At 44.6% G+C, this 267,291-nt stretch overlaps 19 protein-coding genes, 1 long non-coding RNA gene and 5 other non-coding genes across 40 annotated transcripts; 16 read left to right on the top strand and 9 right to left on the bottom strand.

Annotated features, from left to right (window-relative positions):
• Window positions 1-3,126: 3,126 nt before the first annotated feature.
• Window positions 3,127-9,571, bottom strand: si:busm1-163l24.3 (uncharacterized). Of its 2 annotated transcripts, none has more exons than XM_068335889.1 (6): window positions 9,480-9,571; window positions 8,254-8,437; window positions 7,319-8,047; window positions 4,266-7,034; window positions 3,722-3,930; window positions 3,127-3,636 (listed from the first exon to the last, which is right to left on the bottom strand). In XM_068335889.1, the coding sequence occupies exons 4-6, from the start codon at window positions 6,978-6,980 to the stop codon at window positions 3,543-3,545; spliced, it is 3,018 nt and encodes a 1,005-aa protein (XP_068191990.1). In that variant the 5' UTR covers window positions 6,981-7,034; window positions 7,319-8,047; window positions 8,254-8,437; window positions 9,480-9,571; the 3' UTR covers window positions 3,127-3,542. The 2 variants fall into 2 exon arrangements, with proteins under 2 accessions (XP_068191990.1, XP_068191989.1); XM_068335888.1 differs by having other exon boundaries at window positions 7,319-7,422.
• Window positions 9,572-10,273: 702 nt separating this feature from the next.
• phb (prohibitin) lies at window positions 10,274-12,808 on the top strand. The gene is made up of 7 exons (XM_068336979.1): window positions 10,274-10,336; window positions 10,889-10,985; window positions 11,186-11,347; window positions 11,518-11,660; window positions 11,751-11,867; window positions 11,956-12,051; window positions 12,167-12,808. Exons 2-7 carry the CDS (start codon window positions 10,901-10,903, stop codon window positions 12,377-12,379), a joined length of 816 nt encoding a protein of 271 aa, XP_068193080.1. The 5' UTR covers window positions 10,274-10,336; window positions 10,889-10,900; the 3' UTR covers window positions 12,380-12,808.
• Window positions 12,809-13,628: 820 nt separating this feature from the next.
• Window positions 13,629-24,438, top strand: znf652 (zinc finger protein 652). Of its 2 annotated transcripts, XM_068337128.1 has the most exons (7): window positions 13,629-13,947; window positions 15,636-15,820; window positions 17,947-19,465; window positions 20,226-20,373; window positions 20,530-20,645; window positions 21,563-21,707; window positions 23,430-24,438. In XM_068337128.1, the coding sequence occupies exons 3-7, from the start codon at window positions 18,446-18,448 to the stop codon at window positions 24,026-24,028; spliced, it is 2,028 nt and encodes a 675-aa protein (XP_068193229.1). In that variant the 5' UTR covers window positions 13,629-13,947; window positions 15,636-15,820; window positions 17,947-18,445; the 3' UTR covers window positions 24,029-24,438. The 2 variants fall into 2 exon arrangements, with proteins under 2 accessions (XP_068193229.1, XP_068193228.1); XM_068337127.1 differs by lacking the exon at window positions 15,636-15,820.
• Window positions 24,439-28,427: 3,989 nt separating this feature from the next.
• On the top strand, window positions 28,428-30,787 carry phospho1 (phosphoethanolamine/phosphocholine phosphatase 1). 2 transcript variants are annotated; one of them, XM_068337130.1, is made up of 2 exons: window positions 28,428-28,567; window positions 29,391-30,787. In XM_068337130.1, the coding sequence occupies exon 2, from the start codon at window positions 29,429-29,431 to the stop codon at window positions 30,194-30,196; it is 768 nt and encodes a 255-aa protein (XP_068193231.1). In that variant the 5' UTR covers window positions 28,428-28,567; window positions 29,391-29,428; the 3' UTR covers window positions 30,197-30,787. The 2 variants fall into 2 exon arrangements, with proteins under 2 accessions (XP_068193231.1, XP_068193230.1); XM_068337129.1 differs by having other exon boundaries at window positions 28,438-28,567; window positions 29,216-30,787.
• A 2,051-nt stretch (window positions 30,788-32,838) lies between these two features.
• On the top strand, window positions 32,839-41,101 carry eftud2 (elongation factor Tu GTP binding domain containing 2). Its single transcript, XM_068336331.1, has 28 exons — window positions 32,839-32,974; window positions 33,545-33,660; window positions 33,767-33,929; window positions 34,031-34,109; window positions 34,225-34,300; window positions 34,455-34,520; window positions 34,598-34,633; window positions 34,805-34,895; window positions 34,992-35,074; window positions 35,155-35,321; window positions 35,403-35,527; window positions 35,623-35,686; window positions 35,801-35,891; window positions 36,001-36,136; window positions 36,282-36,409; window positions 36,734-36,927; window positions 37,003-37,114; window positions 37,212-37,352; window positions 37,440-37,541; window positions 37,621-37,703; window positions 37,792-37,878; window positions 38,559-38,685; window positions 38,881-38,968; window positions 39,053-39,171; window positions 39,420-39,514; window positions 39,600-39,753; window positions 40,684-40,791; window positions 40,873-41,101. The coding sequence occupies exons 2-28, from the start codon at window positions 33,556-33,558 to the stop codon at window positions 40,966-40,968; spliced, it is 2,916 nt and encodes a 971-aa protein (XP_068192432.1). The 5' UTR covers window positions 32,839-32,974; window positions 33,545-33,555; the 3' UTR covers window positions 40,969-41,101.
• Window positions 41,102-51,556: 10,455 nt separating this feature from the next.
• Window positions 51,557-57,071, bottom strand: LOC137609165 (uncharacterized). The gene is made up of 3 exons (XR_011038304.1): window positions 56,888-57,071; window positions 51,890-51,997; window positions 51,557-51,687 (listed from the first exon to the last, which is right to left on the bottom strand). It is a non-coding gene; the product is annotated as an uncharacterized lncRNA (long non-coding RNA).
• On the bottom strand, window positions 56,158-56,229 carry trnac-gca (transfer RNA cysteine (anticodon GCA)). Its single transcript has one exon. It is a non-coding gene; the product is annotated as a tRNA-Cys (tRNA).
• Window positions 57,072-69,504: 12,433 nt separating the features above from the next.
• gjc1 (gap junction protein gamma 1) lies at window positions 69,505-71,351 on the top strand. The gene has a single exon (XM_068336649.1). The coding sequence runs from the start codon at window positions 69,505-69,507 to the stop codon at window positions 70,957-70,959; it is 1,455 nt and encodes a 484-aa protein (XP_068192750.1). The 3' UTR covers window positions 70,960-71,351.
• A 4,052-nt stretch (window positions 71,352-75,403) lies between these two features.
• On the bottom strand, window positions 75,404-81,181 carry st8sia6 (ST8 alpha-N-acetyl-neuraminide alpha-2,8-sialyltransferase 6). Its single transcript, XM_068337804.1, has 7 exons — window positions 80,909-81,181; window positions 79,346-79,420; window positions 79,151-79,225; window positions 78,590-78,734; window positions 77,358-77,470; window positions 77,170-77,262; window positions 75,404-77,084 (listed from the first exon to the last, which is right to left on the bottom strand). Exons 1-7 carry the CDS (start codon window positions 81,007-81,009, stop codon window positions 76,607-76,609), a joined length of 1,080 nt encoding a protein of 359 aa, XP_068193905.1. The 5' UTR covers window positions 81,010-81,181; the 3' UTR covers window positions 75,404-76,606.
• An 8,177-nt stretch (window positions 81,182-89,358) lies between these two features.
• On the bottom strand, window positions 89,359-91,453 carry rpl19 (ribosomal protein L19). The gene is made up of 6 exons (XM_068335887.1): window positions 91,407-91,453; window positions 90,957-91,063; window positions 90,353-90,475; window positions 90,130-90,250; window positions 89,691-89,801; window positions 89,359-89,556 (listed from the first exon to the last, which is right to left on the bottom strand). The coding sequence occupies exons 1-6, from the start codon at window positions 91,409-91,411 to the stop codon at window positions 89,430-89,432; spliced, it is 594 nt and encodes a 197-aa protein (XP_068191988.1). The 5' UTR covers window positions 91,412-91,453; the 3' UTR covers window positions 89,359-89,429.
• A 2,658-nt stretch (window positions 91,454-94,111) lies between these two features.
• Window positions 94,112-118,381, top strand: cacnb1 (calcium channel, voltage-dependent, beta 1 subunit). Of its 3 annotated transcripts, none has more exons than XM_068335956.1 (14): window positions 94,112-94,349; window positions 98,093-98,179; window positions 106,799-106,918; window positions 107,029-107,151; window positions 107,722-107,858; window positions 108,109-108,176; window positions 109,363-109,391; window positions 111,388-111,468; window positions 111,547-111,605; window positions 111,685-111,794; window positions 114,250-114,401; window positions 114,929-115,024; window positions 115,141-115,326; window positions 116,587-118,381. In XM_068335956.1, exons 1-14 carry the CDS (start codon window positions 94,260-94,262, stop codon window positions 117,139-117,141), a joined length of 1,893 nt encoding a protein of 630 aa, XP_068192057.1. In that variant the 5' UTR covers window positions 94,112-94,259; the 3' UTR covers window positions 117,142-118,381. The 3 variants fall into 3 exon arrangements, with proteins under 3 accessions (XP_068192057.1, XP_068192056.1, XP_068192058.1); XM_068335955.1 differs by lacking the exon at window positions 109,363-109,391 and adding an exon at window positions 108,850-109,010; XM_068335957.1 differs by lacking the exons at window positions 94,112-94,349; window positions 98,093-98,179; window positions 109,363-109,391 and adding exons at window positions 100,728-100,965; window positions 108,850-109,010 and having other exon boundaries at window positions 116,587-118,380.
• trnac-gca (transfer RNA cysteine (anticodon GCA)) lies at window positions 97,563-97,634 on the bottom strand. Its single transcript has one exon. It is a non-coding gene; the product is annotated as a tRNA-Cys (tRNA).
• Window positions 118,382-122,577: 4,196 nt separating the features above from the next.
• On the top strand, window positions 122,578-125,818 carry arl5c (ADP-ribosylation factor-like 5C). Its single transcript, XM_068335958.1, has 6 exons — window positions 122,578-122,734; window positions 123,252-123,312; window positions 123,393-123,540; window positions 124,014-124,097; window positions 124,654-124,805; window positions 124,901-125,818. The coding sequence occupies exons 1-6, from the start codon at window positions 122,689-122,691 to the stop codon at window positions 124,947-124,949; spliced, it is 540 nt and encodes a 179-aa protein (XP_068192059.1). The 5' UTR covers window positions 122,578-122,688; the 3' UTR covers window positions 124,950-125,818.
• Window positions 125,819-126,169: 351 nt separating this feature from the next.
• trnac-gca (transfer RNA cysteine (anticodon GCA)) lies at window positions 126,170-126,241 on the bottom strand. The gene has a single exon. It is a non-coding gene; the product is annotated as a tRNA-Cys (tRNA).
• Window positions 126,242-128,908: 2,667 nt separating this feature from the next.
• On the top strand, window positions 128,909-140,327 carry LOC137610275 (plexin domain-containing protein 1-like). 2 transcript variants are annotated; one of them, XM_068337811.1, is made up of 15 exons: window positions 128,909-129,444; window positions 129,529-129,608; window positions 135,548-135,714; window positions 135,961-136,104; window positions 138,254-138,323; window positions 138,413-138,535; window positions 138,622-138,740; window positions 138,819-138,918; window positions 138,997-139,092; window positions 139,186-139,267; window positions 139,331-139,391; window positions 139,473-139,593; window positions 139,727-139,762; window positions 139,836-139,993; window positions 140,154-140,327. In XM_068337811.1, exons 2-15 carry the CDS (start codon window positions 129,530-129,532, stop codon window positions 140,265-140,267), a joined length of 1,470 nt encoding a protein of 489 aa, XP_068193912.1. In that variant the 5' UTR covers window positions 128,909-129,444; window position 129,529; the 3' UTR covers window positions 140,268-140,327. The 2 variants fall into 2 exon arrangements, with proteins under 2 accessions (XP_068193912.1, XP_068193913.1); XM_068337812.1 differs by lacking the exons at window positions 128,909-129,444; window positions 129,529-129,608 and adding an exon at window positions 131,383-133,101.
• trnac-gca (transfer RNA cysteine (anticodon GCA)) lies at window positions 136,589-136,660 on the top strand. Its single transcript has one exon. It is a non-coding gene; the product is annotated as a tRNA-Cys (tRNA).
• trnac-gca (transfer RNA cysteine (anticodon GCA)) lies at window positions 137,760-137,831 on the top strand. The gene has a single exon. It is a non-coding gene; the product is annotated as a tRNA-Cys (tRNA).
• Window positions 140,328-141,233: 906 nt separating the features above from the next.
• lasp1 (LIM and SH3 protein 1) lies at window positions 141,234-164,004 on the top strand. The gene is made up of 7 exons (XM_068335886.1): window positions 141,234-141,532; window positions 150,220-150,314; window positions 154,555-154,639; window positions 157,959-158,066; window positions 159,749-159,827; window positions 160,637-160,740; window positions 160,974-164,004. The coding sequence occupies exons 1-7, from the start codon at window positions 141,464-141,466 to the stop codon at window positions 161,145-161,147; spliced, it is 714 nt and encodes a 237-aa protein (XP_068191987.1). The 5' UTR covers window positions 141,234-141,463; the 3' UTR covers window positions 161,148-164,004.
• A 4,866-nt stretch (window positions 164,005-168,870) lies between these two features.
• LOC137609056 (rho GTPase-activating protein 23-like) lies at window positions 168,871-219,412 on the top strand. 9 transcript variants are annotated; one of them, XM_068335776.1, is made up of 24 exons: window positions 168,871-169,202; window positions 197,509-197,712; window positions 200,604-200,628; window positions 200,978-201,070; window positions 201,674-201,752; window positions 202,349-202,403; window positions 203,871-205,455; window positions 209,511-209,666; window positions 210,263-210,374; window positions 210,466-210,505; window positions 210,593-210,730; window positions 210,817-211,125; window positions 211,223-211,284; window positions 211,370-211,488; window positions 211,567-211,685; window positions 211,775-211,927; window positions 212,016-212,094; window positions 212,213-212,286; window positions 212,420-212,509; window positions 212,598-212,723; window positions 212,802-212,843; window positions 213,188-213,281; window positions 215,618-215,649; window positions 215,773-219,412. In XM_068335776.1, exons 1-24 carry the CDS (start codon window positions 169,194-169,196, stop codon window positions 217,195-217,197), a joined length of 5,220 nt encoding a protein of 1,739 aa, XP_068191877.1. In that variant the 5' UTR covers window positions 168,871-169,193; the 3' UTR covers window positions 217,198-219,412. The 9 variants fall into 9 exon arrangements, with proteins under 9 accessions (XP_068191877.1, XP_068191875.1, XP_068191873.1 ...); XM_068335774.1 differs by lacking the exon at window positions 168,871-169,202 and adding an exon at window positions 178,825-179,139; XM_068335772.1 differs by lacking the exon at window positions 168,871-169,202 and adding an exon at window positions 192,483-193,076 and having other exon boundaries at window positions 210,302-210,374.
• Window positions 219,413-219,886: 474 nt separating this feature from the next.
• Window positions 219,887-221,823, bottom strand: hexim1 (HEXIM P-TEFb complex subunit 1). Its single transcript, XM_068336882.1, has one exon. The coding sequence runs from the start codon at window positions 221,479-221,481 to the stop codon at window positions 220,390-220,392; it is 1,092 nt and encodes a 363-aa protein (XP_068192983.1). The 5' UTR covers window positions 221,482-221,823; the 3' UTR covers window positions 219,887-220,389.
• A 3,770-nt stretch (window positions 221,824-225,593) lies between these two features.
• LOC137610060 (1-phosphatidylinositol 4,5-bisphosphate phosphodiesterase delta-3-A-like) lies at window positions 225,594-243,037 on the top strand. Its single transcript, XM_068337486.1, has 15 exons — window positions 225,594-225,836; window positions 232,861-233,025; window positions 235,694-235,922; window positions 237,150-237,279; window positions 237,741-237,966; window positions 238,180-238,381; window positions 238,501-238,645; window positions 239,211-239,363; window positions 239,458-239,610; window positions 239,707-239,857; window positions 239,987-240,103; window positions 240,345-240,523; window positions 240,664-240,799; window positions 240,993-241,142; window positions 241,234-243,037. Exons 1-15 carry the CDS (start codon window positions 225,761-225,763, stop codon window positions 241,386-241,388), a joined length of 2,367 nt encoding a protein of 788 aa, XP_068193587.1. The 5' UTR covers window positions 225,594-225,760; the 3' UTR covers window positions 241,389-243,037.
• Window positions 243,038-243,604: 567 nt separating this feature from the next.
• LOC137609555 (glycylpeptide N-tetradecanoyltransferase 1-like) lies at window positions 243,605-250,419 on the top strand. Its single transcript, XM_068336650.1, has 12 exons — window positions 243,605-243,709; window positions 245,511-245,616; window positions 245,932-246,076; window positions 246,186-246,304; window positions 246,871-246,962; window positions 247,079-247,195; window positions 247,484-247,654; window positions 247,737-247,845; window positions 247,923-248,093; window positions 248,194-248,358; window positions 248,460-248,597; window positions 248,701-250,419. Exons 1-12 carry the CDS (start codon window positions 243,606-243,608, stop codon window positions 248,719-248,721), a joined length of 1,458 nt encoding a protein of 485 aa, XP_068192751.1. The 5' UTR covers window position 243,605; the 3' UTR covers window positions 248,722-250,419.
• A 411-nt stretch (window positions 250,420-250,830) lies between these two features.
• LOC137609598 (all-trans-retinol 13,14-reductase-like) lies at window positions 250,831-255,277 on the top strand. Its single transcript, XM_068336723.1, has 11 exons — window positions 250,831-251,039; window positions 251,682-251,864; window positions 251,976-252,217; window positions 252,826-253,027; window positions 253,116-253,313; window positions 253,389-253,508; window positions 253,734-253,872; window positions 254,120-254,229; window positions 254,306-254,475; window positions 254,574-254,733; window positions 254,821-255,277. Exons 1-11 carry the CDS (start codon window positions 250,880-250,882, stop codon window positions 254,967-254,969), a joined length of 1,833 nt encoding a protein of 610 aa, XP_068192824.1. The 5' UTR covers window positions 250,831-250,879; the 3' UTR covers window positions 254,970-255,277.
• A 1,028-nt stretch (window positions 255,278-256,305) lies between these two features.
• cdk21 (cyclin-dependent kinase 21) lies at window positions 256,306-258,639 on the top strand. The gene is made up of 7 exons (XM_068336724.1): window positions 256,306-256,535; window positions 257,170-257,302; window positions 257,416-257,583; window positions 257,737-257,846; window positions 257,958-258,008; window positions 258,095-258,227; window positions 258,506-258,639. The coding sequence occupies exons 1-7, from the start codon at window positions 256,306-256,308 to the stop codon at window positions 258,581-258,583; spliced, it is 903 nt and encodes a 300-aa protein (XP_068192825.1). The 3' UTR covers window positions 258,584-258,639.
• Window positions 258,640-259,960: 1,321 nt separating this feature from the next.
• LOC137610234 (vigilin-like) lies at window positions 259,961-262,473 on the bottom strand. Of its 2 annotated transcripts, XM_068337727.1 has the most exons (7): window positions 262,269-262,473; window positions 261,824-262,162; window positions 261,635-261,718; window positions 261,417-261,548; window positions 261,142-261,285; window positions 260,743-260,958; window positions 259,961-260,543 (listed from the first exon to the last, which is right to left on the bottom strand). In XM_068337727.1, the coding sequence occupies exons 1-7, from the start codon at window positions 262,392-262,394 to the stop codon at window positions 260,436-260,438; spliced, it is 1,149 nt and encodes a 382-aa protein (XP_068193828.1). In that variant the 5' UTR covers window positions 262,395-262,473; the 3' UTR covers window positions 259,961-260,435. The 2 variants fall into 2 exon arrangements, with proteins under 2 accessions (XP_068193828.1, XP_068193829.1); XM_068337728.1 differs by lacking the exon at window positions 261,635-261,718.
• Between the last annotated feature and the right edge of the window lie 4,818 nt (window positions 262,474-267,291).

Raw genomic sequence — 267,291 nt, 5'->3', positions numbered from 1 at the left:
TGTGCCATTGTGTGTGAAGACGTGTGTGTGTCCTCAGGTCGTTTGTCGGGTTTTAAAAGCACCCAGCCTATACCGCCCCCCCCACCCCGCCACCCCCACACACTACTCTGCTACAGTATTATGTAGCTGCCACCCCCAAACCCTCCCTTTTCACTCTCTTCTCCCTTCCTGTCTGATAAGAGGCCTGTGTTACGAGGACAGTTCGTATTAGTATTTTGCACTCTGCTCGCTGATCTTAATGCACTTACAGGCATGGCGGTCGCACTCCAGTCCCACGCGGGTTTTGTGACTCCGCTCCAGGTTTGCGGCCTGTTTGTGCCCGTCGTCGTATCTGCTCAAGCTCAATGAAAGCACAGTTGGCACATCAAAACATCTCTTCATTTTGAGCTTAAACAGTCGCTGCCCGGCCCAACGTCTCCTGGGTGGCAGCTGACAACAAAGCGTTCATCCGTCCCCGACTGTGGACCCGGGTCGGGCCAGACCGGGTCGAACCGGAACAGGTTGGACCAAACCGGGGCCGAACCCCGGACTGGAGTGCGACGGCCAAGCCGGTGTGGGGAGTGACTGTGTCCTGTCAGCCTCTGGTTAGTGTTTTGTTCTAATCTGCTGGGCTCCCTTTGTGAACCTGTGAACGGTGCTTCTGTTCCCTGAGTGCCATGTGAGAAACAAACGCTTCAGTAAGAGAAAAAAAAAAAAGAGGATGTTTTACTTAATATGTTATTTTAATTTCCTTTAATTTTTTGATTTATTTGTTCGTTTTTTGTTATCCAAGGGTTTAAAAGTTCAAAGCTCCTACTCTTTATGGACCTGCCAACCTGCACTCCTTTTTACATGTGATCGTCTTTCTGTTGGTCCAAAACCATGTGTGCCAAAATTGTATGTACAGTACATTCCCCTGTCAATGCTTTGAATATCAACAGTGCATAAAAAATATGAAGAAAATTCTGTTCTTGGATGCATTTCCATTAACTTTAAGGAGAAACAAAAAAAAAGGAAGACTGGTCGTGTTGTTACGGATTTAAATCCAAATTGCTTATGGGTGCTGAGAGAATTTTTTTTTTTTTGCTGCAGTTTACAAGACTTTTACCAAACGTTTTTTTTTTTAAGTTTCTAATTGGCTGCAGTCTTGCGTGCACTGTGCTTCTCTCCTTTCACACATCTTTACTCAATCTGAAGCTTCTTCCTCCATATTTATTTCCTTTTAACCGTGTTAACCTGCTCTTATATCACGCCGACCACAAGGCTGACTCCTCTGACGTCTTTATATCCAGGGATATTAGCATCGTGGTGGAAAAAAAAGAGCTCTACATGGTGCATGTAAGGTTCAAATCTCACATATATATTATAAAAACCTTGAAAATCCCTCCAAATCCACATGTCCATGGATTTCCTCTCTATGGAATTCTGTTTCTTTCACTTTAACAGCAATTGAGAACACAGATGTTTTCACACAGCTGTGTAAAAGACGCCAGTGATGTAACAAAGCTGAAAAAAAGAAAGCGCCTGTCTTATTGGCTCATCTTAGCTCAACATTTCCATTATACAACTGATCTAAGTTCACTGAAGGATTAAGAGAGATGTTCCTCTTTTCTTGCGCAGCATCTGCTGAGGTTGTTGGTCTCCACATATCACCACTTTCTGTCTTCGTACACAGCAAATTTTTAAAAAAAGAAGTCCTCGACAGCTGGATTTTTGAAATCACACGCGTTCTTCAGCATATGGAAACTGGATCACAACCTTCTCTTCTTGTGCGCTTAGATGCCTTTGAGATGAATTCGATCAGCTGAGCGGGTGGCCTTCCTGCCGGAGAGGCCTCCTACCGCTGCCAAGCTGCGTGTTTGTCATCTTTAAATGGTTTTCCAGTCATTCCAGACAATTATGCAAGAGTACTTAGCAACTCAGAGGTGCACGGTAGAAAGACAAGTAAACAAAAACATCCTTAACATTTGCAGTTTTAGTTTGACAAATGCACTGAGACCATGAGTGTAGTGTTTCCATGACGTTTTCTGCTTGTCTCGTTCACCTTAAATCCCTCGTTTTCGTTCTGATGAGAGTTTCTTTCTGTTTTATACGGTTTCTCAGGTCATTCCCAACAGCCAGTTTATCATTCATGTATGAAACCGCCTAATTTTGTATTTACGACACACGTCATTCCGTTTCGCCGACGTCACTGCGCAACCTGTCCAATCGATTTCCCGTCACACACCCGTGTTTAATGTAAGCTTCAGCATTCAGCAGTCAAAAATAAGAGGTTCTGTCAGTGGAGTTTCTTCCAGATAGATCCTCACTGAGAACCTGTACGACATCCACCTGCAGCTATTCTTTTTGTTTGCATTGATTTTTGAAGGTATTCCGATGCAACGACATCACAGGGATGCTCTGGAAGTGCAGCCTGGCTGGGCATGTCTAGGATGCATATGCAATCGAGCAGAAAATAAGGCACGTGTTCATGTACAGCTCGCCTTTCCTGTCCACTCTAGTTCAGTAGCGATGTGTTGATGTAGTGCGTGATGGAGAAGAAAACCCTCCTTCCAGACGTATCAAGTTGCCAAATGAAGCCAATCCACTGCCCCGTGTGCCGACTTGTCTTCAACCTTCAGCATGGGCACCGCTAGTACACTCGTGACACACCTTAATCTATCTCTGGGACCGCTTCAGAAACTTCTCAACCATCCCTCGACACACTTCCAGCCAGAGTTCAACCACTGGTGATTTTCTACAAAGGCAGACCCAACAGGATGATTTCTAAAGATAGTTCTCGTCCTTCCTGGTGTTGTTGTTCTTGTGTTTTTTTTCTTTTAAAAAAAATCCAAACTAAACAATCTTCTCGTCTCAACTTTGGTTTTTAAACCCTTTGAATTGATGCTGCTTCTGTGCTTGACTCTGGGTTTACTGCGTGGTGCCATGTTGTCCACATGGCCTCTAGAGCTTGTAACGCTTCAGTGTGTAATGTTACCATATGCCTTACATGTTTTCCAGGACTAATAAAAAAAAGCATAACAAAATATCAGGAGATGTGATTTTTTTTTAATTTCTCTGCCCCAACTGAATTTCTCTCAACAGACATTATTTTATTCCCCCAATATTCTACCACTACATTCTCGTTTTTCCTAAAAAAATTATATATATTACCCTTAGAACTATTTGAACAGTACAAAATGTATAAAATCTATACAGAACTTAACAAAAAAATACATTACAGAACTTTTTTTTATAAAATGGGAATGTGACATGAAGTAATTTGTAAAGGATTTTTACACCGTTTGCATTTTACACCGTTTTTTTTTTTTATTAAAGATTCAAAGCGACCCGACTACGGATAAGCGGTGGAAAATATATATAGTTATAAAATGAAATATTTCAAATTAGCTGCACTGAGAACGTTTGCTCAAGTATACTAAACATCTAAACATCATGAACATGTTAAAACATAACAATATAACCTGGTACTATGTATAACACAAAAAATATAGTGCAAATAACTAACCACATAAAAAAAATTTAAAATCCAAACTATAAGAGAAGTCTTCTTCAGGCTGATATTATTTGTCAGACTCTGCTGGTGGTTCCTTGATGCCGTGGAAGGTCAAGACCTCAGACAAGCGAGTGAGGTAAGTGGAATCTGGGTAACCGTTCCTGAAAGAGATTAAAACAAAGTCATACAGATCAACACGTGGACTAGGTAGGCCTTAAATTCATTATCTCCATCAGCCTGACTTACGCTGATTTGCCTCCATGAATGCTGGTTTTGTGTGGGATGTTGTCCCAGGTAACCCTGCAACGGGACCCATTTTCCACCAATGTGAATGTAAGTCCCTTCCTGAAGGCTTTCTCCATCCTGGGTAGCAGCTTTCTGGCCTTCTCGCAGTCTGGTAGAAAAGCTTCAAACACCCCTCCTTGAAATGGTTCACCTGGAAAGGGGTGACCAGCCTGGGAAGACAAAATTAAACTTGTGAAGTCTAACAAGCCTAAAGTGTCATTGTTAAATGTTATACCATCACACGTTAGTGGCGAACCAAGAGTTGTCAGGAAATGAACATGTTCCTACAGATTTTTCCTGAACATGGAGGCCAAAGAAAATAAATGATCACTTCCTATGCAGCACTACGGTGTATTTATAGTACTAAGGCCTTCCTGGAGAGTCTTGTTAATCTAAATTCATCACATCACAAAGGGGAATTGACTTATACACACGCAAAAAACAAACAAACAGGCGTCTAATAGATACAAGTTTAAATAGATTCGTTCAAAAATAAGAGCCTCACCTCTTGGACACCATCCGGAATGAAGTAAGTGATCTTGATTGAAGAGTGTTTCTTGTGTCCTGGTATGCTGATGTGCAGTTTTGAGTGGTTCATTTTGCCCTGAATGATCGGCGATGTCGGCTCGCTCACGTGGCAAACTCTGCAGTGGACGTGCACGGTGTCCAGGCACTTGGAGCACATGGTTGCCCCACACTTCGTCCTCGACATCGTCTGCTCAGTCTCACCACATACGCAGATTTCGACTCCTGACTTCGATTCCCCTAGGGCGCCGGTCTCTGCTTGCCTCTGCTGTGTACTGTCCTTCTGCAAGGAGCGTTTGGTTCTCTCGTTCATATTAAGGGGTGTCTCTTTATCGAGGGGCGTTGGTGTTGACCCAGCACTGCTTATATTTCTGTAACTTCTGGTATTCTCTGTTTCAGAGTGCTTGGGAACTGTATCAGTGCTCTGTCTTTCCCTCTCTGTTGCACTTAGAATCTTAACTTTCTCTTTGATGAAAGGGTCTATCCTCGATAACGGCTGTCTGATGGATCCATTCACCAGTTCTGCCTCTTGAAAGGCACTTTCACTGTTTGTTATCCTTGCCTGACTTCTACCAGTTCCATTAGCTTTGCTTGTTTGGCTCTCTAGCATCCCCTGAGGATTGCCGTGACAGTGCAAACTAGGACTTTGGTCCCAATTTGTAGGAAGGCATGTAGATGGATCCCATTTGGAGGTAGAGGGTGTTTGAAAGTCTTGCTGCGCATGGACTGGGGTTAAATCTACAGAAAAGATCTCCCGCAGTGAGTTGCCTACCTGAGAACACAATTGCCTTGGGCCAATAAGAAATAAGATGTTCTTTGAAATGTCAATGGTAACCTTCTTGAACCGATTACGCACCTCAGTGCAACACGCCTGTAAGGTGTCATTCTCTTGGTCGATGATACCCAGCTCTGACAAGGGCAACTCCTGCACTGAGAAGTCTACGCTCACCGAATCAAACAACTTCTGTAAACCTTGCTGACATGTAGTCACTTTGGAGGAGTTCACTCCTCTTAAGGTGAGAGTCACATCACTACTACCCACAGGGCGAGTCTCTTTCATTTGGACGTCAGAGGTCAGGTCATCCAATCGAGCACTGTAGGCATCTTTTATGTGACGCCACATTATAAAGGACACTGTAACCTCTGCGTTTTGCTCTAACTGTCTATCCTTCCCTGTTGGGTTACATAAGCTGGAGGCCCTGGCTCTGACTCTTGTATCAACAGTGTCATCTTGACTCTCCTGACCTGTTGTTACTTGCACTCTCTGCTGAGGCATTCCTGAAAAACTATTGGCTCGCTTCAAGTTATGTCCAGACCCAGCAGGTGGAATTGAAGTACTTCCTGATAACGTGAGTTGAGCTGTGCTGGGATGTGATGTTGAACCCTTAGGACGGGTGTCAAATAAATGTGAGGTTAGGGAGGTTTTATTCTTCATATAAGCAGCTGAAGGAAATGCTTCTCTACTCTTGAACAATATGTCCCCACCAGTGTTTTGTGGTAACGACCAGGAGGCTCTTTCAGCAGGAATCTGTGCTGTTTCTGACAGAACATCATGGCCCAACACTGGCCCAGTGCGTGTTTGTCTACCTGGAGGTGAGCGACCTCCTCTTAAGTTGAAGTTAGTTAGTCCCCTGCCTAATACAGCCAGGCCAGAATCCTTAAACTGAGCAGCTAGTTTATATCTTCCAGCTGCTTCATGTCTTCTCTCATCGTCCTCTGATCTCTGCAGCTGATCTATCCTATTATCCATAGGATCTAAAGTGGTGGATATTGCGAGGGGGGGGCTCTGTTCAGTAACATCAGATGACGAACCAGATTCATGTGAAGGAAATCGAAAGCTGGCTGCATCCTCTTTACTTGACCAAGATACTTCGTAGTCCAGGAGAAACGTCTTGGCCTCAAAGATGTCATGACTGCTCCCAATGACATAAATATTTTCGTCATCTTCATTGACAAGAAGCTTGGGAAGCCTGATACTCAGGATCTCTTTTGCTTTTTGCAGTCCCCCCCTGAGGAATAGGATACCCTTCTGGAGCTGATCTCGACAGATCTTGGACTCTTTCTCTAGGAAAAAACTCCTGATTGCTTCTCTTGCTAACTCGATGCACTCTTTATCTTTACCTTCCTCCCCCTTGCCTGCTGCAGCCTGACGATAAAGACTGGTCAACCCCTCATTTGTCACGTGCACCACGTCAATGCCAAACGGATTGACAGTTAGCTGGAATTCCTTTTCCCAGTGTTTCTGCAGATATTGGAACATGTCTGCATCCACAATTAGTAAAAGGTCTTCCTCTGATGTGCTAGTAGGCCCAGCAGGCTGAAGAGCTGAACCAGTATCTTTCAAGTCAGAACAACCAGGTGTCACGTCCCTATGCAAACCTGGGTTGTAGTCATCAGAGGACCTGCCGACATGAACATTAGGGCTTTCTTCTGATTGCTGATTAGAGTTTCTGCTCTGATCTTCTGACTCCTGAGCGTGAGGTGTCTGGGCTATCTGAACAGATCTAGAGCCATCTGTGCCAGGTTGGCCTGAGTCTTTTTTTACTGCTGATACTGGGCTGTCAGGATTGCCAAGCAATTGTGCCAAGGCAGTCTGGACTTTGGAATAGGTGCCATGCAGTGTGTATAACTTGACAGCAGCATCATAGCTTATTAAGATATCAGGGTGGCTCTGATGAAGGCTTATCAATGCCATTTCTCCACAAGGAAGCTGGTCGTGGTCAACCACTGCTGATAAACTTTGGACCACCTGCAAAGACAGCAGCGGAGAGAGATTTGTGTGGATTTTACTGCATATGCATTAAGGTAGTCCTCAACATACAAACATTCGACTCATGATCCAAAGCTGTTTAAATCAATCCAATTCAGCTCTTCCGAACTGAAGAAGAAGAAGCATTTAAATGACGATTACAGATTAAAATGTAATAAATAAGGATTTATGAACAATTCATCTTACGAACAACCTCTCGGAACCAATTGTGTTCTTATGCTGAGGTCTGCATGTATATTTCTGAGCATTCTAAACGATCATACCTTGTCTGGATCCAGTCCTTCATGCTGTACATTTGCAGTGAGATTATACTTCTTTCCATCCACTTCCAGAATGTGCCGGTTGTGTTGAATGACTGTCTGTGCCACTGTGGGAGACGGGTCACCAGAGGGAAATCAATATCTGCCTGTGAAGCATCTTGATTAAACTCTTTCACAATTGGCTATCCATTGACTGGCACTCCATCATGCCAGCTTGGTGTAAATCAATGGTGACAGCAAATATAGCACAATATATTAATAATACAAGGTGAATTATTGCAACTTCAATCCTTGGTGCGCAAGTCAATGAACCATTTGTTTCTGTAATGTGAGATAATGTAGGTAAAACACATGCAAGGGATTTAAAAATGCTACACGTGAGGTGAAAATCCTTAAACACAAAAAATGTCAACACTATAAATGAATGTTCAACATTTTGCAGAACCAGTATTTAATGTATCGTCCCGTCCACCATCAGTATTGATTATTACCCTAATTGTCTGGCACTGAAATGCCAGAAAGCGGGCGTACACGCGGGCCTAGCCATGTCACCCCATCAACACAACACTGGTGATCCTGGTCATCAGCAGGACGCTCATCACGCCTCAGACAATGTCTTGTTGTTTTGTCATGTGAAGGCCAATCACGGATGTCAGTGGGCTCTGCTGTCGCGTCAGCGGCCGGTCGGATCACGTCTCTGAGGTGAAGCGAGCTCGTTTGTCGATCTTGATTCTGGGTCGATATGCATGGTGTAACCAGGGTGTGCGGTCAAATTTAATAACGAGAAAATATTTTCTGTCAGTGTTGTGATTTTAAATCACTTGAGTGTATTAGACAGTAAATACTATTGGACAGCAACATGTTTCTATACTGGAGTCAAGAATTCATGTAAATACACTTCCAATGCACAGATACGCTCACATCCTGCCTCCACTGACCTCTGCTGTCCTCAAAGGTGATGAGGGCAGAGACAGGCGTCACCTTGACGATGGTGACAGACTCTATTTCCCCTCCTCCATTCCTGGTACTCATGAAGTGGATAAGTATCTTGTCTTTCAGCCTGTCTTCCTCAATGTTGGTAGGCAGTCCGCTGACTCTCACAGTCCTGCCCGGCTGTGCCATCTGCTGGGAGAAACACAAGAACTGATTAAAGGACATATTTGTAAGAATGAATTCCACACAGAAATGTCAGGTTTTTTGGCACAAATCATGACTCTTTAGACACTGATGGGAAAACACAACTCCAGTTAATTTAAAGACATGAGGCATCCATTCACAGACCACACCCTTACAAATAAGCAGGAAGACATATTTGATAAAAGAACACCCTCTATTGGGAGTTATTGGGACACTACAGCAACATGGCCCCAAACTTCCATTTCAGGTGTTTCTTCTTGTCTTAAAACTGTCCTCTTAAACACTAACTTACTAAGTCTAAAAGGCATGAGAGATTTATTGATTCATATCATTAAATACACGATGCTACCTTCTTTCCATTCAAATCCATTTGTGAAATATGGATGAAAATTCTACCATTTATCTTTAAAAAAAAAAATTTCTGACACATTACAAACAAAATCCACAACTCACAATTAAGACATAAACACGGATATTGATGAAAAAAATGCAAGTCTTTTTTGGAGTTTCAGTTCTTTTAAATCAAAGCTGGAGTATTATCTGTTGCTATTATTTCTCTATCAATTCACGTGATTATTTCTTACGTCTTACTTCCTATGGTTATAGTAAAAATGCAAATCTAAAAAAACTAAATCTAAATGTTTTAAACGTGATATTTGGAAGTTAAAGCCCCTTCTTCCTCATTCCAACTTTAAGTTCGCTGCTGTCTTGTAATCTAAAAATGAACCGCAGCAAATAATCATTTATGAGATGACACTTTTGACCCATGCAGACGATTTCTAAGTGATTGATTTCTGATCGATTATTCTAAAACCCCTCCAACTACTTCTGCGAGATGTCAACCTCTGCAACTCCAACAGCCACATTGCAGAGTTTTGAGTGTCAAGGAAGTAAACAAATCGGACAAATCCAAATCTGACGACGGTCACCGACAATCGAAGTATCTCCTGATTTTACCGAAAAATACCGAACGTATCCGCTACCAAATATACGACGGAATATCCTGCAGATGGAAGTTTAAACCGACCTTAACGGACTTGCGGTTGCTTCTCGTTGTCTTTCTCTCCACTGTCGGAGTCGTGGAGGAAAAGTGAAACTTCCAAATATGGTGTCATTCGTCGCGTCACCGCGAGGAGGCGACAGAGTTCAGACTGAATATGAAGTTCTGTCGGTTCTGTGCGCTAACCTGTTTTATCAGGAACGGTCAAACTCTTGTTCTCCGTTCGTCTCAGTGAAGCTGGTCGTCATGGCAACTTCTCATGAATCTGCTATGACGTATTAGTGAGACCCCAACACTGCTCTAAAGTAACTGTTTGAATATGGTGACAATTGATTTGTGATCTCAGTAACATATTTATAATTTATGAAGGGATTTTGATTCATTTTTCTGTGTATGTTAATTTTGCAATAAAGAAACGTATATTTGATTTTGAATACAATACCTTTCTTTTGCCAAAGTGATATTAAATGATATAAAATATTAGTTAAAGGCCCCCGAACAAAAAATACATGGTCAACACTTATTTTTATTAAACATAAATTAACACTTTTGCACCAAGCTTTAAGCTCAATATATTCCATTTGAATTCCGTAGATCGTGTAAAATTGAGCTTATTTTAATTTTTAAAAAGTCGATTGAACTGAAGTGTTAATTTATCATTTCGGATAAATGTAAGCCTCTTTCTTAAAACAAGCGGTGGCGGTAATGCATCTTTACGTCGTACGTCAAACACTTCAATTAAAACCAGAGAAGAAGAGAGAAGACGGATTGTCCAATCAGAGGGCACGTTGTGACGTACGCTGCGCAAGCGCTGTGACGCAGTTATTTCATGTGTTATACGTCGTGTCCGGTGGAGGTCATAGACGTCTCTGAGATAAACTGAGGTGAGTGCGGCCCTGCGAGCTGTTTGGAGACTTAATTATTGATTATATAGTCGAATGTATATAGATTAATATTTCCACAGTGATTTAGAGCTGTTTGTATATGTTTTCATGACGTTATAGTCCACGAGTTGAGTCAGGCGAACACCAGCGACCACCTCCATGTCTGCCAGCGAGCGATGACATGTGTACAACCCGGCGTGTTCTTTCCACGCTGCTCACACACACGATTTACTGTCGCTTTCACGGATATTAATTAATTTACGTGTAGAGTTTTGCATGTTTTAGATTTTACCCTCCAAATATTGGTTTGTTTCGGCTTAGCTAGTCACCTGCTTCATCTTGCTGGTAAGCTAATGCTAACTAATGAGCTAAATTAGCTAACACCCACAGCCTTGCCATCACTCAGACAACGCCAAGGCCAGCTATTATGGGATGGAAGAAACTTGTCTTTTTTATATAAATGCCGTCATCAACAGTCCTTGTTAGCCCTGTGTAGGACGGTCGTCAGTGATGTGTGCTAATGGTGTTAGCCTTTTCTTTTGGCCCTTCCAGGAGATAGCTGTCATGGCCAAGTTGTTTGAGAGCATTGGGAAGATAGGTTTGGCCCTCGCCATTGGTGGAAGTGTTGTAAACTCCGCACTTTTCAATGGTGAGTATTCCTCAGAACACACAACTTAATGCTGGTAGTTGTTACTCAGTGCTTGGGCTCGTTCACCTACTTTTCCACCTGGAGAATCCATTCAGTGTCACACAAAGCTATTTGGTGGCTAAGCATGAATGATTAATGGTTTTAAAAGTATAGCCCGTTAAATGTGTTGTCGTGGGATTTAACTCTCCTTCATCCTACAGTTGATGCAGGGCACCGTGCTGTGATATTCGACCGGTTTAGAGGCGTGCAAGAGGCTGTTGTCAATGAAGGGACGCACTTCCTGATTCCCTGGGTTCAGAAGCCAATCATCTTTGATTGCCGCTCCCGTCCTCGCAACGTTCCTGTCATTACAGGCAGCAAAGGTACATCAGTCATTTATTCAGCTGTAGTAATGCTGTCATGTCTGTGGTTCATTCATCCAGGCTGGCTGTAGGAAATTAATAAGAATATAACTTGAAAATAGGAAGATGGCAGTGGCAAAATATCCTAATGTAACTATTCTGTGCTAACACATAAAACCCCTGCACCACAGATTTGCAGAATGTAAACATCACACTGCGTATCCTCTTCCGGCCGGTCACCACCCAGCTGCCTCGCATCTTCACCAGCATTGGGGAAGACTATGATGAGAGGGTTCTCCCGTCCATCACCACAGAGGTTTTAAAGTCTGTAGTGGTGAGTAAATCATAAACAGCGACCAAAAAACCCATTTACATCGAGTAATCTAAGGGAATGAACAATTTGTGTCTTCTTCTTTCCCCACAGGCTCGGTTTGATGCCGGTGAGCTCATCACTCAGAGAGAGCTTGTGTCTCGGCAGGTCAGCGAGGACCTCACAGAAAGAGCCTCCACCTTCGGTCTGATCTTGGACGATGTTTCACTGGTATGCAGCAGCTCATATTTTCCAGTAGTGTCCATGTAATGTTTTCAGGAGGATTTTAACATAAGGAAATTGTGATGTGTTCTTTCAGACACACTTAACCTTTGGAAAGGAATTCACAGAAGCTGTTGAGATGAAGCAGGTGGCTCAACAGGAGGCTGAAAGGGCCCGTTTTGTAGTAGAAAAGGTACTGTTGGCACAGATCATCTTTGACTGCGGTATTAGAAATGTCTAAATGTAATTCGTCTCTGGTACAAAAGGTGTGAATGTAGACGGCTCATTCAGTTTGTTTGTCTTTTTAGGCTGAGCAGCAGAAACAGGCGGCCATTATATCAGCAGAGGGAGACTCCCAGGCTGCCTTGCTCATCGCAAACTCCCTGATGGAAGCTGGTGACGGTCTGGTAGAGCTCCGGAAGTTGGAAGCGGCCGAAGAAATTGCTTTACAGCTGTCTCGCTCCCGCAATGTAACTTACCTGCCCTCGGGACAGGGCACGTTGTTCCAGTTGCCCCAATGATAACACCAGGCTACATGTCTGCCCCTCTCTAGCCATGACCAGCCATTAAAGGGATGGTTGGAGGATTCAATAAAGGACTCCCAGTTTCACACACATTCCTCCTAATTCTTCTCTTGCCAACTCGGGACTGGGCCCTGCTGGTAGCGGTGTGGTGGTAGTCATAGCAAGCAGTCTGCCATGCATTTATGAATTCCACCCATGTGTGAGAAAGTGGAGAGCAGCCTATATGTTCTACTTTGTATTAAAAGAAATAGGAGCGCCATAAATTCTCATGTTATTTCTGTATTTCATGATTCAGAGTACTCCATATAAGAAAAGCAACACTTAACACAGTTTAACGTCAGGAGGTAATTTTAGTGGGTTTTTTTCAATCATTGTTTTCTGCACTGCATTTAAATTAGGCTCAATGTAATAAAATTGTTCTTCCAACTCTGGTTAAGTTTGTTTGAGACTTCAGAGGTGAATATACATTTTTTTCTCTTGAACCTGATAAGTTGCCATTGAGGGATGAAGGGAAGCATGAGAAGAGTTTGTTTCTCAGTTCTTTCTGGGTTCCTTATCATTTGCCACATAATGGTGGTCTAAATTATTATTATTTTGGGTAAGAAAGCCTTGATGGAACAAATTTAAGACAGTGGCATGGTTGCAATTGAGATTTGTTTCAAACACATTTAAAATAATCAGTAACATTTGCAAATGCAAATACCATATTACTGTAAGAAAATATTTCATATGCTCAACCCTTTTTTTTCAGGGGTCAGTTGGACTAACAAGGGAGTCAACTGCAATGATGGTCTTGTCTGAATATTCATAAAATCAAACATGATAACCTTAAAATTTGTCACCAATATAGATATAAAAATAGTTTAGAAATAAAGTTTTGTGGAACTGGACGTCAAACTTTTTAAAAAATTATTCGTTTTTTTTTATCACGTTCCTGGCAGTTTACTAAATCAACAAATTATTGTTTCGCGTCACGAGTCATTGAGAAGAAAGAAAAAACGTTTTTAAAAAAAAGCAATAAAATAACGTAATTCAGAAAATTGAATTTGACATTGTGCCTCATTGGTAGACGTTTCACTTGGGATTTTTCCCTTGAGAGAATAAAACGATCCTCAGGGTCTCATTATTATTTCATCCAATTCACCTCAGTGCGTGTGCGCGCGTGTGCGCGTGCGCGGTGGCCCGTGTAGTTCCGAGGGGAGACGTAAAGAGCCGACCCAGACACGCTGCCGCGCGCCCGCCCAGACAGCGGCCTGGACGGCTGGGATGAGCGCGGGACGGCGGTGGCACGCGCGAGAGCTCGCCCGGGCCACGTAGCGAGGCTGAAAACACCAGAACGCACGCAGTTACCTCCGTCACCCCTTGACCGCCAGCGAACACACAATCTCCCGCATTCTGCACCCACACACACACACACAAAAAAAACCATCGTCACCTTTGTCCTTCCTAAATGCACATCCGCAAATGTGGAGGGAGAGCGAGCGAAAGAAGTGCGCGTGAAGCCCCAGAATCTGTGCAACTCCGGGTTGCTCCGAACGCGAGCGGGGAGGTCGCTCTCGACGGAGGTAAGCCAGAAAACTAACAGCGAATTCAAGCTATATAACTTAACCGTGTGCAGTTACGTGTGTGTCAAGCGTGGAGGTCGGTGGGAAAAGCACACGCAGTTAGCCGGCAGCCGGTGACCCGGGCTGCCGCTCAGGGTTGTCCTGAGCTCGGCTAGCACTGACTTTGTGACAGCATCGACTTGAGGGGGTTCGTTGCCGGAGCAGCCAGGTGGTGTTTGTTAGAATAACACGTTCTTTCAATCTCCCACGACGAGAACCAGATAACTCAGCATGTCGGCAGGTTTTTATTTAGCTCCCGGTGGGGCTGTTAGCTGTCACGCTTCCCCCTTGAAAGTGTGGTATTGATATTAAACCCTACGTTAATGCTATATGTCTGACGTAGCTGCTAGCTTGATGCTAACTAGCCCCAATGTGGGCGGTTTTGGGTTCAAAAAGTGAAACTCCGCTGTTAGCTGTTTGCAAATACTTGGCAGTAAATATCAGCTTTTATGCGTCATAAAATATGTAAGTTAATGTGATTGTTATTTAGGTTAAATACTTAAGTCATCTTGAATTTTTAATGGCTGTACATTGAGCTAATGTAGCCAAGTTAGCTTGTCATGTGTATGTAGGTGAGGACCTACAGTGTTGCTAGCTTGCTAAGTAGCCTAAGTTGGTCGGGCCTCCAAAGTGTTTCTGCTGTTGGATGTGTAAGAATTACATTTTATTTCTCGTTTTCTTTGCTTATGAAATACTGCATCGTTAATTCAGAGTCATGTAAGTGAAAATGTTACCCGCATCAATGCGTCTCTATAAATCTAGAAAGCAGCTGCGGCTCCAGGTCTCGTTATACTTCCCCACATTATATATAGTGGTGGAACCTCGAAATAGGAGTCTAGTATGACGATGTCCCTGCTGTTTGGATTACAGTCATGTTTCAGGATGTTGTACAAATTTAAACAAGTGTTAAATATAAGATGCATTTTTATGGCCCATGTTCGAGTTTCTTATTCAGCATAGAGATATCTTTGTAGCTGGCATCATCAGGGGTGACTCCTGGAATAAGAAAGTTTATTTGGGGCAAGTTAAGGTGGAAATCTCTCACCTTTCTCTATGATGCTTCAGTACATTTACACCAGACCAAAAACACTAGTTCCAGCTCTATGACCCGATTATGAGCTTTAGGACCCAATGCCTACAGAGGCATGGAGAACCCCTGCAGAGCAGCACACAGTGAGCTGGTTAAGGTCTTATGAGTTTGGACAGAGCGAGGAATGTGAACCCTCACACGGTCCCTCTACAAGCTGTGAAAGGGAAAGCTCATTAAAGTCTAGACTTTGAGAGCAAGCATGGATTTGAGGAGCACTGCTTAATTATAAGAGGCAAATATGACACATTTTCCGTGCTCCAGAAGTCTCGTCTTTACTGTCACAAAACAAGCAACCGCACAATTTAAAGTCACATATTTGTTGTGTAGTGTCTTTGCAATAAAGCTGAAACCAAATCGTTCATATTTGAATCTGACTGGCTTTGTGGCTTCCTGTTTATAAAATGAGTTTTGACTTTGCGAGTGATGGAAGCTATAAATTAGTCGTTGTTGAACAAACTCTGATTTCTGGTTGCGTTTTTGCTCAGCATTAGTTTTGCTCTGGATTACCTATATGAGAGAGACAATTATGTATGCTATTTTCTCCCTTTATGCACCCAAGGTGCAAAGTTCATCTTTGAGAGCTGTCCAAACCAAAACCACCACACGAAAAAACAGGCAATCCCTAATGGTCACTCCTGACTGATTCAACCTCACCATGCAACGGGTGATTGTGTCGGATAATTAGTAGTGGTATCAAGAACTCTGCTCTGCACAAGTCCCACATCAAAGGCCTGCTCTGTCACTGTAAGTGAAACCCTGAAATGATTCATCATTTGTAAATGATAAGCGGCTGGAAGCATTTTACTCAATATTGGTTATGTAACCACAATGTGTTTATTTGCAAATGTGCAGCAGCAAATTGATCACTTTGCTTAGTGTTAGATAAAAAAAACAAGATCCCTGGAAAACCAAACATGCATGTACTTGTAAAAGAATTCTGTTTACATGTCGAGTTCTGCTCACGGAGTGATTTGTTTTCTTTTCATGTACTTTATATTCCTTTGTCTCCTCGGTGTGGGATAACCTAACCTCAGACTGCCGTGTAAGTTGAGTTGCTCCGAGTTCTGCCTCCTCCTTTGGGCTTAATGCTCCCAGAGCTGCTGCCCGATTCTTGGAAAGGATCAGCATGCAAAGGAAGTCAGGTGTGGATAGGGAAAGTTTACTCTCGCTTGCACATGCAACACAACTCGTCTCTGTTTGACTAAAATATAATCTTTAAAAGATAAATTAGCTTCATCACAGTGTCGGTGAGACTACAGGAGTTCTGGAGTTCGTGCTTCGGCACGGAAGATTTTTGGATAACAGTTGTGGTCATGATTTAGTGCCAAGATATAGACGAGACTGATCAGTGAAGGAAGATGAAAGATGTTTTAGATTGAGATCAGTTTGTTTTTATTCCTGGTTAATCAGAGTTGGCAATGAACCACTGATGAAAATAGGCGACAAATACTGAATGTGGTTTTGCTAACTGATAAGTCCTTATTTTTACAGCTCTCCAAATAGTGTTGATTACTTAGTTTGTAGTCATTGCGCAGCGCTAACGTTAGCCGCTGGTGACCCCTTCATTTGCTCTCATCTCTCATTTCTTTGCCGGCACTCATAAAAACATTTTGTTAATCGTAACTGCAATTTAAAGATAAGAACAAACTAGGTTCCGTGAGACAGAATGGCATTTGAATATGAAAGTCCCTCTTGTCCTATTTATGTTTTCTTTGTAGACGGTGCAGTGTGTGTGTTCAAAGAATTAAACCACAAGGCCTTTAAGACAGTTCACAGAAGGGAGGATTCTTATTTGCTGATTGAAAGGAAATGTTTTTTTGTTTTCTTGCCCGTGGAGGTTTTCTTATTTAAACTGCCGTTGTGCACACACCTTAAAGCCAAGTTGTGTGTGTGATGTTGTTTGAGGTCAACCAAATGTCACCTGCACACAAACTCAGCTTAGATAAACGAAGACCACTCAAGCTCCATAAAGACGAGTAAAATAAGAGTAGGATCGACTGAAATGCCATCTTTTTATGTTCAGTTTGAACAAGAAGCTTAAACCTGTTCAGCGCTGAAGTTTCATAGAAAGTTAAATACGGTTTCCTGTGGTTAGATGCAACAAAAACTCCTGTGGTTAAATTACACTCCAACAGTCAATGTGAGGTTAGTGTACATGTAAGCGTGAATATTCATTTTTGTAGAGGTCATTCTTTTTATGGAATCCAAATGATTCACTGGTAAGGTCGGAAAAGAGACCTAATATAGTAAAGTTCTAAAGTGGAGTAGTTATTTTTAAATTTCAAATTAACTTAAAATTAAAAATTTAAATTATTTAGCATGAAAGATTCAAATTGTTATTTATATTAATTTGAAATATTGAGCCTTAAGGAAGCATTTTAAGATAAAGATAACAAGATTAAATTTATACTCTTGTATAACATAATTGTCTCTTTCCTGTATGATGGAAGCTGATTTTAAAAAACAAAACACATTTGATGTCACTGAGGGAAAGTAAAAAAACACTTTCTTGACACTTTTCAGCCTAAAAAATACAGAAAAATGATGATCAGATTATCATTAGACTCTTTAGATACAGTGCTAATATTAATATGATGAATAATGGCCGAAAACTCTCTCATCACTGCATAGTGTTTGACGGTGAGATGTTATGGTTGTCTTCTACAAATGTTTAGTTTCTGTTACATTGAAGTCACACTTCATTTGTGAGGGCTGTGGTTTTCACTCCCACACACAACAACTGAAACATTTGTGGGTGGCAGTGTCGCTCTCTTCTGACTATATAGAAGCAGTTTCGCTTCAGAGTCTCTTGTGACTGAAGAGCGTCTAATCTCATCTGTGTTTCTCCCTGTTCTTCTGTCTGATCTCAGGTGATGCGCTGCAAATGGCTCCTCAAGCACAACTCAGAAATCCTCATTGTGGCTCCGTGTCTGGCGCCCGGCTCGTCTTTACCTTCACTTCGGTTTGAAGACACCGGCACCCTGCTGGGCATCAGAGAGTCGAGAGCCCGAATCTAGCAGCTGATTGTTCCTCACGAGCTAATAAGCCTCGACTGCTCGGCATCAGAGACGATGAGCCTGTGATTTTTCTGCAGATTTTTTTCAAGTGTATGGAACAAATCTTGGAACAGATTGTATGTCTTTCCAATTGTTTTTCCTACCTCGGACAGAATGGATGCTCTCTTTGAATCAGGTTGACCGCCTGGCACCTCATCCCCTCCTTCCTGTGTCTTCAGTGGAAGGAGGGTGGGGGATTGGTGTGGCATCCCCTGCCCTTCCTTATCGAGTGGGCTTGTTTACCTAGACACCATAGCAGTTACTCTTCTCCATCGTCTTGTGCTCCTACCGAATCCTTTCCCTCTTGCGCTTCATGAAATCCTGCAAGGGCCTCAAGGAAGAGGTTTCCGTCCCGAGCCTTGGCGGGATGTCACAGGAGGAAGGACGCAGAGCGCCAGTGTCCCAGTCTTTCTATCACTCCCCCAATGCCGATCTGGACTTGACAGGCAAGCTTTATAAGAGGGAGATTGGTGGAAAGCCTTATTCTGTGTTAGTGGGCAATAAAATGGCAGCCAAGACGTCCATCAGCGATCAGAACATCGGTCAGCTGCCCACCCAGCATGTGACTCCACAGCATCATCAGCAGTATTTCAGAGAGGGGGGAGCGGGGCTGGAGGTGGGATCGCAGGGGTCCCAGGCCGGCAATGACGACACCTCTGAAGACACCGAAGACGATGACGAGGAAGAAGAGGGTGAGGACGGGGAGGAAGGGGGGTTCAAGCGCGAGCAGATCATTGTGGAGGTGAACCTGAACAACCAGACGCTTCACGTATCCAAAGGGGACAATAAAACCGCAGCCGACGACTCTGAAAGAGCCGGGAGCGACGATGACAATGATGAGGAGGAGGAGGACGACGAGGAGGAAGAGGAAGAGGAAAGCCCCGACGAAGAAGAGGAAGAAGAAGACGACGACGAGGTGGATGAGATTGAGAGTCAGAGAACGAGGTCAAAGAGGGCCCGTCGCAGCTCCAGCAGCTCGGCGGCGCCCAGCCAGCCGCGGAGGAAAAGCCTCAGAACGGCTCTGAGCGCCGCCGCCTCCGGGATGACCACCAGGGGGCGACAGAAGCGCATGGAGCCCCCCAAGAGCAAGCGCAGGTCATCCAGATCGGCCTCGTCCTCTGCCAGCTCCACGGCGGCAGGAGGGAAGGCGGAGGAGAAGGAGATGCTGGCGTGCGAGAAGTGCCCCAGAGTGTTCAACACCCGCTGGTACTTGGAGAAGCACATGAACGTCACACACAGGCGGATGCAGATCTGCGACAAGTGCGGAAAAAAGTTCGTCCTCGAGAGTGAGCTGGCCTTACACCAGCAGACGGACTGCGAGAAGAACATCCAGGTAAAGACCGTGTGGACGTTACATAAACACACATGTGGCATCAGATGTAAAGAACATATTGTGATGTGTTTAAAGGTTTCACACCAACACCAACTCATAAATTGACTCGTACGTGCTATCATCGCTGATAATGGATAACGTGAGCAAGCAGGATGAGCATTTAGGTTAAATCAAGAACCAAAAGTCACCTGCTGTTTGATCAATAACGGCTTCTTTACAGAAGCAGTGATCGATGTTATCTTTAGACTTGATTACATAAGTAAAAATCATCGCTGATGTGTTCTGTTTCATTAATTTTTTTTTAGAATCTACCCAGCTGAGCTCATAATTCTGTTTTTTGAACAATCTGGACGTCTGTGTGGTTAAAAGCATGAGTGATGCTAACAACAGACCTCCGGCGGTTCTGATGCCACTCAAAAAGTTTTATCTTTACAGAAAAAACAGGCTGAAAAAAGGAGATAAAATGTCTCTGGTGCTTCAGGTACAAATAATAAACACTGTTGGAAGGAAAGCTCTGTCTTGATAGCTCAGATAGAAGAAGTCGATTTGATATGATGCCAAAAGCTGTCATGACTTCAATTAAATGCTTTGAAATCAGTTTGGGAACTGAAGTTAGACCTGTCGTGACAGTCATCCCCCAGCAGGGGGAGCTAGAGAATCATAAAACAACTTTAGGATCTCTGGTTCTGTTACAGTCACCCTTCAACAACAACAACAATCAATCATAATGGGGGTGTTATTGTGCTCGTCTGTCCTGCAGTGTGTCTCCTGCAACAAGTCTTTTAAGAAGCTCTGGTCGCTGCACGAACACATCAAGATCGTGCACGGCTACGCGGAGAAAAAGTTCTCATGTGAAATCTGTGAAAAGAAGTTCTACACTATGGCACACGTCCGTAAGCACATGGTTGGTAAGTGGGGCCCCCCCTTTGCTGTGCAGTATCACTGACATCTCTGTCTGGGGTCTCTGGTTCAATGAATCCAGAGCAATAATGAATCATACGTTCATTCTTTATGCAGATGACTCTGTTTTTCACTCTTTGGTCCTTCTCCTCTCACCTGTCCAGCACACACTAAGGACATGCCGTTCACCTGTGAGACCTGCGGGAAGTCTTTCAAACGCAGCATGTCTTTAAAAGTTCACTCGCTGCAGCATTCTGGGGAGAAGCCCTTCCGCTGCGAGGTAAGAGTCGCCGAGCGCAACGTGAACGGGAATAAGAAAAGACCCAAGTCGGGTTGTTTGCTGTGATTTTTGTTACTCTCTTGTGGTGTCAATGAACGCTCTATGAGGAGAGTGATTCTAAACCTGATTGGCGTTTGTGTGTTTTGTCTGCTGGCGTGTCTCGCGCTCGTCTGCGGTTGTTGTTTTGGGAATTAATCAGCCGTCGTGACATCTCCCACCCAGACAGCAGGAGAAAAAAAACAAACGCCTGTTTTTATTGTCCTACCATTCCCTAGTGTGCTCTCAGATTATCAGCGAACCTCACAGACGCGCGCCGTGAGATTAATGTGGAACCCCGTCGCTCGGCATTCTGGGGGTTTCATCTCCGGTGGTTGTGTATTTTTTTTGTCACGTTGTGTTTGAGGCTTTTCATGTGCAGCTGCTTGAAAGCGCTGCACGCAGGGAACATGTGTGCATGGGTGGAGCCGCCCTAATTGACCGTTTGAAGTCATCTTTCAGTGGAACGTGTAATTACATGCTTGTTAAGGGTGTGTGTGGCGCGTAGGCCTTTCTCCTCAGTCGTCTTGCCCTGTAGTGCTGATGTGTTTCCGGTACATCTATATTTAAACAGGTGGGGTTGTTATAAATGTGTCAGTGAAGGACCATACCTGCCCAAACCTCACAATACAAACGGGAGTGAACACGCGGCCCCGAATAAGGAGGTTATTGTTAGTTTTTGCAGCTGTAACCTAATTTCTGAGTGTTTCTTTATCGGGTTAAAGGATTAAAAAAAAAAAATCAAGCAGGAATCAGATTATGTATGTGGAATAAAAAGTGAAAAAGTTCTCTTAACTAAAAAGAACTTAAAGTTTGTCTGTATGTACAGGAGTGTGTGTTTTGTACACGTTGCCCCTGAACGCCTCCTATTGTCTCTGCAGAACTGCGACGAGCGGTTCCAGTACAAGTACCAGCTCCGCTCCCACATGAGCATCCACATCGGACACAAGCAGTTCATGTGCCAGTGGTGCGGAAAAGACTTCAACATGAAACAGTATTTCGACGAGCACATGAAAACACACACAGGTGAGAGAAACACACACAGGTGAGAGAAACACACACATCCGGCCGTCGGACCAGTTTTTCCGTTTTTTTAGTCAAGTGTCATTGAAGAAACTGAACTCGGTCCAGATGGAGGCCTGGAGGAGCGAGTCGCAGTGTTTAATTTTAGTTCCCGGGTTATTGTTCCTTCCCAGCAAGACATTCCGGAGCCGGAGGCGCGCTCACGATCTCAGATAAATGAGACAGAACGCGATCATTTGCTGAAAGCGCTCCCGTCATGCAGGTCACGAAAGAACGCTTTGTTTGATAAAATCAACAGGCGAAACATCTTCCTCAGAACTCCAGTTTCAGTTCATTCAACAGTTCTGGCCTCGCATGCAGGAATACCATTTCATCCAAACGAAGTTGTTGTTGTTGTTGTTTTCTTTAAACCATATATTGGTTCAGTTTGCTGACTCGACACTGTGTTTACTTAAGTGGGATCTAAAAGTACACTTTAAGAGGAAATCTTTTGCACGAACTTTAAAGCGATGGCGCCATCAGAAGGTCAACTTCACCAATGTTTGTTTAGAGGACATCTTTTTGATTTCTTGAATATTTCTAAACTACCTGTGAGATTTTGATGAACTTTCAGGCTTTTAATTGATCAAACTCTGGATTATGGTTAATTTTAATGATCGAAGTTTGTCATCCGGCGCCTTTTCTACCTGTTTTTCAAACCTGAAAGCAGAAAACGTCGACTTCAGAGACGAAAACTTTGCTAAACAACATTTTTCCTGCAACCGCTCGGCTGACCGGTCACCGTACGCTAAAAACGGAAAGAAGTGGAGACGTTTCCAAGACGAACACGACGGTGGCGAGCGCAGAGACTGCGCCCAGTTTTTCTAATGAGAGGGACGTTTTGCACCAAAGAAGAAACTGGCCTCTGCTGCGGCTTGTAATGACTACCTAGACACATGCTGTATTACATCCTGACGATTTTCGGTCCCTGCTGCATTGCTATTTCCAAGACCGAACTCAGCTTGTATATCCTTCAGGGTTTTCCATTCCCTTCCAGGCTCGCCTGTCGTGGGCGGACACACTGCTCCCCGTTGGCCCTCGCCATATATTTGTGATGTGTAATTACCCTGCCCTCTGCTTTGCCTGCCGCTAGCATCAAATTTAGCCTCCTGCAGGAGGGGACACACCCGAGTCGGTACCCTGTAATAGACATCACACGTGTTAAACAACCCCAAAGTGTGTGGGGGGGGGGGTTCTGTGCGTCGAGAATGTAACGTAGCCTTTACAGAAAGACGAGCTTACACACATACACACACACACACGCAATGCGCCTGGATGATCCATTTGCAGTCATTCAGCAGCCGGTTAATAGATGGCTGTGTGGGTGGCAGTATGCACATTCAGTGGCTCTGTGGAGAGGGGGGGGGGGGTTAATGAGAGAGGCATTCCGACGGAGCTGGTGTTGTTCACTTTCACATCCCCGCTCTTCAAAGTGCGAATTGTAATAGCTTCCTGCCGAGTGGGTGGGTTGTCAGCGGAGACCCTCGATGCAAGATGGCAACTGATTAGCATTTTAAAAAGAGAACTGCTCTCGGTAGAGATGAAGGTTTAAAGCGGGATAAAGTTAACCTTGTAATTTGGAGAGGTTTAATTAACTGGTTATTGTTCTTTTTTTTATGTTTGACCTCTAAGGGTCGGCATTTTAATTTCTCTGTGTACTCATTGATGTAATTTATCTCCATGCAGGGGAGAAGCCGTTCATCTGTGAGATTTGCGGGAAGAGCTTCACCAGCCGGCCCAACATGAAGCGCCACCGCCGCACGCACACGGGGGAGAAGCCGTACCCCTGCGAGGTGTGCGGCCAGCGCTTCCGCTTCTCCAACATGCTCAAAGCACACAAAGAGAAGTGTTTCCGGGTCACCAGCCCGGTGGTTCTGCAGACCAGCGCCCCCCCTGTGCCTGTCCGGATCTTCGCCAACACCTTCTCCTCCTCCTCCTCATCCGGGCCCGGCCCTTCCGCCGCGACAAACGCCTCATCGCCGATGGGAGGGCCCATGCCGCCGCGAGGCCCGGTGGGGCACGCGTTCTCCCACGTGCAGCTGCACTCGACCCCCGTTCACCATCACCCCCACGCCCAGACGACCCAGCAGCACCTCTCCAACGCACCGCCGCTCGCCCCGCCTCACCCGCATCACCACCTGGCCGTGCCAGCGGTCTCCCACCTCCCACCGCCACCGGCGCTTTTTAAAACGGAGCCTTTAAACCACTGCGGGCACGAAGACAGCAGCTACCTGCACCACATGGCGGCGTCTGACAAGGGGTCCGGCGCCCCCCAGCACCAGTGAACCGCGGTGCAACCCCCACAGGCCCGTGCTCAAAGCCTCTTATTCCTGCATCCGTCTCCCAGTTCTCGGCTGAGGAGATGCCGTCGTATCTGACTTAGACCCTTAGTGCATGTTCTTCAAGCAGGCCCCCCCCAACCGACAGATGTGTTTTTCCTGCACCGATTTCTTCCAGATCTGCGTCGTCTGTACGCCTACGGGTGTAAAATTAGCGGTTTCATCACAGCTGAAGGTGGAAGTCGACTTTTATTCCAGCAACGTCACGATTCACCGATCAGCTGTCGAACCTTCTTTATCTGGAGCGGATTTATAGTTGCACATTGGTCGGGACTGCAGATCCTTCCCAGAGCAATATCCACCCCACCCCCCCCTCCCCAAACTTCCCCCCGCCACCCTATAAGACGAACCAATGAATGTTTTACCTGGTTCAGCTTGGACCTTCCTCCTGAGGCCGAGGCGGTCGGTCAGAAGAGCAACAGCGATCGTCGAGCAGGACTGAAGTGCCATCGGTTACAGAATAAAGTTTTTTTTGTAAAGAACATTTGGGGGGTGGGGGGTGGGTGTTGGGGAGGGGAGGTTTTGTAAATGTTCAGATGAATCTAGAATCTAGATTCACACAATGGTTAAATGGTGCTTTTCATTCCAGTACATGAAATATTTCTTAATTTTGTTTTTTGTTTTTTTTTCCGTCTGACGTTCATGTGTGTAATATTACAAAATATTGTATCGTACAAAACGCTTTTTTTTTTTTCTCCCTTACAACAACATCTGAGGTTCGACTCGATTATTTTTGTGGTGACAAAAACTCAAGTTATGCAGGACTCACGCCGTAGATACACACTCTCCCGAGCACAAACACACACACACACACACAGGCGGGCAAACGTCCGCCGATCTTCTTTGCCGAACTCGGCGCCACCTCAGCTTTTAGAACTTTTGGTCAACGGACGCTTTTAGATAACGGAGGACTGTCATACTGCCACTGTGAGGGGCCAATCACACGGCCCCATCAGGATTTACCCCACTCTCCTTCGCTGCTCTGTAAACAATACGGGTTATCGTTACATTACGACACACACACGTACACACACACACACCTGGGACCTTTTTACATCAGTTCTTATTGGACAGTTATGCATATTCCTCTGTATATTCCACGGTTTGGGGCGGGACGCGGGGACGGTTTCATCCACACATGATGGAACACGCTGAATGTCGCATTTGCTTGTTTTTGTGGATTTTTTTTACCTCTGTCCCCCTCATCATCATCTTCGTTTTAAGCTAATGAACGCATTTACAGTGTCGACGCCCACGATAGGAAATGTCAGGATGACGGGCCACTTTTAGCACCCCCCCATCCTCCTCTAGAATCTTCTCGATGTAACACCCGATGGTGTGAATGTTCCGACAGGCAGATGATTGGCGGGCGCTCCCGCGTGAGTTTAAATCTGGAATCGCACGGCAGGTGTGTGGTTGGATCGTGTGTGTGTGTGTGTGTTTGTGTGTGTCTGGTCACAGTGCTCTTGTACCAAAAGCTGCTTTTGCACCGAGCCCTGATGATGATGGTGATATCGTCTCCAGGGTTACCTGAGATGAACCCTTGCAGTAAAGCTAGCTCGCTACCGCTAACGCAGATTTTAATCTGAAGTGGTGAAGCTTCAAAGTTTAGGACGCCCCAATTATCCTGACATTTCTGTTGGTCTTAATAGCACCGCATTATCAGCCCCCCATCACCCACCACCCCCCTGTAGGGTTCTCTGCTGTGCTTTGGCGTTCTGCAGTACGGATCTTTGTCTGGTGTTTTTTATTTTTTATTTTTTTTAAGCCTTTCATTTACGTGTATTCTCTGCACTTTACTGCTACGTGGGCGAGGGAAGGGGGGGAATGGCGATGCATTACGGGAGCGAACGCAGCGGCGGCTGCGTGGGAATGGCTGATGGCGAATTATTAGAGTGGATGGGGTTTTTTGTTTTTTTTTGTTTTGTTTTTAGGCAAGGAAAGGAGGAGAATCCCAAGTGGAGGTGGGTAGAATGGAAGGAACCATAGCTGACGAAGGAAATTCGATTTCTTTATTCAAGTAAGCGAATGAATTTTAAATAAAATTTTCTCTCGATAGAAATTTTTTTCTACTTTTTTTGCACCAGGATGGACCTTCCCCTCAAAATTAAAGCGATGTTCCCTCGCGCTTTGGCGACCTTCTACTAACCCCTCCAAGCTACGTCTGAAATTTTTTATTTTTTATTATTTCCCCCGATTCGTCATGTTTTTGTTTTTTCGCAATTCGCTAAAAGATTCTCCTCCTCCTTTCTTTGTTATATAGAATGCACTTTCTACTAAAATCCTCGGCTAGTTGAGAAAAAAAATAACATGTATGTTTAAAGATGTTTTAAAAAAAATCAATATACTATTTCCCCCCTTTGTATTTTTAACCACTTAATGTAGCAATTTGTATTTTATTATTGTATCTGGTACAAAATGTGCAGCTTTATAATGTCCCCGTTTTGTCTTTTTTTTTTTTTTTTTTTTGTATGTTATTTGGCGATTTTGGGGGATAAGTGGAAAAAAGTTGGGCCTTTTTTTGATATTGTACATTTAACTGACTGCTAACTTTAAGAAGTAAAAACAAGTAGCCATGATTATCACCTGTTTGTGAGCCTCCTCTTCTTTGAAGGCTGCTCTTTTTCTCTGAACAGCTGACGGTTCAAAATGTAGAACAGCGAGCATAACAAGCCTAGCGGGTCAGAGGTCGCATAGAAAACCTGAATTCCTGTTCCAGCCAGACAGGTTTGATCGAATTCAGAGCTTCTATTTATGAGTCACCGGGTTCAGTTTGCGACACGTGAGTTGAAGCACCAGACTTGTTTTTTTTTTGCTTTGTTTTTTTTTTGCTTTTTCAAGCTCGTTTTCATTGGGAGGTCCTCTTCTCTGGCTTCACTTCCTGTTCCAGTCATGTGACCCGTTTGTCTGACCAAGCCTTTCCAAGGAGAGTTCATGTTTGATGGCAGCGCAGGCTTTGACTTTGACCCCCAGTTACCTCAGGCGAGGAGTCTCTTTGGGTCAAGTGGTGTGTGTGTGTTCTCTGTTTTTATCCATTTCATAATTTATAATAAAAGTAGAACAACTATTACCAAAAAAAAATCATAAAAATAATCTGAATTGAAAGATCTGAGACTCAGATTTTAGTTAACCTTGATCTTAACAAATCCCTAATTAAAAATCATAATTTCCTCTGAGATTAATAAAGTATATATCTGAATAATCGTACTGAAAACAGGAACCTTGTGGAAAAACGCGAGTTCTTGATGAAGCCGTTCACCGTCGTTGCTGGAGTGCCTCCAGAAAAACGTTGTGTGCCCTCCATCACCACGGGAGGCTTTTTAAAGCGGCTCACCAGTGAGTCATGAGAGAGCTGAGTGGGGCAAAGGATGGAGGCAAGTGTGAGTGAGTCAGCGCTGATGAGTGGGCGGGCAGGTACCGAGGCTCACTTCAGCAGCGGGGCAGATAATAAGCCGTCGGTGCATCTGCATCCCTGTTTGGGTTTGGAAATAGTCAGCAGCACCTCAGCTGCTAAGCATTATGGTTTGTGTGTGTGTGTGTGGGGGGGGTGTCTGTCAGCAGGAAGATAAGAAGAGGCCATCACCCAGTGTTATGGGGGGTGGGGGGGCGGAAGGGGTATTATCTGCTGTGACACTTGTGCAGTTCACTAATCATCTGGAAAATACAGTCAGAAAAACAAGCAGCCAAAAATAATCAGTTCCTTGTTATGACGTCATCCAGAAAGCAGCTGTTGTCAGGGTAACAGAAAGAGGGGGGGGTTCTGATATTTTTTTTAATTTCTGCATAATCACATCACGTGACTTTTTAAGCAATAGAAAGACCCGCTCCATGATGTTAGGGCTCCATTTTTGATGCCTAATAATAAGTTTTATGTTTTGCGAACAAACACCAGAACAGGAAGTCCCGCCTCCTCAGCTTGTTTTCAGTTACGTCACGACGGCACGAGACCCGAGCCGTCTCCTATTTTACTGCTGATTAGTCCTCGTTTCCTGTCTCAGACTGCGGGTCAAAGGTCAAACACGTTAAACGCTTTCATAACATCTTTAACTGCTCCTGGAACAGTTTGGAATGTCCCGTGGATATTAAATCCACCAGGGGTTTTGGTTTTTTGGGGGGTTTTTTTGTTAGTATAAATAAAGTTTCCCAACTCGAATTTTGAAAGTAACCTGTGAACAAATAAATAAAAACAAACAAACAAACAAATGACTGTATTTACAGCGTGAGGCTTCAGTTCCTCCCACGTCCACAACCCCCCCCCCGCCCCCCCGTGTTTCTTTCTCTCCAACTTCGCTCGAAAACACTCGTGAACGCGCTTTGTAGGCTGATATTAAAGGGGCGGGGCTTCCCTGCGCGGCCACGTCCACGCGGCTTTGATGTGGATCCGTCTGGTATAAAAGAGCCGCATCCCTCCGGCTGCCCGGTTACACTCCGGGACCGGGATCGAAGCGAACCGAACCTTCAACGGAGAGATCGGAACCGGAGACGGTAATGATTAATTTTCCTAATAATCGATCAGAAATTGCTGATCCACTCGTGCGTCTTGTTGCGATGTTATTTTTGACAGATTAGTTGAGCAATCTTTAAGGGGGGAAAAGTTGACCAACCAACAAGATTTTTATTGTTTCCCAGACAAATTTAAATGTGATAAATGCGATTTTATCCTGATGACGTGTCTGCTGTGGTCGAGTGAGCTCGTTTTTGTTTTTGTGTTTGTTTGTTTTTGTTTTTGTTTTTGTTTTTACTCATCCAATCAGCTGATCGCTCCACCTTGACAATAACATCAGAAACAAAAGTCTCCGAGCCGCTGCTGAAGGCTGCGGTTGCGCTCATCCGCTGACGCAATTCTCCTTGTTTATATCCCCCACACGCAGGCAACAACACACACACACACACACACACACACACAAAAGAAAAAAATTATTGAAGCGCAACATTCTGATCAGTTCTGCTCGCTTGCTTGTAGGATCTGCATGGAGAAGAGGCGACATGACCCCCCCCCCCCACACACACACACACACACACACACACTCACACACACACACACACACAGCTTTTTAGTGGATGTTGCTTCTTCTGGCTTTTTTTTTTAATTTCTAAGATGTTTTAAATTTATAATCCTGTCCTTTTCCCCAGAAAGCCGTACCCCCCCACCCTCTCTCCTCCCCCTCCCCTCACCTCCTTGCGTGGGACGCATCAGAAGCACACATGTGGAGATTTGATGCCGCTTTGGCCACAGTAAAGGTGTGGCGTTAGTCAGTCATGGGGGATTCTTTCTTCAACTGCTGTTATGTCCCCCCTCATCCCCCAGGCGAGGGGGAGCACCCGCGGTCCCGACACGCAGACATCATGGCCTCCCAGTCGGCGCACATCTCCCCCAACAAGCGCTTCCTCATCTTCTTTGACTTTGACGAGACCATCGTGGACGAAACCAGCGATGACATGGTGGTGCAGGTGGCCCCCGGGCAGCACCTCCCCGGGTGGCTGAAGGACACCTACCAGCCGGGGCGCTACAACGAGTACATGCAGCGCGTCCTGGCCTTCCTGGCGGAGCAGGGCGTCACCGAGAGCGACATGCGTAACGTGATGGAGAAGCTCCCCGCCACCCCCGGGATGCTCAACCTGTTCCAGTTCCTCCGCACCCGCTCGCTGCAGGACTTTGAGGTGGTTCTGGTGTCGGACGCCAACACCTTCTTCATCGAGTCGTGGCTGCGGCGGGCGGGGGTCCGCCAGCTCTTCCACCGGATCTTCACCAACCCGGCCACCTTCAACAGAGACGGCAGGCTGGTGATGCGGCCCTTCCACTCCCACAACTGCCCCCGGTGTCCGGATAACCTGTGCAAGCAGGTGGTGGTGAGGGACTACGTGGGCCGCAGGACGCAGGAGAGGGGCCGGCCCTACCAGAGGGTCTTCTACGTGGGGGACGGAGCCAACGACTTCTGCCCGGCGCTCGCCCTTGGATCCCGCGACGTGGTTTTCCCAAGGAGAGATTTCCCCATGCACAAGCTGATCACCGAGACCCACGAGTCCATGCCTGGGGAGTTCAAGGCCGTCACGGTCCCGTGGGTCACCGCGGACGAGGTGGTGCAGCGGCTGAAGAAGCTGGTGGTGGAATAAAGAAGGAGGGGGGGGGGATAGGGGGCAGGATGGAAGGGCCAGTTGACGTTTTTACTCATGTTCTCAGGTAGAAAAACGGCCCAGAGGCAATAAAATGTTTGATCAACCAGGTGAACCTGATGGTCCATGTGACCCCAGAGGCCCCTCCCACACAGAACAGGTTAATGTTCACGTGTCAGAGGGGTCATGCGTGTTTTTGTTCTAATAAATAAGGTTTAAGGGTCTTTACTTCACGGGTGTCCTTCAGCCGGACACGTGCGGGTCTTTGCGGGTCGTTTTAATTTCAGTATTTTAAATGTTAACAGTTTTGTCTACCTGGCTGCTTTAAAAGAATAATAACACCACTAAGTGTGTTTCCTCTCAAAAATGCACTTTTTTTTTTGTCAATTTATAGCCTCAATAAATCAAATCAGACTCCCTGCCATCAGGTGGGAGTGGACATTTTAAAGATTTATATCAATATGCTCCTCAGAGAATATATGTCTTATTTAGAAATGTCTGACTGTATGTGTTGTGTGTTTTCTGTGTGGGTCAGGCCCACTGAATAAAATGTTGACACCAGCAGGAATTAAAGCCATCAACTGAAACAGCTGCCTGCGTCTCATTTCATCATCAAGTCCTCATCCACGGGCACGTGAGCCGTTTCCCAATCATCCCCCTGATATCATTCATGCAGCCGCGGCCCAGAAAGGCCTCTTTATGTGTGATATATGCTTCACTTCTCTGAAGGGTTAGGCAAATATTAACCCTAGTAAACAGGCCAGGCATACCACATAGATCAACCCTGCACGTGTTGACAGAGGGCTGAGGCAACAGTAGATCAATAAGCTTTGAAAACAACAATTGGGCAATAAGTATCGCCAAAGGTGACAGATATGCTCATATATACATACATATATATATATATATATAAAGTACTTTTAAGTAAAATAATCAATACAACTTTGTAGAAATTCAGCAAAAATATTTCTTGAAGTACCAAAGTATTATCGTCAGATTTAACTTAAAGTGCCATATGTTGGAATACTCGTTGTGCACAAAGGTATATTTAAGAATATTTTGTGTGCTTAAAATAAATATAGTTTTAACTATAGCAACTGTAAGTTTGTGCTTTGGGAATGTACAACACACCAGTTACGTGGCATAATTTACAGCATTCTTTCAAGTCATCTGCTGGTTAAATTTGTCTTTTCATGAGTAAAAAACGCTTAAAATTTATATTTAGTGTCAACAGTATTCAAGCGCACATTAATTGATCTAAACATTAAAATACTTAATTAAATAATTTAATCAATTTTCTTTTTTTAAAAAAAACAACTGCAACTTTATCTACCCAGATACACACAGATTAATTGCGGGGAGAAGTTCTTTATTAGTTCTTTATGTTCGGGCATTTTTCATCAGAACTTGACGGCTGTTCACTTGAACGACTCTCCAGCGCCTCCCAGTGGTTGTAGCGCGTAACGACAGCTGTTGTCATCAACCAGTGAGTGGATAGATAGATAGATAGATAGATAGATAGATAGATAGATAGATAGATAGATAGATAGATAGATAGATAGATAGATAGATACTTTATTAATCCCGGAGGAAATTGCATATATCCACTGCTCAGGCATTACTTAACAAATAATACTGGACTTAACAAATAATACTGGAAATTACTGGATGTCTATATCATAATACTGGATGTCTATATCAGCTCAATGGTAAAGTTGATTTAGATATTTTACAACACTGTGAAGCAGTGCAAATGTGAGGAAAAAAACATATACTGTATATAGATATTCCAAAGAAAGCTTGTGAACGACAACGCAAACATTGACAATGATAGAAAAAGATCTGCTTTACACTTTCAAGGACACCTAACAGCAAACCAAGTACAAATAACCAGTCCTATGAAGATGTCTTTTAAGTTCACCAGAGCAGAAAAAGAAGAAAAATAAATTTCTATTTTGATTTTTAGATACACGCAAAGGATTTGAAAATGTACTACAGCATTGTGTCAATATCAAATTTAAATACGAAACCTAACCCATTAAATTAGAAATAACAAGAACAAAAACATTTATAAATAGAGATGTTACTCAAATTTGAGTGTATTTTATATCAGCTTTTATTTTCCAGGAAACCTGTCATCACAAAATTGTTCTCAGAAATTAAAACATATGTATTAGTGATTGAGAATACATAAGCAAACGAGTTTCCACATAAAATTACCTGACAAATGATTGATATATGAAATCGGATATTAAAATTTAGTATACAATTTCCTCCGGGATTAATAAAGTATCTATCTATCTATCTATCTATCTATCTATCTATCTATCTATCTATCTATCTATCTATCTATCTATCTATCTATCTATCTATCTATCTATCTATCTATCTATCTATCTATCTATCTATCTATCTATCTATCTATCTATCTATCTATCTATCTATCTATCTATCTATCTATCTATCTATCTATCTATCTATCTATCTATCTATCTATCTATCTATCTATCTATCTATCTATCTATCTATCTATCTATCTATCTATCTATCTATCTATCCTTATAATGCTTGAAAGTGCAATGCTGCGATGCTGCCTCTTGGGGCAACAGTGAGAAAAAATGTTAATTTTTACCCAGGAATTAATAGAAGAAGAAAGGCGGAAGTTGTAACTCGGGCGCATGGCGCTTTTTGGATAATTATTTATCTTCTGAAAACGCATTGTGGTTTTAATTTAGTTGTGGCGATAGTATTTATTGTTTTCATTAAAACGGGATACAGGTATGTTGGTTCTGCGGCCGATGACTTTAACTTTACCTCCGTTAACTACACACTAGCTAAATGCTAAACGTAATCCAAACGTCGTCTGGTGTCATTCATTTCTTTACACGTTAGCTGTTAGCATGCTAGTTTTTGTCGGTAATGACATTACAACCAAAAGAAAAGGAGAGATTAAAAATCAAAGAGAACTTCTCAGTTGGAAAAAAAAAAAAGAAATAGTTTAGAGTCAGAATATTCAGGTTGGACAAAAAGCTAATTAAGTTACTGCTACGTGTTATGCTGCATGCAGAGCTAGCTTTGGTTTTAGTGGCGATATCAAGCTTCTGTTAACCTTTAATTAATGTTATTGTGGAATAACAATAACAAACAACAAGCAAAGCCGAGATTTTATCTGATATACACATATAATCGTATGTATTATTAATATGCTATGTATTACTGTGTTATTTCTCTTTGTTGTTGGGCGTGTAAATTGATAAAAGTTAACGTGTTGATTTTGGATTGACATGGGTTCTACAATTGAATTAAAGCCAGTGAAATATTAATGTTCATTAACAAATTGTTTTTCAGTTCTCTGTAAGATGGAGGCTGATCTGTATGACGAGTTTGGGAACTACATCGGTCCAGAGCTGGACTCTGATGATGATGACGACGACCTGGATGCTGAGGACAGAGATGTCGATGAGGTTCTGCTCAGTTCCTTATGACCAAGTAGCATTTGAGTTTAGTTGCATTTATTTATTTTACGAGTTTGTGCACACCTGTTGAGGTATGAACTCTCTGCTATTCCAGGGCGATGAAGATGATGACGATGAGCCTGCCGATGCTGATGACGATGTCCCGGGTATGGAAGTTGTCTTGCATGAAGACAAGAAGTACTACCCGACAGCAGAAGAGGTTTACGGTCCGGAGGTGGAAACCATTGTCCAAGAGGAAGACACACAACCTCTCACAGGTTGGTCACGATGAAGAATGCAGCCTGTATTTCTAGATTTGTGTCTGTGTCTAATGGATTATGTTGAGATAAGCACACATACAAGTGTTTTCCCTCCACAGAGCCAATCATCAAGCCTGTGAAGCACAGGCAGTTCACCCTGATGGAGCAGGAGTTACCCTCCACTGTTTATGACATGGAGTAAGTCTGAACGATTTTAATGCACGCAGTTTGTTTGTTTTTTTAATCTGTAAAAGCAAACGTCATGTCTGTTTGCTGCGCATCTTTGAAGAAATTTTCCTCATTTGTCTTGCAGATTCCTTGCAGACCTGATGGACGGTCCTGAGCTGATCCGTAACGTCACCCTTTGTGGTCATCTTCACCACGGAAAGGTTGGAACCTGTTTTTTGACTGTTTCTGCTTCAGTTCTTCCTTTAGCCTCGTGTTTCTAGTCAGGGCTCTGCTGCAGTGTTCATTCAGAGATGATGTTTTAGCATCTATGCTAATAACATGACTGGATTGAAGTACTTTGCTTTTTCCCATCAGACCTGTTTTGTGGACTGCCTGATTGAACAAACGCATCCCGAAATCAGGAAGAGAGACGACGTGGACGTGAGTGTGGACTTTGATACTAAACACATGGTTGTAGTTCTTAACTCATCAGACTGACGGGACTTCTTCTCTTTCAGCTCCGATACACTGACATCCTCTTCACAGAACAGGAGGTGAGTGGTTTGAATGAATAACAACACTAATAACATACATTAGATTGCAGAATACTTTCAGTACTTGACTGAGTCTGCTCAGGATCCTTGATGATCATTCCGTTTTTAAAATTATAGAATTATGTTTCCTTTGTTGTCTCTGTCATTTCTGTCCTGTGTTCTTTTCCGTAGAGAGGAGTCGGTATCAAGAGTACTCCTGTCACAATGGTCCTTCCTGACTCCAGAGGCAAATCCTACCTATTCAACATCATGGATACACCAGGTACTGCATGTCAGCTGGATGCTTCATTACCTGAATCTATGTTTTGATGCCAAATATCTCTGAGACATTTAAAACCTTGTGTGTTTCCGTTTAAAGGCCACGTGAACTTCTCTGACGAGGTCACATCCAGCATCCGGATCTCGGACGGTGTTGTTCTCTTTATCGACGCGGCCGAAGGAGTAAGTCCCATCTTTTATTTCATGTGTTTTTATTCTTTAGATATAACTCAACACATAAACCGTCTTTCATTTCCACCCAGGTGATGCTGAACACGGAGCGTCTGATCAAACACGCCGTTCAGGAGCGTATGGCCATCACCATCTGCATCAACAAGGTGGACCGGCTCATCGTGGAGCTCAAACTGCCACCAACGGACGCTTATTATAAACTCCGCCATATCGTGGATGAGGTCAACGGTTTGCTCAGGTAGCGCTTGAGGTTGTGAAAACCTTCACAAAGATTCCCACCTTTAGCTCAAAACCTCCTGATCTTCTCCGTCCTCCTCAGCACGTACTCCACCGATGAGAACTTGGTCGTGTCTCCTCTCCTCGGAAACGTCTGCTTTGCCAGTTCTCAGTACAGCATCTGCTTCACCCTGGGGTCCTTCGCAAAGATCTACTCAGACACCTACGGTAGGATCCTCATCACCGCACGCTCCCATGAACGACCAGTTAATGCGTTTCTCCTCTCTAACGACGTCTTATCTCACCCCCGTTTGTGTTTTCAGGAGACATCAACTATAATGAGTTTGCCAAGAGGCTTTGGGGAGACATTTACTTCAACCCTAAAACGTGATTAACTCTTTTTTTTTTTAAATTTAGCGTGATGTTATTAATTCAGATTAACCTTTCGTCCTCTCTGAGCACATCTCATGTTGTCTCTTTTTTTTTTTCCTCTCTTTTTAGCCGCAAGTTCACAAAGAAAGCACCCAGCAGTAATTCTCAGCGCAGCTTTGTAGAATTCGTCCTGGAGCCGCTCTACAAGATCCTCTCACAGGTTTAACGCGACGAGTTCTTGTAGCTTAGAACCTTCCAGCCCCATCAGGTCCCGGCTTTGCTGCAGACTCCGGTGTGTTAATCCCCACCCAAATCCTCTGTGCTCGTAGGTGGTTGGAGACGTGGACACGTCTCTCCCCCGGGTCCTGGATGAGCTGGGAATCCATCTGACCAAAGAGGAGCTGAAGCTGAACATCAGACCCCTGCTGAGGCTGGTCTGTAATCGCTTCTTTGGAGAGTTCACTGGTATGACGCCGTTTTATCCATTTACTTCCTGTGTTTAATGTCCTTTTAAATAAAGATTTTTTTTGTGTGTGATAATAATATTCTCTCTCCTCATGACAGTTTGAATCTGAAATGATTTTTCTAAACATGTAAACTTTTCCTGCAGGCTTTGTAGACATGTGTGTCCAACACATCCCTTCACCACAAGAGGGCGCTAGGACCAAGATAGAGCACACCTACACAGGAGGACTGGACTCGGACCTGGGGGAGGCCATGGCAGAATGTGACCCTGATGTGAGTACAACAGATGAAGGAGCCTCCTCTTCATCAGCAGGTAGCTGCAGTCGGTTTCCAGCAGTGTAGGAGTTCCGTCCCATTTTTCCAGGGATTCTCACAAATGAAGCCAACAGGCTGTTCTAATCGGCTTGAGATGAACGAGATGTTTCCTAAACCACTTGAGGAGAATGTCAGACATACAGAAGAGTTTTCCGAGTTCCATTTTAAACTGGTTTGTGTTTCATCCAAAGGGAAAGAACAAAACGTTCCAGAGCTCAGATTTTCCCGCTTTATTTTCCTCTCATCCTTGTTTCCGTCTCGCCTCGTGTCTCCGGCCTTCAGGGTCCTCTGATGTGCCACACGACGAAGATGTACAGCACCGAAGACGGTGTTCAGTTCCACGCTTTCGGCAGGGTTCTGAGCGGGACCATCCAGGCGGGCCAACCCGTCAAGGTGTTAGGAGAGAACTACACCCTGGAGGACGAGGAGGACTCCCAGATCTGCACCGTTGGACGTCTCTGGATTTCAGTCGCCAGGTAAGTCACTGCGATCTGCCGTCACGGGTTTTGCTAAATCGGGTTTTGATTTCACCGTCCATTCCAAATTTTTAGATACCAGGTTGAAGTGAACCGAGTGCCTGCCGGGAACTGGGTGCTCATCGAAGGTTGCGACCAACCGATCGTGAAGACCGCCACGATCACAGAACCCAGAGGGAACGAAGAGGTGAGGACGTGGAAAGTCCTCAAGAATATTTTAAAAGAGAACAACATAACTTCATGTTTTTTTTTAAACAAAGAAAATGTTTTATTCCCTCTAACAGGCTCAGATTTTCAGGCCGCTTAAGTTCAACACAGCGTCAGTTATAAAGATCGCCGTGGAGCCCGTCAACCCATCGGAGCTCCCGAAAATGTTAGACGGACTGAGGAAGGTCAACAAGAGCTACCCGTCCCTCACCACAAAGGTACGTCACACAGCGCCCCCTTGAGGACGGTGTTTGAACTAAAAGTCACATATTTACACCTCAGAATAAATGAATGAACGTCTTCAGGTGGAGGAGTCTGGAGAACACGTCATCTTAGGGACGGGAGAGCTCTACCTGGACTGCGTCATGCACGATCTACGCAAGATGTACTCGGAGATCGACATTAAAGTAATCGGATTACTGACTCAATATTTAAAGGCTTTAGTCCAGCGTTCCTTCTCTCGCTCACACACGTCTTGGTCTGCAGGTCGCCGACCCCGTCGTGACCTTCTGCGAAACCGTGGTGGAGACGTCGTCGCTCAAGTGTTTCGCCGAAACGCCCAACAAGAAGTGCGTAAGGGAGAAACAAACGGCCGATCGATCACCGCTGTGCCTCTTGTCCACCTATTGATCGACAGTTCTGTGATGTGATTGGCAGGAATAAGATCACCATGATCGCCGAGCCGCTGGAGAAGGGGCTGGCGGAGGACATCGAGAACGAGGTGGTGCAGATCACGTGGAACCGGTACGTAGGGTTTTACCGTGATGAATGAAACGCTACGGCGACACGTCGGGAGTCGCCCCCGCCGATCATCCGTCATCATTATTCACCTGCCGGAGATGAACGAGCGCCACGTGAGGCCGAGGAATTAAATCCTCTAATTAAATTCTCTCGTTGAAGAAGGTAAAGAGGCAGAGAAGCACCCAGAGCTGAAATATTCACTTCACAATCCAGATATTTAATTTGGAGGTCATTCCAGAGGTTCATTTTCTCCTGATGACTGCAGACGAGGCGCGTTCGCTCTGACGCTCCTGTCATCAATTTTAATTTCCAGCGGTGACAAACCTGCTGCTGCGCGTCGATACCAGCGTCTACGTCTAGCGATCTCTCGTACGTCGCTATAGTGACGCATAAAGTCCCTCCCCTGCGTATTAATCAGCTGACTTGCGGTTATTTGGTCGCTCGCGCGTGCGTTTCTCCCGTCTCGGTGTGAGTTCTCCTGGAGACGGACGGCGTTCATCTGTCAGGCCATCTGGACCCGCCCGGAGAAGGGATGCACTTCACACACCATTAAACCAAACCTTCGCACTCCCTCCTCTTCCATTAACCCCTCTGTGTGCCCCCCCCCCCACAAAGAACAACCAATCACCTTAATGTTCTGTCGCGCTCAAGCCGGTTTTAAACCTGCTGTTTCCTCGGCGCAGGAAGAAGCTGGGAGAGTTTTTCCAGACGAAGTACGACTGGGATCTGCTGGCGGCCCGGTCCATCTGGGCCTTCGGACCCGACACCACCGGACCCAACATCCTGGTGGACGACACGCTGCCCTCCGAGGTGAGAGACGCACCAATCAGACGAGCCGATCGGGGCTAAAGACAAACGTTCACCTCCCCCCAGGTCGCCTGGAGGTCGACCGCTCGCACCGATTGGTGGACGCTGATGAAGCTCAAACTGCTTTCATGAGCGCCCCGTCCCATCATGACGGTTTTAAGTGCTAACCCCCCCACCCCACCCCTTTTTGGTCTGCAGGTGGACAAGGCGCTGCTGGGCTCGGTGAAAGACAGCATCGTTCAGGGCTTCCAGTGGGGGGCCAGGGAGGGGCCACTGTGCGATGAACGTAAGTTTGAACGTCTCTTGACACGCCCCCCCCCCCGGCCTTCAGGTGATATTCACCCCCCTCCCATCTCTCTGCCACCTTCAGCCATCAGGAACGTCAAGTTTAAGATCCTGGACGCCGTCATCGCCCAAGAGCCGCTGCACAGAGGGGGGGGCCAGGTCATCCCTACAGCCAGGAGGGTGGTGTACTCCGCCTTCCTCATGGTGAGACCCCCCCCACCTCCATCCATTTCCTCCTCACCCCCCTTTCCTTTCCATCCTGGTTCCATTACTCTGATTAGTCTGGATTTTGCTGACACGCCTTTTATTTAATTGTGTTCTGATAATTTTCCTCCATCAGTTTTGGCTTCTTTCCTCGTCTCTTTTGGCGCTTTCACCGCTCCTATCATAAATCCACTGGTCAAATGCACCTCCCTTCCTCTAATGTGCCCCCCCCCCCCCTGCCTTCACAGGCCACTCCAAGGTTGATGGAGCCGTATTACTTCGTGGAGGTCCAGGCCCCGGCTGACTGTGTGTCTGCTGTGTACACGGTGCTGGCTCGGAGGAGGTGTGTTTCTGTAGACTCAGCATGAATGCAGTTGATGTCGTCTGAGTGGAACTTTAAAACGCTGTTTTTTTATCCCCCCCCCCAGGGGCCATGTCACCCAGGACGCCCCCATCCCCGGCTCTCCTCTCTACACCATCAAGGCCTTCATCCCCGCCATCGACTCCTTCGGCTTCGAGACGGACCTGCGCACTCACACGCAAGGCCAGGCCTTCGCCCTGTCCGTGTTCCACCACTGGCAGGTCCGTTGTTTTTAGGGGGTGGCAGTGGAGGGGGGGGGGGGTTAGGACACCTTGGAGGGGTTATATCCCTCACATGGATCAGGAACGCCTCTATTCTCCCCCGTCGGAAGAGGAGGACAGGGAGCTCTTTGCTGAGTCTGCAAGCCCCGTGACACACACACACACACACACACTCACACACACACACACACACGTTCATCTACTCACACAAAGCAGTGGCAGCTGGAGCATCAGGGTGACTGAAGCTCTTCTGACGTGGAGACGAGTGAAGTGTGGAGTCAGGAGGTTGTTGGACGATGAGGTTGAGTCTGTAGTTTAATCTGATCACTGAGGACGGATGCTGAGAGTCCCCCCCCACCCCCGCCCCCCCACCGCGTAAACAGCAGCGCTTCATTCTCTAACTGATGGGCTCCCCCCCTCTAGGTGGAAGGAAGACGCCGGGCATGAATTATTCATCCATTTGTCCAAACACGGGAGGAAAATGAATCGCTGCTGCTCCTCGGGGACATTTCTGATATCTTTTTTTTTTTTTTTTTTTTTGCAGAACAGATTTTGTCGATCTTCACCGCGATGTCGTGCAGCGATGTGTCGTACGTTATCCGTCACCAAGTTGTGAGACAATGTTTGTTTTTCAGCTAAACAGGAGCTGAAAGATTTCCCTCTGGGATTACTCCTGAGTAAATCCTTATTTCTTTATCGCACGCTTCTGATGGGGGTGGGGGGGGAACCTTTTCCGTGGCTGGAACCACTAATTTACTCCACTCTGGTTTAGTTTCAACATTCCTACAAAAATCCTCTCCCCGAGGCGCAGTCAGCTCGCTGGTTGTAGCGAGGCTAAAATCCTCTAGGGGGCAGCGCACTTCCTGCAAAAGGTCACATCCATGGGTGTATTCCTCATTCCTCTTCCCTCGGTGTGATATTTCCCTCCAGATCGTCCCCGGCGACCCCCTGGACAAGAGCATCGTGATCCGACCCCTGGAGCCCCAGCCCGCCCCCCACCTGGCCAGGGAGTTCATGATCAAGACCCGAAGGCGCAAGGTGAGCTTCCTGTCCGCCCGGGGTGTCAGATGGCTTTTAGGGGAATTTCATTCTCACATCTTTAATTTCTTTTCTCCTCAGGGTCTGAGCGAAGACGTGAGCATCAGCAAGTTCTTCGACGATCCCATGTTGTTGGAGTTGGCCAAGCAGGACGTGGTTCTGAACTACCCGATGTAACAGCCGGCGCCGGCCGGAGTGTCCCCTTTTTTTTTTTTTACATGTACAAAATATTGTTTTGTAGAAAAACTCGGAAACTTTTTTTTTTCTTTTTCATTGATGTCTGAATAAAATCTGATGAAGCCCAGTCGGTATCCCGTCGTCTCGGAGTTGTGTGAAGTCGGGGGCTTGGGTTTGACGGTTTGAGTGATCGGTTTGTCGGTTCGGGACGCCGTGTGTGTGTGTGTGGGGGGGGGTGACTGATGGACGGGATGTCAGATGGACGGAGGCAGGCGGAGAGGAGCCCGAATCCGGGGTCATGTGACCAAAGAGGACAAAAAAAAAATAAAGAAGGGATGTCAGGGATGATGGAGGGATGACACTTAGAGTGCTGATGAGTTTTTATATGTGACAAGGCTGAACGGCGTTCAGATGAGTGACACCCCCCCCCATTCTGGAGCCAATAACCGTTCAGATAAAAAGGCTGATAGAAATGTTCTTGAAAGTCACTTATTTCTAAACAAACTTTTTTTATTAATTTCACTTAATTTTTTTTAGTCCTTAAGTCCTGATGTATTGGTTTATCAAGAACCAAACTTGCAGGAGCGTCTCCAGAGATCCTGTCTGCTCCAGAGATCCTCTCCGCTCCAGAGGTCCCACTCTGTTGTGATTTCCAGCCTCTGACGGATGAAGCCGTCAGCCTGACGGGGAGTGTTTGTTCGGTATTGAGCGGATAATCACTCCGAGGAGCAGAGTTTAACCGCTGGACGTAGGAGTCTCATCGCACCTGATGAAGACTGTGGTGTCTGAACGGCTCAGGCCTTCATCGCTCACGCCTGACACACACACACACACACACACACACACACACGATCCTGGAGGTGACAGATGTGGAAGGTAAATAAAAAGAAAAACGAGCCACTGTGACATTTTGACTGAATGTCAGTCCCGTCCTGGGAGGGGGGGTGGGGGGGTGGTGACTCCAGCTTATGTGTGTGTGTGTGTGTGGTGGGGGGGTTTCTGCGCCCAAAGGCGGAGGAAGAGGATGAAGAAGAGCTGGAGTGCCATTAGGAAGAGTGGCTATAATGACGCTCTTCATCAAGGTAAGGACGTGAGGGGGGCTTTTAGGGGTTTTGCCCCCCCACCCCCCTTGCCTCTGAAGGCCTTAATGTGATCCCCCCCTACATGTGTCACCTAAACGTGTTCAGAGGACACGGACACCCCCCCCCCCCATCCCTCCTCTCCGGCCCCTCGGGCGCTGAGACGGATGGCAGCCGGTCTGAACACGAGGCCCCGCGGCCCCCGGTACAATCTGTGGTCCCTGTGCTAAATATAGAAAAGAGCAGGAAGGGCTGGGGGGGTGGGGGGTGGGGGGGGGGCAATAGGTCAGGCCGTTTCTCCTGTTTCCTGTCAACCTCTCTCGCCTCTCGTCCACCTCATCCGTCCCCGTCGCCCCGCACCTACGCACCTCTCTGTCCGGCGTCTGTGACTCAATCACACTTGTCTCTTCCTGCTAGCATCACGAGGAGGGGGGGAGGATTAGGAGGAGGAGTGGGGGGGGGTGGGGGCAGGAAGAATCAGGGAATAGATGTGGGATAAAGTCGTGATGTAAAAAACAATCAAAGAGACATAAATGACCGCAAACGCATCGTCAGATCCACCAGCATCACATGGAGTCTGGGGGGGGGGGTCCAGTGACAATCTGAGGTCCATCAAGGTCGGAGCCGGGGGCCGACTCGCCATAAACCACGAGCGCATGACAGCGTGACTCCCGCGGCCCCCGAAGGGCCAACAATCCTGAATCACTCTCTAATCTCAGGGATCAGAGGATCTGGAGGTCGATCCGTCCCAGAGTTCTGCTCCCGGCCCGGTGGGGGGGGGTGGGGGGGGTCTTCAGAGGAACCATCAGGTCCAGCATTTAAAGAGTAGAACTAATGTTAATTTTCTAAACGTTCCGTCGCTCCCGGCGCGGCGCAGATTGAAACCAGGAAGCCGGTTTCCACCCGTTTCCTCTGCAGGACGACCTTTGACCTCTGTGGAATCAGAGACGAGGTCTAACGAAGGCTCCTCCGCGCTCCGGTTCCGAGGCGGTGAAGTCGTTCCTGTCACGGGTCGTCACGTCGTGTCACTTCCTTTCCCGTCCGACGGGCTGAACTCATCAAATCTGCCCTTTACCCGAACGTCACCGGCTCAACAAGAAGACCCGACATCCCAGGGCTTCATCAGCACATCGCCCATCCTCCTCCTCTTCCTCACCGCAAAATAAAGCTGTTTCTTCCCTGTTTATGTCAGTTATTCACAAACTATTTGATGGATTGTGGTGAAAGTTTCTGCAGGCTTGAACTTAATTAGAAACGACTGGAAATTTACGCTCCAACAAAAGCCTTTGTGGTTTTATTTGTTGTCTGTCCCATTTTCTTTTACACGTCACGTAGAGCACTTAAACGCCTCGGAAATAAGATTTCCTTACTCTTTATTTCTCGCATATTAAACTGCAACCAGTTCAGGCACTTCTTGTAGTGATTGTGTATTTTTAAGTACTGCAAGACCCATAAAAATATTTAATAATGGTCTCACACTGACCGATTTGTTGAGGTCTGATTTTGTGGAATCCAACACCACAGCTGGGTCTGAATGCTGCGTTCACTGACATAGTAAATTTAAGGACTTTAAATGTTTATTACTCAGAGGAAAGCTATGAATAGCCATGATAATAATAATAATAATAATAATAATAATAATAATAATAATAATAATAATAATAATAATAATAATAGTAAAATAAATAAAGAATAATTTTGTGTTCTATTACAGTAATTTATTATTCTTTATTTTCCCTCTCCTTTTTGCGTGTTTTGCGAAGTTCTTTTTCAAAAATCGATTTATGATCGCATTTAAAACGCGTAAAAGGTTTATTCATGGAGCGTGGATGTGAGAGTAAAAGCGATAAAACGACGCGTTTTGATAAAAATAGCCCTAATTGCCCTTTCCGGGAGGCAGATGCTTGCGGACCCGATGTGCGTGTGTGACCTGTCGGGGGCGCGCACTGTCAAAGACGCGAGCGCGCAGCGGCGTTCCTGCTCTGCAGCTCCCCAGCAAAGAGGTCCGCTTCCAGTCGGAGGATCCGCATGTCACTCATAGACAACCCTCTTTCAGCCCGGGAGGGGGGGCAAAGGGGGGGGTCAACCCGGTCCGGATAAACAGGACTTGAAGCTGTAGGACGCAGGAGGACCGCTGGTGATCAACAGATCGGCGGCGCAGCACCCCCCCCCCCTCCCACCGCGAAGAAGAAGGAGAAGGAGGAAGATGAGGGACCAGAAAGACCAAACCGGAGACAGCTGGCACATGTGAGCCACTCTCCCCATCGAAACCTGCAGTCGGTCGGAGGTATGGACCAATTAGCGCGCAGGGATCGGTTTCATTCCGGTGGAGGAGCGGCTCCGGTGGGGGCCAGCATGAGCAGACCTTTGTCTCCCGCCGCTGGAACGGAATGGGCCCGCAGGAATTTTTGGCACCGGTTTTACGCAGCAGTTCCATCGACCTTCATCAAGTGAAGACGGGAGCAGCGTGGGGCAGGAGGGTGGTGGTGGTGGTGGGGGGCAGGAGGGGGGGGCATGGACAAAGAACGCTCACACCTTTCACAGTGATGCCATGAGATTAAATAAAGGAGATCAGTGAAACACCCCCGCCGGTTCCCTCTCACGGAGAAGCGGAGCTTTTTCAGCGGTGGTGGTGGGGGGTTCAAGTTTGGACCCCTCCAAGTGCAAAACGACCTTTCCCTCCCCCCGAACAAGGAGCATCTTACGTCTTAAAGCTTCATCACAGACTCGCATCGCGGTAAGGTGATTTAAATTACCGGGATTCTAATGTCATTAATGTCCATCTTTGTTGTTAACGTGGCTCGTTTGTAATTTTTTTTTTTCATGGGGGGGGGGGGGGGGGTATCACGGGTGCGCCTTTTGGCACCAAAACGCACGATAGCGGATCGTTCCTGCTTCATTTTTGGGTGTTTTTTTGTGTGTAACACGTTGTTCAAGAGGAGAACTTCTCTGCACGAAATGGTTTAATGTGGCTTTTTTTTATTTATGCTCTGCCTTCCAAAAGAAACTCAGTATTTAAAAAGAAAAAGAAAAAAAAGACTCCAAATCTTTTGTTCTCAATCCGTTTCAGCAGGATAGTGGTGTAAACGGGTGGATTCCGATGTTTAAATGAACGGAAGTGCGTTCAGATTAGAAGAACTTCGAGCTGAAGGAACAGTTTGGACCAGATTTGCAGCTTTGTATTCACATTTAGGTAGTGTGTGTGTGTGTGTGTGTGTGTGTGTGTGTGTGTGTGTGTGTGTGTGTGTGTGTGTGTGTGTGTGTGTGTGTGTGTGTAATGATTTATGACAAGAAAAGTGCAAATACAGCTTCCATAGATAAAAAGAACCCAGTAATTTTATTTCTCAGTCCAGTTGGGTTCAGAATCTGAAGCTCCACACCACCCCTCTCAGGATTTTCTTTACCCATAATGCTTTGCCTCTAAAAAAGCACTTTACCTCCCTTTAAAACAGAATGTGCCAACCATTCCTGTCGCATACCCCCTCCGATACCCCACCCCACCCCCACCAGAATCAGCAATTATCTGGTCTTTTCTTGCAGTCAATCCATCAAAAGAAACGCTGCCGCCACTCAGGGCCGTTAACCCGGCGCCGGGCATGATGGGAAAGCGTTTCATTGTGCTTGACGCCTTTTGAAATATGACACGTTGGACTGTACGTGATGCCTTTTTTTTTTTTTTTTTTTTGTTCAATGCCACAGTGGCAGTAACCATAATGAGTCCCCCCACCCACCCACCAATCCACCCACCCACCCCCCCCCAAGAGCCTCAGCAAATCCTGGCTTTATGGAAAGTCATTGTGTCGTTGGGATGGGGCCAAATGAAAGAGTCCAGCGCTTGAATGATGCTCGCATCCCACATAGGATGCTGTGTATTTATTCAGAATGTATTCCTTGGTGAGCTGCCAGTAGATGCCCCCCCCCAACCCCCCCACCCCCTCACCCAATAATTCTTTCTTATTTATTTCCATCCAGTGGTTGCAGGTTTGGGCATTTGGCATCTTATGAATGCAGAACACCTTCTGCTTCCATCTCATTCCTTCTTACCTCTGCACCGCCCCTCACCCACACCACCCCCCCAAGACTACTATTTTATCCCTACGGATTGGAGGAAGGGGGGTAGGGTGACCCTTGTGAACCCCCCCCCCCAGTGCTGAGAAAGAGAGATGAGGAGCAGATTCTCTGTGGCAGTAAGAAAATGCCCCCATCGCTGCAGTTAGCCGTCGAGCGCCCGTCCTCTTCATTTAAAATATGCGGTTTTTATGTATTTTTATGTATTGCTGCCAAATTGAGACCCCCCCCCCTCCAAAAAAAACTGATGATTTGGCAGAATTGACGCATGAATTGTTCATGGATGTTTATTAAATGATCAGAAGACGTTCCAGAAACGTCTTGTTTGCCTGTACGTTGATGGATCACGCGTCCAATAGAATGTTTAAAAAGCCAGTAATGCAGATTATTAAAGGAAAACACACGTTAAGCATCAAAAGACAAATTCTCCTTTTCATTTTTTTTTACCGATGCATGAATGTATAAGTAGTGTAAACACTGCTGGGTTTGCCAGATTTCTTTGTGCAGCATGTTTTACAGACTCAAAATGTGTTTGAAAGGTGAAGGTTGTGTCGTAAAAGGGAAATATTTCCTCTGAAATGCAGCCTTGAATGGAAAAATACTCCCATATAAGAATAAAATATGTTTAAATTCCTCTTACAGTGAGAAAATATTTTTTCTCCTCTTTCGTAAACGCTGAAAAAAAATTCAGAATAACGTTTGTGCAGATTCTGACGCCATCGGGTGGTTTTGATCATCCATCTGCTGAAAGTGAAAACTGATTTTGAGAGACGAGGCCCTACGGGCGTGATTGATCACATCCGGATTAGATTTGGAGGTAATCCCGGTCTTTTATTCGCCACCTGCAAGTGAGTTGTTTGAGAAATCTGAAGCCTCCGCTTCACAGCTTCCACAGAGTCGCAGGAAACATCGTGAGCGCGGCGGCTAACGCGCCGGGAATCAGGAGATTCATGGAAATGTGGGATTATTAATGATGGAAAAAGCGCTTCGGATTTTAATTTGCCTATTTATTTATTCCCTTTAAAGCCGTGTCAGACACCTGCTCGGTGGAGGTAGAGCATTTATGTAAATTCCATCACCTGCGGTTCCAAACTGCAGGACCTTCAGCGCAGCTTTACGATGCATTTCCTTAAGCACTTGTGATGCTTTGGAAAATCAATACAGCCATATATTCTATTACCAGTTAAAAGCCAGAATACTGCTCCTGGGGGGGGGGGGGGGTTAATCAATAGCAGCATGTTGAATTAAAAGCGTGTTACGTCTGCGTGCAGAATGCATGAAGCGTTTAACCTGCATGTGGAGCTGCACACGTTTTAACGCCAAGATAATCTGCGGCGTTCCAGGTCCCAAACCGGTCGAGATGGAAGCCTGGCGCTCTCATCCGGGTGTAGACTTTTACACTAACACACGACCTTCATCACCGTCAGTCACTGATAATAATTTTCAGCCCTAAATGGACTCATTTCAACCAAAAAAAGCCTTTTGGTTTTCAAATATCGCACATTTTATCCTGCTATTTAAATGTTGTTTTAATTTGAACTTTGTGTACTAGTTAAATCAGGCTTCTGATAAACGTCTTCAGGATGCGTTTTAAGTCAATTACATGCTTTACATGGCAGCTAATTTGAATAATTGGAATCATTCACTTCCTGTTTTTTGTCCCGGTTCTTCCCCTTCTTCATCTTTCGCTTTTATCCGCTTCACCCTGACCACTGGTGCACGAGGCCCGGGTCACATCAACATGTAGTTCTGTGATTGGGGCGACTGAGGCGCCGACTTGAGATGATGGGACGTCCTTTCGCCCGCCGCAGCCTTTTATTCCTTTAACTTGCTCAGCGCGACATGAAATATCCAGGTATTCCTCCTCTATCTTGTTGAGCAGACGTGAGCGCGCCGCCAGCTCTAATCCTCCGAGTGCAGCGCGCGGAGGGGAAACCGTGTCTTTATGCCTGCCAACTCCCCTGGATTCACTCCGTGTGTGTGTGTGTGTGTGTGTGTGCTCTGCACGGCGTTTCCTGGTTGCCAGTTTTGTGGAAATGATTAGAATAAAAGCAGAAGGAAGGTGCTTCGCTCCTGGTGTGTAATTACCAGGAGATTAGAGTCAGAAGGCGACGGTCGTCAAAACGCCGAAAGCACGCCGTCACCCTCCTTAACTTGAAGAAGAGCTGCCCTGATGGGACCATTTTTGGAAGTACAGTATGCATGTGATTTATGGAACTATTTTCTGTGGTGGTGGTGGTGGTGGGGGGGGGGGTGAATCATTTCATCTCTAAAAGACTGTGGTGAAATTTTGCCTCGTGGCGCCGATGTGAAAGTAATCGGCGAGGCCTTGTGGCTTCAGATGATCGAGGAGATCAAAACCCGCATTCTAATTAAATTGTCATTAAATGGGTGGTGGTTGGGGGGGGGGGATTATGATCCGGACGACGTGAGTCACGTGATGGAGAAGAGTTTGACCTTGGCGTGTTTCCTGGATTCACTCAGTTGGGCACCAGATTCTCCCATCATTCCCTGAACGGTTGAGGATTCCGTGTCAGGTTTCAATCTTGAAAAGGATAAATTATTCCTGATGATACGGAGCAGAGGTGTGAGCCGAAAACACACGAGGAGTAAAGTAAAAACCTCCTTCGGTGTGGATGAAATCAGATGTCACCCCCCCCCCCCACCACCACCACCACCATGAAGAGAAACGGGCAGTCCAGCAAATGCAAACAGTCGTGAGGCTCCTTCCCGACGGGAATGTCACCGCCGCGCACCGGGATGGGCTCAGACATGAACATGGCGAGCCAGGAAACACACACACAAGTGTGCGCGGATCTGTTGAGGCCTCACACACACACACGCGTGTGTGTGTAGATGTTTACGCTCCAGCCCGTGTGGAACATGCATATTCAAAGCGATATGTCAGACACACGGATCCCAGCGCGCTGACACATTTACATATGAGCTCGGCTGTCGTGTCCCGGGCCGTGATGCGGGGTGACAGGTCTCATGCCGCTTCCCTCGGGGTGGCGGGAGGGAGTCGAGTCAGGGATGGGGTGGGGGGCGGGGGGGGTCACAACGTGACGAGGGCGAAGGCAGAGAAATGCCTTTCATTCAACCGTCAGCGTCCGATGATGACACAACCCCCTCCCTCGGGCGTCAGTAGCGTTCCAGCGTTCGGCGGCGTTGAGGTAACATCTGGGCCCGTGTGACTCAGATCCGGTTCTTTTTTATCCTTGTTGTCACGGGAACGGTTAACAGCAATTCCCAACACGGGTCGGCCAAAGTATCTGCTGAGCAATCACGTGGTCAAAATCGTGTTTTCATTTAAGTTAAAGATGGAACATCTGGACAACAACAAACCGTTATTTTAATCCCATAAATTATTTTTATTCTCATCATAATTAACCCAGAGATGAATTAATTTGCATATACAGCAAATAAAAGACCTAAAACCTTGAAAACATGGACACACACACAGCCTGGACCACTGGACCACGCTGCAGAGGGAATCCTACGCAGTTGAGGACACAGAAATGGTCACATGACGTCCCCGATGTAATTCTGGAGACATTTTGGGATATTTTTGTATCTCTGTAATGAGTCAGAGTAACAATACTGAATGCTCACATTACTCCCATTCCATCAGCGCTGTGGCAGCTGCTGCAGACCCATAACCCCCACCCCCACCCCCCAACCCCTCCCCATTTATCTGCCGTCCTGCAAAAAGGTCACGACCTCCCATCAGAGCAAAAATGACAAATGTCGTCTTTTAATTGGCTCTACGCTTCCTGTTTTTAATTTCCCCTTTTGATAAGAGAAAGATTTTGCTGGTTGTTTTTTTTAAATCTTTTATTCCTCTCGCGATCCGACTGTTTAAATAACAATAATTTCACTCAATTTCGCAAAAACAAGAGTTGGGATTAATAACGGGTCGGGGAGAGACGAGCGAGCGCGGGGTTATTTTTAGCCTCTGTTCCATATACAACGTGCTCCTCCAGACGCCACGATGCTCCGGGGTCACGCTCGGTGTTTATTCCGTCTCCTATGGAAACCTCACACTGTTTTAACGAAGCTTTACTGGAACATCAGACGTAACTGGGCTGGATTTGAAGGATATGTTGCAGGCAGAGTCTGGATTAAACCTGGATGACATTTTATGACGGGTTTTATCGCTTTATGCATAAAACTTTTGCACAGAAACAATGGGAAAACTAAAAGAATAGATTTCCTTACATTTAAAAAGTAAAAATATGTTAGAAAAGTTTGGTTGTTGGGTAATCTAACAGTAACTAATTACTTTCTTAATCTCCCTTTGGGGATCAAATGAGTATATAAAATTAAAATAAATAAAATAATCATTTAATTCAATCAAGGTCAACTTGAAGACAAGCTTCCTGTTAGCCGTTAGCTCCTAAAGGATGGAAACCTAGGATTACCCTCTACTAATCTTTATTTGCGGATATACTGTTAAAAAAAATCTCTTAAATTGTATTTCCTTCAGAGAACAATCGACTAGTCGCGTCGAGAAAGAAAACAAGGTTAAAAACCAACGGATTAAAGGTGGAGGTGCTTTTATTTTGAAGGTGAATCTGCAGCAGCTTCTTCTTAACTGGACAACTTTCACAACTTGGGCTAATTTTTATTTAAACTAGTTGATTCTTGCGTTTGGAGGCTCCATCTGGGCTGAAGGAAGGACCTCCATGTTTTTTCGGACTCCCTTCGCTTTCGGCTTGGCCGTTACATCATCGACACGTGACGCGTCTCCCAGGACGGTCCTGTCCTGTCCTGTCCTGTCCTTTCTGTCTCTCCTCCTGGAGTCATGTCTAAACAAAGCCACATTCATACATGAGTGGGTTTCCGTGGCCACAAGACTTCGGCGTTATCTGAGCTGCAGACCACCAATGGTGTGATGGGTAGGAAAAAAAACAACAAAAAGCCAGGGGCACGCACAGATGCTCCTCCGCCGCGAGGGTAGCCTAGATCGTAGCCTCGCAGGCTAACACTTTAGGACCATCTAGAACCGGGGGAGGGAAAATAAAAGATTCACTTGACAGAAATGCTGGAGGCCTGACTTTAAATAGATCAGTGCTGTTTCTGTTTACCCCCCCCCCCCCTCCGTCTGTTTGGGCCTCGGACTGATTCGGATGGACGTGGGGATCCGAACCACTCTCCTAACCTGCCCCCCCCCCCCCCCCCACAGACAGACCGTTTACACTGAGATTACATAAAGGACGTGTTTATTCTGAGGATGATAATGACTTTTAGTCTTGGGGGAAGCGGCGGCGGTTTCCTCAGCTGGCACGACGCGGTGGTCTCTGGATCCCATCACCGCCGCCGCCGCCGCCGTCGTCTCTGGTTTGTTACGGGAGCAGTTGTGACCCCACCCCCCCCACCCCACCCCAGAGCAGATATGCACATTCCCATCCGCCCCGAGGTCGGCGTGCTTGTCTGGTGCGCTTAACCCTGATGACTTATTCATTCGGCGCAGATTCCTCATTGGCTGTGTCTTGTAAAGCCTTGGCGACCGCCGCGGTTACAGTGTCGGCGTTCCTGTTTACAGGAAACATTCCTGAAGCAGCGACTTCATCTGAAACACAACAGAGCAACGGGTGCAGCGCTAAATAATGCATCCAAACAAAACAAAAAAAAAAAGTGTTTGGATGGAGAAAAAACACAACCGACAGCAACGGCGTCGACACCACACGACGCTCTGGGTGATCAGAGGTCAAAAGGCAACTTTTAAAAAGATGTATTTCAGTTCTATTCAGGAAATTCCAACAATAACAAACCTTTAAATTCTAGGATTCCTGCGACGACAACTCTGGGTTGTTGCTCACGAACACAAAAGGCACGTTCTCGTGTACAGTAAGGACTCTTTTGGGAATTTCCACCAGTCTCTGAAAGAAGAAACAGTCGAGCAGACACGGTGGTGATGTTGCCATGACAACGCTGCAGCTTCATACTGAACGAAGTGGTACAGTATAATGATATCAGTATGATTTTTTTTCCATACTAGCGGTGGATCTGGATCATGTTTGTGTTGTAGATATAACGTCTTGGAGATGATTGAAATCCATTTTAATGGTTGGATTTAATTTGAAAAATTACAACTTTTAGTTCAATATAGTTAAGATTGGTAATAATAAAGTACTGGACAATAAAAAAAATCTTATCATGAATGCAAATAAAGGCAAAACCCCCCCCCCAGGAAATACTATCAGTCAAGATTTAAGATATTGACTAGAGTTTGACCTTTCAAGGCTTTAAAATCAAGCTTTAAAATCTTACAATCTATTGTAAAACCGACCAGAGGAGAAGCTAAGAAGCTGTTTTTTTTTAATGTGATTCTCAATCAGGCACTAGTCAATAAATCCATTTTATCTCATTGATATTTGTTTAAACTCATGCAGAGGCTTCATGCAGCTCCTGTTGTTGGAATCCCTCCTTCATTCCCTTTCTTTCTGACCCCCTTTTTGTTCCCTTTTTGCCCCGTTGTGGCCTGATGGCATCCTAGATTGTGTCCCAGCCTGGCTCCAGTCTTTTCTGGGGGTGGGGTAGGGGTGAGGGTGGGGGTTTGATTCAATGTCAATGTGAGGAAAATTGAATTTTAGCACAAACAGACCTGTCAGTTGACATGACAAGCATGATTGCGTGATTAAAGTTGCATGGGAACAAGTGTAACCCAAGGCAAGAACATATTGTTGTTCCCCAGTCAATCAGTAATTTTTCATCTCTGCTCCTGCAGCCATCGCTGTTTGAATCATTTCTTTTCTCCTCTCTTGTGCATCCTTCAAATGTTTAGTCGGGTTTTGATTTTGATCGCTCGGTCCTGTTTGCGTTCACTCGCCATCTGGCAGGGAAACTGCGAATCAATTCTTAATGTCTGCAGCTTTGCACTGGCGTTCCTTTTGAGGTTTTTTTTTGTCTTATTGGTCTCCCGAACGTTTTGATCGCTAAACAACAAGGAAGACATCGACATCGGAGATAACAAACCGGCCCAGATGTGTTTCTGAATAAAAAATGTGGACTGAGAGATGCAAACAAGAAAAGAGAAAAATCATCTTCCTCAGGGAAATTTTGTTCTATTAGGGATTTATGTTAAATATTCGGTGGAAAACGTCTTTGAATAACTGCTCCTCAGTCGATCTGGCGTTTATAGCGACATTTCCCTCTGCGGGTGAAGTTTTGTGAAGCATTTTAATGAATTCTGATTGAACTCTTCATCGCCTCTTCCTGTTGCTGCTGTCCTTTCATGAACCTTGACCCCTTTCTTCTTCCTGGGGTCCTCTGTCGGCACCGTTTGGCACCTCGGGACGCCCTCAGCAGAGTGATGGCGTCAAATGAAAGTGCATGATAGCAGATGAATGCTACGCGCTGACTTATTACACAGATATTAGCTCGGCACGGCTATATTTTATGAATGATGTCCAAAAGGAGTCAGGGTCAGTCTCCTCCAGTGCACTCCATGTTTTCTAATGGGGCGTCCCACATGAGAGGGCGGGGGGGTGCTGAAGCATCCTTGAATGGAAGGTTTAACCCCAGGGGACCAATTATCCTCTCAAGGAGAGAAACACACACCGCTTTCATGAGAAGAGGAAATGTCCAGGGATGTTCTCAGGAAAGCAAGAAAGAAATGCCTTTAGAAGTCTTTAAAAAAATCAATTCTCCGCACATTATCTTCAGCACATTTGGATTCCTGAAACCCCTGAGGGGGGGCCATTTCTGTTAAATCATTGTGTTTTATAGTACAGCTTCACCTTAAGCGGTTTAAATGGGTTTCAACAGGTTGCATCAAAAACTGTGGAAGGTTGGCGATTTTTTTATTTCTTTTCTGTTAATCCATGACAGTAAATGCGTGTATTTTACTACTTTACCAGCTGGTAACGGACTGCGGGCACCAGTTGCGGATGATTAAAGGGTCGTGTCAAATACATTGACCCGAATAAAACTTTAATTTATAACGAGTAGTCGCTCGGCGCTTCGTGAGGTCTGCGCGTAAGCGCGTTTGGCGTGTGCGCACGGAGCGCACGGAGCGCACGGAGCTCACACACATCCAATCTCATCCTCCACGAGAGCTCTGCTGAAATCTTCCCTGCGTTTCGGTCGCTGTGATGGCGAGGATGTCTCTACTTATCTAGAGGAACCACATTCCAGTGCAGTGCGGCTGGCAGAGGCGCTTGGCCTCCGTGCGCTCTGCGTCCTGGCAGTCGGCGGATGCTCCTATAAGATGATTCAAACAGCCTGCCGCCGCCGTGGGGGAGGCGGGGAGGGAGGGGAGTTGGGGGGGCCACGTTTCATTAGACAATGCTAATTAATTTCTGCAGGAAGTCAGGCGTGTTTATAACTGATTGACTCATTGTTACACCCTACATAGATCGCCACGACTCGTGCTGCTCCGAGTGCCAATTTCACGCCAGCTGGAGGGGCGGAAGTTAAGCTATTAATTTGTTTAAAGTGGAATATCAGGTGCGAAGAAGGCGACAGCTGTTAATCAGTTGCTTATTAGTGTTGTTGTATTGTTTTGCGTCCTCTGGGGGCCTGTTTGTGATTTATGAACGCCTCGCTTCAGGTCTGCCTGTCTGCGCGCTGAGCCTCGGTGCGCACAGGCAGGTCTCAGGTCCGCTTTGGTCCCGAGACAATGCGCTTCAGCCGGATTGGGCAAACCGGAGCGTAATGCTCTTATGTCCCCCCCCCCCACCCCATTCTTCATCTCATTCCCTGTGCCCCACTTTACTCAGTCTCACCCATTTGTCTTCCTCCCCTTTCGTCTCTCATCTCAGGTCAGTAAGGCTGAGTGTGGAGCCGGTGTTCACGGTCAGTCATAAATCACCGTTTTAATCAGCACCGGCGCACTTGGATGCTGGGGGGGGGGCAACAAATCAATCTCATCAATAAGCGAAGGGGTTGTGACGTTGACCCCCTCCTGGTGAAGTCTGTAAATCTTTTGGAGGTTTGGTTTCTGGATTCTCCTTGTTTTTAGATGAAGTTGGTGGGGTTTTTTTTTATTCCCCCCATCTGCACGTACTGTCGGTGACGTCATCACACCGCAGGAGCCAATCACGCTTCACGTTTAGTCGTGGACCCGCTTCATCTAAATCTGGCTGCTGATCTGGGGCCTCAAATGCAGATATCAAAAGTTCCAATGTCGATCGATAACCTTATCGACGCATCGATCGTTAGAAAAACCACAAGATCGTCTGCGGAGAGCAAACAGACACGACCTGACCTTACCGTCTGGAGAGCCCTTGTAAGATGAGATCATAAATAAAATATCCCAGTCATTTAAGTAATGCAGTAAATAGTATGATGTGTCATTTATTCTTTGAGGGGGGGGGAGAGACAGGTCTATTATTGGCCCCATTATTAAATTTCATCATCAGTGGGGTTTGCCAAGATTGCACTTTTGAAACGCAGAGAGTCCATGAACGTTGAAGGCAGGGAAATAAATGATTCTTTTTCGACACTGAATGACGTCAGGAGAGCTGTGGTAATGTTTTGTGTCAGTGAGCCGTTACCATGACGACCGGAGTTAAGAATCCAAGGCTTTCTTGTCTCCGTAATTGATTTTTGTATTATTATCAGCGTTATTTACTTTGTTGGCAGAATGAAGGTCGGGGATAAAAATGAAAGGTGATGAATTATTATCACGATAAGCTTCGTTTACATCATCCACTTTATGTTTTGTGTGTTTTGTAGGTTCAGATTGATTTTTACGGTGTTTTTTTTGAATGCCATTCGCTTGATAAAGACAAACGGAACTGGGAAACATTCATTCTCTCCGTTAAGCGGCGGTAGGTGGGAGCTGCCGTCGTTTAAGCGCCGCTTCATCACCTCTTTGTGTTTTTATTCAGAGTGATTCATGAGGTGTTCGGTGTCGCCCGATGACGGGAGCAGGGAGCGGGGAAATCTGTGTTTAGAGAAGAACGTGTCCAGTCTGAAAGGGAAGTTGAAGCAGTAAATCGCCACGAATGTGAAGTCTGTTTCAGAGGAAATCCGTGGAGGTTCAGATCCACAAGGTCAGGTTATATACTGAGCAGAAATAAAGATGTGCCGGGTCAGGGGGCACCCGGATTTGAACCGGGGACCTCTTGATCTGCAGTCAAATGCTCTACCACTGAGCTATACCCCCACTTCCTGTTAGCGAGACAAAGCATCGCCACGCAATCATGAATAATATTAATAATGATAAATATAATAAGCGAAATGCACCAGATTTTAAGGCGCCAAACTCGTAATGGAGAGTATAATCGATAGATTGATCAATAAGGAATCGATGATCGTTGCGATCCACGAGAGATGATGTCACCGAATCAACCCTGCGCTTCACCTGTGCTCGTGATTGGCCGATGTATGAGGTCATGTGACCGAATGCAATCTCGTCCGGCGGTGTAGGCAATGTTTAAAGACCAGGTTTTGTCCTGATGGTCGTTGACAAATGGGAGGAAGGGGAGGGGAGGGGGGAGGGGGGGGGGGGGGTGGAGAACAGTGGGGAGAGCGGCGTGAGGGAGGTTAGCGGAGGGGTGACGGCGTGTTGGGATTCGTGGGGGTGGGTAGAGACGGCCCACGGGGAGGAAGGTGGGGGATGGTGAGGAACGAGGGGGAACCGGTTTACACCGAGCCCACCCCCACCCCCACCCCCTTTCATATATCATAATACTTCTACACTTGAGCCGGCGAGTGCGTGCGTGTGTGTGTGTGTGTGTGTGTGTGTGTGTGTGTGTGTGTGTGTGTGTGTGCGTGTGTGTGTGTGTGTGTGTGTGTGTGTGTGTGTGCCATTTTCTCAGTACCAGGCTATGAATGGCGATGCTGCACCAGATCTTTGTCTCCGCCCGCCGCTGGCAGCTGGAACAGGCCTCCCCATTCATGCACTCAGGCAGGTTTAGCCGCCGTGCATGCTGGGATGCGTTTGTTGGTTGGTTGGTTCGCTCATGCATGCGTGTTTGTTCCTATAGAGTGTGAGAATCGATTGCTCCCGCTTGTAGGGTTTGCTTCTGTAGCATCTGGTGTAGGTCGGCATCTGTACACACACACACACACACACACACACACACACACACACACACACACACACACACACACACACACACACACACACACATAGTCACGAAAAGAGAGGGCGACACTAATTCAGACAAGAATTTCCCACCTTTCTGCAGGGATGTCCTAATCCTAAACCAGGTTTGACTCCAGATTTAAATCCCGCGCTGTGGGAGTGGCTTTTGTTCCCACCTCACACGCGTGTGTCGAACACGCCGAGGGGAAACGAGCGCGTTTCCAGTCGCATCATCAGCGCTCTCCTCCCAGTCATCTCTCATCGCCATCCTGCTCTTTGTATCCGTCAGTCTTTCAGACAGCAGAATGGGCCCTACAGTGAAGACTGAGGCTGAAAGCTGCAGCTGCTGCACGCAGGCGAGGGACTGCAACACACACACACACACACACACACACACACACACACACACACACACACACACACACACACACACACACACACACACATAGATGCTCTGTTTTGCTTTAATAACAAGACTAATGCCATTTAAATCTTTCGCTTCGATTCACGCCAATCCAGCTGCATAAGTGGGTTATGGAAGTCCTTCAGTAACCGCACGGGTGAGGACAGTGAACGCAGCACGGGTGAGGACAGTGAACGCAGCACGGGTGAGGACAGTGAACGCAGCACGGCCAGCTCAGTTTTTTTACTCTAATGACACATTTTTTATCACCGAATGTGAGAAATAATCCAAAAAAAGCAAACAACAACAACTAAACGCTGCTGAAATCACTTAAACTCTCAAATTAGCATTCCAAAATGACTTTGCTGGAAGAATTTCAATTAAGAGATTTGCATTTTATGTCTCTCGCAGCGGTTGATGTCGGAGTGTGATTTCTTTTTTTCTCACACATAAAGGGATTTCCTTTCTTTTCATTTGACTCTACCTTTATTGAATTTTAATTGCATTTATTTTGAAAGCAGCTGTTGTTATTTACTCATTTATTTTACAATCAAGTTTGCTTCGAAAGCTGCTGCGATCTGCTGTGATATTATTGGTATGGAAATGGTTTCCGAGGAGACGGGAGAGGGAGCGTTCATCCAGGTGTGTGATAGTTAGCAGCAGCAGGAACGGATCGGTCAGACCAACAAACACCAACTGTAATGAGGTAACACACATTTACTGGGGTTTGCACACACACACACACACACACACACACACACACACACACACACACACACACACACACACACACACACACACACACACGTTCCCTGGAGCTCTTGCTTCTCCAATGCCCTTTAACTCAGTTACTGGGACAGATTGGCTCTCTAATTCATCAGATATTACATACTCTGAGTTCGTCTGCAATGCATTACACACACACACACACACACACACACACACACACACACACACACACACACACACACACTCACACACACATAGATGTCTTCATTCACACACGCCCCCCCCCCCTTTATCTCCCTCTCCTCTGATAACTCTGAGTGCAGGTGAGCCCAGAGCCTGAGGAGTCGATCGTTGCGTGTCTCCTCCTGTGTGTGTGTGTGTGTGTGTGTGTGTGTGTGTGTGTGTGTGTGTTATCATGCCGTTGCATGATAACAAGCACATACTCAACAGAGATGCGGTGCATCCTCTCACCTCGGGTTAATTCATCTCCTCTCTGCTAATTAGAGATGAGAATCTAGAGGCTGAAGTAGGAAGACAGGCTCAGTCCTGATGGGAAGAAAGAAAACGCTTTTAGAAAACATTTAGCTGTGAAACATCAAGCAAACAAAATGTCATCAGTTCTGTCACACAATTAAGAATGATGTTCCATAAATCCATCGATTTTAAACATCAAATTTTGACCTCTTGTGGCGTCTTTTAACCTCAACTATGAGTCTGATTGATTTTGACTTTGCATAATTTGACAGAAACATGAAACACAAGAAACTCTGTGCGAATATTTCTTGCAAAAACACAACAGAAGGCTTTTTTTTTTTTTTTTTTTTACAATCTTTGGAGAAATGCTTCCAGTAAATATTCAAAAGGAAGTCAATGTAAAAGTATTTAAAGTTCTGTATACAAGCTAAACAGACTTGAGATTAAAGTCCTACATTCTAGAGGAGATAAATAAAAACATATGGAGTCTCAGTTGAGGCTGATGTGGTGCGTAAGGATCTTATTCTGCGGAGTCTGCAACGAATTAAACCTTAAATAGGTTATAAAATAGAAAAAGAGATCAAAACAGCACCTATGGAGCGTGCGGCGGCGCGTCGGAGCTCTTATTGGGTTTAACGCTCGCTTTCAAGCCCTTTTTCAAAGAGCCGTCAGCTCCTTCGTTGTGCTGTAAAGCTGGGTCACATGTGCACAGATTGCATTAGCCACAAAGTCAGGGGGGAGATGAGGGACCTGTTGATCTGCAGTCAAACGCTGAAACCCCCCTAACATGAGACAGGTGCCCCTATCTATCATCTCATAACCGTGTAGTCGTGCATCTCAGCTGCAGATAAATTTAATTTGCGGCTTCGCCCACAAACCTCTGAATGTTTTTCGCCGCTGCGTTTGATGATGAACGCGTCCTTGCGGATGCGATGGCCTCCGTGTTAATTAATCGCTCCGCGCTGATTACACACCAAAAAAAAAAACCAAACAACAAGGGTTTAATATTCCCAAGGACATCCGTGCGTGTACGGCTGGAACGACGCATCAAATGGAGATGTGTGATCGGACTCGTATCGCATTGATTTGATGTAATATCTTATCAGGAAGGGGATGCAGGAAGCGCCAAATTACAAGAAGGTGTAGTTCCTGTTCGAAAACGTCTCGTTTTGGCAGATGTGAGCTTCATTTATTGGCGTTTCCGGCGAAGACGTGCGTTAACAGACTAAACTGTTTGTTTTCCTGCGGTTTGCATTAATAGATTCTCAGCAGGAGGATTTACATAAACAGTCTGATATGGTCGAGCGGTTTATCCATTAATTGCTGCGCTATTTCAGTTTTTATGAAGCCTGTGTCCCAGCATCTACACACACACACACACACACACACACACACACACACACACATACATATTCATCACATATTTTCATAGGGAAGGTGGTTTCTAATGAAACAAACACGGGTATAGCTGGGAAGAGCAGTATTTGACCAGTGATGTGCACGTTCGATGGTAACCATAGCAACTACTACTGATGCTGGCATCGTCCGTTTTTGCAAACTTGCGGTGCGTGTCGGAGGTTTAAATTTTTTTTGGGGGGTTCGATTTTGTGTCCTCCTGCTGTGAGATCATAAAAAGCAGAAATGTAAGATGGCGGCGGATTTGCCAAGACAAACAATGGCGATGTTTGGGTTCCCTGAAATCATCCGTATTGTAATGGAAACGCTGGAGTCCTCCTGAGGACAGGAGATCTCCTGACCTGCTGTCAAACGCTCGGCTAATAAGGGACGGAGCTGACACCAGAAACACTTCCCATTCTCCCCTGTTGTCCTCCACACTGAGCCCATATAAGAGTCTCCATCCGGGCTCGTAAACAACATAAATCTAATATCTTCAGACCCTTTAAGCAAATACTTCATCTAAACGAGTTGTTTCTCTTCCCACCGTTTATTCTGAACTGTCTGACGGATGAAGTACGGACACGAGGTCAGGAGTTCTACTTCCTGTCTGATGGACATCAGCTGGGACTCACACTTAGGACTCCTTTCAGATGAGCTTTTCCTCGTGTTTCCTGTTGACTCAAGAATCAGATTAATGTCACGTCGGACTGTAAGGACAGTAGGGATTAATGGGATTAATACACACATGCCTATAATTAAACAGGATGTCAGGACGGAGAGGATCTTCTCCTCTGGAAGTCGTCCTTCAAAGCTCAACTCTCCGCTCGTGAACTTGCAAAGTCCTGACTTTACTTGTTGATGAGGGCCGCTCAAACGAACGGCGTTGTCATCTTTAAAGATGTCCCACCCCACCCCCCCACCCCCCCACCTTCTTCATAACCCATGAAATCCCCAATTCGGACTAAGCTTTCCAGCTTAACACACATTAATAGTAACCTGTCAGTCTGGAGCCGCAAATTGAGAAATGGCTGCATTTGCTTGAGTGGAACCGAGAAGACGTGTGAGGGATCCGTCACTCAAGCCTTCCCTTCTTAGAAGTGTTCCGATGCTGTAACCCGGACGACGCGCCGCCAAGTGGTCCAAATTAGTTTGGTTTATGCAGACAGGGATAGAGGATTACGGCAGCTCGGCGACCCCCACCCCCCTCCGCCCCCGATCGTCCCCAATCAATCGTCTGGTTTGCTCAAACGTCACGTTTTCCGAGTCGGAGATTTTTCGAGACCGCCGATGTTTGACGAGACTGTTGCTCCTGTTGGGAGTTTTTGCAGTTTAATGCAAATGCATGACAAGATGGTCCTGGGTTCAAATCCACCTGTGGTTCTGAGGCTTGTCAGCCCCCCACCACCACCACCACCACCACATGCGTCTGCATTGGGTTTCCTTCAGATTCTCTAACAAAAAAAAACGACATACATGATAAGTGATCCGGATGGATAATTGGAAAAACAAACCCAAAGCTCCATCAATTTCTGCGATGACACATAAAATAAGAACACAATATGTTGTGAGCTTTTTGCCTTGGGTTGCAGATTTATCAATCATCCCATATATAAGTGTTGATCCATGGGGGGGGGGGTAAACGCTGGACGATGGGGGCTTTACCTCCCTCGCGTTCGTAGGAAGCACTGACAGCAGCTCCTCGATATGTCAGCAGAAAAATGAAAGCAATAAATCACGGCTATCAACCAACCCCTCCACCCCCCACCCCCCCACCCTGCAAAGACGTCCTCAACACACACACAAAGAAATGATTTAGTGTGTGTTAAGCACAAGTTTGTACACGGAGACGCCTTTTTATTCCGCTGTCAGTCAGGGAAAAGCGGGTTTTTCATCCTTCTGATTTCTCACCGCTTCTCGTTTTCCTACAGGATGATGATTTTTGTTCTCATCACAACCAGTCAGGACGTCTTGGGGGGGGGGGGGAATAAATCGGCGCCACTGAAAGAGTTTGCTCTCATTAAAACATGACGATGTTGTCGAGATGTCAAGAAATGCATTTTTCCTTTTTTTCTTTTTAAAACCTGATTTTATAAACCGGATTCTTACTCTGTGAGTTCTCAACGCTTTGCTCCGTCCAATCAGGAGACAGTGATATCTCTGCTCGGAACACCAGATAAGAACAGAGGCCGATAGCGAGCGATCCTAATTTGAGCGCTGCGGGATAAACGATGCTAAAAATGACAGCGGGGGGGTCATTCCGGTCACATATTGGAATGTACAACTACATTTCCCATCAGCCTTTGCTGCTTCCTTCCTGAAGGGATTCCAAAGGGCAAACGTGTTTCACCTTCATCCGAGCGGCACGATCGACTCCTTTTAAACGACTATTTGTGTGTTTTATTTCGTCGACCTTGCTCTAAAAGAAGAAGTGTTTTCGCTCCGTTGTTTAAATCAAAGACGTGTCATCAGTTTTATTTTTTTTTACACCCCTTCAGATTATTTATTGAGGATCTCCGGGTCTGAAAAGGCGACTTTAAATCTGTCGGATGCACTTAAACAGTGTTATGAAAGGCCGTATTTCAAATTGCTTACCCCTTCCCCGAAAGCCCCCTCCCATCTCCCATCCACCCCCAACCCCCCCCCAAACGCCGGTTTCCAGGAGGTCGCAGAAAGTCAATAAGTTCTGAATCTTTTACCAAGATGACATCTGACATATGCCCCCTCCCTTACCGTCCCGCAAGGGGTATGAAAACCCCACCACCTCCTCGTCATCCTCATCCTCATCATCACCACACATCCAGACTCAAACCCGCCCCCCCAACCGTGACCCAGTTTGCAGGGGATAAGGGGGTAAGTGAGGACCATTGTTGAGTACCACAGAGAGGGGAGGCAAGATGCTCTGCCCCCCCCCCCCATTCCTCTCCCTTTCAGGAAGAGCTCACACTTGGTTAAGCACACACACTGAGGCTCCTCGCCAGAGAGCGACGGCGCAGGGCGAGCGTTTTGTTTGCAGCTCTTTGTTGTCGGGATGCCGTCGCCGATTTTGGGTCAGGGCTGTTTGATGTCAGCCAAGGTTAAGGGGTATGTAAAGGAGGCTGGAGGAGAGCCGGAGACGGAGAAGAGGGGGCCTCAGGTTGGCGGACGTTGGACCCGGCGTCCAGCAGACGAGTGGTGTGAGTATTTATATCACTTCTCCGTTTGTTTGCTGCTTGTCTGGATTCATATTTTAGCCTTGATTCATTTAAAAGTTCCTCTAAAAGTTCCTTTATTTCACTCGATCCATCGGAAATCTGAAGGACTGATATTTCCCAAGTGTCACGACTGTTTCTCAACTTTTTCACACTTTTTTTGTTGTTGTTTTTTTGGAGAATTCAACATCGCCAGCGCTTAAAAAGATAATTTCCATGAAGCATTTTCTGGCGTGAAACGGAGCACAGATGCACCGAAAAGAGGCAGCTCCCGCCTCAGAGACTCGTCCCGTAACATATGGAAGTGGTTTACCTTTTGCGTTCCTTCCCTTCAGATAGCGTTAATGAGGGGATGTTTAGTTTCCCATGAAGGCAGAGGAAGGAATGCTCCGTCAGAACCCGCCTCCTTCCTTCCTTCCTTCCTTCCTTCCTTCCTTCCTTCCTTCCTCCGTCTCACCAAAGACTTCCTCGTTTCCAGACTCCGGTGGAGGTTTTTTAGGTCCGACTTCACATCCAAATGTTCCGAGGTTTCTGAATTCCTTTTTGTCTCCTTGCTTCATGTTTTATGAGCCAGAGGCCCAAACTGGGGGGGGGGGGGTGAACCTTTAGGAATTTACAGTTTATGTGTGTATCATGACTGTGTGCGTTTATTCGGGTCTGCGTCTATGTGTGTGTGTGTGTGTGTAAAAGCATGCAACATGCAGCCCGGCAGAGATTAACCTCTGAAACAGACGTGATAAACTCTCACGCTTTATCACTCTTGGCGTGTTTTTTAATCACTTCAGGGACCCTTTTGCAAAGAGCTGCAGCACGGAATAAAAAGCAGAACTTGTTAAGATATCCAGTTTTAGTTATGTTGGTTTTTTTGGGGGCTTGATTTAAATGTCTGAGTGAATAACAAAGGAGCTTATCCAGCGTCGTCTCAGTCCCCCTGTGCGTTGTTTAAGCCCGGTGTTCACCGGCTGTTAGTATCTTCAGCTCACCGGCGACGCCGGCTGATCTTCTTAAGACATAAAGTCGTTGCTTTTATCCGTCTGATCATTTTGGAGTTGCGGTTGCGATCGCGGACCGGTGTGCGATCGGCTGGAGTTACCACTGTCAGGTTGATCTGTGTGGTGCCCGGAGGAGGCGGAGGATTTAAAAGTCCACAGGATGCTGCTGGCAGGACAGAGGAGAGGTCGCCATGGCGATAACCCTGGAATAAGAGGTGGTGGCCTGAGCAGCATCGGCCTCCATGTTCTGCCGCTCCCTGACGCCGGATCGGAACCGGATTCGCTCCAGATCTTTAACGTGAAACTTTATTGTTTAGGATTTCTAAGTTCATTTTTCACTTGATCGCTCTGACGGACACAGAATCTGACTTTGCATTGACGACTTTTTGGATATTTCCAGTGTAAATCGATGCCCGGAGAAAAGGATTTAAAAGTTCACAGGATGCTGCTGTCAACAGGTGTCTATCTATTTCTATTTGTTTTTTCAGATTTGACCTAGATTACCTCTAAAAATGATCAATTTGATGCCATTGAAACTAATCTCGATATAATTTTAATGTTTAATTCCAAGTATTATACTTTTATCCCTTAATTCTGTTCCTAATTTTCTTCTTACTGGGAACAAAAGCACGATTCCCATCATTTTGCACATTAATAACACAAAGTTTAAAAGGATTTTGACTTTAAATTCACAAATCTACTGAAAATTTAAATAAAAACAATCAGGCTGCAAATCAGCCGGATCAGAGCTAAATCATAGTTGGCTGCGGAATGCTCGTGCTAATCCCTGAAATCTTTTACAATTACATAAACTTGGAGAGATGCGGCTGACAATTAGCACGATGATGAAACCGACTGAGGAACTATCTGTTCTCGTATTCTTTCAGACTGCGGGGGAAAACGTACATCTGTGCTGAGAAACGAACCACGGTTGCCAGCAAAACGCATCTGTTCTGATGTTTACCTGCGACTGAGTGTTTCGTGATCAAAGTAATCCAGAGTAAAGAGAAAATAACGCCCGATAAACGCTCACTGATATTAATGCTAATCTTACAAGTCATTTAAATTAATTTGCCTGTAAATGTCAAATTTAACCGACAGCCTGCGGATAATCCAGCAGAGGCTGATAAATATACCTTTACAAACACTCATTAGAGCTTTTTCCCTTCATTTGCATGAAGTTCATTATCCAAACAGCCTTTAACCCATTTTTCATTTATATGAATAATTCTTTGGGCACATGTATGTGTGTGTTTACATGCATCGCTGAGCAGGAATGTGTAATATTTAAATAGATCCGAGGCAGAGAGAGAAGATGCAGATCATTTTAATTTCAGATTCTTTTTGTTAGCAGTTCAGTTTTTAACAGTCCGACGCGGAGAGATTCAGGATGAGAATTCTCCTCCAGGATGCTGACGTTTATCCTCTGTACATCTCTGACCTCTCCCAACACACCATCATGTGCGAATCCTTTAAATTCCCATTCATTTTAGCATATTTGCAGGCGAGCATGTCGCTAAAATGTGCTGCATGGTTGACTTTTTAATTCATGTCCTTAAAATTAAACTAAAAAGCTCTCCATCACTCTTCCGCCGAGGCATCCCTTCTATTTTATTTTTTTATCCGGCTCAACACCAAACTGGAATGGATTGTTTCTCGTCAAAATCCGCTCCTAACTTTTTGGCTAATCCTGCTAACAGACAGATGAAAGCTGGCAAAGACAACTCCTCCTTGGCAGAAGACAAAAGACAACATGACGAATGAAAATGGTGCTTTGCGAGTCAGCAGTTTTGTATTTTTGCAACCATATCTAGACAATCCCTGGGATTGATCTTTGCACATTTACATATGTACAAACTCATCTACGCCCCCTGCTTGATTTATGAGGAAATAACTGCTTGAACCATAAACTCTATCCTTATAACTTCAAATCAAAGGCTTCCAGGAAATAACTAAATCATGCATGAGGAATTTAAATAACCTCCTGGAACCACGACCTGGACCGCCTGTTACACGCCCTCACCTGTTGCCGAGCAGAACTCCCCTGGATGATGCAAGCGGCTCCAGCAGATCTCCCCGTTACACAATCTCTGGTCCACCTGCAGTGGTTCAACCACGTGGGTCGGCTTTGTCTCACGGCGGGTCCTCTTTCCCCTGGTGTCCCGCCTGACCCGGATCCCCTTCGGATGGAGCACCGCGTCCACGGGATGAGTCAGGAGCGTGACTAAAGAGCGCCTCAGCTGACCCAACGCGGCGCTTCTCGCTGTGATGATGCGTTCAGTCGGTTGTCGTGTGTGAGTCTGTGTTTGGGCTCCTTCCAGATGTTGGTCCGTGAATCCGGACGGACTGACGGGGATCCCGTCAGAGATGGTAACCGTGACTCTAATCGTCTATTTGAATCAGTGTGATGAAAGTTCATCCCTCAGGATGGAGCTGATCTCGCCGACCTTTGACCTTGCACTGTCTTGGCTGGGTCATGGCCTCGGATGTAATAAATAGACTGATAATTTGGTGGCACGATTGACCTCGACCTTTATGCTGAAGCCTCCATTGATTCCGAAAGTTATTCCCAATCGACGCTCATTAGTTCTGTCCTGTTACTTCTGGATTAAATTCAAAGCCGTTTTATTTCCTTTCATTGCTTTAGAACTGACGTCTGGTGTTTTTCCACCGATTGGCTTCTATCAGACACAAACGCCTGCCTGCTATGTCTGTATGGTGCTATTTGCGAAGGCTGACTCACCTCATTCACTTAATGCACAGAGTCAGCTTCTTACCCCTAACTGCCCCACCAGCTCCTGCAGACACAAATTGGATGAGAAAGCAAAATGCAAGGTTATACACAGAGCCTCTGTTCAGCTCAGGAGCCTTCAGTCCAGACGGTTGGGCCGGAGCTTCTCTCTTGATCGAGAAGGACTTGGATAGTTCCTGGTCTAGGAAGTAGGAAGACGTTTATTATGAAGTTCATCCTGAATGTAATATATTTATGCATTGGTGTTTTAAAATATTTGAAAAAAGGTCTTTATATATTTATTACTCCATTGCACATACCTGTTTATATTGTACATATCTGTTTATTGTGTATTTTAGTGAGTCTGAGTCTGGTTTTTGCTCTTTCACTCTGCATTTCCTTTTTGTGCACCAATCCAGTCTTTTCAACCAATACTCCTGCTTTATGTGTCTTCAATTGCCCCTTGGGGACAAATGAAAGTTTTTTTAATTGAATTTGAATTGAATCGAATAAAAGTAGAATTATATGCGGATATGTGTATGTACACATTTACATATACATATATGCAAAGAGATGGAAAGCAACTCCGAAACCATACAAAGAGAATGACTGCAATGATAAACAGTAAATAAATGACATTCAACATTTGATGCGACCTTTATTTGAAGTGAAAATACCCATAAATTATCACCTTTAGAAAAAAAAAAAATCAATGAAAATGTAAAAAAAAGTAGAAAAACAAACAGATTAAAATGATCTTCCTGTTGCTGTTGCTCAAAACAGCCTTATAGCAGGATTATATGTAAATACAGCAGCTTAACCGTTGCAGCCGGGCGGTTTGCATGTATCTGGATATGAGTATCTGAAGGATACCCACACAGCAGAGGAAGAGTTCTGAAAAGACGAGCTGTGATGTAATACAGAAGAAGTCTGTGGACCGTGGAAGGACGCCGCTATGACTCCCGTTTGCTCGTGGCAACATCTCCTCGCCGGCCGTTTGCTGCTTACTCATAGAAGCTGCTCACAGTTTGCTCTCTCACATGGACATTTAATGCAGTTAAGGCCTTTTACTGTATGCTGGTGTGTGTGTGTGTGTGTGTGTGTGTAGTTTAGCAGATTCCTGACATCTACCTCCTGTGTCCCAGGCGTGTCCTTATATGGTCAGAATGATCAATATGACACATGTTTTATCACAAGCGCTCGGCAAAAACATTCCCTCCTTCCTTCCCTCTCTCTCTCTCTCTATCGCTGGAGACGCAAAGCAGAGTCCTGGGAGCTCCTTCTCGTCTCCTCCTGTACGTTTTTTTTTTTTTTTTTGCCCCCCCATCCCTCCACAGCTCCAGCTAAGCCCTCAACCTGCTTGGTAAGGATATCGTCCCCCGGAAGCCGTTTAAACCCCGAACTAAGCTAGTATTCATGGTCGGATTTTTCCTCTCAGTCTAGCTGACAATAAGCCATGTGCTTTTGCGGCTTCATAAGGGGAAACTTCTGTGGAGGTGTCACACTCATCTCCCCCCACCCCCAAAAAAGCTGCCCTGGGGGACAGCAGTGTTTGGGTTCAGCTCCACTGCCTGAGCTAATGTGGCTCTGCTGTCTGAATCCCCGCTCCAATGGTCTGCGCCCGGCCACCTGCTGATTCTGCTGGTTTGGTTCGGATCGCCTGGAGCACGGACATAACCTACATCGGCAACATGTCCCCTTGTCCCAAAATATGCTCAAACACTCTCACACACACTCACACACACACACACACATACACACACACACACATACACACACACACATGCATAGCGGAATGCCGTTTACCTCTCAACCAGAACAAACCAGTCAATTTTAAACGAGCCTGAAAACTGCACCTCAAAGAAAATGAGGCTCAGTAAGAGGATTTATTTCTTCAAAAAGAGAGAGAGAGAGGGAGGGGGGGGGTGTTAAATAAAGTCTGTGTGTATTTGATGATAGCAAATTCCCTATTTGGATTATTTTGGCTTCCTAGCTGTGCTGCTTGATGTTTTTTTTTTTTTTTTTTTAATGCCAATATCCTCTTTTGGTCGTCTAATTCCCCCCCCCCCCCTCCCAAAAAAAAATTGGACCTGACAACACCCTCGCGGTGACACTGAGCTCCGAATTGCGCTCATATAATTGCCCTGTAAGAAGCAACAGATCAATTTAAGGGTAGCCTACAGCCGTTTCCTGAACTCGGAGAAGAGCACTTATTTTAATTAAAGTGATTATTGACCGACCCTTTTCCACGTCTTGACACTAAACTTGCAGAACTAATTCCATTTCCACAGTCTTCCCTGCTTTCCTTGATGGCCTTTTGAAGTTGAACCCTCTCTTTCTCTTTCTCCTCCTTGTCTTCCCACCCTTTCCTCTTTCCTCCAGAGTCTGTGAACAGGTGAGAGAGGGACACTGTCTGCCCCACTGTCCAGCGACACCATGAGCTGGAGCTTCCTCACGCGGCTGCTGGAGGAGATCCACAACCACTCCACCTTCGTGGGGAAGCTGTGGCTCACCGTGCTCATCGTCTTCCGCATCGTGCTAACTGCCGTCGGGGGGGAGTCCATCTACTACGACGAACAGAGCAAGTTTGTCTGCAACTCGGGCCAACCGGGTTGCGAGAACGTCTGCTACGACGCCTTCGCCCCCCTATCTCACGTCCGTTTCTGGGTCTTTCAGATTATTTTGGTAGCGATGCCTTCTCTCATGTACATGGGTTACGCTATCAATAAGATTGCACGATTAGACGAAGCCAAAGGAGGAGTTGGGGCCGCCGCGGTTCGAACAGGAGGCGGGGGCTACACGCACAGGAAGCCTAGGAAAATTTGCTTCGGAGCGCGGCAGCACAGGGGCATCGAGGAGACCGAGGAAGACCAGGAGGACGATCCCATGATCTACGAAGTGCCAGAGATCGAGCCCCCCAAAAGGCCGCGGGATCCGTTGCAACCAACGCCAAGACCCAAAATCCGGCACGATGGGCGTAAGCGCATTCGGGACGAGGGTCTAATGCGGGTGTACGTTTTGCAGCTGGTGACTCGTACAGTGCTGGAAGCCGGCTTCCTTGCAGGCCAGTATTTGTTGTACGGCTTCCGGGTGACTCCCATTTTTGTTTGCTCGGGGAAACCGTGCCCCCACACCGTTGACTGCTTTGTGTCACGGCCTACGGAGAAGACTATCTTCCTGCGCATCATGTATGGCGTCACTGTCCTTTGCCTCACCCTCAACGTTTGGGAGATGCTCCATTTGGGGATCGGATCCATCTGCGACATTCTCCGCCGACGGCGTTGCCCCCCTCAAGAGGACGAGTACCAGTTGGGCTTGCTGGGCTCCAACGGAGTTGTAGAGGGTTCAGTTGGGGGAACAGTTCCAGAGGCAGGGTCCGAGGGAGGGGTGGGCGGAGACAGAGCTGCCGATTACGTAGGGTACCCCTTTTCGTGGAACACCCCATCGGCTCCACCTGGGTACAACATTGTGGTAAAACCGGAGCAGATGCCCTACACGGACCTTAGCAACGCTAAGATGGCCTGCAAGCAGAACCGGGCAAACATTGCCCAAGAGGAGCAGCAGCAGTTTGGCAGCAATGAGGATAACTTCCCCACTGGGGGAGAGACTCGCGTGGCTTTGAACAAAGACATGATCCAGCAAGCTCACGAGCAGCTGGAAGCAGCCATCCAGGCCTACAGTCAGCAGCACCAGGCGGAGGTGCAGCTCGTGGACAACCAAGACGACAAGCCGCAAAGCAACATCATCCAGGCCCAACCGCCGCAGGCTCAGCCTCAGAAAGACCGCAAGCATAGACTCAAGCACGGGAAGGGAGGCAGCAGCGGCGGGGGCAGCAGCAGCAACAGCAGCAGCAGCAAATCAGGGGAAGGCAAGCCGTCTGTTTGGATTTGACCTCCGGAAGAGGTACTGAACCCATGTAAATATAAAGGATTGGTTGATGAGCTGTCGCAGTCTTCTTTGGATTTTCAAAAACCACCGTGCCTTAAAGAATCCTGCAAGCTGAAGAGGATTTGTGTTTGTGTGCCAGATTGTGTACGAAGAAATGTGATGTTGCAGCTGACAATTTGTTTTGTCTGGGCTATCACGGCATAACTTGAAACAACCACACCAACACAAACTGTTATAGGTTAAAGTCTGTCGTTTACAGGTGTCATTCTCCTCAAGTTCTACAGCAGATTCCTGTTCGTCCTTGCTTAGGGAGTTTGGAAAATTCTTGATGATTGGTTCTGTTGCTTGGCTAAATTTCTGGCTGTTTTTTCTCCAGTAGTATTTGGAATCCTGATTCTTGGGACATTAAAAATGCAACAGCATCCAAAATGAAGATAACCAAGGTAAAGGGATGTTATCGTTAAAAACCTTTGACATTGTACTGTAATGATGTTGTTCAGGAACGTCATGAAAACACAAATGCATAAAAACAAAGCATAATTCAGATGCAGCACCGAAAGCGGTGACTTTACAATGCAGGGAGAACATCACCTTCCTCGAGGCTGTTTCCTGTCAGTCCCGTTCTGTCCACTTTCCCTTCAGTGTCCATCGTAGTGTTATGTTGTGCTGACTTTGCATTCAATGGTGTATTTTTTTGTGTGTTTGCTGTGTTCTTTTATGTGTGCTACAGCAGCTGCTGCTCAGAAATCAGCGAGTACAGCAGGTGGCTTTTTATCTGGTCTACATCTGAAACCTCCGGAGAGAAAATGCACTTTTTAACAAGGTGCACAAACAATCCAATTTTTATAACTTACTCTCAAACTTACTTTCCAGTTTATTTCTCTCTGGCTGTGTTCTTCTGTTGGAGCGAGGATGCTCTGCAAGCCACTGGTTTTTGTTTGCCTTGTAGTTGTCTGCCCCCTAGCGGTAATTTCCAGGAGGTTTCCTTTGTTGAGGAGTAAATTCCAATTGCCAATGTTACCTGCATCCACGTAACCAGCTGTAGTGTTAATTTTCTACGAACAAGCCTTGTGTCAGTGTCTTCCCAGCGATACATGCTCAACGTTAGAAGCACAAGGCTGCAATATCACCACGTCGTAATGGAAAAAGGTTTAAAGCCATTACTATAATATAGTGAGACCAAACACTGTTTGTGTGATGCAAGTGTCAGTGCCAAGATCCTATACCAGGCTGCCATCGAGCCCGGTTGTTTGTAGCTTTGGAATAATTTGGCCATGCTACTCCGTTTGTGGACAAAAGCCTACACGAGCCAACCCCTTTTTTTTTTGTATTACAGTACATGTATTGCTTTTTGGAACGTTTTATAAAAATATCAAGCCGAAAAATGGAGTCAATTTTTACGTTTGAAATGGTGTTTTTATATGAAAACACTCTTTTTTTCCAATAAGGTTTTTGTAAAATGAAGAAAAAGGACAGGAAGCTCTTTTAAAAATGAATAAGTTGTACAGATATTTATGTTATTGTGTTTTAAATTGCCTTCCAGTTGTAAAAAATGTGAAATATGACATAGTATATTTTTATAATATGTCAGCTACAGTGACTTAAAGGTAAAAAAGAAAAGAAAGAAAAGCCAAGACTTTTCCTTGTATGTTACCATATCAGTGTTTCATGTATGTATTTTAAAAAAAAGTGTTTTAATAAACAGTGTGTGTCCTTTTCCAACATCAGTTTGACTGTGGAGACACAGTGGCTGATGAAATTAGGGAATGTACACAAAAGACCAAATTATCCAAATCATTCCCTGCTTTGTCCGACAGTAGCTTCCCAAACAAATTGGGAGGAGGAGCAAATATGAAAAGCTGGCAGACACTGTTCTGGATTCAATCAGTCTCATCTGAGTACCAGAAAGAAGCCAAGGGACAAACCACGGCCTATTTTGAAGCGGTGAGGCCGGATATTCTCACAAAACTGCAAAGTTTAACAAGTTGCTTGAGAATCTGAACAGTTTGGTCGTAGCTTGGGTGAAAATCTGCAAGACTGTTGGTCAGTTGCTCCATTGGTGCTTTAGAGATGGTTTAGAGTGTCCCAGTTAGCGATCAACCCAAGTGAGCAAAAATGATCAACTTACCTTTTGCCACTTTTTTTTTGATGAGGATGAAACTCGAAAAGGCTGCTGTCGCCACTAGAGGGCGACTTCCAGAAAAAGTAGGGAGCACTTTAAGGAGAGAGGAAATGAGGTTTAGAAGACTTGCTATGGGGGGAACTCCAAGACCCCATCTGCTCACAGTCTGTATGACTTGCAGCTTTGGCTTTACGTCTCCAAAACTGTTGCAGGACACAGGCTTACATTTGTCTGCTCAAAATGAAAAGTAGGGAAATTCGCGCGTCTATCCAGGTCAACAGAATCACCCTCAGGCGGTCATATTCTTGCAGATCTGTTTTCTATTTCCTCTTTTGTTTATAGAGAATGAAAGAGGAGAAAAGAATTACCTCTCTGGACGGAACGTGCAATTTATTTCCAGAATGACACTAATGATAATATATAATAAATAAGCGCGTAGGATGATCTGGTAGAAAAAACCTTTAAAGAATTTAATCTCTCAGGTTTGTCAGATTATCAGTTTGTTTCCATTGATTGAATTGAGAATTGTTTGACAATTGCCCACTACTGGAGGCAACTCTTGGGGTTTTTTTAAGCCTGTTTATGCAAGTTTCCTTTAGAAAGCAGCAAAAAATATAACACTTTAGTAGAAAATTGAGGTAATCTTAATTTGAAAACTATATGCATTTGAACGCCCATTGAATTTCCCTCATGCCTGCAGCTGAAGGTGGCTGAAGTCACCGCTGTGCCACCTGTGATTGGTGGAATCATCATTTATTGTCATTTATGAGAGGATAAACCGAGTCTCTGTGGGTCTTTTCATCGCCCTCAGCGCCTGTCTGTCTATGTGAACGTACCGTATATCTGTTCAGAAGGATGTTTCTTATCGTCACCCATTCCGGTTGTGACAATAAAATCCTGTTGTATTACTAGTGCAAACTCATACAAGCATTTGTGTGTTTGTGTTTTTTCTATGCCTTTTGTAAAATGTACCTTACTTTGAGTGCTGCAATGTCTTCTTTTCTTTTTCATATTCTTTGATGAAAACATCCAATTTGCATGTGAAAAGACTTATTTTCCTACAAAAATAAAGCAGAAGTACTGAATGAACCAACCCTCAGTGTCTTTTCTTTATTCTCAGAAAGGAAAAAGGTGAAGACAGAAATAAGATTAACTTCCATTTTGCTCCTGGTCTTCCTGTCAGGGTGAGACCTGTGTCTGATTTTGATTGGTGGAGAGCAGTTTTTGGCGGGACTATCAGTAAAATTCCAGTCGCCCGCTCTGATTGTTGTGTTCCCTGACAGTAACAGCACAGGAGAGCGAAGGGATGTCACTTCAGCTCACGTCAGCCGTGTCACTTTGTCACTTTGGCTGTTCATTCGGTGACAGCTGAACTTTAGCTCGTGATTAGGGAACATCTGAGTCTGAGAGACTGCAGATTACAGTGCATGAATGCCTCGCAAACTCTGTTTGTCCCATGGGTTTTAAAAGCTAACTCACCCTCGCTAATACAGTAGCCACTTCAGGCAATCCTCGACCGATCCATCATGTTCAGAAAGAACTCTTGTGTTTCTTCATAACTGCAAATAAAGGAGGACCCCGTTTACTTTTGTTTCCTCTCTGCGTCTCTTGTCATTAGCGAGTTCAGAGCTGAAGCGCCTAAAGAATAAACATCCAAAAAAAAAAAAATTGGAAATGGAAAGTATGTCTTTGTGATTCTCTGAAATTAAAAAAAAGAATTCCCCTGGAGAGATGGGTGAGTGGGGATGAGGATGAGAATGTTGCAGCTGGACGTACAACCAGGTCACGGCTGATGGGAGAGGAATCCCGTGAGTGATGTTGGGGATGGCGGCTTGTGGCGGCGGGCTATTTTTCTCTCAAAAAGAAACAAACATTTCCTCCCATTAATGGCCCTAATTGGCTTGTGCTGACACAGATTTCAACCACACATGTGTCCATTGTGAATTTGGGGACAGGGAAAGTGGAGTAGGTCAAAGCAGATCCAACGCATTCCGAAAGATTCCCTGGTTATTGTTTTCAGAGAGTCGTTTAAAGCATCATCCAGATGTTCGCGTGTCTGATCTACCCAGAAAGTGAGGGATGCCCCGCAGGAGGAACTCAGTGAAGTGTGATAATGTGGAGTCCACTTTTGTTTCCCAGCTGCATTCCATGTAGAAATATGAGAAGACATAATGAATATAAATGCTATTGTAGATTTATGCATGTGGTTTAAATTGGGTTAAAAATGCTGTATAATGTGTCACCAAAAAAAATAAAGAGTCAATAGAAAATAAAGATGTGCAAATAAATGCTAATGAATCTGGTCAACCGTTCTGCTTGAATGCATTTTAATGGCAAATCCTGCCAGCTTGTGGGCACAAAGGGACGCTAACTAGATCATGTTAAGCTGAGACGTCTGGGAAAATAAAGAAGCTTTTGCCTCCTGGTTAGACGAGTGAATTCCACTCCAGCGCTCTAATTATGTACAAGAAAACTTTAGTTGTGATAAATATTTATTCAGTGATTCACTTCAACTGTCCCCCCCTCGCACATCGTGCAGTTTAGGAAGACACAAAATCACAAGTACTGAAATGTCTATAAAATTGGCTCACCAATAGCCGTCAAGTGTGATCGTCTACAGCTTATGTGGGATTCGTCGGGCCTTGAAAATGAATGTTAAGACTTTACATGCAGTAACATGGATGGTAATACTCATATTTGCACAAGACCCACACGCGACTTGATGCAAATGTTTCAATCATCGACCCAAAGGTTACACAAAGTGCACAATCCACAATTATTACATCACTTTACATTAAAGACTTTAAATTAAAATGATTAATTCCCAGAATAACACTGTACTAACATGTGTGCGTTGCCATTTAGGTCATACTTATTGAAGCTCAGTTTCTGATGACAGCCACAAGAGGGCAGCCATGATTGTTTGACCTTTGGCTTTGTGTCACATCGGTTGGTGACTTAAATCAAGAGTACAGAAATGTCAACACATCCTCTTACAGAATTTGTGACTTTTGATACGAAAATCTGACATTTATGCTCAAGAGTTCATAAGAGAAACCTCATAGAACTCTTCCTGCTCTGTTTCCTTTGAGTATTGATATGATGGAGGTATCAAATTTTCTCCAAAATACATTCAGATTGTTTCAAAGCTCCCATGGTCAGTTAATTAAGTTATTCATTAGCTTAAGGCACAACTACATAGACCACATAGGCCTCGCAAAGGACATCTATTAAAAATCAAATGAACTCTCTCCAGACTCCAGCTGGAACTAGCATCAATAAATAGAGTTACAGGTTCACTAAACGTCTGTTCACATATCTACTGTACAGCTTCACGATCAATACTTTTGATTTCAGTGCAAATATCTTGTTGCTGATAGGTCACCTCTAGATTGATTGTGATTCAAGATCCAAGTGTCCATCTTGCTTGGGCAAACTTAGTAGATCTGTCCTTTCACTAAATGGAAGACTTCCTCGCTACATTCTGAGGCTACCAACAAGGCACTTTTGCTCCTGTCAGGGGGGGCACTACTTTTCACCTGGTTTGCAATCTCCCAGGTGAAGCCTTAGCACCCCTTGACTGTGCAGTCGCAGCAGCAGGTCAAACTCAGCTGGCATAGCATGGAATTTTGATTTTGTTTGCCTGTCATCGTAATAGTGGTTGGTCAGGGTGCGGAGTCCGTGTGGGTGATTGCTGAAAGGCCAGAACCCATACAGATGCACGTTAGAACAGAGTTCCAGTGCCAGGCTGGCCATGATGATGCCGCTGCTGAGCCGCACTGCTCGAAGGCCTTGAGAGCGCCAGAAGAGGGCCAGACTCTGGAGGTACTCAGGATTGAAGAAGACGGGCCTGGAGGGACTGTTGAAGTCTTCGATGGTGTAGAGGGCCCTTAGCGACACAGGAGTGTTGTGGCCAAAGGAGAAGGCGGGAATAAGCAGGAGGGAGTTGCCATAGGTACGTAGACTCTCGACAAATGGACGACGACGCCCCATTAGAGCCCCATACCTGAAAATGAATTTTAGATGTGAAGAAGAAGAGAAAAGGAGCTATTACAAGGTCACGGTTCAATGTCTTTCTTCCTCTTGCTCACTTCTCAAGGAGGATGCTCGGGTTCGCTGTCACGAGGTCCGTCTTAATGCCCACATGTTTCTCATAGCCATTTTCCAATGGAGGTAGGTTACACCTGAACAGGCAACAAAATCCGGTTATAAAGAAGTTCACATAGACGTCCGGAATATCTTTTAAGTCAGTGGATTGATGTTTTCACAAGTGTTTCACCTGATAACAAACTGGGCTGAATCGATCGTCTCTCCACAGCCGCTGTTGGTCAGAATCCCTCCATTCCCGACAACAGCACATGTGTCCCATGTTTTATTCGGGAAAGGATGCTCCTGGAACCAACAGTAAGGGGAAATTAATTCTAAAACATCTCCATATACGCTGATGATGACATACTGTGTGTGGATCACATTTCATGGGTTGCTATAAGTGTTATATGTCATCATCAATGTTGCATGTTGTTACGTTGTATTTTTTCTAATGTAAAACATTGCATTTTATTGTTATTATGTTTATGAAGTCTACAGCTGTTCCCTATAAGCACGAAAGGTTGCAACTGCATTTGGCACCGCCTGATGTAATTGCTCTGGAAATAGACTCTTTACCTCGAATAGACCATATTGATTACAGGGCCTTCAAACTGAAATAGAACAAAGATAACACCTTCAAAACCTATTTCAGGATAGCTCAGTGGTAGAGCGTTGGATCTCTGTTTAATCGCCATCCAGGTTTTAATATAATATTATTGTTCTTCCAGTAATCTGTGGTCGTCACCATTGTTTTTGATTATTTTTGGTGCTAAACAAAAATGGTTTATCATTTTCCAGAGACAATCCAGAAACAAATCAAAGAAAGACAGATGATATATCTTCTGTTGATGTTTTTTTTAACTTGCTTTTCTAATCTGCACTTATTCACTTTATTACTTTTAATTTAAAAGTTTTTCAATACAGTGCAAGACTATAATAATAAAATATTGGAAGACGAAGTCCAAACACATCTTTATATGTCGTACTTTTAGATTGATAAATTTACTTTATTTGTCCTCAAAGTAGGAAATTAACAAAACTACTTACTTAAAATTATTACATAAACTATTACTGTTCTGTCTTTCACAAACACAAAATAATTTGATCCTAAAAATAGATTACACTGCATATTGAAGTCACATTGTACTTAACGAAACATCAAGAGGGGATACATCTCACTGGAAAATTGTAATCAAATTGTAAACTGACATTTCATAATAAATGTTCCCTTTGTCCAGAATGACACCGACAGACTCTGGATCAGGAAGCCTCCGGTCTGAGTTTATGAGTACTTTACCAAAAATAAACTGTAGACTGAAAGAGACAGCATGTGATCAGACCCATGACTAATGGCTGAACATGTAGGGGCGAGCCTGTGAGATTATCCATGAGGCGAAACCTTGGAAAAACAAGTAGCAGTACCTTAGCAAAGGTGCTGAAAATCTCCGGGGTCACCTGGAGGGTCCTCTTCCTCTCCCCATCATAGACGAGCTTCGATCCCACCGCGGTGTTGGCCTGGGTGATGATGGCCTTGTCAAAACCGTGACACTTGCTGTTCAGCTGAGATCTGGGGAACCACAACAACACATCGACAACGACCGTCAGGTCAGTTTCTGCATTGAATGGGAAGCTTTATAAATTGCTATGATGGTGGAACTGAAGGTAGTGATACATGGAAGGTACTCGCCCAACACTTCCGTCAACTAGCTTTAGTGTCATAGACAGAAGTGTTTTAAAGTGGGTAAAAAAGAAATCCTGTAACTGTTAGACTGGATTCATTCCAAAGTTTCGTTTTTGCCCTGTATTGAACTTCACGCCAAGTTTCCTGAAATCCTGTCATGTAGATTAAATAAAACTGCAGACAATCAAGCAAAAAAACCAACAAAGTAACTGGAATCATTCTATTTCTTGTTCCTGTCTCACATAAGTGGATTTCCTCAGTGAGTACACTTAATCTCAAGAGTGGGATGTCCTGTTTTTCACCTGAATTTTTGGTAATTGTCCTCCTTCTTCTTCCAGGTTTGAGAGTATCGCTCTACCACCTTGGCAATGATTTCGCTGTGACACACAAACACACAAGCATCTGTTTTCCCCCTGGTTCACAGCTACAGCTCCATCCAAACAAAGCCGAAACAAAGACTTCGCTTGAGGAGAAACAGTGTCGGCCTTTGCCCTCACCTGCAGCCGTTGCAGAGGTCGTTGGGCTGGGGGGCGCTTTTCTTTTGAGAGGATACTTTGTGAGGTTCCACGTTGCTGTTGAGAGACGACAAAGGTGAGTGACATCTCCTGATATGCATCAATCACAAAATCAAATTTGCTTTCACAGCTCATCTCTGGGTTTGACCACGAAGTTCTGCACACATGAATATTTAACTTTCAGAGAGCAAAGTTCTGCATGTCTTTTTAACCAGTCAGCTTTACTAGACATGAATGAACAACCAGCACACACACTCTCAAGCGCAGACCTTTGCCTCACAATCCGTGGGAGACACTGGGTCATAATGTCTGCGGTGGGCTGTTTGTACAGTTGTGTGTCTTTTTCAGTTCCCGTTTTTAAGTTTCTGAAAGCAGCTATAAATAAAGGATCTCTTCTCAAAAGTTCACAAACTGAACAAGATCTCAATTCAGTCCAGTCCAGAAGTTTGTACTGGTATGCAGAAGGTCTAGTGGGAATAATGGTTGCATAATGGAAAACACTTGTACCGATGGTATTTTTGTGACATTTTCAAAGTTGCAAGAGGAAGTATCTCTATAGATAGCCCAGATGTTCCACTACAGCATAAAACGTCAACATATTATTGGTACTGGTTGCGTGATAGTTGGAGACAAACATGGTAACGCAGGCTTTTCATAAAAACAAGACGAGTAAACAGCAAAACATGCTTTGACTACATGTTTTCTTCTCACAGGGGAACGCTCTGTGGTCGAAGGATTTTTGGAACTTGTTTGGGACAAACCCGGACCGTATCTGCATGCTTCGATGTTTTGCAATATGCATGAGTTGTTTTGGTGAAGATGAGCTCAAATGTCATAATTATAAGAAGTCATTGGGTCACCCACACATCCAAAGCTGAATGAATGACAGAAAGAGCATCATGTGAGGAGATGCTGGCAAAAGGACCCAGGATTGTGGTGACGCCTGGCCTTAATTAAGACCTTGAATGCATCAAAGTACTAAAAATCCAGGATGCTCATTAAGGATCTCTTCACCCTTTATTCAATGTTTAAAATAAAACCTCCGAATTTCAAGACATTGGAGGTGAAGCTCAAATCAAACTCTCTGCTAACTCTGTACTGTTATCATAGCTCTAAAGACTGTTTCATATCCCAAAAAGAACTGTGACATTGGAACACAAACTTGCGTGATGGATCAACATACTTGGCCTTCCAGGGAAAGAAACAAGTCATTCGCCCTGCGGGTTCCATGAGCACAAACTGTTAGTTCAGCAGGATGTGCAAAGACTGTTTGACTACATGTACATGTCTTGTACTTTATCGCCATGGAAACACAAAAACATTTCACAAAATGAATGAATTCTAAGAAGTTTTTCAAAAACTTGAAAAAACAAAAGCAACAGCAGCTGTATCAGCATCGTCAACCGGAGACGAGCCTTAATCTACTGCCAGCATTCACGGACACACCTATGCACTCTACTGCACAATGTGTGTGTGTGTGTGTGTGTGTGTGTGTGTGTGTGTGTGTGTGTGTGTGTGTGTGTGTGTGTGTCCTTACACACTTACGTTTGGACGAACATGTACCAGATGAAGGTGGTCAGCAGACTCCCCAAACAGAGGAGGGTGATCACCAGAGTCAGGAGTGACTTGGAGAGCTGTCCCCTCATACCTCCCCCCTCCTGCTAACCTCTCTCGCTAGCCCCCCCTCACCATAAGCCTGGCTTCACCTTGCTCAACACTTTCTGTCAGATTTCCTCCCTCTCAGGACCTTTCTCCTCCTCTCCCCCCGGTCAGAGTGTTAATCTTTTGCCTCTCTGCTTTCTTTTACTACAACCCCTCCCTCCTCTCCCTCCTCCTCTCCCCTCTCTCCCCCCCTTACTCTCTTCCTGTCTGTCTGGTTTGATTCAGTATTCCTCCCCCTACTTGGGTGAGTAAACTCATGCCTCCCTGTCTTTTAGTCTTCTACCTCCCCTTTGCACCTTAACTTTATCTTCTCTGGTCTGCAGCCACGTCAGCTGACGGCCGCTGCTCTCCCCCCGCTCCACATCCTCCTTTAATCCGCCTCACGTCTCTTTGGTCCACCCTTCTCTCCCTCCGTCTCTCCCTCTTTCTCCCATGTTGTTGCTCAGACTAACTCCCCGTAGAGCTCCGGGCTGGAGCTCCTTCTGCTCTCTCCACCCCCAACCATGAGCCCCAGCCTTCCCTCTCAACTTTCCACTCCCTCCCCCAGCCATCCTCCGCCCACACCCTTTAAGGCCTCCCCCCTCCCCCCCCCAATACACAGAAGGGAGGCTGTAATGTTAGTGCCCAGTGCTGAATAAGCCCACAGTTTCCCTGTTGACTGGTTTGTACCCAGAAACGTGGTTAAAGCTGGTCAGGAGCTGGACAGACGAGGGGCAGAAGCTCGCCGTCCAATCAGAGCGCCCCCCCAGTCTCTAATACCCCTGGAACTCTCACCTACACACACAAGCCTCTTTTATTCCAGCGTCAAACTTTGCCAGCTGTATCAGCTGATATCCTCTTACAATAAAAGGGTGCGTTTCTCTGTTTCAGAAGCGGTGGGGGGGGGGGTTGGAGGTTGGGGCCCCAAGGAAGGGAAGTCCACTCCAATGGGATGGGAACCTGCTTCAGACACAAACCAGCTAATTAGCCAAGTCGCTAACTAGAGATTGGTGGAAACCAATGAGGCAGCAGTAGATACCCAGAAATCTGTTTTTTGGGGGGGTAAACTAAGAATAAACCTTTCAAAATAAAACTCCCACCAACAGACAAACAGGCTCGGCCTTCCTGCTTTGAGTTTTCCGTGGAAAACTTCACGCCGTGGCTCCTGTCAGTAATGCGATTGCGCCTCATAACGTCACGCTGTTAAAGCCGAGCGGTGCCACAGCAACCCGGACACCCCTCACAAGGAAGTCAAAAACACGAGACCTCCGGGACGGTTTTTATGTTGGTAGTTGTTTTGTTTGTTGGGGTCATTTGAAGTCGTTTCATCGCAACCAGACAGAAGACGGCGGCCGTAATCGATATGATTGGTCCTGCAGCTAATAAAATCTGGCTAACAGTACCAATGGAGACAAAGGGTTGTTTATAAGCGACACTTAACCTGCTTTTTACCCCGAATCTGGTTTCATGTAATGGATCCTCAAAACATCCCGGTGGCTCCTGTTGGGAATGCATACTTTAAGTCCTTAATCACTTAATGGATTTTGCATCTAATATGGGATAAAGGGTTAATTCTAGCCTTTCTGTTGGTGCACAGCTCAAATGTGGAATTTCTTCAACCTTTTCATGCATCACGAGACCAAGAGAAGGAATGCGGGGAGGAAAAAAAAAGTTTACTCCGTGATAATAACAAGGTTAAGAGCGAGGAGATAAAAACCGTCCCAGAGTCGTAGGAGTGTGTGATGAAAGGGGCGCGGCATCGGGCGCCATGCTCCTAAGGTGGTCTGTTAAACTAAACATCATCTGGTTTCCCTTCATGGCAGGCCTCGCTGCTAAACAACAGTCAGTCTGCATGAGCTGGTTAACCACATTAAAGCCCAAGCAGCGATTCTTCAAGATGGCATTCATAATCTCATAACGCCGGGGATTTCGGAGCATTGTGAGGATCTTGTGTGCCAGCAGGAAGCCCATCGGTCTGCAGAACTCCTCTATTTATTACAGCTTGTTCTGTTCGAACAAGAGAGATGGTCAGCAGGCTCCCTCCAAACAAAGGAGAGTGTGTTTTCTGCCAAGGGGCAATTTTCTGACAAGAAATCATGGTCATAACTGCCCCACCACCGACAACACATGATGATTTGGTTCTACTGGTCACATGAATAAGAATATGCAAACATAAAAATGTCTGATTTCCTGTTGGATTTAGGGCATTGCACCTGGAGGTTCTTTTTGTACATCCGCACATGATAAACATGCATCAAGTTGTGAAGATAGGGGTTTTTTTCTTTGAATATTCAAGGGGGACATATTTAGCAATTTTGTCAGAAATAATCATGAAATCTAATGTAGTGTTGACGCTTTAACTACTGGACGGATAATCATTCGTGTATCTTTTATGGTTGCATGTTGACCACATTTGTATGAACCCGTTCCAGTGGGACAGTAAAGATCAAAAGTTGAATCCCCATTGAATAAAAAACAACATTTTGTCACTCAGAAGTTCGGGGTAAGACTTCAGGAATTAAATATCACTGTGTCTGATGTGCGTTTTTTTTCACAACTTGCTTTTATTGTTGTGCTCCAGATGACAAATCCTTGAAGAAATCTTGACAAGAAGTCTGAACGCTTCCAGGTGGGATGAGATGATGGAGAAGGAGAATCCTGGCAGTCAAAGCGACAGGAAGGCACTTCCTCTGTGGAGTTCCCCCACATCCTCACAAGGTGGGCTTGTCCACCTCCACCAGCCCTCCTCCTCCTCCATCTGTGATTGGGGCGATGCTCTTTAGAGGCAGGATATGATTCAGGCTCCTAGACGATGGGGCGTTCCCCGGAGAGCTTCCTGTTAAAGGTCATCTGAGTCTACAGTGCTTATTCTTATTGGAGAAAGATGTTAAGGGGGTAACAAATAACATCACGCATAAACCCAACCGAGACTTCCTGTCATTGTCAATTGTTTTCCTTTTTTGGTAACGGCATCAGATCGGCGTTGACATTTGTACCCACGTTTGGGTCTCAGCCCGCGTGACGCCTGATAGCAGGTATACGTGACTTCCATCACGAGTCACAAATGTAAACCGCTGTTAGACGACATGAAAGATTGCAACTGGTGCACCGGTCCCATCTCTGCAAAGAGCAGAGAAAACCGATGACAGGAAATCCAAAGCGTACCTGTCGTGTTTGTCTGCTTCTGGTCACGTGAAATCTTTAAAGCACGTTGTATTAACCTGGAACGGGAATTAATTAACAATAAATCAATCTGACGAGGCTCTACTGAAAAGCTTCAGGTTCCATGGGATCCAATCATGAGCTGAAGGGCCTTTGAGCCTCTTGATTGAGTCATTCTGTTTGCTGGGGGGGGGGGGCTCCATTTGTCATCACCTTCTACTCCACTGGCCAATGGATCCACAGTGAGGTGTAATGGCAGAGGTGCGCCTGAGGGGGGCGGTAAAGACGCCACATGGACGAGAAACAGCTGACCCTGTGGTTCTACACTGCATGAATAATTTACACATCCTGTCATGATCATCCAATATTACGTTTTACACCGCGTCCCTGATGAAATATTTGCAGCTAAAATACGTCAATTGTAAAATAAGTGCAAACATTCATTGCAGGTATTGAGAATTAAATAAGGGACTTCTCTGAAATTTTGGTGCAGATATGAGAATAATTTAAAGAAATACTGTAATTTATTTTACTTCCCAGAGAACAATCGATAATTTTTCCTCATAGAGGGTTTTCTTTAGATATTAACATATCACTTTGTTTAATATGAAGAAGATGTTACCACAAATTATAATGACATTCGACACTCAGCTGAATCACTTACTGGGAACACAGCTTCAGAACACTTTATAGATGTTCAAGAAAGTGATTATTCGTCTGATAAATGTCACCGGAGGTCATGTGTCCGTTTCTTGGTGAGCAGGAAATTGGCTTGAAATCAGGTCTGAGGAACATTTTTTGCGAACCGAGGAAAAAATTAGAGCCACAAACCTTATGATATAAACATTCAAGCCAGATTTGTTACAACCAACTAATAAAGTTTTTCCATTCTGTTGAGCATTCCTGCATTAATTAGAACTATTTTCTGTGCATTGGCAAATCGTACAATAATGTTGCTCAGTAACATGAAGGTAGTTGGTGTGAGAGAAGAGGATGCAGAAGACAGGGTTGGATGGAGGCAATTGATTCGCTGTGGTGACCCCTGAAGGAAAAAAACCGAAAGGAAAAGTAGATTTTTTTTATTTGAAAAAAATACATTTATTCATAAAAGCCAAATTACAAGAAAATCACGTTGACACAAAATCCAAAAGAGATTCACACAAAAAGGAATTCACATAAAAAACATTCCTGAATGAAGAAAACTAACATTTATCAAACTAAAAACAGAGGCTCTTGTCTCCATGTTGAATATGCTCCATTCATACTCAAAGTACAGGACTTAAAACACAGAAGAAGAAAAAGAAGAAGAAGAAGAGATTAAAAACATTTGTTAAAAGAGTGAAGACTTAAAATCTTGTACACTCATTAAAAGCATGAAAAGACTGTCTCCCAAAGGGGACAGAAGGGACATTGGCTGGACACCGCAGGGTTAAAAACAGAGATAAAAGCATTGGAACCGATGGCACCATGTAAAAGTCTCCACTGGAGGTCGGCTGTTTTTTTCTTGAGGGGAGGTTTGTATAGAAGTCTCCTCTGTGGGTCAGGTCCATTTCCCGTCATCCTGTTGGCCCAGGTAGTGGGTGCTCTGTCACACAAGCTTTTCTTATTCACTTTTACATAGTATTTGTACAATATTTTTTTGTTGGCTGTGTGCAGGCTGATTTCTCGTTCATCTCCGAGGAGAGGACCCTCCAGCTCTCCAAACAGGGGACTGATGTGGACCTCAGGGAAAGGATCTTTATTGTCTGGCACAGTCCCTGTACTATAGTCCAGGAGGAGGCTTCTCTCCTTCCCGGGGACTCTTTGTCTCCACAGTTGTAGCACCCGCTTGATCTCTAGAGATGTTGGGTTAAATGTTCTAGAGAACAGGAAGCCCACTCCACCACTCAGCGTGGTGTTATGGCTCAGGACCGCCTGTCCTTTCCACTCTTTCATCCAGTCCACCTCATTGTTCTCATCGCTGTGTGTTTCTTGTAAAAACAGAACATCAATAGTTTTCCTCCTTGCTATGTCAAAGACCAGTGTCCTTTTCCTTTGTTCTCTGGCTCTATTTATGTTTAACGTCCCCATTCTAAGAAGAGGAGTAACATTGCTTTTCATCTCTGAAAGTTTGCTAAATTGAATTATTTCATTTAAACAATGGACTTAATAAAACCTTCATTAGGTTATACAGGTAGCCCTCAACTTACGAACATTGGACTTACAGACATTCGAATATTCGAAAGCTTGCCGACATTATTGTCCTGCAGTTCCACTTTCTGCCACAACCTCCGTGGGGGGCAGCACCACTGTGTTCATGCAGCTCCAACACTCATATCTCCCCCTATTGTTGTTGTTTGTTGTTGTCTCTGTGAACATTTCAGAACTTCCTGCTTTGTACCTTGGAGACTTTACTGTTTATCATGATGATAAAGTAAAGACTAGTGAAGATGGTGGTAGTGGTGACCATCTCTCTGATGACAACTCTGACTCTGACCCACAATAACTCCTCCCTCTTCCTCCACTTCCTCCACTGTAAAGGTAAGCTACATGCTACATGCTACAGTACCGTAGAGTGGCTGTAAAGGGTTAACAGTTGGGATCCACCTATCTGAATCACAGAAAAACATTAGTGATTAAAATAAGTACCCTGGATGTTTAGCCCTGCTGTCAGTCACAACCAAACTTCATTGCACAACTGGTTGATTCAGGGCTTTATACATAAAGTTGAGTTGACTGTTGTTGTTGATGATCTTAAACACCTGGAGGAGAATTCCCTGAGGTGTTTTATTCTTCTCCTCCTCAAGGATTAAATTATAAGGAGCAAAAGTTTACCGTAAATTAATCTGAATTCAAAGCAAATGTGTGAAACACGAGTGTCGCTTTATAAGTGTTCCTGTTTTTATGTTGTCATATTATCTCTCTCCTTCTTCTTCTTCTTCTTCTTCTTTTTCCTTCGACTTTTCCCTTCAGGGGTCGCCACAGTGAATCAATTACCTCCATCTAACCCTGTCCTTTGCATCCTCTTCTCTCACACCGACTACCTTCATGTCCTCTTTCACTACATCCATAAACCTCCTCTTTGGTCTTCCTCTAGGCCTCCTGCCTGGCAGTTCAAAACTCAGCATCCTTCTACCAATATATCCACCATCTCTCCTCTGGACATGTCCAAACCATCTCAGTCTGGCCTCTCTGACTTTATCTCCAAAACCTCTAACATGTGCTGTCCCTCTGATGTACTCATTCCTGATCCTATCCTTCCTGGTCACTCCCAGAGAGAACCTCAGCATCTTCATCTCTGCTACCTCCAGCTCTGTCTCCTGTCTTTTCCTCAGGGACACTGTCTCTAGACCAAACAACATCGCTGGTCTCACCACAGTTTTGTACACCTTTCCTTTCATTTTAGCTGAAACTCTTCTATCACACATCACACCTGACACTTTCCTCCACCCGTTCCATCCTGCCTGGACACGCTTCTTCACCTCTTTTCCACACTCTCCATTGCTCTGGACTGTTGACCCTAAGTACTTAAAATCCTCCACCTTCTTGATCTGTTCTCCCTGTAACCTCACTCTTCCACTTGGGTCCCTCATTCACACACATGTACTCTGTCTTACTGCGGCTAACCTTCATTCCTCTCCTTTCCAGGACAAACCTCCACCTCTCTAGCTTCTCCTCCAACTGTTCCCTGCTCTCACTGCAGATCACAGTGTCATCTGCAAACATCATAGTCCATGGAGATTCCTGTCTAACCTCGTCTGTCAGCCTGTCCATCACCATAGCGAACAAGAAGGGGCTCAGAGCTGATCCCTGATGCAGTCCCACCTCCACCTTGAACTCCTCTGTCACACCTACAGCACACCTTACCACTGTCTTACAGTCTTCATACATGTCCTGCACCACTCTAACATACTTCTCTGCCACTCCAGACTTCCTCATATAATACCACAGTTCCTCTCTGGGCACCCTGTCATAAGCTTTCTCCAGATCTACAAAAACACAATGCAGCTCCCTCTGGCCTTCTCTGCACTTTTCTATCAGCATCGTCAAAGCAAATACTGTATTGCATCTGTAGTACTCTTTTGCATCTGTACTACTCTTTGTCACGTTATCTCTCTGTAAGAAGTAAATGATGTGGAACCATGTTTTCGAGTTAGGTTTCTGCCCGGAAGCATTAACTGACACTAACTCTGAATGTGTTGCTAGTTGATGTTAACTATTGGTTTAGTTAACTAATAAACCTAATGAAATCTTCTCCTTCTTTTCCTTTCGACTTTTCCCTTCAGGGGTCGCCAAAGTGAATCAGTTGCCTCCAACTAACCCTGTCTTCTGCATCCTCTTCTCTCACACCAACTACCTTCATGTCCTCTTTCACTACATCCATAAACCTCCTCTTTGGTCTTCCTCTAGGCCTCCTGCCTGGCAGTTCAAAACTCAGCATCCTTCTGTCCAAACCATCTCAGTCAGGCCTCTCTGACTTTATCTCCAATAATGAAATAAAACAGAATAACCAAACATAAAGGGGTGTTTCTTGACTTTTTATGACCCGCAAGTGCATCAGCACGTCATTCACGTCATTGTGTTGGAATACCTTATTAGGATTAAAACTGGGCTTAATCTCTACACCCCCCAGGATAAAATTCATTCAGCAGAGGTAGATGTTTGTTACATTACGGGACTACAGAATGTTTTTATATCCTGTAATTGTTTCTGGTCAGTCTTAATGAATAGTACTTTAATATTCAGGGTAGCATGACCTCAAATAGCAATTATAGATTGAACTTCAGTAAGTAACTTAAGGAACAATTTACTAAGAAACTTTCAGAACCCATTATGTTTGAGGACTGCATGTATTTCAAGAATGATTTTTCATCTGATAAATCTGTCACTGTCCTGTTTCTTAGCTAACAGGAAGTCCAGCTGATATTAACTGGCTTGAAATCAGGTTTTTCATGCCACAAACCTGATGATACAAAGGACATTCCGAACAGATTTGTTACGAATGATGCACTAATTAAGTTTTCTGATTCTGCTGAACATTCCTGCATTATTTAGAACTAATTTCTCTGTATTGGTTAATCGTATAATATTGCTCAGTACCATTGCTTTTCAACTGTTTAAATTTGCTAACTTGAATTATTTCCATGAAAACAATGAACTTCATAAACCTTCATTAGGTCACATCAGTGAGATGAAGTAAAGGAGACCATCGGTGTCTTTATGTACACTTTTATTGTCGGCTCTTTCCAGCCAGGCAGAGTCGGAGAGGACTGACAGATCCAGATTATTTCTTGGTTGTCTCCTCCTCCTTGGACAAGGTCTTGATGATTTCCTCCTTCTTGGCCTGCAGACGCTCCTCTCTACGTTTACGGGCCTCCTTTGTCTTGGAGCGACGAGCCTCGGCCTGGTCGCTGCAGGAAGGAGACACACAGGTGCATTAGGATATGTAGTGAGTGCATGGATGTGAGCTGGTTTCATTTTATCGTTTTTATGGTTTTATCTGTTTTAACTGTGGTTTTATATGGAAGCTGAAATCCGAACTTACGCCAGGAGCTTCTTGCGAGCCTTGTCTGCCTTCAGTTTGTGAATGTGCTCCATGAGGATGCGCTTGTTCTTGAACACATTACCCTTGGCCCTCAGGTAGAGGCTGTGGTACCTGTGGAGGCAGCAGAGGCGGAAACCATTAAAATAGCAGCAGGATGAAGAAAAACAAATGAGCTCATTAGTAGAGTTTGTTTTATAAGCTTCACTACCACAGCAAACTTGTGTAAAGTAAGTAATTCTACCACTACTAACCTGGTAATGGACCAAAAACGATCAACTGATTAGAATTTATCTTTATTGTAACGCAAATTTGCTTCCCAAGGATGGAGCCACACAATATTTTGAGGCTAGAATCTGAAACATCTGATTTTCTTAATTTTTTTAAAGTGTGAGTCATAAATTGATATTAGCCGAAATAAGTGAATATGTCCTGAACGTACATGTGCCTGTCGATCTTCTTGGACGCCCTGTAGCGACGGAGCAGGCGACGCAGGATCCTCATGCGGCGCATCCAGCAGAGCTTCTCTGGCATACGGGCATTAGCGGTACCCTTTCTCTTACCTGAGGAGAAGAGATTATAGAGGCGCACCAAGCTTCATCAGTACAGCAACTACTCCTACACTTTTTGTTTCATCTAGAGGCCTGACGTGAGGCTCAACCTACCGATTCCCATGTGTCTTCCTTTACGGCGTGCCAGCGTGTTCTTGCGGCAGCGGGCCCGGGAGTGGACCGTAACAGGCTTGCGAATGATAAGACCATCCTTGACCAGTTTACGGATCTGCTGGCCTATAGAAAGAAGCAAACAAAGAAGCTATAGACACGCACTGATGCAGCTGCAAAACTACACAACCTACCTACCAGCACAATGTTGACAAAGGCTACTACACATGCATACAGACCACAACCTCATTCATTACGAAGGACATAAAAAACGTGATTTGAATTCTAAAATTAATCTCATTCCTCCAGGATCACAGCTGGGAGATTGTGGGCAGATGCTTCAAACCCTAACCCTTACTCAGCCTCTTGCTGTCAACCCTTCACCACTATTAATGGTGGTCCAGTGGTCCCAATCACATCTTCTGCTGGGCTCATAATGTAAAAAGTGTTGGCATTGATCTCAGACGTGTGAATCTCACCAAGAAGACTGTGGTGCAGCTAACAAGCATTAGCCTGGTAATAAATACTCAAAATACCAGTTGTAATAGTGTAATAGTTGGTGATATAAAGCCTGATGACATTCGGGTCGGCTCGTCGTTCTACTTACGGGAGTTGGCGTTCGCGATCTCGTTGGTCTCGTTGGGGTCCAGCCAGACCTTCTTCTTGCCGCAGCGCAGGACGCTGGAGGCCAGCCTCTTCTGGAGCCTGAGCATGCTACAGGACACATAAATAGGTTAGTAGTGCTAAAATTACTGACGTTCATGTCTACGTGTGGAACTTTTAATGTCCTGATACCGGCTGGTTTCAAACACAGGAGCTAGGGTGCCGCTAGCCGACAAGCTAACCGCCGGGTTGACAACATGGCCTCCCCCGTCGGATACATCGTGTTTCACAGGGCCACGTAACAATATTCATTTTTGCGTTCACGTAGTTCTATTTAAAATTTGTGTATCGATTAAAAGCAAACTACTGTGTTTCACTTCAGTTATATAAAGTTCACAGAATTCCTTATCACGGATAAATGTTCATTTTATTGTGCCGTCGGCTTTGGTCCTACCTCATGGCTGCTACCTCAGTAGGAAAAGGAAGGCTGGAGCGACGAACTGGAACGTACCATTATAGAGGAAAACCATTCTATAGCTCTAACTCACAGGTGTTACCCTAAATTAAACCAGCCATCTTTTATGTGATATTTACCGTACAAAATTTATATATACACAAATTTAAACATTTTATTGGTGGAAAGTCGTTCAATTAAATACATTCGTAGTTTGTTTCAAAAGTTCAGTTTGTTGAACACCCCTTTTAAATAATGGTACGGGCCACAGCGATGCATCGCAAAGCATTATGGTTAAACTTACAATTACATGCAGTCTGTTATTATAACACACGAGGGCAGTGTTGAGACAGATTCCTCGCATTGTAGGAAATATGAATTTATTAATTACGGTTGTTAAGCCTTTAATATATTTATAAATAAGTGTCATAATATTCGATAAAGTAATTGAATTAGAATACAAAATACAGTGGTGTAGTAAAAAAATTATAAATCTTGCCATAACAGCAAATACTTTTTTGTCTTTTTTGTATCAGCCTGATTAAATTAGTGTTCTTAGTTTAAAATATTGTGGTTTATTTAAACTATACTATTCCTTATGCAGTAGAAAATAAGTGTAATTGATTTAAAAATATTGACTAAAACATATTTTATTCTCCTTCCTGTAATGATAAGTGCAGTTTTGGTTTTCCATCTGAATGTTGTTAATTCCTCTAAAGTGTATTCTGGCACATCTAAGAAAAATAAAAAGAACCAGGCAGAAGAGAATTTGATCTCCTAAATATTATATATCCATCTGAAGTGTAAATTATGTACCATGAAGCCGAGTGAAATTCATCTTCCAATAAGAATAAAAATGAATAGTAAAATTGTTTATGCAGTACTGGGAACTTAAAAACAAAATCAACAATATATTAACATCTTAACAATTTTAGAGTTTTTCTTAAAAACAAAGGAGTCATTGCAGTGAGTGGTTTGGATATCATCTCACAAAGAAAAATATCCTCCTCACCATCTCTGTGTCTGCTGGATAAGGCTGCCACTGTTTCATCATTGGCTCTCCTGCAGCAGCAGCCACAGCAGCCTGTCACCATGGTAACATTGCACGCTAGCAATGTGGGTGCATGAGGAGCTCTTATGACTTCTTCACCCCGGGTGACCCAGAATACCAAATGATATCACGAACTCGTGGCAAACATCCACCACCGCTCCAACAGCTTCACCTCCAGTGTTCTGCAGGGAACATCAGGGTGTTTGAGCTGATGTCCATCACCAGAGCGGTGCTCTGCTCACTGCTATATTTATCTAATACATCTATATCCCCCCCAGAGGAGGTTAAAACAACAGAAGCAAGAAGTCAGACTTAAAAATAAGTGAAGGAATAAAATATTAAGGCGTACAATCACAGCTCAGATTCAGAGTTTAATCGCGTCTTCATTTCCTCCATAGCATATAATATGGCTCTCTTTTTCCTAATATCATTGAATATTAAAACATGCATGTTGGAATAAAAACACTCAGGGATGGGGTTCCTCGTGGTGATGCTGAACTGGACCCAGATCTGGATCCTGGATTCAGGCTTTATTGGGTCGAGGAATTTAAATTATTGTATTTTTAACATTTCTTTTTGATAGAAAAACTTCTTACACAAGAGCCTCAACTCTAAATGTTTACAATTCCTGGCATGTTATAACCCCCCTCAGCTGCATTTCCCACCCCCTGGGTCAACATTATATCACTTATAGAACAGGGGCCCTAGGGAGGGGGGGGGGGTGTTGTGGTCTTCTCTTTGGATCGCGCTCCCCGCTGCTGCGACAAACCGACTGTGAAATTGAACCATCATCGCTCCCATTACGACCCCTGTGGGCCGCTGGTCCCGGTCCCGGTCCCGGTCCCGGTCCCGGTGATGACACCAGTTGTTCGGCTAGCGCAGCCTCCGGTTCACCCCGCGCGCCTGTTGTTCTCCCATCAATCGATAAGTAAAGGTGGGGTCTGTCCAGCGGGGCGGGGCCCTCAGCTCCCAGCTGGAGCGCACGCACGAGAGAAGAAGCGACGTAAAGACAAACAGGAGAAGACGTAAGCATACCGGAAGTATAGGGATTAACCTTCAAAATAAAAGCACATTTGGCAGAAAACGCCTCATTTGTAGCCCACCTGTTATTTCTCACCGTGTAATTACCATGACAACTAATACAAGTATTTCCATTCTTAATTGTTACGATGATGTCACTAAATGTAACGGATGGTGATATTTTCCTAAAAATATATATCAAAAATTGATGGCTTTGATTCATTAACCATTGAATGTTGAAGTAGATCTATAGCAACCATTTTACCTGAGTTTTACGTCACACACCAATTAAATATTAACAGTTGTGAGTTGGTTTGTCCTTAATCACAGCGTACATTTACACTTTAGATGTTTTTAAAACACCAGGTTATCCTTCATCAAATTACTTCATCCAGTTACATATCTTTTTCTGTTAAGGTCCACATTTATAGCATATTTAGAAAAAAATATTTATTTTCTCCTTTGAAAAAATCAGGGCGGTCCTGTTTGATATTATACTGAAATTGATATTTCTCAAATTCCCTAAATTATAACGCGTTAACGTTTTATTTTGAAGGCTAAACCGGAAGTGTTCCTGCGATATCCCGTCCTCTTAACGCTGGTGGAAGCGTTCGGTGCGCCAGTGTGAAACGCTATAGGCTGGAGGGAGGCAGCAGTTGCCATTGTGCTACCATCCTCCTCAGATTGATCAGCGGCTTCTCCTCCCTGGAAAAAAAAAAATGAGTCTGCCGACACCATCATAAACAAACGAAACTGAAAATAGATTGTCAAAAGTTATATCAATGGTACAGAAAAGTAGTATGTCCAGGACGCCTTCGACCTCAACCCAGGAGATCCAAATGGACATGTTCGACCACCATCCGCACACACAGGTAAGAGCAAAGGGGCAGGAAAGGAAAGGGTAATGTGATTTTAAAAAAATATAAAAATATATATATATAAAGAACCTGCTTTAAAAATGTATATTTATGCTAAATATATTTTCTTATTATCATGACAGTGAAACACCTGTGAAGATTAACAGGTTGTTCCTCAGGAAGTGTCTGAATTTAGTGATTAAAACCCCCGATTTGAGGGTAGTTTGGTGATGAAGAGGAGGCGGAAATAGATCGAGGCCTCTAGTTTATAATGTTCTCCGGATTGTGATTTATGATTCCACCCCTCGCCTGTGTCTAGCTGGTTAATTGCGTTGGTTTTCAATAAGTCTCCCGTGTGTGTGTGTGTGTGTGTGTGTGTGTGTGTGTGTGTGTGTGTGTGTGTGTGTGTGTGTGTGTGTGTGTGTGTGTGTCCACATGTGAGGATGTGATGTAACGCTTGTTTTTAACGCTGTCTGCACAAGAAAAGCTCGCCATATTCTTCAATTAAGCAATAATTAATCAAGTGGACTAAATGTTCTCTTCTCAGGAGGAGGAAGAGGAGGAGGAGGAGGAAGGGGATGCTTTTTTTATTTGGTTTGATGTGAATCACAAAAAAGAAAGGTGAAGTCTTAAAGGATGAATTCAAAGTTGCTGTTTTTTTTTTTTCTTTTCTGCGTTTCAATCAGGAGAAAATGTTTTTTAACACCCTCCAAAAATTCAACCTGTTATCCTCCGCCTCCGTTTGTGGTTTTATCCCACCCGCCTTTAATAGTGTCACTCTTCTCACAGCCACAAATAGGCTGTGACATGATGTCAGTGGGCATGTTTAGTCATGAGAGTTTAAATGGATGAAAAAAAAAATAAAAAAATTTGATGAGAATATCCAGAACAAACACGCCCACGCCGAGCTCACTCATTGTCTCTGTGGAGAGCGAGAAAAAAGAAAAAGCAACAACACGTCACCGCAGACAACCAACGCTTCAAACCCAGCCAACTCACTCCTCTTCACTCCTCCTCATCCTCTCTCTTCATCTCTTCTGATTTCTTTTTTACATTTTTTTTGGAATGCCCTACTTATCTCCAACCGTCTCTCGCCGTCTCACCTCGTCCCGTCTGTTTGTTTTTTTCCAAAAAAAAGGAGATCTTGATCTGGTGAGAAACAGATGGACCCCCTCCTTGTGCCGGTCGGTGGGAAACAGTGTGTGTGTTTGCGTTTGTGTGTGTGTGTGTTCGATCAATTAGATATAAAGTTCATGCAGACCTGCAGCGGGTCACGCTGGTTTATGTATTTATAACTTCGCCTGGAAGAGACGAGTAGAGATCCACGTTTGTAATATCCTGAAGAAGATGGTTTTTCTACCCAGCATCTCACCACAGGAGAAGAAATGAGCTGCAGGCCGGCAGCTGATCCGGCTTCAGCGCCTGAGGGCGGCTTAGATTAAAAATCAAGCCTGTTGGCCGCCATCAGATTGCAGATCAGCGTCAATATTTGTGAGCAGAATAATGTATGGAGCATTCTGGGTAACAATATCGTGCAGCCCCCCCCCCCCAGTACTCACTCTGGTCTCCGGAATGAACCCCCCCCCCCCCACACACACACAGGCAGCACCCTCTTTAATTAAGCACTTAATCTGGGAGGATGTTTACCAACAGGAAGTCTTCCCTTCTTACTTCCTCTGGCATTTCCGTGCCCTTTGCCGGCAGGAAGTCGCCTCATTCCGGCTCAGAACAGAGGTGAACTAAAACATCCAGATTACTTAAATGTGCAATGTTCCTTTTCGGCCACTAGGGGGGGCGTTAAAAAGAAAATTCGTTGCTGATGAGATTTAAGGAGCAGCTAGCTGCAGTTACCGGCGATCTAGAGGGATGAAACTAACAAAAATGTCCTCACAGGCGGACAAAGGTCCATTACCCAATAATATATATCGTAATAATTCCTCCCGCTCATACCGAACATTTAAAGAGCACCTCCTCGTCGACCTTTACTATCAATAAAGGACGAAATCCACCATCCTTCTTTTTCCGAGTAAAGTTAAGAGTTTATCTGAGGCCCCTGAGATTTAATCTCTACCTAATGTCCTTTTTGTTCTGTTGGACCGATCGAGAGAGAAAGCAGCAAAAATAGAGGATTTTGTGAAAATAATACTTTTGATCGACCTAGCTCCAGCCTCATCCCGGCGTCAGATAAATGGTTTCATCCGGGACTCACTTACGTTGAAAGCTCATGATGGATGGGTTTCCTAATGGGCAGCACAAACTGAAAGCATGAATACATCAAGGATGAACCGTTTCAGAGTTCACGCAGGTGACTTTTCATTTACCGCCAAATAAAATCCATGCGAGCATCGATCGATATCTGGCCCCGCCTCTTCCTGTTGCGTCGAAGCTGACCTTCAGCCAAAATAAGCAGATTAATTTTCTAAACTAGAATCCAAATTTTCTCCTGAATTGACACCTCATGGTTGGAACACCAGTAACCACGGCGACGCTGTAATCGTTGTTGGGCGTTTGAGAGTTCGTTTTGGTCCCGCTGTGAGTTCATCCCATCCATCAGTGGCGGCAAATCAAGCCTGACAACGAGCAGCTAGAGACGTTATTTCTGCTCCGCAGGAGTTTGAAATGAATTCAAATGAATTCCTACGCTCTGTTTAAAAAAATAAATGAATAAATAAATTATAACATGCATTTTTTTTCTCCTATCTCCTGACAACGGAAGCCTCTCGCCGGGTGTTTTTTTATGTTCGCACCAGTTGTCGCCGGTGCAACAGGTCGTGTTTGTTTAAAGACAGGTGGGGGGGGGCGCCTGCTCAGGGGAGGGCCTCGGTTTTCACTGCGATGCTGGAGGTGACGGCGATAATAGAAATAGGGAGTGGAGGGGGGAGTCAGTGTTGGCAGGTGTTTGACCTGTCGCTGGACCCGTCCCCCTGATCCAGGATCAGACATTCAACATCCGTCCAGCTCCTGGAACTGAACGTTTCACCATTTTTCTGTTATGTATGACTTTAAATTTTTAAAAAAACAAACTTTTTCTGGCTGGACCTAACTATTTCATTATTATTTTGGTTTCTACTGTCAGCCATGAAGCAGATTTAGTCTGGAATATTCAGATTTGTTCTGGATATCTTCTGCGAACGCTGTAAAACCTTCAGTATTTTAATCTATGCTGTGTAATGTCTCTAAAGCCAGCAAAAAAAATAAAAATAAAAATGCAATGTGTCTGAAATGGTCAGGGGGCATCCGGATTTGAACCGGAGACCTCTTGATCTGCAGTCAAATGCTCTACCACTGAGCTATACCCCCACACTGTCGCTAGGCCGACGAGGCAGCGCAAACACACTCCTGATGTCCAACAAACGCCATTACTCAGCATTGCGTAACCATGGCGATGGCAGCCGGACTCCCTAATGTAATGTGTGGCCTCTTCCCTACCCGGATAGGCCATTTGCCAAGGGGTCCGCCAATCAGATTACGAGGTCCCAGCTCGCACCAGAACATGAAGAATGGCAAATGACGGAGCTGGTTTGACTTCCTCCCAGTCTGGCTCTCGTTCTGGTTTATCTCCGCCTCCATCTGCCTGATCGCACTCAAGCTTCTCCAAAGAACGCCAAATCTAAATGGTGGTCGTGCTCCCCTGAGGCTAGGCTTTAACACCAAATATGTCAAGAAAAGTTCTAATCCAGCAACACAATTAAAGTTTTTTTTTTCTGTTTTTTGTCTCTTTCCTCCTCCTCCTCCTCCTCTTCCTCCTTCAACCCCAGGGAAAGTACGCCAAGAGGAAGAGCCGATTCAAGCGCTCGGATGGAAGCACCTCCTCTGACACCACCTCCAACAGCTTCGTCCGACAGGTAAAGGCTCACGCTTTAATCCTCCCCCAAGACTAATCCAGGCGCCAGACTCCGGCTTATTTAATGAAGAATCTTATGAAACTTTAATGGAGTCAAAGTAGAGGTTTCTCCTGCTGGGACTGCAAACCTTTACTGCAAACCCTCAAATATCCTGTCGGGATTTCAAATCGTTTTGACACGACGGAGTCTAATTCCATATCGTGGTCATAAGGAAGGATCCGAATTAACGCTTCAAGACAAACCTTCCTGGCATCTCTGAGAGGACGGTGGGCGTTATTCGCATACATATTCCGACCATATGTGTTCCGTGCTGTTTGCTCGTTTGCGTCTCGCCTCTGCGCGAACAAAACTTTATTTTCTCGGAGCGACGACTCCCTTCTCTGCTCACCTGTGAGCATCATCACACCTTCTGCTCGGCGCCGCTCACGTCATCGCTGGTACAAACACCCAGACCCTGGTGACTCCGGGTGCAGGCGGTCTGATTGAGTTTCCTCTGGGGCGTCAAAGCTGATTATTAGTCCTCAGGTGCATAAGAAACTCATTATCCTTATTGGGGGGGGGGGGGTGATTTAACTGTTTATGACCCCTCCCCATATTAAACCACCTATCTGTATTACCTTTTCCCTCACTCTGATAGGCTGTTTAAAGCACTTTTGTGTCTCACGTAGCGCACTTCCGGATGCCGTCAGCCAATAGAATGCGCGTACGGTATCACATGACTACCTATTAAAAATCCGCGATGAGTTGAAGTCGCGATTTTTTTGATGCGCGAGTGCGTGAGGGGTTACTGTAGTTGGAACATCGTCCAGAAATCGTCCGAGTGACTCAGCCGAATTGATGCGTGAAGCGTCCGCCGGGGTTCCCGCTAATTTTGCCCGGAAAACGAAGCGTACAGCCGCTTCCATCGGTCGTCGTGTTTCAGCTTCTCTTTTGAAACGCGGAGCCCCCCCCCCACACCACCACCACCACCACCACCCTACCTATAGGCTTTATAGTCTCGCAGACACGCACGCACACACACACCCACGCCAGCGCACACGCAAACGCACCAGAGCCGCAGCAGCCAGCACCACGGCGGAGCCGGAGCTGGTACACTCAACCCGGTTTCCATGGCAACCCAGCCTCTGAATCTCCCTTCGCGTGCAGGCGCGGCGGGATGAGGGTGAGGAAGAGGATGTTGGGATGGGTGTGTGTGTGTGTGTGTGTGTGTGTGTGTGTGTGGGCAGGTTTGCGTGTGGAGTTCAACACAAACGTCTTCAGGTGTGTGAAGATGGAGAGCGAGAACATCTGCTGCCAAACTAGATGATCTGCTATGTGGTAGAAAATGATATTTTTATCTTGTTTTTTTTGTATGGAGAACACACACACACACACACACACACACACACACACACACACACACACACACACGCATAACACTTTCATGGAAAATGCACAAAAAAACCTCAGTTGTGTGGTTTTTTTTTCTTCTCATTTTGGTTTTAAAAAAGTCAGACTTGAGCTGTTGTCAGTGCATAACCTGAAGGCGCTTCCCTTATTTATATGGACATCCGTGCATTTTTAAAAAAAAATTTAAATTGTGTTTCCATGGCAACAGCATATAGCTACTCAAGAGAAGAGTGAGGCTGGGTGTTATTTTTAAAGAATATCTCATAATCTGTGAATTCAACTAGTCTAAGACACTGACTGGTTTTTGTCACCGTTCATCCACACACACACACACACACACACACACACACACACACACACACACACACACACACACACACACACATCGCTCCAGGGCCTATTTCCCGTCTCGCTCGGTTGCCATGTGTGACAGATTTCCAGGTTTCTGGGGAGCGACAGGCCGTCCCTCCTGTCGGTCCTGACATGTGAATCACAGCTGATGTTTGTGTTTCTGGCGCCCCGAGGAATCAACCGGTGGCTCTGCATGTCTTTTCCCACCCCCCCACCCCCCCACCACCCTCTATCCCCAACCGGCCGTGTTGTCATCAGCCTGGAGCCCCCGTCATCGAGTCAAAGGTCGCCCCCTACTGTAAAAACCCGGATGCCCAACACCCGTCCAGCCACGCCTAGCAGCCCCATAATCTGTTCTTTATGCTACGCTAACCCGGGCTTGAGTTTTTTCCAAATTAATCCGTCCTCTGACACGGGTTAAGACCGATTGGGAAGAGTGATATCAGCTCATGGACCGAGAAGCAAGGAGAGAGACAGGAGGGGGGTTTCCCTGGGCACGGCCCCGGCCCCCCCAAACCCACGTCAGCCGGGGCATTTATGGCTGACGGCTGCATACCACGGCTCTCAGCCTGTCCGTGTCCCTGTTTCTGCCCGGCCAGGGCTAAATATACGTCCCCAGTTTGCAAATGTAGCACAAGTCCTGCAACCCGACCCCCAGCTAGTGTGTGTGTGTGTGTGTGTGTGTGTGTGTGTGTGTGTGAGAGAGAGAGAGAGAGAAGGGGTTGGAGGTTAAGAGAGTCCCTCACTTAGTTTCACACATACACACACACACACACACACACACACACACACACACACACACATAGGCCCGCAGACACACACTACACTTCTACACTTGTCACTCACACTCGTTCCCTCTCTCTCTCTCTCCTTCCCCCTCACACACACACACACACACACACACACACACATATACACTCATATATACACATAACTCCGTCGGTGGACTGTGGCGTTGCCCCCTTGGGTTGCCGTGGTGAGGCGAGCGAGGCAAACGAGGCAAACGAGGCATGGAGAGGAGCGAGAGGATCCAGAGGCCCGTCATGGTAAGCAGGATCCGGATTAATGCGCGTCTGACTGATCTGGAAGCAGTTTGAAGTGAGTGGCTCTACGCTGACTTTTTAAAAGTTGCCCCACGCCGTCACGGGGGTGGAATCAGTTCGCGCCTGTGTCCTGACGGCGCTTTGCCTCCCCCTCGGTCTGCCTTCGCTCCCTGTCTTCTGAGCCTGATTCCATTTTGGGCCGGGCCGCAGCTGCTGGAGAGGCGCTGCGTTTTTAATTAGACTCCCCGTGCCGCCGGTTGCCTCCGCTGCTATGCTCACGTCCGCCCGGTTGCACCATTTGTGTGTGTGTGTGGGGGTATCTTTTACCCCTGCGCCGCTGTCCCAAACAGGCCCAGACCAGATCTGGATTCAGCTCCTCGTCTACCTCACGATTTCCTCGAAAACTCTTTAAGAAATTCACTTTAAATTTAAATTTTCAGATCTGAATTCATTGAATTACGTTCAAATCAGTTTGATGAATTTCCTCCAACGTCCAATCAGAGATGGAACATCTTGATCAATAGGCCGGTGATTAATTGACTGATTAGTTTTAATGTTGAAGTGTGATGAAGCAATTTAACACACTTTTCCACATTGATTATTAATTTCATTTCTAACTATTTCATCATTGATTTTATGTCTTAGTTATATCATTGCATAAACCTAATTATGATTATTTATTTTATAAATCGACACTATTGATCAGCACTGAATCTGAATTGACTATATTTTGAACACATTGGTATTTTTTTTACTCCCTTTGTTGCTAAAAAACACAACAAAAAAAAAAACGAGGATACCTAGTGAGGTCAGTCCATGACTCATCTTTCCAGTCATCGCTACGCTGGTCGGCAGGTTGCCATGACGCTGCTGTGACTGAAGAAAAAAAAAAAAAAAAAAAGTCCAATTACAGCCTCCTCTCTACCAGCTTCAGACAGGAAATCTGTCACGATTTGCAGATCTCCTTTCCTTTACGTTTCTTTCACGTTTTTCGTCCCTTCCTCCTCTGATGCGTCTCTGCAGCCCCGGCTGCTGCTGATGCATTGTGGGTCTCGCTCCCAGCCGTCTGCGTCCTCCTCATTATCTGATTTGTTCAAGCGGTGGTGACTCAGAGATAAAGCAAATGGGAAAAGGATGTTCAATGTTTTTGTTTGTGCTTTTTTTTTTTTTTTGTAAATTCGACGTCGCTGGTCATCTGATACGAGTGAAGATTTGTTGATCTGTTTAACTACCGGGGCATCTGTTGGCTCTCGGAGACTAATGTGACGTCTGACAACACCTGCTCGGACGTCTCGTTGTTTATGGCGGCGGCGGATCCAAATCTCTTGACCTCAGGCCTCGAAATCATCATTATAAAAGCAGGATAACGGCGTTCCTGCTTTTATAAAGACATTAAAAAGCAGTGAAGGATCATTAAACTGTCATTTCTTTCCCCCTCCTTGCTAGTTCGGTGCCTTCCTAATGATTTCATGTAGATTTATTCTTGCAGATCGCTCTTTTTTTTTCTAATTTCCCATTATTTTTTCCCTCGCAGCCATTTGTAAAAGTGGGGAGAAGGATTGGTTCCCATCTCCAGGAACAATGTTAACTCATTTCCCTGCTGCAGGGGCGACTCTTTTCAACCCTCATTATTCACAGCGCTCCTCATTCCATTACCCTCTGCTCTATTGCTCCCTGCATTTATTCAATAGGAGCACTAAGGAGGGGTGAATTCATGAATTCATCACGCTGGCAGCCGCGGTTTGACGTCGTTTCTGACCCTCACCTCTCGCGCTACGTTTGTGTTTCAACTTCTGCGGTCCGTGGTGATGAAGAATAGCTTAGATTTTATCAGACGGAGGCAATTTTTATCCGTAAATGAGAGGAAACACCTCATTGAGAAGCTCAATATCTATTAACCAGCCGCAGGTTCCCCCCCTTCTGGGTGTTTTATTTAACGTAACTTCCTGCATCTTCCATCGCCGCCTGTATCGAGCTGCAGAGACGGTTACTATGACACTGCTGGGATCTGTAGTCTGACATCGGCCAATGGGAGAGCAGCTCCTCCATCAGGTGGCCTGTAGCTATTTTGAACTGAGCTGTATGTGAAGCGAAGCGAGCGGCTAAATTAGAGACGTCGCCTGGTGACGCAAGAGAGAGAGAGAGAGAGGAAATGAGAAGGTGGAGGAGATGTGTGCCAGTTTGGCCCCTTTGTCTCAGAATAATGTGCTGACTCATCAGTCTTGACTCTCCTCTGATGTGAATCAACTGGTCGAGTGACTCAGGGAAGCCGTCCCGTCGCAGCGATCCGATTGGTCCGCAGCTCCTCGCCGACTCACCTGTAGATGCAGGAGGAGTCCTCCCACTCGAGAGGAAGGGACTGCGTTTGAGTTAGTCAAACAGGAAGTGGTGACGTTCTCTGGGAGAGGAGAGAGAGCGAGAGAGAGAGGAAAGGCTATAAGGGCCAGGATATAGGGATTGCCATCGCCTTGGCAACAGGGATGTCAACAGTTGGTTGGCTGTTGCTAAGTCACAGGGCACCTCGATGCGGCAGGTGTCGGAGCTAGAGTCAACATTCATGTTTGTTCTTTCATTTTCAATCCTGTAGAGACGCATGAGTAGCAGCCAAGGCTAATATGCTAGCATGCTAAGCAGGTGCTACGAACAGATGATTGTTCCCCATTTATTTTTTATTTTTTATTAAGTTAAAAATATTGACAGGAAACAGAAGGAGAGTCTTGATGACTCTTGAACCGGCGCTCGTTGATGACATCATCCTTATCTTATAACGCATAGCCTTCGGCGCCACCGACCGTTTATCTCTCATGGTGTTTTTTATCGATGAACTCCAAAGATGAAAGTCGTGGCAAAGTCACTGGGGGGGGGTGTTTGTCTGGCTGGAAACCAACACACGGGGGCCGCGTTTTGGTTTCCAGCCAAATGAAAAAGGACAGTCCAATAACTCAGTGGAGGCTGTTTGTGGGATTCAAAGGAAATACTGGTGGTCAGAAGGACCCGTTGTTCGAATCTGAAGAGGCATCTGAGGGTCCGCCCCCCCTACCCCCCACCACCACCACCTGATTCAGTTAACCGGGACAGGCCGGCAAGGTGTGATTTGTTACTACTCAACAACCAGACGAAAGTCTAAAGGCGATTGTGTGAATGAATGTGTTTGGGACGAGAGTAACTGAGGAAGACAACAGAATCATTGGTGCCTACATCACCCACAATGCAACTGGGATAAAGAGTTTTGGTCTGAGGTTTAAGATTTATTTGTGCTATGCTAGTTGGAGATCAGGGGTGTCAAACTCATTTTTACCGAGGGCCACGTTAGCATAACGGCTGTAATCAAAGGGTCAGATGTAACTAATACATGTAACTAAATGTAACTCAATTTAATGTAACATAAATGTAACTACTCCTTAATGTTAAATAACACTGAATTTATTACTAATTCAAGTTACAAACATTACAGTTAAACTGAAAAAAATGTTTGTTTGTTTTTGATATAACAAATTCTTTTGTCGGGTTATTAAACACAGAAGTCCGTCAATCAAGGCTCAAACTAACCAAGAGAATAAAGGAAAATAACATCAAAATAAGTTTGTTCGAAACGTTTTTGTCAAAGTTAAATGGGTGTAATTACTGCATTGTGGGAAATGTAGTCAAAGCATACTTGTGACCTAGAGAATTTTTATGCTCTCGCGGGCCACATAACATGATGTAGGGGAGCACATTTGGCCCAAGGGGCCTTGATTTTGACACGTGTTGTAGCTCATGTAGCTTTAGCAGCTAGCCGCAAGCAGGAATGAGGAACGACATGTTTTTTCTGTCTCTACATGTCTTGAATCTGCAAATTTTTAGAATTGGTTGGGATTGCTTCATCGCATTTTTGGTTTTGTCTTTAAATATTAACTTTTCTAGGATTGTGAATTTACCTGTTTTGTTTTGTTTTCCTTCTGTGAAACAAAGTGAGATTGTCCTCTCAAGTTGATATGTGATTAAGGAACCCAAACGTAATTTGTAACTGTCATGTGGAATCAGCGACTGACAGTGTTTCAAAGCTACCATGACTGTTTCTTGTGAGGGTGCGATGACAGGAGCTCTGTCAAACGGCTCCAGAGGTATAATAGGACGATTGTCATCTCATTGTGAAACTGGATTGTGCGGGTCTGGGGTCGTTGGAAAGCCACGATTGTCAAACGCTCCTAGCACACATTCCAACGCAATCTTCTATAAAACCTCAACAACCAGGTGTTGTTTTTGTTTTAGACACCTTTGGGCGACTTCCATCAGCGTTCAGGCCTCTGGCAGGAATTCTGTTGTCCATCATCTGGTGAAGACCATCCATCACCCCTAGCGAGACAGAACACACGCTCCTGTGCTGTCGTCACTAATGACGTCGCTTTACTTTCCAAATTTAGCAACACCGTTTAATTCCTTGACCATGAAAAGCTATTCCATGTCAGCGAAGGCTGACATGGAATAGGCGAATTCCATTTAATGACCCCAAATCTGAGTGATCTCAATATCCATTAGTTTAATCAACCATATCATTATTTCAAATTAGTGGGAAATCATCTTTTTATCAAATATGTTTTCAGGTTGAGGGCAAAAATATATTTAAAAAAAACAAAAATACTGCCAAAAAACTTTTTCAAACTCCACTCCTGCAGAAATAAAACCCAACTTATCCGAATCTTTTAGCAATATCTTTCAGGCAAACAATGTGGGCGATTGGCATTGTCTTTTCCAAATCTGCTTGGAAGAAGAATTGTTGCATTCTGGCTTTATTTTGTTTTATTTTTTTTTAGTTTCACATTTTTGAAATTTTCTTGGATTATTGTTTATTTTTGCTGCAGATTTTAGCCGTCGCTCCGAGGTGTTTGTTAAGTCGAATGACGAAAACGACTAAAACCTGAATACAAACTTGTGTTGTTTTGGTGTCGGTCTTCCGACCATCTGATTACACATGTGCTTGGAATTTTTCAGCATCATTACATACGCTGTATGTCATCTCTGCACATTCTCACCTCTATTTTAAAATCCCACACCTAGTGACTCATTTCTTCTACTTGGCTGTTTCAGCTGTTCGCCTGCTTGTCAGCTCCTCCTACAAAGACGCAGGCTGCCTGTCAGCTCAAATAAAAAAAAAACAGACGACAAGCAAAGAAGGAGAAAACAAGTGGGATTGTTATAAGTTTAAACGGTCAAACACGTCGTCGAAGCTCAGGCGGCCTCTGAGAGGTGCAGCGAACCGGCGCTGGCTTTTATTGTGGCATGGAAGTCTGGCTGAGGGTCAGCCGAAGAGAATCGGGTTACGCTGCATGAGAAGTGAATGTGTTGGAAGCTGAAGCCCCTTCATGAGAAATTTATACCCCCCACTTATAATATAACCGACCCTGGGGCCAATATTTCCTTCGCACCTCTTTCTGCCTCCACAAAACTGAAATGGATCGTACCTGTGCAAGAAAAGATTTTGCATGGCGGCTGCAGTGGAAATATTGGCCTGTTGTTCGGCGTCGTCTCCACCTCAAGTTACACAGAGTCAGCTTTCATTCAATATGAACGCCGCAGTCCCTTTTTTTTTTTTTTTTTGTTGACCGTGTTAGGCGACGCTTCTCAAAGCACAGCTCTGGAAATGTTTACCCCCAAGGCAGCGCTGCGATGCTTCGCCGTCGTACGTCAGATAGCGTGAAACAGGACTAATTTAACATCTGGAATACCTGAAGATGAGCGAACAGGTCGGCGACGCACACGTGCAGACACCTCCCGGTGCCTGCTTGTCTCAACACCAAACGACTGTTGCCGGTTGTTTTTCCTCTGGCTGTCGATGTAAACGTCTTGTACGTTTCAGGGCTCGGCAGATTCCTACACCAGCCGGCCGTCGGACTCTGATGTGTCGCTGGAGGAGGACCCCGAGGCGCTGAGGAAGGAGGCGGACAGACAGGCCCTCGCCACGCTCGAAAAAGCAAAGGTCAGAGATCAGCCTCTTAAAGCGCCGCCTGTTATTGCCCAGCGATGGATAATTACTGTTGTTGTGTCATGTTTTTCTTTGACACGGGTTAATAATCATCGCTCTTTCAGACCAAACCGGTGGCGTTTGCTGTGCGGACGAATGTAGGCTACAACCCCGGCCCCAGTGACGATGTTCCTGTGCAGGGAATGGCCATCTCCTTCGAAGCCAAAGACTTCCTGCATATTAAAGAGGTGCGTTAAGAACTACGAGGTTTTAAAGAAAAATAACATGAAACACATGAACGTGAAGCTGTACCTCTCCAATCTGAAGACTTTTTCTCCTACTTTGAGTCGAGCGCTAGCTGCTATTGTTGAATTGTCACACCATCGTCTTGTCCCACCTTTTTGCGGCTCACACCATGTCTAAAAAAGATGATTGGCGCCGCCTCAGAGGAAGAACAACATCAACAAACGTCTCAAACAGACTATTTAAGTTGTAGGACATCGATTCATTCTGGGTAACAAACTGTTCCTGGTTGGCATCGAACAAAAAAAAAAGAAAAAAAAGAAAGGCTCTGAACAATTGGTAGCTATTAAAAGGTGACATCCAATTGCTCCTCTTTACACCTTCACATGTTGTCTAAATCCAACCCTGGCAGTTAGCGGGAGTTCACACTTCCACCTGCTACCGCGAGAGATGCTCCAAATATAGAAGAAAGAGTCTTCTAGTTTCTTTCTGATTCTGGTCGGTCTGCTTGGGAGATGTTATTATGTGCGTGAGCAGCCGAGCGTCTGATTGGCTGCCTGTCGTGATGCATGCAGAAGTACAACAACGACTGGTGGATCGGGCGCCTGGTGAAGGAGGGCTGCGAGGTGGGCTTCATCCCCAGTCCGGTCAAACTGGAGAACACCCGTCTGCTGCAGGAGCAGCGGATGAGACAGAACCGGCTCAGCTCCAGGTAACCACGGCGATCTCTCCGCATTCACAGCATCAGCATCACAAACCATAACCCCGGATTTTATAAATCAGGTCAGACCTGAGTCATACTTCACCCACCAGGAGAAGTAACACTTAAAATAGACGAAACCACTGCAGTGAGTCATGTGTGTACAAATGGGTCTCCCTCGCAAATACAGGAAGTTGTCTTGTTATTTTGATTGTTTTGTTTTCCACGTGTTCTGATTTGTCACCATCTTTCATCGTTGCAGTAAATCTGGAGGGAGTTCCAGTCTGGATGTTGCCACGGGAACACGCAGACCCACCCCACCTGGCACAGGTGAGGTCGCAGGGGTCAAAATAGTCACTATCGGCAAAAAAGTGTCAGATCCAGTTTTAGATGAAGATTTTGGAAAGTTAGTCAGGCCTGCTGATCAACCACTGAGGTGTTGGATGTTTGGAGGTCTGTTATTACCCCACTCCCCCCTGGATGGGGCAGAAATAAAGCACAGGATTGACTTCATCCAGGCTAACACAGATTTAGCGTCCTTTAGCATCCATTAGCTTCACACAAAGACAGAAAACAGAGAAACTGTCTGACGGCGGCGCTTCAGGCTGGTATTGAAGCGGCGCGTCTGAAAACATCCCAGTCAATTCTTTTACGTTAAAGATTTACGTCCCCCGTCAAACCAACCACACCCACATCAGTCCAGCTGCCAGCATCGCCCTCGGCTTTGTCTCTTCTTTCCCATCTACCCTTTGCTCCCCCCCCCCCTCGGTCACACTGCTCTCTCTCTCACTGGTCTGGCTCTCCTTCAAAACCTCATCAATCGTTTCTTCCATGCCTTTCTCTGGTTGCATCTCACGTTTTTCTGTTTCCTCTTCCCCCCCTTTTTATTTTCATTTCCTCTTGCCCTCTTCCACTTGGCCTTGTCTTGCTCTCTCTCTTCCTTTTTCCTCCCTCCTCCAACCCCCCCATCCCTCTGCGCCGCCCGAACTCCGGCCTCCATCAGCTAACGCGGACGCGTCCGCCGCGGCCTATGACGTTGACCCCCTCGACCTGGATGCCGAGGAGCCCCCTGAGTTCCAGGGTGACCCTCGCTCCTCCAAGGGCATGTCAGGCAGCGTCACGTCCCCCCAGGCCAACACCCACCGCCTGCCCTTCTTTAAGAAGGTAACACCAGGGGAGGGGGGGCTTCACCTCACCAGCCTCCCTCCTGCATCCGACCCCCTGCTTTTCCCTCTCTTTCTCTCTCTCTAACGGCTCACAACTGAAATGTCCCAGCGTCTGACGTGGCTCCTGAACCTAACACCGTTTGGCCCCTCAGGCTGCGGCCTCCATGGTTACGCTAAGATGTGTTTGTTTGTTTTTGAGAGGCTATGAGCTAACCGATACGTTTGATCGATTAACAGCTCCTCGCCTAAGCCCCTCCCCCTTCCTAACCTGTCAATAACCAGATGTGCTCTTGTGTTTTTGTGCTTCTTTTTGTGTCTCTTTTTGGCTTTTCTGTGGAATGATTCTTTAGGTGGCCCGGCTAAACAGAAACAGAAGTCGGTGAGTGTGTGTCTCTTTCCAGACTAACCTCTAACCACGTTTCACTCTTTCCTTTCTTCTGAACATATGATGAGAGAAAACATTTCACTGTTTCATCCTTCAAAAAAAAAAAAAAAAAACACAAAAAAAAAATTCACAGGATCGTTCTCAAATCGCGGCGACACCTCCGTCGTCTCAGGTGCGCGGATTGATTGCAGACTTCCTTAGCCGTAGCCACGCGCTAACACATCCTGACACGCTTTCATTTCCACTTTCCGACGCCTGATTTTGAACGGCAGTCAGCTGCCCGAAACGCTTTTCAGCGACATTTAAATCGCGGGCCGCAGCTGCGGAACGAAAGACGACGACTCGTCAGGAAGGGTAAATTATCTTTAGATGAAAGAAATTATGCATATAGGTATTTATCTGTAGAATTTGAAAGTAATTTTAATTATTGCTGTGGAAGCCCAGTTTCTGATTCACTCAATCGAAACGTTTTTTGACTTTTAACGCAAATAAATTCCTATACTGTTAAAAAAAACCCAACATCTTAGCTTGATTTCAATCCTCCCTCTAAATCCCACGCTCCACTCACGCTCTCCAAACTCGGCGAGCGCCGCTTCTGCAGTTGCGTTCCAGCTTGGCCCCTTTAGAGACAAGGGCCATTTGAAAAACTTTTTAAAATATGTATTTTTAGGTTCTGTGAATACAAATGAGGTGAAATGAGCTCCAGCGATTCTTCCTTATGTAATGTAATGTAGTGGAGCGGCACTCTGGCCTGCAAAGAGGAGCTGATCATAGTGGAGGGGGCGTGCATGGAATACAAAAACAAAAAAAAACCCCTCTGATTTCACCGTTGTTAGGATGCATAGGAGGTGTGACAGTTTTCACCCCGTCGCCGATGAAAGGAGGCTAAAAAGGAATAATGCTTATGGTGTCCTGATGGATGCATCAGCCGTGATTCATCGTGTGCAAACAAGCCTAAAGTTCATGCGTTGCAATGGGATGTTTGTGTGTGGGCGCACGACAGATATAGATTCTCTATGTGAATGGCTTAAGGGAAAGCCACAGTTTTAAGTATATACAGGGTTCTTTATATTCCAGGAATGTATCTGCATTTATTTGTGTACATAAAAACAGGATTAAGACAATAAATGCTGAAGGATTTCACATGGAAATCTGATTTTGAATAGTCCAGCTACTCAAATTTGCTTTAATTATCATATTTCTTTATTAGACTTCATCTCAAATTTGACCAACAAATGTAAAAAAAAGTGTGTTTTTACTTTAAAAATAGGAGAAAAATTTTTAAAAAATAGGATTACAACAAAAAGTGTAGAAAGATTTCACATGGAAATCTGATTTTGAATATTCCAGCTACTCAACTTTCCTGATTTCTTACAATTTTTTATTAGATTTCATCTCAAATTGGACCAAAAAAATTTTTAAAAAGTGGGTTTTTACCTGAAAAATAGGATAACAAAACTTAAAAATAGGATTAAGAAAATAAATGCAGAAAGATTTCACCTGGAAATCTGATTTTGAATATTCCGGACACTCAAATTTGCTTGTTTTTCATCATATTTTATTAGATTTCATCTCAAATTGGACCAACAAATGTAAAAAAGTGTGCTTTTACTTCCACTTTTCCTCGCTGGGAGGAATGATTTTGCAAATTAAACCAAGTGCCGATGCGTAACAGAAAGAGTAAATCGTGTCAGCAGTGGAGTGGCGGCACCGAGTGCCCCCCTACCCCCCCCAACGCCCCAGCGTCGCCTTTAATTATGGACACCTCAATTATGTGAGACAGCAGACAGGGAGAACGCAGCGAAGGCTTTCTGGGAGGAATTGATCCCTGCTCCAGAAACATTCTTAAAGCAGGTGGTCGATGAAATGAACATCCAGCGTCTCCGAACCTCGCCATCGATCAATCTGACCTCTCATGGGCGGGGCGGGGGTTGTGTTGATGTTGATTTATGCCTGGTGGTGAAACTGATCGGCTCTCGTCCCGGCTCAGATGGAGCATGTCCCGCCTTACGACGTGGTCCCCTCCATGAGACCCATCATCCTGGTCGGGCCGTCGCTCAAAGGATACGAGGTAAGGAGAGGAATCATGGGAATGCGAACAGGAATGTTGCCTCTGTGATGTTTTGACAGGCGGGTGTTTTGTCTTTAGGTGACAGACATGATGCAAAAAGCGCTCTTCGACTTCCTTAAACACAAATTTGAGGGCAGGTAAGAATCAGCATCCGCCGTGGTGGAGTTCACCTCCGGCCGGCTGAGCCGATAAGGATGTGTGTGATGTGTGTTTCAGGATATCCATCACACGGGTGACGGCTGACATCTCCCTGGCCAAACGTTCGGTCCTCAACAACCCCAGCAAACACACCATCATCGAGCGCTCCAGCACCCGCTCCAGCCTGGGTGAGTCACACACAACCGGTTCTGCTCCAAATGCACACACACACACACACACACACACACACACACACACACACAGACACAGAACATCCAGGCTCCCGTTGAGACGACCCGCAGCGGTTCTGTTCTTTTGTTGTTCAGACAGGGAAATAAATCTGATCTGTGTTCATCATCATGTCGCTAAACATCCATTTAAATACCTGTCAGTGTTTCATGTTTGAGTGTCTCCTGCTTACTGGGATGGATGGATGGATGGATGGATGGGCGGGTGGATGGGCGGGTGGATGGGTGGGCGGGTGGATGATGGATTGATGGATATAAATAGGTATACATTAAGACATATAGATGCAGATGTATTGATATTGATGTAGATATATAGCGGTACATATAAATAGATATAAATGAATAGAGATATACAGTATATGTATGTGGATGTATACATAGATATACAGTATGTGTATGTGTGTGTGTGTGTGTGTGTGTAGATATCGATACAGTATACAGTATATACTGTATGTGGATGTAGATATTAAGTGTAGATGTAGATATTGATATAGATACACAGTATATATAAATGTATATACTGATATTCTGTGTGTATATATACAGTATATGTAGATGTAGATATAGACAGTATGCACACACACACACACACACACACATACTGTATATACATATTGAGATTGATACATACATACAGTATATATCTTCTTCTTCTTAATCACCATTAAATATACAGTATGTAGATATACAGTAGATATACAGCTTATATAAATTTATATACAGATATACTGTTTGTGTGTGTGTGTGTGTATGTGGATGTAGATATAGATCTACAGTATATGTATAGTTATAGATATACAGTGTATATATCCATATATGTACGTAGATACAGATACATGTTCATGTAAGTGTAGATATACAGTACATATATACAGGTATATTGATACAGATACACTGTGTATATATATATATATATATTTAGATACAGATATACTGTGTATATATATGTATATATGTAGATACAGATATACTGTGTATATGTACCGTATATATAATGTGGAGGTAGATGTCCATAGAGTCGGGTCAGAACAGGTTCCTCTGGGGGGGTGTTACCTGTTGGAGACACAGCCTCAGGTTGGGCCCCTGCGGTCTATATGAACAGCTGTCCCCTGTGGAGCCTCTGTGTTTGTCTGCGTGTGGAGCTCAGCTAAAACAAACATTCACACAAAGGTGGACGCCTCGTCCACAAACCTCAGTGTCCACTTGTTCCCGTTGATTCCTGCTCCGACTGCCCGAGTCTGATCTGCCCTCCTCTTTCTTTTCCTCATCCTGTCTTTTCTGCCCTTCACCCATCCATCCTCCCCCCCTACTTGGTCCTACCTTCTCTCCCATCCTCCGCCACCCTGTCTTTTTGATTCAGACATCCTGGGTACGTATGCTCTCCTCTCCCTCCTGCCTCCCTCTTCCTCTCACCGTAGTCATCATCCGCTCATCGTTTGTCTGCCTGTCTGCCTGCCCGTGGGTTTCTCTGTTCCTCATCCGTCTGCGTGACAGCCTGTAGTCTCTAACACAAAGGAGTGACAAACCCCAATCTGGGGGGGGGGGGCGTCCAGGAAGCTGGAAGCTGGACCTCATCTCATCGTCACCCCCCTCTCCCATCGTAGATGAATCCAAATTTCCACAAATGTCGAGAATTAATGGAATCCTCCTCCACCCCTCGGTCCTCTGGACGCCAAATTGCGCCCCCCCCCCTCCCCCATTGTGAGTTTGGGAGAACTCGCACCTCCACTGGACAGGAGAGGAACTGTTTACTTTTTCCATTTGTAATCTCTCTCCTCACCTGTCATCAGGGTTATTAAATATAAATTATAGGGAGGTGTGGGATGGGAGGGGGGGGGATCTGAGCTCAAAATGGTAAATCAGACGATTTATAGGCGGTTTTTGAGGAACAATGAAAACAAAACTCCTGAGCTCATCACCTGATAAATTAATGACCGCCGTGCTCAGCAGCGCTAACAGAAACTAATGTTCCACTTTTTGCTTTTGTTTTGGTTGTTTGTTTTTTCTTTTCTTTTATTGTTTCTCTTGTATTGACATGGTGAGAATTTGTGCCCGTTTATTAGTTATTATAGTGCCACAGGCATCTCATTCTTAAGTGCCTCCTGCCTTCGCAATCGGACAAAAGAGACACACCGGGAAATTCCGAGGTGGCCTCAGAATGAGGATGCTGCACTGTTCCATTTAGCTGCACATAAATGGAACTCCAACTGTGGTTCCGTCTGATTCATTCGCTTTAAAGTTTGTTTTTCTTTAAACTTCGACGTGCATGATCCAGAACTAACATGTCGGTTCTGTACGTGTGCACAAAGTGAAGGAAGCGTGGTGGTTCTCATGATCCAGATCAGAGGTAGAAGCTCTCTGGAGTGACGCCTTTCTCTGTTTCCTCGGCCTTCAGCGGAGGTGCAGAGTGAGATCGAGCGCATCTTCGAGCTGGCCCGCACCCTCCAGCTGGTGGCCCTGGACGCCGACACCATCAACCACCCTTCCCAGCTGGCCAAGACGTCCCTGGCTCCCATCATCGTCTACATCAAAATAGCATCACCAAAGGTATTCTGGGAATCAAATCCTGATTATTATTGTTCCCTTCCTCTAAATTTTAAATTTAGCTTTGATTTAGCTGCAATGAGCTACTAGCTACTAGTAAAACTTAGTAATAGAAATCTAGTTAAAGCGGATTAGCCTTGGAAGTTTAAGTTCAAGTCTTGTCATGTTAATATGACATCCTTGACTTGAAAGTATTTCAAAGGGAATAATCCTTTGTAGAATGATCCATGAAATAATTGCGGGAAAAATTAACATTTCGGAAAATAAGCTCTAATGGAACCCTCTAAAAAATTTTTTTTACAAAAATTGTATTTATGAGCTTTAATTTGTATATTTATGGCTAAATTCAGAACTTTTTTTCACATGGAACCATGTGACTGATTGTTTACATCAAGTTTTATGAGGGAAAAAAATGTCAAATTTATGATGTAGAAGCATAAAAATCCTGGAAGTGAATCAAATGTGATACTTTTGGCTTTCAAAGGGTTCAGCAGTTTTCATGTGAATGATAAGGTGACGTCTCCCTGCAGGTCCTCCAGAGGCTCATTAAATCCAGAGGGAAGTCCCAGGCCAAACATCTCAATGTCCAAATGGTGGCAGCGGACAAGTTGGCCCAGTGTCCACCGGTGAGCTTTTCATTGTTGGTTTGATCAGACGCCAGAATTACTGTCAAAATAAGACAAACTCTATCAATTTTGGTTCTGCATATCCAAACAAAACCCTTTTTTTATTATCTGTGTAGGAATTGTTCGACATCATCCTGGACGAGAACCAGCTGGAGGACGCCTGCGAGCATCTGGCCGACTACCTGGAGGCGTACTGGAAGGCCACGCACCCTCCGAGCAGCAACCCCCCCAACCCGCTGCTCAACCGCACCATGGCCACCGCCGCTCTGGCCGCCTCCCCCGAGCCCGTCTCCAACCTGCAGGTACAGGTGCTCACCTCCCTGCGCAGAAACATGGATCTGTTCCCCGACATGGTCGGCGCCGTGGCGACCGAGGCCAAAGAGGAGGAACACGCTGTCTGAAGGCCAGCAGACAGAACAGAGAAGGTGGACTCCAGCAGATCGATCTCAAGCCAGCAGCGTGCGCTCTTTACCCGGAAAAGGGGATTAAAACCCTGTTTATGCTGTAAATAGAAACAAAAATACACAAATTAGGAGCCAATTTCCTGCAAAATGAACAACTAGTTTACAAAACCCCACCAGTAAAGTCACATCACCTGCATCGGTGTCGGTGTTTACCTCCCTTCTCTCTTTAAACTCAAACCACACAGACTCAAGGAATTACCCATAATCCACCAGTACCCACAAAACCAAGCAGCAATCATATCTGCCCCCCCCCACCCCACCCCTTCAATCTTTAGCTCCATGGCCTCCTTTTCTCCAGCACGTCTTCTTCTAAAGAGAGGCTGAATCCAGTCTGCTGCCTTCCTCCGTGTTGCCATGGCAGCGCCACTGAAAACAGCAAGTCATGTTCGCATCTTCCAGCGGAAACATCGAGTTTGGTGGAGGCTGTCGCTAACGCTCCGTCCACTCTTTTTTTTTTTTGGTAATCATTTCAACAACGAAGTACTAATCAGCTGCGTTGTTGTCGTTGTTGCTAAGTAACCGCTGCCTACGCATTGATGAGTTGCATACTGTTATTTATGTCTTTCACAGAACGACACCCAAACAACAGAATTGCACCAAATGGTGCTGGAAAAAACATGCTTTATATCTCCTTCTATTTTTATGTTATGGATGCTTTCGTGACGGAAACAACAAAAACAATCGAAGTAAAATTTGAAGAAGCGAAAATGAAAAACCCGAAAAGCATAAATTCATGTGAAATTGTGTCAGAATAAGCATTATGTGCAACGATTACAATTACATAACCCATTTTTAAACCTCTTCCTGCTTTTTTTTTCTCCCTACCATGAGGTTAATTCATCAGAAGGTGGCGCTGTTGCCACGGTAGCTATTAACCGCTCAGGTGTGAATAACCAAATAACCAATAATTTATTTGCATTGACTGTGAACCGCGTGCGCGCCGTGTCGTGAACACTAACGCTTTCCGAATCTGCTGTAACATCTCCGCTTACGTTTTGTCTGTGTGTTGCACGATCTGCCTCACGCTAACCTCGCTAACCACTGACCCTTTGTTATCTCTGCATGGTCGCTGTGTGGCATGGCTGCGATTGGCTGCAGGGGCCGTACCTGGTGCACGGCGAGCAGAAGCGGGAGGGGCCCCTGACGGAATGCGGCGGGAGCAGCGGGGCCCTGCATGACTATCACGCCGACCTAGGAGGAAAACCTCAGCAACAGCTGCAGCAGCAAATGTACGTGCGCTCGTCACGCGGTCAGCTACGAGGAGGGAGTGGGCGGGGCCTCTCGCGGCAAGACACCTTCGATTCCGAGACCCAAGGCAGCCGGGACTCCGCCTACACCGAGGCGGGCGACTCGTGCATGGACATTGAGACCGACCCCTACGAGGAGCCCGAGCCCTACCGAGGGGGAGGCGGCAGCCGCCTGCATCTGGCGCAGCATCACGGCAGACAGGCATCATGGGAAGACGAAGGCGCCGAGCCCGACCAGGAGAACCTGAACCACCCTCCTCCTCCTCCGATGCCGAGTCAGAAGCAGCCGCCGCACGGACGCAGCAAGCTGAGGGAGCGTTACTGCCAGGATCCCGTGGACACTGGGGCCAACATGAGCCGCAACAAGAACCAGGACGACTGGGGGAGGGACGTCTACATCCGCTGAAGACGAGGAGAGGAGAGGAAGGACTGAGGAAGGTGGGAGGGAGGGGCAGAAGGTTGGTGTTCAGAAGAACCTGAAGTGTGTCTGTGTGCGTGTGTGTGTGTGTGTGTGTGTGTGGTACCACAGTCAGGCCGACAAAAGAATCTGTTTACATCCCAGTACAATGTAAAGAAATGCATCGACTGCCAGAGGCCATTGTTCTTATCAACTTCTTCTCGTAATTTATTTTCTTTATGTTGAGAGAAAAAAAATCTATTTGTTGCATGAGTATCATGGATTTCCAAGCTGACCGCACGAGGACAGTGATTGTTGCGATTGTGAATCTATGATTGTGATCTCCTCCACTGGTAGAGCGTGACGGCCAGTAGAGCTGTCCGTCCTCTGCAGTCTTAAAACAGGGTTTGATGTCCACGCGTCCAGCGTCAGGGTCTCCTAATCGTAACCTCACTCCGATCACCTCCACTTTATCACCCGGACCTTAAAGAGAAGCCTCCTTATTTTAACAATCTCTCGATGTCGCCACAAGCGCGTCAGCTTGAAAACAAACAAACAAAACAAAAAAAAAAAAACTCTCCAAAGACGTTTACTTCCTCCCCCCGACCTTATTTCCGCTTCCTCTTCCTGGTGGATGCTTGAGGGCACCTGCTGCATTCATCTTTTACCCCCCACCTCCTCCTCTGGCTTTTCTAATATGATGCAGAAGTGTCCTGCCTTAGTCACTTCCACCTTAAAACACCCCCCCCCCCGCCCCTATTCCAAGAAAACTTCGATCACAAGTGCCGGAATGTCTCGCCAAGCCATGTCTGCCACTGCTGCGGTGGGATGTCTTAACTCTGACGCGTTTTCACGCCATTTCTGTGTCTCTTCAGCCCATCTTCGATCCCTCATCTAGTTTTCTTCGCACCAGCTTAGTCGTCTGTTTTTCCAAAGCTTACGATTATATTAAGATGAAAAGAAAAGTACTATTTGTGTGTGCACGCGCGGATGTGTGTGTGTATGTGTGTGTGTGTGTGTGTGTGTGTGTGTGCGGAATAATCGCTCTTAACTTCACCCATGCAGCCAGCTTGCCCGATACGAAACGCCACTCTTCTTACTCTTGATTCTTACTCTTGATTTATGACTGGATTGGTGTTGCTTTCTTTTTTTTCCTGTGGACATTTGCGAATTTTTTTTTAGAAATCTTTTTAAAATTTTGAACCTTCAGTTTTTTGAGGTAGTGAGAGGACTATCAAGCTGGGCGGGGCGGGTGGGATCAGCTTTGATCTTCGATCAGTTATCTATAATGGAGAATCCATGAATGTCTTTGGCGGGTCCATCCGGCCCGCTTGTCTTCAGAATAAATGAATAAATAAATATTTAAAATAACGATCCGTAAATAATGTTATTGTTGCGTTATCGCAATTGTTAAAAAAAAGAAAAAATATGAAATAACATGTATCATTGGTGCCTGATTGTAGCTACATTTTGCTTTTTCTGCCTTTTCATTTTTAATCTGTGGATAAATTCGTATTTTAATTAAAAATTTAATCAGGAAATTCCGTTTTGTGTCGCCTCATTGGTACCAATCCAAACTTCTAGATTTGTGTTGAACAGGAAGTTCTAATGCACATAATTCAGTGACAGAATTCTGGCTAAAGAGGAAATAAAAATAAATATTTTACACACCACTGTATTATTTTGAAGCAAATTTGCTTTCATTTTACATTTTATTTGTTATATTTCCTAATATGATGAACAGACCTGGAAAGTGATGTGTGGTTCTGAAATCGACCCAACAGCAAACAGAACTTCATGAAGTTTTATTTTTTTCAAGGTTCAATCCTTCATGAGAGAACATTCAGAACTTTTCTGTGGTTGAAGCCCTGCAGGTCCAGGACTAGGAGAACATCTTCTACTTCTTCTTCTTTTTCTTCTTCCTGTTCTTCTTCTTCTGGACCTCCACCTCCTCGGGTTTCTCGTTTTGCTCCTTGGTCTCCTGGAGGAGAGATGGCTTCTCCTCCGTCTGCTGGCTCTGGTAGGTCTCCTCCTCCTCCCTCTCCTTAGAGGTCTTCATCATCTCCTCCCTGTCCTTCATCGGAGACGACTCCTGGCAGTCCAACCTGCTGGTATTAAAATGAAGCTCAGCCTCCTCCTGAGCAGCCTTCAGAGCGTCCTCCTTCTTCAGCTCCTCCAGCAGAGCCTCAATGGAGGTCCTCTCCTGCTGCAGATCTTCCTCCAGATGCTCGTTCTCAACCCTGATCTGATCCAGCTGTTCTTGAAGGTCAGCGCTGCTAGACGTCTCCTGTCCCAGGCTGGTCTGAAGCTCCCTCAGCGTCTCATCGAAGGCTTCCTTCTGGGCCTCCAGCCCCTCCACCTCCTCCAAGGTCTCCTGTTTGGTTTGAGCCAGCAGGGCTTTCAGCTCACAGATCTCCTTCATCTTCTCCTTGTCTGGGGTCAGGGTGGTGGGAACCACATCTAACAAGGATGATCTTCTGTGCTGAGCCAGCTGGGCTTTCAGCTCACAGATCTCCTTCTTCATCTTCTCCTTTTCCTGGATCCAGGAGGTTCCAACCTTCTGCTGCTCAATGTTCTGTAGAAAAGCCATCAGCATCCGGGCCTCCACCTCCACGTGGACGTGACCCACGAGCGTGCCTTTGGAGACGTGGACCGGACTCTCCGTCAGCTCGCCCCTCGGCTGCTCCTGCGTGTTTTTGTTGCTCATGTGTTCGTCGCTCACGTTCGTTCCTCCTCGTCCTCGTTGGCGCCGTCTGTCAAGAGTGACTTCTGGCGCTTCAACCACAACCATAACTTATAGCCAGGATTCTTTGAAGCACCTTTAACAAAGGCCAGCTTCCATCTTCATCTTTCATCTGTTGTTGCTAGGATACCAGGTACCTATTGTTGCTAGGACATCAGACTCCTAACACCTGATCAGGTGATCAGTTTGACGAAGGCATCACAAGATCTCAACTTTTAAAGATGCTGATATTCAGAGAGATTGTGTATCCTTATGTTGAATATGACACCTAATATTAGTCTGATGGGGGTAAAGCTGCAAAACCTGTGAAGTAAATTATAGATGTTCCAGGATCTTCTCCGCTGTTTGAATTTCCAGTTATTATTTCCTGCTCAACCCTCCTCTCACATCGGTCTCAAATCCACCACTTAAAGCTCACCTGAAGCCAGACAGCGCTTTGGAATTCAATGACAGCGTCGTATCTGTGATACTCTGTGATTTAACAAGGTGAGAGACGCCAGGAGCTTCTGGAAAGACGAAGCATTCATAAGTATTGATATTCAGGTGAGCGTTTTATTCCACCCACCCCTTTCCTGTAAACAGTCATCCGTTCCCGGTTGAGCTGGATCCGATCCAGATGAGATCTGACATCGAGAACAAGAACAGGTTTCAGTTCATCACAGGTGAGAAGCTGGAGGGTTATCAATAAGATGAGATAGATGGATAGATAGAAGGAAAGAATTTAATTTTTAAAAGCACTTTTATTAAAAAAAAAAAAAAAAAGTACAATAATCACATTCACGTGAAATTAACATTCAAAAACAATTAATAGGAGGAAAATAATAAACTAAACAAAATATAATTGTAATAATGAAATGTGGTTTGTTTACTTTTGCTTTTGTGAAGTATGAATGGAAAGAAACTCCCTCTCTCTCAAATACCAGCAACATTCGTTCACTTTAGAATCCTTCCTGTTATTTATGAGAAGTTTTAGTGTAAACTTTATGAGGAAAACATAAAGACGCAAGTAAAATAGACAAACTGTAAAAACACAATGATTTACGAACGAGATCCTGACAAGTTTGTGAAAATATTCTGACGCTTCTTCCGGTTGGAATGCGGCAACAATTTCTGTGGAGGTTTAGTGAAAAATGAAAATTAACCACAAACACGTTTTATTTGTGGGTTTTCCTCTAATGGGTTTATACCTAATGGGCAATCGAGTTAATATCGACAAAACAAAAGAACGTTTCCTGGAAAATACCCCCACAGCAAACAGCGAAACGGAAGTGGAAGTACGGAAGGGAAATTCCTTCACACATCAATGTTTCATAATAAAAGAGAGGACGGAAATAACGCAGTCCGGTCCATATATGGAATGGATGAATGCGTCATTATTATGTCATCACGCACGTCTCTGTTCTGTGTGACAGGTGTTGCCTTCAAGGACTCCTGAATAAACGTTTGTTATGATCAGCAAGACCCGACATGAGAATTTCACATCAATTAATACGCTTTAATTAAATGTGATTTGTTCATCAAAATTCATACTCATTAGTGTTTATATTTGATTAATCAATTGAGTAATCTGTAACAATTGGACCTTAATGGGTAATTTTGGACAACATATTAAAAATGTAGATCAGTGACGTCCTTAAGGTACATATCAGGCGTAATTCAAGAGTGTAATTCGTGTTTCCCAACTGAATAGAACCGACATTTTTAAATAGACATTTTTCAAATGTTTTAAATAAACCACGAGAATCACAAACGTATGAGACAATCTTATTTCAGTTGCAGTCATTGGTTTCATAAACTAATCCATATGTCAGGATACAACAGACTTTTGTAACAGATGTTTGCTAAAACTTCTTGGAATTATTTTAATCTGCTCAATTTCTTCGTGAATATCCTTTTCTGAATAATAATTATAAATGTAAGACGGGATTGAGTCGTTGAGTTGTTGTCATGACAGCCGAGTCCAAAACTCCATAACCACCCCTGGCCTACCTTGGCATAACCCGGGTCATGCTGCCCTAGTTTCCAATTGTGGTTTCCTTCCCTTTTCATGAGGTAAGGTTGGCCAACAAGGGAGAGGTCATTCGGGTTTGTCAGACAAAAACACTGACTAATTCTTGAAATATTTGTTTGTGTGTAGGACCTCAGTCATCCAAGTCAAGGTAAATCAAGAAGAGCCAAAAGAATCAACTGGACTTGCTCGAGTTTATTTGAAGATGTTTCACCTCTCAGTTCTAACTGACTGGTATAGAGTCCAGATTATCCTGTTGGAACAGAAAACAAAAAACAACCAACACTACAAAGACAATAAGTTTTGTTGGGAGTCGTTAGGACTCAAAATGGTCTGTTTACAGACATAAAACTACTGATTTGATTCAGGGGAAAAAATCATCACTAAATCTACACGACAATAAGACATCAAGCGTTTTTCAAAACAGAAGGGTTTGACGCAGAAATGTTGTTTTAAATCCTGTTATTGCATATAAGGGCTGCCAAATTAGTTAATATTAATATAATATTCTAACCACTCGCATTACAGTCATTTTAGACAGCTATTATTCAAGCTGACCCTGTATAAATCTCAGACGGGCCTTTCGAATTGGTAGTTCAGAGATTTCCTACAGTTTTGAACGCACCGGTACCTTCTCCTTTGTTTATGAGTCACTGAACCCAAAAATGCAACACATTTTTTTTCGGAGGAAGCTCCGCCCACTCGAACTACGTCGACGCTGAAACTAAAAAACCAGGTGAGGACCCGGTTCTTCAAACGGATACCGAACTTCGTCGCCGTCAGGATCTCTATAATATTATTGGACATGGGGTTTCTACTGACCAAGATGCTGGCTGTGTTCGGGGACAGAGGTAACTTCACTTCTTGTCTCGCTTTCACAACCCTGTCAACTGATTTTCAGGTACATCTCAGAGTTAATGATAATTGGTAATCCAGAGAAATAACAGCGGAATTATCGACTATAATAATAACAACAATTTAAGTAGCATATTTTATTTAACCAGTCACAAAATTAAAAAAAAAAAAATCATCATTTAATCTTATTTCTACTTCATCAAACATGATGTTCTCTATGATTAATTTACATAAACGTGCGTTTATTCTGACTGTCCTATAATAAATAAATGACAGTTAAATTATATGTGCAGTCCATGGGGTATTCATGATTAAACCGGTTTTACAGTTATGTTCAGATGCGATAACATGACTTTAGACATAACAAAGTATTTTCTGAGAGCACAACCCTCCTATTCACATGTTTCTCTTATCTGATGTTGCACGGAGACAAATTATGAAACTCCAGATTAGCAGTTCCAAATGAATAACCTCTTTTTTTCTTCTTCTTTTTTTTTTGAAACCTCCTTACAGAGCATAAAGTTATCATTGTGGGTTTGGACAACGCTGGAAAAACAACCATTCTCTATCAGTTGTAAGTGACTTTGGAGAACTGCAGTTAAAATGATGCTCGGTGCGATATTTTAAATATTCTTCTCTGTCCCACACGATCAGTCTGACAAAGGAGGCCGTCCACACTTCGCCCACCATCGGCAGTAACGTGGAGGAGATCACTGTTCGGAAAACTAACTTCTTGGTTTGGGATATTGGTGGACAGGAGAGCCTACGAGCCAGCTGGTACTCCTACTACTGCAACACAGAGGTAGGACACTGCCTGTCTGTCACCCATGGAATGAAAGACCTCATTCAAATCAAAGCTACGCCTGTAATCGCAATTTACAGGACAAACTACCTGTAATGGAAACAGATTTAAATCTGAGGATATCCACCTTTAAATAGGCAGAATTTTCATCAAAAAGTGTAAAAGAAAGTAAAAATAATAATCGTGGATCCACTCTTACTTGAAAAATCTTGTTTCAGTAACAAAAACATTCAAGATTGAGGTTTGAAATTTAACATTTTTATATATTAAAACCAAAGCAGTCTGTTTTACAGTGGAGTGCACATTGATCGTGTTCTGCTCCCTCTTGCTTATCGTCATTGTATAACCGTTTATAACACATTACCTAAGTTTGTGGGCCTTATTATCACAACAGCCACCGATAAATCTGCCCACTGATAACACGAGATAAGTGTTGATTGTGTGCTAAGAAGTGATTACTCGTATGCTTTCAGATTGTCATCATGGTTGTGGACAGCACGGACCGTGAACGCCTCACTCTCACCAAAGAAGAACTCCATCAGATGCTTTCCCACGAGGTGAAAACCCACTGTTACGCACAGATGTTTGCCAAACACAGAGAGTCCATTTTACTTTTTGTTTCTCCCACAAAATCGCCCTTTACTTCAGATCAAATTACAAGCAGGACCAGTTCGGTTTGAAACCCGCCTCCATGTGAAACCCTCTTTGTTGTTCAGCGAAACTACAGGAGTCAGCAGTTATCGCTCAGACCACTCTCCGGATTTCACCGTGTCTGATTGCGCCATAGGTTATAAACCCGTGACACGACGTGATGAGGACGCTTTTGATTTAACCCCAGTCAGTGCGTCATGTGTCTGAATGTTCCACTGAGGCGGCTCTTCTTAATTTCTGAAGTTGATGTGAGGACATTTGTGTGGTTTCGAAGGAGATATTTTAGCTGTATAAATATAAACCATTTCAGGAAACGACGTCAGCTTAGAGCCCAAGGTCCTCTGTTAGAATCTTATAATATTGATGTACATCTACACAATTTATTGTGCATTAACCTGCTGTCAGCGTCAGGTGAAAACACAACCTCTTTGATAGGTAGAATCTTCTCTCATCTGCTTGCAGGACTTACAGAAAGCAGCTGTCCTGGTATTGGCCAACAAACAGGATATGAAGGGCTCCATGACGCCGACGGAGATCTCCCAGTGCCTCACGCTCGACTCCATTACAACACATTCGTGGCATGTCCAAGCCTGCTGCGCCCTGACGGGAGAAGGGTGAGTCAAACCAACCTCACACTCTCTCTGGTCCTGTCTGTCATCATCATCCTGCACGGCTGGATTAACCACTTGCACTTTCTTCTCTCCCTCAGTTTACCCGCCAGTCTGGACTGGATGAAGTCGCAGGTCGTCGCAAATTAGATCTGGATCCACACGCTGAGCCCTTCTGGGGAGTTTTTGGTGCTGTGAACGTAGGAGCTTTCAAAGAGCCTGCCTCGCCATACCTACAGTATGACATCCAGCTGTGTGAGGGTCTGCATGACAGGGGGGTGGGCAGAGTGACATTACCCCAGAGAAACCTGGATGATCTCAGAGTGTCTTAATACACACCAAACATCAGTGTGGATGTCGATTTATATTCTGTCCAAAAAAACACTGTATGGTGCATATCACAGGAGTATTTTATGAGGTATGAGGATGTGAAATATCCTTCCAGTCCAGCAGCATTAGATTCCACCGCCTCTGTGACGTTCAATCACGTCAGCGTTGATGATGAATGACGTTGGGTGATCATGTTTCCCAGACATTAACAACCGCAAACACACTGTCCTTTTTATAGGAGACAATGATTTTATTTTCAGTGTTTGGGGTTGGGGTTTTTTTTGTCACCGGATAGTTTCATTCATCCTTTACCTCATCAGCCACGTGAACATTTTTACACCTCAACAGTTACAATGAAGCTTTTAAATGACTTTAGTTCAGCGGTGACGTTGTGCTACACCTCTGTCTAAGATTTACACACAGTTACCGGAGAAGACACTGTTAACGCACTCTGTAGCTCCTGTGGCCTCATTTTGCGATGCACCTGATTTATTAAAGTATATTTTATGCCACTGAACAAAAGGACTCTTGTTAGACCTAAGGTAATTTATTTTTTTTTAAAAACAAAGCTCTTAAACTGTATATTATAGCTGTATGACAAGGAGCTAGCTGCTATGAAGTCCTACGAGTCATTTTATTGTAAATAGTATATTGTGTAATTTTTTAAATAAATATTATCATTGCAAACATATGCTGTGTGTTGTTTGTCCTACAGCTCAAATAATTTGTTCCGGTAAACAATACATGGTGTACCAGTGAAGAGTAATAAAAGTAATGACCAAAATATTTAAGCATTGTGCCAGCAATTTAATTCACAGGAGCTGTATGGCTGTAAATACTGCAGGTTTTATATTCAGCGTACACAATGAATTAAAAATACACCACTGATAATAATTAGATTTGGTAGATTTGTGGCTAAACTGGTTTTTTTTTCCCCTCTTCGTTAAGTGAATTAATGGCAGAAGCAAAAAATTATAATTTTTGCTTCTAATAAAAAATTATTCTCATAAATAATAAGCGTTACAGAGGAAGAGAAAAACAGGGGGCATCCGGATTTGAACCGGAGACCTCTTGATCTGCAGTCAAATGCTCTACCACTGAGCTATACCCCCTTCCGGTCAACTTGTGCCTTGCAGCGGCAATTAATACCTACTCCAAAATATTTGAGAGGCATTATAATTATTGTTTTATTATTATTTTTTGTTACTACAATAGAATAAATAAATTATATCGAATTCAAATTGTGTTCGTCGTGCCGTTATTTCGGACACAAAAGGACGATATTAGCGTGTATTTACTGAAATCGTCCCGGATGTGCTCGCTGACCACCCTCATCCCTACGGCGGCTAAACGTCTCCCCCTATCGGCTGGATGACGTCATTTCCCTGCGCCGGCGAACAACGCTTGAAACAGGCTCAGTTTGACGTGTGGCGACAACCACGCTGGTTTGGTTCGGTTGCATTCGGGCACAAAAACAGACTGATGGTGTCAGTGGAATATTATAGCTTTGGGTAAAGTATGTATTTATTTAGAAACACTGTGGTTCGGATTAAAATGTCTGTTTCCTTGAAGCTTGACGGAACCTCAGGTGTCGTGGGTACAGTACAGTGTGCGGTCACTCAAACTAGAGACCGACTGTTTTAAACAATACATAAATACAGAATTCTACTTACTAGGCATGGTTGTGTAAAATGAACAATGTAGTATGTTGGTGGGAATTTATTTATGAAAATATATAAGTTTATAAAATATAGTGAGAAAACCGTTAATTCTAATTATCTTAGCAGGAGACGTGGGATTTTACATCATATCACAGTTAATATATTTCTTAAGAATATCAATATATTGATTAAAGTCTTTTAGTATTTATTCTTTTTTGCTCGTTTTCGTAACCCTTGATACCTATTCAAGTTCTTCAAATGAATGCCTGTATGAGCAAATATGCACATTGGGACTCCTGATGCTTGTTCGAAAGTAAATTGTCAGATGACATTTGTAATCTCTCACTCATGCACACAGAGAGAGAGGTCATCACGAGTTCAACACGTGTGATGATCGTGCGTAAATTCTATTGAAAGGCCCATATGCTCCTCCATCATCAGGTATGTGGATGCTGACCTGCAGGGTGAAGCAGAATAAATACACTCGGAGGACACGTGGAGGAGCTGCTGTTTTGTGCAGCTGAAGTGAACGACAACCCAGCAGGGAGGGGCTGAGGTCAACGTGAGGATGATGGAGACCAGGCTCTTCCTCAGACACGGAGCTGACATGTTGACTGTCAGCCAGGAGGGGGAAATCCCCCGGAATGCTGTGTGAGCTTCGGAATCACCTTCTGAACCCCAGAACGGCAGCACACCCTTCTCCATGACCGCTGTGGGAACTGCAGCCACCGGATCGTAGACGTCCTCCTGCAGCACGGAGCCGAAGCGGACGGGGTCAACGGTGCGGGATTCACGCAGATTGACTGTCTGCTGTAGGAAAGCCGACTGGAGCCACGTGAAACAGAAAAGGTGTGATGTAAGAAAGTCAGGTGATGCTGAGGCGAGGAGATGATCACCATCCGTTGGTTCCTCAAGGTGGTTGAAGACTACCTGGACCAGCAGCGTGAAGCTGTAGCACGTTCTCTGCTGAAACACGGAACCAAGCCTGTCCCATAAGACTTGGCTTATAAAAAGGTGACTAAAAAAGTGTTTCCAACAGAATTTAATCCATTTTTAAAAAATTCTTCCAACCTATTGATTAAAATCTTTTATTCTTCCCTCTCTACAGATGTTAAAGCAGTGTGTTCTCTCCGCTGCCACCTTGGAGGTGATGCTGAACTCCTTCTATCCTTAATTTTTTAAATCTATTTTTCCTTTATTCATGTCACTTGCAGTGGTTGATGACACTTTACACAAATGAAGGCAACAAACGTTTTACATTTCTTCATATGGAACCACACAATCAGATTGGCCTGTATTTAATCTCCATATCAGCTGGGGTGGCATCTGTTTGCGGATGCCCCCTGGAGGCCTCCATGGGGAGGTATTAGGGCATGTCCTTCAGGGACGAGACCTCAGGGGGGAAATGCTAGATGAGGTGTGTGAGGAGAGTAAAGTATAGGCATCCCTGCTCAGACTGTTGCCCCCGTGACCCGGCCCTGGATAAGTGGTTAAAGATGGATGAATGGATATGTGAAAGTGCAATGCAGATTATATTTTAACATGTGAGGTATGAGATATAGCATAGCTCTGATGGATGGACCCCCCCCCTCCCCTCCTGCTCTCTGCGTTGTTTATCATGTTAACGGGTTCCAGCTGAGGGGATCTCACTTCTGGATGTTTTCACTAAAATCTTTTCTGGCGTTTGGAACCTTCACGTCTTTTCATCTAGTCCCTCCAAGAAGTTGAGATAAAGTGCCGTGCGCTATCGCAAGCTTTCCTCCTTTATGTATGGATTCGTGCTTAAATTTATGGTGGCGATAAACAGGCCTGCTTCTCTCAGCCGCAAAAATGTACCCCTTTTATTATCATCATTACTTTAGTATTAATATGTTTTATGAAAACAAGTCTGTTTTATAAAAACACGCAAAAACAGTTCTGTGCTTTCAGTGTCAGTGATGTGGGAAGAAATCTACAAACAAAAAAACTGAATTTAAATTTAACAAGGGTGGTATGTTTACAAAATTACGTATGAAAGGGTTTTCTGTCTTCTTTTCAAACCAATCATTTCTCGGTATTTTCTCCCGATTATTTGTCTCACACTTGCTTTTGAGATACAAATAGATGTGACAATGCTCATCATTATACCAACCTGTGTTTATTTATTTGCTTTACGTCAACATGATCTCTCTGATCTGCTTTCTGTGATTGCTCCATGTTGGGTTTTCATGCGCCGCTTCAAAAGATGGGGTTCTTTTCTCTTGCATGGGGGCCACACATGTTTTGCAGAGTCCTAAACAGACTTGACGTGGAATGAGTAATATCATAACTGGCACTGATTTTAGACTTGGCATTGTTTGTGTGTTTTGATTTTCATCTCCAATCTCAGATGTCACAAGTTTCACCATCTCTGCGTTCGGTTTTGCGCCGAGAGGCTCCTTATATTCTGCAGAAAAGCGGTTGGTGCTGTTTGGAATCCCAACCAAATTAAAAAGACGTCTAGTTTTTTTTAAAGCGTGCAGATGATCGCCTCTCTCTCTAAGAAGTCTCACCAGCTGATCCGTGTGTCTTTTGTGATCGCCATGGCAACGGACGGCCAGAGCTGAGGAGGAGAGAAAGGGTGGTGGTGTGTGTGCTCGCGGAGAGATTGGGGAGAGAGGAACAGAGTGACTCGTGTAAGTGGGATCCAGAGAGAACTGTGTGAGAAGAAGGAGAAGAGAAGTGTTGTGAAGCTTTTTCTTGGTCTTTTGGCGCCTCAGCATGTGTTTTGGTTTGGTGATGCTGCTCCTGTGTCTCTCCCCACCGGAGCTGGACGCGGTTTGGGTTCGCCAGCATTCAGGTAAGCGGTGTGTTTATTCCCTTTGTCATCATTTCGTCTTCTCTCCTGTGTTTCTTTCTCAGCTTAAACGTGACACAACTTCTGCTCACAGGTGGAGAAAGTCTGACCTGTAGCTTCACCGGTTTTATTTATTGCTTCATTGGAAATGAAATATTCTTAATTTTTCATACTCTTTTCCATCTCTTTGAGGTTGAAATGAACCATTCATTTCTGTTTTATCTCCACGTCCACGCTGCTGCTGTTTTGATCTGCTGCAACTTTGTTAGAGACTCTCGGTGCAGCGGCAGACGGGCATGCCGTGCCACTTTTATTTTATGCACAAAAGTAACTGACCCAGTTAACCATAAAGTGTACAATAAAAATACCCGATTCCACAAGCATGCGACTGCATCTAAACAACAAGCCACAAAAAGTCCTCTCAGGTTTAAACTTAGACGTAGGCATTTGCTTTGCTTCTGGCTTCTCCTTCTCCAGAGGGCTGTGAGGAACACGGTTTTATAGGGGATTTATAGGGTTTTTTTTATACATAACTTATATGTGAGACATGTTTTACACATTTATTTTAATTTATTTCTAAGTGATCTGACCACAGTCACAAACGTCTTTCCTCCTCTTTGATAAAAAAAATACACATTACTTTAAAAATGCCACATTTTCCTCATATTTATTTAAAAAAAATAAAAATCAATAATTCAATATCCCTCCTGCATTTGAGAGCTTTCTTCTGCTTTTGGTGGAATGCGTTGCAGTTGAAGAACTATCACAGATTGCTGTTCTGGGGCTTCTCACATGTGCTTGTAACATAAGGGGTCAGCATGGAGTTTTAAACCAGTGTGTCCTCCTTTCTTTGTGCCTGATATGCTTTTACATGCCTGTCACTGAATGCTATATACTGCTCAGATTTTGAAAAATGATTTTGGTCCCTACAGTCTCATCCACAGCATCAGAACCAGACTGTAAAAACACCGAGCCCGGAGCTGAAATGAATTGTGTACCCAGCCATGACCTCAGGGCTCCTCTGTTTTCTCCTATACTGCTGAGAAGTTTGCTTAACAAACGACCTGAACCCAGTCCAGACACACTGGAGCAACGCTTAGATGGGAATTGTGCAGCGGCTAAGGCGAACAAATTATTTGTGGCATTGGATCACAGATAGGATGTTATTACCTGCTGATTCCAGATTCACTTTTATTTTTATAAAAGTCACGTGACGTTCGCCTGGTGAAAGCAAAGCCCGCTGGTGTTTTAGGAAAAACTAAATGGGTGGAACAAATCTGCCAACAGCTGAGACACTTGTATTTGGCTTGTGTCGTAATTTTGAGCAGTGTTTGTATTGGTAATGGTTTTTGGATCTTTCCCCCTTCAGTCAGTTTCCTTATCAGACAATGAAAAGAAGAAAAAATAGCAAAACATTCTCTTCTTCCATGATGAGATTTAATTAAATGAAACTAGAGATCATCAGCTCTCTCATTCTCTTCACAAACATGACCCATATTGGAAAATCTTAGTGTAATAGGGAAATGTAAGTCGGTTGCACTCTCCTAGGGGTGTTATAAATTAAATTAGCTGCTTTTGTAAAATGTTAGATTTACTTTAAGTGTGTTTCTTTCCAAGCATTATTACCATGGTAATTGTTGGGAACATTTAAAAACACAGCACATTAACCACCTTATCAGCACGAGGGTGTTCAGTAACATATGTTCATGTCTTTTTTCAGACATAAATCCCTTTTTTTTTTTTTTTTTAAATTTGAAGACCAACGTGGCTTGATTGTCTGGAGGAAAACCTTTCAGTGGAACGGAACCAAAGAGTTGCACCATCTGAGGTTGAACCGCACGCCTAGAGAGGAATTATAAGTGTTTATTGTGGGTGATGTTGAGAAGCCCAGGCCAACTCCTCCAGCCTCTGTTCAGGAAGGGCGTGCTCGCTCCGGCTTCTCCTCGCTGACCGCTCGCAGAAAAAGGCAACTAAAAGTCGTGGTTTGGTCAATCATAAGAGAGAGGAAGAGAGCAGAGGTCAATTTTCTGGCCAGAATGTCTGGACTTTTCATTGGCTATATTTAAAAAAGTGGTTCTCATTTGACATCGCTGGATCTTTTCCTTTTGCTTGTCATTCTTTGTTTCTGCTGAGATTTCCAAGGAATGGTTTTACACTCAACTGCATCCCAGATCAAAAGCTACTGTAACTAACTGATTTTTTTTTTTAACCTTCTGACTCACCGGTGCCATTTCTACGCTGGTACTGTAAGGCATGGGATCAAAATGAAGCGTGAGAATCTGTTATCTAATCTTAGGCAATATCCTCCAACCGAGTAAGCCCCCCGTTGTTTCTGTACAAGACAAGCACACATGCAAAACAAATCAAGGTCCATCTTGACACTGATTCACCGCTGAGGTATTCCACTGGATTTATTGGCAAGGGAAATTTAATCATATACACAAGAATTTACAAACGGTGCAGCTGTTAGCCATAAGATAAGTATTTTGCATGAAAAGCTCCAACTTCAATGTCAAAACAGCATTCACATCCATCAAGGGTAAAAAGTTATCTTTCTCCACGGATTTTTCAAATAGATCATACTTCTATCATTTTTCATATTTCCTCTGGTATCAGTTTATATTCCAGAAATGCAAAACAGGCAAAATGTGCAGATAAAGATGAGGAAAACGGCCTTGTCATAATTTGCTTATGCTTTCACCCCTTAAAAAGCAGATTTTTTCCCACATTGGTACCACAACTTTTCACTATTCTGTAATATTTTGCATGAATGCTTGTAGAGTAGGAGCAGAGCTCAGAGCATATGTGATCCAGTGGATAATTCATTCGGAGTTTCTCCTGAACATCTCAGACAAAACGACTCCCATCTGACTGCTTTCCCCTCTCCGCCAGTGATCTCAATAGCGCTGGCCGTGAGAGCGATGACCTGAGATGATATTACGAGCCATAATTTCAAATTCAGACTCTGCACCCCTCCCACCATCTGTAAACCAGAACATGTTTATCAGCTGCGCTGCAGACCTCGGCAACTGTGCACACGCCATCCCTCGTGTTACTTCATCAATACCATAACAGGGTGGTTCCCAGCATTGATCATTAACGCAAGTAGGTTTAATAATCTATAAACTGCAAGTTCATTTTAGAACCACCTAATTTAATTTGAAGGGCGGAGAGAGACACTTGTGAACAAACACAAACTGCCTGTGAGGTCAGGACTTTTGGATTGTCACCTCAGAAACTTGTTGATGACACACTAGTTTCGCAGGCTGTGGGTGACGTCAGCTTCATTACATCTGAATGAGGAGTGATGTTTGAAACGGGTCCAGCCAGCTAAAAATCATTCTGAACTCTTGAGGGTTTGGCTGCAGCACCAACGGGCCCCGGTCCCCTCGCTCACGCTAAGGATAGACATGGACATCAGCGTTTACAATTTCACTGGAAGAGGAGGAGAAGGAGCTGCACAGGATGTTGAAGCCCATGGCAACTTATTGAGAAAGTAAACATGTCAGATTTAATATTCTTAAATGTGTTTTCCTGTCGATTATTTCCTTGTTTTTGGAGTCGGTGTCTGTTTGAACTACATTCTGATTGAGTTCTGTGTTTTCCATGTCCTGACGTGACACCCGTGTTGCATTAGGACTTTAGTTGGAGGTGGAGTTCATGCCTTTATGAGCTGCACCCACACCCGCTGGTCTCATGAAGGCTGTTGGATTGTGCCACACTTTCTTTTTTTCTTTTTTTTAATGTAAACTCTTGAATTCAAATTGCTTAATTCCTACATGAAAACAACACCAGACAGTGAAGACACTTACCACCCATGTTGTAAAAAAAAAAAAAGTCATTTAATTTTTATTAGTTGCATCTGTAACACAAAGGCAGAAGAATGTGTTTCCACATCAAATGCTTTTTATGCGTCCTCTTCCAAGTGTAAGACTGAACTACACATGACTTGATTAGTTCCACTTTACTTTTTATGGGTTTATTTTAAGTTATTGCATTGACTAATTTGTGAAATATAAAAGTTCAGTGTAGTTTTCCCCCGTTCTGGTGTTTTAATTACAATCCTGTCGCTCAGATTAAAAAAAAACAAAAACAAAAACATTGCGTTTTTCTCTGCAGGCGAAGGCGGGGCAGCCCGGCGGGGCTAATAAGCCGCTAACCTTAGCATGACTTCCGGAAGTAGTTGGAGCCAACATTGAGGACCATGAAAAAAATGGTTGCCATGTGTTTGAGTTTGGACGACCTAACCGGGTCACTCGGAGCTCCGGAAGAGTTATCCCGCTCAATTTTAATCTGCTCAATTAAATAATCCCGACATGAAAACACCGCCGCAGCAGAGACTAACTCTTTGCGGCAGCCAAGCTAACCACGGCTACATGTTAGCGGTGTTTCCGCCCGGAAATTGAACATGACGGCGACAATTCCTCGGCTTTTTTATTATTATTATTTTCATGAATATCAGCCGAATCGACTTTAAATCCTCCTGTAGTTCCCTGAAAGCCAGGAGGGAAAACAGCGAACTTTAAGTACAGGAGGAAGCACAAAGTTAGGGTTAGAAAGAAACACCGTGAAGGGCTGCGCGGAGGCGGGGAAGATATATACAGTACTGTATAGGCTCCGCGTGACGTCATCTCCCTGTCCCGTATTAGACCTAATAGAGCCGCAGTCACAAAGTGATCACCGTAATATTCCAATGCACAAATTAATCCCTGACATTGTTGTGTCTGGCGAAACCCCGTTCCAAATAAATGATGCGTTATTTTGACAACCTGGAAATAACAGACATCTGGCTCATGTTTAACTCGACTGTTGTTCAACATTTGAATGATCTCCAAATTAAGGTCACCTCACTTAATTTTTTTCTTGTTCAAAACAATGAATGTTTCTCGCCAAACAATCATTACAATTTTGATTCGTGTTATTAATGCTCATTAGATTTTATGAGCATATAAAACTTTTTTTAAATTGCCTCATGGGAATTAAGGGGAAATAATTGCACATTTTCCCTACTCGGATACAATAATGCCTTTGCATCACAGATTTTTTTTTTTCTTGGATGCAGCACAAACTTGAATTTTTCTGATATTACAGTTCATATTCTTTGATCATTCCATTTTATTTAAGATTACACAGGGAGTTTGTTTTTAAAAACCATTTGCCAAGATTATCACGCTTAGTTTCTCCAAAAAACAACAAGCAAAAATTTGATTTGACATTTCTTAAAATAAGTGTCTTTCACTGTCTACAGTTATCATAGTGATGGATCTTTCCACACATAACACCATATAAGGAACATTTCTTGTTCTTGTGAAAGAGAAATAACCCTTGGCTGCTCATCTGAACCAGTTTTCTTGCGCAACTCCAAATGCACAGCTATAGCATTGACTTATGTTTCGCTGCAGGCCAGAGATACACAAAATTAAAACCAAATATAAATGTAGCCTACTGCAGACATGCATGTCCCACACAGGGAAGGAAGTCACAGGGTGGTGTCACAGTAAAATAAACTCTGAACATCAACACAAATATGTGGCTTACAAGCTATCACTTACAACACCCACAACTCTAAAACAAAGCATACCTACCCGGTTTGTGTATCAAATAGGGTTTATATTGTTTGCAGGATTTGACAGCTCTTTCCGAAACATCACTAAATTTAATTTGCATTGTTTTTGTCTTCATTCAACAATAGCTTAACATGACAAAGCGGATACTCTCAAAGGCATTTGGTTAAGCGGCTGAGCTCAGAGCCACATCTGTAAACATTACTCAGGACTAAAGCTAGCATCTGAAATAGTTTAAACAATATGTGGTGCTGCTGCTAAGGTCAAAAATAAAATTTATGTGTTGGAGTTAATGGATTTAGAACTGGAACAGATTCCATCATCACACCTGTTAACAAGCAGCTCAACACACTTACGTGATATTATTTTTTTCCCCAGATAACTGGTACAGTGTGACCTCAGAGCAGCATCAAGGATCACATGGAGGTGATGATCCTCCTCACGTAGCCCAGAGGTCATCTTTGGGTCAGGTTAGGATGAGCCGGGCGGTCCAGGGAGGAGGGATCACCATCGACACCCTGCCAGACAACATGACACGTGTGGTGGTGAGTTCTACACCACAGTGTTTCTCAGGATGCTAATGTCATGTGGCATTTATTATGTTTTTGGATTTTGACATGTTCTTTTTGTTTGAATTGGAGTTAAACACTTCCCTCTTTTGGAAGGTGACGTACTTTTCTCGACTGGCTTGGAGAAGTTAATGACAGTAAATGATTTAAACAAGCAATGAGTGATGCTCTGATGCCTGCATGATACTCTCTGTCTGCTCATCTTGTTTTACTGTCTGCAAGGAGGACTCTGGCAAATATTATACATGGCGTAGCTTTGGCCCAGATGACCGGCGCACACAGGAACTGTGGGTAGACATGAATGACGTCCGGCACGGTCAAGTTAGAGTTCATGGCATCCTCTCAAATTCATACAAGCAGGCTGTGGTGAGTTTCAAGACAGAAAATGCACTTGTATGGAAAAGGATTTTTCCAAACATGTATTACGAAAGGTCTTAATGATGCCAGGAATTCTTTCTCTCAGGCCTGAGTACATAAAGTTATCTTATCCAAGTTCTGAGGCGAGATAGAGGGCAAAATCTGCAAATCATGCAGTTCCTGAGTCTATATTTGTCAAAGGAAAGAAGCTTAAGAGCCAAATTGGATTACACTCTGAAAGATAACATGTAAATGTGTCCAAGCTGCCATTTACTGTTGACATGTTTTATATTTCTAATGGGAGCATACCAAAGGATGAAGGAGTGTAATGTCCTTACTGTAAGGTTTATAGCTTGGTTAGTAGAGAGCTACTGCTAGCTAGTTAGGCAGCATTTGCTCGTCAAAAAAGAGAATCTTTAATGTTCATTTTCAATTTTAAATATATAAAAAAGAAAGCATGTATTCTATTTGTGTTTGACATTCATCAGTGTCAGGGGGTATAGCTCAGTGGTAGAGCATTTGACTGCAGATCAAGAGGTCCCTGGTTCAAATCCAGGTGCCCCCTTTCCCATCAAAGGTGACACTTTTATATATATATTTATATAATACTTGTGCTGTTGCAAGCACACATAGATGAGTGTTTTCTACTGGTTTCACTGGGTTCCAAAAAGTTACAACATACAACTCTACAAATAACTTCAAATTTGGCCAGTAAAGCTGATTCTGTTTGTCATTTTACGGCGTGCATATGCTTTTGTTCAATTTTTAATATTTGCTTATTTTATGGCACTTCGTTTATTTTCATCTCATTCAGTTTTATTCATTTCATAATGTTAAGTTTAGTTTAATTGCATCCCTTTCCACTTCACCCTATTATTTTTTTAATATGTTATGCACATTTCACACTAGAGTGGGACTGTCCCTGAAAGTTGAACACAAATAAAACACATTGCAAAGGAAGGCATGAAATGTTGCCGAGAGCTACAGGCCATGCAGACGATGCCAACACCTCCCCTTCCTTGACCTCTTTTGTCCACCGCTTGAACCTCACACACACAGTTCACTTTTTATGAAAAGAATTAATGGATCTGTCACAGGAAAGAAAAACTCCTTCACGCCCCTCATTTGGAACTGCAGTACTTTCATGTCACACAACCCAATTCTATTCGGCTAGCATAGCTGGAGAAGGAGCAACTGAAGCAGCAGTTATTACCTCATATTATAAATAGATATGCTGAGATTAATAATGTGTCCACATTTGGGGAAATCAAAATACAGGTGTATATTGCCATGTTATGATAAAGCTAGAACTGCTCTCTGGGGTAATCATTTTTATCACTGATTTCGCTGCGTCCAGCTTTCCCCTTCTGCCCTCTTGATCTGAAACCTGATAAAGTGGATTTAGAGAATTAATCACGGGGTTATAGATCTCAGCTATTTTGGCAGACTCTCTGTTTTGAAAAAGTTCACACCCGTTAACCTCAATGGACTGCTCTCACACCGCCAAGTACATCATTGCAGAAGAGTTACATCAGACTGCATGCTGGGAAAGTATTTGTCACAGACGGGCTGATTGTAAAACCAAAGGCGCGACCTGCTAGTGTACACAAAAACCTGTCCTCGTGTCAACGATTTACAGTCATGGAGCGGCTCCTGAGCAGCGTGGGGGTATAGCTCAGTGGTAGAGCATTTGACTGCAGATCAAGAGGTCCCCGGTTCAAATCCGGGTGCCCCCTAATTTATGGAAAAAATGTCAATTTATTTAAAGTAGATCATTGAGGAGAGTCAGGAGTCTACGCCATTATTTTCTATGAATCCTCTTCACGAAGCGAGACTTTAGGGATGTTCCTCAAATATGTCTCATCGTGCTTACAATGCAGAATTAAAAAAAAAATGTTTCTATGAAAATAATGAGATTATTGTTTCAAAATCTGAACATAAGTGAGAAGCAAAGGATAAAAACAACCTTTCTCTGACAGAAACGGACATTTACGCATTTTGCAGCTTCTCTACCCTCTAACAATTTGACGAGGATGTTTGACAACATAAAATTATCTCAAGACGTTTCCTCACATCAAAAGTTTCAATATAAGAATTGTGGATTTGCTTGATTAAAAATGACATTTATTGATTATCTTTGTTTCTATTCTTTTTGCAGCGGGTTGCTCTATCATTTGATTTTCCTTTTTATGGACACTACCTGAGGCAGATTACCATAGCAACAGGAGGTTGGTTTTCATTTTACACCAGATGTTCAAGTGACCTCAACTGTATATGTTTAGAATGGAGAAGTCTTACATCTATTTCCATCTTTCAGGGTTTATTTTCACTGGGGACATCGCTCACCGTATGTTAACCACAACCCAGTACATCGCCCCTCTCATGGCCAATTTTGACCCCAGCTACTCCAAAGATTCCACAGTGCAATACCTGGATAACGGTACCTGATACGGCCTGATAATTGTGCACGTTCCCATATTTCAGAAGGATTTTGTGTGACTCCTCTTTGACGTCGGCTGTCTTTAGGTGAGGTGTTCGTGGTCCAGTGGGAGCAGGTCAGACTATCAGGAAAAGAATCGGAAGGAGCTTTCACGTTTCAGACTGCGCTCTACAAAACAGGAGCCATCACCTTCAGCTTTCGAGATGTGAGACATCCTCCATTCTGTGCAGCAGCTCTCTTCCCCTTTATTATTTACAAATCATTTCCTGTTTTTTTTCACCAGATCCCTCTGTCGTTCGATGAGATCGGCTCAGTTGAGCATCCAGTGAAGGTCGGTCTGTCTGATGCCTTCATGGTCATCTCTCCTTCTCTTCAGTCTCCAGGTCACCTATCATATTTATTTCCGGAGCACAAACAAAACCTTGCAAAAAATACTTACCCATGCAATTTCTCTAACACAGATATCCAACGGCAAACAATTTACGAGTACCACCGGGTAGAGATAGACACGACAAAGATCAGCAGCTACTCTGCTGTTGAGTTTACCCCACTGCCGAGTATGTGCTCTTCATTTCTCATCACTGATGCAAAGACATTGAAGTTTTATTTTCAACTATCCTGGACATTAATTAAAATGTGTCTCTGTCCAGCCTGCCTGCAACACGACAGCTGTGAGTCGTGTCTCTCGTTGAACCAAACCTCTGGTTGCAGCTGGTGCAACGTCCTCCAGAGGTGAGTGAGATATGAAATGATCCCGAAGGTTGATGTAAAGTCTGATGAGCGTATTTGCTGTAGGTGTTCAGACGGAATGGACAGACACAGACAAGAGTGGCTCGACTACGGCTGTCCAGAAGAGGTATAGCTGGACATTAAATATTGATATCTGCTTAACTGCAATATTTCATTGTCATGCATCTTTTACATTGTATGTGTGCAGAGTAAAAATGCAACCTGTGAGGATTACTTCAGGAATGACAACTCCACTGCTTCTTCCGTCACCCCGGAGATTGAGGATGTGACATTTTTCACTCCTCTACTAAAAAGCTGTGAAAGTGATGGTGAGGTTTTGTTTTTGCACTGTAACAGTACTATGAGTGCAGAATTTGACAGTAATGACAAATTTTGCCACCCGTTAAAATAGACTCTAAAATGAAACAAGAATTGAAGACATTACTTCCTTTTTGCTTTCAGATGAGACCAAGCATCATATATTAAAGGCTAGCAGTGGTAAGTCAATACTTTTAAGAGCTACTAATATCAAGCTTCACAGGGGAATATAATGTGTTATTCTTCATTACAGATGTGAAGTCAGATTCTTCAACTGGGAGCGATGGGTTGGCAAGCACAGGAGTGATAGCTGGAATAGCAGCTGCTCTGGTGCTGCTTGTGGCTCTGGTTCTGGTAGCTCTTTACATCAATTACCATCCGAGCGCTGCATCACCTCTTTACCTCATCCAGGTGAGTGATGAGCATGTCCTTCACCTGCCCTGACAAGAGGAAAGTTCCTTCAATAATGAATACCCATTATAATTCATGGAGTGTCCCCATCAAACATATTTTTATGCTTTAACTAAATATGTCTACATCGATCAAAACTGTCTGTGCTTGCATTTCTTAGCGACGCAAGACCCACTGGCCTTCTTGGAAGTTTCAGAAGCAACAAACTGGTTATACAGAAGTGGAAGGAGAGGGTCATGAAAAAGAAAGCACTGTTGAAACTGGGCCATGTTGAAATAAATTTTTTTTAAAAACCTCAACATACTTGCATTAAACTGATTTCTTCAAACACTGATGTGTTATATTTGTCAAAATTCTTTGATTCTACATCTAGTTTAATTTTTTGTATTCACTTTGATTGTTTGAAGTTGTTCATGAGTCTGGAAAAAAAAGAGATGAAATGTATATGATATCAAATGATTTCATTCAAATTTTATATCGCCACAGGAATAAATCAACCCATTTGTATCGTTTGACAGCAATAAAATGTGAAATGCAGTTAATTACTCTAGGAAAATACATGAACTTTGAACATAAACATGTTTTACATTAAACAACTGAAATTTTGGGTGTGTTTCCTGCTTCATAGTGGTGAAGATGAATTGTTTAACTTCCACCTTTTGTTTGGCATGAGCTCACGCAGTTCCTGATGTCTACTTCTGTCTGTAAGGATTGTGTTTTTGTGCTCAATGCCAATATAATAAGAGTGAAATCACACAAAATGTTGGTTAGCATGCTCATGGGAATACAGGCAGTGTCACTCTTCTGCCAGCAGGTGTCAGCCTCACCACATTTTGTCAGAGTGTCCACGTTGTCCGACGCGCAGTGAACGTGGCAGATGTGTAAAAATGTGATTTGAGATCACTGGATTAGTAAAAGCCCCCTCAAAATCCTGCAACAATAAAGATGACCGCATGAGTTTGCTATGCAAGCACAAAAGAGATGAGCTGCACATCCACACGCTTTGACCTAGATTTCTTTACAGTTGTACAAACTGAGATTTTCAGGCTAAGGCGCGTAGTTGAGATTCCGTTTAATATGTGCAATGCATAGCCGGTGTAGTTCATTTGGAATCATTAATTGAATATCAATTCAAAGTGGGAAAAAAAAACATCCTCCCTCACTGTCTCTCCTCTTCCTGCGCGGACACGCGCAGATGAGGGAGGGAAAGAAAGCGCGAGGGGGGGGGGGTGGAGCGGGAGCGGGAGCGCGCTTTCCGTGTCTGGTAAGAGGACTGACAGCCAGCTGTGCGGCAGCTTCAGGGACAACAACAACCTCCTGGATTTGCCCCACACACACCCAAATTAGTTTTGGTCTTCTATAATTCGTGATAGTGCCGTTAAGATAGTTTGGGAAGTGAGTGTTTGAGGAAAAAACGTCACTACCATCGACGCTTTCCGCGCTAACTAGCTAGAAGAGCATTCCTCCGACATGGATCCGCTGTGTAGCAGATGTAAGCTAGTCGTTTACCCTACGGAAAAAGTGAATTGTCTGGATAAGGTAAGAACAGACGAACATTGTATTACCTCATTTTTAAAGAAAAATAACCATAATACATCTTCTTAATTTCATAACCAAACTGAAAATGTACCTGCTTTGCTGAAATTGCCCCCTTTGAGGGTTTTTTTTCTCAATGAAACGATCACCCGAGGGCAGGTATTTCGCCAGCAAAGAGAGCTAAAAACTAGCTAAATGTCTGGGCGGCAATAGCGAGACGGCGAGTTACACAAACCAAATTATGCCTTAATATGTCGATAATAGATATTATTAAATACATGATAACATTTTTTTTTTTACTCGGACAATCATTCAGACTGAATTTATTTCAAACCAGCGCCCGGTTCTCCCCGACAGACGGGTCTGGTTTGGGCCTGGTTCGCATCGCTACTTGATGGAAAACGTTAGCTGAGGTTCTTAACCTTGTTGAAAAAACTGGGGTCGTGGGATTAACCTTTACAAATATCAAGACATACGTGATATCTGAGTGCCTGTTGAGAACATTATAGTCTCAAAGCCCTTTTTTTTGGTCTCCACCGCTGTTTTAAGGCAACGTGGACGGATTTTAGTCATGCCTGAGTCCAAATCCACTGGTTAATCCGAGCCAAAGGATGATTTACCCCACCCACATTGATCTAACTGGTTTAATCTCAAAGTGGTAATCCCATCAGTTTTACCCATAGTCAGCCCACCAAGACGCCCAATTCACAACCTGGGGATGTTGATCGTATTGTGAGGTTTTTAGAAAATGAAGCCGATCAGATGAAATGCATTTTTCAAGATGTTGGTGATGATAAACCTGGTGGTATATAAAACACACGTGTAGACATATACATTTTCTGGATAGGTGGGGTCTGACTCGGCAATCTTCGGCATATTAACAGCTATGCGTTCTTGTTTTCACCGTAGCTCTTGGGGCAAGTAGATAATTTGTCTAATGGACGCCTGAATGGGAGATTGAAAATCGATCCTAATCCAGACGTTGCTTATCTGTTGGGGTCGACAGAAGGGGAAGGTAGAGAAAGAGCAAACGGAGCACATTGTCTGAAGTAACATCAGCTCTCGGTCGTTTGCATTACTTCCCGGCTACATGGATGGGTCCGTGAATGCACCATGACTAATGTTTTCCCGAAGTGCTCTGGACTGGAATTGATTCACCTCAGAAACCATTTTAATTCACAAGTGGCCCTAAAAATGATTATTATTTTTTTTTTTAAAACGTCACCTTCCATCTTGTTAGAAAGCTGGTGTTGATGAAGAACAAACTGAAGGAAGAACAGATTGAATGTTTTTTGAATCTGGTCTGAAGCAGAATGCATTCCAGAAGACAAACACTCTCGAGAAACATGCTCAGTCAGAGGCCTACGGTGCCATCTCCTTGTTCTGAACCGAGTGAAGGGTGTAGCCCGCTGTCAGTGTATGCCGCCACACCTCATCAGCACTTACACCTTCACACTTGCCAAAAAAAGCCATGCTTCTCATGCATTTTGCCCTTGTTAGTGTTTAAAGAAGCTAATTTGGCAATCAGATCGTTTTCATGGGCTGTGTGCTCAAGTGAGAGGAAAGAAAGAAGTCACGAGTTCTGCCACTCTTGTGTTCGCATTCTCAACCAAACATGAATACCTTCACCTGACTGCCTCTTCCAGTAATATGCGTCTGTGGTATTGCTGAGCAGCAGAAGCTTGCTAGTTACATTCCATTATAGCAGGGCTGTGTGCAGATGGAGGGAGTAGCCCAACACATGTAAAGACAGGAAGTGAGCTTTGGTCCGTTCTTGTTTGGCTTTTCTTTGGTGCTTAGTAAACATGCATGAGCGGCATAAAGAGAGCTACTTTGCCCATATCCTGATTTATATTTTTATTTTCACACTTTGAGTCCCTTTGCATAATTGCTTGTAAAAACATTTCTTTATATCTAGAACTAGCCCTTTATGCTTTCCATCAGTTTGTCCTCTGCCTGAAACAAACTATCTTGTTTCTGAATGGCCCCCAGCCTAAAAGCCCACTTTATTCTAATTGAACAAACTTGCAGAAGCCTGGAGCGGGGCCAAAACCCAGTGCTTTCTGAGCATACAGTAACTGAGCTTCAGGCACTGAATGTAATGAGGCTAAGCCTTACTGTTATTGTTCAGAAGCTCAACTTTATAACTCATTTAGTTGAAAGTGGATCGTGCTTTATGCAAACTAGGTTTTCCAATGGGCCAATGAATTTGTTAAGTCTTTTTGTTTTTTTGTCCTATTTCATTTGGATGTTGACTGTGTAAAACTTGAGTAAAAAAATAGCATGAAATCCTTTTAAAAAGGAAACACGATACATATACTGTATGTCAAAGTGTCTGTGGTAAAAGTGGTATCCTTTGCAACATCCTTGCTTGTGAATGATGTATTATTTTGCAGAAGCTCCTTTCACATTCAAAGCTTTATTCTTTAACTGGCGACTGAAAGTTGTTGGTTCAGTTCCTGGCAGTAAAATTGGGTGTGGATCACTAGCTTATCATAACATGTTGGTAATATGCCATTGGAAAGTGATGTTCAATTCACTCTTTAAATATTCTGATGCTTGCAACATGGTTGAGTGTTGGAGGAAAGGAAATGTAAAAACAAAATACCCCACCTCTCACTCAGTGTATATTGTTAATTTTCGAAAATGTAATCCTGCAAACAATCACAAAATTTAGGAAATGTAGTTTTCTTTTTATTCTATCTGTTAAGTTGGAAAAGTGACATAGGTTTTTTTTTTTAGGATGATTTTTTAGCATGATATGGAAATGGTTTGTTTTATTGTGCAACATGTGGAGAAGTCAGATAGATGATTTGTATGTGTCACCAGCCCTCGGAGAGTGTGTGTTTCTAACAGAGATGTGTGTCGAGTTGCAAAAGCTGAAAACACGCCTCCGACTGCAACACTTCTCTCTACAGAATGTACGTGTTATTTCAGTATTGTCTGCATATTTAATGTCTAATTGCAGAACCTGTCTCTACCTGCAGGTGTGGAAATACCATACAGTCGTACTGCTTTTAACTGACTTACAGTACATGGCCTAGTGAACTGTTTACTATAGCAAATCAGTGATTTCAATGATTGAAGTATTGTTGAACCTATAAATGATTTGGGAAACCCATGTGTGGTCTGGTTGCACATTTTTGAATAAAGATTAAGTGCAAATATCAGTCCTGCTTCTCAATTATGTTCGACTCTTTGATATGTGAGCATTGTCAAAACAACTTTTTATTAAGATCTAATTTCTTGTTTCAGCAATAACTTTTATGCTAAATATGCTATTTAGTTATTTTATTTGGGGTTTCAGAGACCTTCACCATTCTAAATTCCCGTAGAAGGGGTTGAAAAGGATTCAAAATAGTTGACTATGACTACATTATTGTGGTGGTTCAATTATTTACTGCCCAAAGGAGTTCAAAATTCAAATGATACTAAAATTCATCAAAGCTTTTTTTCCCTATTCATTAAATGATGCGCTCACATGTAATATTTCAGAATTATATCAATGTAGTACTTCTACAGACAGTGTGGCTGGGTTCTGATTTGTACAGGGAGGAGTGAACTCTTTTCCTATAAGTTCAAGAGTCTACCCTACCTTTATTTAGAGTTGTTAGATTATTCTTAGAGCTGATTCACGTTGTCCAAATACCACAAGGGATGAGCAATCGGTCCACCGAGCACAAGTCACCTCCCTTTGACTCAGTCAGAATCGCCTGAGGTCTTGCCTCTATTGTGAGTGGATTGGCATTTTTTGCTTTTTTTGATAAAGAGGAACTAGTACAACCAGTCTCCGTCGCTTTTAGAATCTGATCCAGCGTTGTTAGTTTCGTTATGTTCAATCTCCAGGCCCAACAGCTATCAGCTGACAAGAATTTAGCTCTATAGCAAATTTCATGTTTTCTGGAGGTTTCATGGATATGCATATGTCAGAGGACAGAAGAAAAGTGCCTGCTTTGAACAGGTGGTCTTATGGAGGCAGCAGTCCCCAGGTTTAACAGTTATAAAACATAAGGCAGTCTGTGGGGCGATTCAGGGCAGGTTCCTGTAGCATCGATGCGATCCACAGCACCGGTTGGGACGTAGTATCGCAGGAAAACGTCCAGCAGCCTTACATTCTTTCGCGGTTTACTTTAAGTTGCTTCGGAAGTTGTTTTTATAGTCACTGAACTATTCTCTCCTTCTCGTAAGAAATTTGACTGAACCTTGTCTGAAATAATTCAGCTTCATACCACTGGTCCTACCAAGCTATTTAATGCTGAAGCAGTAAACTGCTGGCTTCATGGTTGTTACCACCGGGGATTAGTTGCGTTCTGGCCTCAAAATATGATATTCATGGTTGCATTGGGGGGGGGGTCGCCTTATACAGGTGGCCACTAGACCAGGTTTGACTATATTAATGAAAATAACAAATGAAAAGTTAAAACATCATTGAAAAACAGTGTAATGATGTTTAAAAAAAGTTTGGCTGCCTTACCATTCCTTTGTCTACCTGTATGCAGTCAAAGCCATGACAATTCTGATTGGTTGATACTATCAAACTAAAAACAGGAAGCAGTTTTTGTCCCATGCTTTCCGCACTAAAAACCTGGAGTGGTTTGGAAAGGTTGAGCAGTCTGACCTAGTATGTCTGTTTAAATCACTGTCTTCCTGCAGGCCAGCAACGAAAGCCTCCGCCATGGTAAAAATTAATGAATCCGGGTTGGCTAATAATTAACCAGTAGGCTTTAATGAGCTAACATTTCCTGTGTGAGCACCAGCCAGATGTGGGCATTTTGTCTTTAGGCATGTACCATCTTACGCACGGCTAATCTTTCACACTCACACATGCAAAGAATAAGCTGCTGTAGTGACCCACAATTTGTGTGCATGGCAGAGTTGTTAGATTCGTTTAGCCGATATTGGTGCACAATAAATGAGTCATCAGAGGGTAATTCTCTAGCCTAATCACCCAATAAAATCATAAAACTAAGTGATTTTGTTTTAAGTTATTTGCCACTGATGTGACCAAGTGTTATTTAGTATTTCTGCAGTTTCTCAAGGGATGTCCTTCAGTGTTGTTAAGTGCTAAATTCCTGTGAAGCTTAATTTGGTGATTACCAGTTCACTGGACTGTGAAAATCCATTACACACGGTCTATTGGTGAGTAGGCTTGTTTCCATTGAGAAATGAAAAGATATGATCTCAAATTCTCTTCTAATCACTATAGAAATTGCCGTAAACAAATCCTGGTACATTCGTCTGCTTTACATTCAGGAAACCAGTAATTTATGATCATTCTGATCAAGCCCTGGCGTTAGTGTGTGTGCATGTATGGCGTCTGATGTTTTGTTGGCCTCCCGGATGGCTCCGGGCATTTGTCCGGGCCTATCTTTGTTTGGTTCTCACCAAAAGAGAGCTGTGAGCCTGACTGAGCATTTTTTGCTCTTGACTGGAGCCTCGGATCGGCGTTGACACACATGCATCATGCGCTGAGACAACTAACCTACATACAATACCGCACACGTACATACGTACATGAGCTCTCGTACACATGTGCCCCTGAGCTGCACAGATGCAGTGAGACTGGTGTTTTTTGTTTTTTTTTAATGGGTGTTTTTAATTTGTAGGGCTGAGTGTCTGCAGTGTCCTCATTTTCTATCCGATTGCCAGATCCTGCCTTGGCACCAGAGCATTAGCCTTCCTAGCGCTGGACAAGGCTAACCGCTGCAGGGCCTCTCTAACACACACTTAGGATGATTCACACCCTCACTGTTCATTTCCTTACTTTCTTTCCCTTTTGAAATCAATTTGCTTAAATCCTACTACTAATAATAACAAATTTCGATTAATTACATTGAGAGTACACAGAGATGTGGATGGTAGGGTTTTCTGTATTACCCCTCCCTTCTCACACATGATATCTGTGAGAAACTAAAACCACTGCTGAGTGAGTAAAAAAGGAAATGTACTTTCAGCAACACAGCCAGAGAATGCTTGGAGAGGCTAAATGCATTTTGAATAAACATCAGATTCAATAGGTTTGCCTCATCCTGTCAGTAATCGTTCAGTATGCACGCTGCCCTGACCACCTCCACATGAGGTCACATGTGTCAACGGTGCATTCCATCATCTATGTTTAGACCTGTCTATTGTTGGTTCATCCACAATACAGTTTAGTTTAAGAGATGTTTAAAAAAAATGAAAAATCAGGTTCTCAGGTCACATCTTTAACAGAACCATGGTCAACATTTATTTTGGAAATGACTGGAGTAACAAAGTCCATCCTGAGCTGACAGTTTTGGATTTTGGCCAATAGGAGATCAATCACTGTAGGTCTTATAGTTCTAGTGTGATCACAAGTTGGGGGGATTGATTTTCAAGCAGTGTAGAATGATGATGCTCTTCGATTATGCATGTAAAGATGGCGGCTATTCCTCCAGTTTCAGCTGCAAATCAGCTAAAACTGGAAAAAAATGGAATCTGTCTCCACTCTGCTGTTGTTTGTTAAGAGATTTGTCATTGCCTTTCTTGCCAGAACAATGGAGAGGGAGAGTAATGGAAAGAGAAACACAATGTGTCTGCCTCCCTCATGCCTCAATTGGGTTGTTCTGGGATAAGGAGTTTGAGTTCGAAGGCCGTGTCCACATCTGTGAATCACAGATCTGCTGCATTGAGCGACGTTTGATTTCCACTGTTAGCCGTAGTCCGGTATTGCTGGCCCACAAATAGAAACGTCCATGTATTTGCACATGTGCTTCCTTTTTGTCGTTGCATACCGTCCTGGGTGGTCTGCTACAGCCCGAAGCCATATTCTTGTTCAATAACGGAAGCTAATGAATTGTTCATAGTGCCACACGTCTGGTCATGTTTCCATACATCCAGCTACTCTGATTGTATCTGCTGTCCATCTTCAACTTTAACAGATGCTAAACCCGAAAGGAATCATGAATTATTCTGTCAGTAATGCACACTTCTTATTCATGGAGAAATCAAGCCTGCATTGTAATTCTGAAACACTAGGAAGGTGACGTTGGGTTTTGATGTAATCTGCAGTTTCATCCTAGGTTTTGAATCATAATTTGTACTCTGTTTGGAAGATTAATGTTTTCTGTGTGGGCATTTTGTATAGAAAGTTATAAAGAGTGGGAGAAAGAATGAGAGGGATGACAGAACACCCTGAGGCCATGTTAATAACGACTCCTACTTTCATTCTCTCCCATTCTTCCCTTCCTTGCACTCCTCCATCCCTTCCCCTGACAATAGTAGGAGCTGCCAGATCATTGCTTCACTCTGGATCGCTTGCCCAGCCCTCCACTGCTCACTCCCTCCTTCTTGATCTGTCCAACTCCTTCTTTTCATGTTTCCTCCATCCCTACAGTTAGCAGCAATCCTCCCTTCGTCAGTACCTCTTTGAACCATTGGGCCACAGATCGACCCCTGTGCCATTAGAGAAAACAAAAGGAAGGGAGAGGGCAGGAGGGTGGGTTAGGGGGGAGTAAGGGTGGTGAAGTAGATATAGAAATGGTCTCTTATGTTGTCAGATGAAAGGGCTGCAAAAACGAGTAGACGGACTTATTTTGCAACGAAAAACCTTCTCTAGGATGCCTTTCTTGTTTACACTAAACAAAACAGTGACATTTTGGGTTAAGATTCTTTTTTTTGCACCATTTGAAGTGCTACTCACCTCTTTTTATAATTGTGCGCTGCGTCCATAACATGTTGTCAAAAACGTCACAGCCCTGCCCTTTCTTTCGTCCTTGCAGTTATACAGAGGTCAGTTGATAATACCTCCGTTGTCGCCGCAAAGGTTTCGCAAAACAGACACCCAATTACTCCCACATTGCATTTACATGGAACGGCGGGGTGGAATAAAGGTGCACCAGACCCTTGAACAGACTGTTTCATAATCAAAAGGTTACTTTCAGACCGAGCTCGATCTCTGCTGCCCCGGCTGAAAACAGGATCTGTGGTTGCCCATGCAACAAACTGAGAACACACGTCTTCCGCATTAAAAAAGGTGTGAAAATTGATTTAAGATGAAAATACAGGTGATTTATTGTGATAATAGAGAAGGACTGCACAATTTAATTTGTTTAAAATAGGCATCTCGATTCATGCATATATGCGATCTCATCTCTAAACGACAGTGATCCTTCTTTATCTTCTTCAAGGAGCTGCATCGCTAACTAACACTGCTACATTCGTCTGCAGAATCCAAACGCCCCCACATGCAACGCCGACGTTACCTTCTGCATCAGCCTATGATGACGCGGCTTTACGCCACGCTATTCAGTGAGGTGGAAGCATTCCAAATAAGACGATAAAGACGAGTGGAGACACCGCATTAAACAATTAAATTTGGGGTGGAAAAAAAATCATGCCAGAAAATTGTCATCATGATTTTAAGCAACAAAACAAATTGTGACACCAACACGTTTTTTCCAGAATCGTGCAACTGTTTGTCATCGCTCACTCCAACGCAGCTACGTAGAGTTGGCAAACAATTGGTATCAAAGTGGGACGGTGATTTCTTGAAACTGTTCAGCAACAGAAAGATGCTGTGTTTCAACATTACTTCAGTTTTTCAGGGATGATCTAAATTGTTGTCCGGTGCTGGCTGATGTATTTGTGTCCATTAACCTCTCCTTTTAGATGGGTACAACATACGTCACCCTCCATCATTTTGTTCCTTCTGTCTCTGTTTTCAACAGTTCTGGCATAAAGGATGCTTCAGCTGCGAAGTCTGCAACATGACCTTAAACATGAAGAATTACAAAGGCTTGAACAAAGTACCATACTGCAATTCGTAAGTTGTCCCCGAGTCATCATGTTTATGTATGTTTTTATGCTCTACTGGTTCTGTCGACACCCAGAGACACTGACAGCAGTGTTGAATCTTTCCACAGCCAGAAATTGGACTCTAAATGTGTGTCTCTATTCATGTTGCAACCCAAGCGCGGCCCCACTCTCCTCCTTCTGCTGTTTATCAGTGACTATTTCAGCCCCCCCACTACACATACACACACACACTCACACACGCGCGCACACACTGACAGAAAAGACCTATGTGGTGTGGGAAAGTGCCTGCCTCCCCCTCTTTCTCAGTGGCTAAAGAGAGGGAGGTGGACGTGTATCAACAAAGGAAATTCCTGACGTTCCTCTGCAGTGACACGGGCCAATATTCTGCAAAGTAACATGTCTACTCATGCTTTAACACATACTCATACACTTAAGGCCCATTAGGTTTCCATTGAATCTCCTCCTCCCATTACTTATAATGAATTTCTGCGTGTGCGTGTGCGCGTTGGGGGAAAGGAGTTGCCTCATGTTCTGACAAGCTTCTTTTTTACATTTTGCCTGAATGCTACCTTGAGGTCAACAGTTTAGAATTTGGTTTCCTTATTATATAATCCATGAATTTGTATTTTTTCCTCTCCTTTAGACAAAATGAAAAACAGTTTCCTTCTCCAGTACTTCTCAAAACGGTATCTCACACGCCTTAAACATATTAACTCATATTTGGTATCAGTGTCCACTTTGACTCGACGTTCAACTGATTAGAATTTGCGGTCAAAAGTCAAGGTCGCTGTGACCCCTGCGTCCATCCCAATTCTGATGAATCTGATAACTCAGGAATGCTTGGATTACGGCATGAACGTCCACTTCTCCTGAAGGAAGGATGGAACACTCTAAATAAAGACTAAGTTCCTTGGTGGAGGTTATTTACTGAAGTAATGCATGGAGAGTGAGTTTTAACATCTGACATAGGAGGGAAATGTATGCTAATAACTAGCAGCTAAATAGAAATGAGCTATCATTACTTTATTTAGACCTTTTATTTAGATCATGTCAAATTATATCATGTTAAAAACCGTCTTATTTATGCTTCGTTTTTCTTTATTATTAGTATAATTGCTATTATCATGCCCCATCCTCTACAGCCAGTCTTTCACATCTCTATCAGTGCTTCACCCGCCTTCAGCAGGTGTCATCCTACTGTCCTTTGTTTCTGCACCCTAAAATATCTTTCTTCTTTATTTCATGCCTCCGAAGTCCCCTCCACCTTTCCCCAAGTCCTCCAGAAGCTGTTTATTATGCCTCTTCCCGTTTGTTTTACACAAGCCTTGTTTGAGTAAACATCATCAGTGGAAGGGCGTCCCACTTCAAGAGCGCAGTGCAGCAGGCGCTCTGTTATTATTCTCCGGGATAACTACTTTATCATTACCGCTCTATATCTGTCCTTGGTAATTGATATAGGCGTTGTTTGTTTTCTACTTTGTCCCCACCCACTTTTTCCCTAAGAATACCATCCCTGATGAGATGATGGCGATATGGGGGGAACGGAGGGGGGGCGTCTGGGAGATTTAGGAGGGCAGATAGATGGACTGGAAATTCCTCACATCCCTTGCAGACTGTTGGAGCTTTTTCCATACTTCCAACTGTCATCTTTCATTTTCAGAGCATAACTCAGAAACTGATCTTATTTTGTAAAATTTTATGCACACAACCAAAATCTTTTGAAATTGTTTCATTTTGAAATTTTCTTTCTTTACAGGGTCAAAAACAGCTTCATATGCACATCGCCCATTAAGTAGAGAGGTGTCTTTTATATGCGGTGAAGGGAATTTTTAGCATTTTTTTTTCAATTTGAAAAACGTTCAACTATGCAGTTGACAAGAATTTGATTTAACTTCTATGATGTCTTTCCAAGTGTCCTTCTGTTGTGGGGGATCCGGAGTATTTCATACTTGTTGAAATTTGTCGCAGATACCTTAATTAAGTGTTATCATTCATAAATTCTGCCAATTTTTCTCCCATTTAACAAATCCTGAATCGTGACTTGAGAAAAGATTTGCTGAAATATTATGAAGTTATAATGAAATCGCTTTTGCACAACAGTGCTCTATGCTTCCTGGTTTGATGTAAGCATTTCTTTCTGTGTCAGGCCAGGAAGGGGCTTGTTGGAACAAAAAAAGGGAGGTGTAGTCAGTAACATACCAAATAGACTCTGATACATGGCCCTCATCTTGTGATGTATGAGTCTGTTCCTATCAATGCCTTTGCTATGTGTTTGGATGAAATTACGGTACAGATTTAGCCTTTTCCTCCTCCTAGGCCAGTCATTGAACTTGTGATGGATGACAAGTACGATGTGTATCTTCAATATTCCTGCTGAATGATTCATTACAACCTTTCCAGGTCTCACAGGGTCAAGCCGGCCACAACATCTCTGGGTTCTACTATGCAAACAGATCCTTCCTCCTGCACAGTAGGCAGTGTGTTTTGTGTGTGTTTATGTGTGTGATTACACATGTGTGGCCCCAGATGCGCCTCCTCTACATTTCGGTCACCCCTTCTTCACAGGACTAACTGGGGTGTGCATGTGTCACCCATTCCCGTCTGCGACTTATTAACGTGTTATATGACCTGACGAATAGATGTGCATTTTCACAACTTACAATATGCCATTGAGTCACTGAGTGCACATCTGCAACCCTGGTGTGAGTGTCTGCAGAAATAACGGGAACGTTGTTAACAGAGATGCATGTTGTGAGGGGGGTGTGGCCCAAGCGCACTTCCTCTGTTTCAGACAAGCATGGTCTTTGAGGCACAGTGACGCTCTGTGTAAAGAAAAGCATTCCACCACAAAGCAGACACACCCAAATCCTGAGAAAAACTAACATATATGATTTGGTTCCCAGCTTTGATCAAGGGATATTCCACAAAAATGAAAAAGAGATACTAGACTGTTTAGAATGATTGAAATCAGAGCTTAAAAATGCTCACTTCTGAATATTGCAGTTAGCATCTGTTTCAGGAGTATTAGCACATTAAAAAAAAAATCCGAGATCTGATCTGCAAACGGGAATCAAACCATTTTTTTATGTCATCCACCTTCAAAGTTTAAAGTCTTAAGTGGTATTTTATGTAAAATTTAACATCCCAAAACTCTATTGTTCAAAGCTTTCCACATCTCATGATTACACCAGAACAACCTCCAGTTCATTTTGCTTACCATGTTGTCAAGGAAATGGTAGACATATTGCCTAAATGGGTTACCCAGAGGCACGGGTAGCAGTTTGAAAATTTTGAGGTCACCCCACACCCTGAGGCAGGCTGGGAACTGCAGTCCATATGAAGCGCCTGATAAGCTACAAGGGCTCATCCTCTCCTTCTGGATTTGATTTGATGTTATTGCCCCCTTAAGGATCGCACTGAACAGGCAGGCATGACAAATCATGGACATGAAAGGTGCACGTGCACCGGTTGCACACACTGACTCAGATGTTGCATTACCCCTACCCGCGGCAGCCAATCGGAAAGGAAGTTGGGTGATGAATGGCTTTTGAATGTTGCTCGGCGTGCTGCAGCCGAGTGTTTGTTTACTTTTGTGTATTTATGTTTGTAATGGTTCAGGTAGAGCAGCTGGGGATCAGGTGCTAACGACAACATTCCAGGAAACCGTTCAGAACAGACCCGCCCCGCGTCCTGGTGAAGGGGGCTACCCATGACTTCATTGACATCCGCCCTCTCCCTTCATCTCTGCTGCCATGTGTGCTGGTTGCATTGTTCCCTAACCTGTTATCCCCCATAGTGCTTTGTGCCTACGTCTTCATAAGTGTGTGCCTGTGTTTTGTGAGCTTTTTTTTCCACACCTGTTATCACTAGCCTTTCGAAACTCTGCAACCTTGAAGCTGTCATCCACCACCACCATCACCCCCCCCACACACACACACACACACACAGCCACCGCCTACACTTCCTCTCTTTCAGAGTGCGCTGGCTCCCACTGACAGAACATTGTGTGTTACACTGACATGCATTTTGTCTACAGGGGCTCCTAAGTCAACCTCAGGGACCACCTTGAATTACAAATGCCCCCGTTGTGGGGCCACCGTCTGCACACTGCTTGAATCATGCCATTTATTCCTCTTAGAGTCTAGGATTTAGCGTCACAGTGGGCGTCTGAGGGGAAAGCTGGCGTCTGCCTGAGTGTATTTACCATGAACTGACATTCTTTGTTGTTTGTTGGGTTTATTTTACAGACACTACCCAAAGTTGCAGTCTACAGTGGTGGCTGACACTCCTGAGAACAAACGCCTCAAAGAACAGTCTAAGATGCAGAGCACAGTGAGTTTTGTATTTGTCGATACCCAAAGAGTTCATGGGTCAACCCAAACTCACAGTATAGCATTGTTCTAATTAAAAGTAATAGCATCCTTTAACTAGAATATAAAGCAGCACCTTTTACAGCATTCAAACAGGGTCTTGCTTAAAATCCATTTTGCAACACTTTCCATTTCCTATTATTGTTAAAAAAGAGAAAAAAATATTCTTATTCCATAAACTCTGCAACCTTGAGACTGTCATGGACAAGGTATCAGAAATATCTTCTTAAACTAGTTTTAAGATCATTTCTGTTTATATTAAATGAACTGGCATAGAACTGCTAGAAGCATTCTGGCTGAGTTTTGGCTCAGTCTAAAATTAAGTCCAGTTTAACGTGTGGGGGGGTGTATCTTAAAATAATCACAGATAGTTCCTTCCGTCTGTTTGATGTTTGCTGGTATTTTCATCAGAGGTGGGTAGATGTGACGTCAAACCGTCTTGATTTAAAGATGATTTGATAAGTGGATGCTTTTATCTTTCGTTCTTTTTTTAAATGTCATGGTTGGACTCAAAAATGCATCACGCATCCAGTAATACTCGTACTTCATGGATCTGTTAGATTCTTCCCACTCCTATCATATTGTGTTTTTCTGTCCGCCTGTCGTTCACATGTTGTATGATGATGGGTTTGAACTGTAGCCTTTCGTGCTGACTATACTATCCAGTGTTTACTGTGGTTCAGCGCTGATACACTTTTCCTTTCTCAGCATGTTTGTCTCTTCACATTTTAATCATGCAGCTGTACGATTGCTGAAGTAACTCCATTAAATTTCCAGAAAAGTAAATTCAGGCCAAAGAAACTTCGATAAAACCTGTAGGATCTTTGATGGATCGATGAGCTGATATTCAGGACTGGTGTGGTTTGGTTCTTCAGCATGCAGGAGAGGAGAGTGATATCCGGAGGGGGCCGGAGTCTATCGGTGTCAAATACCACAGATGAGATCTACGTTTGAGATGGGGTTTCATTGGGTGGGGGGTAGCGATAGGATTGGGAGACAGATGGTGTTTTTCCAACATTCCCACAGACTCCCCCACAAACCAACTATTATACACCAAGATAGCCGTCATTATGCTAACGGTTTATCACGGCCAACAGCTTAAGGATGGGATATAAACTGAAGATGTTTGTGTTCGCTGGAGATGGATTAATATCATGGCAGCACAGACCTCTACCGCCTTTGGTGGTGTTTTATTTCTAGCACCAGGCTTTATTTAAAATTAAAATCAAAATCAAATTCAGTTGATTTACAATTTCATACAAATCCTGTTGAGCTTTTGCATATTTATGCTCAACCAATGTCAGAGGTTCTAGCAAATGCACAAAAAAAACAACCCCTGAAAGAACAGAATGTATTTCCTCATGTGTGCAGTGATCGGAAATAAGCTTTGTGGACTGTGATGCTTGTGTGCTGCTCATCTGATCTTTTTCTGATTGTGTTAGTGTCAGTGGAAGGAAGTTGAAGGTGTTTGTGGATAATCGTGACCATCTAACCCCTCTCCACCATCGGTGCTGCGTTGCTACGGGAACCCTATTGCTATGGTAGCAGGGTAGAGGTTTGTCACACCTCATTACAAGTCTTTGTGGGGGGAAACAAGACTGAGAGGGAGCGAATTGGGAAGGACGAGAGGGAGAGAGATAGCGCAGTGAGGCACACATGAGCGAGGGGAGGAAAAAAAGGACGAGACAGGAAAGCACCAACACAGAGAAAGAGAGAGAGAGAGAGGGAGGAGTGCAGTTTGAAGGAGGAAGAGATAAAAGTAAAATCCCCAGAGGATGCGAAGCCAGAGGAATGCAAATAGAAGCAGAGAGAGAATATAATGAGGAAAAGCTGCAGCTCTGTGATTCGGCTCCACTGCCGTTGAGGCTGTAAAATATGAATGAATGAAAAAGGAGCACAGGGAGAAGAGAATGTGGGTGGGGAAAGAAAGCAGGGGCATGATTGGTGGAGAGGAAGCTGTTGCATGGACCCATAAAGACAAAGGAGAACGGCTGAGGAATGAAAGTAGAGGAGGGTGATGCATCGACTGATGGGAGCAGAGAGAGAATGGAAGACAAAGATGATTTGAGGCCACATTAATCTTCTGCAGGACTTATCTTTGCCGCTCAGGCCTGAAAGCCTTGTATAATTAAACATGCAGCCATATTTTAAAGGGTGGTGGCCGATACGGAAGTATCTTACTGCATCTTCGCACGTAGACACTATCTGAGTCATAAACATGACTTGCTATCACAAGACGGGGTGGGGGGAGATTGGTCAGCGGTCTGTTCAGCAGCGTCAGACGTTATGTGGACACTGAGGGACAAAGCTTTTGTTTCCTGCCAGTGCAGGAAATTGGTGCAATCGCCACAGAGGAAGGAATAAGGGTGGTGGCCGGAGTGGGGAGGCGGAGACCAGCGATTTGTCATCGCTGAAATGTCAAAGCTGGTGCTGAGATCAGAGGCAGACGAGCCTGAACGTGCAGCTTTCAGTTTGGATCTGAGTTCTTGTTTCAGGTTTGTCAAATGTTGGCAGTGGTTGTGGGTTTGAATGTTCAGCTTCTGGCGCTGACATGTCCTCCTCCGCCCTCAGGACAGAGTGGGAAGTGTGGAAAACACACACAAAGTTACACACAGACTGTTTGTCTACTACCTCTCATTATGACCATATATGGGCATTGCCACGTCTCGAATGAAAGCCCGCCCCTCCCCAGCAAACAGGAAGTGAACAACACCCTAAAAGACTCAGAAATATATGTTTGTGTGTGTGTGTGTGTGTGTGTGTATGCTTTGAATAGAAATATTGTTTATTTAAATGGAGCCGAAAACCTTCTGTTTTTCCAAGTAGGTGTGAAATAGGTGGGTGTTTGGTTGAACTCAATACAATGAAAGGTGATAAATTAATTACAGTAACACACATGGTTTTCACCAGAGGACACTCCTGTGTTCTCATGTTGGTTTATGCATTCGTGTCTAGCTGCAGTAAAGTCATTGGTACAACCGTTTTCCTTGTGCTATGAGAAGTTTTTTACTGGGCCGATTAAAAGTCTGCATTTCACCAAATTAACCCTCAGGACCGATTGTTTGCAAAAGCAATTGGCACCACTGTTACTATAAATGAAGCTCATGAAGTTAGTTCTTTTCATGGAAGAGTTTAACACACATAAAAAAGCAGAAAAACACGTTTTAAATTCCCTCTTCTGTAGTTCACATATGTTGACAGTCTATCCAGATTATGGAATAATATTTGCCCCGGCGTGTTGTGGCCTTTCTGTTTCTGACGTGATCGTGTTTGCTTTACAGGTTCACTACAAGGAGGGGACTGACAAGAGCAGAGCACAGAGGTGCAGCCAGCCTGCTGACACGCAGGAGTACCAGAGACATAAGGCGAACCAGGAACACGTCAGCAATGTGAGTGTCGGCGACACGGTCGCCAAGACGATCATCCCTTCGTTCTGAACTCCAGCAGATGTCACAGCTGCTGTGTAGCTTCATGGCAAAGACCTGCCAAAGTCAAATCCACTAGAGGAGGCGTTAAAAAAACTTCCTGAGAATATTTCTACATCGGGGGCTTCAGAGCTTCTCCAGGTTAACAAATGGAATTTTTCTTCCTGTATCGCTCGTCTTCCTACTCAGTTACTGGCGTCAGTAAATTTCAGACTCACTCGCTGCTTTTCGTTTGTTAGGCAATTCTCCAATCGCCACACACTCCTCCACTCTGTCAGCTGTGAAAACGTGCAGCGAACTGTGCCGGCCTTCTAATGTTGTAATTAGTGTGGAGGGTGATTGGAGAGTACTGCTTTCACATGATTGAGGTAAAGAACAGGGGAAAATTAAGCACATGTAAGGGTGCAGCGCTCACAGAAACACACATAACCATGAAGTCAGTTTTTATTCTCAATTGCTAACAAAACATTGTGTAAACATGACAATTTATTGTAAGAAAACGGCTCCAGATTATTTTGTTCTTGTCGACAAACCAAAAACTGTTCTGACTTTTCATTTCGTCTTTTATTTTTTTAAAAATATTTGTTTTGCTTCATCATGACTTTTTTTTTTTTCTCGGCCCATTTTGCTGCAAGCTTCCTGTTGTCGAGCAGCAAAGATTGAGAAGCGGTAAAGAGGGTCAGTTCACCAGAAGTCAGGGTCACTTCCTGTACACACACACACACACACACACACACACACTCCTCTGTTGGACTTGCTCCTTCCAAACAAACCAACATAAGCTCCTTCACACACTCTCACTTAACATATGTCTGTCGTGAACAGCGTCTGTGTTCTCACTGTCTGTGCACACAAACCCTGTCATCTCCTACGGCCTGTGAATGCGCTCCTCGCCTGAGCTGCCGTCACAGTGGGCTCTTTGAGCCGCAGCAGAAACATGGACAGAATTGGGCTTGTAAATCTCCACTGAGGCGCTGTGAGTCAGTCTGTTATCAGCCTGCTAATAAGGGGGGTTGGGTGGGGGCAGGTTATTTGGTGTAGTCATAGAGCAGGCAGTGAGTTTCTGTCATCACTGTGGTCCTGTTTGTAACGCTGAATGTTGCCTTTGTCTCATTGGCTGGAGACATCAGAGGTTGATCACAACTGCTTTTGGACCTGAATTGTAGTGCAGCTTTAATTCATTCGGGTTCTGTAGAGAAGGTTTATAAACTGTTTACGTCGCATCCTGGTATCACTTCATGATCTCCTCTTCCTACTCATCCTGCTGTTTCCTCTTCTGTTTCTATACCGAGCGTTGACGCTTCTACTTACTTCCCCTTCCCATCTCACCTGTTCTTCCTCATGTATCAGCGACGGTTGCTCAGCAACTCCAAGCTCGCATAACTTCCGGCTGCAGCAATGCTGCTTCCTCTCAGCGTCAGCCTGCTTCCTGAGGTTTTTCTACACATAGGACGCCCCACCTATTACTGTTACTGAAGGGGCACTGGAGAGCTAGCAGGAGACCCCTGGTGGACAGAAAATGAACTGCACGCTGTGACAGCTTCCTGCAAAAAGAACTGCAGCAAATTATTTGAACGTCTTGTGTGTCAACACGTGTGCTCTACCATCTTTTTCTTTGACCTCATGCTATTCTTTGTCTGTTCCAGGCTAAGTACCATGCGGATCACGAACGGAACAAGGCAGGAGGAGCTGCCCAGCATCATCAGCCAAGCAACACTAGCCAAGGTTCATCCTAACACACACACACACACACACAGTATCTCATGGAGTATATATGACGACTTAATAAGTAGCTTTTATAGTAGACCAAAAAAAATCCTAGTTTAAGGATAAAAGTCGTTGTATGGTAAAATATCAATGGTATAATATAAAAAAAGCAATTTTCTTTAATCTTCTTAGCTCGTCTGTGCCTGTCTCCACCGCTGAAAAAGGCTAGATGAGGTCACCAAGCTGGGTGTTGACTCCACACCAGTCAGGAGTTTGGTTGTAACTTGTTGGCTGTTAAATATTGCTCTGCTGCTGCACAAACTTGCAAATCATGAAAGTTATTCCTGTAATAACCTAATCTGATATTAAATAATTTAGCTTTAATCCATAACCAGACTTTTCCGTTCAGTCATCGCTAGAATACGATGATTGTTTGTTGAGGTTCACAAAGAGCAACTTTGAATTCCCCGGAATTAAAACCCCATTTTGAACATTTTGTGTGAAAGTGGCCTTACCGATTCCCACATGTAAACAAAGAGGCATTGTGCAGTGGGTTGTGTAACAGAAAACTTCCCTGGCCACTGGTTGCATGTCTTGGCATGCAGTGTTTTCAGAACCCTCCCTCTGGAAGAGCCCCAGCAGATGGTGAATACCCCTTGGCTGTAACACACATTTTGCTGCAAGCATTGAACTCTGATTTGTCCTCTTGAAACAACTCTTGACATAAAGCTGCATAACATTTAATCTCTACTGCAGAGAATCTGAGGCGTGGAGGGAAGCGTGTCGACAGTTTGTTTGTTGACTCTCTCCTCCGTTTGTTTTTCCAGCAGCTTACCAGACACCTGTAGCCTCTCACAACTACAGCTACGATCCCGCTCCTGAACCGGTGCGCCAGGTGGCCGCTGCCCCCGCCCCCTCCTCCGGAGCTGTGGTGAGTAGACTCGTCACAACTACAACATCGACCTAATTGGGGTTGTTTGAGGTAAAATTTATTTTGCTTAATCGCTGAAATGATTGCTGTTAATCTGACTAAATTGTCATTCATGTGTTTCCTGCCCATTGAGGTTTGACTTGCGCTCATTAATGACCACATCCTGTCACGCCAGTTCTGTAGAGGGACTTTTAATTCATCACACAAACTAAAATACTTCTCCTCGCCCACAGACGCGGTACAGGGCGGTGTATGACTACTGCGCCGCCGACGAGGACGAGGTGTCCTTCATGGACGGGGACGTGATCGCAGACTGTCAGAGGATCGACGACGGCTGGATGTTCGGCCGCGTGGAGCGCACCGGCCAGCAGGGCATGCTCCCCGCCAACTATGTGGAGGCCATCTGAGTGAGAGAGAGAGGAAGTAGAAGAGGGGGAGACAAAAGGAGGAGGTAGAGAAAGGGAGGGATAGTAGGAAAGGAAAAAAAAATCCCAGTGCCATCTCATCTTAACGCCGCTTTCTCTTGATTTTATTCTCGTTCCCTAACCTGTCCTGTGAGACTCTGCACCCACACCATCCTATCCCAGCTCTGCTCTCACCGTTGACCCACCCCCAGTACAGATACCCCCCCCCCATTTGTCTATCTGTCCGTGTCGATGTTCGTCTTTTTTCTTTTTCCGCTCTCAAGCTGTCACAAGTGAAACTCTCTCACCCGTTCATCACCGTATGTCAGGGGTCACGCAGCTTCACGCTAGCTGTAGCATTTTGCAATCCTGACACAACATCGTGCAAAAAAACAAAAGAAAGAAGAGTGTAAAAAAAATCTCTTCCCACACAAGTCAGTCAACACAACTGCAGATGTTATTGTGTGGAGAATTGAAAGTGTGGGTGGGTGTGGGATTTTCATCGTCCTGTTGGTTTGTTTCCTGTTTAATTTTGCAGGGTGATCTTGGCCAGACTGGAAACACAGTGTAGAATCTCAAGTCTTATCAGAACTAAACTTGAATGTTTGTGACTTTTTCTTCCCCCCACAATCTTCTAATACTAATGCTGTCACACCGATTACCCCATTAGCTGATCATTTTGTAGAATTTGAACTTCTGCCTTTGTGGGCATTGTCCTCAAACTGGAATCGTAGTCGAACTGGAAGAACGCCTTTGTTCATTTCTTTGCAGTCTGAATGCCTTCGGTCCCGAGAGACCACAGAGTTACGTCGATCGATATTTAACATCCCCCTTTTTTTAACAAAATCTTTTTCAAAGAAAGTAGATTAACGCAGAACGTCAAGCACAACTCGATATTATAGGTCTACTTTATTTCACATGTATTCTACTGCTTCTACTGCTTCTATGAGAGAACATTCCAGTCTTTTTTTTTTTCCCCTTTCAATGTGACAGATGTCGAAACCTTTGCTTGTGATAAATGTAACGCTTCACATGCTGTCCTTCTTTTGCCTTTTCTCAGTATTGTACGATGCATTTTTTTTGAAAAACGAAACAACAAAAAAACATACCGAGTGAGTTAACCAGAAAGTGAGTTTATGAACCGAGCCAGAGGAAGGCTGCACGATCCGTGCGGTTCGCAGAATCGGATCGTTGGTGGGATTCATCTGAAACCTGTGTTTGCAGGTCAGGACTGCTTGTTTGAGAAAGCAGACGGGTGTTGATTCAACCTTGAAGCCTGTTCCCGACCGGCGTGTCGCTTGAACTTCTGATTATACAACGTTATAAAATGGTATTTTAAATAAGCACCAGAGTCTTATGGTCTTCTTAAAAAGCCACATCTGTTACCTTTATGTCAAAAAATGGGACGCTTTTCTCCCTTTGGGTAAAACAGTTTTTGATATACGGCAGAAGGTTGATCCACAAACAGATTTGAGTAAGTTACTGGGTTCCATGCAGAGATTCTTTCATTCCATCGCTGCGGGGACCGTGTTTGATTTTTTTAAAAATGTGATATATGAACATTTCTCAGAGGTGTAAATAATCTCATCGGCCCCTGATCATACACACATCTTCCCCTTTTCCCTCGCTGTTTTCATTCTCCTGTGATGCACTGTGACCGTCACAGACGTGAGCCATCAGGGCGGTGTGTTTTCAGGGTGGGGCTGTGGAAAAAATGTTCAGCTTTATTTAAACAAAACAAGGCTCTCACTATGTAGCTAGATGTACAATTGTATATGTATCATAAAGGTGAGTTAGGGATTTTTCTGTTAAGGTCATGGTGCTTTGGGACGTGGCTTGCCTGAATATAAAGATTTTTTTTATGTGGCTGAGGGAAGGTGATGTGACTCATGGGGAAAAAGCAGCATGGTGCAAATTGACACTTTCTAATGTGAGGGATGGTTCCAGTGATGTTGAAATGATTGTTAAGTCAAGCTGGTTTTTATGTTGCCAAACAAACTGAATGAAAACACCTGTATTTTATAACATACACACCGGGGATACCATTTAGGCGTTTCTCCCAGTGGAGAGTTGATGGTGAGGCTCGGAAGTGGTGACTTATTCCTGTCTGATAATTGAATAACAAAGCTACTCACTTACAGTCGATCGAAACTTCCTTTTGTCTTCAGGGCATTTTCTGCCAGTTGTTCTGGCTGGAATGAAAAGTGGCCAAAGACTGGCTGGTGTTGTGAAAGTGGAGCTCAGGTCAGGATGGATTTGTTAAGAGAAAAAGTCACATTTGAGCATGTGATGATTTAAAGTATGCAAGGTTGGGTTTATCTCCCAGACTGTGAGGCAGGGAGGGATGTTGGTCCGACCTGGATGCGAGTCTTTCGTCCACCTGTTGACACGTAACGCCATCCTCCATCCTCTACTGAACTGTAACATATCATAACCCCGTCTCCATTCAGTTTCTGTCCTGTATCCTGTCCACCCGTCTGCTGACATCCCTCTGTCCTTCAGCCGTCATTGTATGCTCCTGCGCTTCTAATGAATCATTCCTTGCTTCTATAATACTGGTTATATACTGTAGACTTGCAGCATAAAATCATGTAATCCACAATCAGGTTTAGCTTTCAGACCAGTTTTGTGCATTCCATCTTAAATCGTTTTTGTTTTTTTTGGTATAATTTTGTAATTTTTTTTTGAGTGGAAAAAATAAAGATACCATATGCATATTGAATTACACATGTATTCGAAACTCGTTCTGAATACTTACTCAGAATTAAGGACCTGATGTCATCTCCTGTTGCTCCGTTACAGCACTTCAAATTGTACTTATGATTCTGCAGATTCAATAAAGTGTCATGTTTTTCTCAAACTGTCTGTGGACTGTCTGTTTGATGCAGGGGTTACATTTCAGTGAAATTTACTGCTGGTGTCAGGTTGATTTCTGGTTCCTCTAAAACGATGAACTCTGTTGCTTGACCTCTTCAGATGCAGCTCAATTCTCTTCTGGGTCCTGGGTGACAATTTAAGTGTTCCACTGTTTATCTGCTAATCATGAATTAAATAAACTGTCAACTTGGAATTATCTTTTATGCAACTCACATGTTTGCTGAAGCCAATGTATCCCATATTAAAAACAATGTTTTGTATCTAGAAATCTGATAGCGCCATCTTTTGGTGACGTTGTTTTAAGGTTTGATTTCTGTTCTTGTCTGTCTTAATTGTACTTGAAACATTTTCTAGTATAAAAATGACTTTTCGTTTCTGCCAATCATTTAATATAAATAAATCCAAAAGCGAACTTTAAAAGGAAATGCTACTAATTTGTAATGATCTTTGCTGAAGCAATAACACTTGCAGCTACTTAAAAAAATCTATACGTATATTACATGAGTAAGTTGATCTCAGTTTATCCGTTTGAGACGCGTTGCCTGAAAGGCCATACGGAGGGTAAATTTCACATCGATACAACCGCTTCCTGTTTTGGAGCGGCAGGGGGAGGGGCCGCCTTCTTCTTTCCGTTGACGCCCGATTGGTTCCGACTGTAGCCGATCTTCTGTTTGGGAGACGCAGCTGCTGTTCCTTCCTCCTGTCTCCACCGTCCATCTCTGACAGCCTCTCCATCATGGTGGACATTTTGATGCTGATGTTTTTCGCCATCGTCGGCCTCGTCTTCCTCTCCTACATCATCTACCTGCTGTGAGGACCCCGCAAGGCCGACACGAGATGCGTTTCGCCTCCCGCATCCCTGGTCTCCATCACGGACACGATGGTATGGGAGCGTTTCTGTCAGAAACGGGATTCTGTTGTTGTTGTTGTTGTTGTTGTACTGGAAAAAATTCCTGAGAAATTTTTTGAGACCAGTTGTCATGCGTTTCAGGGAGAGGAGCTGAGCTCTGGCCCCGATGGTTTCCCTCTGGAGTCATCATGTTGAGGTGCGAAGAACAATCCAGCAGAGAGGAAGAACAGATGGAGGATGGGTGGAGGCCAAAATCCTTCAATCCTCCACTTCCACTCTGTCGTCGCCCCCCCCCGCCCTAACTGAACCACGATCTGCAAATAGAACTTCAGTCATTTATTTATTTACGGTGTATTTTCTAAGCTGCTCAAGGTTTCCTTTTATAGGGCAGCAAATATTACCTCCAAACAAGGCCGATAAATCTGTACACATGGATGCAGGAGGAGTTTAATCGTTAAATGCACTGAAATTTAAATTTTCTAACATAAGGATGCACAATATTCCAACTCATTTTGATTACTTGGACAAAACTAGAAAAGTATTTGTTTACAGCTCATGTGAAGTACACAATAAGAGTGTCATCATCCTCATTCTAGATAAATGCTAGTAATTATTTTAAATTTCTTATCATTCCCATTATTGTCCTTCCCTATGGTACAACTTTCATCCATATGACTGTGTGACTTGTGTTTTTTCGAATTGTGGGTATTTCTTTATTCACATGTTGACAATCAAGAGTTAAGGGGGATGTGTCAGTTCAGTAACCTCGCTATTTGACACCATAGCTGGTTCTATGTATGTGTTTAACGTACAATCCAATCACTGTATGTATTTTTCAGTTTTTTCCAAAAAAGCTGTGTAACAGTATTTATTTATCTGTTGTATAAGAATAATTTTATGTTAACCGATGCGCTGATGATTTACTGAGGACCATGTATTTCACATAATACATAAAGGCGATTTCTATAAATCCAGCTGGTTTCTGATCATTTCAAGATGCAATTATTTGTTTTAAAAGTTTGTTGTAAAGGATTATTCACTTATTTATCGATCCATGACTGAGATTATTCTGGTTTCTGACGTTTTGCTTTGAAACAGTGACAGTAGAGATTAAATCTTTATTACGGCCTGTTCTCCCAGGATCCGGCAGATGGCGCTGTTTACTTACACTAAACCTTAGAGCGCAAGCGGGCCGCTTCCTGTGAATGACTCCCTTCTAATTTATCATTCCTACAGTTGAAGAATTCCTCCCTTGAATCAGCTGATCTCTATGTGAGGTCAGAGGTCAGTTTTCTCCTGTTGGGTACACATTTAGCTGACTTTATTTTTATGTTTTAGCTGCTTTGCTTAACTCATATATGTATCAATTTGCTTTAAACATCGCGACTGTTATTTTTGTAATGTAAAATGAAACAACAGTTAGCACCAGGGTAGCTCAGCTCAGCAGAAAGACTTTAAACAGTGGGAAACAGCTATCATGACTCACCTGGATGCTTTCTAGCACCGGAAAAACACAGGATACAAAATAGAAACTTGTCTTTTTATTCATAAAAAGATAGTTCACCGTCCATTAGAGGTTTATTAATTTAAAATCAATTTAACTTAGTATTCAGTGTTGTTGTTTATTGTGTTATTGTGTCATATCACAATTCGACATTTTTAAGCATTTAAATTGTTGGATTTTAGTTATTTAGTTAAAATATGTATCATGATGGCCCCCGTTGGTTTAAATCCAGCTAATGCTATCGTGTTTTGCTACTGGATAATCTCAAATCAGGCATTGTCACCGAACTCCCTTCCTATAAAAACAGTTTTTAAATTCTTTTCCGCTTTGGTTAAAAAAATTTTGGCGTGTTTTATGCCTTTGTGATGATTTTGTTTGTCTATAAACCCCTGCAAAGGTGTGATACTGCTTATCTGCCGGCGGGTAATGTAATACCACTGAATCATCTGTATAAAAACGCAGCAGGTGTGGGCATTGTGTGTTTCAATGACGTATTACACAACAAAAGCAGTTTATAGTTAGCAGTTAGCCACTAACTCACAGAGGAGGACAATGTCTTCATACCAGGGATGAAATCAACTCATTTGTAACAGGAAACTTAAAACCAGTTTCCCTCCATCAACGTCAAAATGTCATCTTCCTATTACTCATGTTTTCTAATTTAAGTTGTTGTGGTTTATCTTTAGCTCGTAGCTCATCTATTTCTGGCACAGTTTGTGGTGTTGCCCTTCTCCTTTACCTCGCTTTGAGAAAACACACATACCCTCTGCCTAAAATGTTGGAATATTCCTTTAGTGCCTCCGCATGTTTTCCAACACTCAGCCAAAGTTGCTAACACACAAACCCACAGTGGGAAATAATCGGAATTCCTCTGGTGATAGCCTAATCTACCAGTCTCACCATTACAATACAGCCGCTGTTCCATCGAAGACACACACACACACACACACACACACACACACACACACACACACACACAGTAATCTGACTTCAAACAGCGAGTCTGGCTTGACTGGCGCTGTTTTACTGGGTCTCCGAAACAGGAAGATGGCCTGAAGCTGGACTGTAGGAGAAACTGGGGCAGGCTGTTTGCTCGTCTGCGCGGTGCGTGACCTTGTTGTAACGCTGCTGCATTAGAAGTGCATTCCTGACCCCCCCACCCCCCACCCCACCCCTCCCATTCCTTAACTCACTGGCCTGTCACGTCGCTCTCAGCCACCATATCAGATCATGTCACAGCTATATTATGTGTCCATTGAATCAAAATAAGCCTGAACAGGTGCTGTTTTGTTTTCCAGCTGCAGGAGGGTATAGGCCAACCGGGTCAAGCATGGTGTGGTTGGGTTTTGATTGGATGTTCAAAAGTGTTTGTGATTACACCACGGCAAGAAATCGACCCGCCGAGTGCGTCCGGCGTTCCTGCAGCTGCCGTCAGCTGCCTGGCTTTCCGTTGTGAGCTCACTGAGATCACATGATCGCAGGCGAAATGTACACAAAAGTGACGCGAGCGCCAGATGTTGGGCGAACATCTTCCTGCATCCGTTTGTCATCAATCCCTCGCACAGATTTAAACACGCGATGAGGGAAGGTGTAACCTAACAAAAAACATAAATCACAACATTTCTTCGCACTAGAGCTCTGGGAATGTTCGTATGACGGAAGAGGGAATTGGTTTTTTCTTTTAAATTGATGTTGCGTAATGCAGCTATGTGGCACCTGTAACCTCTCGCGACCTTCCCTGGAATCCCGATGAGACCCGAGATATGTGGAGGAGGGTGGATGGGAGGCTGACCGGAGAAAGAGCGAATATAAATAGGAGGTAATGAAAGAGAAAAAGAGTGGGGGGGGGGGAGAGCTGATGTGTTTGGCCGCGGCCTTCGGCGGTGGAGTTCCTGTTGTTGAGGGTTGGGAGTTTCCCTCTGTGCCGGCCGGGAGGAAAACGACAGAGGATGTCTTTTTTTCCTGGCTGACCAAGAATGCCCAGGCCTTGAGGTCTTTCCTTTCCTCATGTGGCTTTAATTTAACTTTATACCAGAGTTTCTTTGCTGACGACCCAACATGCTATCCTCCAGTTCAATGACAGATCCCAGTCGGATGGTTAAACATCTCAGCAGAGAGAGAGGCGAGTTCAGGGGGGGGGGGGCATTCCTCCCAGGTGCACATAGATGCAGGTCGGACTACATCTCCCAACATGCACCTTCACAATAGGAGGCGGAGCCCTTAAATCCTCCCAGCCAATGGCTTTGCGTCGGGGTATCTGCGATTGGTGTCTTGCATGGCAGCTGTCGTCAATGGCAACAGAGGTTTTCAGGGAGGCATGAGCTGGACAGCTGGTGGAGGGTTCCTCAGTTGTCTGCCGTGAGTCACGTGATCACCACGGCAACCAATCGCGGCTCTCTGGGGCGGGGGGGGGAGGGGAGATGGAAAGAGAGGAGGGAAGTGGGGACGGGGAGGGAGGGGGAGGCGAGAGGCCAGCTCACACAGAGCCGAGTGGAGGAGCTGGAGGCGGCAGAGCAGGAGTCCGTTCCCTCCGTGTTCGCTTGTCGAGGAGAAGCGAGGATCCGACGCAGGAGAGGAAGAGGAGGTTGGGAGAGGAGCGTCTGGGGCTGGATGTGTCGGTGTGTCACCAGGAGAGACCGGAGCATGCCTCTGTGGAGGGGAGCAGCAGCAGGAGGAGTCGGCTGCCGGGCTGCCTCGCCTCTGTGAGGGCAGCCGGGCTGGGATCACCGCCGACGACCGGGAGGGAGGAGCAGGAGGGGCGGCCGGAGATCTCGTGCCATGACCGGGAGCGGGAGGCGGGAGGCGGCTCGCTGAAATCATGGAGCAGGTGAGGATGGAGAGGAGGGGAGGGGAGGGGACACAGAACACACACACACACACACACACACACACACACACACACACACACACACACACACACAGCAAAAACAAACAAACGCTTCTCCTGCAGATGTGTTCCGTGCCCCTGATGAGGTGAGGTTTCGCTCCGGGGGGAGGAGGCAGGTGGGGATGGGGGGGGGGGGGTTGAAGTGATGCCGTCGAGTGGCAACTGGCCTCTGGAGGGATGACACAGCCCTCATCCCTGACCCCCCCGGGCAAGAAGAGAGGGGTGTGGTTGAGGCTGGAGCAGGCGTCGTCCGTCCTGACCCGGCGTAACGTGTCAAAGAGAAACTGCCCCCGCCCCCCCCCCAGTTCCAAACTCAGGCTGGTGAGGTGGGGGGGACTTTCAATGGATGTGTCACCCACACCTCCTTTTGTTTACTATGACGGTGCTTGATGCTTGCTCCACCGTCAAAACTGTGTGTGTGTGTGTGTGTGTGTGTGTGTGTGTGTGTGTGTGTTGCTGCTTTTACAAACAGTTGTATCCAGCGGTTACTACTAGTTGAGGATGAGGAACATCTTCCTCACACCTCCCCTCCGTGTCCTGCCCGTCTGCATCTTGTCTAGTCATTGATTACCTCATCCTTCCCTCCCTCACCCCATTTCCCAAGGTGGAAGCATTGTTATCGCAGGGTTGGGGGGTGGGATGGGGTGAGGAGGTGTGTGTGTGTGTGTGTGTCGGTGAGACGCCCATGCCTAACCCTTTCTCTTTGGGTGAATTATGCATGTGTGCCCGCTCAGGTTGGGGTGACGTTAGACCCCCGGTATAGAAGAGGTGATGTCATCACAGATGCTGGCCAGACTGTGTGTGTGTGTGTGTGTGTGTGTGTGTGTGTGTGTGTGTGTGTGTGTGTTTGGGCGTGTATGGGAGAGGAAGATCCACGTCATGTGAGTGATTGTGTTTGTCTTCTAACCCGATTTCCCCAAATGGGAGACCTCAGGCACAAACACGGAGCGAACAGTGTGATGAGGAGCGAGTGACCGCCGTGTAGCTGTAGGTCAGGTCCACACACACACACACACACACACACACACACCAACACACACACTTTCTGTATCAGTTCTCATTCTGCGTTATAAACCAGATCGGTGTAGTTTACAGCACAGGAAGTGAAAACTATTTTCAAGAAACGCTGACGCTGACGCGGCCTTTGGCGCAGCAAAGAGGTTGGGTCATTGCCGTCCACCCTTGATGTGACATCACGGACCGATGAGAACGCTTCCTGCCCGTCACATGACCGTGTATCATTGTCGCCAAGCGACGCGGTTGCGAGGCTTTATCTGCGCTTGTGTTTCCTGCCCCAGCGGTCGGCCGTTTCCTAAACGCGCCAGAGACACTGGCGTAAACACGCGCCGACATCGTTGTAAACAGACGCGGGCGGTGTTTACTGTATAGGCTGCAAAGTTTACACCAACCGGTGTGTGTCTTTCTATAGCGTGGGAGGGAGGACACACATGATGACGATGACGAGCAGGGGAGTGAGGAACGACTCAAAACGTCCTCCAGGAACGCCTTGGGCGACCTGAGCTCCACGTTCTCTGCACCAACCGATCCGCGATGGAGGTGTCTGGTTTGATGAGTTCATAAATCATTCTGATTGAACGCACCCGCCTGAGGATGATGGGAGAGCCAGACTCGCTGCGAATCGTTTGTTCTCGTCTTGTCAATAGTCATTAAGACAGATCTGGGCAGGGCTGCGGCGACTGGTGGCCCCAAACCAGCCTGACCACATCCGCCCCAGGGCTGGACAAATGTTCCTGCCTGCTGCAGGAGAGGAGAAGTTAGTGCAAGATGATGAACGCTAGAAGACTTGTTTCATTAGCCTAAATTAACTCTTCCATTGATTGTTGTGGAGGGAATCCATTTGTCTGCTGTTGTTCGATGCGTGGCGTCAATGCGACATGGATCTAACTGTACCCTGTGTCCCTGGCCCTCAGCCAGAGTGATCCGGGCAAGTTGTCGCGTCTGTTTCCCATCGATGTGACTTGAAATGGAATGAGCACGGAAGCAGAAGCAGCGGCAAACTCCTATTGAGTTACAAACGAGAGGGAATGTGAGGGAGAGGAGGATAAAGGAGAAGAGCGGGTGTGTGTGTGTGTGTGTGTGCGTTCCTCGTGGTGGAACAGGTGGTCTAATCTGACGCCCCACCCAACTGCGCACCCCCACCCCCCACTTTAAGCGGTTCTCAAATCTCTGGACTCTGAGGAATCTCTGATTCTTTTGTCCGGGGCGTTAAAGACTGAGACCTTCTCAAAGAATGAACTCTGCGCGGGGATTTGCATCTAAATCGAAATCAAACGCACACATCTGAGCGCGTCTCGGCCTCCCCACCCCGCTGAGAGCCGCTGCAGCTTCTCTGACCTGTTTGTCGGTTTTGCAGAAAGAGAAAGAAAAAGGGGGTGGGGTGGGGGTGGGGGTCTAGTCATGAAAATTAAGCAACAGAGGAGATGTGAAAGAAGGAGCTGAACAAAAGTAATCCGCCCAACATAAATGTAAATTCTCATTGTTTGCATGACGTTCTGTCCCATTTCACCCCCCCCCCTTTTCTTCTACATTCAACTAGAGAGAAGTTTTTAGCAAAATTTGCACCTGTTTGCACCATTTTTACGTTATAAGATTTAAAATAAACAGACGCAACTAAGAGTTTTTGCTGAGTATGGATCTATACATCATGACGAGTGCTCCATGAATATTTTATGTGTGTGTTTGCGTGTGAGGGGTGTCAGTACAGGGTTCATATTCTGACCCGGCGCTCTAGCGGTGTTGTCAGACAGGCGATCACCACTCGGTGATGCCTGCAGGCAGACAATGGCCAGGCTGTGAAGGAAACTAGGACACGCACCACCAGGAAGTAAACAGCTCCCGCTCGGCTCAGGACCTCCACTTTGGACCTGAATGCACTCGAGTGGCGAGCGGCGAATGAACGAGTACAGATGGCATATGGGGGGGGGGGGGGCAATATCCCACAGCGGTCAAAGGTCAGCCTGTGCGGTTAAAGCCCTTCCTGTCAGCATCGTTTTGCATCAGCCTGAACAAAACATAGAGATGGGGTTTAACAGGAGCGTCAGCCGGACCTCCAATTAGGAAACTGTTTGCTATTGAGTTGTTCCAACTTAATCTAATGGGGTTGTTTGGCGTGTTTTCAGCTTCGGCCTGCGACGTTAGCGACTTGTTTATGTCTTTTTAACTTCATCCCTGAGTCTGAATGTCAAGATCCAAGTTTCAAAAGAGGACGTGAGTCTGAAATGAGCGGCTGATGCCTGTTATTTCACTGCTGTGATCATTAAATAGGCCACAGAGCTGACCTACAGCAGCTCCAATCGAGCTGCATATTAAAAAAAAACTGCACATAATGAGCCGCTGAACTCTCGACCCGTTTTCCTGCCTGCTAAAACGCAGAGACAAAGTTTTATGTGAGTGATTTGAATGACACTCCATCTTCCTCACATGCGGTCACCTCTTCGTCTCCGCTTAAATGCATCGCATTACATCCAAAGGCGTCTTTATCGAATTGTGCGGCTCACCCATCTGGGACAGGATGTTCCTTCACGACCTGCTGGCTCAGGATTTTGGGCTCATTTTACATCAGTATCATTTAAATAAATCCTGTTAAATCCCACTGATGAGGGATAAATTGAAAAACTCACCACAAGGCTGTGTCAGAGGACAACTCCACCCTCATCTTCCTCCTGCTTTCTCCCCCAGGAGACGCTGCGTTGAGCCCCCTTGTGGCCACCACGTGCAACTGCAGCTAAAATGATGTAATTTCAATGAGTTGATCTTTTTAGGGAAATCTAGATGATAACATGCCTTTATGTTATTCCATCTTCAGTTTTATTCTCATTTTAATCTGAGTCTGTCATCAGAAAAATCTTTTTACTCTCCCCACTTTCCTTTAAATTCAGTTTATTCCCAAAAGGAATCTTTGAAGCTTTCAGAGATGGATGTTTTACGTTTTACCTGCTCTGGTTTTAACTGAGATTATGCAGGATTATTCAGTTTAATGTATATTCTGGGAAAGATGTGACTGAGAGCTTTTGTTTCGTAATCCATGCTATTTTCTATTCCAAGAAAAAGACAGATGAAATTTCCCCAATTTTCCTAATTCTATTCCTGCTGGTACATTCAGGCAACATGACACATGTTCTAATAATATACTGTATCTGTCGATCTTTACTTTAAATTGCTGCTGATTCATCAGTGACCAGCGGAAAACTCTTCTGATGTCATCAGGGTTCCCGATTGTGCCTTGAAAACACATTTAATCAATAGAACTCATTATCGCCATCCACCCGCTGGGCTGCAGGAAGTGGAAACCGTGAAAAGGTGAAGGGGCTGGAAACACATAGGAGCTTTATGAAGTGACGGCTGGCAGGAAGGAAACTCGCTGCGTCGCTACTGGAACTGTGTTTATTTTCATTCACAGAAGAGATTTAAGGGAAAGAAAAGGTGGACTTGGGGGGAGGGGGGGGGTGTCCTTTTGAAGAATACGCATCAAGTGTTTATGGTAACGTTTGTAGAAACAGTGGAAAACCCTGGAAGTGATTCAGGCGTTATGACTGTTTGTGGGAGACGGCCTGGAAACGTTCAGGGGTTCAACCGGAGGTCGTGGCGCCGACTGAGACACCTGAGCGTCGGCTGAAAAAGGCCCGGAACAGGAATGTGAGAAAGTTCTGAAGTTTCTGGACGTCGTGGAGTCGTTCCCATCCGATCCACAGGCGTACTGGTCTGTTTGTGCTGCCGACGGGAGAAGGAGTGAAGCAGTTGCGACGGAGAGGAGAGGGATTACGGTGAAATGTAGAGCAGGACGGGTCGGGAGAGGAGACGGGTCAGCGGGTTAAAGACTGTCCAACAAAACTGCTCTGACATAACGTCCTCAAACAAGATGACGGCGCTCCCAACCTGACCTCAAACACAGCAAATAAAACAGGATTTTTATTCTGACGCAGATCTTCCTGACCTGATCTGATCGATTTATTTCAAATCTTGACTTCTTTCCCTTGAATGTCATTAATTCAGCGGGTTTTTTTTTATTGATGTTGTCCTTGAAGAGTTCCAGACCTCCGCTGTTTTCTCTCCATGTCGCAGCGGTATGAACACCTGCATTTGAAAAATGCACGCAGGCTTTTCTGAACGATGCTCTTGAACTTAAAATGCCTCTCGAAACCCGCTCAAACCGTTTTGGAATGCGAAGCTCGTGTTTTCGTTTTTTATTCTCACAGGGAAATAAAGGAGCAGCAGACTGACTAAAGTTGTATCCACGATGTAATCTATAAAGTGCGTTGGACTCTAATCAATGGTGTGATCGGAATTCCGTCCGTCACTGAATCTAAACGTTTCCATTAGGATCCAGTCCGTCTTACACGCCGCCCACAAAGCCCGTCTGTGGCGACCAGTCAGCTGTTTCCTCCCCTCATGCCAGTTGTCTGGCCAGACAAAGGGAACCCCCCCCACCTCATCACAAAGAGAAGGGGGGAATTTATGGCTCCGTGCAGCCCGGGGTCATCGCATCTCCCCGCCTCCCCTCCTGAAACCTTCCCGCAAACCACCCCCCCGACCCCTTCAAAGGAGTTCCACGGGAGCCTCGGTGTCAACAGGCGTGGTGTGAGTCGTGTCTGTATCCCGTCCACCAGGACACAAACATCCAAACCAGCATCCGTGTCACCATCACACGTGTGTTCTTATGATGTCTGCAACAGGCAGCTGGACACTTCTCCCTAAGCATGCTGGGAGATACTCCTCCGACTCCAGACGCCAGGCCGCGCCGCAGACACGTTTCACTTCATCAAGACTAGACGGTGATAATTGGCTTCTTATTACGTTTGAGATGTGATCAGGAAGAGAGATGCTCTCTGTATTAAATAACTGAGAGCGAGAGAGGGGGGGTGGGGTGGGGGGGTGGCAGGAAACTCATATCGTGTGACAGTAAGGTGATGATGCTGCTTCATCGGATACGACTGCATCGATGGTTGGAGTGGTCAGCGTTTATGATGGAAATATCTGCCAAATGCACCCTTCCGAGGGGGCAAGAGGGCATCTACTGACGGAACAGACTCTGTAAAGTGAGGGGAATAAATTGTATCGGGGCAGATATGAAGGAATGAGGCAGCAGAAGCCTGGGGGGGGGGGGTACAAGTTGGAATAAACTGAGTGATCACAGTTAGTTGTTGCATTTTAGCGCTCATGTTCAATGAAGTCACCAAAGGAGGGCTTCTTCCATCCCACCCCTTGACGACACTGGTTGGGGGGCGGGGTGGGGTGGGGTGGGGTGGCGGGAGTTGAGGCAGTCAAGCGAGTAAATAGGATGATGGTTGTTTATGGGTCTGTCTCAGGCTGGGTGTGTGGTTACGTAACGGTCGAGGTTCCCTGCTTGTCCCCATTCGCCCCCCCTCCCCCGCAAGAGAAGGAGGTCAGGGCTTCTTGCCGCCTCGGATCTCCGTCACGTCCCGGTTCGCTCCGTCGTTCACGCGCCCGAGGCGGCGTGAAGGCTGACCCAGAGACACAGTTCCAGGGCGAGGGACTCCCTGGTCTGGATGTGACGTCTCCTGCTTAGATATGGATGCAGTTACCGCATTGGAAAGCCCGTTCTGCTGACCCAATTGGAAAATTAAACCGTTTCACCAAGGGGCATCTGCATGCAATCTGGTAAAACCTGCACAAATCCCCAAAACAAGAGGGGCTCCACTTATGTTGGATCATTCCTGCTGCAGTTTATCCCCATGCATGTCTGCTAGAATTACAAGGAACGCTGGAGGTCAGGAGGGAGAGAACAGTCCAGCTGTTACGACCCTCCTGCTCCTTAAACTCCTGTGATCCCCACTGTCTGCTCCATGGGCATCTCTTTCTTCCACCTTAAGACCAAGATTCTCCTCCTAAGCCTCTCTGGACTTGGTGGATCTCCAACCAGCCCACAAAGACTCCATTACCTGACTGTATGAGTGGCCTGGAGGGGGATTTATGGTCACATTTTACAATTTTCCATCTTGAAGTGAAGATAAGTGAAGGTCATTACGACGGACTCGAGGCGAGCGTGCTCTGGAGCCTCTGGCTGGGGTGTTGGGTGTCTCCGAGGCCGGAGAGGCAGCAGACACGTTGAGATGAAAGCTGAATCGGCAGCTGCAGCTCTCTGGCGTGGGAATCCTTCCTTAAGCTGCCCCCCCCCCCAACGACTGCAGCCTGCTTCCCTGCAGGCTTTTGAAGTGGCTCCCTGATACTCACATCCCTGGGTGTAATCGTAGCCACATGGGCCCCCAGCTCAGAGCCAGAACCACATCTCCATGTTTTTTATCTCGAACGTAGAGATAGAGGATGTTTTGTGATAGCCTCTGACATCCCAGAAGCCATCAGTGTTTGTGCGGGGTGAGGATGGGGGGGTCAAGGGGTTTGGGTACCTGCTGTGAAATTTTGCCAACATCCTAAAAAAAATTTTTTTTAAAAAAAGTGGCGATTCCAAAGCAAAATATCAGGCCTGTACATCTTAAAATGTTCCATTTCCTGAATTCGGATCAAAATCCATATTGTAGTCCGGCTCTAATTGAAGGAGTTCAATATATATGACGGCAAAGAGGCTTGACCAATATGTGGCTGAGATCATTCAGATTCACTCATTTAAATGGATTTCATGTATCCCTGACTGCTAACAGGATAATTGTCTTTCATTCTAATTCCGGCACCTGCTATACGATACGCCACGGCCGCCGCGGAGGGCATATAGTGTGATGAAGGGTCAATTCTTGGCAGCGGCCTGAGGTTCCTGTTCTATCGATGAGTAAGCTTCCTCTGACTTTACTGTAGGTCTATTGATTCACATGGACAACGTTCGCCTGCAGCCCAGAGGCTAAATATACAAGACAGGTTTCCCAGAATATATGAACTCATCTCTGCCTGTGGAAGGAATTCAGACATCTTTGTTCAGCCCTTTTCTGAAGTTTCGATCTGTTTCTCACTGTCAAGTCTATTATTGGTTGCAAGGATTTGTGATGTGGCCCTGAGATTTTTCCCGTTTTCCTGGAATTTAGTCTGACGCTTCCCATTCGATAAACCAGTGGTTTATTAATTTTACAGAATTATGATGTCACAATTGATCTTTATTGAAGTCAGATTCATCATTTAATCATGTTAATCATAACTGACATATATTCTGACAAGGTCAAATTTAGGCTTTGGTAAACTACATTTTAATTATTTTTGAAATAAAGTATATAAAAATAATAAAGAAATTTCACATATGTGACTGGTTGTAAAACCAGTTGTCTACAATGACACATCGATTCCATAACATACCTGCATTATTTTTAAAATGTTTTTACGGAGACTTTACGTTCACCTGAAGTTAAACATTAACTATCATGTTTATACAAATTTTCTTTACAATAATTGGAACTGGACAAGATGAGAAAATACTCTAGAGGAACTGATAAACAAATATATGTTTATTTGCTGGAGTAGATGTTGTCACACGTTGTTCCTCTGGTTTCATAACTCTGACATAGACACACTATTGTGGTGAGGTCAGCAGTCAGTCTTGTGGATTGTCTCGCCTCCAGCATGCCAATCACACAATTCCAGTCCTGTTGCCCCAGCTGTGGCTTTCTTCCAGATGTCATTTTATCATCAATACTATTGTTTTGGGTTTTTTTTTTTACAAGGGAGAGTTTTTGTAACAAGGAAGAGATAATTTGTGATCAGTGTGATATAAGCACTGGGGCTATTTTTTCTAAATATTGCTCTAAGTTCAAAACCGGCCATCCACGTCAGTAGATGTACTTCCAGTTTTAAAGCAAACAGTTTTAAAGCAAACATCCATCTGTCCATTTTCTTGTAAAAGAGACCATCACAAATCGCCTTGTGGGCCAAAAGTTTAATATAAAGTTTATGTAAAATTAGGGAATAAATTGAATTGCAGTGACCTAGACAACAGCATTCGTGAGAAATAAAGTCTCAATTTTATATTTATCTTCAAACCTCTCTAAATATTATGACTACTTAATTAATTAAAAATTTTTTCCAGTCATGGCTGATCACAAAAATAAAAACTGCTGGATCTGTTTTATAGACGTCCCACTATTGATCCGCTGTACTTCAAGTGATCAAAGTACTTTTTACAAGAAAAAAAGAAAGAAAGAAACATACTATATTTAAGCTCCTATACTTGGAATTAATTGATTCATATTAAAATCCGTAAAGTCCTGGAAATAGTTTAATGTTGATAAATAAACCAACATTAAACTATTTTCAGGACTGACCGGCATTCTAAAAATACTAAAAACAATGTTTTATTTTCACGCAAACCCATAAATCAGTTTTCACATGTCAATAGAGTCCTAGCAAGCCTTAAAAACTTGTGTTGTTGTTTTTTTTTGCACATTTTTACGCATGCAGGGAGGAATTTATTTAAATAAAATCATAAACGATGTTGCCTAATCGAGCTTTATTCTGTAGTAACTCCTCTTTTCCGTCGTGCGACTCTTACTTTGAAATGGCAGCCTCGGTACTTCCTGTTTCCTCCCCGCGTGTGTTTTTAGAAGCTCGAGTCAGTTTTCAAGGCAGGAGGCTCGCGCTCAGAGGGGTTTAGTCGTGAACAACTGATGCGGTGTGGCGGAAGGAGGAAGGAGGAGGAGGAAGAAGAAGAGGAGGAGGGAGCCGAAACAACGGGAACAAAGTGGGGTTTTTTTGGGGTTTTTTTTTTTTTTTTTTAAGGAAGGAAGGAAATAAATCGGAGTTATAAGTTTGGAGTTCTCCGCTCAGCCCATCGTCCTGCCTTCTCTCGCCGCTCACGCAGCAACAAATCTGCCTCTCCTGGTTGCAGCAACACGGTTTCTGCTGCCCAATGAATGGAGTTGCTTTTTGCCTTGTTGGAATACCACCCTACTCGGAGAACCATGTAAGTACAGATTATTATACCTGGACGGGATTATATCTGGACGGGCTGAAGTGCCCGCGCCGCGCCGGGGCTGGTCAGAGAGCGTGATTTCCTAAGAGGATTAACACTAGTTTACACAGAAACTGTGTACACGCACACACACACTGTACATAAATCAAATGTTTGATCTATGGTTTTTTTTTTAATGCTGTTTTTTTTGTTCATTTTTGTGGTGAAATGGTGCGCAGCAGCCACCGCCTCTCAAATTTGATCCGGAGTCACGTTTAACGCTCGGGTTGCTTCGGTCTTTTGTCCGCCTCTCGCCGCATCGGGAGGCGGGACGTCCCGAGCGGGGATGCGGCTCCGAGTCTCCCATCGGTGTCGATTCTCCAAGTCTCAATCGTGCAAAAGTATATAATATAATTTCATCATCATAATGTTTGATGGCATTAGGATGTTAGATTTATTCCAAGTGTTTAGTTGGAATAATGGACCAATGGGAGGGAGTTTATGGGTTCCAATCCTGATCTGAATCAGAGAAACTCTGAGGGAATTTGGGAAAACTTCACCATACTTAACCTGTTAAAAAAAAACACACAATCGTGGAGCTTGCCTGGATATCTTTCACTTAAAGCAACCAATAGCTGGAATAATATGAAACATATTTTTAGAATTTAACCACATCCCTTTTTCCAAGCCCCCCCCCCCCTCTTTTTCTTTTCTGCTCTCATTACGTATAAATATTGTGTGGTAAACCTTTGATAAGACTCTTCCCTTCCAGCATCATCGTTGTGGGAGTGTGACATCATGAGATTCTCCTCACCGATTGGCTTTCCTGACACAGCGCCACACTAATTTCCCATCCAGGTTGAACTATTAAACCCGGGGTTGAACTTTGCATGTTTTTGTCGTGCAAATTTGCATCTACGCACAGCTTTGCATTAACTTAAGATGTAAAAAATGATGCACAAAATATTTGCATTGGAACTTTTGCAGCGTGTCTTAACCTTTGTTCTTACCACAGCATTTACTTCCATTCTCATTTAGACTTTACTATAATGCACCCCTGATGCAGAAAGCAACACAAAAGTTACACAATGCAGCAAATATGAAGCAAGTTTTGGCCCCCAGTGTGAGCTGGGAAAGGCTCCAGTCGCTCCCAACCTTCCAAAGGAGAGGCTGTTAACAAACAATGACAGATTACGTGACATCTGTGAAGACCTTTGAATTAGAAGATGGGAAAAGTATGACCTAAAGTAGCGTCATAAGACTTCACAACCACCAGCAGGAGGAAAAGGTTCTTGTCTGTGATAGTCTGATGCTTTTAAGTCGTATTCTTCCTTCGATTCTCTAAACTGACTGTTTTATTTACATCCTGCTGGTCCGACTCCAGGAATTCTTGAAGCGCTGGTGTGTCACAAAGCCGTGAGGTAACACATGTCGCTCTGGGCGGCGGTCTGCGTGTCAGAAGAGGCATATGGTTTGGTATCTTTGAAGCGTGTGTGTTTGTGGCTGGGCTTTGACTGAACCTCATAGGCTCTTTGGCTCCGTGTGATGTGGTCGCGTCTCGAAGTCGCTGAGATATTTTTCTTTTGGTCTCTTTTCTTCCCGGATCTGCTTTTAGCGCGTGTGTGTTCCTTTCCACCTACCTTTGCTCCCTTTCCCTTTTTTTTATCAGGCGTGGTTTGAGTTTATCCCCTCCGGCGAAGATTTACGTTTCCTCCACTGCGGTTTAATTAAACCCCTCTGCGTGTGTGTGCATGTGTGTGCGCTGCTGCGATAATTCGAATAAACTGCTTCAAACAACCAGGATTTATTACAATCTTTATAGTTTGACATTTGTTTGGTGTGCTAGTAAAACAGTTTGCAGTAAACGTGCAGCAACCTTTTTAACAAAAGAATCCATGCTGACATCAACCTTCACCTTTTCCATACTTGACCTTTGACCTTGGATGTCAGCTCTCGTCTTTGAAGGGGAGTGAACGTTTCATGTTGACATCAGTCGGAGGAGGCGGGGATGACAGTGGCTGAGATGGCGTCCTGCGGGACGAATTCGATGCCGTCTCGTGTGTCGGTGCAGGATCTGTGGCTGAGATCAATAGGAGCGTTTGACGGCAGGGCGGGGTAGCGGGACGAGTCGAGCAGCGCACCCCGATGGTGTCATGATGCCACGTGACCCTGGGCCGTATCGATGAGGTTGAACATGAGAGGGCTTTAATGAAGATCTTGAGCTGAGTCGGTCGATCATGAAGCCCCTTTTTTGTCACGGCAGCTCGTGTTCCGGTTCGATCCGCTGGGATTGTGCCCAGACATGAATGATGACGGCAGTTTTTAATTATTTACTACTATTATTATTATTATAATAACCCCCCCCCCCAGATGGCGGGGCGCTGGGGTTGCCCTTATCCATGCATAGATACAGGATGGGGTTTCCCACATCTCAACAGCTCTAAAGCTGTGCATCTAATAATCAGTTTCTTGAATTTGTTCGCCGGAGGTTTCAGAACAGAAACGCTCACCTAGATCAGGATCAGCTCCGGGTCAAAGCGATGCTAACTTATAACAGCTGCATTTGATGCTGTGGAGAAAATATTTCTGTGACCGTAAGCAGATGGTTTCACCACGAACGAGACACATCGCTCAAAATTACTGCAATGCAGGGAATTTATAGGAATTCTGCAAGCTGTCGTATTCATCTATCGTTGTGCAGCTGCAGGCTGAACATGAGTGGTTTCTAACCCGGGGGGGGGGGGGCAGTAGCAGCTCACCAAGCATTTTATTTCTGCAGGCCGAAGGTGTGACATACCAAAACGTGACCATCATTTAATGTGCTGAGTGGGAGGAGCTAAACAAATAAAGCGCTCCCGCGTCCGCACGTTAACGCCATCAAAACCTCCTCTCGCGCCTCGACAGCTCCGACCCCTCCCACCTCGACACCGTCACCCCCCCCCGCGTTTCCCAACTCATGGGACAGCTGCACCGATCCTCACACCTTGCACCCACAATCATTAACATAGAGAATGCATGCACGCGTGCGCACACACATACACACACACACACACACATGCATACACACACAGTCGAGCGCAGGTGCTCACACACATCGGCATGTTTAGGTCACACTTAACGGGTCAGAGTTACACACAAATAAACTCGTAATCTTAGTGCAGGTGCGTGAAGCAGGATCTCCCCCCACCCCAACCAACCCCTACCCCAACCAACCCCCACAACCCTTCTTCTCAAGGCTAAAGCCGCTCATGGAGGGCTCTGATTGGGCCTTCTCCCTGCATGCTCGCAACAGGAAGTCCTTGATGCTGAACAAACACATGGCGGTGTTTAGGTGAGCGAAGGGCATCAGGCATCGCTGACCTTGCTGACTGCGGGAGGGGAGCGGCCCTGCAGAGCTAATGGATCATTATTGATCTCCTGACAGGCGGACGATCGCTCTTCCTCCCTGCAAGAGGCAAAGCGATTGTTGTTTTTACGCGGAAATGATTGCATCGGCCTGTGGCTTCTCATCAGTGGGTATTTACTTTAAAAAAATCTACATTTTTCTACATTTTTTTTGTGTGATCTTTCTCCTAAATGTCTGGAAAAGTATCCGATCCTTTATCCGGTGGTCTTCTCCTCGTCTGGTATGACTCCAGGAGGTTTGGCGTGAAACAAAGCCTTCCTCAGATACACATGAGAGCTAATTGGATGCAGCCTGTCGCCGGTCTGGCCCGCATCAGTGCCTCTTTGTGTTTGTGCCTGCAGAGCGATGCGTCTCAGCGTGTCGATTTTGACTGGGAAAATATGATGCGCCATAGTGCATGGGGTGGGGGGGGTGGGTGGGCGCTCCATGGCGATGCGACGCTTGGCACATTAGAGGAATCCAGAACAGGATGGATCTTGTTTGGAAACGTAGACTCGCCATTGTTTGTGTCTGTCTGCAGGATTGGCCTGAAGGCAGCAAGGCCAGGTTTGAACCAGGGTCGGGGGTTCAGAGGTTACACCCCCCCCCTGCTCCCCCCCGTCACACACTTGGCCTCCCGTATAGAGCTTAAAGAGGCAGGAGGTAACCCCTGTCACCGTGAGCAACGGGGGCCACAGGGGTTAAGCAGGGGCTGATCTCCGTTTCTGATGATCAAATCCTTCATCTTGTTTTGTCTTTGTTGCATCTCCATGTCAAACAAGAGCCCCCGCCCCCCCACCTCCATCTCCCCCCCTCAAGTCTCTTGGCGTGTTTACATATTTCAAGCTGATGATAAGCACGAGTGTGTTTGCGGAAAAGCTGAATGCTGCTCTGTGTCCAACTCCAATCAGCTATGGAAGCTTTTTTTTTCCACCGGCAGAAGGGGTTGCACTGGAATGCAAGAAAGACACAGGGTGGGGGGTTGTGTGGGGGCGGGAGAAGGAAAACAAGAGGCAAAAGATAACATGGACTGAATCCTGATGAGTCACGGGAGGAGAATGATGCCGCCGTGACAGCTGAGCGGAAAAGCAACGGAGAACGAGGACAAGTGAAGAGGAGTGGGTCCCTCCGTCTTCCATGACCGAGAGATCTGACCTTTCACTCATACACCACCACAAAGAGCGGGCGTGTTTGCATACAGGTTTCACAAGAGACGAGGGGATATGGGTGAATTTGTACTGGGGAAAAATGGAAGTGAAAGTTTAATCGTCATTCGTAGCTGTTTTGGTCGATACTGCTTCATGGCGGGTTGGTGTCTTGTCTTCATTGCAGACACACACTCAAAAGCATTCCCAGCTATGTCTATTTGTAAGGAGTCTTGTGCGTATGTGTGTATGTGTGTGTTGGGGGGAGGTTGTTTTGACAGTCTGGTAAAATCACGGGACAGAGATTATCAGCAAGCCAATGAGGAGCTGTAGATTCCCTGATGTCCTCATGTCCAACACAACAACGCCCCCATCTGTATGCTCGCCCAGATCCTGTCGGGTAACACTGGTGTGGTTTTTGGAGTCCAGGACGTCACCTCTCAGGTAGCATTAAAGGTTTGACATTAATACCATCGACCAAGGTAGCTAGGAAGTGGGCCAGGCTAGCCAGACCTCAATGCTCCTTAAAATTTGATGAACTGACTTGATAATCTTGTTACATCCCTCTTCAAAGCGGTGATGTATTGTGATTGTCAGTGTTCGCGTGTTCGTTCGTCCGTCCGTTCGTTAGTCCACCAAATACCTTCGCAACCGATAGAAAGATGAAACAAAAAGCCGATTGCTCAGGCAGCAAAGGGGATGAAAATGAGATGATGACCTTGACCTTGAGAAAACTAGGTGGTGGTCAAATTTCAGCTTTTGTACACTCAGGAACCGGAAAAGTTAGAAAGACGAGTGTGCCAGAAAGCCAGTGTGAGTAAGACCATAGATCAGAGCTACTGCTTTGATTTACCCATGCATTAGCTTTGATCTATGGGTACCCTGATCTACCCTGGAAGTACAGGTAGGTCAGGGTAAGTCGCAGGATGTTGCAGTCTCTGACTGCCTTGTTTTATTTGTGCACAAAGGTTTTAATGCCTTTAAATGTCCCTCATTGGTACCTCCAGTAGCAATTTTCTAGTTCTAGTACACAATTAAAATTATGGATTGAAAACTTTAAGTAAGAGTATGTTTAATGTTTTACTTTCCAACTTGCTCGATATCTCCTGATAAAGACTCTGGCCTTCAGACAAATGAAGCTGCTGACCCATGATTTAAAACCACCACTTATCCCAAGTAACATCCCGACCATGCAGATCTTATCGGAATCCACACATCCAGCGGATGATGAGGGTACTTTATAACTTAATCTCTCCTGATTCCGTTTTTCTTGCTCTCTCATGTTGCTCAGTGACTTTGAAGAATTGCTGTCAGCTCTGTTACCTTCTTTGGTCATCTCTGTTTAGCATAGGCCCGTGTTGAACTGGGTTTGACATCCGCATTTTTCAACTTGTGCCTTAACGTGCAGCCATTAGACATTTACGTTTTAATCCCACTACAATTCAGAAATGCTTTTGTGAGCTGAAAGTCATCCTTACAGCTGTATGAGAGTTTGTGCCATAAAAGGTTTGTTTCTTGTTAATCCGCCCCTTTCCTGTCGACCCACTCAGTTTACAGAACGAAAACCAACTGGAGTCTGTGTTTCTATTAGCATTTTTCATTGCTCCTAGCAATGCCAGCCTGTCTTTGATCCTAATATACCATAGAGTGGCAACAATAGGGAGACAAGTGGGACCCGGGGTCCCTTGACCTTTCTTTCTGGGGTGATTCCAGTCTTTAAAACCCCAGAGGACAGTTTATTTCTGCAGGGTCAACATGTTAAAAGCCTGCTAATGCAGCATGACAGCAGCTAAGGATGCAGAAGCAGCATCATATGGTCGCCATCTTCACATGAATCACAGAAAGGACGGCGCCTTTGCAAGAAAGTGCTGGACACAAAGCCGCCGGCGGTACCTCAGCTGTCCAGAGAATTCCCTCTCTGCATCTGAGAGTCTGAATCGCATCAACAGGAAAGGGCAGGCAGATGAAGCGATAGTCGGGGGGGGGGCGATCGGTCGGCCAGTCGTGGCTTGCCGTGGAGGAAGACGAGGGGTGAAAAGGGCAGAAGTATTCTGGATTCAACCTGAAGTTTTTATCAGTTCACGTGGTGCGAGGCAACAATCACGCTCTCAGAGTATCACATGAAACGCTTTAACCGTCTCAAACCAGAGAGGAACGAATGTTAGTCAGGCTCAGTCAGCGATCATGTGTGGACATCGTTAGAGAGGTCAAATAGGAGACGACCGAAAAGGTTTGAGACTAAAATGTTGGAGTATTTTAGTACTAAATACTTTTAGATGAGTTTGTCATCCTGAGTTGTGTCCATGCTTCAGCACATCTGCAAAAGCAATGCATTTACCACCACATCCCAAATGTTTTCACGTCAGTAATCCCAAAATATTCCGCTGAAACCCACAGATTCCCCAGATGATCACATCCAGTCTACCCTACTCTAATGTAGGAATATTTTTAACTGCATTAAACTGTTATAAGAGCTGCCCCAACGGTTGCCCTGGAGTCCTGGCCTATCCGATGTGTTCATGACTTCCTCGCCATGTTGCGAGCGGTGGTGCATGGTAGGAATGTAAAAACCAGATGACCTCAAATGGAAACTCCAGGGTTGTTGGAGGCAGGTAGGCCATCTTGCCTGCTCCAATAAACACTCCTGCAGTCCAGCCCCCCCCCCCCCCCTTTCCTCTGGCTAAGCTAGCCTCTCAGCCTGGATCAGCATCGCCTTCACCACACCCCATATGTTGGACCGCTGCCTGGTTCTGCTTTGGGTCCGGCAACGTCATCGTCCTGCACCAAAGTTGTAATTTTCATCTGTTAATTACACAGAAGCAGGGATGGGCTAAATATATACATCTGGGTTGGTAGCGGGGGAGGCGAGCAACCAAGAAAAAAAGGGGGTTCCAAATACGGCGGTCCTCCGGCCAGACTCAGACGTCCCCATCAATGGAGTCGAGAGGCCTGCTGGAGCCCTGTGGTTTTATGCCGCTAAGGCCTGCTCCTGAAAACAACCGAGAAAGAAGGAGAAGAAGAGGCAGAAAAAAAATGGAAGGAGGGGTTGGATCTTATTGCAGCGGAGCTCAGACGTGACGCTCTGATTGCTCCCAGCGGTTGTGGTCAGCACAGCGGAGAGGAGCGGAGGAGGGGGGGGGTACAGTACAAGAGGAGAGGGGTTAGTTCTTTGCCAGATGTCGTCATTGGCCCTGTTTTTATGGCCTCATGCTATATAAGATATACACACACCAGGAGACAGATGTATCCACTCAAGAGGAGGCGCCGCCGGGTGTTTTACCTGACGGAACTGGAACGCCACCTCTGGGTGACACTCGGAAACCAGCATCACTAAATGTTATAAGGTCGTTGCAACAAGGACGCACATTTTCCGTGGCATTTGCAGGTCTTCCAAAGTCAAAACAGAGTTTTCCTGGCTTGCTGCAGATTGCTGCTCAGAAAACATACGTGCATGAAATAATCCCAAAAGGCTCCGAAACAAGAGGAGGACCAGAACCTCCACACTCTGCAAAATCATCCATGAAAGCCGATTCCAAATCCATGATGAACAGAAATGTGTCTGCGTCACGCTTGTCTCCCTGCAGGCTTTTCTTCCTCTCATGTCAGAACACGGATGGTTCTCATGCCATCTCAACAAGAAGGTGACTGTGATTGGAGCGATGCGTCATGATGAACCTTGACAGCCTGCAGAATGGCTGCGTGACGAGAGAAGAATCACTGATGGATGAATTTATGCCAGCACTATCAATCAGCATGCTAACATTAGCATAAATCCCAGTCTGACAGGTAGTTAGCATGACCGTAGCATAGATTTTTTTCTGCTTGGAGCCTGAGGAGCTGCTGTTTCTTCAATTTTCAAACGATTCTCTCCAGCTGTTCCACCTACTTACTCTGTTCAGATTCAGTGCAATTAAAGTACAAACTTCTCCCCTTGAATGTACTGTAAAAAAAAACTGGTTAATTCTAAAATACATAAAACTATCAGAAGTCGAAGGGGAATAAATAGTTAGGTGGATAAAACTGGATTTGTATGAAACATGTGGCTTCCCCTCCAGTGGAGGAGACACTCCCTGCTAATTACGTAAAAGTGGAGCGCCATCCTTCCACTTAGCGTCCCAGCGAACATAATGGCTCTGTGTTTAGCTGTGGTTCTCACTCACGCACACTCAGGCGTGGTTTTTGCATTTTCACGTACGATCCGACCTGCGAGTCAGACACGTTGCTCAGAGAGAATGACTGCCCTCAATGAAACAGGGTCAGATGCCCCCCTGGCTTACATATTTGATCTAATAGTTTGTCGAAATGAATGCGACCTCCATATGTGGTAGTAAATGCATTTAGGTCAGAGAAGACAGAGGAGGTAATTAGTGAGGAAATACGTCTTTTCTGTCTCAGCTCAACCTCTCCTCCCTCTCGTCCATCTGCTCTCCTCCGACTTCTGCTCTAGATCACTCCCCACCTTCATTTTTTATCCTCTAAGTTTTTTTCCCCCTTCAGCGTTCCATTTCCAACATCTGTCAACCCCCTCGATCTCATTCTCTGCTCTGTCAGGCTTTTATTTTTATTCCCATGTGTCTGATATAGCATTAAACTCATGTCCACACTCCTGAGTCAGGCTTCAGTGTTATAAATCCAAAGATGGATTTTTGTTCCCCCCAGAATCCATGTAAATATTATTTGGGTGATTATTTTCAGCAACAATAAATCTTAAGCTCAGTTTGAGGAACAATAAGAATAAAATGTTTGCCATTTTTCCCAAAATAAGTCATTACTAAAACAATCTTTTGATTAAATTATCTAAAGTTTTTGAAGAGTGACATGAGAGGTTGATGTGACTGTGAAATAAGAGTAATCTGTGTTCATCCTAGCAAGAACTGACCTTATGTGGTTGTGCATTAACACACAAACACACAGGCACATGTCAAGAATGCATGCATAATGCTTTAGCTTTCTGAGAAGGAGGAGGAACACGAGGTCAGGTGGGCTGCTTTAACTGCTTTAATCCCTCAGTCTGCAGGAGTAATCTTTATTAGTTGTTGTTGTATCGGTCCTAGTCTGTCAGGGAGGGGGGCGGGCAGACCACCCATCTCTACTCAGCTGCACATTTCATCCGAGTCCACCTGCTCTCAAATCCAGAGCCCACGACAGGTGTGACCTCTGACCTCCAGCCCCCTAACTCTGTATCCTCCACAGAAGAGCAGATAATTACCTAATAGGTGGACAAATTAAACTTAATCACATTCCAGCGAAGACAATGCTTTTGTATGAAGCTGCATCTGAGGTCATCCGTATCCCAGCATCCCACCGGGCCTTGCTTGATCTGCCTCAGACTGGACTCTGTGCTGCTCGTAAGCCGCCCTCTAGCGGCTGCCGGCTGTAACTACATCCAGAATGCTTCCGAGTGGGTGTGTAGTCTGTTTGGCCTGGTGATTTACAGAAGATTAAAGTTAAAATTAACCTGCTGAAAACAGCTGCGTCCTTTTTTTTTCCCTCCCCAGTTTTTATTTAGAATCCACTTCAACAGATTACAGATGTCTGTCTAGACGGAGAGATGAGCTCCACCACTGCCTCTCCCGACTAGGACAGAATTGGCCTTTTAAAATGTCAATAGAACATCTCCTTCTCGAACTAGTTCACCTTTTTTTACGACCAGGTATTTCCTTCCTATAGTCCTGTATGCTAATGTATATACTGCACATTTAGCTGACTTCTTTTATTATTTTGCATTTAGTGTTTTTCCGGTGATTCATCTGTTGAATCCTTTGTGTGGTTGGATCCCACCGCTGCACATCAAGCATGTTTTTCCAATTATAATTGGATGATGCTGTTCACACATAGCGTTAGAGAGACGATGCAGTTCATTCATGTGGTTGAGTCTCCTGTTGGGTCATGCCAGACTTCCTGTGTCCAATAGGGGGCGCTCTCTTGATATCTATAGCAGTTGTCTTCACCTCCTTCATCTGTTTCTCCTCCTTGTCATGCCAGTGTTTAGTAGTTTCCTGAAGAGCAACATAAATTCAGTTCTTCATTCTGCTTTTTTTCCGGGGGCGGTGTTTATAAGTAAACAATTCATAGTTTCGTCTGCATCCTGCCCTGTTTAGGATAGCGGCTCACGCAGCATTCCAGACTCTCAAATCTTCTTTTTTCTTTGTTTTACCCATCAGACCCCAGCTTATTCCTCCTTCTCACACGTCTGATTTTAAGAACGGAAAGAAGAGAAAAAACTTTTTTGTGTCTCATGAGGAGGAGGAGGAGGCCCCTGGGTGTTTCGAGCATTACGGGGATTAAAACATATCACCAAACTAATCTGTCCATTACACCTCCGTCCCTGCCTCCTTATGCTTTTCCTTTTTGATATCAGGAGGTAACAAGCCATCGCCTCCGTTAGATTAGCAGCGCGTGTCGGTCTTTGATTTCCATGCTTCAGGAGCTTTTGTGCTCCCGAGTTACGATTAAAGAAACGATAATGTGGGGGCGGCGGCGTCTCCAGCTGAAGGGTGTTTACCCAGCAGTCACACAGATAAGAAAGGCATGTACAGTAAACCGAGCAGGTGAGGGACGTCTGCCTGCTGGGACACGCTGCAGACAAACAGGAGACCATGTGGGTCGCCATGTGGGAGGGGGTGCTATTGTCACGGCTTCTCATGTGTGTCCTCCGTGTAAACTGGAACTCAACGCCTTTTTTGTGCTCGCTCCCTTTTTTTGTCCACCTCAGCTTCTTTTCTTTATTCTCATCCTCCTCTTTTTGTAAACGCCTCCACGGTTCATGAAAAGGAGGAAAGAAAGCGATGGAGCCGGACAGACAGAGAACGTTTTGTCTCCAAACTAAACCCTCCATACCAAAGCTTTTTTTTTTTGTGTGATAGCCTTTGATCCAATCCGTGATTTAACACGGGTGTGGTCTCGCCCTGCATCCCTCGGACCTCCTCACGCCGGTGAGCCGCTCTTCTTCCCTGCAGGGCGGTTCCGCCTGGCGGGGCATCGGCTCCTGGTCTGAACCGCAGAGGGAAGACTAACCCCCCACCGACACAGTCCTCTGGCTTTATGAGGAGCCCTAATTACACGGCCCGGTCTATTTATATGCAGTTGTGACTCAGTGAGATTGTGTGTGTCTGTGTGTGTGTGTGTGTGTGTGTGTGTGTGTGTGTGTGTGTGTGTGTGTGTGTGTGTGTGTGTGTGTGTGTGTGTGTGTGTGTGTGTGTGTGTGTGTGTGTGTGTGTGTGTGTGTGTGTGTGTGTGTGTGTGTGTGTGTGTGTGTGCTAACTGTATAAACTATTTAAACCAGGAATGGAGTGTGGATCCACCTAAACCCACTCGTCTGTGCAGGAAACAGCAGCGTTGTGTGACTTGTGCAAAGAGAAAGTTGTTAGCATTTTACTCCAATATATTTAACACGTGGTGTGTATATACAGTAGTAGGGCAATGGCAAAGTTGCTCTGTGAAGTGTTGTCACGACGACAACACTTCACAGAGTTGGTTTATCATTTGGTTTATTTATTTTTACGTGACTTCTGCATTAAAAAGTTCTTGCATAGAAAGTTTGTACTGGATTGAGCCTTGACCACATGGAGGGATCCAAAGATGAGAGCAGAGAGTTGCATTATGGGAAATGTAGGATCCAGCCTGAACAGCGTTGTCTTTACACCTGCCTCACCTGTTTTTGTTTTCTTTCCTCCTTGCACAACTATTTTGGTCACGTCATGTGCTGAACTGAGGGCGCCGCTGCACACGCCTCCTTGAGGAACCCGTCTAGAACCTGCTGTTATTCTTCTGTATAAATAAGCATCCAGTTCCTCCCGCCTCCGCAAACCACCTGCAGGTCTGGCTGCTCCACTGTAAACTCTTCTGCCTCCTGGCAACACGTTGGATTGGGGTTCTTCCTTTCTATTTACAAATCTAGATGGATGGAAAACCACCGCAGAGAAGAAGACATCCAGCTCCTGAACACCTCAAATCGTCTTTCACTTCATCTTTCCTGTGTTGACTCTTCAAACCTTCGTTCCGTCTTCTGAAAGGCAAACCCCGGCGTACCTGGAGAGGGGAAGGGGGGGGTAGGTCTTTGAGTCTGCGATCAAGTTGGTACTCGCCCGGCCGTGTCGCAGGTGAAACCTGTCTAACCTCCTCGGTAACGGATATGTGACGTGTTTAGAGCAGATCAGCGTTGGAGGGAAGACCCATCCGTCCGTAACAACATGGTCACCTGGACGCCCGAGGGCGACTGGATGGCGGGTACAGGTCTCTGGTCTTTGGGCGACACTGTGCTGAGAACAGGAGTGTGTGAGTGTGTGTGGGAGTATAGGTCATGTTGACATCCAGGAGTTTTGCTTTCTCATCACCTTCCTTCTGTATTTCCCCTTCTTGACGGGAACTGTGAGACGCGGCAGCGAGGCGGATCTTTTTTAGTTTCTCTTTGTGGTCTCTCGTCTCCCTTTCTTTTTATGTTTTTCTCCCCCGTGGGTGGAGGGGAGGCGACAGAGGCAGGAGCGGCTTTTGTGGAGTGTAGCGGCGGGATCACAGCTCTGTGTCGCTGTGTTCGCAACAGCAGGTCTACCGGCGACAGCCTACGAGAGGCGTCTACATCTGGACGTTACCCCCCCCCACACACACACACTTTAAAGAAGGAAGGGAAAACAGAGCAAGGGATGAAGCAGAGAGTGAGATGAAAAGGAGATGAAGGGATTTGTTTGGCACTCGAGATAAAGAGTGAAGGAAAGAGAGAGAGAGGAGAGAGAGAGAGGGAGGGCGGTGGGAGGGAGGAGAGACAAACGATCCAGCCCTCCGGGACAGCGGTGTGTGTTTTGGGGGGTGGACAGAGTGGCTTTGTATGCAGAACATCACCGGACACCGAAGGGAGGGACGCTGTCAGTCGTTCTCTGTGTGTCTGTAGTGAAACCAGACCTACCTCCAACCTCACTCCTCCATCTGCTGCCTCCTGCTGCTCCGGACCGAACTCCTCTGACGGCTCCAATGTGTGCCGGAGCGATTCCTGGAGGTCAGGCCCAGAACGCTGTGATGTAAAAACTTGTGGGATTAAACTTTTTTGAGAAGAACAGGCAGCACCCGGAGGAGGAGCCACGACTTCCTTCAAAACGTCTCATCTTCTCCTTCTTTGATTGCCTCCTCCGTATTCCCGCGTCCGTTCTTCATGTCCCGGTGCGGGGCTGCGTGACCGGCCCATGTGGGCAGCCAGGGATGCGGATCTGAGCAAACTCCACGCCCCGATGCCCGCCGCTATGCTCCCATGCCCCGCGCCGGCTGGGTCTGACTGGAGCTTCCAGAACCCGGTGGGGGTGGACTGCAGCTCCCCGGAGCCCCGCTGCATCTGGCTGGCGGTGCTCCGCGGGGCCTCCGCTTCCATGTCGCCGCCAACGCCGCCCGCCGTGCCCACTGGGTACAGCCAGAGCGCTCACCAGCTCAGGGTAAGGAGGGGTCGGATCTAAGAGGAATACAGCTTGATGATTGGTTAATTAATTTTTACATCCCGCTTCAAAGCGGTGATGTATTGTAATGTGTTCGTGTGTTCATCCGTCCCTTCGTTAGTCCACCAAATATCTTCACAACCGTTGCAGATAGAAAGCTGAAACAAAAAGCAACGGGCAGCAAAAGGGGATGAAAGTGAATTGACCACCTTGACCTTGAGAGAACTAGGTCCAATTTCCACTTTTGTACACTCAGGAACTGGATAATATACTATAGAACGACAAGGAGAAGGCCAGTGTAAGACCATCGATCAAAGCTAGTGCTTTGATTTATGACAGTAGGTCAGAGCACTAGCTTCGATCTTTGACCTATACAAGTAGGTCAGGGTAAAATTTTGAATTCAGGGGTGTCGTGGGATGTTGCCTTGGTTCTAGTTCAGTTTGTTTTAGCTTTCATGTTATAAAACATAGAAGTAAAATAAAACCTTATTGGCGAAGCTTAAACGTAGAATTTCCTTGCATCAGCGGATCTTTAGAGTCTTAAAATCGATTTCTTATCCTAAGGCGACGATGCAAATCGGATGTTGCCTGCATGGATTCCTTCCACTCAGTGATATCAGCAGCATCAGGACAGCTAACAGGACGTCCGTTTAACAGTCGGCGCTCCGTCTGCTAATTGTCGGCGTTCGTCTCCACGCAGGTGTTGCCTTCAGGCCAGCTTGTCGTTCACTTCAAAACTTTGTAGTTCTTGTTTCTGCCTGTAATTCTTCATGTGTGGCATATTGACCCTTTCATGGAGGGGAGTTTCTGATTAGTGGTTGCTGACAGATGAAGGGATTGGGGGGTTAGCTACATGCTATTTGGGGGGGGGGGTGCTGGAGTGACTGAGCTTCTCCATCCTCGAGGGAGTCTATGTGGAATATTACCTCCCCACTTTCCCCTCTGTTTTCCACACTGTTGTCTTGAGTCGTTGACACATTTTAGAGATGCCTAAATCAGGAATGTGAGTGTGGGGGGGGGGGTTTGGGGGGGTTGGATGGACACAGCTGGAACAAACACACAGTTGTTTTTAAAGACATCCACTGGTGATGAGGAGGAGTCTCGTGTTTGTTGTGTTGTTGTTTTTTATGCTGTATCTGTTTAACTGCAGCGGCTAGAAAAAAAAAAATCCTAAATTCTATGTAAAGATGAATAAAATCCACATTCAAACCAAAAACAAATATTTCTGACATATGTAAGGGTGCAAAAATGTAAAAAAAAAAAAAGAGTCAGCTTTTATTCTCCTTGAGCAGGAGTTTAATTCCATTTTGTTGGGTGTAAAGAACAGCTTTTCTTTTCTTGGACCACATTTAAAACCCCATCATGCAGGATTTAAATGTAACTTTGGTCATCGTATAAAAACTATTCTAAAACTGCAGCTCCTCCTTCTCTCCCCCCCCCCCCCCACTCCTCCTCCTGGGCATCTATTAAAGATACTCAACATGTCAACGTCACCTGCAGCAAGGTGGCCATCAGTTAGTCAAATGAAGCACTCAGTGCGTTCTGCTACTGGAGCAGAAAACCCAGTTTAACCGACATTACACCGTCACCTGTTGGTCGGGTTAAACTGACAACGGGGTTGAACTGGTTTTCTGGTGCACACACATTGATACTGAGATTACTGTACGCACACACACGCACATAAACAGCCCCATCATGTAAATTTTACAGGGATGTAAAGTATGTGAAGTTGCTCCAGGCAGGTTGTGCTCTTTTGTTGGTGTTGGATATTCCACCCCCCACCCCCCCACACACACACCCAGGAGAAATAGGATGCATTTAGACCTGCAGAGGTGGCCGGTGACTCCCAACTTTTCGCCATCCCTCTTTGGCAACCCCGGTCCAGGGCCGCGGTCGCCGACGGCGATCGGGATTAAACGCTGGTCAGCATTTGTAATGTTCGTAAAGCTCCACTTTTCAAACAGGTTGCAGCTCTCAGCTGTTTAAAAGGGCATTATTGTTCTGCCCCGCTGGGGGGGGGGTTTAGCCGAAGCCCGGCTCCCTGACAGCAGCCACATTCCTTTGGGCTGCTTTACCCCTGTGGGGGGTGGGGGGTGGGGGCAGAAGAGGAGCTAGCCAACACGTACCCCCTGTCAGACGATTACAGCATGACGCAATCATCATGTCATCATGTCCCAGGAAAGCCTCTTAAAATCTGAAAATCCATTTGAACAGATTTTTTATTTTTTTTTGCAAGATTATCTCATATTTTTTGCAGATTTTTTTTATTCTAGCTTGAGCTCCATGTCAGGCTCTGGATATGTTCTCCTACATCCTGCCCTTTCCTTCATGCATTTTGACGATAGGTGCAGTAATTCAAGTCAGGAGTGTGCAGGGAAGGGTTCCATTCAGAACATTACAAATTGCTTTACATTTTCAAAACCAGCGTTCGTGTGCCTGTGTTCTTCAAGTGGCAATGAATTCCCTCAAGGCTTTCTAAAGGAAACTTACATTTAGTTTTTGCAAAGAATAAGAACTTCCAAAAAGGTTCTGAGAGGATAAAATCCCAGTTGGAGAGTAGGAAATACGGAATGAGTGAGGTTTCCCTTGTCTGTACTCTAGGCCTACATAGGAAGTCAAGTTTAGACTGGAAACCACAGAAAAAATTTTTCCAAGTGCCTTGATGGTTAAACATCCAAATGCCGGGAAAGGCCAGAGCGTGTCAGCAAGTTTGGTCACAATTTTTTTGCTCTTGAGTGAAACCCAAACCGAAAAGGACAAACTGTACGCACGAAGGTGACGAAAGTCTACGAGAGTTTATTTCTGACCCCAGGTTAAAAGACTCGAGCGTAGATTAGGAGAAAGACGTCGCTGCTCATCCGGAGCAGAGGAGAGAGAGAGGGGGGAATGCTGTTGGACCCGGTCAGACCCTGAGTGTTTTGGGTAATCACAGGGTTTTGGTATTCCCAGCGCCGGGAGGGGCCATGTGGTCGAAACCGGCATGCTGGAGCCTGTCCCTCTGCTCGGGCCCGATACTCCTCCTCCTCCTCCTCCGCTCCATCCTTCTCATCCTTCTCCTCTCATTCACTCTCTCTTTGCGCCGCTGCCTCACCGCTGGTTCCAACATGTCCAAGCCGAACTGAGGAATTCACTCTACCTCTTCCTTCTTTCATTTCCTCTTTTCTTTCACTCTTGTCCTTCTTGTTTTCTTTCTCCTCTTCCTGACACCACAAACCCTCCTCCTTCCTCGACTGCATCTTTATGCTGCCACCTAATAGCAGGTGTTGCTTTACAGTGTTTAGACTGTAGATCGGGCTTTGATGGGTTGTTTTCCTACTAAAAGAACATTGCATTCCTTCTTCAGACGAGGATCTGAGGTGGAAGAAAACATCCAAACATGTATCTGCAAACTCCAAGCACATTTAAAACAGAAATCTAATTCTTGGTCTCATTTTCCTTGGGATGCGACGTTAAAAACAGAAGGAGAAAATCTGTGGCGCCGTCTGTTTTTCTATGACATAAAAGCGTGTGGCGAGAGAGGAAGGAGAGGTGGAAAGGGGGAGAGTCGAGGAAAGGAAGATGGAAGGAAGGACAAAAAGAGGAGTGAACTAGTGGGAAGCGCCGCCACTTGATGTAGGTCTCTTTTTATTTATAGTAGCATCTGGTTATCCCGCCCCGAACCCGTCCACACTTCCTGTCTCCAGCCTGCTACTTCCTGTTGTGCGGCCTGCCAGGTCAAATTGTGCAGAGAATGGGGGACATGATGCGTGGGGGTGTGCGTTTTGTAGTCTAGACTACTTAGCTCGTACGGCTAATTTGCTTTCATCAAAAACGCTGGATTGTTGTTTTATTTCGGCTAAATTTAGCGTGACAATAGCACAAAACAAGCCTGCATGACTCCCAGGGTTCTTGATGAAACGTTTGATAGCGAACGCTCAGCACAAGATGACATCTGACCCAACAGGAGGAGCATCCTCCCTTCCTCCTCCTCCTCCTCCTCCTCCTCCTCCTCCTGTTTGGTCATTGCGGTTGCGTTGACTGACAGATGCGGGTCTTCGGGGCGGCATGAAGGCGATAGTTCTCACGTGTGTCCGTCGGACGCGCTGGCTGGGATTATTTACTCAACCTCAGGAATGAGATGTTTAGAGAAAACTATTATTTTCTGCTCGGGGTCCAGACTCCCTCTGGACCTCTTCTCCCTGCGATGAGAGACCTGGGTCAGGATCTCCGAGCCTGGGTGAAGCCCCACATTCCTTCCTCTGTCCTGTCTCGACGTGGTTCTTCCTGATGGAGGAGTCAAGGGTTAATGCTAACGATTCTTACGTTGCTTTATGTGTGTCGTCCTGCAGGATTTGACGTGGAAACATGAAAACATTCAATCGTTTCTGAACGTTTTATATCTGAGTACGTATCATATGTCCATAAACCATCCTGAATCTCTCTGTTCCCACAGGCTAAGGGGCGGAGGGATGGTTTCACCTCAGCCGGTGACAACCCTCGGCCGCCGATGGCGACCCGGCCGGGAAGGGAGGGGGTCGGCGTGGGCTGGAAGGGTCCCCGGACGCTGGTTCTCCATAAGAACTCCCAGGGTTTCGGCTTCACGCTGCGCCACTTCATCGTTTACCCTCCAGAGTCCGCCCTTCACACCAACCTCAAGGTGAGTCCTGCAGGTGTCTCTGTGTATAAATAGTCTTTTAATTATCTTTACGCCTTCCTTGGTCTCTATTTCATCGCAACTGACATTTATAGAAAAGGCTTTTTAAAAGGCTTGAACTCAGCTCAGGATGGAACCAATGCTTTTTCCTGGAGATGGATGGCGTGTGGAGTCCAGGGTCAGTGAGGTCGAGCCGAGGGAAACAAACCCACAGACAAAAGGAGAAAACGAGCCTCGCTTGAGACGGCGGACCCGAACCGACTGAGCTTTTTAAAGGGTTGTTAAAAGAAGGAGCAGAAAGGGTTAGAGACAAAATAAAGACTTGGTCTCCTTGTTACTGGGAACAAGACAATTATGTCACATTTTGAACTTCATAAAGAACGACGCCGGACCTTGCCAGACGGAGTGACTGGAAAACTCGTAATAGCTTTTAGCTCGGCGGGCCTCGTTTTTAGTCATCGGGAGCTTCTGGTTTGTTGCGGTGTTTAGAAACCAGCCTCTGTGTGAGGGAGTAGTTATTTAGCTGTTTGAGGTGTGGGGGCAAATGGCTCCAGATGTGAAATTGAGGAACACAGAAGCTGGGGCGGGGTGAGCCAGCCAAAACAAGGCCTCTATTATTGTTCTGCCACCCCACCATCCAGCAGCTGCAGATAGGAACACATGCTGAAAGGGAGCTGTTGTCTCAGCCTGGTACCGCTCTCTACCAGGATGGTACCGCCTGACAATAGCTCCACCGCCGCCCTCTGATCCAGTGTCACATGACGTTTTCCAGACTTTAAATTCTTCCTTTATATTATTTAGAATAAAGATTGAACCTCCTCCCCTGAAGGAGTTGAAAATAATTTAGACGTTTTGTCATTTTGGCACAAAAGATTCATATTTCCTGAGCACCTTTGTGTGTCTGCATGAGACAACAACCTTGTGGCTTTTTTTCACAATGACTTCTGATTTAATGCAGTCATTAAATGATTTATTACACTCCCTCACAAGAGCAGACACACACATCAGATGTGCTTAAGAACTCTGCCAACATTCACAGACTCAAGCAGCAGTGTCAAAGTTGTTTTCTTCTAAATTTACAACGCCTGAGCTTTGATATGTCACTGCTGCTGGACAACGACAGCAAGAGGATTTGGCTTTTGGCAACTCAAAACCTCCCAGATAAGATAATGAAGTTTAGGGATGCTGTTCTGGGGAGCATCAGGAAGTCCTAGGAGAAACCATCTGTGAGGAAGATGAAGGTTGAGCGCCGTTTGACGTTCCAAAGGGACGATGATTCCAACCAGACCTTAAAAGTCCACCAAGGGCTGGTTTCAGAAGAAGTCCTGGACCGGTCTGACTTGAACCTATTGCCCTGTGGAAATGCAATAAGACTCCTCAGTCAGATATTTGTGTTTGGTCCTGCATCACATTTGCAGCATAAGTGTGCTCTCTAAACGCTTACCATTAAGTGGTTGGGTAATTTTGTGATTATAGAAGTCAGTAATAGAAGCATTTGTGTCATATTAGTGTGGGAAACACTAATTCAAACAGTTCTTCTCTAGTTAGAGCTGATAAATTGTACATCTTGCCTGTGAACCACATTTAAAATGAGTTTGAATGATTTCACTTCCAGCTTTAAACACAAACTTGATTCCCTGCAGATGTTTCTCCACTGTAAGCCCAGACGCAGAGACTTGTATCCGCCTCCTTCCCGTCTTCCTCTCAGCTCATGGATGAGTCCGGGCTGACGCCGCTCAGTTGTCGGGTGTCCCCAGCTCAGAGCTCTATTCTGGGGTCGGCAGCCCTCCTTTCACTGCTTCTAAACCCCCCACCATTGTCTGCACAGCCAGGAATGAGTCCACTCAGCGCAGCATAAAGCCAGGCAGCAGTCAGCCCACCGTACCCCTAACCCCAAACTGTCCACTCAGCTTTGTGTGTGTGTGTGTCCGTGTGTGTCCGTGTGTGTCCGTGTGCACGTGTGTGTAGGGCAACCTACAGCTATCAAGTCTTAACCTCTGCCGGCTCAGTGTCTTTGTGTGACATCACAAGATCGTTTAACCCACATGTGTCAAACTCAAGGCCCGGGGGCCAAATGTGGCCCGCTACATCATTTTATGTGGCCCACCAGAGCATAAAAGATCGGAGTGTCTAAAAACAAATAGGTCAAAAGTGTGCTTTGAGCAAAACTACATTTCCCACAATGCAGTAATAAAGCCCATTTTAACTTTGACAAAATGTTTTGAACAAAGTTAATGTCCTAACTTGTGTTTGATGGTATTTTTATTTATTCTCTTGGATAGTTTGATCCTTGATTGATGGAGTTCTGTGGGTTTAATAACCTGACAAATTAGAAGGATTTATGTTATAACAGTGAAACAACAACAAAAAAATTTCCGTCTAACTGTAATGTTTGTAACTTGAATAAGGAATAAATTCAGAGTTATTTAACATTAAGGAGTAGTAACATTTATTTTGCATTACATTGAGTTACATTAAGTTACATTTATTAATTACATCTGGCCCTTTGAGGATAGCCGTTATGCTGATGTGGCCCTCGGTGAAAATGAGCTTGACACCCCTGGTTTAACCTGAAATTCAGCATCTCCTGAAAGCAAACAATCCCAGGATCTTTTGGAGGGATTAGGCAAAGTCAAAAAAATTCACTGCAGGTAAAAACTTAACTAACTTAGCCTGTGAGTCTTAGAAGTCTTGATCTCAGCAAGTCTCTGGGTCCTGAAACCTTCCAGAAGTTTTGGTAAATTCTTGGACGACAGGACCAATTTGATGGATTACTGTCTTCCTCCAATGAAACGCACTCAACCTGAGGAATCCTGAGAATTTCACGCTTGCATTTTTTAAATTTCTCAGACGAATCCTTGAATTTCATGCTCTTTCTGTTTTTGTTTTTGCAGGATGAGGAGAATGGAAATGGAAGAGGTGAGTGTCCTCTTCTGTTTCTCTTACTTGTCAAGTCAACACTCTAACCTTGTTCAATGGGATAAGTGATGATGTAATGAGCTGGAACCTCTGCTAAAGCCTCCCTGCACCCCCTACAGGACAGAACCCCTCACTGCATTTAAAGTCAACCTCTGCACTTAGATGCTCACATCAGCGCAAAAATAGGGAAAATATCAGTAATAATTAATCCACGGGCCGGGAAAGTGATCCACACAGTCTGTAGACTTAATCCAAAACCTTTATTTGATTTGCTTTCACAAATCATATGTATACAATGCCGATGCACTCCTCAGAGTAAAGATTTTCTTCTTTGAATTTTATCCTCCAGGGTATCAAAAAGGTCGAATGGAGCCCATGGACACGATATTTGTGAAGAGTGTGAGAGAAAAAGGTCCGGCCCACCAGGCAGGCTTGTGCACAGGTAATCTGAAGCCACGCATTGTGAACGTCTTAATTTGAATTGGAAATCCGTTCAGAGGTCACGTGATGCTGCACACGCGAGCAGACGCACCCTAAATGGGTTGATTTGTGCTTGATATAACATGAATACATGAATACCGGTGAGACAACTCAAATTCCCGTGTGGAATTGGATGTGACAGAGCTATTGAAATATTCCTGACGAGTCTTGCTGTGATAGCAGGGCAGCTGTTTGGGGATTGGAGTGCTCCCAGCAAATAGACAGACCAAACCAGTATCCCAGTTTGCATTTAACACGAGGTGTCACTATGAAAACGTCACACCAGCAATGAAGATGTGCATGAACACGTAACCACTCTGAATACTGTGTGTGTGTGTGTGTGTGTGTGTGTGTGTGTGTGTGTGTGTGTGTGTGGTGTGTGTGGTGTGTTTGCATTGAAATAAAACACCCTCTGGCTGTTGAAAGGGATTTTACAGGACATTGAATGTTTGGATTTTCAGTTTTCCATTCTAGTTTTATACGACCTTTACCGGCGACCTTTGAACCTGCTTGAAGCCTACATGTTGACCTTTATATATCGTTTTTGACGTGTCTGTGTTTGCAGGGGATCGTCTGGTGAAAGTGAATGGAGAAAGTGTTTTAGGGAAGACGTACTCGCAGGTGATAGCCCTCATTCAGAACAGGTAAGACCTCTCTCCTGTCAGCGCGCTGAGCCTTTGTTGTGTTGATTTAGTGCACCATCAGTTTGCTTTTTCTCCTAAAGCTCGCCACGGAGGTGACATCCAACTAATAACTGGAATGCTTCTTTTCTGTTCTTCTTTAAAAAAGAGTAGCCTGGAGCTGCACACTTTACCTCCACTTTCACACAAAACCTGATGATACGTTTTAGTGAATCTCACACCTGTTGTCTTGTTTTAAATGTTTTGAAAAATGAACCTTTATAGACTCCGAACACACATTTTATTATTCGTAGTAACTCCCCTCAGATGTGACCTTCTGTTCGACCCCAAAATCCACAGGGAGGTCAGGGGTCAGATTGAGTAATGGCACAGCTTGCTCGTGTTAGGGATGGACATGGCAAACCTTTTCTCTCCTGATAGAGATTGAGATTCTGCCAGGGCCATGAATTCTGTCCAAAATTCATCTCTGAAGCCTCATATGAATGAATCTATAGGATTAAAGCTGCTGACTTTGTGGTTTAGTCCAACATGTAATAAATGAGATCAAATTCCTTCTCTTAATTCTTCGTGTCTCCCCCCTCCCTGTATCTGTCTTGCAGCGAGAGCGTGTTGGAGCTCTCCATCATGCCGAAAGACGAAGATGTGCTTCAGCTGGTGAGTACAAGCTGAGGATTTCTTCACTCGTCTTATCTTGCCAAAACAAACCCACACAGATCATCACATTCTGACGTACACGCTGTTATTTCAGCGCGCCGCAGGAAACTGAATATTCATGCAATTCTTGTTTGCACAGTTCGACTCGGGTTTGCTCCGTCACTGAGGAAGAATGCGAGGATTTTTTTTTATTTTTTAAATTTTAGAATGACTGACGACTGACTCAGTCTCTGTGGCCTGTGTTTAGATTACAACACGCATTAATTAGAAGCCTCCTCTACCCCGTCTGTCAAAACTTACACAAACATCCATGTTCTTTCACATACCCGTGTGCAGAGTGCGATTTTTATTTTTTTTTCGTTGCTGCGCAGGTTGCTCCATGTTCGCTCACATGATCAGACATGAATCATCTGTTGCCCTTCCCACTAACCCGGACCAACGTCCCCCCCCTCCACAGATTAAACCCATTTGAATTGATCTTCATCATACGTGTAGAAACATCCGTGTTCCTGCCAAAATGACAGGTTGTCCATGTAAGCGCGTTGCTGTGATATAACATTACAAACCCGGTCCTGCTCCGCCCCTCGCTGCTACGCCTGTATCTGCTGCATTCCTAGCATGACATCACCAGAGCTGCGCCTCCTTCCAACACTCCCACAGGGTGGAGAAAGGCAGAGAGAGAGAGGGAGTTCAGAAGGATCTAACAACAAGAGCAACAACAAGGACCTAAACAGATAGGAAACCCGCAAAAAAAAAAAAAAAAGTAATAGCAACAAAACAACGTCAAATCTTTTGGGTTTTGGCTGCCGTTTTGTCCGGAGCGTCGTTGAAGATTTCTGTTTATGCTGACGACAATCTTAACTTGCAGACTGAGGAATGTCTCTGAATATTTTTGGGACGGTATAGGTAAACCTGGACTAACTCACCTAACTGCGTCTGTGATGGAACGTGAAGTGAATTCAGGATCGTTAGCAAGTGTGTTGTGGAGAAGCTGTAACCGATGCTAGCCGTGGATAAAGTAGAGTAATTTATATCTTTTTATTTTCAATAGATTCTCTTAAAGCAGTGCAGAGTGAGTATACGTGTACATACATGTATATATATCCTGTATACGTAACCCCGCTGTGGACGTGTGTATTTGCAGCTGGTGGCTGTGCAGTGAGTGTTGTGGCTTCTGCTCCAGGCGGTTCATGAAGTTTGCTAGCTAACATGTGTTTGTATTGGGAGCTCGGGCCCCGGGGGACAAACTGGCGAAGGGGTTGAGCCGAGAGGCCGTCCCACTTCGCTTGTTGTTTAAAGCTCTGTGGAATGAAGACGCCTTATTAGTTGTGGTTTGTGTTGCTGTCAAACTAGTTTGCAATAAGTGAAGATTTAAATTCCGTATCGTCGTTTCCTCACACGCCCTTTCGTTTGAGGTTTTTCCTTCATCCGCGTCTTTTCACACCTCTGCTTTATCTCTGCTTACAGGCGTACTCTCAGGATGCCTACCTAACGGGCAACCACCCCTACGCAGGGGGAGCTGAGAACCTCCCACCGCCGCCTCCCCTCTGTTACCCGCGCTCCAAGACTACGTCCCCCGCCGGAGCGCTCCCATCTGGCCCTATGGGCCAGAACCAGTTGGATAACTGGACTCGCTGGCCCGGCTCTTCCAGCCCGTCTTCGCCCCTGGATAACCGCTCGGCAGTCGGAAGCCCCTCCAGCTGGCAAGACGGACGGACGGGGGAGCCAGGCGGGGTGGGTCACAGCAGCCCAGCTCACCGCACAGAGGAGATCCAGTACGGGATGACCAGCCAGCAGCCCCAGGGGCAGACCCGGGGGCGCTCCTATTCGTTGTCGGCCTCGTCCAGCCCCTTACAGGTCCACTACCCCAACCACCATGCTGTCAGCTCTTCGCAGGCTCAGCCACGCAAGACCAGCTCGGCCTGGGCCAGCCCCCCCCTGCCCGGTCTCAGCCACGGCCGCAGCGAGCAGCGCCACCAGGCGCTGTCGGACTGGTACTACAACCAGATGCCGGGACGCTCCATGCAGACCCGCCATCGCAGCTACTCTCAGGACCGGCTCAGCGACCGGAGGCAGAGCCATCAGACTGGGGGGGGCTGGCCACACAGCGCCTCCCAGGACACCCTGCTGTTACAGTCAGGACCGGGCCCCCACGGGGAGCCTTATTGGTCCTACGGGGACTGGGAGGGGGGGCCACACAGAGGCCAACCGGCCAATAACTACACCCGAACGCGCTCGGAAAATCTGCTGGCCCAGTACGACCGCCGCGGCCGCTCCTTGGAGATGCTGGACCGGGCGGCTTCTGGGATGGTCTCGCCTCGCTTCGAGAGGCCTTCGTGGCAGCAGCCTCCCCCGCCGCCCCCCAGGACTGACGTCTACCTGAAGCAGGGGAATCATTACGTAGCAGCGCAAGCTCCGCCGATGTCCAGACATACAAAAAACCACCCCCAAACTCACACCCAGGCCCCCTCCCAGCCTCAGCCGCAGCAGCCCGGCCCCCAGAGCAGGCGGCTCCCCCCCGGGCAGAGCATGGACGACCAGCCGGTGGGCTACCGCAGCTACAGCCCCTCATTTTACCGAAAGACGGGGCGCATCATGCAACAGGCCCACTCCTTCAGGGACCCTTCATACTCAGGCCCCCATTTGAACTGGAACCCGACCCCTAAGAGCCCCCCAGAGGGCACAGCAGCACCTGTCACCGCCCCGACCGCGTCTTCTTCTGCCTCCCCCGAGTCCCAGGACAGAGCGTACAGGCCGACAAACCATGAAAGGGAACGTGTGCCGGTGGAGGGGCAGGTAGAGCCGGTGGCGGCGGCGACACAGGAAGTGGTGCTGAGGCAGAAACCCCCCACCGGGCGGAGGAACTACGGGATGCGGCACCCCCACTACGCTCTTCCTATGGACGAGTTAGAACCCTCTTTGTTTTCCCCTGATCCCGATGACGCAGCCTTCGCCCCTGGTTCTATGGGAGACGTAGTCCCACGCAAACCAAACGGCAGCCTGGCCCCCCTCTCCTTAGAGGACGACTCGCTGGCCTCCATCCCTTACATAGGTAAGCAGAGCTTCACCCCCGCATCTGCTTTCTAACACCCTAACCTCCTCCTGACCTCCATCCCTTCATCACTTTCAGTCTGAAACGATTTGTTGATTGAGAGTTAGTGAAGGCTCAACCGAGAGCGGCGATAAATCTGACGTTATGAGTTCAGGGAGTCTTTGCTTCCTTAATGTCCTCCTGGTCTATTCAAGCTTTTAACTGGTGCAGTTTCCATTCTCCCTCTGCTGTGTGTGTGTGTATGTGTGTGTGTGTGTGTGTGGTCGCTGAGGTTCACCTCGCCGTGTTGAGGAAACAAGGTGGCATCTTCCTCGACCAGACTTATCGTAGTTTCATTTGATCGTCTTTAAATTCGCTTCTCTATTAGCTCTTTAGCCGTAGCAGCAAGGCTGTGTTGATAGCATGGCTGTTCCATTCAAACTATTGGATGTGAATTAGCAGGCTATAAATATTAATGATCCCCAGGGGATGAGTTCAAGTCATTTTAATTTAAATAATTTTTCATCTTCTATTAATCACACCCAGAATCAAGCTAACATTGAGCTGCTTTGTGATATTCTATAACAGGGTGTAAAACTCATTTTCACCGGGGGCCACATCAGCATAACGGCTGTCTTCAAAGGGCCAGATGGAACTAAATGTAACTCAATGTAATGTAAAATAAATGTAACTACTCCTTAATGATAAACAACTCTGAATTTATTACTTATTCAAGTTACAAACATTACAGTTACACAGAAAAAAATGTTTTGCTTGTTGCTGTTACAACATTAATCCTTTTGTCAGGTTATTAACACAGAACTCCATCAATCAAGGATCAAACTATCCAAGAGAATAAAGAAAAATAACATCAAACACAAGTTAGGACATTAACTTTGTTAAAAAAGTTTTTGTTGAGTTAAAATTATCTTAATTACGGCATTGTGGGAAATGTAGTTTTTGGTCAAAACACAATTTTGACCTATTTATTTTTTAGACACTGACCTTTTTATGCTCTGGCGGGCCACATAAAATGATGTGGTGGGCCGCATTTGGCCCCCGTGGCTCGAGTTTGACGCATGTGTTCTATAAGAAACCATTAGTACAGTATAGCTATAAAAAAAAAATAAAGATGGCGAACATGTTGCCCTCACTTAGCTTCAGCATTGACTTTGTGAGGCTAAAGCCATGCTAGCTTTAGCGTTTAGCACTGTGGTGAAGTACAGCCTCACCTCGAGACCCAGGCAGCCTTCAGCTCACTTTTAGAAGTTGCCTTCAAAACATTTCTTGCCATTTATAACCCATTTTCCATGGATGCCTATGCACTTCTGTGTCTATGTGAGGATGTTTGTGTGAATATCTACCATACAATTATGGTGTGCACATGTTGGTGTCGATGGGAGGCAGCTGCGGTCGTGTACCGGCTTGTTGCCTGCCCTGACGTACACAAATAGATCCGGCTTCATATCGGCTTTTATTCCTTGACACGCGATAAAAGCCAAACCTCATCCAAACAAAGTCAGTCGGGTCGGACGAGCCGAGCCTCCATCGCCCTGAAGTCAGCAGCCGACGCTCGAAACGAAAAACTCAGGTCAGCTGATCCTGAGGCTTTGACCCACAGAAACAGATAAATTCATTTAAATTGAGAAAAATGAAGCAGATCAGCGAATCTGAAGGCATATTTCACTCCGTCTGTGTTTGTCGGAGCACATTCTTTCCTTGCACCTCCAGAAACCAGCGGAGCTGCAGGCCAGGACACGTTTAATGGCCATAAACTGAAACTAGCCTGGTTTCTCCCTATATACCAGGGATAGCTTCTCTCTTTCTCTTTCCACCTTGATGTGGAGATGCCGCCATGATCCGAGCCTTCTTGGGTGTCTGGTGAGAGGACAAAGGAACGCCGTGTCTGATGGGAAATGTGTTTTTATGAAGTCTTGTACGGAGACATAAAAAGATTTCCAAACTTTGATCTTGCATTTAGTCGTTTTCTACTCGTGTAGATCTTGTAGCATCAATTAATCTGACAAGGAAACGTCAACAGTACAGTCAGTATTTTTCACTTGGAGTGTTTCAACATGAATGTGAGCTGTAAATTATGGGGGGTTGTGAGGAACAGTAGAGGCCCATATATCCAGCTCCCGCCTGCCTTCAATGCATCTATTGTGTTGGTCTTGACTATCTTTACTAGCTGGACACCAGGACCAGAACCCCGACCTTCTGTACCGGCCCCTCGCCCCTCTGTTCCTACAACCATCTACTTTCTTTTTCTCTGCTGTTTTTCTGCTTTTCCTGTTTCTGTTTAACTCACTACATGGACCCCTAAATATTTTTATTAAAAAATATAATGCCAACAAATATATAACCTTCTGCACTTTTGTTTTTCAAGTCAACACAATTCATCCCACTAACTCGAGTTGTCATTCAACCAGCAGCGCTAAACATCAATCAATCAATGATCAAAAATCCCTGATATGTTGTTGTTGTTTTTTAAGAAGTGGGTTTCATTTTGTTGAATGGAAAAAAAAATCAGATATTAATTTTTCATGCGTTCTGAGAGCTATTTAGAACATTAGCGTTCTTTAACAAGCTAGCCGTTTATTAGCATTGATAGCATGATTATCAGATGTTTTTTATGCCCCTTTGTCATAGGTTATATAAGTCAACGCTGTGTTTTCTGTCTGTAAACAGCAGAGTTGGTCTATCCTCCTTAAAACCGGTCAGACAGTTAAACCTCCTTCTCAACAGCGGGGCATCTAAAGGTGTGCATCTGATAATTAGTTTCTCAATTGTGTTTTTCAAGTTGAATGAAGCGTCTGTAGTGTGTAGGAACTCCTTGATGTACTGTATATTAACATTGACTTATGTGTATTAGTATAAAGGTCCTTAAGCTCCATGTTTGTTTCCTCTCTTCCTCATACTAAGTGCTGAGCTGTACAGTAGAGTTGTGTTACAGAATGGCGCCCCCCTCTGCTGGTTCCTTTGCGTCTCGTGGCGCTCAGCTCCCCGTTAATGACGGCCTTTGTTAAACCCACAGCCCTGCTATGTCGTGGCAACGCTGTAAACAGGCAGATTCCTCATCCCAGATTGGAAATGCTTTCCTCCTTATGTCAGACTGGAGTAGGAGTGGGGGGGGGGGGCAAAGACGAGGGGGTGGGAGACGGAAAGATGCACAAAAGAAAAGAAAGGGGGTGGAAATGACGGCAAAGTGAGGGGGAATAAAAGGAAAGAAAACAGAGCTGAAATTCAGAATTCATAAAAAGATTACATGTTGGTCTGAGCATTCTGGGGCTCTGCTGCCCCCTGGTGTTCCCTTGGAGAACTCGCACCGTCCTGAAGGTTTCAAATCCACCTCCTTCTCCACTGGAACAAACATCATGGTTGTGTTTTAAACCTTTCTGACATTCAGGAAATTAAATTTCTGTTTTTCGTTTTATAAACCTGTGCAGGCCGTTGGCTTAACGCACACAGCCTGTCAGGCTCTCACACACCGCAGCTTTAATACACGGTATAGAGATTTCACATCTGCGTTCGGTTATCTCCAACATTCACTTGCGTGTTTCCTCACATGAATCATAGATGGCTATAAATCTCATAAAGAAGCTGAAGCCAATAAAGCAGTGTTCCAACACTGGAACACACACACACACACACACACACACACACACACACACACACACACACACACACTTCCCTAGTTACCAGCAAATACTTCTTCTTATGGCTTTTGGAGACATTTTTCATTATTATTAGGACCTGTCATTTTTTTTGCTGTGTAACTTCTCTTTCCTCGGGTTTCCTAACCTTCAGAATCTGTCAACGTGGAAATGGAATGATTTGTGTGTGTGTGTGGTCGTCTTCTGACGTGAAATGCATCACCCTGCCCCCCACCCCTCCATAAAACCCTCTCCTCCTCCTCCCCATCTTCCCCTAATCCGACTCCTTTTACTTTCCTTTCTTTCCCTTCTGACCTTTTTTAAAAAAAATTATCTAACACTAAAATCTATCCGCTCTTTCTTCCTTTATTTTCCCCTCTTTTCTCCCGCCTTCCTACCTCCCCCCCCCCCCCCTCCCAACAGATGAACCGACCAGCCCCGGCGCTGATTTGCGGGCGCGTCACGTGCCGGCGTCCTCCGTGGTCTCCAGCGGGATGAGCTCGGCGCCCGCCGTGGTCACCAGCCCCGCCTCCCCCACCTTCACCTTCCCCCTCACTAGGCTCTTCTCACATGATTGCAGTGAGTGCCCCCACCCCCTGCCCCTTGATCCCTCCCCGACCCCACCCCACCCCCCTTGCATGAAGGAGAGACATTTCTTATTTGTGGGGTTTGCCTGTTGCGTAGATGGCACCTGTTTTTACTTCGGTGAGGGATCAGTTAAGCATGATGGGGGGGGGGGGGGTTTGTTGTTGTTTTTTGTTTTTTGCATGCTGGATTTGTCGACTGGATGTTTGACACGATGCACGAGCATGTTCTTGGGTTCGCTTGTTTTTGTCGCTTCAGCATGAAGCCTGGACGTTCCTGCATACGTTCCTTTAAACGTCGCTGCATGTCGGTCAACGTTCGCAAAAAAATAAACCCGAATGTCAGCTTTGAAAAAAAAAGATAATTAACTCTAACCCACCGCTCCAGCTCACCTCCACCTCTTCACTGTCACTCACACCCCCCCCCCCAGCTCCTCCGTCACATCCCTCCCTCGCCTTCCCCACCTCCTAATCCAACACCATCCATTCTGGTGATTGGCATTACATCAACATTCTACCTTTCTCTCTCTCTCTCTTTGTTTCTCTTTTATTCTTTCTCTCCTTGCGCTCATCCCACCTCCCATCGAGCAGGCAGTATTAAATCCAGTCGCCGTTCCTCCTATCTTCTAGCCATCACCGCCGAGCGCTCCAAGTCGTGCGACGAAGGGCTCAACTCCTTCAGAGACGAGGGGCGGGTCTTCTCGTGAGTACCGTCCAATAGAAAGGGCTGATTGCACTTAAACAGTGCGGTGGGGGAAAGGCAGACGTCTGATAGTGGATGTTTCTCTTCGCAGGAGGCTACCAAAGAGAGTGAAGAGTTTCTTCACAGATGGGGTGAGCGTTTAATTTTTATTTAAACCTCATGTTTTTTTTGTGCAAGATTCTTGAGCCTCCAGCTATTTTTTTTTGTGTTATTTTCAGTCTCTAGACAACCTGGGGACAGCGGAGGAGGTGCGATCCAAACGCCACTCCACCTCAGAGCTGGGAAACATCACCTACAGCGACGTGCGGCGAGAAGGATGGCTGCACTTCAAGCAGATCCACACAGAGAAGGGGAAGGTGGGGGGAATTAGGAAGTCTTCAGGAGGCAGCGACGCCGAGGAAGCGTTCACGGCCTCACATCTCGTCTCTTTTGCCGTTCACAGAAGGTGGGCAGCGCCATGCGGCCGTGGAAGCGAGTCTTCTCGGTGCTGCGCTGCCATTCGCTCTTCCTCTACAAGGACAAGAGGGAGGCGGTGCTCCGGGGGGCCACCATCGGAGGCGGGGCCGAGGACGAGCAGCCGATCAGCATCCGCGGCTGCCTGGTGGACATCGCCTACAGCGAGACCAAACGGAGGAACGCCCTGCGCCTCACCACCCAGGACTTTTGCGAGTACCTGCTGCAGGCGGAGGACCGGGAGGACATGCTGGACTGGATAAAGGTCTTCAGGGAGAACAGCAAGACGGGCAGCGAGGTCAGAGGGCGCGGCTGTACCCGTCTCACGCTCAGCATGTCTGTGGTTTTGCCTCCAGTGGGTGGGATTCATTAAAGACTGCGTTTATTCGTTGCAGGAGCTCGGCTTCTCCGGACACGCCCTGATCAATAAGAAACTGAACGACTACAGGAAGCAGATGTGAGTGACGACGGATCAGACGAACGGAACGAAGCAGATCCGCTGACCGCACAGAATTAACTTGTCTCTCTGTCGCCCCCTGCAGTCCAACAGGCAGTAAGCCCGACTCGTCTCCCAGGCTGTCGCGCATGAAGCCTCCGTTCCTGCTCGCCAAGACGGAGAACGTCACCGGGGCGCCACGCTCCCCCAAACCAGAGGGCAAAGGTCAGCGTCAGGGAAAAGAAAGAGTACATTTAAGGTCATATATATAGAATAATTTACATGTTTCATCCGTTTCTCCAGATGACATCGGTCCTCCTAAATCCCCGTGGGGAATCAACATCATGAAGAAGACAAAGAAGGCAGGTCCCAAAGCGTTCGGCGTGAGGTTGGAGGATTGTCAGCCGGGCGTGAACAACAAGGTCGGTACTCAATTCACCCCGTCTGATCTGACTGCGATGAAACAAGATGTTCTACTGCGTGTGTTTGATCGGTTCTGCTTGTGTTTTAGTTCATCCCGTTGATTGTGGAGATCTGCTGCGGTCTGGTGGAGGACATGGGTCTGGAATACACCGGCATCTACCGAGTCCCCGGGAACAACGCCATGGTGTCGACGCTTCAGGATCAGCTCAACAAAGGCATCGACATCAACCCGGCAGAGGAGGTGAGCGCACAAAAACACACACAACGACCCGATGCAGAGCGAGTAAACAAACTGTTCCTGAATCCTTTGTTTGTTTCGCCGCCGTCAGAAGTGGCAGGACCTCAATGTCGTCAGCAGTTTACTCAAATCCTTCTTCAGGAAGCTTCCAGAGCCGCTCTTCACCAACGGTTGGTCCAAACATGTCCTGACAAGCCACCACACAAAGCTTACAGACTCACACTGCCGTGTGTTCATATCAAAATATTTAATATCATACATAATTAAACATTTCTCATGTTTTCTCAGACAAATACAACGACTTCATCGATGCCAACCGGATGGAAAACGCCTCAGAGAGACTGAAGACCATGAAGAAACTGGTGTGTTTGTATTTATCATTGTTTGACTTGCTGATGTTAGCATGTGCGCGTGTGTGTGTGTGTGTTTGAGTGTGTGTGAAGTCGGGCAGGTTCAACAGGTTTCTCAGTCTCGTCATTCCTCCCGTCTTCCCAGATCCGAGACCTCCCAGATCATTATTACCACACTCTGAAATTCCTGGTGGGTCACCTGAAGACTGTAGCCGACAACTCGGATAAAAACAAGGTGTGTGAGACGGTCTGTGTGTGAAATGTGTTCCTGCTCCGCCCCAATGGCGCCCCCTTTAAACCTGGCCCCCCGCCCCTGTGTGCAGATGGAGCCTCGGAACCTGGCGCTGGTGTTCGGGCCGACTCTGGTCCGGACGTCTGAGGACAACATGAAGGACATGGTCACACACATGCCTGATCGCTACAAGATAGTAGAGACGCTCATCCAGCATGTGAGAGAGCACGCACGCACACACACACACACACACACAGATAATCATCATCGTGCTAAATATTTTTCCTTCTCACAGGGACTCTGGTTTTTCGCTGAAGAGCTGGACAAAGATGAAAAGGTAATTTTCCCCTGCATGTGACTAAATCTTTTTAATTTTTTATTTTTTGCACACTTTCAGTTTTAAGTTGTTAATTTCTGAAACTGTCGAATCTTCTATTTGGGGTTATTTTAACTTTTCCTATATGAGAGTGAAATGGTGTCAGCAGCGTGAAATCTGGAGCTGCAGAGCTAATGAGACACTTTATTTTTAATTTAAGTCGCTGTAAAAGATGTTTTTAGGCCAGATTGATCTTTATAGATCTTTTTTTACGCCATTTCTTTTTATAAAGCCTGTAGAGGATCATCAGAAGAAACATTCCCCCAGGGATACTTCATGTTTCTGGTTTTATTTCCCTCATCCAGACGCCGGTGGACACGGAGGACGTGCAGCCCGCCCCCAACATCGACCACCTGCTGTCGAACATCGGCAGGACCGCTCTGCTGGGGGAGGCCTCAGGTGAGCGCTGCTCTCGACCAATCCGCTGCCAGCCCCGACCGATCACACCCGTAGCAATCTAATAGAAATCAATGCTGCATTCTGTTTGAAAGGAGAAGTAGGAAATTCCCCCACTAGGGCGTCGTCATCATGAACGAGCAAGTTTGGTTTCGGTTTCAAGATAATAAAAAAAAAAAACATGTAACGTTTGTCCCAGTTTAAACCAGAGTTCTCTACTTTCCTACAAAACCTGAAGGCAGCATCATGAATGACGTTAGTTAGCATGTGAAGTGTTCCTGTTTTTTTTTTTCTACTGTCTGTACGTCTCTTCTCTCTGCTGATTTCTTCTTCCCCTCCACGTTTCTGACCTTCTCACTCTCTCTGTACGTTTCTGCATTTCCTTCTCTCAGCTGAGCCTGTGGAGCAGCCACTGCGGTAGGATGGGAACTCCCCTGGAATTACGTGTGTGTGTGTGTGTGCATCACATTGTGAAAAAGAAATAACGTGCGCGTGTGTGTGTGTGTGTGTGGGGGGGGGGTTAAAGGAGAGCGTTTGGTGGTGATGGTTTTGTGTGTCCATTCCCCTCCTGGACGTCGGAGTCATACGGAGGTTCTGATTTGATGCCTGGTTGTCGGTTAAAGCTGCAGCAGCGATCATCTTCCTACGCCGCTTGGCCTTCCTCGTCAACCACTCATCCAACGGGCGATATCCATCAGTGGTCCAGTGGTCAGGCTGTAAAAGGACTCTAGGTGGCGCCATTTCTCATCGGTCGTTCCAAAGCTCCAGTGAAATCAAGTTTCTCCTCTTGCGATTTATTTTCTGTGAGGCTCAGCAGTGGCTCAAACTTTCACCTTTACCCCTGAGTTTTAATAATACATCCACAAAAAAAAAATAAAAAAATTCCCATAACGGTCAGGGAGTCCATCCTCGCAGCCCAAAATCCGAGGACAAGGTGAGCCTGTCTTAGTCGTTTCAGCGTTTTTTTTTTAATAAGACTGCAGAAGTAGACTTTCAAAGTAAAATCCCTCTGACATCCAGCTGAACAAAAACAGCAGCGGACCTGGAATGAAATCTAAGTCGTATTTCATTCACTAATCCATAATCTCTTTCAAAAAATGTTATCTTCATCCCATTGGATGATAGACAGAAGCGATCTGAAGTGTTAAGAATCACGAATATCTGCAGAATTATCCAAACAGACTCGGCGTAATAGGATGCGGCCCGTGTGGCGCTAATCCAGATCATTTTCTAGAGCCAGAATTTTCAGATAGGAGACAGATGATGCAAATAGATGTTTTTTTGCTCCCAACTTCTTGCATCATGTTATATATGTTAGATTTATATCACACAACGACATTCAGATGAGGTCTGTCCACACGTCAACTCCGATCTGGAGTTGACTAATTTATCTGGTTTGTTACCAGTGATTAAAAGAAGAAAGTTGTCCCACCGTTGAGTCACCTTCTGGCAGCGGCCACCAAACAAACTGGATTTTTATTTCAGTTTTATTTCTGTCGGCACATGAGAAACAAGCCCACCTGCAGCCCTTTAAACGGCCCCTCCCCCACCCACGACCCACCCCCCCCCCCCCCTCCCGGGTTCAAACTCTCTGTGAACGAAACCAGAACCTTCACGGACGTGTTTGTGTTCCAAGGCCTCCCCCAGTCCTCCTTTCACTGATCGATGTCATCAGTGTGTTTTGGTGATGTCATCAGTGTGTTTTGGTGATGTCATCAGTGTGTGCTGTGTTTCTCCTTCAAACGCCCCGCCCCCTTCCTTTCTTTCTCCTGTGTGTGTGAATGAGATTCTTTGTACCGGTCTGGGGGTCAAAGGGCACAGAGGAGGATGAGTTCTGATTATTCTTATGCAGGACATAAACTGATGCTCACTAATGGTGGGGGGGGGGGCTCGTGCACGACAGGGCGGTCCTTCCCCCTGTGTCACGAAGCGCTGTTCCTGTCGCCCGGCAACAGAGACAGCTGGAGCTGATTAGTTGATGAGTAAGCGTATTTATTCATCGTGGCAAAAAGTGTAATAGATGTGTTGTAGCAGGAGCAGCGCTAAGAGAAGCAGAAAGGGATTCTGGGTATTATTAAAAGAAAGGAAACAGATCACAAAGGCCTCGTCTTTTGGATGCTTTTGAATCGGGACCCGTTGGGGGTCGAGGGAGGCGGTTTTCACACCGTCGTCGCCGTGGCGTTGAGGTCGAAGCGAGGCTCAGACGCACCAGGAGGAGCAACTTCCTGTGATTTACGACCTCAGACCCCCCCCCCCCTGTGTCCTCCACCCCCGTCGGTAACTTTTGTTGACTCCACCGGCTCTGACTCAGCGATGTTTGTTTTCTCTTTTCCCCCCAGACTCAACCAACAGTGACTCAGCAAAATCGAAGGTAACGTCTCGTCCCGTGGGGGGGGGGGGGGGGGGGGGTTGTGGGTACAGATACCGTCAGAGGAGAAGAGGAGCGGCGTTCGCTCACACGTGTCACCGTCGTGTTTTTCTTTACTGCTTTCAGGGGTCGTGGGGGTCAAAGAAGGACCTCTCTCCGAAGGACTTCCTGGCTCTGTCCATCATGTCGGCCGTCACGGGACGCAAACGCAGGAAGCGCCACAACGCCCGGCGCGTGGGCAGCAGCACCGACGACGACTCGGAGCACGAGCCAATCAAGACGGGGCACCTCGGTGCGGAGGAGGAAGGGGAGGCCGATTCGCCGCCGGGAGACACGGCTCCTCGAGCGGAAGGAGAGGAAGACGATGACGAGGAAGAAGAGGATGATGAAGAGGAGGAAGAGGAAGTTGTAGGAAGCGGACTGAAAAAGGAGGTAGAAGAGGCGGCGACGGCGGTCGCTCCCAGTCGGCCGTGTCACAAAGAGGAAGAGGAGGCGGCAGGAAGTGAGGCGGGCGTGTTGATGCAGGAGGAGGAAGAGGAGGAGGAGGAGGAGGCGCGGGTGGACCCCAAAGGGCCGCCGTGGAGATCGCCTGACGACGCCCGCTCCATCGTGTCGGGTTACTCCACCCTCTCCACGTTAGGGCGGAGCCTGGGCTCGGAGGGGCGGGGCGAGGACGCGGACGACGAGCACAGCGAGCTCGTCAGCGAGACGGACAACGAGAGCGGCTTCGCGTCGCGTTCCCTCACCCAGGAGCGACCTGACAAACAGCAGGGGGCGCCGGCGAACCCGCCGCCGCCTCGCAGCTTCCTCTACACGCACTACAGGCCCCCCGTCCTCTCGCCCACCAACCTGCTGGCCCCGCCCACCGCCCTCACGCACACGCCGGACCCTGAAGGCGAAGGCGAGGCGCGATCCACCACGCCCTCGTCTTCCTCCTTCTCCTCCTCCTCCACCGCCCACAAGCTGCACGCGCGGCCGTCCTTCAACTCGCACAAGCTGATCCAGTGCGACACGCTGGCCAGGAAGAAGCTGAGGTCGGAGAAGACCAAGGCGCGCTCCCTGGAGCTGCTGGGGGGGTCGGGGGCCGCCGCCGAGGGGGGCGGGACCGGGTCTGCGTCAGATGGTACGCCCAGATCTAAGAGGACCAACCCGTCTTCCTGTAGCAGTCAGGAGGGGCTGCGCCCTGCCCGCCCGAGGCCGGCCCCGCCCCCCGGCGGCGAGGCCGCCTCCTTCGCCCCCGCCGAGCCGGACGGCCGGTCCCTGGCGGAGCAGGTCCGCGCCCGCCTGCTGGGCTCCGCCGACGACCTGCGCATCGTCGGGCTGCGCAAACCGGTGTCGCCCGAGACGAGGAGGAAGAGGCGGGCGTGGCGGAGGCACACCGTGGTGGCCTCCCCCACCGAGACGTCTGACAGGAGACCCCCCCTGACTGTCAACGAGTTCCCCCTCTCACCCATCGCTCAGAGCCAGGTCAAGGCGCCGGGGCCGCCTCGGGATGCGGACGGGCCGGCCGCACGTCAAGCACCCACCTCGAGGTTTCACCAGTACCTGTGAGGCCTGCCAGGACCCCCCCCCTCCACAAAACCCCCCCGACACCCCCATCTAAGTAAAACAGGCTGAAGCTGCTGATTCTGATGGGGGTCCAGGCTGCTGACGCCCTGCAGGTCGGTTGAGCGGCTCCAGAGTAAACAGGGTCACCATTGGTTGCCAGGAGCAACACAGAGAACCGTTGAACTGGTCCCTGAAGAGCAGCCCACGCGCTCCCTTTCAAAATAAAAGCTCCATTAAGCGTGTCAAGGGGCATTCCAATGTTGCCAAAGCTTTTTTTTGGTTTTGTTTTTTTATTTCCTATATGTGTGCTTTTATAGAAACAACACAAAAACAGGACAGATAAATACAAGCGAACCTCATCACAACCCAGAGTACAGTCAAGAATTCTCATTTTAGCAGAAACCGGGCCTCCGTTCCATCTTCCACCGCAGTCTCCCGGACGACGACGTGCAAATCCTCCCTTTGGTCCTCAACGGAATGGTGCTTCTCGTCAAAGTGGAGTTTTGCAAGTTGATCACAGATGTTTTCTACACACACTGTTACAAAAGTCGTCGGGATATTCGATGTCATCGTGGATCTGGGCTGATTTTCCGGGTCGGTCTTCCTGAATCCGTCTCACCTCAGACCACCAACGCTGTAACCAACCCGTTTGTGCTCCAAACAATGCAAACATGCCGTCGTCTCTCTGCGTGGTCACGTTCACGTGTTGCTAAGACTTTATGATGTCAGAGTGTGTAGGTGTTTGTGTTCAAACGATTTTGTAACATTTGTAAAAAAAAAAAAGAAAAAAAAAAAAGCCTTGTTAAATTAACCTTGTAAATATAAATATATGTTTTATTTGTTTTTACTTTTTGTAGTTTTTTTTTTTAATGGTTTACAAACGTGCAGAGCGCACCGTCATTACTTTCAAGATGTTACTTGAAATGTTTCCCTTAATATATTCTTTTTTTTTTGTTTTGTTTTATATTCAGTATATATATATATATATATATTATATATATTTTGTATTAAAGTTAAAAAAAAGAGTACTTTTATTGTGATTTTCACCTTTTTGGTGTACCTGAGATAAACATGACTAAACCTGTTCCTTATTTCCTCATAGATGGCCTTTTCTCTGTGGTTCTCAACACTGTGCAGAAAACTTTTGATCTCATTCTTTACCTTTTCTGATTTCTTCCAACAGCGTAGCATCAGCAAACACACTCTGTTATTAATCATTAGATCTTGTTGGACAGCCAAACGGAGACAGCCTGACGGCGGTTTTTCAGGCTCTGATCAAACTACATTTGCATCCTTGGCGGCTGGTGTGTGTGTTTTTTGCCACCTTTCCCTCTGAGGGCTCCTGTGTGTGTGTGCTCATTTTAATTACCTCGGGGTTAATATGACGAGGAGTTTTCCATATGGTCAGGCTCTGATAAATCCGCCTTCAATTGGGCGGGGGGGGGGGGAAGAGAATGGTACACGAGAGGAAATGAACACGGAAACGTCCGCCGGTGTGAATCTATCGCTTTCATCTCTCGTCTCGGGCTGCAGAATTTGCCATCATTAAATAACACAAAACAGGAGGTGCAACTTCCAAACTGTTGTTTTCATCTGACTTAATAGCCCCAGTGAATAATAATAATAATAATAAACCAGAGGTTGTAGTCTTGTCTTACCTCAGCATTTTCGTTTCTACAAGTGCCTGATTTGTGGAATGTGTTTTTGTTCTGCCGTGCCATTGTCAGTTCTTATCTCCCCGCTTCCCTCTGTTGTCTCCAGGTTGCCCTCCCCTCTTCTCCTGTGCTAAAAAAAAAAAGGCGCTCACCCAAAGATGTGTACATTAAATAGAAGTAACAGAGGATGTACTGAGAAAAGAAAAAGCACACTTGAAGCCAAGGACACGTCTATGCACCCTCTGCCTCACGCAGGCGTTAACAGCTATTACAGATGCTGCTGAGAGGAAGAGGCGCAGGATTCTCTCGCTGCTTTTAATGAACTGAGGTCATCTCTTTCTCCGCCTAGAGATCCAGTGTGTGAATATGGTACACCCAACAAGCCCTGAAATCAGACGGCACTAGGTCACCTCAGACATTTGCTTTCCTGAACATTGAACCGGTGTGTGTCGTCTAAAAGCGAATCAGTCGTTGTCTCTTTTTGTACATACTCTCCTGATGTGTAACATACTGTGTTGTGTACATTTTTCAACTGCTTTTCAATACAACTGAGATGAAAATGACCGGACTTTTAAAAAGTTGTCCCTCTGAAAAAGTTTCCCCTCACGGCTGTGTTCTTTTACGCAAGGTTATAAGATGTAAATAAACAGAATTATGTTTAAAAAAACAAAAACAAAACATGCTTACATGTGTGTTTGTTGACATAGTGGAGCTTTTTTGTGCAATGACGTTATTGTAGCTGTGAAGCAACTTGAAACGAGGTAAGTGCCCCCCCTGGTGGTCGTAGATGTTATTACCTCTACTTGCAGAATAGTTCTGGAGGTTCTGCATTTTTACTGAAGGGTTTCCTGCAGTCTGATAATAGACTGGATAAATCTATCCTCACCTTTTTTGTCCTCCTATCCCAACCTCATCTATGTCTTAAAGTCCAATTTCAGGATCCTATCTCTATGTTCTGGAGGTTGAAGTTAATTTGCATATAGTAGTTCCATGTTCCTTGTTTTGAGAGCAGTCTTTACATCACATGACAACACGATTTCAAAATTTTATTTGGACTTATGTTAACACACAACTGTTAAAATGTTCATTCTGGACTTTAGCAAAAACAATCTGAAATCCGGCCCGATTAGCTGTTAAGTGTTACTCAAATATTTTTATTTTTTTAATTTGAGGAGAAATTCAACTAACATACCATGATTTTTTTTTTTAATTTAATTCAAAAAACAGTTGAACTGGGACACAAACAAAATATCTTCTGCTTTTTTTTTGCCTGGTACATTCTCTTTATAAAAAAAGAACTTTACTTTTTGAAATATTTAAATTTCTTCTTGGAAAAAAAACAAAACAAAAACGAACAAGACATATTTACAGTCCGAAATAGAAAATAAGAAACGTCAAGTATTGCATTGCAATTCCAGGATTTCAGCGTCCAGATAAACTGATTACAGAAAACTGATGACAATTAAAAAATATACGGCAGTCCCACGTTTTACCTTTGTGATCGGGGGCATTTTCCTCGTTGGATTCTGTCCTTTTTTTTTTAGTTGATATCCACCTGGCCCCTGTCGTTCGGCTGGTTCTGCAGGAGAAGCTCGGTGTTCTGCGCCCTCAGTCTCTCCAGCTCCCTCTCCAGCTCGCCCAGCCGGACCAGGGAGCTCTCCACGGTCAGACCCCCGGGCTCCATGGCGCGCCTCAGCCGGTTGTTCTCGTCCTCCAGCCGGGACAGGCGCTTCTCCAGCTCCAGGTACTCCTGAACCAGCTCCTGCTTGGTCATATTCTGCAGGCTCTCGACGTGGTACATCTCGTAGGTCTCGGAAAAGTCTCTCTGGAGAAACTCCCCGCCGGCGTTCCCGGGTCTCCCGATCCCGTCGCTGCCCCCGCCGCTGCCGTCATCGTCGTCGTCCTCCTCGTTGTCGAACACGTCCTCCTCGCTACCGGGCTCCTCCATGCGCACGCCGAACCCCAAGGGCCGCCTGACCCCGGTGTTGAGGTCCGGTTCCTCCCGGTCGTGCTCATCCATCAGGAACTGGGTGGTGTTGTAGGGGGCCACCGGCAGCCCTTTGGCGAACATCTCCTCTCTCACCCGTGACGCCCGGGCGGTCTCCTTCTCCTCCAACGCTTTCTTCTCCTCCCAGGAAAGTTTATAATAGGGCTTCCAGTTGCGCCTCTTCCTGGTGGTCCTGCGCCTGTGCCTCTTCTTCCCCAGACGCGCGTCAAAGCCCGTGTCTGAGTCGATGAGCGCGCCCTCCTCTTGCGCCCGGTTTAAAGTCTCTTCCAGCCGCCTAGTCTCACCGTTTTTTGCAATCGACACGTCAGGACCGTCTCCTGCTGCACGGACATCGACTTTCTGGGGAGGTTGGGTGGCTGTGGTGCACTTTGTGCGCTCGTTTCCGGCCGAGAAGGCAGGGCACACCCCCCTCTGTCCGCCTTTCATTTGCCATAACTTGTCTGTGTTGATATCCCCACAGTTCTCCGCCCGCTGCTGCTTCTGGACTCTCTGTCGCCCCCTGTCGCCGTTCTCGGGACGACCACGGTTGCTGGCCGGGAGATGCTCCACCGCGTCCCCGCCGATCCCACCTGATGGGCTGCACGAAGTTTTCAGGTGATGGGTCCGCTCCATTGGTTCTGTCATCCTGAAGATTTGCTGTGGCGGCTCCGATTTTAGAGCATTTTTTTTAAATCATGATCACACTCACAAAATTGAGCTATAAAAGTTGGTTAAAATAACTTAATTTTGGCACAAAAAAAAATTAGACTTATTCCAGAACGAGAAGTAAATATGACTTTTGAAGTTTCAAAAAAAAAAATGACGCGCAAAGTAAAAGTAAACTTCCTAACAGTAAACACTTGTTACTCCTAGGAGGGTTTGTCAGAGCAACTGTCGCTAACATTAACTATTTCGATACTGTGAGCTCTATCGTTCATCCATTGACGACGTTCCGCCGTCACAACTATGTCCAGTGTGCTGCTCCAGCGAAGGCAGCCTGTGACTATATACCCGCTCCGCCTCTTGCCAAACGCATGCTGGCACTTGCTAGACCCGTTGCAATCTGGTAGTTGTGGTTTCGAGTTGAATGAAACACGAACGAAAGCGTCCGCATAAAACTACAACAACCACAAGTCAGCTGTAAGTGACAGACAATTGAACCAATCAAAGGGGAGAATATCGAGCGCGATACCGCACACACCTCTCTTTGTTGATTGGACAAAAGGGTAAATTTGCTGTTGCTAAGCTTGACGTAGTTTGTGGTTGGACAATCCATTAGTCAATCAAATGCGCGTAAACCACACCAAGAAAGTAGTCCGGGGCATTTGTAAGGACGACACTATATAGAAATGAGGGGTCACTGGTAATAGATGCGACATACAAGTTAATTTAAGTACATTATAATCACATTAAGATTAATCATAATAAATAAAAGTAATGTATATATTGCTGATAATTAACCGTATTTAATTTTTTTGTCCATAACATCCAAGGCGTATTAATACCACAAACAACCACCCCCCGTATTTTAAACCAAGTGGAGAAAGCGTTTTGTGGAAACTAGTCCGTGTTGAATGTTCACATAAGTAAATATGTAAAAGCCGGTAATTATTTTTTTAAAACAGATATTTTTCATATGTAATGATATAAATATGCGTCTTTTTGTTGTCAGACGCGTCTTAAACATTTTAGCACGAATACTTTTGGGTGTCGTGCGGAATAATACGTCGTTGGGCAGGGGCTCGGGGCAAGTCTGGAATTAGCGTAAACAAACGGCATTTATTGTCAAGCTGCCGCCATGAGCACAGCTTCAAGCCCATCGGTGTGAAGGGTGGGTCAGGCGATCTCACTCTTAATAACCAATGATCACATTACGAGTTAGACGGAGTGGTGTAGCGTAGTTTTTGAATATTAACGCGCAGCCCACGCTCAAACGTGCATTGTTTGCTTTGCACAGGTAGCGTCTTTGTAAGAGCTAAAGATAAGCTAGCTGGCTAACGCTAGCAAGATATTAAAGCTCGTTGTTTCGTGTTGTGTCGCTCCCAGGTGAAACATTCTCATCAAGCCTGAAGTTAAACGCACAACCACATAAAATAAACGTTAGCGTTAGAGTGAGACAACAAGTAAAAAGCAAACTAGACCAGGACCAGGTTAAAACAAACGCCACACTGAACATAAAGCCATGCTAACTGCTAACACCAGCCAGTAAAAACACGGTTCGTCGATCAGATTATGACAACAATATTTATCTGTTGTGGAGTGTTTGGTTATCTATCAATAGAAACGACCATACGATAAATAAATAAATATTTTTAAAAAAAAAAAATCCGAAACGCTAATGTTAGCCATATGCTAACTAGGCCACTGTGTCGATGGTGGCTCCGTGTAATTACTGGAACGCAACGTATCCGGGGAGAATTTCCACGGAAGAATAACGACTCCTCTCCACCATTTGTATGAGCAGACAACGATTAAACGGAATGTCATGTATCGAAACCGGTAAAATCGTTAAAAAAAAACAAAAAAAACAAAAAACCGATCAAAATATGAAACATTTTTTTGTTTTAATCCGCGACTTGGAACCCTCGATGGGGGTACTCTAGTTCCAGGAAGTAGACGGTCCCTCATCTTGCCAGGCACAACTGGTTTAATTCCTGCTAATCAGCTGCAGTTTGAGTTTTACACGCTAAACTAACAACCTGCTGACATGTAAGATATTTATCTTTATTTATATCTGCTAGGATTTTATGTAAAAAAAAATATTTTACTGAATTATTGTTTCAATATATGACAGCCTTTGCTAGTTTAATAACCTTTGCATTTCATGTTTGATTTGCCTTCTGTGTGATTGCTGTTTGTTTTTATTCTAACTGTATTTATAAAGGAGCCGCGTCTGTCCCACTTCTTCTAATTGAAAGAGTCAATGCTTGGACTTTTAATGTTTCATTGCAACAAATAAAGACAGTTTGCAGCTTCCACAAAGCATTTTTGATTCTGTTATATCATGGGGGAAATGTGTGAGGCAGTCGGTGACCTCTTATGGTGGATGACTGGTGTCTCCTCACGCTGCTGGTGAAGACTGGGAGTCCAATGGCTACAAACAACACAGGCCCACTGTTTCTACTAATAGAAGCAGGCAGAGTTTCAGCTCTGGCAAATAAGCTGAGCTGGGAATCCTGTGAGGAAGAGCTGAGATGTTCCAGTTAATCCAAAACCTAATGACCATGGAGATTGAAAAATCATACCAAGGGTTCTTGTATTGTCAAATCAAGGAGCGGTGCAGTAACGGAACCAAAGCTGTTCCTGCATAGATCACAGCTTGTGAGGATTAGTAGGCATCACTTAATCTCTCACCCTGTCTAACATGGTCGCTGCTGCAATGTGAGAGAAGATGAAAGATGGGAAGTGTTACAGGCCTGCCCGTGGCTGTGAAGTGTAAATTTAGACAATTTACTGATATCGTTCAACACAGGAGGGGGTGATTTTTTAGATTTTCGTGAAGCAAGTCATAATCTGGGGTTTTGCAAGAGTGTGACAGAGAGACATGCTGCTACAGGATATACCAACAGCGCTAAATGAATGAGAAAGAAATATATAAGTGCCTTCCACCCACCCACCTCCCACCAAACCTGCTAGTTTATCTGATACAGCAGTTGGCTGTGGAACAGATAACATTACATTTTATGCTCTTTTGTGACAACACCAGTTTCAAAACCCTCGTCTGGTCATTTCTGCTCCCTGATATAACTTTATTATGAAACACTGTGAGAGTCTGAGCTAATGTTCTACTGCTGTGGGTTACTTCCTCATTCCCTCATAACTAAATGTAGATTATGTGTTATCTCTTTCATACAACGCATCATAATTCAGAGCCTCACTTAACAGCTGGAGCTTGTTGAAGATGAATTTGAACAGGATGATTGTTGTTGAGATGGCTGCTGTTTGCGTAAATGTCCACCAGGGGGCGCTGGTTTCTAACGGATTGATAGAAACTGAAGGTGGAACGTGTCCCAACGTGTTTCCTCTATGGTTTGTCCTTCCCCACAAATTTTAGATCGTAAAAATGTTCCATTTCCCTTCAGATTTCATACAAACAGTTTTAATATCAATTTGAGCAAGAAGATACTGAAGTGAAAAAGCGAAAGTAAGCTATCAATCAGTACTCATACAGTACTTACCCAACTAATCATCCATACATACTGTATATGCATGTTTTAAACTTGGTTAAAACGTGTGATACATTTATCATAGTCAACCAAATTTCAAAAATATGTTCTCAAACGTTGTAACTATCATTTTCAGTTTTTGAATAGTTAGTTGAGCAGGTGCTACTAAAAGATAGCATGGAACGTTTCGTAGATTGTTTACTTCTTAAAAATAAGAAGTAAACATTAAAACTGTCGCTATTATTTTCATCAACCTACTTGAACCACTTCATGTGTTTTCTGGCCAGTTCCCTATACATACAGGCTTTTATCGCACTGTTTTAAGTTTTTCCATGTTGGAGCGCAGAGATTTAAGAACATATAAAATACATATAAGGACGCAGGAATGGTCACCTTTCATTGTAATATAAGTCTCCGGTAGGATTTGCTCAGAGGACTGTAAAAGCTGAGAAGTTTCGAGGATCATTTCTGCTTCTATTCTTTTGTGGCCGGTTTGAGGAGGAGGAGCGCAGGTGCGTAAAGCGTGCGTCTTGTTTGGAGTCGCGTTACGCGCAGACATGGAGAGGCGCGCCGGGAAGGGAGGGGACTCCTGCATGTGGAGACGGCTGTCTCTCTCTCTCTATCGCTCTAATCGAGGCCTTTGTTGACCAACTCAAATCTCGGCGTGGAGGGGGACCGGACAGAGTAAAGCAAGCCTCCAGTATTAACGTTTTATCCTGAAGCCGTCCTCACGGCTGTTTTAAAAAAAAGTTACAGTCATGTTAGGAAGTGGGAAGTCACCGGCCGCCGGTGTCAGAGAGGAGAGGAAGACGGTGAACCCGTGCAGGAAGCTCGGTAAGGAAACTTCAAAAACTTTTAAGATCTCACCTGTCGCGTCAGGAGATACCGGTCTGCCCCAGCCTGAGATTCAAATCTAAACACCCTGATGAGTTAATAATATAAGTGTGTGACACTCAATCTTTAGTTGGGGTGAAGTAAATTAGAGGTGACATGAAATCTTTTGTCACGACATGCTGTTTAGTTTGTGTTAGTTTGTGTAATCATCTCAATGGCTGTGATCATTCTTAAATGCTGCCGATGATCACAAATAACAAGAAGTTTCTCTTCTAACGACTATTACTTTGATAGAACTCTCATTACTGTCAACCCAGATTTAACCCAAGTTAAAAAGTAGATTCATGACAGAAAATATTACGAGAAGGCTATTTAATATTTCATTTTTTGGGGGTTATAAATAGATGAGAAATCCCTGACAGTTTTAATGATGCATGGGGGTGGGGTTTGGGTGTAGTTGAAAAAGATCATGTGGTTGCTGGGAACCTTTTTGTAACCCACTGGCATGATTCAGATTCCCGTGTCCATCTCAGCCCACTCTCCCTCAGCCCGGAACACATGCTGCACACCAGAGGTCACGCCTCGACCCAAAATAGACACCTGCCACAGAGCACCTGTCAGGGTCTCTGACGCTGCATGTCTGGAACGCTCCACCACACCGGTGCTGTTTGGCCTATATTTATGCTCTATATACGTAAAACATTCTTACAGCCGTCCTGCAGCTTTTCACATTTAAGTTGAGCATAGAAATAACCTGTTAAAGGTGATTGTGAATCAAAAGCTGTTCACGTAACTCCACAGTAAAATGCAGTCTGCGTTTTATTCCCTGAGAAAGCAGAAAAACAAATCTCTTGAAAATCTAAAATATCCTTCTGATTGGTAATTCCTCTCTTATGTCACCAGACTTTATTTTGGCATCCAGATGATGAAAATTCTGCTTCAATCGTTTATTTACTGAACAAAAACGTCCTGATTTATTGTGTTTATTTCAGCAGTGCGTGTGTGCACATGCAAATCCAGACGGTTGTTTGGACCATGTTGAAATTATTACCACTATGCAATCCATTGTTTGAGCATTGCTTCTGTTTGAGTTATGAAACTCTATCGCTGCATTACGCAACCTTTTAATGAGATATGTGACCGTCCAGTAATGAATCGAATGGAGTGAGCCCACATCGCTCCACCTGACTCCCTCCCCACGGCAGGAGATTGTAAACCAATCAAGATTTTTTTTAACCTACCTTGTATTGATTCCTAAATCAAAGGGGAATTAACACATAGTTTTGTAATAAAGTGGAATCATGATTGAGGTCAGAGGGTTTGTGACATAAAGACTTCTCGTTCGTTCACTCTCTATAAGCCTGGCTCGCAGATTAAACGGAAACCTTGGAGACTGAGGTTTGTTTGTTTAAGATAACACATATTATTATATTCGAGCTCATGACATCACCAGAGAGGCTCCTGGGTTAGATTTCACAGAGACTGTTTGGGTTGTTGGAGCTCAGGGACAGCAAGAGGCTTCTCAGGTTCAGGCGGATTTTATGGCTTTGGTCTGGAGTTCGTAGGTTTGCTCCAGAGACCTGAATATATCAGTGCTGACTGTAAATTCTCGTTTATAAATTATCTTCAGAATGAAGATGCAAGATTTATTTTTCTTATTCTGACATGTGTACCCTCATTTCTGTGTTACGGAGCAGACAAGAGGCCAAAAATTCATTTAACATCACATATGAAACACATAAATAACATTTATGTGTTTATGTATGCTTTCAAACTTTTTCTTCCCTTTTTTATATAAATTAAAACTACATTTAATCATCATAAACGGATGAAGTGTGTTGTTGCAAAGGATGCACGATGAGTCAATGTTCCTGTTTGAGGACCAAATTTTTAAATGCAGTGTTTTTGTGATTGATGCAAACACAGCATATTGTGCATTCCCTTTTGCACAATATGGTAAATTCCAGAAAGAAATTCTGTAATTTGTCACCTTTATCTACATGTACAGCCCAGCTGTGGGCTCATTCTTCTACATATCTTTTTTTTTTTTTTTTTACATCGTTATCTCAAAAGGAAAAGTGTCATGGAGAGGAGAAAAATACAAATCCTGCAGTTTCTGTTCTCATTTTGACGCATTCAGCCGCAAATCTGTCGACAAACAAAGAGGAAGTGACACCAGATTAAAAGAACCTCAGATCTGCATCTATGCACATGAATCACTGACGAGACTTGTTTGTACAATTATTAATTCTGTCTTTTCTAGACCTCTTGAGTCAAAATTTGCAAACCTAAAACAGTTAATTCATATTTCGACAACCTTCTCCTCAGACAGACTTTATTTCTTCCTTGCTGGCTGACTTGTGTTAACAGTGATTGTGGAATTGCACCTCGCATCAGCAACACCCGGACTTGTCTTCAGTCGGGCGAGTGTCGGATTCTGGTGTTGTTACGCTGGGAGAAATGTGACCTGTGATCCAGGAGTTGCTATGTGGGTGAAGAGGACCAGCTGATATAGTTGTTTCCTTCCTGACCCTCCGCTCAGCTTGAACACACCACAGCTGCTCACAGTGTCAATAAAAGCCTCAAGGAAGATGATCCTCATTTCAATATTTATTGTTTTCTCACCACCAATCTTTTTTTCTTTTATTTTTTTACATGCCTCACCATCTGGATGACCACAGCAGGAGGGATTATGCTCCGGTCGTCCTTCTTTCCCATTTTTTTTGCAAGCATGATATCTGTGGAACGCCCTCAGAGAATTTATTTGACTTTGACCAAAACATACAGTCATATTGGTCAACTTTTATCTCTGTTATTTTGGTCATTTTCCATCAATCCACATGCAAGCAGTGACATATTCCTCATTTCTAATAGGATGGAATGAATTGATAAAAGTTCTCGTGTTCGTGCTAATGGAACAAACCTCATGTCTCCAAAGACATGGGGGACAGGCATGAAATAAAAATAATCTGTGTCGTATTTATTTACTTAATACCAAAATACAGTGCGCCCTCGTTCCTCGCGGTTAATGCTTTCCAGGAACCACACGCGATTAACAAATTCTGCGATAGAGCGACAAACTATTTATCTTATTATTTATGGTAATTTAAACGTTTACGACCCCTCCCCATACTGATATTAAACCACCTTCTCTCTGTATGACCTTTTCCCACACTCTGATCGACTGTTTAAAGCACTTTTGTGTCTCATGGAAGTCCGAGACTCACAGAACGCAGCGCACTTCCGGAATGCCGTCAGCCAATAGAATGCGAGTACAGGATCACGTGACGTCCGACTAAAAATCCACAATGAGGTGAGGTCTGGAGCGTTGATGCGCGAATGCGCGAGGGATTTCTGTACACGTGCAAATAACGACCTCATCGACCACTTGTGTTCATGCTAATTAGCAAAAGTTAGCATGCTAGCATGCTTTTTAATCTCAGAGCTATTAGACGTCAGCATGCTAACATTATCATTCATCGTCAGCTGTGCAGAGATGGATCGCTGTCAGCTAAGCTAACGTTCACTAGCGCCACCTTCAGGTTAATCGTAGCATGTTGTTGTGCTAACAATGGTGAATGTTAAAGGTCACCCATTGGAGTGTTAGCATTCTGTTAGCAGCACTTAGCTCACAACATTGCTGTACTTCCTGTCTCACAGAGCAGCCATCTCGATTATAGACTCCTGTTAATTATTCTGACGCTCCAGCTCTGATAAATCTTCTGTTATTCTTGTTTCCCGTCTCTCTTAAAATTCTTGTCTCAGAAAAAAAACAGTCGGTACGGTTGCTAGCCAGTCGGCATGCGGGGCTTTTGACCGTCTGATGAAGTGGATGTCAGCCAGATTTTCAGTGGGAGACGACAAGAAGCGATTCAGTCCCGTCGCCTGAAGAATCATGGCCGTCCCCTCCATTTGTACTGTTTGAATGGGCTTTTCAGAGCCTGCAGAGCATCGAAATTCGGACGAGCATCGTAAACAGTTGCAGGCTTGTTCTCACTCGTCCCGTCGTGGTGAGATATTAAAAATGGCGCAGGCAGTCAAGCAAGTTTGCGATGAAGGCCGGTGAGGCAATAAAATCTGAAGCGGTGCAAAGAGATGGAAGCATTTATTGGACAGGTTAGCGTGGTCGGTGACCCCGGAGTTAATCAGTTCCATGTGCCCCGCCTGTGGGAATGCCTCACATGTGGCAACAGCTTGGAAAAAACAGGCTTGTTATGGATGGAGGGCTGGTTGGAGGGGGGGGGGGCGTTCTTTGTGTTCAGCGTCCATGGGGAAGAATCCACCACTCCGGTTTGTTCCTAGCGAGGGGGGAGGGAGCTCTAGGGGCCCTCCGAGGGGACTCAGCCATTTGGCACTGACAGTATGAGGCCTGTGATTAAAAGCAAAGAGAGAGTATGCCAACTGTGTCTGGACAAATCTTTAAGGGTAAGCAGAGGAGACTCAGCCATGAAGAGTCATTTGAAAAGAGGTTTGTTTGGACTTTCAGTCCCGTAAGAGAAAAGAGCTCCGTGAGAAATCCCATTCATCCCTTTACAATAAGGCACAGCTCAACCCAAGGAGGAAAAAAATGTTTGCATCCATTTGTTTACGCAACTTTGGATCTGTTAATTTTTACGTTCCTTTAAATTCCAGTTTTATGTTGCGACTATGCCGTTCCTAAGGTTCAGTTGGAATAAAAGTGTTGTTACAGGTGGCAGGTGAAAAGTTCCCTGGAGGCCACTGATATTTTCCTGTTCTACCCGTTTGATGCATGCACATTAAATATATCTGCAGTTGGATGACGAGTACAATAGAGGTTTACCCAACCGGGCTGCCATAGCTGTAAGTCAATTATGTCTTAATTATAGTTTATCATCCGCAGCCACTTCATTTACTTTCAAAACCCATTTTTCTCATTTGGTTTGGCGAGTAAGAGATGATTGCAAAATGTTTTTGTTTTTTTGCACAAACATAAATTTGCTTCAGGCAGAACTTAAAATGAGTTTAATGTCTAAAGGGAAAGGCAAGGGACCTAAATGTAGTAAAATAATGAGGTAAAAATGAAACAGCTAATTCAGTCCTGTTCGAAATTTGAATAACAATAAAAATAGTAATAAAAACACACCCTACATGATCACAATAGATGGAACTGCCAAAATTATTCACTTAAAAGTTAATTAAATCGAGTGTATTTTCACATCTGACTCATATAAAAGTGTCCACTCTGAGCGCTGCGTGAGTCACGTTTGATTTTTTTGAGGATGAATCACAGAAACGGCTGTTTAAGCGCTCTGCAGGTCGATTCAGCTCCAACCTGCACTCCAAAGTCACTTAGAACCTAAAAATAGAGCCGCAACTAACAATTTGTTGACACTTTTAATTTCTCATTTGCTGTTCTTAAAACGACCATTTGACGTTTTAATCGATAAACCACCACTTTCTTCATCATTTTAAAGTGGTGGGAGCTTTTCTGTAGCCTGTATTGTATTTGTAGTACAAACATTTGACTTGGTAATGTGGAATAAAACTTATTTTTGAGAAGACCTATGCAAACAGTTCGTAGTTGCATCTTTTAAACTTCCTGTCATGTCTCTGCCTCGAGCTTCATTGTGTTTCCAGCTCATGCATCCCTCAGGCTTCCCGATCCGCCCTTTATGTTCTCCTGTAACATTCCCTGATCCTTTCAGTGCTCACAACAAATAATAATCTGTTCCGGGGCTCTGCACTTGTTTTCTCCTCTTGATTACATTTCCATAGCTTGGAAGAGCAACATTACTGCCAGCGAGCACAGTGAAAGTTTCCACACTGAATCTTCTGCTTTACTTTTGACCTGCTATTCCCCCTAGTGAGGAATAAGTCTGTAAATTATCCTGACTGATTCTCCTCCTCTCGTTTGATTTCTCTCGTTCATTCCTGAGATTAAGAAGCTTCCTTTCAGTAGAGAGTCTAGACTGGAAGAAAACAGAAAAACATCAAAATCGCTCTTCGGCCTTGTTAGCTGTTGCTACACCCATATCGACTTATTTTAATTTCTTCCAGGATCTGTATACAAAACACAAGCTTGGGTTTATGATGTACACAGCTAATTGTGAGGTCGGCTTGAGAAACACAAGAGGCTGTGTAGCTGCTGCAGGAATCAGATAAAATACAGCTGAGCTCTTAAAAAAGATGAAAACATTCTGATCTAGGGATCACAAATCCATCACTCCCCCTCTCAGTTTGTAACCCAACCAGAACCAAATAACGTTTTATAAAACCAGAGAACTCCAAAAGGGAACTCTCCTGTTTTTATGACGCAGGGCCGAGATAATGATTCAACTTTATGATATTTTTGACACATTTTCAGTTCAAGATAACAAAGTAATTCAGTCAGTCTGCGGAACCGGATGGATTAGTGGATGGATTATATTATCTGTGGTTAAAAATTTATAAAAAAACTTTGGTTAATGACCAAATACCTTCAAAGCTTGAAATACCTGATAGATATGTTTTATTGTGATGTGTCAAAAATTGATTATCGATTATTTATGTAACTAATTTATAAAGAGAACTTATAATATGTTAAACCTCCGGTCAAGACCTGAAGTCGGCGCAATGAAAAAAAGAGTTAAGATTAGAGCCGCAAGCATAGTTGTTACCACATGAACTGCAAAATAACTTCCATACATGTAGAACTGCATCTTCCTAAGCCAAAACACTCTTCAGTGTTTTTCAGACGTTTTTTATCTATTTTTATTAAGTTGGGGAACGGAGCTCTAGAGGATAAATGCAGAATTTGTGGCCGGAAGGGCATCCAGCAAAAAAAACTTTGCCAAACAAATACTAGTTTTCATCTAAAAGGATGAAAAGCTGTGGTGACCGCTAACGGGACAAGCCGAAGGAAATTTGTTTTATCTATTTGTATTTTCCTGTGAAATTTTCAACACTCAATCTTTGTTGAACTGACTCAACATTTATCTGACATTTAAAAACGAATGCTATATTTTGAGTGTGTTTATGTGTGTGTGTGTGTGTGTGTGTGTGTGTGTGTGTGTGTGTGCTGCAGGATTGGACAATGAGGACATACGCGTGATGATGCAGGGCTCCAACATGACGAAGGTCCGCTCTTCCAGGTGGAAGAAGATCCGAAACCTGCGTCTCCTGGAGGACGGGTTGACCGTTTGGTGTGAGACCACCAAGAGCTCCCGCAAAGGCAAAGCCCAGCAGACTTGTGAGTGTTGAATCAGGGTGGCAAAGAAAAAGCAGAGAAAAAAGAAGTTGTTAGAAGTAAGGAGGGTTACGGAGGAAAAGGAGTTCTAGAGTGAACGTTCTCAAGCAAAGGAAAGGAAACCTCAGTCAGACGAGGAAGGAGCTCCGCCTCGGAGCGATGTGGAGACGGATCAGCAGGCCTTCAGACTGGGATGTGCGTCATCTTATTGTTAGGTTGTTTTATCTCGGATCAGTCTTGTTCCTTCTTCTCAGCTTTGACTTTTTGAAGGGGGCTGCTTGTTTGTTTAGCGAGACTAGGAGACTTATTCCTGAAACTGACACCTGACGTGTGAACAGGAGCCGCCTGCTGAAGTCCAGGGCAGAAGACTTCACCTGTGACACCGGTTCTCACAAACGGTCAATGCAGGATCCAGGATTTAGGGTTATTTTGGACTTGTTTGATTGCTGGTTTTGTTTCAGAAGCCAAAATGAAACCTAAATCATGATTTAAATGATAATCATGCATTTAAAATGAAGTGAATCTTTGTGGACTGGCCCTTTAAATGTCCATCTCCTGTTGGTTTTTAATAGGGTCATTGTCGATTGTGCACCAAAGCGGGTCTGAGATTGAATATTGGATAAAAACATCCAAGGTGATCCAGCGTTTAGCAAAGGAAACTTATTTCCTGCCAAGAGTGGGGAAATATTCGATGTCCTGCAGCGTCAGGTGGGGCTGAAACACATTTTACTCCAACAGCAGTCAACTGAAGCGAACTATAAAGTACTACGCCTTCAAATCTCAGTCCGCCATTTGTCTTATGACGATAAAAACACCAGGAGGTGATTTACAAGGTAAAGAAAACAAAGATTAATCCCCCAAGATTTACATTACGAGTTGTTTACCTGCTGCTTTGTCAAAGTAAATGAGAATTGTTTTGTTCTTTTAAAGGATAAAACTCCGGGGCAGAAGTTTAACATCCATCCATCGTCCTCAGAAAGATTTTCCACCCATATTACTGAATATTTAAACAAACCTGAGAATTGACTGTGGAAAAAGTCAACATGCGGAGCTTTTATTGAATCCTGAACTTTCTATACATTTCAGTTTTGTTTGTAGAAACTTCTCCTGGAATGGAAATTTACTGCTTCACTAAAGGTGTGAAGGTGTCAGCTGGACACGCATGAACTCCAGCTCTCTCGCCCTTTTCTTCTCTACCTCATTGGCTGACCTTTAGCCCTCCCACCTCTGCTCTGTGTGTGTTCGCCCATGTTGGTCTTACAGAACACGCAGGTGGGTGGGCCCGTCGGTCGCCGGCAAAGACAGTCTTGATTGTGCTCGCAGCCCCGCCAGAAATAGGCGCAGAGCGGTCAAGTTACACCGTTTAAGATTTACAATGATGGCGACAAGCAGTTTGAGGTCCGATATTGCAGCATCTGAGCTGACGATGATGTCTTTATTCGATTCTGTGAATCCAGCCTTGGATTGGTCAGTCTTTCCAAAGCTCCAGGCATCTCGTCCAGCTCCATTGTGATCTGATGCCTGCAGCTCAGTGATTTGTTTTCTGCTTGAAAGAGCTTGGCTTGTTATGTAACGCTTAACACTGCTGCTCCTCTCTAAACCACACATGCATGCCACTTCTACCGTGTGTCTGAGAGAACTGCAAAGGAGGAATGTGGAGTAATTCAGAGGCAGAGGTTTTATGGCCTCCAGTAAAAGAATGAGGCCATTGTCAAAGCAGACAGTGTTTATTAGCCGACCTAGCGATCACTAAACAGTAAGTTCCTGCTGCTGTTGTTGTTGTTGAAGGATCAAGATCAGGAGTTGGCTTCTTCTTGTCACCCCAGCTCTGAAAATACAAGATAAACAGATCACATAAAGTCGTAAACCTTGACCTATTTTACCCTTGTCTCCCCAAAGAAAGAGAAAAATATGAAAAAGAATTATTTAGCAGAAGAAGAAAAGCTCTAAGTTTTCTGTAGCTGTCAGGCAAGTGAAAAAAAATGTATAAATTTTACATGAAATTAATTTCTAATGACAAAAATCCAGTCAGAAATTGGTTCATCTTTATTCTGTGAGGAATAAACATCAGCATGTCATTGTTCATGATAATGTGTCGAACAGCTGTGTTATTATAAAATCAGCGCTATGAGCTAAAAGCTAAAGCATTGGCGTGCTGATGTTAGCATTTAGCTCATAGCATTGCTGTTGGCTGCAGACTCTGAGGGCGTGAACTTGATCCATGTTGGTTGGTGAACATAACTTTGAGCTATGCTATCATCAAACATGCTACCTCCACATCTATAGTATTATCTGCACTATAAGGCGCACTGGACTATAAGACACACCTTCAATGAATGGCCTATTCTAAAACTTTTTTCATATATAAGGTGCGCTGGATTTTAAGGGGCACTGTCGGTTTTTGGGAAAATTAAAATCTTTTGGGTGCGCCTTATAGTGCAGACAATAATGTACATGTTAGAATTATCATGGTCAGTGCTGGTACCACGACTGTGTTTATTGTTTTTATAATAACCCTAACCCTTGAGAGACCTGTAGAGTGTGTGTTATATTTTGCAGTAGCTTGTTGGGATTATGGATCCCTGAAACACGTGATCTTTGACCTCTAGCGGCTTCGCTATGTTCTGGATGCTTTGCCTCCATAACGACTTTGAACGTATTCTTTTCTCAGTCGCAGTGACAGAGGTGGAGTGCATCCGTGAAGGCTGCCAGTCCGAGTCGCTGAAGCGTTTCTCCGGGTCGGTGCAGGAGACCCAGTGCTTCACGGTGGTCTTCAAAGGAGGCAGGAAGAGCCTGGACCTGGTGTGCCCCTGTGAGGAGGAAGCTCGGTCCTGGGTGCGGGGGCTCCGCACGCTAAAGGAACATGTGTCCACCATGACCCAGAAGGAAAAACTGGATCAATATCCTGCCAATGTCTAATAGAGTAAATATAGTGTCGCTGAGGCAGCACCGCTAGTGTGCAAAACCCAGTCTAAATATAGTCTGGCTGTCGCTGGTGATTACAAGCCCTTAAAACCAGTGGGTAATATTATTATAGGTGACCGGTCGTGTGTGATATCAAGATTTTGCTTGTTTAGTTCTAGTGTGTTCTTGGTTTTGTGAACATAGAAATCATCTTTTATGATCTTTTTTGTGCTATCTTGAGGCTTGCCTACTGTGCTACATTCAGGTTTATGAGTATCACATTCATTTGAGGGTTTTTTTTCAACAAATGTATTTAAATTAATTTTATTAATCAGGACAGATGGAAGAGATATATCTTTTAATTGGTTTTTCATACTTTTATTCTAATTTTGAAGATTTTTAATTTTAATTTGGTGTTAATTTGGTGCTAACACAGCAGTGTTGCCGGTTTATTAGATACACCGTGCTGAGACTAATTCATTCCGTCGCACTGCCATAAATTATATTTGTAATTTTCATTTTTTGCTGAAAATATTTTAGAAAGATGTTGACTAAACTTTATAATCCCTTAGGACCGTGTAGTTTTTGCTGCTGGACTGCGATTAACTCATATTTGCAGGTTTTTGTTCTCTCCTACATAAAAACAGGGAGGACATTTTCAATATTATCATCATCATCATCATCATCACCGTCTCTCTCATCTCCTCTCGTCTCTTCACTGATGCTAATTACTTCTCAGCTTGTAATGATACCTCCTGGCTGTCATTAGTCCGTTAAGCCCGGATGGAAACAGCTTTCATAGCTGACTGGAAAAAAGGTTGTTCATCAATTTATCATCTGAGACTCAACCCTTTACCAGCTCTTGAGGTTCTCGTTCTTCAGTCTTCTTTTCCGTTTGTAGCACAGCAGGAAAACTCCCTGCAGCATAAGATAGCATTATCCACCTGAATAACACCTGAAGGCATCCCTCTTTCACCTGTCCAACCCTGATAGATGCACCAAATAAACATTTTAAGGTTATTTCAAGGCCATTTCAAGGTTCTTGATGTGGTTTTCAGAGCTCCATTGAGTGTAAAACGATCTCCTCATGGTGTATTAGCACATGAGCTAAATCTTGGGTGGGTCCTGAAGGAAAGTAGGCATAATCCAGTTGAGACTAAGGGTTTTAAATCCAAACTCTAGTGTTTTTGCTTTATGCCGTTTTCTTCCTTAACCCTTCAAACCTGGATCCGGCGCTACCTGAGACGAGCGGACGAGAACAAAGATGGCAAGATGAGCTACGACGAGGTCAAACGGCTCCTTCAGATGATCAACATTGATCTGAGTGAGCATTATGCCCGCTCTCTATTCAAGGTCAGGGCCATCGTTATGTGGGTTTCTAAGCACCTGTAAAACATCCTATCTTATATTCAGTAGGTGGATTTGGTATGACTTCACTCTTTGACACACTGGAGCTCATTTACCGGACCTGTGGGAAGGAAACCACCGGCCCTCAAGCACATTTTTATCTCCTCCCACAACAAATCAAGAGCCAGTTATTTCTTTATTGTGAGGGATTACTGCTCGCTTCGATCCCTCAGCTCTCTACTGCAGCTGAATCGCCGCTTTTTATGTTTCCTCCCGTTGCAATTTAAAACACCGACACCCCTCGGAGATGTTTTTAATGTCAGTTTGCACAGCCGGCTTGAGTGGAGACACTTTGCCCTTGAGGAATTTGAAACACTCCCAAAAATAAAAGCATTGCATTGTTTGAATTGTTTTCTCAGGGTGTGTTTGGCTGTTTTTTTAAACTTGTCCTTACCCCCGTCTCTCAGAGGTGTGACCGATCTGGCGATAATCGGCTGGATCACACGGAGATCGAGGAGTTCTGCAGGGAGCTGCTTCGACGGCCTGAGCTGGACGCCGTGTTCAGACACTATTCCAGCAGCGGCTGCGTTCTCGCCACCGCCGAGCTGCGCGACTTCCTCGGCGACCAGGGTGAAGACGCGTCGTTGAAACACGCCCAGAGCCTCATACTCACATATGAGCTCAACGAATGGGGTGGGTCCTAAAGGCAATCATTAAAGTCAAGAAACCAGGACTGGCAAAATAGTTATTTAGCCATGACGTATGAAAATGACTCGAACCACTGGTGAAATCCTCTGCCACACAGTCATGGGATCTAGTTTGAGCTTTCTCTCTTTTATCATGTTTAAACCCTTTAAATCCACTCAAAGATAATCAATTCCATGGAAACCTTTGCTTTTATTGTAGCTCAGAAGAACCAGTTAATGACCCAGAATGGTTTCACCATGTACATGCTGTCCCAGGAGAATGACGTGGTCGACCCAAACCACATTGGAGTCTACCAGGACATGAGCCGCCCGCTGTGTCACTACTTCATCTCCACGTCACACAACACTTACCTGACCAAGGACCAAGTTACGAGTGCCAGCAGCACCGAGCCGTACATCAGGTAGTCGGACGAGGACTTGCCAAAGTCACCCAACAGAACCTGCTTAAAGCTGTTCATGAGGTTTTTTTTGTACAATCTCCCTGTGGTGGAGGATTTAAGTAAGGCTTTTAAACCACCAGGGCTCTGAATCAGGGCTGTCGCTGTGTGGAGCTGGACTGCTGGGATGGAGATAAAGGTGAACCTGTCATCTACCACGGACACACTCTCACCTCCAAGATACCGTTCAAGGAGGTCATTGAAACCATTGCCCAGTATGCCTTTAAGGTAAGACCACCTTGATGTAATCCTCAGCTAGGACAACACTTAAGGCCTCTGCAAAAGGAAGTAATGTTTGGAACACTTATATCTGGTTGGTTGGTTCTTGGGTTGGTTTTCTAGTTCATTGGTTGGATTACCAGCAGGATTATACAAAATTTATCAATCTCTTAAATTCTGATGATGATCTGGATCCAGAGTCACCTTAATTGAATTAATTCTTGAGTAGTAATCAAACTAAGAATGAAACCAACATGATTATATAATACTGTACTAGGTTAAGCCTTCATGTCGTTTATTATGAGCGTAAAACTGTCATATGATTTCATTAGGTTCACTGAATGAGGAAACTAAGCCACCTTAGCATGTTGATACTCTCTGTGTTCTGTCTAGTTAATAATGAAAGTAAATGAGCTGCTGTCAATAAACAAATCCAGCTGTCTGACCTCATTCATTTCTCTCATTGTCTTTTGTTCTCCCTACATACTTTCAACCTTGTGTTGTTTGTTTTGATGTGGTGTAGTATCACTGTTGTCTTCTTCACTGGTATTAGGTGACGTGTTTCTCCCCACAGGCATCTCCATTCCCTCTAATCCTGTCCTTGGAGAACCACTGTTCTGTTGAGCAGCAGGCCGTCATGGCCAAACACCTCCGCACCATCCTGGGCAGCAAACTTCTCACAAAACCCCTGAGTAGCCAACCCCAGCAGGATCTGCCTTCTCCAGAGGTACGACAGGCACAGTTTGCATCCATTGTGTCAAAAACCTCTAGCTGGCTGGTTTTCTAGTTACGTAATTCTTTCCGATGGCTCGTGTATGCAGGAACTGAAGGGGCGTATCCTGATTAAAGGCAAGAAGCTGATTCCGCACCTGAGCCAGCTTGGCAAGAATGAAAGCAGCGGTAGCTTCTCTTCAAGCTCCGAAGATGAATTTGCAAGCAGCAGTAAAAACACACCCAAGAAGGATCCAACCAAGGTCAGTTTATGAAGAGTTAAATCTTTAAAGATCTGTGAAAGTAAGCTTTTTAAATAACGGACCAGTTTTGTCAGCGTTCACCTTTGTGCTTTACAGGTGTCCATTAAAGTGAGCCCTGAGTTAGCAGACCTGGTGGTGTACTGTAGAAGCGTCCCCTTTCGTGGATTTGAAAATGATTCCGAAAAACCTACGAATGAAATGTCCTCTTTCTCGGAAAATGAGGCCCTCCGACTCATCAAGGACTCAGGTACAGCGGCGGAAATGATTGCTGCTTGTCGTGACAGAGGGAAATAGCTCTACTTGAAGATGATTCCGCATAAAATATAATCATCCTCCAGTGTATGACGGTATGTAGCTTTCTCCTTTTCACTTGCAGGAAATCTTTTTGTGAGACACAACAGCAGACAGCTGAGCCGGATCTACCCTTCTGGCCAACGTCTCCAGTCATCCAACTATGATCCCCAGGAAATGTGGAACGGCGGCTGCCAGATGGGTGAGCACTCCAGATTAGACGCTGCGTTATTGGTCTGAAGGCAGCAAATCAAGACTATTCATTTGAAGATGAAAAACTGAATGTTGTAATGAAAATTTTCTGAAAATCGCTGTTGTACCCAAACTCATTGAAGTCTCCGCTTTCAACGATTCATTTGATGTAATTCGGTATGGACTGATGCCGAGATGTTTTCCACTGGCGAGCCTGTTGTGTTATTGACACCGCTCTCTGTGTTGTGCAGTGGCTCTGAACTTCCAGACGCCTGGGGAGCAGATGGACTTGAACCAGGGTCGCTTCTTCCCCAACGGACGCTGTGGATACGTCCTCAAACCGAGCTTCCTGTGCAGCCCCACGTCCAACTTCAACCCAGAGAACACGGGAGGAGGTCCGGGTCATGTCCCCACCCAGCTGACGATACGAGTCAGTAGCTTCATGCTTTATATCAATCCACCCTTTCCCTTCATGACATTCCTACCCATTAATTTTTTTCCTGATAGATGAGGTTCAATGTTTTTTGATCTGTGAATGGAAAACCTGACTGATTTTGCTGGATTTTTCAGATCATATCTGCGCAGCAGCTGCCAAAAATCAACACGGAACAGGTTACCTCCATTGTGGACCCACAGGTGTGGGTGGAAATTCATGGGGTGGCTATCGATAATGCGAAAAACAAAACCCACCGGATTGACAACAATGGTAAATCTGCCTTTGCATCAACAATGAAGCTCAACCCTAAATTCATATTAATACTTTAAGCATGCTTATCCTGTGTTGTTGTGCATTAAGCGACACAGGGCTTTAGTATATTTTTGTCAGAGCTTTTTCTGTTCATCACCATGACTAGTTTGCTTAGGCTGGTCTGTTTACAGCTCTTGTGCGCCCCCTACAGGCTTTAATCCTCGGTGGGACTGCACTCTGAGCTTCCAGCTGCAGGTCCCCGAGCTGGCCCTGGTGCGGTTTTTGGTGGTGGATCACGACCGCACAGCCAACAATGACTTTGTGGGGCAGTTCACGATACCGTTCACAAGCCTACGAACAGGTGCTCACTGAGATCTCACCTTGTTTGTCGTATCAGACAATAAGTGCTTCCTGTGGTTTCTGTTCCTAACGTGCTTCATCTTTCTTTGCAGGATATCGACACGTTCATTTACTGAAGGCAGACGGCTCCAGTCTGTCCCCTTCTACACTGTTTGTTCATGTCAAAGTGACCCGCAAAGGAGTACCTGTGAAATCCGTGTCTGAGCGTATAGCCATGGCCAAAGCCAAATCCAAGAGCAAGGCATGAGGATTATTTGATGGAAAGCTGCATTTTTTTTTACAGCAGTGGTCTTTTGAAGCTATGAATGTGTGGAGAAGAAAGAGGAAGAAAGTGAAAGCAGCTACTGCCAGTCGGTCTTCCGGTCCAGACCTCAAATGGTCTAATTTACACCGATCCACCTCCCAGTGCAGGAAGAGAAGCAGAGTTTATCATAGAGGATAACAGGATACCAGTTTTTTTTATCAATTGGATTGTTTCTGCGTGGATAATGAATCCGGCAGAGAGAGAATTTGATGTTGAAGACTGCAGTTCGTGAAACACGTCAATTTGGATTTGTTGCAAAATTCATTTTAATGTTAACTCTCTGATGCCTTAACCTGTCAGTGTGAAGGTGTGATATTGCATCTTTTTGTTTTTTTTTTTAGATTTTTGTAGTATGTTTTAACATTTTTTTCAAGTATTCATGGATGATGTTAATTTAACAAAGTAAAAATACAAGCGTAACTTAACCAATAAGTGATGTAAGCATGACTCCAAGCATGAATGGTTGTACCTAAGAAACATAATCTTAACATGATTGTTTCTGCACTAATTGTGATGTAACACGGATGTAATAATGCTTCAGCGATTGCATGTATTATCTGTGACAGTTGAGCAAGCTTAAGCTCTTATTCAGTAAGTATTACTTGATTCTTCAGATAAACCACTTAGCACTTTTGATTTCTCCCTGGAGAAAGATATGAACTTTATAACTTGAAATATAAACAGTGTTAACTTACAGATAGATGTTTACTTACGTTCTGAGGAATTTCAGTTTTTGTATTTGGCTAATCAAGGTCAGACAAGTTGTGTTTGACTCTTGATGATGTTTGCTCCTTGTTTATTGTGAGATCATAGTATTATGATGTAACGCTAACAACAATCATTAAGCAGCAATCTAATACAATTACTTATTACTGTAGATCACAGTGAATCATTCAATAGTCTTAGAAGGTTGTTCTCTCATAGTGAAATGAGACCGTAATGAAAGGTGCTGAACAAGAAATACTGTAATTATAGTACTCATGTTAGCTACAGTAACGTGACAAATGATAAGTGATGTTTGACTTTCCAGTTTTAAAGCTATCAGCCTGTGTTTTGTGAATGTGTCTCTATTATGTGTGTAAGAGAAAATACTAATGATACACCACATTCACTGTTGTTGTTGTTTTTTTGTGTGTGCATGTTTTTTCAAGGAAGATATTATGTGTAAAGTCTGTAAGCAGTGAGGGCTGTCCGACAATATGTCCATATTTGGTTTATATTCAACTCTTGTTTACACTCTTTTCAGTTGAAACTAATTCCATGCCAACTTTCAGAAAGCCATTTTATTGTAAAGCAACATGTTGCTGTGTATCACCCTTCATTCATCAGATGTGTTCACCTTTTTTCCTTTTATCAGGGCTGTATTGATTTTCATTCAAAATGAATGAAAGGCCTTGGATGGAGTTGTATTGATGAAGCTCACAAATTGTGTGCATTAGTTATAATCCATAAATTGTGAATAATGACTGCACTTGTTAATCCTTTATTAATTCTTTGATATCAGCAACAGACTATTGAATTAATCTCATTTTGGTAATTAAATAACTTCACTGTTGTTCAAAAGCCTTGTTTGTGTGTTTATTATCTCTATTCGTATGTTTGCAGCATTATTAAAGCTACTCAAAATGGGTTTCCATTTATTATCCTTCTGCTGAATTCTAGAAAGATAGCTGAGAATAATACATTTTTTTATTTGATATACAGAGATGTTTGTTTTTTTGCAGGAAAAGACATTTTTTACTTTACACGTAAACTGCCTGATTTCCATTAAATTTTGCAAAAGGAAAATGCGTGTTCCGTGGAAAGAAATGATCACATGGCGGTTCCAGTGTAAGGAACTGATTTGTGGGGCGTGTGTTTAAATGGAAACTATTGAAACTTGATTTTTACAATACCAAATCAGTTTCAGATAGATCGATACTTAGATATCTATTTGTTCTAATTATGTTTATGTGTTGTGAGGTATACGAAAAGTTCTAGTCTTCTCCCTCTTGCGGCTACATTTAGTGAGGATCTGATCAGACTGAGGAAAACTTCTGGGAGGCGGCCATTAGTAAACAACAGTGAGGACGATTCCGTCACGGCTCCTCAGCCAATCAGATCGAGGGAGCTTTAAAGCAATCGGAAGGCACGCGGTAGCTTCACACTTCCTGGTTGAAGATGGCGGATGAGAATGAGACAGCACCGATGCCGGAGAAAGAAGATGTAGATGACCACGGACACTGCAGCGACTGTGAAAATGAGGAGCACCATTTCGACGATGGGTAAGAACGCGGCATTTGCAGCGTTGCTGTTTAAATTGTGTCACGTTGCGTAAACATAAGGGAAGCGAAAGCAACCTAAAGCCTCGGCGAGCAGCTTGGGCAGGTTGCCATCGATGGAAGTTGTCCCCGCCCATCTGAGTCTCTCGTATTGGTTAGAAAGGGCATTTGCTTGTCGTTTCTTTGGTTTGATTGGCTTAGAGTTCGTTCAATTCGTCTTATGGGCGGGCCTTAGCGTAGCTCTACAATTCTGATAGCAAGGCGTTGCATGGGGGTAGAAAAACCAAAGTCCTTTCGAAAGCTAGTTATAACGAAATAGTGCACTTGTTATTACATGTGCATCTTCCACAAAAAACACAGCCTTTTATTATTAAGTTGACATTTTGATGTGTTATTCACTCGCCGTTCTTGACGGCCTCCAACTTGAGCAATTCATGACGATCTCAGTTGACATTTTGCTAGTTAGCTCGCATGCTAACATAGGTTTTAAACGCCTATTGTTTGCTGGATCTCGATGCTAAAGGCAGCCAAATTAAAAGTGAAACTACCACGATTCAGATGTTATAGCATCGTGAAGACACATGTCTGAGCTGTTGATTGCCCCATATAGCATATAAATATGAAATATTGTTATTCAACCTGTAGCCTTGAATGCATCTGCCTTTCAAAAGAGTGATGGGAATCGTACGTGCGTGGAAATGGCTCCGATTAATGTTTATCAAGTGGTTGCAAGCAAAGGTTGTATCGGACGTGCCTCCTCTGTGTTGGGGAACAAATGTAATATGTAGAGAAAATATGTAGGAAACAGAGAATTATTTTGTTGCTTGTTATGTTTTCAAATAACTGTGTCTACTTGTGACCTTGCAGCACAAGTTGAAGCCTTATCTGAGCTCGAATTGTCCTCAGTGTTTAAATGATTAGAGGTTTATGGACACATGGAAAATGTCCAATATTGTCATAATAAAAGGTGAAGTCAAGAAATAACTATCTCCTGTAGGAAAACACGTTTTTCTTTATGACTCATCGCTGCTTTCAAGAGAAACTGATGACAGTAATCATTAATTGCAAGTGAAGCAAACGTGAGCTACAGTTTCTCTTTCAAGCAATGTGTGTAGTTCCCCCTTTCCCCAACACACACACACACACACCAATAATAGTCCTGGCTATTTAAATGGAAGCCAGTGGAACAAACTATTGAATGTTTTGTTGTCTATTGTGTTACTCAACCACTGACCTTGTCCATACATTTGTACACATGCGTAGACACCAAACACTCTATGTCCTGAGGTCATGTGACTCACCATCTGAGCTGGTATACAAATGCAGGCCAGTGCTTGGCCTCACTCTCCTCTTTCAGACGCTAATGAGATTATCCTCTGTAAGTATGTAGTCTCTTTCAGGCCAGAAAGTGGGATGGCCAGGTGGGGGGGTGTTGCTCTTCAGGTTTTACATGATAAGAATGTGAAACAGTGTTGTATCCCATTGCCTCTCATTTATCTCCAATAACATCTAAAAAAGGTATTGAGGAGAGACTTGGGGAACGTGCTTCCCTTTGTTTTTGTCTTACCTTTGGTAGAGCAACACATGCAATGTGAAAAACATAGTATGGTTCTGAATTCTTGATGAAGCTTTTCCAATAAACAGACAAATAATTTTGCAAGTGAAAAACAGTGAATGTTTTAATACCAAAAAACTTTTCTGGCTGTGTGTGAAGTTAGCATATCCCAGGTAGACTTGTAAATTTTCAGCAGGATGTAACGTCTGCAGACTAAAGTGGTTTGCGTTTGTTTTTGTCCTGTTTCAGTGACAGGGGTCTGGGTGATGACACTGGTGCCAAAAAAAAGAAAAAGAAGCAGAAAAAGAAGAAGAAATCAGGAGCCACAGAAGCTGTTCAGGATCCCCTTGCCAAGGCATGAATTCCATCATTTCTTAAAGTAATACCTTTTTTTAAAAAAAGGGTCGAGCACATTTGCATTCACACAAATTACCAGGAGAATCTTGTTCTGCTTGTTTTGTCCCACATCTGAAGGCAATTGTTTACATGTGACTAAGAAAACCCATATTTGGCAGTGGATTGGGTTTCAGGTTTCAAGACAGCTGCTCCAGACAAGCAGTTGTGATAACATCTAGAATTTAAATGTATGCTGGCCATCATAGTCCACACCAAAAGTGTGTTTGTGGAGGAATTGATCCTTTAATGCAACATGTTTTGTGCTTTCAAACAGGTGAATTCATTGCCGGCTGATAAGCTACAGGAGATCCAAAAGGCAATCGAACTGTTCTCCGTCGGCCAAGGCCCTGCCAAAACCATGGAGGAAGCGACTCGTAGGAGTTACCAGTTCTGGGACACGCAGCCAGTACCCAAGCTAGGTGCGACGTTTGTCAGGGATTTTAGATTTGGTCTGAGATTTTCATACAACCAAACACACATGAATGTTTTGTGTCGTGAACTTTGTGTCAAAATCTGGTTTTTCTTCAGGGGAGACTGTGACATCACACGGCTCCATTGAACCCGACAAAGACAACATTCGCGAGGAACCCTACAGCCTCCCACAGGGCTTCAGCTGGGACACCCTCGACTTGGGGAATCCTGCTGTGGTGAGAGACAGTATATAAAGACAAACCCAGCAGGAATGTGCATGAGAAAATTACTCTTTTATGGCCTCTCGCTGCTTTTGGGTTGTTTTTTTATCAGTTGTCATGCGTTCTATGTTGTTTTTGATTGTTTATAAATGAATACAGTAACTTGCATCTGTTTTGTCAGTGCAGCTTCAAGTGAGAACCATCATCTTTAGAGCTGGGGTTTTCATCAGAGAAAATTGATGCATACTTTTGTTAGATGTTTTCAGAATTCTTAGTATAAGAAAGCTGATTCTATACTGTTTGTTTTTAATTTTCCAAGTTGAATTTTGAATTTGAAGTGTGCATATGCAGTGGGCTTATGGTCAGAAACGCTTGACAAGTTAAATAATTCCCCAGAATTGATGCAAACGAGGGATTGGCAGTGAAACGGGTTGTGTGGCACTTGGCGTAAACACGTGTTTGTTTTTCGCATTTGTTAACTCAGTGAAGCAATATAATACTTCAATCTGCTTGATGATCCTTTCCACATTGTTGTGTTTGTCAAGGTTATTTCTAATTCTCTGTTCTGTTTGTGAAACCAGCTCAAGGAGCTTTACACGCTCCTCAACGAGAACTACGTTGAAGACGATGACAACATGTTCCGATTTGACTACTCCCCGGAGTTCTTGCTCTGGTAAGACGCCACTGATGTTCTGATCTTAATAAAGTCATGAATGAATGTAATTTAAGCTCCTGTGATGGTGACATTGTGATGCATTGGATTGTGATCGACCCGTCTCTTACTCTCAGGGCCTTGCGGCCTCCGGGCTGGTTGCCCCAGTGGCATTGTGGAGTGAGGGTGAACTCCAACCAGAAGTTGGTGGGCTTCATCAGTGCCATCCCTGCAACCATTCGAATCTACGACATGTAAGCGAACACAACAAAGCAGCGCGGAAATGTTGCTCCAGTTTCCTGAGACGTAACAAAAACCGAATGCACATTTTATGATGTTTAACGGTGCAGTGTAATCAAATCCAAACAACTTTAATGGTCAGAAATAGGGTTTAAAATCTGGTCTTTAGACATTAAAAACTTCCCTGTTATTTCATTTTTGACTCATTTTACTGTAAATACAGTCAGATATTCACACCTAAAAGCTGCTTTCTTCTGTTCATGAGAGAGTTGCTTACATAATAATTTTTGTTTGATGTTTAGAGAAAAGAAAATGGTGGAGATCAATTTTCTGTGCGTTCACAAGAAGCTTCGCTCCAAACGAGTCGCTCCGGTTCTGATTAGAGAGATCACCAGACGGGTCAACCTGCAGGGAATATTTCAAGCAGTCTACACTGCTGGAGTGGTACTGCCCAAACCTGTGGGCACGTGTAGGTGGGTGTGGTGAAAGGCACGTCCATGTCGTGTGTATGCACACACACTTCTGTCTGTGTATGAATCCGATTTGTCTTCACAGGTACTGGCATCGCTCTTTGAACCCACGCAAACTAATCGAGGTGAAGTTCTCCCACTTGAGCAGGAACATGACTATGCAGCGCACCATGAAGTTATACCGCCTGCCTGAGGTCAGAAAAATAAAAGACTCGTCAAACATTTCTTCACCAGTCCCGTATTTCTCACTTCTCTGTTTTCTTGCCTCCAGGCTCCAAAGACTCAAGGCCTACGGCCGATGACCAAGAAGGACGTTCCTGTGGTGCATCGCCTCCTGCGGGAGTACCTGAGCCAGTTCAACCTGGTTCCTGCCATGAACCAGGAGGAGGTAGAACACTGGCTGCTGCCCCAGGAGAACATTATTGACACTTACCTGGTTGAGGTAAAGAAAAATTCCGGCAACATTTTTTTTTCTTTGTTTGGAACTGTCCCAAAAATCATGCTTCAACACAAATCTTTGGATCTCATTGTTCTCTTTTTAGAACGATGGTAAGGTGACCGATTTCCTGAGCTTCTACACTCTGCCCTCCACCATCATGAACCACCCCGTGCACCGCAGCCTAAAGGCAGCATACTCCTTCTACAACGTGCACACCATCACCCCCATGCTCGACCTGATGTCTGATGCCCTCATCCTGGCCAAAGCGGTGTGTGTTTGTCTTCCAAAGGCGTGTGTGTCTTTGTGTGTTTGTTCTGTGACAAATTTTACCCTCAGGAAACTAATGAGTCTCCTAATGTCTGCACACAGAAAGGGTTTGACGTTTTCAATGCACTGGATCTAATGGAAAACAAGACTTTCTTGGAGAAGCTTAAGTTTGGCATCGGTGATGGGAATCTACAGTATTATCTGTACAATTGGAAGTGTCCTAGTATGGGGTCAGAAAAGGTATGTTGTCTGTAACAACCTTTTCATTTATAATGATATTGTCATGAATTTGTTGATTTTCTTTCATGTCTTAATTCTCTCCTGGTGCCTCTTGATGTTTCAGGTCGGGTTGGTGCTGCAGTGACACCCCCCAATGCCATATTGTCACCGACAGGCCAGAAGTGACTGCACCGTCGCACCGACCGCCTAACGGATGGATAATGTCCTTCTTCAGGATTGGAAAACCCACCGCCCATTTTTACTTTTTGACCTTTTGAACTTTGACCTGCACTACCGCTGCCAGGTGGGGGGGTAGGGGAGGAGTCCTTCTGCTCTTCCTCCTCCTTTGATCACATAGACCTTAAGCCGTTGTAATTACCATCCCAGACAACTGTATTTCATCCGGAAGCTGTCTTGATTGTACCAAACACACATACACACAAGAACAGTTCGCACAGATTAGTGTGTTCCAAACATTTACTGTTGGCATACCTTCAAAATGTACAAAACATGTAAATAATCAAGCATTACTGCAGATTATTCCCAAACACATGCAGAAAAAGATCTACTGTTATTTTAGTCAATCTTGTTGGAAGTGCTTTTTGCAATTCAAAATGTCATCTTTCAGTTTTAGCGATTTAAAAAACAAAAAAACAACTGAAATGATCCAAAAATATTTTAAAAAAAGAAAAAGGCTCAAAAAGATGAGGTAATAAATACCAAATGTGGACACCAGATAAGGGCTTCTGTTAAGATCTCTCTTGTGCTTGAATCTGTCTTTTTTTTTTTTTTTTAACTCAAACCTCATTCTGGAGTTATTTCCACACTGCTTGAAGAGGACTTTCTATGCCAGAGTCTCCGTTGGTCTTCTGGAGTTGTTCTCATCTGTATTAACATTCATCACACTCCTCCTTCAGCTTAATGCACTAATAGAAGGAGCCCTGAAACAGACTGATAACGATGGACCTGCTCGTGGTGAATAAAATAATCAGAAGCAATGTGAAGGAGCCTCACAGAAGATAAAGACGTAATGGTGAAACTAGTTCAACACATTTTAGAAGCAGGTTTACAGCGTTACGGATTTGAATTCTGTCTGACTCAGTCTGCAGGAGCTCAGGTTGAAAACAAGGAGGTCGAAGACAAGTTTCAAGACTAGCTTGAGGGAGTCATACAGGAAGTCTTAAATATAGTCATGAATGGATAATCAGGCAAAAAGTTTACATGCATTTAGTACATACATGTTTAGCTCTTGTATGTAGACATGGTCAAGGTTTTGTCTTGTTTCATGAAATATCTGGTATGCTTTTATTGGCTTTATTTAGAAAAGGACAAAAATTAATAATATTAGCCTACATTACAAAGACTGAGCAATGCAGGTAGAAGTTCAACTCAATTCAGCATGTGGAGTGATAAACTGGTCATGCAGGTAGTATTAATGTGTGAGGATTTGGGATGGATGTTGGGAGGTTGGCCCATGAGCACGAATGAAGTGTTGATTCTTTTTGTAAGCAAATGTCAAAGAATTGATGGGGCCTGTGGTGTTACATTAAGAAAAGACTGTGAAGATGCAGGGGATACAACTTTTTTTTTCTTTTTTTTGGAGTAAAAAAAAATAAAATCTAGGAGTTGCTGTGAGGTGTGTGTAAGATTTTTCTTGTTAAAGACTTGAAATAGACCAAGTCTTGGTAGGAACTTGCTAAATTAAAAAGAAAAAAGTATCTTGCTGATGTGTAAATTTCGTCCTGTGGGACTAATAAAAGGATTACAGTACCTTTTATTTACAGATTGCACTATCTTTGTCAAGCAATTGCGTTCCTGCTGAATGGTAAAGAGTTATCACAGAAATAAGTTGGGTAGGTTATCATTCATTCAAGCAAAAAGGTTTGTCGATTGGTATACATGACCACATTACAGTACTGTATACTTGATTTTAATAGTTCAGATACGAAACGATCGATAACTCGTGATGTCCCTCGAAAATTGGATCAATATTATGACAATTAAAATATTTAAGGTGCATAAAATATCTAAAGTATTATATTTTATTACTTTTTTTCGTTGCGTTCATGCGGCACAAGCAGGTTAAGCGACCCCTTTTGTCTTTTCAGTTACGAAATACAGTTTTCGCTCCTGATTTCCGGATCATATCCCGTATTTGACTCTGATTGGTTGGTACTTTCTTAGACGTTCTCTAATTGGTCGAGGGGGAACCAGTCAGCTACGTGGGCGTTACCTGTCAGTGTAGAACGCGGAAGGACATCCCGCTCACGCCGCAGTCAACACCTGCATGGCCCTTGTCCAAAATGTTTGTCAGTGTAGTCATTATTTCTTTGACTTTGGTCATATTTATATTTAAATATGTCTTCAGAAGCTCCGGCCCCAATCCTTTTGAGACGGACACGCGTGAACCGTTAAAGGAAATGGTTCACGACCGCAAAGAGAAGAAAAAAGTTCTGAAACAAGGTGAGGTCAATGAGCTAAGTCGTTATTTATTTTCAAATACAACTGGAATTCATGCATATAATGATAGTCCATCTGTCTCAAGACATGTACACTGAAATTGTATCAAGATAATCATCACTTTGTGTTAAATTACACTGAAATGAACGCTGTTTGAATCAAATGAGCAAAAACTTGCATTCAAACACATGGATGGTTATGTAATTTAAAAAAAACCCATGTCATGCAGGTAAAATTTTGAAAATATTAATATTCAAAAAAAATGAAGCAGGGAATTAAGTGAAAGTAATAAGTAGAGGAGACCTAAAACACACTTTCTATCTTTTTGATATATTTTTAGAAGTTATTTAAATGTCAGAGTTCATCTACAAATCAGAATCGTAAAGTTACATTTTTCAGGGTTCAAAATGATAAGCTTATAATCTCAAGCATGAACTTCAGATAACCTGAGATAATCAGAAATGTTATTAGTTACTGATTATTAGTAAGCTTCAAAAGCAAAAATTTCATCGAATTCATGTTTTAGTCTTCTGATTTTTACTTAAGTCCAAAGTATCCACATGCATTTAGTTCAGAAATCAAAAAAATTGTAAATTTGCTGTGCTACCTTGTTGTTGTTTGAATATCTAATTGCATTTCTATTAGGTTTCCTGGCAAGTAAAGTACCTGACAACCTGGATGCCGTCATCATCGGCAGTGGGATCGGAGGGCTCGGGCTTGCGGTGTTGCTCGCCAAAGTTGGAAAGAAAGTCCTGGTTCTGGAGCAGCATGACCGGGCCGGAGGATGCTGCCACACGTTCACCGAGAAGGGCTTTGAGTTTGACGTTGGTGAGAACTGTGTCTTTTCATGAACATGTCAGAACCTAAATTTAAAGGAAAAGCTGTGATGTTTTCAAATAAACTTCTTTTTGAGTCCAGCACTAATCCTCTGTCCCTCAGGAATCCACTACATCGGTGACCTGTTGGAGCACAAGCCCTTCCGCTGCATGCTGGACCAGATGACCAACGGGCAGCTGCAGTGGGAGCCTCTGGACAATCCTTTTGACCACGTAGTGCTGGGACCACCAGAAAACCGCCGGCGGTATCCCATCTACAGTGGCAGGACACGCTTCCCGGAGGAGCTAAAGAAATGCTTCCCTGGAGAGGAGAAAGCCATCGACGAGTACATAAGGCTGGCCAAGGTGGGATCTTTTGCTCATCAAGTATAAGGATAAAGTATTAATTATCCACCAATTTACCGGTAAATTAAAAACCTGTTCAGGCATTAAGGGGTAGCAAAAAGTAGGATTTTGGTGATTTCATTCCCTTTTTTTGTTATCCAGATGTACACAATTGCAGATTGCCTTTTCTCCCAGTGAACTATGTGTAAATAAACTGTACTTTAGCACAAAAAAGTCGTCATTATCCATATTTCTGTTGATGTTGTTGCTGATATTGGCAGAGGTTTCAAAGGTCGGGAGAAATTGTCAACGCTTTTATTAGCCAGACTGTTTCGTAATTCAACACGGACAGATTACATCAGCGTTTTTGTAACACCCAGATAAAGCCATATCACTTTCTTTTCTCATCTGATCATTTCTCTCTTATTGTTAATTACATTTATATTGCTCATAGAGATTTGTAAAAATTAAGCTCCAGCTGCAGAACTGAAAGAATAAGAGGAGACAAAAGTCCTGAATGTCTTCAGGCGTTGTTTAATATTTCTGTCATCAGCTGCACCTACGTTTAAGTGTCTCATTCAGTTTAATTCTTTATCATCATCTGTGCGCCTCTTTTTTTTTGTCTTCAGAAAGTCGGCCGAAGCATTTGGATGCTGGCTCTTCTGAAGTTGTGTCCCGCCCCCTTGGCCCGCTTCATCGTCTACACCGGTTTGGCTAAGCGCCTGTCGTTCTTCTTCCAAATGGCTCCTCGCAGCTTGACGGAGGTGGTGAACGAGCTGACGGAGAACAAGGACCTCAGGGCCGTCTTCACCTACATCTTTGGCACCTACGGTAACTCCAACCCTTGTTTTGTCAAAGTTATCAATCGATCGTCGTCAGAATTCTGCTCATATCTTTTGTTTCCTTCTCCGATCATCAGGTAACATTCCAAAAGATTCCAGTTTTTCCATGCACAGCTTGCTGGTCACTCACTACCTGAACGGAGCCTGGTACCCGAAAGGCGGAGCCAGCGAAATCGCCTACCACATGATCCCGATCATCGAGAAGGCGGGCGGCGCCGTCCTGGTCCGAGCCCCAGTCAACCGCATTCTGTTCAATGATGCCAAGGAAGCTTGTGGTGGGTTTTATTCCTAACCTCTCCTGCATGCATCACACAAAAAGGTTATCTGATGTATTAGTTTTCTGTTTTCAGGCGTGAGCGTCATGAAAGGACAGGAGGAGGTTCACATCCGAGCCCCTGTTGTTATCTCTAACGCTGGCATCTTCAACACCTACCAGAAGTTACTGCCCAAAGAGCTCCAGGCGATGCCAGGTGAGAAATTACTACAAAAACTAAGACTTTTTTTAAAACTTTTTTCTTAATTTTTGCTGTGAACTCCCGCTGGAAAATTTCAATAGAAAGTATGAATTCTTCATTCTGGAGAAGCAAGAACAAGACGTCTGGAGACACTTGTCTTAATAGAGGAGTAGAACTAGTTTTCAATCACTCACCTCTTGATAAAGTTGTTCTGCAAGTTGTGACTGTTATATCCTGCAGCTATAAAGAAGCAGCTGAGCATGATGAAGAACGGGGAAGGTGGCCTGAGTGTTTTCCTTGGCCTGACGGGAACCAAGGAGGAGTTGGGTCTGAAAGCAGACAACTACTGGATCTTCACCGAAAACAATTTCGATGAACTGTAAGCGATGCTCGTCACTTTGTCTTCATCTGGTTTTTCGCTCTGACTGATTAAACACAAACTAAAAACCACAAAATAAACAAGTAAAATAGTGTAATAAATATATGTGACAGAGGATTTCAGTAGAAGGCTGTGATCTGCATGTAAAGTGTGATCCATTATTTATTAGCTACCACACTTTGTTAGGAAGTTTAATAGAAGTTATATCAGACCCAGTGTTTGAACGGAAACGACATTTTTTTTGCAGGGTCGATAAATACATGAAGGGAAAGAGGGAAGACTCCGTCAAAAACGTTCCTCTTCTGTTTGTCGCCTCTCCATCAGCTAAAGATTCAACCTGGGAGCAAAGGTCACCAGGTACACAAATGTCTGGATGTGATGCAGCGTGATCTGTTCTCCTGCATGAGTCCTAATTTTGGTCGTCTTGATTTAGGAAAGTCCACTTTGAGCCTGGTCAGTTTTGCCAACTATGAGTGGTTTGAGGAGTGGAAGGACGACAAAGTGACCAACAGATCGCTGGAATACAAGGAGCTGAAACAGGCGTTCATTGACTCGATTCTGGAGGTGGTGATGGAGGTTTTCCCCAAGATCACCAGAGACAAGGTCTCAGCTCTGAGCTGCTGTCTTCTAAACGTGGTACTTCTCGGGTAAAGCATTCGTTTCTCATACTGTATTTAAAACCCCCTTCTTTTTCCGTGCAGATCGAGTACATTGACGCTGGAACCCCCATCACAAACACACACTACATCGGAGCTCCCAAAGGCGAGATCTACGGCGCGGATCACGGCGTCGCCCGATTCAGCCCTGAGCTCAACGCCACAGTGAGACCTCAGACTCCACTGAAGAACCTCTACCTGACAGGTCAGTGTGTGCAGAACAAAAGCATCCACAGATGGTCCGGTCCGAACGGCATCTCAGATCAGCGCTGATCACGTGTTTGTGCTGCAGGTCAGGATGTGTTCGTGTGTGGCTTTGCTGGAGCATTAGCTGGAGCGCTCAGCTGTGGTTCATCCATTCTCAACCGCAACCTCCATTTGGACGCCATCAACCTGGCAAAGAAAACCAAACTGATGAATTCCAAATTGAAAGGGGAGTAAATATATGACAGCATTATATGCTGTTATTCATTAGTACTAAACATCCATGCAAAGAAGTAAAGCAAAGACTCTCATATCTGATTGAACTTGACGTATTAATTACCTCAACAACTGATATCACTAAGTTCTGTCTATATTTTCAGATGAGAATTCCCTCAAACTGTCTCTGTAACAACCGTGATATCAACTACAAGCAGTTGCTTTTATAAACCTTTTCAACTGCTGTATTTTCTGCTGTAACTCCTAACAGGTTGTTTTTGCTGCTTTTTAACATTAAAAGATACAAACAATGAAGTTTGTTCTTTGGTTTTTGCATTATGAGCTGATTTTACCATCTACCTTTCACACCAGTATGTCACCTCTGTGCAACATAAATATTAATAAAGGAACACGGAGCAAAATTCAAAGAACTTTTATAAATACATTTTATATTATTTATGGACGTTTTTCCACATGTCAAGTACGAGTCAATTTCCCCAAAACCATGTAGACACAAGCGTATTTTATTCATGACCTTGCATTTTATTGTAAATCTTATCTACAGTACACATCTCTCGTGTAAATGTGTCATTTAGATATTTTAGGATGCTTTTACATAAATATATTTTCAATTCAAAATAACTTCCTGTTCTTTCTACTTACAAAAATACAGCCATATTTGTTTGTCCTTTAAAAGAACAAAACATTCACTTTGCTGTTGTTTACAAATAAAAACACCAAATATGTAAACAGATTCTTTGGGGTTTCATCATTTACGAATTTTCCAAATGAGACTTTTTTTTTTTTTTCCTCCACTTTTTGAATGTTTGCTGCTGGTTTTTTGCAGGGAAATCAGTGCATTCGTTGCACATGAACGTGGGATGTCTTTACTATGACCCTGACAGCAGCAGGGAACACGTGTCCGACCTGTGGGCCCCCCAGAAAAAAAAATATATATTGAGCTTTCTGATTAGCTGTCCATCCAGAGGGGTGTGATTCTCTCAATAGTTTTTTTTTTAATACTGGCTCCAGTTTTCCTGCAGGCGAGAAACTAGGTGGGGAACATGTGCTCAACAATTTAAGGTAAAGTTAAATATGCAAAATGTTATCCTAACCAGATCAAAATTCATCTTCCTAGAAATTATTTACGTGTCTTTTTACAGGTGTTTCCTCCGACAGGTGATGGTTTCTTCCAGCTAGTATCTGAATCCCAGTCCGTCCATCCTTGTTAGCTAGCTTAATCTTAAATTTAAATTGAACGATGACACGGGTGTAAATGGCGTATGTGACTTTTGTGATGCTAAAATGAGTGTTTATTTGGAAAGTTAAGATTGATGCTGGATTTATTTGGAGGACCATGGACGTCCGGACCGAACCTTTATGCTACGAGCTGCTGGCGGAGGTAGGAGAGGGATCCTACGGTAAAGTGTATAAAGCCCGAGAAGCCGGTGGGGACCAGCGCCTCCTGGCGGTCAAGAAGTTCCACTGCCGCCCTGACGCCTGTGAGAACGGAATCCCTCCCGTCATGATCCGCGAGGTGGCGCTGCTGCGGAAGATGAAGTGTTTCAGCCACCCCAATATAATCATGTGAGTTTATGACTGTTGGAAAGAAAGAATAATCTATTTCCCCTCTTTTTAGAAAACTAACACAAACATAATAATATTTTAAAAAAAAATTTTTTGTAGAAATGCAAAAATAATTTTGATCTTCTCAAATGCAACAATTTGTTGATTTTCTGTCCGCTCATGCAGTAATTTAGATATTATTATGCTTAAAACAAGCACCCATTTATGCTTGATGTTGGGAAGTTGTGGGGACATTTCTATTACTTAGAATGACTGCAAAACAGCCAACAATTTAAGAGCAATAACAAATCTTTATTGTTCAGGTGTACATTTCAAACTGGTTGCAAGTAGTATGCTGTGTCATGATAAAACGCGACAATGATTTATTTTCTAATATGCATTTGATTTGTTTGTGTTAATATAGATTTTATATCTGTTGATGTTTGATTATGAAACTAAATTATTATTTAGGTTCTATTTTTGGAAAGGACAAAAACACCTTTTCACCCTAAACATTGATAATCTTTCAAGGATGAGTACAGACAAAATATTCAGTCCATAACTGATTATAAGACTCTATTTTTCTATATGATCTATTTTAATATTTGATGTTAGTGCATGTATTGATTAATCCCATGAATATAATGTTGTGCAGGTTGCTGGATGCATCTGTTGTGTCAGTGGGCAAAACGTTGGACCTCACACTGGTGCTGGAATACATCGATCAGGACTTGTCCACCTACCTGTCTAAGGCTCCTGCTTCTGGACTAAGCCGTGATTGCATCAAGGTGTGAGCCCGTCTTTACAAAATATTGTAAAATAGTGTATTTTTAGAGTCATATTTAATTTTTAAGGGGCCGAATATGTAGACAGCAAACTAAGAATGTTTCTGTGGGTGCAGGACGTGATGCAGCAGCTGCTGCAGGGTCTGGACTTCTTGCACACCAACATGGTGGTGCACCGCGATCTGAAACCAGAGAACATCTTGATCAGCAGCCAAGGAAGGGTCAAGATAGCAGATTTTGGACTTGCACGCATTTACACCTTCAATATTGCCCTGACCCCAGGTGTAAGTGAGACAACACGTGACCTCCTTATTACTGCTGGAGCCTTTTTTAGTAAACAGCATTGTGTATCGTTTGTTGTATGGCATTCCAGAGGTGGAAAATCTTTCATTTGTTCTTTTTCATTTATCAGTATTTTCCCCCATCTTTCTGCTCAGGTGGTGACGCTGTGGTACAGAGCTCCAGAGGTGCTGCTGAACTCTGCCTACATGTCCTCAGTGGACATGTGGAGCTCCGGCTGTATATTTGCTGAGCTCTTCCTACGGAGGTTTGTCCGCCCGGAAGAGATATGTGGCTCTAAAGAGAATCATTTAAGACCTGAAACACTTTGCTTTTATCAAAAGGATAAAGTTGCTGTATTCCATTTGTTCCCCCACAGACCACTGTTTCAGGGATACACAGAGGTGCAGCAGCTGCAGAAGATCTTTGAGTGGGTCTTTACACTTTTGTTTTGCTTAATCCTGAAGAAAAATGAATATATGAATGTTAAAATATTCATCACCTCATGTTTGTCAGGGTCATCGGGTTGCCCAGTGAGAAGGACTGGCCCAAGGACAGCCCGGTGTCCTACTCGCTCAGCTGGGGTCCTAAAGGCTCCTGCAACAACACCTTGCACCAACTGGACCCGGACGGGAGCGACCTCCTCTCTGTGCGTGGACCTGTTCACATTTCACTCACTGCCTCATTCATTTAAGATGACAATGCTTAGCAGCTTTAAAGTCTATTATGGGCACTTGATTAATCTGCTAGCGTGCCAGCAGAGGCTCACTGGAAAGCTAATCATTCTTCAAATATTTGAAAACAATTAAATTCTGAACTGATGATGTCAAATTTATTTCAGTTCATCCTGACTGTCTAGACATCATTTCATTTTAATTTAATTTAAGCAAAGCCAAATATTTCAACCACATGTTTCTTTACTCGCAGCAATGTTTGGCCTTCAGACCAGGCGACCGCATCTCAGCCGCCAAAGCCCTGGCTCATCCTTTCTTCATGAAGGACTAACGGTTTCAGTAGAACGGAGAGGAGAAGAATCCAAACTCCAGCTCCTTCTGCTTCCCTCTCCACCTGCCTGTCCTCACGAGTCTTGAGCCAGAAAATCCATCGTGCACACCGATATCGTGACAAAGATGTCAGGATTGAAAGAATTTTGCACATCAGGAAATAAAACACACATTTCACCTGACTTATAAAGGAGTATCCCGATAGCACAGAATCCAAATATGTCAGATATTTTGAATAAGTTCTACCAAATAGTTAAATTTGACTGAAGATTATGTTTTTTGATTTGACAGTATTCAGTATACAGTATTTGTTTTTTGTTAATGTTACGATTGAAATTTAGAATTTTGTTTCACTGTATGTTACTGACAACTGAAAGCACCTTTATGGGTTTGTTTTTTTGTTTTTGTTGTTGCTGTTGTTGTTGTTGTTCTAGCATTTTATACATTTAAAGAACTGAAGTCCTGCTTTGCTTTATTTTTGTGGAGATATTTATGTTGTAATCACTGCAGGAGAAAACATGTGTATTCATGTTTTTTTATATTGACAGATTACACAACTTATTTTTTTATTAGTTATTCTGTTCATTCAAAAAGCAGTCATGTGTATGAATTACCCTACAGCTATTGTTGCATTTGAATGCAACACCATGGGTAACATTCAGGTTCATTCTGGCTGATTAAAAGATTTTCTAATATTAAATTGAAATTAAGGCTTTATTGTTTTGCTGTGTAAATATCTTGTCTTCTGTGGTTTGAACAGCAGGGGGCAGTTTTGAGTCGGAACCAGGAGCTTCTGCTCCTGGTGGGGCGTTAGTGATGTGCTGGCGATACCATGATGTGGGGAAATAATGACATCATTAGGAAGCCATTATGTACCCATAATGCACCTGTGCACACCAAAAATCTATACGAATAAATCGTCTTAGGTAAGATGGAGCGTGGCAACTGTACGCTGGTGCTGATGGTGGCTGGTTGAATGCCCTCCACAGACTGAAGAGTGGGTCACCATTCTATAAAGTCACATCATTCCCAAAGGACGAAATCATCAGTACGTTTTTGTCAATCCATGAGGAGTTGGTTATCAACCTGTTGAGTTAAATCGTATGTAACCTCCATTCTAACTGTGATCCCCGTCAGGTGCTGGAGCCTCAGTGTGTCTGAGTGGGTGGTGGTGCTGGCTCAGCATATCTGGACCAACAGGAAGCAACTGAGAGACAAGACAGTTCTGAAGGTGAGAAGCTGCTTCTGTGTTTGGACAAAAAGTGTCCTGATGTGCCTGACAGATGAACAAACAAAACACCAAAGACCAAACCAATTAATTCCTTCTGGCTTTGATCAAATCTTTTATTTGTACGCTGCACACAGATCAACACTTACAATCACATTTGAGTGCCCGTAAAACAAAGACAATAATTCAGGGCGCAGAAATGTCAAATGCATTCAAATGACGTAGCATTAGTTATTAATTTCTGCAGACACCCATAGTGCCACTCCTCCCACCACAAGCCAGTACCTGCACTTGCACAATCAGTTACATGCATATTGGTCCAAACTCTCATGGATGGCACCTACATGTCCCATTGGACCTTCTATCTGTCTCTACACACTGGTGCAGGTGTGAGTCTGCAGGTGTAGTGGCGTCCAGGTGCAGCACGAAGGTGACTTTGCTGGGCAAAGCTCAGACTAGGTAGGACATACCAGGATCAGGGTGTAGGTCTTGCTGCTACCCAGGATCAAGGTGTAGGTCTTGCTGTTACCCAGGATCAGGGTGTAGAACATACTATTGTTACCCAGAATTAGGGCGTAGGACGTACTGTTACCCAGGACTGTTACCCGCAGGATCAGGGTGTATGTCAGGAGATGTCTTTTATGATGTGACTCACTTGCTTACTCACAATAGCCTGGATGGCGTTTTGCGCAGCCAGGGCTTGTTTCCCACCCCCGACGATAGTGATCTGATCCTGTGGAGAAACAAATAGAACACCACTGTGACGATGTACATAAAAACTGTACGATGAAGACATGACGGTTGCTGGTCACTCATTTTCTGAGTGTTCCCACATGTATGAAATGTATGAAAAATGAGTACGGTAATTCCTCCGAGACTCACGGAACACAGCAAACACATGCTATACTGATGGTGGTCCACTTTCACCGTACCTTCACATCTTTCTTTCCCGGGAAGCGTATCTTAACATCGTGCTCATTACAGATGCTTTTGACAACCACACCCTTGATGCCGATGATTCTGGCAAAATGTTTGGGGTCCACAGTCATGGTAACTTTGATCTGCTCTGTTTGCTTATTCACAATAGCTTGGATAGCGTTTTGCGCAGCCAGAGCTTGTTTCTCAGTCCCGATGATGGTGATCTGATCCTGTGGAGAACCAAATAGAACTCCACAAAGAAAGAACTGTGACTTCATGGACATAAAGATTGTATGAGGACTTGACGATTGGTCACTCATTTTCTGCGAGTGTTCTCACATCTACGTATGAAAATGAGTCCTGGCACCACAAGCTATGCTGATGATGGTCCACTTTTTGACTAAGTCATTTACCTGCTCCATATGTCTGTCGTCTGGGAAGCGCACCCTAACATCGTGCTCATCACAGATCTTTTTGATGACCACACCTTTGTAGCCGATGATTTTGGGGAAATGTCTGGGTTCCACAGTCATGGTAAGCTTAAAAGACTTGAGTGCCTAAAGTGGAAGGCAATGTCAAGCGTCATTACTAGAAATGACAAGTTTCATCATTACAAACACGCATGCAAATCTTTTAAGCAGAGGTGGGAGGTGTTGAGCTGAACATTCTGATAGACTAATGTTCTTACCAGCTCCTCCTCAATGGCCATGAGGCATTGCTGTGCCGCCTCACAGTCGGCCTTCGTTCCCGTAATGACAATAACGTCTGACTTGCTATTCTGGGGAGGCACGTGAATGATTGTTTTGGTTTCCTCCCGGATCTACAAAGCAAAAGAAAGTCACTCGAATCAAGTCGAGACAACCCGAACAACTCCAGCAGGATAGTTAGTCTGTAAAGACATAGTACCCTCTTGATGAGTAATCCTCCTTGTCCGATTATAATCGCGTGGGATTTTTTATTAACTGGGACAAAAATAGAGATGGTCTTCTCCTTAAAAAAAGAAGTCCTGAAGGTTAACACTCAACGTATTTGAGTGACCGTATATTTGAGATGCAATTTCTAGCATCTTGCCAATTAACTCGTGGTGGTGCTCACCTTGGAGTTTTCACAGACAGGAAGCTTCTCCTTGGCCTGCTGGTCATCCTGTGGAGCCAACACTGGCGAAACGGTACCGATGGTTTCCTGTGGAGGGGTACGACTTTTTAAGTTGTCCTCAGCAGTTTGTATCTGAATACAAACATCGGTGAGGGCCTGAACCAGTTGGGTCGGCTGCCCTCGAAGAGTCACAGCTTCCGTGCTGCTGTCAGCAGGTGGAACTTCGACGGAAACTCCGGTTCTGTCCATGATATCCTCCAGGTTGTCCCCAGCAGGGCCGAGCAAAGCCTGGTGTAAAGATTTCTTTACCACCACGGCAATTGTGGTGGTATTTTTCCTCTGGAACACACAACACAAGGGTACATCAATACAATTCAATTTTTACTGAAACATTTCATGTAACCATAACCTCTATCAGCACCATTAATATGTTGACTTAGAATACCTTGTCTTCTAAGATCTCATTGATCCTAGCTGTGGCGAGGTCCACCTGCTGTTGGTTACCAGTGACGACAATTTCTGTCTCCTTATTTCCACTTGGGACATGAATGTATGCGCCGGTTTCACGCATTATTTCGATCACCAGCTTATTTCGGGCACCGGTGATGAATGGATGATAAACCACATCGATGTTTAAACGATGCTCAACTGATGCCAAATGTTTATCCTCATCTGATGGATGGAGTGATTGAAAGGAGAAAAAAAAAACATTATTATTATTATATTTCCTAAAACATCTTCATGAATCTGAGATTATCCTGACATTTTCTGTTCCATTACTACTAGGCAGGGAGATACTGATGGAGAACTCATGTTTAGGAAAAGAAACTTACTAATATTTTCAGGAGAGACCATTCTTTTTCTCAAGTTCTATTTCTAATCAGTTTCAGTATAATTTCAGAGAAACACTAATTTTTAACTTAATTTATATAAAAATATCAAAGAAGTCATATCAAAGGAGAACTAATAACGTAATATGTCTTTGAATTTTTGCTGGATGACATCAAAATGAAGTTTGGCTTTGTTGTGTTTCTAACATCACTAGCAAAAAAGACGAACATCGTCTACCAGGAAGAAGTGCGTTTCAGTTTGCTTTTGGATTGACAGAACAGTGACTGTGATGGACAATAGAGTTTATCATTAGTTATTGATTGATATAAATAAATTAACCAAAACCAACCGGAAACTGGAATGCAGTCCCACGACACCTCTGAATTCAAAATTTTACCCTGACCTACTTGCATAGGTCAAAGATCAAAGCTAATGCTCTGACCTGCTGTCATAGATCAAATCACTAGCTTTGTTCTATGGTCTTACTCACTCTGGCCTTCTCCCTCGTCTTTCTATCTTATCCGGTTCATGAGTGTACAAAAGTTGAAATTTGACCTTCACCTACTTTTGTCAAGGTCAAGGTCATCATCTCATTTTCATCCCCATTGCCATCCAAGTAATGTGCTTTTGGTTTTATCTTTCTATCTGCAACTGTTGCGAAGATATTTGGTGGACATACTAACGGACGAAAGAACAAATGAACGGACGAACACTGACAATTACAACACATTACCGCTTTGAAGCGGGATGTTACATTCGATAAGATTTAAATGGAGACAACAACAAAAAATCTATTATCACTTTTTAATTTTTTACTGTCAATATTTTCAGTCTCTCCAGAAAAAAACAGTTCACAATGAAGGAAAATGGAATAAATCAATAAATGTTTTGGGTAAATCCTGAAGGTTCCCAGATCGTGTTATTTTTTTGTAGACAAATTTCAGTGATTATTACTGCCGTTAAGTGTGGTGAAGAAAAATAATTTGTACTAGTCGCGTGATCAGTCGATCATGATCAACGTTTTGACCACCTCTGTTCAACACTTGTTACGTTTTTGCTCCACAGATGAAAGCACGTAACAAAGCATCAAAGCATATGGTGAGATCAAAAGAGTGTAGATCAAAAGTACAACTAGAGTAAACATCTATATATAAAAATATGTATAGAAAGCATCGAATATAGATACAGTATATAGATTATACAGAAAGCAGAATACTCAGAAAAATCAAAGTGAGTACTTAAAAAGCAATTTCCTCAGTGTGGCTTTGATTTTTAAGACCAAATTTCAACTGTGATTTTAGACACATCAGATTCTCTAAGCACAGTTTAACATAAATCTTTGTATGTTTTTCATGTGGTAATTGGTAGTAGAGGAAGTAGTAGTGGTAGCAGTATTAAACATTCAGTTATCACTCTTCTCCAAACAGATGGAAAGTAACATTGGTGAATATTATCAAAATATTCTGGCCGAGATGATCGGGTACAACATACTCTCGTGCTTTGAGGAGGAAGGGTGCCGGCTTTCAATTTGTTCTAGTCCGACAAAGTGCTGTCACTGCACAGGACAGGGTCAAGACGCTTTGGGAGAAGCTCCTGCAGCAAACCAGAATTCGGCTTCTCCTACTCAACCTGCTGGTTTCCAGAACCATCAGAGACGGGTAAGAAGTGAATTAAACTTTAGGGATAGTCATGGCGACCGTTTCATTGCGTTGATGGCGTTAAACAGAGTAGACTACATTCTGCATGCTCTTGTTGTGCTTGGTGTGAGTCTTATGAATGAATGAATGAATGAATGAATGAATGAATGAATGAATGAATGAATGAATGAATGAATGAATGAATGAATGAATGAATGAATGAAACATTCTTCACTGAGAAACCAGGCAGTCCATGGATGAGAACAAGAGTTAGAGGTTGAGACTCATCAATAGAACTCTCTGCCTTGGACACTTGAGTCATATCAGTTCTATATTTGTGTCTCCAGCAGGGCAATTTACCAGAGGTGAAGGCCCCTGAGGGCCCAAAGCAAAACACGTCTTCTGATTCTGTGTAAGTAAATCATATGAGTACCAACACACATCTGTAGACTTTCTCTTTGCGTTTGTGTCTGATCTAAAATATTGTTCTCTTCATCTTTGTAGGAATGCACAGTTTGTGTTGCCCCTTGATGGACTCTGTCTAGTTCCATCTGAGTGTATGCACCACATTAACACCACCACACCAGAGTAAGTGTCTCCTGTCCAGCTTCGGCATCAACATACGTTTCTGTCTTGTGATGGACTCGTGAGACACTGTTTTTACATGGGTAACATGTGAAAACAGTGTCTTGCAGCTGGTGTCTGACTGCAGGTGTAATTTATCCACCAAGATGTCAAAGAGAACATTTCTTCAAGGCTTTGTGTTTCTGATCCAAAATATCGGTGTCTTCATCCGTAGGAATGAGCAAGTTTTGATGGCAATTAAAGGAATCATTGTAGCTCCAACTGAGTCTGATCCTTCCCAGATCAACACCCTCCCATCAGAGTAAGTGACGCCTGTCCAGCCTCGGTCACAATATACTTTTCTCTCTTGTGATTCACTTGTAAACTGTGTTTGTGAGCAACAAGTGGAACACAATTATTTATCTAACAAAATGGCAGAGGTATCTCCAACTCGATGTCTTTTAATGAGTTCATGGGTTTGAAAAGGTTGTCTAACTTGTCTGAATTTTCGATTTTCTTTCGTAGAAAGACAAAGCAAGTGAATGGTGAGGATGTCAACAAGACTTACATCAAAAGGCCTGACAATGCCTTCATGCTGTTCAGCAGGGACCATCGGCATAAAATAAGGGAGGAGCTGAAAACCAAGGACAGCATACTTGTTTCCAAAACCCTTGGACAGAGGGTCAGTGTGCTTGGATTTCACAAATTCTGCATTCATTTTTAATGTTAATGTACAGCACACCCCCGATAGTGTGTGCAGTTTTGCATGGGTGTGTCTACTGACAGTGTGTGTTTGTGTGTTTTCAGTGGATGGCTCTGTTCCCAGAGGAGCAGGACAGGTACTTTCAAGAAGCCGATAGACTGAAGATGCTCTTCTATCAGAAGTACCCAGACTGGACCCCCAACAATGTATGTATATGACATTAAAGTCACAATGTTTCCATGACTACATCACAAGGCACTGACTTATCTTCTGTTTGTTTCTGTTAGAGGAAAAAGAGAAGGGCAGAAAATGAAGGGAGTCCAGAGACACACAGGTTGAACATCTAAACATTACAGAAAAGCGTTGTTGGAATAGAACCTGGGACCTTCTTGCTGTGAGGCAAGTAGCAGTGGCAATAAGTGGTAGAGGTAGTGAGTGGGTAGCAGTACTCTAAGATTGTGCTGCCCTGCACAGTCTGCCTGCTTCGGTCCTTCGGCCCACCATAGTTTCTGTGTCTCCTTCATCAAGCCAGGCAGCAAAAGCATGCTCCAACCCTCTCCAGACCATCACCACCCTTCTGACCGATCAATGGAACCCCAGCCTATAAGATTTGACACCTCGTTGGATCTCGGTGATGGGGCAGGGGCATCTAGTATCTGGTGGACTGGTAGGGGTATGGTCCAGAGGAGCGTTGGTGAGTCCTGGCTCGCGACATGTTTCTGTAGCAACCTGTTACTCAACATAGTCAACTTTCCTCGCCAGATTTGACTTTGATTTAGACTTTGATGACAATCAACATTAGTTTGATAAAGTAAATTTAAAATAAATGGTACTGTTACATTAGTAGTTTATAATAAAAGATGAACTTGTGGAAATTAGTTCTTTGGGGGTCTAGGCCACTCTTCATTAAGATTGTGTTTGAAGGGCATCTACCCTGATTAGCAGCTTTATGTGATGATTTTCTTTTGGTGTGTGTACTAGTACTCAACTGGGATCTGGAATACAATTCAAGATCCTCATGATCACATACAAAGCTCTTCACAAGATCTCATAGAACTGTGTCACCCTCCCAGGGCTCTTCACTCTGAGGATGCAAGACTTTGGTAACCCGTCAGGTCTGTTAGAATAGAACAGGAGGCAGAAGTTTTAGCTATCTGGCTTCCATTCCATTCCTTTAGATGAGTTGTTATAGGCTTAGACTGATGTTTTTCTCTGTTTCTCCCATCAAATGGAGCTTCTGTTATTTCCCCTTCTTTGCTTTTTTTTCTCATACTACATTGAATCTTCACATACTTGCAAAATACTGCCACCGTCCATGTGCTTCTAATTGACAGGTGGGGAACACGTTTAGAAGACAAGCCAGGAGTCAGTGAACGCAGCCTGAAAATTCTGTTTCCACTTCAGGGGCTGGATCTAAAGTGTAGACAACGAATCTATCGTGCTTCTCTGCCATTCTATTGCATTCTCTTTCTCTTACCCTGTACTTATCTCCATTGTAATCTTTTCCACCCAACTGGTCAAGGCAGATGGCTGCCCTCCAGAGTCTGGATCCTGCTCGGAGTTTCTTCCTCAATGAGCAATGAGGGAGTTTTTCCCCGCCGCTGTCGCTGATGCTTGCTCTGGAGGGTTCTGTTGGGGGTCTTTGTCTGTAAATGTTTGCATTGCAATGTCTGATGATGTGATGAAGTGCTTTATAAATAAACGTTGATTGATTTAATTGATTGATTTACTGG

The sequence above is a fragment of the Antennarius striatus genome, chromosome 16 (assembly GCF_040054535.1).
Source record: "Antennarius striatus isolate MH-2024 chromosome 16, ASM4005453v1, whole genome shotgun sequence".
NCBI classification, from domain to species: domain Eukaryota; kingdom Metazoa; phylum Chordata; class Actinopteri; order Lophiiformes; family Antennariidae; genus Antennarius; species Antennarius striatus.
This window is presented reverse-complemented; position numbering and strand designations above follow the sequence as displayed.

Coding starts and splice junctions, on each gene's coding strand:
- cdk21 (XM_068336724.1), top strand. CDS start 256,306: ATGGACGTCCGGACCGAACCTTTATGCTACGAGCTGCTGGCGGAGGTA. Junction 257,584..257,736: donor ATATTGCCCTGACCCCAGGT/GTAAGTGAGACA, acceptor CTTTCTGCTCAG/GTGGTGACGCTGTGGTACAG. Junction 258,228..258,505: donor ACGGGAGCGACCTCCTCTCT/GTGCGTGGACCT, acceptor CTTTACTCGCAG/CAATGTTTGGCCTTCAGACC.
- hexim1 (XM_068336882.1), bottom strand. CDS start 221,481: ATGACAGAACCAATGGAGCGGACCCATCACCTGAAAACTTCGTGCAGC.
- znf652 (XM_068337127.1), top strand. CDS start 18,446: ATGAAATCCTGCAAGGGCCTCAAGGAAGAGGTTTCCGTCCCGAGCCTT. Junction 20,646..21,562: donor AGAAGCCCTTCCGCTGCGAG/GTAAGAGTCGCC, acceptor TTGTCTCTGCAG/AACTGCGACGAGCGGTTCCA. Junction 21,708..23,429: donor GCACATGAAAACACACACAG/GTGAGAGAAACA, acceptor ATCTCCATGCAG/GGGAGAAGCCGTTCATCTGT.
- LOC137609598 (XM_068336723.1), top strand. CDS start 250,880: ATGTTTGTCAGTGTAGTCATTATTTCTTTGACTTTGGTCATATTTATA. Junction 251,865..251,975: donor GGGCTTTGAGTTTGACGTTG/GTGAGAACTGTG, acceptor TCTGTCCCTCAG/GAATCCACTACATCGGTGAC. Junction 252,218..252,825: donor AGTACATAAGGCTGGCCAAG/GTGGGATCTTTT, acceptor TTTTGTCTTCAG/AAAGTCGGCCGAAGCATTTG.
- LOC137609056 (XM_068335771.1), top strand. CDS start 192,834: ATGTGGGCAGCCAGGGATGCGGATCTGAGCAAACTCCACGCCCCGATG. Junction 201,753..202,348: donor ATAGCCCTCATTCAGAACAG/GTAAGACCTCTC, acceptor TCTGTCTTGCAG/CGAGAGCGTGTTGGAGCTCT. Junction 212,095..212,212: donor AGAGCCGCTCTTCACCAACG/GTTGGTCCAAAC, acceptor ATGTTTTCTCAG/ACAAATACAACGACTTCATC.
- arl5c (XM_068335958.1), top strand. CDS start 122,689: ATGGGGTTTCTACTGACCAAGATGCTGGCTGTGTTCGGGGACAGAG. Junction 122,735..123,251: donor GGCTGTGTTCGGGGACAGAG/GTAACTTCACTT, acceptor ACCTCCTTACAG/AGCATAAAGTTATCATTGTG. Junction 124,098..124,653: donor ATCAGATGCTTTCCCACGAG/GTGAAAACCCAC, acceptor ATCTGCTTGCAG/GACTTACAGAAAGCAGCTGT.
- LOC137609555 (XM_068336650.1), top strand. CDS start 243,606: ATGGCGGATGAGAATGAGACAGCACCGATGCCGGAGAAAGAAGATGTA. Junction 243,710..245,510: donor GAGCACCATTTCGACGATGG/GTAAGAACGCGG, acceptor GTCCTGTTTCAG/TGACAGGGGTCTGGGTGATG. Junction 248,094..248,193: donor TTGACACTTACCTGGTTGAG/GTAAAGAAAAAT, acceptor TTCTCTTTTTAG/AACGATGGTAAGGTGACCGA.
- st8sia6 (XM_068337804.1), bottom strand. CDS start 81,009: ATGAGGGGACAGCTCTCCAAGTCACTCCTGACTCTGGTGATCACCCTC. Junction 77,471..78,589: donor TTTTCAGCACCTTTGCTAAG/GTACTGCTACTT, acceptor TGTTGGTTCCAG/GAGCATCCTTTCCCGAATAA. Junction 77,085..77,169: donor CCGAGCATCCTCCTTGAGAA/GTGAGCAAGAGG, acceptor ATTCATTTTCAG/GTATGGGGCTCTAATGGGGC.
- cacnb1 (XM_068335955.1), top strand. CDS start 94,260: ATGGTACAGAAAAGTAGTATGTCCAGGACGCCTTCGACCTCAACCCAG. Junction 107,859..108,108: donor CAGAACCGGCTCAGCTCCAG/GTAACCACGGCG, acceptor TCATCGTTGCAG/TAAATCTGGAGGGAGTTCCA. Junction 109,011..111,387: donor GCCTGCCCTTCTTTAAGAAG/GTAACACCAGGG, acceptor GTCCCGGCTCAG/ATGGAGCATGTCCCGCCTTA.
- eftud2 (XM_068336331.1), top strand. CDS start 33,556: ATGGAGGCTGATCTGTATGACGAGTTTGGGAACTACATCGGTCCAGAG. Junction 35,075..35,154: donor TTATCGACGCGGCCGAAGGA/GTAAGTCCCATC, acceptor ATTTCCACCCAG/GTGATGCTGAACACGGAGCG. Junction 38,969..39,052: donor GGGGCCACTGTGCGATGAAC/GTAAGTTTGAAC, acceptor TGCCACCTTCAG/CCATCAGGAACGTCAAGTTT.
- gjc1 (XM_068336649.1), top strand. CDS start 69,505: ATGAGCTGGAGCTTCCTCACGCGGCTGCTGGAGGAGATCCACAACCAC.
- si:busm1-163l24.3 (XM_068335888.1), bottom strand. CDS start 8,437: ATGGCACAGCCGGGCAGGACTGTGAGAGTCAGCGGACTGCCTACCAAC. Junction 7,035..7,318: donor AAGGACTGGATCCAGACAAG/GTATGATCGTTT, acceptor CTGTCTTTGCAG/GTGGTCCAAAGTTTATCAGC. Junction 3,637..3,721: donor ATTCATGGAGGCAAATCAGC/GTAAGTCAGGCT, acceptor AATCTCTTTCAG/GAACGGTTACCCAGATTCCA.
- LOC137610275 (XM_068337811.1), top strand. CDS start 129,530: ATGTGTTTTGGTTTGGTGATGCTGCTCCTGTGTCTCTCCCCACCGGAG. Junction 138,536..138,621: donor AGTGCAATACCTGGATAACG/GTACCTGATACG, acceptor GGCTGTCTTTAG/GTGAGGTGTTCGTGGTCCAG. Junction 139,763..139,835: donor TATATTAAAGGCTAGCAGTG/GTAAGTCAATAC, acceptor TCTTCATTACAG/ATGTGAAGTCAGATTCTTCA.
- LOC137610060 (XM_068337486.1), top strand. CDS start 225,761: ATGTTAGGAAGTGGGAAGTCACCGGCCGCCGGTGTCAGAGAGGAGAGG. Junction 238,382..238,500: donor AGCACCGAGCCGTACATCAG/GTAGTCGGACGA, acceptor TTAAACCACCAG/GGCTCTGAATCAGGGCTGTC. Junction 239,364..239,457: donor AGGATCTGCCTTCTCCAGAG/GTACGACAGGCA, acceptor TCGTGTATGCAG/GAACTGAAGGGGCGTATCCT.
- phospho1 (XM_068337129.1), top strand. CDS start 29,342: ATGGGGGATTCTTTCTTCAACTGCTGTTATGTCCCCCCTCATCCCCCA.
- LOC137610234 (XM_068337727.1), bottom strand. CDS start 262,394: ATGCGTGAAACCGGCGCATACATTCATGTCCCAAGTGGAAATAAGGAG. Junction 262,163..262,268: donor ATGAGATCTTAGAAGACAAG/GTATTCTAAGTC, acceptor TGTGTGTTCCAG/AGGAAAAATACCACCACAAT. Junction 260,959..261,141: donor ACGACAGACATATGGAGCAG/GTAAATGACTTA, acceptor GGTTCTCCACAG/GATCAGATCACCATCATCGG.
- rpl19 (XM_068335887.1), bottom strand. Junction 90,251..90,352: donor AGGAAGACACATGGGAATCG/GTAGGTTGAGCC, acceptor TCTTCTCCTCAG/GTAAGAGAAAGGGTACCGCT. Junction 89,802..90,129: donor AAGAAGATCGACAGGCACAT/GTACGTTCAGGA, acceptor CTGCCTCCACAG/GTACCACAGCCTCTACCTGA.
- lasp1 (XM_068335886.1), top strand. CDS start 141,464: ATGGATCCGCTGTGTAGCAGATGTAAGCTAGTCGTTTACCCTACGGAA. Junction 159,828..160,636: donor GCCAAGCAACACTAGCCAAG/GTTCATCCTAAC, acceptor TTGTTTTTCCAG/CAGCTTACCAGACACCTGTA. Junction 160,741..160,973: donor CCCCCTCCTCCGGAGCTGTG/GTGAGTAGACTC, acceptor CCTCGCCCACAG/ACGCGGTACAGGGCGGTGTA.
- phb (XM_068336979.1), top strand. CDS start 10,901: ATGGCCAAGTTGTTTGAGAGCATTGGGAAGATAGGTTTGGCCCTCGCC. Junction 11,868..11,955: donor TCTTGGACGATGTTTCACTG/GTATGCAGCAGC, acceptor GTGTTCTTTCAG/ACACACTTAACCTTTGGAAA. Junction 12,052..12,166: donor CCCGTTTTGTAGTAGAAAAG/GTACTGTTGGCA, acceptor TTGTCTTTTTAG/GCTGAGCAGCAGAAACAGGC.